The sequence below is a fragment of the Anopheles marshallii genome, chromosome 3, assembly GCF_943734725.1.
Source record: "Anopheles marshallii chromosome 3, idAnoMarsDA_429_01, whole genome shotgun sequence".
Taxonomy (NCBI): Eukaryota; Metazoa; Arthropoda; class Insecta; order Diptera; family Culicidae; genus Anopheles; species Anopheles marshallii.
The window spans coordinates 38,155,775-38,392,438 of NC_071327.1; the positions used below are offsets into that span (position 1 = coordinate 38,155,775).

General features: G+C 42.3%; 17 protein-coding genes across 17 annotated transcripts; 7 read left to right on the forward strand and 10 right to left on the reverse strand.

Moving 5' to 3' along the window:
• Positions 1-24,047: 24,047 nt before the first annotated feature.
• LOC128715030 (dendritic arbor reduction protein 1) lies at positions 24,048-25,841 on the reverse strand. The gene has a single exon (XM_053809911.1). The coding sequence runs from the start codon at positions 25,839-25,841 to the stop codon at positions 24,048-24,050; it is 1,794 nt and encodes a 597-aa protein (XP_053665886.1).
• Positions 25,842-28,934: 3,093 nt separating this feature from the next.
• On the reverse strand, positions 28,935-30,797 carry LOC128714878 (tektin-4). The gene is made up of 6 exons (XM_053809760.1): positions 30,726-30,797; positions 30,585-30,659; positions 30,019-30,520; positions 29,659-29,953; positions 29,369-29,591; positions 28,935-29,303 (listed from the first exon to the last, which is right to left on the reverse strand). The coding sequence occupies exons 1-6, from the start codon at positions 30,795-30,797 to the stop codon at positions 28,935-28,937; spliced, it is 1,536 nt and encodes a 511-aa protein (XP_053665735.1).
• A 200-nt stretch (positions 30,798-30,997) lies between these two features.
• LOC128715257 (uncharacterized) lies at positions 30,998-32,296 on the reverse strand. The gene is made up of 2 exons (XM_053810137.1): positions 31,772-32,296; positions 30,998-31,654 (listed from the first exon to the last, which is right to left on the reverse strand). Exons 1-2 carry the CDS (start codon positions 32,294-32,296, stop codon positions 30,998-31,000), a joined length of 1,182 nt encoding a protein of 393 aa, XP_053666112.1.
• Positions 32,297-34,348: 2,052 nt separating this feature from the next.
• LOC128714995 (spindle and kinetochore-associated protein 1-like) lies at positions 34,349-35,309 on the forward strand. The gene is made up of 3 exons (XM_053809877.1): positions 34,349-34,681; positions 34,752-35,067; positions 35,152-35,309. Exons 1-3 carry the CDS (start codon positions 34,349-34,351, stop codon positions 35,307-35,309), a joined length of 807 nt encoding a protein of 268 aa, XP_053665852.1.
• A 62-nt stretch (positions 35,310-35,371) lies between these two features.
• LOC128714151 (mediator of RNA polymerase II transcription subunit 6) lies at positions 35,372-36,308 on the reverse strand. The gene is made up of 3 exons (XM_053809026.1): positions 36,109-36,308; positions 35,756-36,036; positions 35,372-35,697 (listed from the first exon to the last, which is right to left on the reverse strand). The coding sequence occupies exons 1-3, from the start codon at positions 36,306-36,308 to the stop codon at positions 35,372-35,374; spliced, it is 807 nt and encodes a 268-aa protein (XP_053665001.1).
• Positions 36,309-37,778: 1,470 nt separating this feature from the next.
• On the forward strand, positions 37,779-41,940 carry LOC128711681 (regulatory-associated protein of mTOR). Its single transcript, XM_053806563.1, is given in 2 exon segments — positions 37,779-40,717; positions 40,824-41,940. Coding segments are annotated over 2 exon segments (4,056 nt in total).
• Positions 41,941-45,722: 3,782 nt separating this feature from the next.
• Positions 45,723-68,905, reverse strand: LOC128712566 (tribbles homolog 2). Its single transcript, XM_053807459.1, has 5 exons — positions 68,249-68,905; positions 67,542-67,670; positions 67,306-67,466; positions 50,534-50,725; positions 45,723-46,077 (listed from the first exon to the last, which is right to left on the reverse strand). Exons 1-5 carry the CDS (start codon positions 68,903-68,905, stop codon positions 45,723-45,725), a joined length of 1,494 nt encoding a protein of 497 aa, XP_053663434.1.
• A 3,732-nt stretch (positions 68,906-72,637) lies between these two features.
• On the reverse strand, positions 72,638-74,373 carry LOC128710800 (NADH dehydrogenase [ubiquinone] flavoprotein 1, mitochondrial). The gene is made up of 4 exons (XM_053805652.1): positions 74,325-74,373; positions 73,943-74,200; positions 72,792-73,868; positions 72,638-72,717 (listed from the first exon to the last, which is right to left on the reverse strand). The coding sequence occupies exons 1-4, from the start codon at positions 74,371-74,373 to the stop codon at positions 72,638-72,640; spliced, it is 1,464 nt and encodes a 487-aa protein (XP_053661627.1).
• A 2,336-nt stretch (positions 74,374-76,709) lies between these two features.
• Positions 76,710-77,135, reverse strand: LOC128714926 (zinc finger CCCH domain-containing protein 11A-like). The gene has a single exon (XM_053809808.1). It carries the CDS (start codon positions 77,133-77,135, stop codon positions 76,710-76,712), a length of 426 nt encoding a protein of 141 aa, XP_053665783.1.
• Positions 77,136-78,045: 910 nt separating this feature from the next.
• On the forward strand, positions 78,046-80,004 carry LOC128711856 (E3 ubiquitin-protein ligase PPP1R11-like). The gene is made up of 2 exons (XM_053806741.1): positions 78,046-78,141; positions 79,693-80,004. The coding sequence occupies exons 1-2, from the start codon at positions 78,046-78,048 to the stop codon at positions 80,002-80,004; spliced, it is 408 nt and encodes a 135-aa protein (XP_053662716.1).
• Positions 78,328-79,608, forward strand: LOC128711854 (succinate--hydroxymethylglutarate CoA-transferase). The gene has a single exon (XM_053806740.1). The coding sequence runs from the start codon at positions 78,328-78,330 to the stop codon at positions 79,606-79,608; it is 1,281 nt and encodes a 426-aa protein (XP_053662715.1).
• Positions 80,005-81,654: 1,650 nt separating the features above from the next.
• On the forward strand, positions 81,655-84,530 carry LOC128713841 (F-box/WD repeat-containing protein 5). The gene is made up of 7 exons (XM_053808712.1): positions 81,655-81,988; positions 82,213-82,370; positions 82,445-82,622; positions 82,789-83,235; positions 83,314-84,076; positions 84,163-84,313; positions 84,393-84,530. Exons 1-7 carry the CDS (start codon positions 81,655-81,657, stop codon positions 84,528-84,530), a joined length of 2,169 nt encoding a protein of 722 aa, XP_053664687.1.
• Positions 84,531-87,797: 3,267 nt separating this feature from the next.
• Positions 87,798-91,979, reverse strand: LOC128711717 (solute carrier organic anion transporter family member 74D). Its single transcript, XM_053806599.1, has 6 exons — positions 91,793-91,979; positions 89,988-90,485; positions 89,576-89,920; positions 88,359-89,511; positions 88,092-88,297; positions 87,798-87,976 (listed from the first exon to the last, which is right to left on the reverse strand). Exons 1-6 carry the CDS (start codon positions 91,977-91,979, stop codon positions 87,798-87,800), a joined length of 2,568 nt encoding a protein of 855 aa, XP_053662574.1.
• A 6,157-nt stretch (positions 91,980-98,136) lies between these two features.
• Positions 98,137-103,172, forward strand: LOC128714257 (solute carrier organic anion transporter family member 4C1). The gene is made up of 8 exons (XM_053809131.1): positions 98,137-98,215; positions 98,378-98,723; positions 98,981-99,201; positions 99,267-99,798; positions 101,196-101,251; positions 101,758-102,249; positions 102,354-102,540; positions 102,602-103,172. The coding sequence occupies exons 1-8, from the start codon at positions 98,137-98,139 to the stop codon at positions 103,170-103,172; spliced, it is 2,484 nt and encodes an 827-aa protein (XP_053665106.1).
• Positions 103,173-106,461: 3,289 nt separating this feature from the next.
• On the reverse strand, positions 106,462-147,811 carry LOC128711106 (protein bunched, class 2/F/G isoform). The gene is made up of 4 exons (XM_053805970.1): positions 145,317-147,811; positions 129,811-130,857; positions 114,533-114,584; positions 106,462-106,758 (listed from the first exon to the last, which is right to left on the reverse strand). Exons 1-4 carry the CDS (start codon positions 147,809-147,811, stop codon positions 106,462-106,464), a joined length of 3,891 nt encoding a protein of 1,296 aa, XP_053661945.1.
• A 13,451-nt stretch (positions 147,812-161,262) lies between these two features.
• On the forward strand, positions 161,263-173,043 carry LOC128710780 (uncharacterized). The gene is made up of 12 exons (XM_053805632.1): positions 161,263-161,422; positions 165,894-166,016; positions 167,698-167,861; positions 168,341-168,632; positions 168,679-169,551; positions 169,632-169,776; positions 169,850-170,150; positions 170,218-170,388; positions 171,655-171,744; positions 171,869-172,042; positions 172,283-172,396; positions 172,810-173,043. Exons 1-12 carry the CDS (start codon positions 161,263-161,265, stop codon positions 173,041-173,043), a joined length of 2,841 nt encoding a protein of 946 aa, XP_053661607.1.
• Positions 173,044-179,277: 6,234 nt separating this feature from the next.
• LOC128711277 (serine-rich adhesin for platelets-like) lies at positions 179,278-209,312 on the reverse strand. The gene is made up of 12 exons (XM_053806144.1): positions 206,439-209,312; positions 199,488-199,636; positions 198,139-198,305; positions 197,040-197,158; positions 196,083-196,236; positions 193,063-193,159; positions 192,820-192,947; positions 191,399-191,541; positions 190,874-190,996; positions 181,520-181,622; positions 180,715-180,929; positions 179,278-179,601 (listed from the first exon to the last, which is right to left on the reverse strand). Exons 1-12 carry the CDS (start codon positions 209,310-209,312, stop codon positions 179,278-179,280), a joined length of 4,596 nt encoding a protein of 1,531 aa, XP_053662119.1.
• Positions 209,313-236,664: the final 27,352 nt, after the last annotated feature.

Below are 236,664 nucleotides of genomic sequence, written 5' to 3' on the forward strand. Positions count from 1 at the left end.
GATGGTTCTATCATACTCTTTAATTTTTTTTCCTTTTTGCGTGAAAATATGATTTTACTTTTTATGTTTTTTTTTAAATAAATTGCGTAATTATCACGAATTATTTGCCTACTATCATCAACTTGTCGTTTTAATATTGAACTAAAATTAAATAGAAAGTACGATGCTTCGAATTTTCTGTGGTTGAAAGTTACGGTTTTGGTAACAATGGATTTTTTTAATTATGCCTGACTGTCAACCAACTTAACGCTAGTCTAACCCCTGACCTGTGTATTGAAAAAAATGGGAATTTAATTTTGAAACATTATGCATGACAAGAGGTGAAATCAAGTGCAGAACAAATTTTCAACGATCCTATAATCGTTTGTAACGATTTCGATGTCTCCTGTCGTTTCGATCTCCTACTGTCGCATTGCAACGCCACTTGAGACCAGGACCAATCCCTGGAGAAGATTTTATCTTCAGAATAATAATAGGTATAGGAACTGCTGTATTTCTATTACCGGTATCTGCTCAACAATCGCTCGTTGTATCCTATGATTTGATGTGCATGTTGTCTGTCATAAAGGCATTTACAAGATATTACAGGATGGGTTTGAGGTAATAATTCCTTATTACTACAAACACAAGTGAACTTGTGCTAAACATTTTAAAATATGGTATGTTTTATTTCGTTAATATATTGAAAAAAGGATTACGCAACCTTACGCGGATTTAATGTTAAACATGTAAAAAAACTTCGTTTTATTGTTTTCGCCCAAATCGAAAGGTTCTTCTTTAAAACGATATTAATGATGCATGATATCTGGGACAATGACTGCGTAAAGTTTGATCGCTGATTGTTTCTGCCGAGTGCGCCACGGGAAGCCGTCATATTCAAATGGCAGATGTCAAGGAGCAGCTAAACGATGTCACGTTTATTAACAACATGTTTTATAATCACGAGAGGATTTTGCGTATAATGGTAACGAATTTATTGCTCCCTCACATCAAATCATGAGCTGGGTCTAGATTTGAAATTATTATCACAAGTCTGTCTGTCGGAATGTGTGCTATGTGCTGGAGTCATATTTTTAAAGAAGATGTATATGAAAAACAATCCTAGAAATATTATTCTCGAAAGTCTTTTTTACAATAAATTCCCCTTACGGATTCACGCGAATGAACAATTCCATCCTTGGACTTATCCGCATTCCACACGCATCATTCGGCGTGAGTGATAACTCTTTCAATTGCCTTCAACGACAATTAAATTTAGTCTCCTTGCTTCCGTTCCGATTCCATGCATGTGTGTGCCGTGATTGAGATAATGCAATTGATGAATCGGGCGATGAAATCGAAATAATTGCCACCTTCGTAATTCCCGGCACGTTGTCAAACGCTTGTTCCGGCCAACGTTGAACATTCGTTGGACCCTCGTCCGGAAGCTGCGGTCAGTGCTGCAAACGACATTCCCGACTCCGTTCACCCCCTCCCGACGGTTTCTCGTTCCCTGTTTTCGCCATCGTTTAATTTGCCCAACAGTTCGCCGACTGGCCGGGTCCCATGGCAGGTGAAACATTTCCACCTTCAAGCGACACCGATACCGGACAGTTGTAGCAATTGTTTACCCACGGTTGATGTTCCTTGTTAGTGGCCCACTCCAGCAAGGACGCAATCATGGATAAAACATTATCTGCACCCTCATTATTTGTACAAGCTTCGCTATCGGTTCCAATCACTTTATTGGGAGCCACTATTTCAATCCTCGCCCTTGCCATGCTTAGCGTCCCTCGGTGTAGCGCCGCTCGTGAAGGTGGAATCGTTTTCGACACTGAACGAAGCACCTTCAGGCACTGACCAGTCGTTTTACTACGTCAATCGGTAAGTTTTGGGAAGATTTTGTTATTCCGAGCACATTCCAGCGGTAGTTCTTTTGCTCTTCTTGTCCAATTCTTGGAGCGTTGCGAAAGAAGTTGTCGAGCGATTGCTAGCTGATGTCGTACCCGTTCTAGGTTAAACCGTGTAAGCATGTCCACCCTTGGACGATGATGGCTATTTTTTCCCCCCAGTTGCTCTTCAACTCGCCTCCAAAGCATGTCCAGATTGCCCGAGAGCAAAGTAACGAGCTGCTGCAGGCACCGACTAGATGGGTAATTAAAGTGACATGTTGTTGACCGGTTGTTGACAAATGACAGGTTTGCTACGTAGAAGATCGATTACGGGTGTACAATGCAAGATAGTTATGCAGTATAACTACAAACATTGAAAGAAAATTATTCTTCATATTTCCAAATGAAGAGTAGTATGTTTGAATGCTACACTTTTTGATATTCGGAATTCCTTAATACCTAGTTCAAAGGAATTAGAATTGTATGTCTTAAGTAACTTTTAGTTTGACCTTTGCTTGGTTACACATCATTTTAAACACCTCCCGGTAGGGATGATTTCTCCACAACGAATAGTACGATTAAATAGCCATTTCAGTACGCTTCGCTTGCCAGAAATGCTATAAATTCGATTACCATCATTGGCTATTCAATGCCAAGTCATACTAATGCGCTCGGTCACATATAAAAATAAATAACGACTGATTAGAAAAGACTCTCTCGCTTTCACGTAAAAGCAAGGAATATGGGCGATTTACTTCACTAAATAACAATAAATAGATTGTGCATCGTACTGTGCACGGACAGCACTGGAGCACATCCCAACGATCCGGTATTTCCATCCCAACTCCTCCGCTTGGTTGTTTCCTCCAAGGTACGCTTTGTTAGGGAAATGTGACACTAGGAATGGCAGGTCGGTCGGTTTTGCAGCCCTGAAATATGCCACCCGAGCACACCGGCAACGGAACGGAACGGGGCGCATTATCACATTCCACTCCATAAAAACTGACCAACTCCTGACCGGCCGTGATGGACGCCCGGGTGGCCACACCACTAATATGTTGCATCCCCAGGGGTGGCTTGAGGGAAGGAGAGAGCAGCGAGGGAGAACGCGGAAGAAGCTGGACAATAGCCGATGATAAGACTGACGGGGAAATTTATTGCCCGGCACGCGTTCTCCACCGACCAGACACACGGGGTCCAGCCGGACAGAGCGTCTAAAAAAGAAGCTGTCCTACATTTCTACTGCGTTATTTTGTGCTTTTTTTGTTGCGATATCCAAATCGTTTCCGTTCTTGTTTTTTTTTATGCACAGCTAATTGTCCATGACTTTTGGTGAGAAACTTCCAGTAGAATCCTTTGAAAGGATTGCCTTTTTTTCTGAACGGTCGCCGTGCAATGCAATTCTTGTAATGCTTTTCAGAAATAAACAGTGTTGTGACAATCAGTCCTAAACAAATTGCAATCAATGAGATGAATGTGAAACGGTTAAATCGCAGACAGGAATAACAGCCCAACCCCATTCACCAATAGCTGTAAAAGCGGTTCGATCATCCATCGATTGCCGATTATTTCCCGTTCCGAATGACTTCCACGTCGAAGGTGCTTGTGGTGAAATGGTAAAACCAAATGAATGGGTCCCCCGGGACAATTAGTTCATTATGTTCTCCTTCGGCTTCCGTTGTCGCCTTGCCCCAAACTCCTAACGCTAGTGGGTTGACTGTAAGCACTAGATTATCCTTCCCTTTACCGGGATAATCGATAGCCGAAAGGCTGTGCCCAAAGGTCAGCCGCGCTACCGTGACGAAAGGCGGTCGTTTCCCAACCCGAAAGGACACAGTTTTTCTTTTCTTTCCGGTAAGTTTGCTGTTGACCATCTTCGTTTGCTTTGTGTTGTTTTCCCCCTTCCTTATATATTTTTTCCCCGTTTTCCTTTTGTTCACGCGGGCAAATGTTCAAGGTTCGCCCCCTTTCCCGGCCAGAGACAATGTTCGGAATTGTCCGTTTTGATTTATGCGTCGGACGCAAGTGTGGCATTATGCTGCACGCGGAGTTATTTATGGGAATCGATACAGTGGAAAACTCCCTCCGATTCTTTTCCCGTGTTTTGGCTGTTGTGTGTGTCATTGATATTTATATAGATTAGAAAATGTCCTTCAGCGCCGGTTAGCACGGCTCGGCTGTGCGTTTGCTACTTTGCGACCACCGGACTTTTGCCCGGTAACTAATCGCCATATGTCTCATTCCGCCGGAAGTTTGGCACGATTGCATCAATTACTTTAGCACTTCGGCTTCGGCTGGTAAGGAATTTCGTTCCGCCTTTGCTGGAATGTATCCAAATCGCTGTCTGGCACCGCGGTGATGCCTCGTGCTTTTGTACGGTAACAAGTGAAAACAGTGGATCGGGGCTGTCTTTGGAGCATTTAATTGTCCATATCCTAGATTGGTTCCATTCATTAGGTGACCGAAACCGAACGTTCAATAAGTAGAAGGACAAATTTAGCTCCATTTGAAAGTATAATCCAAATATGAAAGAATCGGCCTGTCCGCCCGGTAGGGGTACCGGCGTCGTCGACGAAAAATAAAACAAACGATACAACGTGCACGAAGATGAAGATGTGGAAATGAAAGGAAATTATCCTTTCCGGTTCCAAGCGGGAGCCGAATCGGTTATAAATATTAATTCATTTCCGTTGCTAAATTCTGTTTACTTCCGATTCCGGCCCGATTCGATACTGGCTAATATGATTTGTACGAATTTATGCTTTTGTTCCCCGGTGATCGTTTCTAACGGCCAGCAGTGATGTTGGCGCCACACACAGATAGCATCCATTTATGCTGGGATTTTGCTAGGCACAAGCTCATGCCATGGCCCCTTACAAAGAGCATTTTTACGTCCCAGCAATTAGGCTACAAGCGAAACTAATCGAACTTGATTTACCACATTCAACCGAACAGTGGAAGTAGTAACTGCATTACAGTTGATTGTTGATTTTATCATAATTACTACCAGTTGTTGTTGATAGGTTTCTTTATTTCATATATCAAAAGATAATATTCGTGTTTCTAATTTTGCTCGAAGCTAGGTCGATCCGATGCTGAGTGGTATCCAACGATACTCGGACCATTTAATGACATCGAAATAAAGTGTGTTACGTATTTTCAAATATGATTTGAATTGCTTTTACAATTTTTTCATTTGTTTTTATATAATGAAAACCTTACGATCCATTAAAACAATAATAGTTGAGTTACATTGCTTCGTTCTGGTATGCACCCTGTAGCCGAAATACATAAAAGCTTGGTTTTAATACTTAAATAAAAAAAAAACTATTCGTTTGGAAGTTGGAATTTATCTTCATGTGCGTCCCTGTGCTAAGTCTTCTTCTTCTAAGCGAGCTATGCGAGTGTGGACTATAGTATCCTATGGCAGATTGAACTACATTTATCCGTCCATATTCTGAGGATTACCTGTCTCTATGTTGCCACTCGACTTTTAAGAATCATATTGGCGAACTAAGTTGTGTAAGCCTGTGGTAAGTTGGTTGAATTCATTTCAGTTTCATTATTGCTTTCTGCTGTGCACCCATAAGATACGCAGCTGATATAAAATGTTGCTGTCTGACCTCAAACAGTTCGGATTCAGTGAAAATAGTGAAACGATATCTGTCTGGTCAGTCATATTATCATACTATCAATTATATTATATCATGAATTACACACCTGTACCGGCTCTTCGAGAATTTATAAAATAATTAATCTGTAACCGTTACTATTTCTTTTTTGCATCTAGGTCCTGTCGTTGGCCCTACCTTTCGCCTCACTTCTTATGTATACCGATAATTTCAATATTTGCCCCGGTAAATAATGTAATTGGCTGCCAAGATACGCAGAAAATTATTGATTATTGATGAGTTCTGTAGTTGACACAATAAAAAAAGACCCCATGTTAGTGGAGATGAATTGTTGCACATTTTTCGGCAGAATTCGTAATTTCATTCCGCCTTCTGGAAGTACACCTGCTCTCTACCTCAATTCTAAGCTGTCATTCCTTATGAATTCTTTTATAAATTTTCCGAATAATTAATAAATTCTCCGGAGGCTGGCGAGCCTACTGCTGTCCTTCAAATTCTTCTGGACATTTTCATCTCGAACGAGGCTAAGAGGTTTACAGTCAGTCAGTTTTGGGCAAAATCATATGTGGTGCTACTACGGCTTCGCGGTCTTGACCTACTGCAGGACTCCTCCAAAATGCTCAACTGTTCATTCCATTAGTAGCGTTAGTATAGGGTCTTTAAATGTTTGATGTAGATCCAACTACACCCGTAGCGACAAAGGGTTTCAACGAAGAAAATTCCTCCAGAAGACTAGTGGATGTTAATCACCCAGACTGGATATCTCTACAGTACTGCCGATTGATTCACGATTCACGATTCGAAATCCTCGTTAGCCTGTACACGTCGATTTGGGGTTATCCGGACAAGATTTTGGCTATGTACTCAGAGTACTAAGCATGCAACATAAGTTTAACGGAATAATTGACCACATCACATCACAGATCACAGTCCACATCAAGAATTGTTGCATCTTCGAACCCTTCATGTTTCTGTTTCATTTCTGTCTGTTTCTTTTTTCTGTTATTGGGTTAGCATTGAATTCTTAAGCCTGTGGACTAATAGTTGACTAGTGCAAATATGCAGAAAAATCCCCAAATTTGTAAAATCTTGACCAATTAGGAGAGCCGGTAAACCACTACTATATCAGGACCAAATCTTGGTCCTGGACCTTTCATCCTTAATGCAGGACAGCATATCTGCCTTCTCCAAGTCAGGATATCGTTTTATGCAAGGTAGATAACCATTGCACGCAAAAAAACATATTCAAATCTTCTGAGAATAATCATAAAATCTAAAGATCTCCATCTAGCTTATACATAATAATGCATTCTTTGAAACAAGTTTTCTAATTTCATGGAATTTCTTCAGCGGAAAGTTCTACATCGTTACAGAATTCATTAGTAGCTCGTCCGTCTACGTATGCTGCCGGTAACCTACTAAACGCTTCCATGCACGCTGCAAACAATGAACAACCATTTCGTCAGTAATTGTTGACCTGCGACTCTAACAATTAACGTAATTGAAAAGGCGCATCCTGCTGCTCATGTACGAGGCTTCTGTCTCTGCAACTTTCAACTTCGACATGAGTATTCCCTTCTGCCACGACAACAACCTCTCCAATGTTCCAATCCCCTTGTTCTAAGCGCATCTTCAGTTCGTCACTGGGGGTGAATGTCGGTACCGAGATTCATCAAATCACTTCACGAATCCACAAAACCACGTGCCACGTACAATTTGTGGCGCACATTATGGTACATGTATTTACGCAAATCGTTAGGGTGTAAATAATTGTCATTAAATATTTGATTTCCCATCATTGTTCCGCTGAGGTTACCATCGGCTCATACAGTCGGGGTGGCGTCCGGTCGCGAAACTCTTTTTAACCCTTTGCCACGAACCGTAGGATGTGTACCGCTTGCTTTCACTCTGCCATCAACTGGTATTCGCTTTTCCCATTATACCGGGCATTCATCTCGTTGAAACCAAGCTCTTACCAGCTTCAAACAATCAGGCTATGATAAACAAACGATACCAGGCACAATCTACTGGTAAAGTTCTACAAGGCTTTAGTTCCGTTCAATCGTGCTTGGGGAAGCCAGAAGGGTTTTATTTAATTATCATCTGCATCCCGGATGCTGGACCACTTTGTCGAAAGCGTGTAGTCGATTAGAACTCTAACCGCATCGACTATCCCTAGCGGCCCATCATTGATGGGAGCACCAGATATGATTTACCACGATTTTTTTTTGGGAATTGCCTATCGTTTGTATGTAGTACAGCTTTCGAGCGCTGAATTCGGAAGCATATGATTCTAATTAGCATACCTCAACCGATGATGCGAGACTGTTGAAAGATTACCTCACTTTTGTTAGCTCTTGGTTTGGTTGAATGAATATTAATTTAGATAAAAGCCAGTGAGCAATCGTTGCAATAGGTAAGTTATCAGAGTTTGAGTAGTCCACATGTCACGTGCAATATTATTGGATTACATTTTTATAAATCATTTTGCCGATATTCTTTACGTCACTTCTTGGTTATAAATACTTCAAACACACGTGTAGGTTACAGGTTTTTTTCATCGATATAAACACCAAATGAATCACCGATAACCCCACGGGAAGGTCGTTGGACGCCAACACGGCTCGGGAAATCACAGCTGTTGAGGCATTCTGCCTAGACATTGGCAAAGCACATCAAAAGTGCTTAAATGTCGAATCGGGTAGAATGAAAAATTGAAAGCTAGGCTCGTTTTTAACCTTTGCAACAATTTGCACGCAAAAACTACCGAGCTGACAACTTGACAACACATGCGCCTTCATAAGCCAAAGAGGGCTTAAAAGTTGATAACTAATTTGACCGCTGCCTTGGACTACCGGTCGTCCATGGTTGCAGCTTGGTAGGCTACTGTTGCTTTGGTGTTTCCATAAAAAATGCTAACATATTGAAATACTACACCGTGTACATACGTCACATTACGTTACTCTAATCCTATAAAATAATGGATTTTTTTTTTTCAAATATGCCATGTTATTGGAAACACCTACATCTTTTTTTTTTTGCTCTAAATTATGTTAAAGTCTACCTTTTTCTCAGCAAAAGCAAATTTTATCTGCTAATACTTTCAGTTAATTCACGGGCGACCAACAACGTATATCGTCTAACATCATACCATAAGACGCATAAGGTCATTTACCTACTTCAAGCTGAAGCATCGACCAGATAAAGCGGGGCAGAAAAAAACGATCACATACGGCCTAGAAACTGTAACTAACTGCAACATTGGCAATTTCAATATTCCCGTTGGTAACGCACGACCGTCAACGTGCTACGGGTCGCATTGGCCGGTGTGCGACCGGAGTGAACATGTACCCAAAAAAGAGACTCCACTTTCAAACCCCTCCCAACACGGGTCGGTTACTGACTGGTTGGCGTGTGTACAGTATAAGGTTAAATTTGCAATCGTTTGGTAATTTAATGCCCTGTCGCCTGAAAGACCCACGAACAGTTTCGCACCAGGTCAATCCGCAGGTCTGGTATGACATCGTGTGTTCGCTATTCTTTTCGCAGCACTAACGTGATGGTTAAATTTCATTCTAAAAAATATTTCCGGTAAGGTTTTTTTCTCTGAATTTGGTTTAGTTTGTGAGAGATAATAAAATTGAGCTAGACTAATCAATGGCGATGTGGAATCCGTCTCCGGTGGGCATACGAAATTTTATACTGCTAGACCATCTGAGTTGATAAGCACAATAAGAACTATCTAACAGCAGGGAAGATTGATGATTGATTTTAAATAAGTTATCTAGTTTTAACATATACCGCATAGAATCAATAAAATGATGTCAAATCCAGTACAAAAAATGAAATGGAATTTCACTATAAATGGAAAAGCAGTAGCATGAGACATATTAAGCTCATACTAGCGCACAATGTGTACTATATTTCTAATAAATGTGCAGTATTTCTACATCACGCACAAACAGAAGATGCATCCACAAGTGATTTATTAGTTTCTAATATGAATCAAATGTTAGATAAGAGATCAGAAGTAATGGAGTTCATACGATAAAAACGATAAAAATGAAGCTGACTTTTATCTACATCTTTAATCAATGAATCAAAATTAAAAACTATTTGACAGCAAAAAAAGTGTACAGGATCAATCCTCACATTCGATCGCTATCTTTTCTAATCAATCAATTTTTGTTTGTACTAAAATTCGGTGAAAACATGGAATTACATGTGATAAGCTCCACTACCCCTTCAATTTCTATCATTTTTTTACATCATAAGTTATATTATAATGCGATGTAATTGTCATAGTTTATAAACGTACTGTATTCGTTGAACTTTCCAGAGTTACTTGTTATTATTTGAAACATATCATAGAATGTAAATGACATGACGCTCTCGTTCTTTGAACCTTACTTTATAGAAGAAAGGGTAAAGGCTTGTAACATCAGACAATCCGTTCACCTAACCCACCCAATGACGTTGTACTTGCCGGCACAGGTGAAGTTGCTACTAGATTGGTTTCGTTTCAGCAAAGGAATTCGACCGCTGGGATGATTCCCAATTTATTTTCCGCCCGATTTGATCCGTACATTCGTGCTCAATCTTTGTTCCGTATCGAAAGATTTCGTTTTGTAGGCGAAGTGTGCACTGTATCGTTACTTCCGAAACAATCGAACGGGTTCTTTTTTTTCTATCGGAGATGTGCTGGTAATTTGCAGGAGCCCCCGAAATATGAAGAAACCATGTCCGTGCAACCCCCGGCAACCGACAATCAGCACCCTTCGGAGAATTTTTCCGTTCGGAAAGAAATGTTTGGGAAAACTCGAGGGATACCCTTAGAAAAAAGGACACTCTCTATCGTGCTCTCTGCACCTCTGCTGCATGTCCAGGTTGGCGTGTCAACCCGCATGCTTACAGCGTGATCGAAATCATCACCTTGCCCCCGGGGCCCGACCGAATGCAAAGTAAGATAAACCGTGATACATCCTTTCTACCACTATCCATTCATTGCTACACCATCTCGCATTCAGTGGAGCATAAAATGATGCTGTGGAATCGCGCGCAAATCGTTAGCGCTAGCGCTAATGCCACGCGTTCGCCAAAGTTGCATACACGGCGACACGTTCTTTGACGATTTGCTGATGTTGTTTGTGGAAACGGTATTGTTGTGCGGTACAGTTTCTACGACTTTTTCGCAGCCCGGAGATTGTCACTGCCGTAAATTGTATCAATCAGCAGTCACATCCGCGGACGGGCAATTGGTTCCAATCAGCTACATATCGTGTTGGAATCAAATTACCTTCACATGGGCGATTGGTGCGATGTGTAATGTTAGAAATTTGTCACAATTTGTCTTGTTTCTCAGAACAGGCTCCCAAAGAAAAACGGTTCGGTTCGTGCCGAATTATTTCCCGCTGGCCGTGATTGTTTCCGATTTTGGGCGATGAATGTAAACAACCCATCTACGGCGTATCTTCAAGGGATTAATAGCAGAACCCCTTAAGGACACGCGACACACACGAGGAGGGCATTTTATCAAAACACATTCGCGCACTCGCCCGCAGATTAAACGGGCGTCCATTTGACCGATATTTTATTATGTTTACGCTGGACGGCCACCGGTCACCCATCAGCCCGATACGATCGGAGCACGATGCACGGTTTTCCACAAAACAAATTTATGCACATTAGCGCACAAGACACCCACTTCCCAACACATACACAAACACATTATCTTGCTGGTAAAAACTGATTTCATACCCCGGGGTTGGCCGGTGGCTGGACATTTTAGGATGCTGGCAATGTCACGTTTTACTCATTAGAAGTCAAAAATCAACCCATCCGAGCGATGGAACTCCCGAACAAACACTTGGAGCGGAGTGATCGAAGAAACGCTTCGCAAAAAAAAGGGAAAACCCAAATCGTTTCACAGTGACCTAAGCTGGAAGTCGGAAAATGGAAGGGCCAGGTCGGAAAACGATGGTAAACAGCCATAAATAGGGATGCCGAACGATATCAAACCAAACTGACCGGTACCGGGCACCGGGCACTCGAGTGTCAAATGATCCGGCCCAGCCCAGGATCGCCAGCAAACCGGAAACGGATTAGATGTCTTAAGAAATGGTACACATAATGGACGTCTTAAGTAAATTTCATTAAAATTGTAAACGCTTTGCATTCGACCCGAACCGAACCCGGCGTGCACAGGTTCGGATTGTGCCAGGGCAGCAACGGGATGGGCTCCGAAAAGTAATTTGCTGTGTACGTGGTGGGTTTTCTTTGGCAACAAAATATCTAGTGCTATCTCCACCTCCAAACCCGTACATTTGCAAAGCAAACGAATCCGATTTATCATAAAGTGCGCATGCAATTTCGGTTCCAACAAAAGCACCAGCGGATTGGGGTTGTTCGGGCAGTCCGCGAACCGAAGCACGCACCCGCTCGAGCGTGAATGTTTTTGAATTTAAATTCAAATCTATTTATTATCTCTGGTCAATATCTGCTTTTTACACTGGCTCGAAAAGGCCACGATCATTCCCGCTTCTGGCCGGATAGAGCAGCAGCACCCGGTTAGCATCTTAAACGTATCATAAATTTGCCAAATGTTACATAAACCCCTTTGCTATAAACTCCCGCCTATTTGGGCGGGCAAACGCTTCGGTGCACGTGGGTAAATCCAAAGAAATCGTGTCTTACGCTGGGCGCGTTTGCGCTAGTTTGCTCTGTAAATCAACTCTTTACAAAACTTTATTCCAGCAAATAAAAAATCAAAGGATTCAGTCCTTTCTCTTTGGGGAAAAATCTTTTGATTCTCTAAATTTCACGCCTCATTCTCCATGCGCTTTAACTTTGTTCTATTATGTTCAGCGCTGTTTTGATGCATTGCGCTTCACAGTTTTCGTTCCAGCATTCGACAATCAACCCATCGCCGCTAGATACTTTGTTTCTTGGTGCGAGTTTACAGGAGCAGTGAAACTACCGTACTTTGAAGTGATTGGACCAGTTCGTATGTTGATTTATTTCGTTATCAATCTCTAGAGGGAAGTGTAGTTTTTTCTATGTGATAATTGTGACGGCTTCACAATTTCGGAAAATGGTTCAAGACATAAAATAAACCAGCCCAAAATAACTCAATGCACACTCAATTCAGATCTAACAGAAATTTTCATCACTATACACCATTTGCAAACTCCGATAAGCAACTAAGTTAATCAGCTTATTCCCTATTTTACAAATTTATTCGATTTTACTTATAGTAATGGTTTTGATAGTTTTTGATCGTTTTATCCATTGCGTCGATGATATGAAGGTAAGATCGGTGGATGTACAGAAGTGGTTCTAAGTTTACAGCTCGCCCAGGAGATCTTTCGACGATATCACAAGATTTTGCGCAGCAAGTAGGATGCCATAGCACTTCGGACTAAATAGTTATTCGCATTGGCATTCGAAGGGCTAAATTAAATTTCAAGCCAAATATCTTACCACTATCATTAAATTGGAGTTGATGGCGTCCAATGAGCCGATCACGCTTCAAGTTTTCAGTTTTCATGAATACCAAAGAGTATGTCAGTATGTTGAAGAACCACGAAGGACACTTCGTGAAATACAACTTCTCAAAGAATCAAGTTTTCTTTTATTAATGAAGCGCCATTTCACACGTCAAATTGGACCCAACGGTAGTTGATGAAAAACTTGAGGTTTAGCGATTTGTGACACTCGCTGGCTCGAACCTTAACTCGATGTGTTATTCGATTTGGATGAATGTTTAGACACTAACCAAAAAAACATCTCAGCCTCGGGTGAAGACTCTTAGACCCCAGTTAACACGCAAATGGCAGTCAATATGTAATTTGGAACGACGTGTTCAAGCTTAGACGTGCTCTCGGGGGTCCCAGCGATCTATTTGTTAGTGACGTCGGTTCCATACGACAGGATACCCCCTTTCCGGACTAAGGATTCCAGCTACGATAAAATAACTTCAAAGAAAGTTAGTAATGGAAGACCTAGACCTAGACCTAGACCTCATGAGGATGGCAATGCCACGAGAGAAAAAGAACTTTAGCTTCAGCATAGTCTAGCGAATCATGTTTATAAAAATGTGGACATATCCAGTACAGTTGTTAAAGATGCCTTAATATGAAGCATTAAGTATGTACTTAGTATGAACCAGAATTCATTGATATCATTACTATATGCGAATTTTTAACAATGTTTTTTTTCTGTCGCATGTATTTGCGTAATTTGTTCTTGTCGCACCTTGTATGTATGAAAATAAATATACTTAGATTATATCTCTCTGTGATGATTTGAAGATATACACTAATCACCTGCCTGTTTTTTATTGCTGTGGTACGGGGCTGCTAATAAATAAGACATGTGCAATAAGGAACTAATTATTAGTTACAGTAAATAATTATTAGTAACAAACCTCAAATTCTTGGAAAAACATTTTCTTTATTCCATAGAATTTATGAAAACATCAGTTTTATACAATGTCTCATGTTTTTGATTTGCAATACAGTTCTGCAACTTTAAGTAATAAACAAAATAAATAGTTAAGCCTTGGTAAAGCTGGATTACTAATGTTTAGTTTCACATCAAAGCTCCAAAGCCAGGAAATCGTGTTATTCAGTATGAAAAAAAGATAGCCATATTGACAAAAAGGAAATGTGCAGTAAAGCATTACTGAATAAAAAGCCCAGATTGGGTTCAAATCTCAACTGCACCCTGTCTGCATCGACTGAAGTAAGCAAATTTAAGTACAGTTAATGCAAGAAACAATTGACAAAAAAGGGCGAGTACATTTAATTTGTACTAAAACCAAATTTGAATGCATGAAATAACAGTAAAGATAAAAATCTTCAATAAAATATTCGCCATACAAACTTATTCTAACTCTCTTGGAAGTTATTAGTCGGAGAGAATGTAGAGGAGCAACGGACGGACATCCATACTCACAAAGCCGTAGCAAAGCAAACAAATTATTACAATTAGCAAAATTTAAGTTTGATTAGATAACTGCTTGATCTAGAATTAACATAAAATTTCTGTTATTTTCTTGAAAGCAAAATATGAAAAAAATACTTAAAACTTCCTGAAGAAATTGTACACTATTCTTTAATTCTGCCAATAACAAAAAAAAACCTTCTCAAACGAAACAATGCCGTCCAACCAACAGCAAGCATACGGAGCAAGAAGAACTTCCAGGACACACATATTGGTTTCCCATAAATCTTTCTTGATAAACCCCCTGGTTGCTAGGACCGTGTCCCTTGGATTAACTTTCGACTAATACGTCTTTACCCATAACCTCTTCACCATTCAAACCGGCCCGCACGCTACGTTTGTCCCCCATAGTCCCAGGACGTGCTAGCTTTGAAGATTCTATTAGTGCTCGTTATCTTTAGTCCTTTACCATTATCATAATATTTAACCTCTGTCCCACGTTAGGGCGCTTCGCATCCTTACATTCCAACTCATAGTGGTCCTGTGATTTGACCACATTTTTTAAGACTGCGTGCACATCACACAAAGCATTTGGAGATTGATAAAAGCCTACTGCACATAATTCCCATCGTCCATCGGGTCGACGGTTTCTTCAAGAACCATTCGCGTACGGTCAAGATAGTTTGCAATTTGCTTCGTTTGACCACATCGAATCTGTTATATGTTTTATTATTTATTGACACTCCTGTGTCTTCCGGCGGAGTTTGCCGTCTTTGTGCGCCGAGATCGGGGCGTCGGAACAAAATATAATAAAAAACAGAACTCCAAAAAATTTAATATGATCTCCAAATCGCACATGTTGGGCCGATGTCGCTGCCTTCGCAAACATCTCCCGCCGAAGGAGGAAAAATCAGGAAAAACATAATGTCCAGCTACAATGGCAGAGCGAGCGCACCGGTTATCCAAATCAAATCCCAAAACATGCTGGACCATTTGCGGTTACGGGACGTTTTATTTATTGTTTTTCCTCGTCTCGCTTTCCCGCATAACCTTCCCGGCTTGGTGTCCTCGCATGTCCGGTTTCCCCTAACCATATTCATCGATTTTATATTCACTACAGCTTTCACGAACCATTTTCGGGGCGAATGCGGTTGCGAACAACCTAGCAATTGGGCTTTATGGTCAAAAGCAGAAGGAAATACGAACAGCAGTGTGGGTATTACTGCATTTTTTTATGCGTTCCATATGTAAATTACGCATCCAGTGGCGAGAGGGAACGCAATGTGCCGGACCAAGCTGGAGGGTGTATTTTTGTCCAACATACTCCCATGAGCGGGATAAAGCGGTGTACATCACCCGCCGTAAAAGTGGATAAAATAACGAGGTCCAAAGGTGTTACCTGTCAACGCCATTTTCCGAATAGGCAGTAATCCTTTTTTCATGCTCATGTACATGATAAGCCACATTGAGATAAAGGCTTTGGCTATTTGATAACAAATGTAACTGCAGTATGTGTGTGCAGCAAAAGAGCTATCGAATGTTTCCTCAATAATAGTTTTCTCAATTATGTTCATGCTAAATTCTAGCATTTTCGTTGATGTTCAAGATTACACAACGAGTTCCAATGAGATATATATATATATATATATATTTTTGTTAGGTTGTTTTTCTCAAATTAAAACTCCTTTCTAATCCCTACCACTAACATAATTCCAAACCCCAATGGAATAAAAAACTAGCGTACGATTTATTCCCCACTCTTCCATGCAACTTTCTAGAACAAATTTTCGCTTTAAGCTCGGCGCGGTCTTTGGGTGAATGACATGCACACGCGACTACCCCGCATGATCGGGGAAATGCTTCGCTCATCATAAACGAAATTGAATCATAACAAAATAATATTGACGAAGGTGCCAACCGAACCAATTAGCATATATTTTTCCACAGCCCACCTGACCGAGTTCAACGACCCTCGCGAGGCGTCGCACAGCAGCGATCGATGGGCCCAACCGTTCCCGTTTAACAGCTCATCAAATAGTTGAATCTCGGAAAACTGCTAACGTGTACCAGTTACACGCGCTTTATCGAACAACAACTGATACACGGCGGGCAGTCCGTCAAACAGTTCCACCAAGGAGAACACGTCCCAGTACGCAAAGTAAAACTTGGATTTTTTTAAAGAATCAATGGAAATGGAAAGTGACGAAAGATGTGAGCTAGTTTCTCGGTTCATTGAGTGAAAATTCGGTAACATCTTTGGTGCCTTTCCGGTGCCAGTACGTAAATCTTGGTCAGTGAGACCGTACCGATCGTACGACTAATAACGAGAAAAAGGAGGACACCGTCATAAAAAAAATAACAAACACACCCTATGAATAGGGTAAAAGTGTGAATGTACTTCTCAACTCCGCTGTTAAAACCCGACCCTACCTCATGCCTCACCAAAGGGCGGACCCGGTGAAGGAAACGCGGTGGCCCAGTCCCATGTTGCCTTCGTCATCAATGTCCTTAGTGTGTCCTCGGTGTATCGTACTGTGACACTTTATATGAGCCAAACGTGACTTTTATGAATTTAATTTTCCAACCCTACCCGGCCCAAGTCCGGTATTCCTACCTCCCTGCATCGATTAGGTTCACTACCCTCCCACTACCGAATTTCCCAGCATCCCGTTTTGTGTGCTGTAGCACAGCCTACACAATGGTAGAGCAGCAAAGTAAAACACAGTAACAATGCTTGAAGCAGGTGGAGGATGTTGCTGTTTTCTTTTTTTCGTTGTTGTGAAGACGTCTAAAATTGAACATGCAATGGAGTTGAGAAATATAAATAAAACACAGTATAAAAAAAACTTATACATGGGGATTAATCTAATCTGGGCTTTCTCACTATTTTAATTCTCTCTTGTTTTGTTGCTTATTTTAACGTAACACACACAATATTGATAACAAATACGCAGCGTTCACTATGGTTTACATTTATTTATCTAAATAAATAGTAGAATCACAGTGCAGCGAATTGGGTGCAAAACGCACCACAAAAAAACAGTTCGTCCCTAGCGTCTCACTAACATCGCCCTCCGGTTATACGAGGACACTCACACAAATGCCAAACAAAAAAGTATTTATTAAAGCCCTGTGGCAACGCGTAAACAGTTTTATCGTCCCAGACTGATAGTAAAACCTATCCCGACCATTGATCGGTCGCTTCTTCAGTTGATTGCCGTAATGAGGTCTACACGATGATGTCCATAGTTTAGAGTTCTTTTTTTATTTCTGCATGAAAACATCCCCTCGCACGAAACCAGGAGGACGTCTTCATTGCTGTGGAAAATCCCTCGACCGATTGAACGCATCCATTTTTTTTTTACTCGTGCGTTTGTGAACTTTATTCGATATCTACTTCATGGCATTCTCCCCTTCCATGAGACGATAGAAAATGGACAAGTGACAGGAGTATTCTGCCGTGAGGTGCAGCCTCATGCACGGGAAGCAGCAGATGAAGGTCAGAGTCGTCGGATGGAGGTACCCGGCAGTTCCAACAACAAAAAGCAACGAAGAGGCAAAAAATCGAACTAAACAATAAAAAGTGATTTTACCAAATTGGATATCAGCTTTTTCGACGTTGGAACGTGCTGAGCGGCCCGAGTGTGGTTATACCGATGATGCGATGATGTTCGCCGAAGCAGAGCATACACCCTGGGCAGGTTACTGCTTAAATGCACAGGTCTTCAGATTGGATAGGCAGTTTGAATGATCCTCCGGGAGTTGGAATTACTGTCCAGCGTTGGTTCATTGGAAGCATGTGCATCGCTTCCTACCGGCCAAAGGAACCTTTTTTTATCGCACGGTTGTTAGCATGGCTTAGGATCTTTCTTCTTCAATGCGATCTAATCAACCATTTTTGGGGTGCCGATTTTACACATATCTTTTTGCGCGCGGCAAGGGTTTATGTGAAGTATTGTGTGAAGAAATGCATGTAAAAATTATCTCTATAAGGAATGCTATGTACAAAATGTTCTTCATCTTACATTACACATCTAAACGCATATGTGTCGTGTACGTATCGTGTACGTGTTCGAGTTATCAGAACAGATCGAAGCTACGAAACGTAACTTCAAACCTGTCAGTGCTGGCCGACTGCCAGGACTGCTCATCATCTACCATCTATCGCGTCATTTATAAAAGGTGGAAAGTCCCATTAGTATTTGTTATTCGTTGAAAATTTCAACACACCTCTTCAAATCATGCTAATCGGTGGAGATTCGGTTGTGAATCTCAGGAAACTAGTGTTCCAATTACACAAAGACTTCCGATTATATACACTGTTTTCACACCAACAACCCGTACCGTTGGCTTTACACATTCGCACGCAAACCACCACTGCCTTTTTCAATGCGCCAATAATGTTAAACAACAGCTGATGAGAAGCAGACCCACTTTAGAACTCATGATCGTTATCATGATCGCTATTAGAGCCCCGGTGGTAATCGGTGATCTAAAACGATGAACTTTCCTCGCTGCAACAGTGTTGCAAAATTGTTTCCAGTTGCAGTTTATTGCCATTGGAGCAAACGATCAACCGAGTGGTGTGTGTGTACGAGTTACGAAATAGATTATCTGTTATCAGGACTTCGTGAAATACGGTCGCGCCTCGCATCGAGTGTTGGAATTCTGCTGAAGCCAAAACAGTAGAGCCGAAAGAGGGGTTGGGAAGGATCGATGACAAAATAAAAAATATAAAAAGAGGAAACGGTACGCTATTTGCCGCACGTCACCATGATGTATGTGTTGCTGTTCCGTGGTTGTGGTTGTTGTTTTTTTATGGTCCAAAACGGCTAAACGGTTCCGATTGACCATTTTTGGTTGACACAAGGGCAATAAAACGATAACGCACTAAATTTTGATTAAAAGGCATCCTAATAAAATGTGAACCAGATACAAATGAAACTTGTGAGCGGATTGTTTTTATTTCTTTCGTTTCGTTTGTGTGTGTGTCCCTTTGCTAATGGGCATGTACGCCATCGCTGTACATGTTTTATGAATGTAGTGACTTTTATTGAGTTTTAAAGATTTTTTTTTCTATCAGCTAATGTAGAGCAATTCGAAACGTAACCAACGGATTTAAGGATTCATTTGCAGTCGCACATGTTTAGCCATCAACATGTAGATCAATTCTCAGTATGTTTAATACCCGGGGCATTTGTAAGAGGTACGTTTTTGTCTGAGCTAAAGAAAGACAGAAAGAGAGAGAGAGAGAGAGAGAGAGAGAGAGAGAGAGAGAGAGAGAGTCTTATTACACGATTTACAAACTATAGCACCGATTTGAAATTGCAGTTAATAATCTTATGATGTAACTCATCCTTGTATCCTGTAACGTGCAATGCGTATTGCCTAACCGTTAGGCGCAAACAGTGTTTATATTTTGAATGGACTTGCTTTGGTACCTCGGGATACGGGATATCCTGAAATACCAGTGTTTTGAGAAATTAAACGCCGACGAATCATTTTTTGCTTCTAAAAAGCGAGCAATCGCATATTACACACTGAAATGCATTTTCTCCTGTAAAACGCTTGTTTTTCGATTGTTCGTGGCTGCCTTCGAACTGATTGCCTTGTTCTGCCTTAAGGTGACGAACACAAATTTATCATTCGAGAGTTCGTCAATAGTCAATAGTTTCTTCAAAACCATTCAAAACCTCTCCATTTGTGGGAGATAAAAATAACCGGCCCGATGTTATAGCTAAAATGATGTTCCAAGGTGGACAAGAAATGCGTGACTCGTCTAAACACGATCGAGGCAAAGTCTCAGCAGATGACAATCGTGGAGTTTTCAGGAGTTCATAAATGCATTATACATTTTATGAACACATTTTTCGTTTAAAATGATGCTTAATATCAAAAAATAACTGAACAGTTGTTTTTACAGTCGGAACGCATAATTGGCCTTTCTATTAATTTCATTGGATAAATTTGCTTTGAAGTACCAAAGACGTTCCAGTGTACTGATTTTACCGTAACTTCGGAATTCTTAATCGTTTCAAAAAGAACTATACTCGATATATCCATTCGTACAAGTGAAGAGTGCCTTTGGTTTTCCATTTCCTCACCACAGCCACCTCCGTACTCATGGAGCCGTTTCCAAATGTTCCACCCACCAAAAAAAAGGGGTGCAAAAACCGTCGCCCTGAACAGATCACGATCATTATCCTGGTCACGTTTTTTCGTACATCGTTACCAATATCATAGCCGCCGTCGTAGGTTCTGTCGGCAGCGGTCTGCGTTTAGGTGCTATCTGATGAAACACATCATCCACGAATGTCCACCCGTGTCCAGGCTCGTTACCATTTCCATCCTGCCAAACCCATTTTGCCACACATGTGATTGTGCGTGTGGGAAAGGAAGCGCCTTGATCCACGGTAGGATTTTTTGGTGTTTTATTTTATTAGCTTCCGGCTGGACTTTATCTTGTCAGTTTCAAGAGTGCAACATGCCGGCGATGCGATATCTATCCCTGTGTTGTTTTAGTGGTTTAGGGTGTGTTTTTCATGGTGTCTTATCCTGGGAGCTGGGATCCTGCGGTAAGGGTGATTCGGTAATGTATATAATCTTGGACATTCGGACCGTAGGTAACTGAGTGGCTTACCATACCGGCCATTCATTCCGGGAGCGTGTACGTAAACATAAAGTTAAAGCTATTTGCCTTTGCTTTTCATAAATTTCCACACTTGTCACCAAAGTCACCCCACACCATGTCAATAAAGCATAAATTATAGAAAAAATGTACTGTTTACAATTGATCGCTCATACCACCGAATTGGATACGGAATAAGTTGAAACACTCGCTAAAACAATGCCTCACAATCAGTTCCTAGTTCCCAACCGTCCATAAATCATCCGCGAGTTCGTTCGGATGTACACTTGTTTTGGTTGAAAGTGTGTTTACACTGCACGCGTTCTCTGCAAACGCTTCTCACTTGCCGCATCGTGCGAAGCTGCGCGAACAAAGACTAACGCCGATAGTGGGAAGGAAAAGAATTCATTCATGGTTGTAAGCACTTGCAGCTGCGCGTTGATGTGTACTCCTAAACAAACGGGCGATTCGAGTATTTATGTTTTGAAATGATTCTAATCTGCTTTTCTATAGCTCCGTTTGATCAAGTGTGAGGTATGTTAAGCGTCGAAAAGGTTTTTTTTTAACCAACGGCGTTAAGAATCGTTCTTTGTTTCACTCTGACGGGACGAGGGGATGAAGTGCATACGAAGGTCTCCTATTTGGCGACATAAACAAATGCCTAGATAATGAAGTCACTGACGTGAAAGGTGACCTTCGAGACAATTGAAAGGGTCTTGGTATAATGTTTACTTTTCAGTGCGCTTTTTTTTTATCTTTGCAAGATTAAGCAGTTTGGGTTATGTTGTTAAGACGAAGTTAAGAATGTCTTCATGATCTTCAATGAAATTAGTCATCCTAGCTTGGATCATTGAACATCATCTAAACTATTCACACACACTTATTTTCAACATTGTTTTCTAATTGAATACTTTAAAACGAATCTCATTTTAAACTCTACACCAAATTCAAATCTAAACTCGTTAAATGCGGTTCCGGCTAGAGGCAAGAATGAAAATTTTATTCAACATCATTATACCACCAGCAAGTGCGAGACATTCAACGCCACAGCATAAGTGTAAGCATCCAATCTGAAGCGAAATGTTGCGATCAAACATAAAAGCGACCCCACTGGTGGGGAAGGAATGTTTTTTTTCCTTGCTCCGGGTTCTCGGAATTGGTCATCCCTGTTGACAGACTGCGCGTTATATATCCGTTTTACACAAACCACCCATGGATGCGATGCCGAACGCTTGCTCTCCCGGCACTACCGGTGTCCACATTATCCGGAAGGACCTCGCTGAATGCTAATGCCACCCGCGTGAATACATTACTCGATACGCTTGCCAGAGTTTTGGTTTCTTTACGATTATTACGATTGGTGGTCGGCGGCATCGGAGTAAAGAAAACACTGCACAGTGCAACAAACCTCCTTGCCTACAAAATGGTAAATAGTGAAGAAGAATAAAAGTGAAATGTCCCATCCTCGTTACAGTGTCGAACAGTAAACAAACAACGTCTGAAGTTTCCTGCCACCGCTGCCGACTTTGTTGGTGACCAATTTTCCAAGCGAACAGGCGGACGGTTATATTTTCGCTCGACGAACACCCAACGATCGGACCCAATTCACCAACAACTCACCCACTTGCCGCAGAAATAAAACACTACACGACCGTTCTTGTGTTTTTTTGTTTGTAATTTTTTTTTACTTTTCTTCAACATCATTTAATGATAACCGTCATCGTACGTTTGATTTGAATTCTTATCTATTTATACACTAGCTCTAGATCAGCAATCTAGATTCTTTACAGTTTTTTTTTGCGGTTTCCGTTAAGGGCTACAGAAAATCATAAACTAAGAAGTAACAAAACTTATAATTCAACCGAACTGAGCGGTTGAGCCCATTTCCGTTTCCCGATCGGTACATAATACAATGATTCGATCGCGTTTCGATCGATCGCTCGTGAATTATTACATTTTATTAACATGATATTTACCCTCGCGATCCTTTTTATTGCTCCACTGCCTGTTGCCGCTTCGGGCGCAGCTAATCAATGTGCCTTGTTTGAATATTACAACATATTTCATTCGCTACATTTGTTATTATTACCATCGTAAACATTAGCCGCTTGTTCTACTGGTGGTTGCGACCGGTGTTGTACAAAGGTTTTGTTTTCTGCCGTTTCTAATGGGCATTGTCTCCTGTCCTGGGAGATCACACTTGTGACCCAGTTCAATAGTAGATGAGAAGATCGTTTCTACACTTTCGTATACACTACTGTAGTTACTCAGGTGGACACAACGAAATTAAGTTTTAATGTTGTACTGCAAGAGAGTACGGAACGAGCGAGAAATAGTTCAGGATTGGGCTAATAATTGTGCTCACGATTGTGTTCCGCTCAACATTGAAAATGTCCCTACAGTACTTGCTGAAAAGAAGCTCGAAAAATTAATTAAAAAAGAAACATGGAAGCAAAATTCATCCTCAACATTCCAACTATGTCGTAGCGGAAGTAGTTTGATGAATAAAAAAGTATGTTTTCTTCTTAAAAATATCCAATAAACAGGAATAACTCAACAATAACAGCTAGCCGGTACCGGTATCAAATGTTTCGACAAATGGTAAAACCTTTTCAATGTGTAACTAATCAGAACTAATCAAAATAAAAGATGCATTTAAAACGTAACTGTACTGTGCACCTGTAGATTAATGTGCTCCAAAAGAACGGTTAAACACCTGTTCACCATGCCGTTGCCTCGATCGAGTTTCCCCATCACTAACAGGATCCATTGATCATCATGTCACAGACTGGACGCGGCTGTGCACTGTGAAACTAAGGTCTACTATTTACAGCATGCAGCACCACCCCTCCGCGCCTCATCACACTCTCCAGCACTCACATTCATCACACCTTTCCACTCGGCAGCTCGGAATTAACAGGCATAGCGCCCAACCCACGAGGGTGTTTGATGATTACCGAGCGACGTCTGGCGTCATACGTAGTATTCCTGTGACGTGACACTCTCCGCGATCAGCTGCTTCACCGAGGAAACTAACCCTGCACCAACCGCACCCCCACTGCCACCCGCAGCACCAGCACCAGGTCCACCACCTCCGCCACTACCATTGCCGGCGCCTGCACCACTGCCACTGCCAGCACTTCCGCCGCAGGAACCGTTGTGTTGCGCTGATCCCAGGTGCTGCTGCTGTTGATGATGCAGATGGTGCTGTTGCTGCTGCCGAGATTGTTGCTGCTGATAGTGCTGATGCTGCTGTTGCTGGTGTTGTTGCTGATGTTGGTGTTGCTGTTGGTGTTGCTGCTGCTGCTGTTGCTGCTGGTGTTGCTGCTTGTGGTGCGCCTGTTGCTGATGTTGATGCTGCTGCTGCAGCACATTGGCCGTCTGCTGTGCTGATTGATCGCGCTGGTGCATTTGCAGCGTCTGGATGAGCTCGTCCCGTTCCTGCTTAATCTTCGCCAGTTCCACCTTCATCTGTTGCATCTCGTGGTGCAGATGTCGGTTCGTGATCTCGAGATCGTGGCGCTGCTGGAGGCGCTTCGAGCGACAGTTCTGCGCGTACCCGCGGTTCTTCAGTGTGCGTCGCTTCTGCTTCAGCCGCACCACCTGATCCCGAGGACAGCCGTGCAGCCGCTTGTTCAGCTCGCGCACCGAGAGCGTCATCAGCAGCTCATCGTTGATGATGTCCTCGGATGAGAGTCCGTTGCCGGATCCCGATCCTCCCAGGCCGTTGTAGCAGCTTCCTCCACCACTGCTGCTGGTACCGTTGCGGGGCGAAATGGTGGAGCTGGTGGAGCTGACCGAGTGCGGTCGGTTCGTGTGCAGGCCATGGTGATGATGGGAGTGATGGTGGTGCGGATGTTGATGCGAAACGTTGTGCATGTTGAGCGGTCCGAATTCCAGCTGCGCCGTGATATGGTGATGATGATGCTGGAATCCTCCTCCAACTCCACCTCCCCCACTCACACCGTTGTTACCCACAGGGCCAACACCTCCGTTGGGTCCGGTTGCACCGCCACCTCCACCCGCTCCAAGCATACCGTTCGGCCCATTTTGCCCATTGGAGACCGCCAGCACGCTGGCGTACTCCTTACGATCGATCCAATCGCCTTCCGGACCGATGGAGCAATGCAATGGCCGAAGATCGAGCGGTTGCTCGCCGCGCATTGTCTGCGGCAGGAACATCATTTCCTCCACCAGCCCTGTCTGCGACCGTGTGCCATAGTACGCACCACCAACATACCCTCCGCCGCTGGCCACCACACCGTTGACACCGCCGGCACCGCCCGAAGAATTTGGAGATCCAATAACTGGCGGAGTTTCCGGCGGTGTCGAAGGAACGCCACTGAGCGGCGGATTGAACAGCATCGGTTGGCCATGCGTTGGCGCTCCGACGTGTGTGAACAGGTCGCCTGGACCGGGCGAACAAGCGTGTATCTTGCGAGCGTCCTCCAGGTGCCATCCGGTGCCGACGCCCGCCGTCACCACGCCGTTGCTGACCGCTTTCAACCTTATCGGCACGATGCCACCGTTCTCATCCATCGTGGTGCCGTTCCAGAGATGCTTCGACCCAGCCCCATTGCCGAGGACGGTTGGGCTCGTGTCCTCGCGCTTCACATTCGGGCCCGTATCATGGTCCAGATGCTCCAGGACAAACTCCTGTATGTAGTTATCACCGAAGCTGGGTTCTTCCAGATTCATCACTCTAGCTAGTCGATCGAACGGCAGTTTCATAAAAGATCGTTTTGTGTCGTCGATCTGGTGTCGCATAAATAAACACTGTTAAACAGAAACACTACGGCGATGAGTCACGCTGTGGTACGATTATTCCAGAGTTCCGCGACGATGTCCCGTTTCTTCCAAATGCACTGAGCGATCACCACACTGGGTAGCGCCTGTTACAGTCCACTCACTTCATCCGGTTCCGAGCGAAAGACTAAACTGAAACGCATGGTTTCGTACACACGGAAGCACTGACCGACATTAACGGGTCCTAGATTCGTACCTACCGGGCCTAGGCGTCGCCCATTCGCTATGTTTGACAAGATTTTGGTCTTACGAAAAAAAGGCCAACTTTTCTGAAGGAAAAACAATAGCCTTTGCACAACGAGCTCACTTGATACCGCGCTCCATCGTCGGAAAAACGTCCGAGACAGCTTTCCCTTTTTCCCTGCGCGACTCCCTTCCCAGGCACAATGGAACTTGGCTTTACTTTGGTTGGCTTCTTCCACCGAAAACAAATAGGATACACACGGAAACAATAACACGGCGGTGCCCCGTTCCAACTGGCAACAAGTTTGGAGCGCGAAATGGAACGGCACTTCTCTTCTAGCCCGTGAAGACGATGTTTGTCACTTGTTTAACTTTGGCTAAAAACAACACCTGGCCGGCTCACTTCTGAACGACTGCTCGCACTGCTTTCTCCACTTTCTCGCTATCGAACCAAGACTGCTCCACGCACGTGATTCATCCAACCGTTGCACAAGTGTGAGGTAATGGTTCAACCAGGAAATAGACACGACATGCCGTCATTTCAAATACTCCGATGGTCTCCTTTCCGTTCGAGCACCTCGTGTACTTCCTTCAACCCGAGACCACTAATCTTGGCTTGTGTCTTTTCCAACAATCGTTACAACTAATTCACGCCAGCTGCACTGCACTGCGAGCGAAAGATGATGTGCATCCGTCCGCACTCAGCAACAAACAGATTCTGCCGGCATTTCTTCGCTCGGTGCGCCGACGTGCGGAAAACGCGTACGATTTTTTGCCGCGCGCGTTTCTGTTGCTCCGCCTACTCCGACCACCGCCACGGGGAGGAGCGTGCTTTGTTGGTCGCACGTTCCTGTACGATAGAAAGAGAGAGAGAGAGACTGCACGTGTGCGCACAGTGGCATCACCGGTGGACTTGCGCATCACGAATTACGACGCGGCTAGCAAATGCCTTCAGTGGCGATGGTTTGTTTTCCTTTCCAGTTCACTTGTCTCATTTCCAACTCGGTGGATGTGAAAAGTTTCTCCTTCGGCGAAGTGTCTTGTGCGGAGGAATTCAGTTAAAACAGACCAATAATCGTTCCCTAATTCTAAGTTCACTGATGATAATATTTACGTCAACATCTGCCAACAAATGGCTGCATTCAATCAGGTGTTTGCGATATTGGTGGGACAGCAAGTGATGCCCTGAAGTGCGGTACCGTCGATTTTTGGAGAACTGGGAAGTCCTTCACAATGTTATCTCTTTTTAAATAATATCGCATATTTTAGCAGAGTGTTTTTGAGCAAGAGAATAAAACCGCGAAGAAACCTCGAAGCGTTTTAGATATTGCACGACCTTCGAACGAACTTCATAGTTGTCATGTTGTGTAGAATCAATACTTAACTGAAAATAAACTGGGAAAACCCACCTCAGTTACAACATCTTGAAAAATTGTTCAATTTTCTTCAGAACGTTCCTTGATTGTTTGTGAGCTTTTTCAATTCAATTGTTCAGCTACTGTTCACATCAAACATTATTGTCACGTTTATTTCTTTCATTGCAGCTGAACTGTTGAGGTAAACGAACACCCAATTCAGTCTATTTTCGTTCCATGTTCGAAAATAGACCAAAAACTAAAGGGCAAAAATGCAGTATTACAGAACGATACACTTCAATTACCAAATTATGTTTCAGTGACCCCGTTACCCGCTTAACTGAGGATGACGCTCGAGTGGAATCGATTCTGTGGGCACTACTACAAGACTAAGATCTTCAGGCAGTTGCAGCATCTGATAACCATGTGAACCGGTTTAAAGGCATTATAGTGAAATGTGTACAATTAGTTCAGTTCCTTCAATCAAAATTGATTAAAATTTAAACAAAAATTTGCCAAGGTTTGCCAACTCCTTTTTTACAACTGTTTTAGTTCAGCTTAAACGAGGTAACCACATGCCCGGAAATACGCAACGGTATTGAAAACTAAATCCGAATCGTTTTTAAATTATAAATTTCAAAACTACGTTACCTTATTATAAAAAGTTATTTTCAAAACATTTGATTGTTATTTGTGAAATAAACATATAAATATCAATTGTGCTTCATGATATTCGAGATACTCGGATTTCTCTGGAACGCATTATCCGCGTATCTCGGTTATCGATTGTGTATGTTATAATTTTTAAAGTCCATTTTATGTTGCATTAACATTTTTATTTTTCCGTTAAAACTTCACTTAAATTAACACACGTTAATGTTGTTCATTTTACTGTGTAATTTTTGATTGGTCGAAATCAAAATCGATAGAAAAAGAAGAGCGTTATTCAACGTTATAATGATCAATTATGGTTTAGCGATTTTTCGTGGTGTGTGGCTGACCCCTTTATTTTCGCTACTTGGGAATTGTCGACGCCTGCTGTCATTGATGTTTTCGTCCAAAGTTTGACAACCAACCGGTTGTTTTGATGCGGAAGCTTTTCGATGTTTTTAATTTCTTTCCTCTATTCTGCGGGTGGTTCAAACTGGAGCAACATTTTCACATTCACTTTAAAGTAAGGCACAATCCATCTTGCGCGTTAAAATGGCAATTCTAATACAATTAATATGTTTTACTTTCAGCATCAAAATCAAGTGATACGTAATCCAAACTACACACTCACCCGCAAGCTTATCTGTTGGACCTAAACAGTATGTACTTCAGATGGAGGAAGATACCAGTTATTACGTGTACATCTCACTAACGCTCATTCCAGTATATTTAGCATTTAAACTCGTGCAGTGGATGGGCTGGGAATTGTTTGTCAACAACTAGGTACAAGACAGGTGCAACAGAATACGCATAAATAAAATGTGATAACCAACGCAATTAGGAAGATTCTGCCGTTAGTATGCTTTCAGTAACCACTCAACGCAGTGGACGAGGGAAAATGCGATCGCAACAGTTGGCAACGATCACGATCAATTGCGATAGTGCGCCGCTTCAGCATAATTTCCCGTTCCAATTCATTGCGACGGTTGATCAGTTCCTGTTTTACATCTTCTTCCTGTTTCAGCTGGGCATTCATGGCCGATGTTCCCACCTCAAGTGATTTCACTTCGGCAATTAGCAAATTTTGTGGCTGATCACGACAATTCTCCACCCGTGGCCTTTGATTGCGGTTATCTAGACGAGTTTGCACCACCATCACAGAGTAGTCCATGTTTCTTATTGCCACCTTCAGTTTATCGATTTGAATTTCCGTGTCTGCTAAACGCTGCAGAATCTGTAACAAGAAAATGAGATAAACTTGATAATAGTGTGGCCCGCGGTTAGCTATTATATGCATACAGTCCGAAGATCAATCTCAAGCTTTTCTCGAATTTCTTCCATGCAGGATATGCGCGTAGCAAGCGCCCGCTCCACGCTATCGGCTTGCGTTCGCAGATCCCGAGCCGCGTTCGTAAGTATCGCATCCAGCGTGTTTCGTAATTGTTCCGACTTATGGCGACAGTTCTGATACATGTCCAGCGTTTCACGTGAAAACTTTTCCCAATAGATTTCCGTCGATTGCCTGATACGACGTATACAAAAGGTCAGAGACGGTATTGAACGGCCGTGTAATCGATTATAACACTTACTCATTCGAGCATCTTGTAGCTCCGGGTTTGAACAACGTGTTAGTGGATTGGTTGCGAAGATTACAATTAATGGCATCGTTTTCATGAGCCACCTTTTTCTCGCTCCAATCAAATTCCATTCGCTGCCGTACGGCACGGTTGTCGCTTTGTTGTTGCTCAATGTTAGCAAGCGTCTGGACTAAAATCGCTTTTATCTCGGAAATCAAACTGATCTCTTGTATTAACTCCTCTTCGGGCCGATCGCGAATTAATTCCGTGTCCGGACGTCCCGTACGGCGTTCCAAGCATTCGTTTGCTGAAAGTAAAACCAAAGGTTAACAAGTTTTAAATGGTTGCGTCCCGTATTGACACTTCCCTTACCGATAGCTTCTGGCATACGAAGCACCGCCAGCGATTGCTTTAAGCGTCTGCGTTGCCGTTCGAGTGCGGCTATTTCTTCCTGCATGCTGGAAATGGCTCGATTCAGCTCACACTTTAAGTTATCAATATTTTTGGCCCGCACGTGCAAACTATGAGTACAATCGGTTTGCGTTTTGTCCGCAATGGCGTATGTACGAATGATCGTATTTTTGCTTGCATTTTCCACCTGCACGCTTTGATCGACGGTAGCGTCGCAGGCATTTATCATGTTCGCGTTTCGCTGGCGCCATTCGTCCACGCTGTAGCGCGTAATGGAGTACTGGTTGACTACGGGCCGTGTGCCGGTTTGACCGGACAAAGCACCCCAATCGACGCGACCGGTCGCCCACGGACCGATGGGTCCCATCGGCTTTGCCAAAGGATATCCGTCCGAGTTGCCAACCCGTTGAGGAAGATACGGAGGTGGATCGCTAGCAGGCAATCCGACTGGGCTCGTTTGTAGCTAAATTAAGCGCAAGTGTAATTTAAAGTAATTCACAAGTAGAAGATACAAAAATATATACTACCTCTTGCTGATATGCATGAATGTCCGCTGCCGTTGGTTCTTTCGGCTTGTGAAATGGATTATCAACGGAAGTTTCCTGCAAAGTGGTTAGAATGGGTTTAATTGTCGATATATGTACGCAGAACAAATTTCTGGTGTTTACCGTTTGAATTGGTTGATGTTCAATGCACACGGATGCACACGGCGTACAGGGTGGACAGTTTAGTTGCGCCATTATCCTGCTTTACTGAAATTTCAATTGCAAATATTTAACAACTTCCACAACGCCTTTCTGGACTGATGAAATACGAGCTAGAAATCCTCGTTATTTTACTATAAAGACCGTTACTACGACAACCAGCCGGTGTCTAGACAACGGTATCCTTGTTAATTTCACATAGGAAGAGTTTATTTGAAGCGCATGGCTTATGTAGTTCATACCTCTTTTATTATATCTAATAATATAGGATTTACAATGTTTTTACACTGATCCATCTCTTTCACCGAGTAATGCATATCGTCCAGCAACTCCTTTAGAGAGGCACGATTTTTTATCACACCCGACAAAGCACGCACATAATCTTGCATGCTCCGCTCGAGTTCTACCAAATCCGATGGTGATGCCGTGCCGAGTGGGTTTGCAACAAGGATATAGGAGGAATTGTTCCAACCATGCCTTAACAGTCGACCCGTAGTGGAATCGTAATGTGATACGCTTTCTTCCGGTTCCGTACCGTCCGTGTACGAGATCATTTTCCGTACCTCTTTCACCGCTTCGGATGGTTTCTGACGGCGCGCTTTCGGTACTGGAACCGCAGCTGAAATGTTATGTATACAATTTCCAACTCTCCCTTGAACGTCGATTGTTTGGCTACAAATTTCGCCAACAAAGTTGCTCAGTACTAAATAGCGCAGCAGCAGCAATTGCAACCCATCGGGTAGAATAGTTTGTCTCGTGTCACTACCATCCTCACCGTCCCTTTTCGGACCCGACAACAGCCCATGAAAGCTTTCGGTATGTAGCCCATTGCTTTCCTGCCGGTAGGCCGTGACGTTGTGCGCCTCGTCAAAATAGAGCTGTATTTGTTTCTCCTGTTGAGAAAGAAGTTCACAATAATACGTAAGTTTGACGTCGTTACCATCGGTAATCAATGTGTTAATTATCACATGGGCGCGAGAACCAACACTACGCTCCCACCGTTAACCCACCTGCCTGCCCGTTGGACCAGATATCAATGTTTCGCATTTGCGCTCCTGCAGCGGTCGACAGTTTCGGTCCGCAAATGACATCAGCTCACTTTCGGCCGTAGAATGCCCAAAGAATGTAAGTCTCGTACTGGAAAATGCCGCCAACACCTCGTCTGCTATCAAGCTCACGTTGATAGCGGCTCCTCCAACGATGGTTTCGCTGCCATCACACACAAGCAACATTTCGCTGAAGCACAGCTTTCGCAGGACCTCGTCGGAAATTGGACGCCGCAGGATATCTTCCAGTTGGTGCACGGAATGTTCGATCGGTGTCTTATCGAAGGATTCGTCTGTGCGTAACACTTCCGGTGCGATTAGCTGGACATCGCTGGCAACCGGCTCGACAGGATCGCGTAGGGTGGTCTGGCGGAGAAAGTCCTCTGATAAATTGTACATGCATTGTTCAATTTCGAAAACTTTACTACTTTCTCTGCGATCGATGCTTTGTGCATGGGAGCGGCAATTGAAAGCAGATTTTGAAGCCATTGCGAAGACGATGGGAAACTGTGCCAAAAACTGTGAACTATCCTCAAACCGACGTGCCGATCGATCGGACTGCACTACGTGGAATGGACGAGTCGCTCTCGTCGTAATAGGCGGTGAGGTTGATTCGAGGTTGCTTGATTCTACGACTTTGATCAATACAAACGCGTTTTCTATCAGCTCTACATCTGTATCAGTGTAAATTGCGCTATAAAAGAGCCCACCCGGTACGCAAAGAACGGATTGTATGTGTACGACGATTCGCTAAATGATCTGCTAAACAAATCAACGGTGACGGTGCTTACAACCAAACATTCAACAAACACAACCGAGGGTGTGACTTGCTGTAGCTGCTGCTGCTACGTTACAAAAAGCGCGCCATATTTAAATTGTGATTAAAACGCGCCTAAAAATAGGACTCTTTGCATGTGCAGTTGCATTCAGTGTCCATTGCAGGGAGTGTGTGTATGTGCAGCACGTTGTAGGCTATTGCGTCTAGTTGTATAACGCACGTACGAGCTCGTGTGCTTCATTGTAACGTTCGAATGCCACGCTTTGCTCATGTGGGCCCATACTTTGTACATACTTTAGTATATTAAATTGGTGTAGAACTCGAGTTGAAGAGAACCTAATAACCTAATTTCTATGCAATGAAGATATTCCTTCTCCTATGGGGCATTACATCCTCCTAGATTACTTTTGTCTATAGTTGGCTAATTGGCTCTGTTTTCGCCCGAACGAAAAGGATGGATACTTACTTACATACTTATCTGGCGCTGCAACCGCTTCGCGGTCTTGGCCTACTGCAGGAGTCTCTAAGCCGCTCACGGTCGAGCGCCTTCGTCTGCCAACCCATTATTCCGGCCTTTCTGATGGACGCATCAACTCCACCACTCCATCTCAATTTGGAACTACCACGCCTCTTCTGTCCATTTGGATGATCTAAAAGGACTTTACGGTATGGATCGTCCGATGTCATTCTCATGACGTCAGCAGCCCAACGGATCCTGGCGAGTCTAATCCGCAGTACGACAGTTAGTTCGCCGTACAGCTCATAGAGATCGTCATTGTAGCGGCTCCTTCAATGTCCTTCCTACACATTCGCGACCAAAGATCCTTCTGAGCATCTTCCTCTCGAACGCGGCTAAGAGGGTTTTGTCAGTTTTGGAAAAAGTCCATATCTCAGAGGCGTATGTGAGCACTGGAACTACAGTATTTTCCCGAGTTACCGAGATTTCTTCTTTTAGCGTTCCGGAGCATATTAATAACTGATATTTTTACGATTATTTCGACAATACGGGTAAATTTTTATCCAAATTAATTTTTTAAATATTGAAATGTTAGGAATTTATGGAAAATTTAAAATTTGACGAATAAAAAAAATATTTCCACATATGCAGTCTCAGTTTCGTTCGTCGTGGCAGGTGTTTTGAGTGGAAAAAAATCCTCACACTGTTGAAAGACCAGTTTGCAGCCTGCACCCTAGCGAGTATTTCAATCTCAATGTTATGGTCGAGTCCACTGCACAATGCTTTGGTAAGTATCCACTGCGTAGGAGAGCCGTAAACCAATGATGTCTATATCATCAGCGTATGCCAGGGCGCTCTCTAGCGCTAGGTTGAAGAGTGGACAAGCGGTCCATCTCCTTAGCGCAGACCCTTGGTGATAACAAAGGGCCCTGAGAGTTTGTCATCCTCCATCCAAGAGGATAGATAATTTGGGAAATTCCAAATTTGGGGTCTTCGCAACTAAATGCCTGAGTAATTAACCCGTTTATCATGGTTTGGTGTTTGTGTTAATAAAACTGTTAAAATTAACTCTAATTATTCTTGAACACTACACACCTTTTCTCGTGGTAGGATATTACATTCTTTTGGTAGCTGGAAGAAACGAGAATTTCAAAACATTCAGCGAAACGACAACGATAAACGAAACGCCATAAATGTCAAGTGCCATAAACCTGAAACGTCATCCAAGAGAGACAAATATAAAGGCAGTTGCAATTTCGAACGCAAACATACTGTGCTGTGGGGAAAAACAAGCGAAGCGAGCGAAATGGACCCGTTGAATACACTATTCCAGAAACAATTGGATACCATGCAGCGAATTGAGCTATTTCTGGACATCTATAAATGCAAACCCTTCGTAACCGACGATTTGCGAGAGCTGAAGGAAGAAGTATCCAGCGCTGCGGAGAAACTGCAATGCACCAAGCTATACCTCGATACGGATCGTAAGGATGTGTGTTCACAGTTTATTAAAATAATGCAGAAAATGCGACGCAATGAGCTTTTGATGCTTCATCTGTTGGAGCTGGGAATACAGAATGCAAATTCAGACGCGAAACCAACCCAATCTTCCACCTCGAAACAGATGCCACTGAAAGAGGTTCGTATCGATCGTGGAGTAAATGGGAAGTGATTGTGGATCTAAAATTCTCTTCTGCTGCACCTTTTAGCTGCAAAACGAAACGAAACCCTCGAAAATGTATCTACAGGATTACACCAAATCTCCGTTTGCTTTACGCTCAAAGCCAAGGGACATCCATTTCTATGACTTCGAAGCTAACATAACGGAAGAAGAATTTGAAACGATTCCCAAATATTTGAAGGGCCGTATGCAGCTGTCTGAATTGAAACAGTTTCTCGAAAAGGATGTCATAAAATGTTTCGAGGATAAGTACACGCTCATGTACAAACATCGCAAAGCACTCGTAAGCCAGCACGATCTTAATGAATGGAAAGTGTACAACAGCATGCAAGCTCACTTTCCGGGTAAGTACCACATTCTGGCCGCATTATTCTAAAGTATACTAATGTAGCATTCACCCCACTCTGATCGCTTCGTTTCAATCGTAGATCAAAAATTCATCACCCAGGAAGACTTATCGCGCAAAACGGGCAAAGTTTTAGACAAAAAGAGCTATTCAAAATTACAAATGCTTCGACATCTTCACATTCTGCAAGAAGTACGCTCGGAAGGAACGATTTACTTCCTATGGAGTTATAGCAAATAAAACATTCATCGTTCTCCGCTTGGAGCCATGAATTTATTGCGATTAGAGTACATAAAGAATGATTATAGTTTCATTTTCTTCTCGGGTGGTACTTCGTTATTACTACCTCCTCGTGACCCACTACCGTCGGTAGGTTCTTGTTTAATCATTGCATGATCTGAACCGGCGTGATCATTCTCGCCGGCAGCACCACTGTGATTATTGTTCGCGTTGGTCCCATCGGTCGAGTTGACACCTGCAGGATTGTTAGTCATCTGTGGCAAGGGTAGAGGGAACTTTCGGAGCAAATCACCCAACAACATGTCCACACGCTGACGTTGAAAAATTGAACTCGGTTCCTCTTTTACCGGAGCTTCCTTCTTGGTTTGTGTTTTCGTCTTTTCCGCAACTATGAAGGAGAACAATCGTTTAGTATAAAATTCACATGCTACGCAGCAGATACATACTGGCTTTATTGGAGGAGAAATCCCACGAATATCCTTTGCTCGGATGGTAACGTGAATAAGAGCTGGCTTCATCGAACGCTGTTTGTAAGTGATGTACGGTGGAAAGTATACGTGAATTGAACACGCTGGCCAAATCCGGTGCCTGATATACTGTGCCAGCAATGATGTAGTAATCAGCCATCGGTGTAGCCTCGGTCGGAGAATGACGGTGCTGCTTACGTATCACGTACAATATCGGATCTTGAACGTGGAGAGGAATATATTCCACACCAGTCATGTTGCTGCAATACCACGAAGACAAAAACAGGGTTAATCTTGACGTACTTGGGCATTCACACTTCACTCAAACACACTTTAGGAGCTCCAAACTTTGGCGCTGCATTCGGACGATTTCGTTGTTGCATGTTCGATCGTAGAATGGATTCGATTTCTCCGAAAAGTAGTCCATCACATTGCCAGGATTTAGTACCGGTATCCAGTTGGAGTCGTGCCACGAAATCCATAGCGGATTCTCTTGAACCATCGGTGTAAGTCCCAATCTACCAGGATTCATGGTGGCAAGGAAAATTAGCACTGTACGTGTTTCGAGAGAACGTAGGTAAATAAATATTGCCTGAATGCGGATGATGTTTACGTTTGCTTTTTCTCTCTTTCTCCCATTCACGCGTTTATATTTGATGCGTGAAGTGTCATGAAGATGAATGGATGTCTTTTCGCTAAAAAATATATGCATTTTTAACACGTTGAAGTAATTCAATCCACAATGAGGTGGTCTCAGGAATGGCGAATTTTTTAAACCGTAATGTGCATCAATTTTTGGTTTGTGTTTTTCATTTCAATGATTGGCATTATTTACAAATTTACCAGAATTACTGCAGTTTGATTCGAATCCCGAACACAACAAAATGACTCAAGCAAGCTGTCAAATGTTGAAGCGCGAAGAAGAAGAAACAGTCGCAAATAGCAGGAAAAAGTGTGTGATTTCTAACCTCCTATGTTATCCGAATAGAGCATTTTAGATTGTGCGAACTGTCGTAATTCACGTTCATTTTGGTCGGAAAATAAAACCTTCAATATCTTGTCGCACATGAGGTGCAACCGAAACCCGACGGTGCATTCGTTTTCTCCGAGAGCACGCTCCAAAGTGCCGTTCCGATACCTGCGAAAGGAAAGCATAAAATTGCGCTGTGCGTGCCAGCCTGAGGTGGAATAGTTTTACGTATCGACCGTGCCCCATTCATTTTGCGCACCACATGTGATGTGATCAAAATACAAAACAAACATCAGCTCATAGCAACGGTTCTTCCCCAGCGGAAGAGTGATTTTTCACGCTAAGGTGCACGAACAAGTAAAAACAAACGAACGCCGTATAGTGAAACTAGTAGGGTGTGTGGAATGTTCATAATAATGTCACCGTGTCGCACATGAAGTGGCATTCGTCGAACTAGAACCCCCGATCCGAGTAGACCGTGAAGTCCGCCGTCGAGAGAGCGAGTGAGATAAGCAAAAGAACCAACAGCCTTTCGCCTGTCGGTACTATCTGGTACAAAATTGATAACAACAAGCGGGAGAAAAAGAGCTTGATTGGAATACTTGGCAGCATTCGCTTACCATTCGCTATCGAAGCGTTTGAGGTATGTAAAGCACGTTGGGAAGTTTGGGTTTTAAGTAGATCCACGATTGTATTTAGTAATGAAAGGTGGTCCAACAGCTTTATGTGCATCGTTTACCTTTCAATCATCTTGAGTATTATTTATTGTAAAGAAATTTGCTTATTTCTGCATTGTTAATCCAGAATCTCCAACGAAAAAAAAATACCGGCAATATTCTCTTGTAATCCTCCGGAAACAATAGCCCAAAGACTAATGACAATATTACCGTCACACAAGAATTACGGGATGCAATTAACTTCTATCACATACGTAACATCAGTGCATTATATCAAATTCCAATGTCTTTGCAGATCTGTGCGCCCTTGGCCAAATCGTCGCACTGCTATTCGTCTAGCCGCTCGTAAAAGGGAATGTAAATAATGATTGAAACCACAGAGCAATCAAAGGATTCGAACGACACGGAAGATGAGGACGACGCTTTGTTACCGATCAGCTTTAACTGTGAGCGCCACCGTGGCAAAATAGAGGGTATCAATTGCACCACGCAATGTTGGCGCGTAAGGGACCGTATGAAGACGGTCAGCGTAGCGCTAGTGCTGTGTCTGAACATTGGCGTTGATCCACCGGATGTTGTAAAAATCGACAAATGTGCGCGGGTAGAATGTTGGATCAATCCGGCCTCCTATTCCCCGGGGAAAGCATTGGAAATGATCAGTTACCAGCTGCAGAAGCAGTACGAACGGTGGCAGCCCCGCGCACGCTATCGGTATTCGCTTGACCCAACGATGGAAGACGTAAAGAAGCTATGTACTTCGTTGCGTCGCAATGCGAAAGAAGAACGGGTGCTGTTCCACTACAACGGTCACGGGGTACCGCGCCCGACGGCAAACGGCGAGATATGGGTGTTTAACCGGACGTTCACGCAGTACATCCCGCTGTCGATCTACGACCTGCAAACGTGGATGGGTGCGCCATCGATCTATGTGTACGACTGCTCAAACGCTGGTATCATTGTGAACAGCTTCAATATGTTTGCCGAACAGCACGAAAGCGAATTGGAACAAATGAGAAACCGAAGCGGCAGTACGGCTGGGCAACCGCACGCCAACGCGGATCTGCAGGCGGACGAAAGCCGTGTATCACCGTCGCCATCGGCCGGTGGGGCCGGTACGACGACATACCGGAACTGTATTCAACTTGCAGCGTGTGCCTCCGATCAGTTGCTGCCGATGAATCCAAACCTTCCAGCCGATTTGTTTACTTCATGCCTTACGACACCGGTTAAGATGGCATTGCGATGGTTTACGCTTCAATCCACCTCGCAGCTTGTCCCGGAAGTGACCGAGGAACTGATTGAAAAGATTCCGGGACAGCTTAACGATCGTCGCACGATGATGGGTGAGCTGAACTGGATATTTACCGCCATTACAGATACGATAGCGTGGAATACGCTTCGTCCCGAGCTGTTTCAGAAACTGTTCAGGCAGGATTTGCTCGTTGCGAGTTTGTTTCGTAATTTCCTGCTTGCAGAGCGTATTCTGCGTGCGTACGATTGTACGCCCATATCGAGTCCAGCACTACCACCTAGCTATCGGCACCCGATGTGGTCTGCGTGGGATTTAGCGCTCGATCAAGCCCTCGCCCAGCTGCCGGACATCCTCGAGAAGGGAAAACCATTCCAGCATTCGCCCTTCTTCGAGGAGCAACTGACGGCGTTTCAAGTGTGGCTGGAAGGCAGCACGGAACAGCGAAGCCCTCCGGAACAGTTGCCGATCGTGCTGCAGGTGTTACTTTCGCAGGTTCACCGCTTGCGTGCCTTGGAGTTGCTGGGACACTTTGTCGATCTCGGTCCGTGGGCCGTTAATTTGGCACTGAGTGTCGGTATCTTCCCGTACGTCCTGAAGCTATTGCAAAGTTCGGCGAAAGAGTTACGGCCCTGCTTGGTGTTCATTTGGGCGAAAATAGTCGCGGTCGATGGAACATGCCAGATCGATCTGATACGTGAGCAAGGTCACAAGTATTTCCTTAACGCCCTGCTAGAAACAAACCCGGGTGGACAACCGTTTAAGGGCAATCACCGAACGTACGCTGCCTTCGTGCTGGCCAGCATTGTGCATAACTTCCCCAACGGACAGTCGAGTGCACTGCAGGGTCAGCTCGTTTCAATATGCCTCGATCAGCTGAACGACGATAGTAATCCACTGTTACGACAATGGTTGGCCATCTGTCTGGGCCATCTGTGGCAAAACTACGAGCAGGCCCGCTGGTCTGGCGTGCGAGACAATGCGAACGAGAAGCTTTACCCGTTGCTTAGCGATCCTTATCCAGAGGTGCGAGCTGCCGCCGTTTACGCACTAGGAACGTTTATTAGCTCGGTTAAGCAGCGATCCGATCATGCAAACAACATCGATCGTTCGACGGCGTTGCACCTTTTCGCCACGGTAAGCAACGATATGAGTCCGCTCGTGCGCATGGAGCTAATAGCGGCAATCCAGTGGATGGTACTGTTCTTCGAATCGCAGTTCGCCGGGACGTTTCTACAGTTGGACAGCCCCGAACGTAGCACGAACCCGATGAAACGTGTTTCAAGCACAAGCAACATTATTGGCGTCGGCAAAACATCCACGCGGCAAAGCATGGTTGGCTTTTTTCAAAAGCTCTGGAATGGATTCATCTCCCTGTCGAAGGATCCGTTCCCGGAGGTGGCTACGATGGCACAGAAAGTTGTCGATTATGTGCGAGCCGACAGCGCAAAGGAGGTAACGGTTTGCGAAAAAGGCTCCCACCATTCCGGTGGTGCGTCCAGCGTAAGTTTGCCGCCATCGCCAAACACTCGGGTTGGTTTTCTGGCCGGTGAATCACCACCAACGCATAGCGGATTGCACGGCTCGAGCGATAACGGTGGTAGCCATCATAGGCTCGCGAATCAGCAAACACCTTTAGCAATGAAGAAGCGAATCCACATCGTAAACGACAGCCCATCGACCGATTATATGGACGGACAGGATAAGCCATCATACACGTCCACGCACTCTCTGCAAGCATCGACCACTCCGCTGAAACCGATCGTTGGGACGAAATTTATCGAATGGTCGGTCAGCTTTTTTGCCCAACCATCGAAACGCATGAACGAAACGAGAGCGGCCGGTACGGATCACAATTCGTACGAATTTCTCATCCGAAAGTCGCGCTGGTTGCGCAACAAAGAGGTACGGGCCGAGGGCCTGTTGCAGCGAAAGAAGGCAATCTTTAAGCGGTTAGATGTGCAGAGTTGGTACTGCCGTACGCAGCATGCACCAACGATCATTAAGCTGAATCCGTACGACGAGCAGGTGGCTTTTGCCTACAAGTAAGTGAGCGTAGTTTGGAAGCATTCTTTCTATTAACTTCTCAAAGTCGAGAATCAGACCAATGAAGAAGTCGGTTTTGAAATCTCAATTGTGTTTCCTTCCCAGGGATCGGGTAATTGTAGTGAACATGAGTACGGAAGTGACGCACACTCTTACACCCCAAAGACAATCCATTTACGACAGTTCCAGCAGTCTGAACAGTAACACCAACAGCGGCTACCAATCCATGCAGCATCATGGATCGCATCGGCTAATGAATCAGTCGATCAGTTCTCTTGAGCAGCACCATCCGTCACTTTTCCAGTCACAGCAGCCGCATTCGTTTCCACACCACCAATCGAAGCCGTCGAGCGAATCGTTACCCACGCATGGAATCGGCAGTCAAGCGCTCGCCGTTACTTCGCTGGAGTTCCTCAATGCCCACGACGTCGGTGTGATAATGGCCGGGTACAGTGACAGTACGATACGGTTGTGGCGCCCGAAGGACACAAGCGATGAAAATCAACTGCTTTCTGCATGGCACGGTTTGCTGGATTTCAATACTTCGAGCGCAGCGAAGGTAAGCTGTTCGGAATCGGCACCGGTTGCTCATGGCAGCAGTACCGCGCCAGGTGGTCTAATTCTTGCGTGGCACCAGCGTTCGCAAACGATCATGGCGGCGGGCGAAGCGAAATACATCCGCCTGTGGGATGCTGAACGGGAGATGCGTATCTGTGATATTCCGAGCGGGTCCGACACGGCCGTACTGAAGATGTCCTGCGCGCCGAATGGTTTACTTGCTGCCGGATTTTATGACGGAAGTGTTCGCATATTCGATCAGCGCTGTGCACCATCGGAGACGCGGTGTGCAACGATACGGGAACACATTAATCCCGTGCTGGCCATCTGTCTGCGTGATGATTGCGAATCGCTAGTGACGGCCGGTGTAGATGCGGTCGTACGCCTGTACGACATACGGAAGGCGTACTCCTCCGTACAGCACTGGAGCGCCGGAACGGATGTATCGGCGATGGCCATCCACACGAGTGCGGACATTCTGGCCTGTGCGACCAGTCAGATCACTATCTACGGGCTTGACGGGGTGGTTCTCAGTACGGGGCGCAGCAACGAAGGGTTTATGGCTCCTAGGAAGGGGGTAGCCTCCTGTCTGGCGTTCCACAAGTTTAAACTCAACCTGGCGGCCGGATACAACGACAATACCGCGGCGGTTCTAGTGCCATAAAGGGAATAGGATGGCTAACGCGTAAAAACTAAACAACAAACTTTGCTTTATTCCGCGCATATAATTTGCTTTCGGATGCATGCAAAATCATCAACTTGTAAGCTAGAAGGCAACGACACTAGATGGTAAGTTAACTACTTCGGTAAGAGCCATCTGTTAAAAATTGATTATGAGAATGATTTCTATAGTGTAATATTTATGCGAAATTTTGTTTCCTATTATTGCAGATAATGTTGCTCACAACTCAACTACAGCCGGTCCAATCAGCCTGATAGCAACTGATATGCTTCGTAAATACGTTGTATGTCTAGCCATTTAAATAGCAAATGGTATTACGGCCCAAAATTTTCAACTGAAAATCCAGACACGCCATTGCGTGGGATACAGTCTCTCGTTCCCAGTTGCTTGCTAATACGCTAGCGCCATGTAAAATGTATTTTTTTCCAAACGATGTATGACAAAAAAAAAACATTCGCTTAGAAAGCAACACGAAACAAAGATGATTAAATGGAATGAAAGTATAGAAACATCTTTAATTGAAAGTCCACGAACATTTGGTTGTTCCGAAATCGTGCAATATTAACCCCTAAGCCCATGGTACGTACATATCATGTAGTTGCCTAGAGTTAGTCACTAATCCTTAGTCGATGTAGGTAGGAATAATGTAATTATCTACTTTTTTATATTGTTTTAAATGATCGATACCGTGTGTTGTGCATATTTATTATGTTCATGTTGCTTACTAGTTTAGTTCACAACATGTGTTAGGCATATATCCACAGGTTGTGCTTGGGTTTGAGTGTTAATCAAATTATTTTTTTATGTTTTATGCAATAGATGAAAAAATATTGGCAATAAAACTATTATTCAAAAACATAGCATTAAATCATCCGGTCGATGTTTTTAGTAGTTATATAAAATGTGTGCAGTTAGTTTGTTATATTTGTTGCATATGTATATATTTTATATAAAATTATATAAAATTTGTTATATCGGTAATAAAACTTGTAGTTGCTTGTTAATGATTTGCTTTTTGTGGTACTTTTCCGGTTAACATTTTCCTTGCTTAACTATGTCACTAACTGTATTATGAAACTCGGAGAGCTACGACTGCTTCCTGTAACCACAATCTGTGCTGATGTTATTTGAATAATAATTGATTACTAACATATAATTAAACGTTTCGGAATATATAGCTTCCGACCTTACTAGTTACGCATAGGTTGGCGATCACTACGTCAGACATTGTCGGTCGTTGTAAAGGACAGAAAACAAATGTGACCTATTCCATTACTAAAATGATTTCAAGCATCGGGTCATGTCCGGATATAATAAGAGTTTGCAGGCAGCGCGGATTATAATGATCACCACCTTTGCATGTCGGATGAATGTCTTGTGTTGTTTGCAGAAACAATTTGTAAATAACGAGCACTACACGTGTTCACATCTTTTAGGTACCATTGCAAAAACAACCTGGTAAACCTGGTATGGACATCTGTGATAAGTAAGTACATGTGTGTAAGTAAGTGCATCTGTAATAAATAAGTACACTTTCTGGCATATTCCATACAGTTTTCCCTATAAAACAGCTTTTTTCCGGGGGTCTCATACGGCGAGGTCCTAGGCGACTTACTACGCCCACCGCCCCACCCGGCCGAATAACGCCTGTTCGAGGAAAGGGTTGTTAACGTCATTCGATTGCTCGTGTCGGGGCTGTTAAATGGTCACATAGAGTCTCCTGCACTACTCTCAGCCATTAACCTTTACGTTTCTTCCCGTGCCCTACGTGTGAGGTCCTTGCTCGCGGTGGATGATCGGCTGGTTTTGGATAGGTTGTTTTAAGAAATATTATCGTCAATACACTCAATGACGTCAATTTTGTACGTCGTACTAGACGAACAATGGATACAGTTTAACACCGAAACTGTAAACCATATACATTTTGATTTTTTCTTTCGCACAAAAGCCATATTGTTACGTTTTGAATTATTTTTAACAAATTTCATTTATTGCTAAACTACACATACATCCTGCTTCGGGCATATTTCGGAATTCCTGTATTGCTTCCATACGTTTTACTATACACACCGTTGTCCAATGTTTTATTGGGCTAAAAGACAGTTTTCAAACAACAAACATAAACAACTCAATTGGCCAAATTTATACGAAAATTATAATAACAATTGTTTTGTTAACTTGCTGTGTTCGAAAACGTTTCGCGCCTTACACTGACTGTATGGATGGAAGGTATTTATCTGTCTAAAGTGGCCTACAGCTACACTAACATCATTTGTTGGGAAGATATGTCATTATTTATAGGTATAGTGGCAGAAAAAATGGTTTTTTCTTCGTTTGGAAGATTTGTAGTAGTTTTCTTTTTAAATTGCAAAATCTCGTTCAACATAATAGCTAAGGATTCCAACGTTTTACATCTACAGAATATATCTCTCTTCGCTTTATTCGCGCAGCATGGTTTCTTTGTGTTTTTTTTCTGGAGAAAAAATCTTAACGTGCATAAAAAGAGTAGGTTGAATGGGTAATATAAAATAACAGATTGCGAATTTGCAATGTTACACTAGTTTCTTGCTTTTGTTTGTTTCACTGTGTACACTGAGCACGCTTCTTACCACCTGTACAAAAATATGGAATAGGTGAAATGTGTGGAACAAAATATAAAATGCTGGTTTAATGTCTGACTTTATGGTAAAATTTTGCAATTTCAATTTTGTAATCCAACATTAATTTGTAAGTTGAGTCGAACTACTAAAATAAAAGAAAAAAAATGGCAGGATAATTACCAATGATAAAAGTTAGCTGCATTAAAGCCAATTTTGCACCAGCTTTTGCGACTAATTCAATCTAACGTTAGCGGAAGGAGACGTTCATTAATATCAGCCAAATAAATGTACCAAGCAAAGGAAAATCTAACGTTAAAACGAATTGGACGCGATGGTATACACGGTACGCGTATTCTTTTCATCAATTGCACTAGTGCGCCATATTAAAACAGGAGCAAAGTAAAGTATTTAATAAATTAACAATCGCCTTTAGATGAAAACGCAAACTACTGTTACCATATCGTGCCGCGTGGCTCGACATAAGCGAAATAAAGAACGTTGTTGATCAAACTACGCCGATTGTTGGCATAAATAATTGAAATTATCGTAACCACTTCAGCCCTCGCGCGAATAGGAGTTGGGATAAAACAGGAGAAATTACTTACTAGCTGTAATTTGTACGAACCATCTTAAAGGGGAATCGATTGCTGTAGAGCTATTTTTACATAGTAAGGTTAGTCCAGCGATTTCTCTGATAAGAGTTCGATTCGCTCAAAACGTTCCCTGATGTTTTGATGATTTTTCCCTATTTTTCTGTTTTTTTTTTCTTTTCTGAGTATAATTTGTTTCTATTCACGTCATTTCCATTCGCTTACCGTAACATAAGTCGCATGCCAACGCTAGCAGTGTCTTAGCTTGTTTTGGGTATTTGCTTATAAAATGTTTCTGCACTTCTTACATGCTTATTGGGCGTGCACTATTTGTTGTTTCTCGATTTACCAAATCTGCGCATGCCCGGTTCGCTTATCTCCTGTTATCGATGATGAAACGTTCATCATACATCTTCTAACGCTCTTACTAATCAAACAATCACAGCATAATCCGTGAATCCTGGAGCATTTCCGTGTTTCGATCCAGGCTGGTAATAGTAAGCAACATATTGTGCTTTCGTATAGGAAGAACTGATCTCTCTACCGTTGCTTTCTTACATGGCGTACATGGGGCCTAGTTATCGAAAGCATCACCAGTGTTGGAGTAATGCAGACGCGAGGATGAACTGCCGATGTCATTCTCGTCCGATGGGTCGTACCACTCCGGCACGCAGTGATCATCGACGGCGGTACCAGCACTGCTGGCACGGCTGCCCGTGTGTAAACCGTAAGCATGATCTTTGCTGTCGTCGTGCAGCAACCATGGATGAAACAGAACATCCTCCGAGGCAATACGTTCTTCCGGGTCCCTCCGGAGTAGGGCACGTATCATACAGCGTGCCTTTGACGAGAGACACTCCGGTACAGTGAACTGTCCGCGGCTAATTTTTGCAAACAGAGACGCATGCTCAGAATCGTTAAACGGATACCTAAAACGAAACAATGAAAAGAGTGATGTATTAATTCAATTACTTAATAAAAGCAGCTTTCAAAGAAGAACATTTATAAACAGAATCAATTCTATTCTACTGTTTCTATCGGTTAAACTTAAAAATGGGAATCTATCACGGTTGCATCCAATCGGCGGTTAACACGCGAGCAAAATCATTTTACAAAAAGAGCTTCGTGGTTTATAAGAAAAATCAAACAGACGGCAGGTGGACTACCATAATTGCAGGATTCTAAAACGAATCGCCCGTACATCGCACAACCTCCACCAGATGAACAGCGATCCACAGAAAGACAGAAATGAAAGAAGTGGCAATCAGAGAAAAGCATAATTTTCTCTCCATCCATCTTAGCGTCATCCGTGCAAAGCGTGCAGCAAGCGAAAGAAAAGGCATAAAAGTAATGCATCAGTTCAAAATTGGGATAAGGAAAGGACCTGGACCGGGAAGTTGATCGTCCATCTGTATCTTTTTTGTAGGCCCTCGGGAGACCTTTGACAGTAGCGGTGCGGGAACCTGTATCATAGCGAAGCATCTTCTCCTGACCAAGCAAGCGGCGGCGCAAGATGCGCCCTTCTCGTCCAAATACTTTTGCTCTCAACGGCTATGAAAAGTCCACCCGCCAGTTTCCTCCTTAAAACGCTTTGCTTTTTTTACTTCTTAGCTTGCCGCTCTTCAACATCCTTACATTCGCCTCGTAGTACACACGGTGTAACGGCGCGACCGATGAGGATAATACACAATACACAGCCGGCTACACATATCCTTTGGCAGCGACAGGAAACTGTGCAAGCAACATGTGTTTCATCATTATATTGCCCTCTTCGTCGCTCTGCCTCTGGTGCATATCTCGTGCCTTGGTCGGTCCATTCAAGCGTTTGCCACCGAGAACCCACAGGGCATATACCGGGACGCCATCATCAGCCTCAACACCGAGAGCGAGAGAGAGAGAGAGAGAGCGCCAAAAAATGGTGATGTTTAATATCCTTTGCTTCGTTGTATGGTGTGTGGTGGCGGTGCTACCTACTATCGCCCATGCTGCTGCACGGCCAGAGGATAGCTCAGACAGTACAATAGGAAATATGGAAAAAAGCACACACCACCCGAATCGAAGAAAAGAAACACACATCTGCTGTTTTTTACGGTTCTTCTTCGATCAGTGCATTTCATATACATTTCCTGTCAAGTCTCTCGATCCCGGGTCTCTTTTGGGTTTTGACATGAGAACAGCCAGGCAGAGCATACCACCAATGCACAAATGCTTATCGGCTAACCTTTGCTTTGGTTGTGCACGCATGATTGGGATGCGTTCTTCTAGCATTTAAAACGATATATTTTACACTCAAAAGATCTGCATTTTGAAATACGAAACGACTAAGGCTTCAAGTTGTACTATTTTCAGTTTTATACAATCAGAAATTGTTAATGCTTCGGCACCTCGAAGCGCACTCTTGAAGATGATATATAGGGGATTGGAGTACGTTGATTAAATGAAGCGTTTTAAAGATAAACCTGTTTGGACGATCGTGTCCTTACGACAGTCAACAGTTTATCAGTTACTATTTGACCGAATTGCTTTTCAAATGGGTGTTTCTTTGTACAGCTTGCCCCACACAGTTTCAGGGTCATCCGTTGACAGCTGCGATCGCGGTTGATCGCAAACGGAAACATATTCAATGCTATCAAGTCAGTGTTTGATTTAAGCGATTAACATTAAACTTGACGATACCAAAGGACATATGCGATAAGGTTTTACGACTGCTTGCCCAGGAACTCACAACTCCACCCCGACAATATATGCTGATGTGAACTGTCTGTGATGTTAACTTCGTGTTTCGTGATCACTAGCATCTAAATTTATCAACACAAACGAAATGTTCATTTGCTGTTGCAATTGCGTGGGCATCTCAGTGGACTTTTACACCGCTTCCTGGACGTGTACATTGTACCACATAAGACGGACTAAGTTAGGCACTTCAGAGTTTGCTCCTTTTCGACGCAACTCCACCATCATCATGACAGATGCAGATGCAACTCTTTGTATCGCAAATATTCGTACCCGGTTCGTGAACTGGTTCTTCTAATGCAGCTTAATCCGGGTCCCCTTGGATACCGTCAGCAAAAGGTACAAAGGAAGGAAAAAAAACATAGGATGTCCGGCATATTAACAACGGGAACCGGGCACGGTACGTGTGAATGCGTATACGGAGCACGCAAATTAAAGCCAAAAACAAAATGTGGTCGCGTGTGCACCTGCCGCGAAGTTATTCCTCACTCCTGTTTTGGTCGTATCCTGCTGCCTTGCCTGTTTGCCGGTAGTCACCATCCTTTACCAGCTAAAGGCTTATGTTTTTGAATTTTTTGTGTGTGTAGTTTGGTTCGATTCTTCACGTCCACGCTTTTCTGATAGTTCGCTTTTGCTTTTGTTGAGCATCTTTCGCTAGCAAATATGGCCGCTTGACCGTTGCGTGTTTTGTTTTATTTTCTTTGTGGCATCCTTCGGCTTTACTACGTTTGGTGTCGGCTATTGCCCTTTGGGCAGTTCTGCTGTTCCTTATTCTTACCGGCGAGTGGCAAAAGTACATATGTTTCTTTTTTTTTGTTGCTTTTGCTACTTTCCTACCATTCGCGATTATTGCTGTGAGTTACGCACAACCAACGCTGCTACAGTACATTATCAAATTCTGTACTACAATATGTAATAATCTTTATTCAATCAACATTATCTTAACGTTATAATACTTTAAACACCGTACAGAAGCGCGATAAGCGACCATCTTCAACGAGATAGTGAACCTTCTCTATTTAACCGTACTTTGGCGCTTCAGCATTAGTCAAGAACACAAAATACATCAACAGGAATATTCAATCTCTATGCTCCACTAAAGCATACAGTCGTATACAAACGTTCTAGAAAGACTACGTCACGCAAACATAACAGCGCGTTGCATGACTCATACCCACTTCTCTATTTCCGTTTGTCCGTTTGAATCATTAAGGAATGAGTAACGACAGTAACAAAAATCTTTACCGTAAATAATCCTCACCGAATGGCCAAATTATGCTCATTCGCAACGTGGTCTGATGTCAGCACGCGTCATCATGACGTAGATGACGATCGTACGTGTTTAATCTCCTTGCGGACGACAGGGGAAAATACCGTCAAACTACAATCGTTCAAAAATTCAGAATTTCACAGTGTTTGTGGCAGCGTTAAGATTCTGCAGTGCAATCGTACGTCGGGATCGACGCACTTCGTGTCGTGGCGCACAAATGCTGAGTAACTCGTAACTCGCAAGCATGTTTCGACGTGATTCCAACGCTTGGCCGCCACCGTCGCGGCAGTAAACTGTAAAGCCGATGATAATGAAAACCACGGAAACGATCGTTTCGAAACGACCGACGACTGACATAATTCCGTCGGGAGTCATCAGCGCGTTCGGTACGATTCGTGTTCGGGCAGGTTAAGGCTTGTGTACAACGTAAGGTCTTCATGCCGTTCGAAACACTTGAACGCCTTCGACACCATGGTACGATGCGTTTCGTCCGGAATGCACCCAGAAATGCATTGCGCATTGATGCAACAGGAAAACAAAGACAATATTGACTGCATCTTTGTCGATCGTTACCGTTTGTGAGTGTCACTGTTGTTTTCTACAACACAATCACAAATGTGCACGAATCATCGTGTTGATGCCATATGAAACAACAACCAACCGCTGCATCGTATGCGTGTTTTGCATTATCTCGAGGTCCATTATCAGGAGGAGTGATTATCGCTAATTCCAGCAATCCCCCAAACATTTAAGATGCAAAACAAACAACAATGCAATGTGGCAAATTAGTTGTAAATGTTGCAAATAATTTTTGGATTGAGTATTGATTAGGGTTGTGCTTAGTGAATCTTGCGATTAGAGTCATTCATTTGAATCTTTCGCGAGGAGTCATTCATGAATCCGAGGGGTGGATCATGCCTCTTGGAAAAGGCACATTTACATACCATTCGGTAGGTAGTCGTGTCCGTTTTTGGCAACTGATGAGCGTGGGAGGGCAAGGGTGTACACGACGGACAAGTTCATAGGCCGATACAGTCAATTGATGATTTATGAATCTTTTATATAGAGATTCAGATCGATTCATTCGATTCAAAGACACATTCAGATTCATGAATCGGATTCACCCAAAACTAATACTGATACAATACCATCTCGATTTATTGGGATGCAAATATGTTCACACGATCGATCGATCATCGAACTCGGCAATCAAATCAAATCAAAACCACCCAACCATACCGGCTTTGATCGAAAATAATGAGTGCGTATAATGGTTTTCTTTCTCAAAGATCGGCCCCGAATTACAATCGTTTCTTCCTCGGTTGGCAATTAGCCACTTCCGCAACTGTGTGCGGTATTGCTGTGTGGGGGAGAGGCCCTACCTTCCAACCAGCATCGTGTAGAGTATAACGCCTAGCGACCACATGTCGGCTGCTTTGCCCGAGTACGTCGTATTGACACGCAGGATTTCCGGCGACACGTAGGCGGGACAGCCCCGTTTGTCCTGCAGCAGATCCTCGGCCGGATCGTCGAGTACGACCGCATCTTCCAGCGATTCCAGTTTTAATTGCGTCCTGCAAAAAAAAAGCAAAAGAAGGTAGATCAATTAGACGAGCGATACCAGGGAACTCAATTAGCAAATGCCGAGTGTGTCTGTTGATGATATATTGCCTTTTTGGTCTTTTGCAAAGCAATTTCCAATGGTGTAGAAGCAACCTACATCAATGACAGTTAATTGACTTTGAATGGACCTCCCAGAATGGAAAATAGCACATATTGCAACAGTTGATTTCCGCATAGAAGTTTTACGGGAAAACTATCTGTGTAAGACCATTTTGTAGATTTTTTTACTTAACCCTAAAATTCGTGTCATGTTGCTCGTTCTACACACGCAGCATAAAATATGTAAAACTTCAAAAGACTACACTACTAATACCGTCTGCTAGATATCCTTGTAAACGATTGCAAAAACGCTCGACACTGCGGCGCATTGTGTAAATAACAATTTCACGACCGTTACCTTGGCCCTCAGGGTTGAAAGGGTGGGGGCTTGATGTTTCTCCATTACACCACTCCACTAGCGCGCGTCTGTGAATATCACTCGATCACGTGCACTGGAAGGGTGGCGCAATGTCTACCCCAATTGGCTGCACTTTGTTGATCGGAATTTTTGGGGTAAATTGTAGTGTCGTATCGAAACGTTGACATCGCTTTCGTTACGATCTTTTATGGGAATTCATAATTTCGGCAACAAAGTTTACATTGCAAACGATGCCTAGAAGACACGCACAACATACGGAGATTCTCAAACGTGTAGGTTTTGTTTTATAGCGTTTGGTTGTTTCTCTTTTCGTCAACGCCCGAGACTGGTGTGTGTGTGTTTGCCCCTGAACAAGCGGACGATCATCAATTTCGTCATCTAACACCCGATGGACACCAATGGCCACGCACAGTAGTGGTGTGTCCTCCAGGCGGTTTCTGTTTCACACTGAAATTTTCATTACCACAGCCACAAAAAAAAGCGATTGTTTCTCTCTTTTTCCAATTCCAATCCACAATACAACACACCAGCCGTGTGCCAGTATCGTGGTCTTTTTCGCTCGTTTTCGGCCGGTAAATGCACAGAAACCCCTCTCTTCTTTGGTTGTTACTTGCGCAGAACGGCCGCGGCCCGGTTCCAACCGGCCCCTCCCCGGCCGTATATATCCGGTGCCCCTTTGCCGGCCGCGCTCGTTTGGCCGAAGGTGAAACACCGGATTGTTGTCATGTAAATGAGCTTCCACCCGGTGCACCGGTCGGTTTCATCGCGGTTTCTACGGCGAGGTTTCTTCGCGATGGTGCGTCACGCATCGTCACCTTTACGCCTTTTATCATCCTCGCCTCGCCTTCGCTATCATATCGCACCCGACACGAGGTGTCGAACGAATCTTCCTTTCTAAAATTTCCCCTTGAAAGCAAAACAATCAAAGGTCGTCCAAATGTGCTGGCGAGTGCACCCTCGTTTCCTTAACAAAAGATCATTCATATTTTTAAAGAGAATTTAAAACACCGAATGAGCGATATGAAAGGGAATTAAATATTTTGATACTTTCAAACCACTTAAAAAAATACATATAAAACTAAATATGATTGCTGTAATCTAAAGCATCTGCCCAATAAACAACTTGAAAAATAAGCGACACGAAATGCACCTTTGTATAGAACCTACTTTAAATGCACTTTTGTTTTACATATGCATTTGTTTGCTTCAATATGACCCATTTGACCTCAAAAACTTTTAGGATGGAAACATTGTTCGCTCTCATTGTTAAAATAAAGTTACTCGTCCAAGCTGACTTTTTTTTTCGTTTATTTCGCACCTTTACGTGACTTATGGCTCCTCTTTGCGGTGAGGCAATGAATAATATGAAATAAAAAAAAAAACAAACAAACGGGGGAAAGCAACGACGAACCAACATTTTATCGACAAATAAACCCGCACAGCCATTTCTCGCGCAATGTAATAATAATGATGCAAATTTTGCAGGCAATGGCAACAAGCACCAAAAAAAAAACCCGCGTTCGCGTCCCGTTTTGCTTTCGTGCGACAACACGGGATGATTATAAATCGCGCGCTAGGCCAGAGCATGCCAAACCCACCGAACCGAACCACGGCGACGGATTTAGCGCGTTTGGGTGTTGTAAAATCCGAACGGCTGTCGTCAATCGCTGGCTCGAGCGCACGACAGTCCTTTACAGGCGCGCGAGCGATCGAGTTTTGTGCATGGTTCGGTGTTGACGCTTCATCCTGCTGCCCCTGCTGAACGGTGGAATCCGAAAGTTTCGTAAATCTCCAACACCACACACAACACCGGTGGTGAGAAGGTGTTTGATCGAGCGTCTGGGAGCGCGCCGGGACAGCAGCGCAGTGCAAACCAGCGCGGGCCACGTTTCGCAACATCATGAAATGAATCAAATCAAACTATTACTCACACATTACAACGTGCATTACACCAACGTGTCAAAACCACGGTGGTTGGTACAGGAAGCGATTTATGCGCGATCCCGTATACTTCCTTTCGGAAATACTTTAACTTTCGAGTAGTTGGTAAGATAAAGCTGCTGCACATGACACGAACAATAGCGTGAAGGTCGCGAGCGGCTTCACAACGTGCTGTGTATATGTTTGAGCAGAATGGAATCGTTTGTTCTTAGAATTTCACAACACTAACTAGCTAGTGGTGTAATATGATGGAAATGTAGCAATCTTGTATGATTATCGCTTAAAAGCAATTGGAAATGAAATTGAGTGCCATATGATCTGAGGTAACTTCTCGCGAGCAACTGCTCCAATTGCAAATAAGAACAAGGGCTGTTCATAACGCATTTGTAAAACTTATATAGTTCCAGTACTCACATACGCCTCTGAGGCATGAACTTTGCCCAAAACTGATGAAATCCTCTTAGCTGTGTTCTAGTGGAAGATACTCAAAAGGATTTCTGTCCCTGTATGTGTGGAAGGAAAATGGAGGAGCCGCCAGAATGACGAAGTTTATGAGTTTTACGGCGCATTCACTGTCGTACAGCGGATAAGGCTCCGGTGGGCTGGCCACGTCATGAAAATAACAACGGATGACCCAGCTCGTTAGGTCCTTAGCCCACATGGAAGAGTCCCAAAGAGAGTGGTAGGAGACAGTGGTAGACCCAAAATGAGATGGAGTGATGTAAGTAAGTAAGTAAGTAAGTAAGTAAGTAAGTAAGTAAGTAAGTAAGTAAGTAAGTAAGTAAGTAAGTAAGTAAGTAAGTAAGTAAGTAAGTAAGTAAGTAAGTAAGTAAGTAAGTAAGTAAGTAAGTAAGTAAGTAAGTAAGTAAGTAAGTAAGTAAGTAAGTAAGTAAGTAAGTAAGTAAGTAAGTAAGTAAGTAAGTAAGTAAGTAAGTAAGTAAGTAAGTAAGTAAGTAAGTAAGTAAGTAAGTAAGTAAGTAAGTAAGTAAGCAAGTAAGTAAGTAAGTAAGTAAGTAAGTAAAATAGAACATCACACTGTATATAGTATGTGGCTGGACCAGGACAGTGTGGTATATTATGAGTTACTACTTCCAACCAAAACCTATACTAAGAACAGCTGAAATGCGAAATTCTACTCCACTTGCTGCACTGCCTGGATATTACTCCCTCAAATCACTGTAGTTCCGGCTGCAGAAGCATGATCAGAAGCATGCATGAGCCTAGATCAATGCTAAACGTGAAGAGTCAGCAAAGCTAAATAATATCCAGAGGATGGGGAAAGCGGTGGAAATCGATACAACATACGTTGTTGCCTGAATAAACAACGTATGGTTCACAACAACAGTCTAATTTCAACTAAAAGTGCCACAAAATCATTTGTACTTCTAAAACATTTGATGGTTTTTTAAGCTATTGCCTATAACACTCGTTCGTTTCAAATTAAATGTAACACATTCATCAGCAATGGCAAGGGGTTGAAGACAAGTAACCCTTGGGCAAAAATGCACAATGGCCAACATGTTGGGCCGGGTTAAAATGTACGACAAACGAAAAAAAAAATGTCAACAGACACACCTCCGACCAATCATGCTGATCTCTCATGTGCGCAACCCAAATGGGACTGCTCTTTTGCCACCCCGAGGAAAACGGGGTGGTGGTTCCTAAGATACATTTCGTAAAGTTTCGAAACCCGCTGCAACCCCCGTATGAACGGGAGCAACGCAAAAGGGGATTGCAAAGGGACACATACAAACATTTTACGCCAGAGCGTACACAAACGAGGCTCCCAAATCCGCGCGTGCTACTTCGCGCGCGTACCATTCAGCCAAATTCGAATAACGCAATTCTACACCACCAACTGCGCGCTACTCCACATGGTCGACGGCGACGACTCTTTGGTTCGCGCGTTTCTGAGTGCGTCATCGGAACAGTGCGGTGGTGTTGTATGTGTATGTGAGGCGCGACGTGGTGGAGTGCAGCAACGTATATTAGCATTGCATCATGCTAATGCAATGCGCACGTGAAAAGGTCCAACCGAAAGAACACGAGCCATACACGAGCTGGCCGCGGCCGGGAGTATACGAGCAGCTAGCTATCTATGAAGTACGGGCAGACGCTGTCGTACTAGCCGTGTGGACCTTTTTTCCAAGTTGTGATTTATATTTGCGTCGACCCGCCAGGTTGCACGCGAGAGAAGGGAATGTTGGGCTGGAGGAGGTTTTTGGGAGCAGATGATCCGACCCTCGATCATTTCGCCAGCCCAGAAGAGTGTAGCGGAGTGTGTTGCAATCATGCACTACCTAGAACGGGAATACGCCGAAAAGAAAGTCTACCGAAAAGCGAAGACGATTCCGTTGCGATTACTTTAAATAGACATCTTTGTACGATTCGCGGCTCTGTGTTGGTGAAACCGAAGGTATTCCCAGCACGTCAGCGAATGTCGCTCCGGTTTTGGGGCTCCGTTTTCACTAGACTATGCTACAGAGCAATTCGTTAAATATTGCCAAATGCTCGAATAACATTCCATTACTCGGGCAAAACGCGCAAATGCCAACAGTGCTCTTATAGTACAGCGTACTGCGTGTATGTAGTAAACCGCCCATCGCCACGTTTGGGAGTGTTTGCGCTGTGTGGAGTGGAGCCGGCTATCACGCTGCGATCATCTTAGCGCAAGTCGGCTTAGCGAAATAACCTCACAAGCTCTCAAGTTCAAACACGCTCTCCTCTGCTCGGAAACGGATGGTGCAACATAGGTATGTGTACATTTGAATAAAAATAGTACTACAGCTAGCAGTGACAGATGAGATGCGAACCGGTCGCAGGTATACGATATTGCTCAATGTGTTCTGCTTTTGTAATATCGATTAGTTGATCGGACATCGGATGGTCACAATGGGGCCAATTTTTTGGACAATTTGGATTCCCCTTTTCTTCTGGGCTTTCATCAGGGTGTGCCAAAGGATATTTTACTAGTCAATAATATTTCTTCAACGTTCAATTAAATGGATTACAGGGATTCTGACTGCTGTACTGTAAAATAGCACTACCTACACGTCGTCCGAGATACCAATGTCTAGCCAATATCCCTATTCCAAAAGGGAGTGGACAAAGAAAAATATCGATTACAACTGCACCAAACATTACGCTCATGCATGCCGCGATCGTAACTGGTGGTGGACATCGTGAACTGCGCGTCTCGATCGCGCATAAAAACCATGATCGTGGTCATTACGAGCAAGATGCCATTTTTGCAACGAACACGCCTTCTGAAGTCGGCAAAAGGTTATTGACAGACGGTCCAAGTACCGAGCAGTGATATATATATACACATATATGTATATGTAGGTGTTGGCGGCTGGGCCACGTCTCGACGCAGCTTGACATGGGTGAATGTTTCAGCTATTTATGGCCATTGGCGCCTCAGGGTTGTTGCTCGCCGAGGTGTGATTTGCTACTGGTTGGAAGTATTTTTGTGACTACATGACATGCTTTAGTACAAATATTAACGACAATGTGTTAAAAATGCGCTAATTCTTAAGTAGATCGCGATCGTTCAACGTGTCCATCGCCGTGTCCAGAAGTGTTCTTCATCGCAATGGTTCACACAGTCTCAACAGATTTACACTTCCTATTCATCTTGGGATTCACCAACCTGGAAACCTTTCGAAAACATGTTACGTATCCCGGAACCCAATGGTTTCCTGTTCATTATCTAAATTTTCCAACCTTCATCCGCCACACACTAATGGCCATTCAGACATTCCTCGGCGTGATTTCGCTTCCGTACCGTTACGGCGCGTCTACACCCTTGGCCACTCTATTTCACAGAGATCCAGCCAACAGCAAGAGAGCGAAGAATGAAGATCAAAAGGTAAAGCAAAAAATCCTAGCAAAGGTTGTACATTCAACGCAAAACGAAAATATGCAATTGCGAAAAATGGTCGTTGCAGGGAGGAATAAGGGAAGAGAAAGCACCGCGCCGTAGCAAATTAATAGCTCGAAGCAAACTTTGCCTTCATACACAGAGGGAAAAACCTGAGAAAGTTACGGCACGGTTTGGCCAACCATCATCGTCAGCAGCCGCAGCAGGTACTATCTCCGGGTTATTTTTCTTCCTCGGAAAGCTTTCTTTTCCACGGCCCAAGAGTTCACCTTTTCTCGTCAATATGAAACCGGGAAGGTGCACAACTAGAGAGATTGTTTTCTTTTTTTGTGGGCATGTTCTCGGTTCCTGGTTGGCGATTGCTTTCCATTGAATCCAAGCTCTTACACAATGTTTTCACGCAACTACAGCAACACACTTTGGAGAAATGAGTTTGTTTAGTTGAAAGAAATTGACCATTGAAAGTGCGAAGGAGAGTACTCTTAAACAAAAAAATTGTCCTCTTTTTCTTGTTCCACTCAGAGCTCTAATGCATTTAGAAGGTGCATATTGTACGTATTTCCTCCTACATAGGGCAATCTCTACCCTCTGCCACACAGCACTTTTGCAACTCGGAATTTCTGTGTCTGAATTACAAACTCTGACAAATCATCGTTATCAGTTCAAATTCGAAATCTGTGATCGGGGAATACATTTCATGGTTTGGGAGCTCCTGCGATTTTTTCTTATTTTTCGCATTGTTTGAACAACGGCAGATCTTCGAGGAAGAAGCTTGCTGGGATGTAGGAGATATGCCATATTGACTATGTGTGTCTCTGACAGTAAGGCGTTTAATAATCAATTGCATCTGTTAAGCAATAGATCAACCACCCTGTGCGGCGATCGCACAGCAGCAGTTAGGTGAGCATACAGGAAAACCCACATCGACGTGTACGTTCCACAACGGCATAAACGCGACGCGAAGAAAACCACACAACAGTGAGTGAAAGATAGAGAGAGGGAGAGGGAAAACACAACGAACCACTATTCCCAATCGGAGTGCGTTACATATTTCAAACGACGGCAGCACATAACTTGAAACGCACTTTGAATTATTTCCCGTTCGGCAGCGCGCGCCACCCGTGCGCTGCACCGACAACAGGGAAGTGAATGTGTAACACCCAGAGCTACCCCTTTTGCAAGTCGGAGCACGCCCTGTTTGGTCAGGTGAAAACTATACTTTTACTAACCAGTGGTGAAATGCAACTGCAACTGGAAGAAAAATGAGTGATAGTATGTACACGATTTGTTATGCAATTCCACAGTTTCTTTTTTTGCCATAATACATCTTGGCGAGCAAGCAAACTGACAAAGGTGTACACACACACACATTACGAATCATTGCATTTGTGCAAGCATAAGGATTATTAAGAGTGCAGACGCACATTGAATTATGTAAATAAAAGTCTTTTGTTTTATGTGTTTCAGTGTTCGATAGTTTATATGATTCAAGCTAATGTAACATTTATGAACCTTCTGAGCCGAGTGTTTATTAGGTCAGTTTAGAAGCAAAACGTAATCGATTGTGATGCGACCTCTTTATGACCCTGCTTCCTGCTTTGAGCACTCTAAGCTTCCTATATGGAGTGGCACAAACAATCTCACAGCATCGATCCTAAGCATCTGTCCAAAATGCACCAATTGGATGCAATGCTAGAAAGGATCTTCCGTTGCCACCAGGTTCGTATGATTTCTAAAACGTATTTCATGTTAGGATGAAATCTTCTCAAAGCAGTCCCTTTTTGCGTTCACACCAGCGCAGGTCACCAGGTAGACCAGAGGGATCCGCACACATTTTCGGTAGGACGGGCCCCGTACGGGTCCATGAAACTCGATCAAACAACAGCCAGCCAGACCAACCTATGCGTAGCCCTTGTCACCCGCATTCCTGCTTTGTCTAGGTTTCGCTGAGCGCTCCAGTGGATCAGTTAGTCAACCGTGTCCTGGAATCCCAAAATGGGAATCTATCGACTGACGCGCTTAAGCAGGGGAAAAGCGGAATCCTAATGCATTCCTCCCGCAACATTTCGACCCCGGCAGGCACATGATCGTACCAGCAACATATGGAGGACCGGCTAGGAATCCGACGTTCAAGCGTACCGCAATATCGATGCAGAGAACAAACGTCGGTACGACAGGGTAACAATGCCCCTTCCTATTTCTGGGTAGTTCCTCATGGTAACCGTAGTAATCCTTGATCTTTCGTACGGCAACCGTGTCTTGTTCAAATAGAAAAGGTACAACGAAGGTGCTGGAGGCCATCCCTGACCTCGACGTGCATGCCTCAGGTAAGAAACGTTTGCAACATATAGGTACGAACGAAGAGAAGAATCCAAAGAAAGCTGTTCCCATATTTATACGCTCAACTATCGACTGTGCATCATGCATCATAGAGCCATTGGAAGGGAAGCGGGTAGGTGGGTCGATAATGCATACCACCTTCACATTGGTCTTTTCCGACGTGTAACACATACAATTCTACATGCTTGGAACACCTATTATACACCAAGTGCAATGCTGCACCAGACTTGTAGTTCTTCTCGCAGGACTCTCCGGGTGCATTAAGGCAGCACGCTGCCGTAAAACAGTGCAACAGGCCCTGCGTATGTGCTATAAAAACCTAACCGATCATCCTGCAGCGTTTAACGCGCCGGAACACTGAACATCTGCAACAGTTTTGGGCTTCCTTTGCCGGCATTATGTATTCTGATTATTCGAACTTGGGTTGTGAACGGATGAAAAAAGGACGACTGTTTTTTTTTTTGTAGATTACAAACAATGCAAACACATACAGACATGTGGGTGATTTTTATTGCTTCAATATAGCCATTATAGCAAGGCATGGTTCAGTTTTCCTGCTCAGAGAGCGAACGATAGGATTTATAACTTTTTCCCACAGATCCCTTCCACTTTCCTACAGAATGGTAATACGCTTGTAATCATTATTAGCCTCAATCGATAAAAGAATAAAATGAATGCACGTACTTTGTCCTACTGCATCTGCAATTCTCTGGCTCTTTTTTTTTTGGAAAGAAAAACAAACAAACAAAATCCCTCTACATATGCTACAGTACTAGTAACGTTCACATCTAAGTCGATCTAAGAAGAATAAAAAAAATGCTACAGTATGTTATGGACACACAACTGAGACACCCAGCTGAGCTGAGAAAGTTCAAGGCACTTGGTACGTCTTAAAAAGCGAGTGTGAGAAATAAATATGCATCCCACAATAATTGAAGGCGCGAAGATTCATGGCTCGTGGGAACATATTATTTTTCGGTACGTTCTCGCGTTGGAATTGTACCCCAAACAGTGCTCAAAGCTTATCAAATTCTCTTCGTAAAAGATAGCACGTTTACCAGACCGAACAGAGATCATTCCCAAAGTCATTTACAACTGGATAGTAAGCAGGTTTCAACTGGCGTTTTTGAATGGCTACAAATACTTTGTACAATGCATTCAAAAAGTCTCAAGAATTATATGGATAAATACACAAAATTTGGTTGAAAATACAACAAAAAAATGTAACATTACATTTTTTTCCATTTTGCTGTATTACGTTATCGCTGCTAATCGAATAAGTGCAGCTGGTTGCATACTGTTAGGAGTTAAATATGCTCGATAGGTCAAATTTCGATTCAATTAACGTTGAGATTTGTAAACCACATACAAACACCGTTTGTCACACAGATCGATTACACACATATCAACGCACACACACACACACACACACACACACACACACACACACATAAATACACTAACATATGGGTGCCCTATGTTGGGGAGTATGTATTCTCCTTATTAAATTTATGCTTATTCAATTAAGCTTATCTAATTTTACTTTATTTCACCGCACTTTTTCTCTCACTTTAATTCAATTTGGAATCGACACATCGCCCTTTCGCGATCGTGTGGTGAGCCTGTCAAGTCAACTCGCTTTCCCGTTGGTCGTTCGAACCTTCTGTAAGCGATTCAAGTGCTCGACTTTATTCACTTAGTAGATGAGGTAATGAATGCGAACTAATTGCTGTTAATCTAATAAATAATACTCATCGGACAAACGATGGGTTTATATGAACCAAGAAAGTAAGTTCCTTTTTAAGTAGGTGCGAAACAATGTACAGCTTGAGACAGTCAGAAGTTACACGGTGTACAACAGACATTTGTTTCAAATTTATGACTAACGAGATATGAACCACAGCTTATTTGTAAGATATTGAACAAAGATATTGAACAGAAGATTAGAATTTGCTGTACGATGAAGCACTAAGGATAAGAAGGGATAATGATGAGGTAGTTCCAATGCCAATCCAATTGTGCCGTGGATTGTTGCAACATGTACCGTTTTCCCCCATTTTCCCCGCACACCGACACTCCGCCACACGCAACCGAACCGTACTCAAGGTTCTGGTTTGATCTTCTGTTTGAGAAAAAATAAACTGATACAACATCTCCCACAATGCTGAAGACAAAAGCATTAGATTCAGATCGCGTCCACGGCTTGAAGGAGGTACACACATAGCCTGCTGGCCGCAGATCGACTTTTGGCGGTCTGAACAAAATCTTGGTCATGGCCAAACAGCTCTCACCTTCTCGGTGCCGCGGTCTTCTCTCTGCCTACTAACGGTTTTCTCGTCTACCGCTGCAATTGTTGTCTTCAATCGTTCTTCTTCAATGTCTCAAACGTTGCCATCGTGCTCGGAGAGCGGTTGAAAAAGACGACTTAACCAATTGCAAACTTCTACTTGAATGTTCGCCCCACCGCCGAAAGTCAGCAAGATGGTGTGTGGACAAATACCAGACGAAAGGCCTTTTCTGTGGTCTTGATCTCGGTCAAATGTACACCCGCCCGTTGTCATACTGCAAATATCTGCCCCCGTCGTAGCGCGATCGAGACCTTCAAACCGAAAAGCCGTACAGCTCCGACGATCATAAAAACCGTCTCCAGCGGAAGATGATATTACCCACCAACTGCCCATGTCTTGTTGTTTCTTAGTCTGTTAGCAAACGCTTGTTTGAAAGACGCTACTGATGAAGTTAAGTTGCGGTAAATGTATTGCAACAATTGCCATCACCTCATGCAGAAGATGGAAATATAACCACCATGCCACTACGTGTTTGATGGACTTTGCTTTCTCGAGTGCGTGCACGTAGGTTTCACTTAGTGACTTGTAGTAACAACAGCAACAAGAACTTCGCCACATCGGTTTTAGACACGGTGCCGTTTTAACTATTTTTATACAAATTATCATTATGGACCAGCTATTGCACACCATGCGAGTGATGGTCCAATCAATGGATGGTAATCATTCTTTCGGTGATTATCTACCGCTATATCTTGAGTTCTGCATTTACATAGCTGAATCTGTTAACGTTTATGGTGTTGCGATTGCCCTCGTTAAAAGAGTTCTGTGTTAAATTGTTCAACTCTTTAAAATGTGCTTACATTTGATAACCTTCTGAGCAACATTCGATTCGTTAACCCTTAGCCAAATGTCAATATAATTAGGCAGGTGTTAACAACATTAGCAGAAGGTGAGCTACCTGGGTGTGTGTATATGTAAATAAACATTAAACGCTTTTTCCATGGAAAAATCATTTGTTTAAATCCATCAAAATTGCGTCATACCGACAGGGGTTGTACTTCTAAGCAGCTCCGTTTCCCTGTGCCCCACACCCTTTACATGATATCGTACCATCTACCTCGTTGTCATTGCTCCGCCGAACGGTGTAGTGTACGGTTGTTAAGCCTAATTTATTCAAGGGTACTAATTAGTACAGTTCGGCCGCTACCTGCCATTACTCCGGTGCACCGGCGCGCTCTTCTCCCTTGCAGCATAGCCGCCGTTAATACAACCACGCTAGCGAAGGTCAGTTATCAGCGTCGGCGCACCGGGGTTGTTCTGGATGTTGTGCAACAGCTAGCACGAACAAAAATGTTCGCCAGCACAATCAGTAGGGTGGCGCTACTGACTGCATTAACACTGAGTGGAAACACCAGCAGGGTTGTGTATGCTGGCGCGAGGACTTCACAATCTCTCGCTGACTCTGTGGTAAGGTTATGTTGTCTTCACTCCAAAAATTCGACGCATCATTGTTGGAGGTTATAGGATGCAGTATTGCCCTCCACCGTACCCGACAGTGGCAAAATGAAGCAGCAGATGTTGTATAGAGCGTCGCGACATCAGCGCCTCTCGCCTACACCACCCTTTTTGGGGCGCGCGCGCACGCCCGGCTTGTTGGTGTGTTTCGCATGTTTCAACGGTAAAGATCAACTTCCATTATTTGAAAGAATTGCGAGATGTTGGTTTACCTTCGTGTCGCGATTGCGTCCCACTCTCTGTCTCTTTTTTTCCATTGATTTCGTGCACCGGCGTGCTTCCTTGCTCAATCCTTCAACATCTATCCCTTCTTTGTGCGTCGCAGATGCGTTCGATCGTACGAGGCAATCGTACAGCCGAGACAAACACAGCTACAACTCGACGTACAAGCGACGGTATTCGGTGTTAGGTGAGAAGATTATGTTGAATGCCACCCATTCGTCGATCTAGCACCAGCCTCCTTCTACTGCATCACCCCAAACGCAAGCGATGCAATTGACCTCGCAATACTCCAACACACCGGCCGTACTCGAAAACACTGTACACCGCCGTTTTGCAGTGTACATGGGGTGTAGTGGTCACACATCCGAAGCGGTTGTACGTTTTCGCATCGTGGCACAACACACCAGAGCGAGCATTGCTTTTGCTTGTGGTTGTGCCGTTGGACCTGGTCGCGATCTGCTAGGCGAACTGCGGAGACTGCCCATTTTCTCGGTGGGGTCTCCTCTATTGGCATTGCGATAACTTTGACGATCGTGCGCGACGGCGAAACCGCTACACCACGCATCCAATGTCACGTTGCAACACGTGCTAGCCTGCTTTAACCGGTTATTTTTGTCCCTGTTCTACCTCACTCTCTTACAGATCACTCTTCTTGCTCACTAAAACGATCGGTGCGTTAATATCATTTTTAAGTACATTCATTTAAAGTTATATGAAACATCTTAAATATCGCAAATATGTTTTTGCTTGTGTTGGAAGTTTAATATTTCTATTCTTGAAATCGCTACACAAGTTCACTTGTTTTCATGATAATATCACTATCTCTTACCACACAAGATCTTCCAAAATCATCGCAGCATTCTAAAGAGCTATCGATAAGCCGCGCTTGCACAAGCATCACTATAACCACGTGCTTCGAATTTTCTGACAATGCTCTTATTCGTGTTATACCTCTTTGCCACCACCGCTTGCCTTGAAACATGATTTCCATTACGATTGCGACTCTATTTCCTCTCGATTTCCCATCCCTTTGCACATGTACCACCTTCCTCACCAATTATGATGGTGTATTTCACTGCAGTGCTTATACTGTGGTCGTATATTGAGGTCATAGAGCATATGGCCAACGGCAATGCACATTCGGGCAAGCACCCAAAAACTCCAGCATCGAACTACACAGCAAGCATATTGTGTTACGTTGGGTGAGAAAAATGAGTAGCCAAACAAACCAAACAAAAAAAAAACAAGAGTAAAAAAGGCCGTATGTCCACCGCTAGCATGCCGCACCCAAGACACGGACCCACCTGGACTGCTGCACCAACGTCACCGTGGTAGAGAAAAAAAAACAAAAAGAGCGAAGAGGACAGGACACAACGCGCCGTCCAACGCGGGAGAGAATGAACAAACATGGCGAGCTCTCGTCGGTAGCCGGTCTGTCCATGTAAAGGCTACTCATTGAACCATAGTTTTCAAGGTTCCGTTGTTCCAGTTTACTACCCAGCAACGAGGTAACGCGAGTGGAGGTCTGCAATTTGCTAACCGGTGGTAAGCAATGGCGAGCTGTACTCGTCATCAACTCTCATCAGAACAAATCAGATCTTTGGAGAAATAAAGGTGTACGATACAATTGGCACTTGGTTTAGAATATGGAACCCTCTCGAGAAAATAAAGAATCAAAATGCTTAATCTCCAAAGGCCTTCGACCAGGTTTCATCCAAACTGTCCAAGTACGAAAGTTGCCTACATGTACCGGTGGGGACAATGATGATGACCTTTCACGGTCTAGTGAAGAAAAGAATATCGGTTCCAGCACGCACGTGGTGGAATGCTTCACTAAGAATGACGCGTGCTCAAACACCAAAATATTTTCTTGATTCACCGGTTCCGGATGGGTGCAGGGTAAGAGCAGAAAATCGGTCCCCTCTACGATTTCTTATAACGCAGCCTCAAGCCTCTTCCTTGCCGACACGCGCGCAATAGTAATTGCGTACATATACATGGGTAGATATGCAACACGTGGCAGCGGCAAATTTTATGCGAATTTTCCTTTTCCTCGACTCTTGATTCTTACATTAAAGCACGCCTTTGCTTACTGAACTGGAATCGTGGCAAAGACATGCTCACCCTTGTGCCTTTTGTACGTCCAGCCCTAACTTTTTAATTGGTCAAAAGTCTGAAACCTCCGACAAAGCGATCTGCTTCCAAAGGGAACTGGCGGCACGAGGAAAATTTTCCTACTTTGAAAACAGCAAACGTCTGGGTCGCGTGTCGCTATCTGTTAAAACACCAAAAGATCCCTTAACCCATGTGTGATAATCGTTGTGGTAGAGAGTACGAGCTCAATCGAGGGAACGGTTCGTTTACAGGTAATCATTTGAAAGGAGAAAATTATCTCATTACAGATAACTTTATTTGAAAATGTATTGACGATAGTTATAGAAAATAAAAATAGCATTACATTACAAATGGCTACAACAACTTTTCAATTGTTTTACAAAATTATTGCAACGATTAAATTATCTATATGAGCGGATAACCTCCATCACATTTCGATACGTCCTGAGACCCCTACAGAAAATTCCCCGCTGATGGTAGCTTTCGAGAAGACTGATCGTTATTTTGTCCTCCACCACGTCCCCCCGTCGTCCAAAACCTCTCTAATAAGTAGCCACTAATTTTATTAGCTAACCTCAACACTCCTCAGGCCACCACTATTGCACTGGATGCACAATCTACAATAGCAACAATAAAGCCCTAAAACAGTAGCATAGCTACTGCTAGATCTCTGAGTTAGCTCACTCATTGAATTCAACTCAAAAGCCCCCTGTTCTGTTACCCAGCAATTATGATCCGATCCACGGTTCACGGCAACCATGCGCGTGATTGACACACTTTAGGCTACAGGAAGTTCCGGAGAATGGATCTTACAGTTTTGCATCATTTCGTAAAATCTCCCATAACCTTCATCGAGCTGTGGGCATTAGGTACAATTATGCTGCCGGCCATTGGATTCCGTCGATGTGGTGATACTGTAACGAATCTACCCCCACAGCAAAAGGCAAATGTAGATCCAACCACAAAAACCAACCATCGACTTGGTCCAGATAAAATATGTTCTCTCTGATAACTGTAGATCTCATTTCAGCGGCTTTGCCAATGAATAGCACAAGGCGCGCGTTTGCATGTTTCGCTAACGTGAGAACTAATTTTGTTCACATTTAAAAACATTCTGGGCGGCATTTCTATCTTTGCTGCACTGCATGCCGAAGGAAAATCTTGACACACAATGTAAACATATTTGTACGTGTAACTGTTTGCAACTTCCGAACGTTCCGTTTGTTCAATGACGCGTTGCATTGGGAGAAACTGTAAAATTTACTCTAACAATGAATCAGTTCCGGACCACATACACCACCTTGCCGCGTATTATGGGCGTACTGACTGCCACGTGTATCACCTGCATCCAGCAGCGCAAACAAAGACTCACATAATTGCCGTTCGCTGCTGATTCTTTCAGCAAACATACGGCCAGCTTCAATGCACAATCGACGATCAAGAACGCATTATTCGCAGTGTCGATACTTTCACGCTTTATGTGGCTCATGGCTGACATCATGGTGCAAGGCTACAGGTACAAAACTGGTTGAGAATTTTCGGATTTCCAAAAGTGGAAACCAGATCTCCATCACAGCGTTCCACCTACGCGGCGAATGGACCCGATCGTAGCTCTTCCAACCTGTTGCATCTGAAAGGTTTCTTCGCGAGTCAATTTCCTGTGGGTCTTGTTCTGTTTTGTGTCGATGTAGTGGGGTAGATAACCCGTTCGCTCCATTTATGGAAAACCAAGTGCCGGAAAAGCGCCTCTACCAGTGTACACAAAACTGAGCTTCCCGTTTATAAACACGAAATTTGCCGTTTACTTACCTTTCACGGTCCGCAAATACAAACTTCCGCAACTTGAGATCACGCAAGACAATGCCTTGCTCGTGACAGCTCTTGACTACTTCGCACATTTGCCGACACAATCGCCGCGCTTCCGGTTCACGCAGTCGTTTGCGCACCCGCACGTATGAATGTAGATCACCCTAACGAATCGAAAAGGTAGAAAAAGATGCTTAGTTGTGGAAAAATCAATCTCGAACACGAGCACTGATACTAACCTCTGATGGACTGTACAGCAGATACGTTTGATTATTGCCCTGTATGACTTTGTGCAGCGAGTTGACGTGTTGGTGTCCGTCCAACCGAAAGTGCGCCGTCAGCAGATTGGAGCACGGATTATTTGCAATCTGAAATTGAATGTCACTACGTTAGCATGGTTGGTGTATTAAAACAAGATCTTTTGGTACCACATTTGCGCTATCCACTTATTATGGGCGATTCGTGCAAAACCATAGCTCTCTTATCGGAACACTTTCCAAAATTAGAAACACACAGAGATAAGCATAGCGGTTGTACGCATTTACGAAAGTGACGCAGTAAAATACCACGTAATGACAAATGATTCATCGCTGTGCTACACATGCCCGTAATATTATGATTATGTTTATTTTTAATTCAAATCCCCAACAGTAACTCGCATAAACCGTAGTACCGGTTCCCTATGCTTCATTTTATGCGACTAAAACCTGCGTCAAGTGAAGTGTCAATTAAAAAGCTATTAAGAGAAAATAACCATTTAACTGATTGTCACCAACCTATTTGCGCTTTTAATGGCCAATCTTAAAGTGCTGTTGACAATTTATTGAACAATTGGACACAGCAGGTATTTGCGTATTTTGCTTTCAGGAAATTACATATTTCAGGGGTAAAAACTGAATGTGGTTTAGGTTATAGGGATGACAGGTACCGCACTCACTTTACATACCTTGCACACCAGCTCTTCGTGCGACTTGATATCGTAGCATCTGTACAAATTGTTTCCCTCGACCGGTTCCATCAACAGGTACCGATCGACGAGAATAACAGCGTTTAACGGTGGCGGCGTAACGTTCGTCGAGATGGCATCCCGCAACGGATAGGAAGCAGTTACCGAGCCGCCGCTACTACACGCACCGCTACCATCGTTCCTGTATCGATTCAATCCTGCTAAAAACGAACTTCCGGGAGCCGGTTGCTGCTGCTGATGTTGTAAATGCCGATGCAGATGGTACGGGTGGCTGGAACAGTGCCGATGATAGGGACATTTTTTGTAGCTGGAATTTGTACTGCTACTATTTCTGGAGTTTCCACTACCACTCGAACCCATATGGGCGGATAGTAGACGGTTCAGTATGGCCACGCTAGCGTTGACATCCGTCCCAGCAGTTGAGCCAGCGCCTGGTGAAACATGGACCGATTCGGGTGTCGTGTTTGGTACCGTCGTACTGGCAGCGCCGATCGCGGTAGCATCGGGTACCACATTTCCAATGAGAGACACAAAACCGACCGAACCACCCACCTGATCGTCGGGCTTGTTCAAGCGGGGTAGTAAATCATTGACGTGCACTACCGAAGCAGGCGGTGAGCCATTACCCGTATTCATTATCTGCAACGTGCGAGAGCTGTTGAAGCGCACACAAAGTCGTAGGCAATGGCAGGCCAGTAGTAAAACAACAAGCTTCACTTTGTAGAACACTTGAACCAGATGATATCTCGCGTGGTAGAATATCACACTTAGTTTTAAAGGGGGTTTTCAACAAACTTTTCTTAACAATACGGATTTAAAAACTATTATAACAACACTTAGAAACTATACTTTTTACACAAATTCAGGAACGATTCGGTTACCGCGCTGCTCTCTACATGCACCGAGCAGGGCTCCCGTCCGACTTGCAGATGGAACTTGGGATCTGCTAATGATTAGCTATCCCGTGGCAGAGCCATTGCGTGTGACTCATTCTGATGAACCATTTTGACGAAATTTAAAATAAACACACAGTTCTGCTACCTTATTTTACACATTTATCACAATGTCGCACGAGCCTGTATAGCAATGGGGTCCGGACAACATTAACAAACACTTCATATACACATTTTCGCGATCGTGGATACGCACACGAAAGCTAACAATCTAATCGTAACTAACGAAGGAGACACACAACCTGCCGTGAGCACAACTTCGCTTTCGCGTACATTAATGAACAACACCGCGTTATCACAGACAGAGACAGAGGGGGCACCACACGTCACGTCACAAGGTTATAGTAAACACATTGTTTTTCGTTGGCAACGGCGGGCATGAAACCGAATGCACGACCACAATTACTTCTTCCTCGGTGGAACTGCCTGGACAAATTCAACGTCGAACAAAACACTCTAACGTGGGGGGTTTTTTGTTGAAGCCGGCGATCACTGTCTTGCGATGAATGATTCCCGAATATTGACTGGCGATGAGGCTGATGTAGAAGAAACCAGAAAAAAATGAATTAAGTAGGTGGAAAATTCAGCGCAATTTCTCAACACTCAACACAATAACGGCTGTCGATCAAGCAGAGCAGAATCTAAGCAATTCTTGCAATTCCCTTAATAATTAAACACCTTTAGAAACGTGACATACTACAAGTATCGATTGGTAACAGATCCCGGAATTCCTGAATTTCACCACACAGCGGCAGCAGTGTGAGGAAAGGTCGAGGATGTCTTCGTTTATTCGCGACTGTACAGTGACGATGGCGCAACCACCTTTAGATAATGGAATGACGACAGCGGCTGTACCTTTAGGACAGGCTGATAGTGCCAAAGGGAAGTTAAACAGACGGCGGAAAACTGCAACAACACGTCGCTCTTATCTTATCTGCTCTGTATTTCAATTCTACCAACCAGGGAACAGGATTGTCTCTTCTTATAGGGGTTTTCTATCGCAACTAACCACACTTGACCAATAGTGGATAAATGTTTCATGAATCGCACATATTTGTACGTATTTTATAAACTATTGCTATACACTTTCTACGGATCACAAAAGTACTATAAGTTTTGCAAAAAAAGCAACTTCACTCAATCCTATTGCGGAAACCCCTTTGCGAATAACATTGGTTCAAATATACGAAGATCCGGTTGTCTTTCACAATCTCGGCGTAGGCCCTGGAAGCATGGCACCCTGTCACTATGGTAACGGTACGAAACAGGTCATCCAACGGAACTTCAACTCAGTAGCCACCGCTTCGTGGCTTTCACTCTAGTTTTCTTTTACCTATACGCCGTGTTACATTCAACAAGCCACCAGGTTTGCAATTTATGCACTGACTTTAAACATATCTAATTGTGTTTTTTTTCTACTGAGAAATAAACCATTTGCGTCACCAGACCAGAGAAACAAACAGACTGAATTGGAATGTTATGAATCAAACATTGCTCAACATTACAACACACACGCACACATCTACGCGTACACGCGTGCACACTTGCGAAAGGACGTGGAAAATCCTTTGCTTCCTTGTTCTCCCTTGTTTCTATTATTTTTTTCAAACTTGAACAGCAGTAAAAAAAGAGGTCGCGCGAAACAATGACCTACTGCTTACGACAAAAGGCATAAACCACCCCTTTCGCGTAAAGGAAGCATTTATGCTTCTTGTTTCTTTCTGACACAACCGTCTCCTTCGTCACTTTGCTAAGGGATACCATATCCTTTTGTACACAAGCGAGTAGCGTATTTCACAATTGTGGTGTTTTTTTACATATGCTGTAGTAAAATCATTCATTATAAATAACCACTACATTTCACAACACCTCTTTGCTTTGCCACACACACACACTTTATTCTATTTACAAACACAAAAATCGTACGTGCAAAAAAATTCAACCAGTTTCACAATATTAGCCCAAACTATTACTCACACCAAGGCCAATTCAAACGCTTCAAATAAGCATTTTTAACACAAAACTTTTTCTTTTCGGTTCGAAACTCTACAACTAGCTAGCGCACAAACAGCACACTCCTCTCTCGTTGGCTTTTGTACGCAGAATAAAAAGGAAACATACACAAGCGTAGCTTGGCTTCGTTGATCCGGGGTTTGTGATGTGTTTATAAGCGTTGCTGCAGATCTCGTGAATGCCTTTGGGCATTAGGTCGCTGCTACATCTAGCGTAAATCGAATGACAGAAGCAACACAGTGAAGAATTACCGTTTTAAACAAAGGAAGAATGAAAAACTCTTGTTCTTTTGATAATGATTAAAAGATGCTACAGCAACATGCTTATTTGTTACTCAACATTTATGTGAAAGTAATTTCTTCGTCCAAAAGCGTAAAACATAGCCATATAACCGTAGCAGAACATTTTCTTTGGGTTAAATTTGTAAAGACTCTCTGTACAAGATCGTTACAAGGGTTTAAAATCCCTGATGCAAAATGCGGGATACAGCAGCAATTTTAAAGATTCACCGAACTGGTGCGATCGATATCACCAAAGTGAGGCTGCTGCAAAGGAATCTGCTCATACCATTGTTCTTTTGGAACTCAGTACATCCTGCCGAAGCATTCTGGAATGATTCACTTAAAAGGAGCACCTATCTTCAGAGGAAGGCATTGAAGTAAGTATATAATATATAAGTCTGCCCTTCCTGGTAATAGCGTTGTAAAAACTCCCATTTTTTAACTATTTTGATGTCATATACATCCTGTTTATACTATATACAGGACATGCGTATATGTACACTATATGCAATACACATTTATTACCGAGTTCAACCGGGATAAAGTGTATCCTTAGGATGTGGGAAGGAAATGTCCCATATTCACATAGCTATAAGTTATTTAGTTGAAAAATGTTAGATAATGATAGCTTATAAGTTATACAGCCTAGCCATTCTTCCGTGAATTAAAAAAAAACATTACGCTTATACAAGCCTTGAAAGGGCGATCAAGAAAATTGAATTGATCATCATCTCATCTGAAAATACCTGAATAATCTATAACATGTTAATAAGCAAAATAAGAAGGGTCACTTTTCCTGGGCTCAACAACCTGTTAGGCCACGTATGCTGTACAATGGCTATCTAGATTTTTTTTTACAAATGTTTGTTACTTAAAATCTAATTGCGACATTGACCTAAATCACTAAAACGTGTCGTTTGTTTATGTCTAAGTAGTACGGCATTTATTCATTTTGTTGATATCATACACAAAAACTTCATTTAACAAGCTGGATCACACTGACTTGAAAGTTTTACAACCGTACGATGTGCAAATCCCATTTTCCGTGTTTAAATATTCATTCCATCACTACAGCAGCGTCATTTGTAGGATTGCGACGTGAGCGAGATAGTTTATCGTTTTTAGTTCTTATCTGCGGCTTGCTTTTGCTCGTACTGCTTCATCCTGGATTCAATTTCCGGGCGGAAATGTCGAATAAGGCCTTCAAAGAAGAATTCGGTTACATGTCACTAAATGCAAAATGTTTCAGAAAGATACTTTCTTCATGCTACTTACCTTGAACTGGCCAAGCTGCACCGTCACCCAAAGCACAGATGGTGTGACCTTCGATCTGTTTAGAAATTTCCCACAACATATCGATTTCAGCCGGACGTGCATCACCGGATACAAAGCGATGCATAATTTTGTTCATCCACGAAATTCCCTCGCGGCACGGTGTACATTGACCGCAGCTTTCGTGCTTGTAAAACATAATCAAACGCGAGATTGCTTTGATGATGTCCGTCGATTTATCCATCACAATAATGGCAGCCGTTCCCAGAGAGGTTTGAGCCTGCACCAGACCATCGAAATCCATCAACACATCCTCACAAACTGACTTCGGAATGACGGGCGTCGAAGAACCGCCGGGGATGATACCGAGCAAATTGTCCCATCCACCACGAATGCCCCCGGCGTGGCGCTCGATCAGTTCCTTCAACGGAATTGACATCTCTTCCTCGACCGTACACGGCGTATTGACGTGGCCGGAGATGTTGAACAGTTTCGTACCGGAGTTACGAGTACGACCGAAACTGGCAAACCATACACCACCTCGGCGGCAGATTGTTGGTGCTACAGCCACAGTTTCCACGTTCGAAACCGTCGTGGGACATCCGAACACACCGACATCGGCCGGGAATGGCGGCTTTAGACGCGGCTTACCTTGCTTACCCTCCAGGGATTCAATGAGGGCCGTTTCTTCGCCACAAATGTACGCGCCGGCTCCTCGGTGCATGAAAACGTCAAAATCGTAACCGGATCCACAGGCGTTCTTTCCAATTAAACCCGCCTGGTAAGCTTCGGCAATGGCCAACTGCATGTTGGAAGCTTCATTGTAGAATTCTCCACGAATGTAAATGTAAGCTGCCCGCGCTCCCATCGCACGTCCTGCGATAAGGCAGCCTTCGATCAGCTTGTGAGGATCGTGACGCATGATCTCACGATCCTTGCACGTTCCCGGTTCACCCTCGTCGGCGTTAACGACCAGATACTTCGGACGGCCATCAGAAGGTTTGTTCATGAAGGACCATTTCATGCCAGTAGGAAATCCGGCACCTCCACGACCACGCAAACCCGATACCTTGATTTCATCTAAAGAGGATGAAGATAGACACAGGTCAAATAAACAGTGCAAATCGGGGTTGATGCCACACTGCCGCACTTACTCAAAATCCAATCCGTGCCCTTCAGCAGGATTTCCTTCGTCTTGTACCAATCGCCGCGCTTGAGAGCGCCTTTCAAACGCCAATCATGACGACCATACAGATTGGTAAAGATACGGTCCTGGTCGGCCAACGCGCCGAACTTGGTTTTCGTTTGTGGTGGTGGTGCGGATGCTTGGGCTGACTGGAGGCGCACTTGCTGCTTGTTATTACACCCAGCAACGACCGCAGTGTTGCGCAGAGCTGCCGGAACGAGAGCAACTGTGCAAAAAAGATTTCGGAAAGTTAGTATATTACGCGAAATTACATAATTTACACCTGTCTTGCAGCGACGCAAAACAACACCGATAATTTGCATACGTGGTGAACTGCAGTGCGTACTTACCTAATTGCTGCTTTGGCATGCAATTAATACGCACTAGTGCGTTTGCCATTGTTTGTTGTTTCACTACGCGTGACCCTTCTGCGTTTTCAGAGAAGTCCTGGTTTCTCGCGACGACGAACAATTTCGCGATATGATGAAGGAAAATAAATACCAAGGTCAATAGAATATACAGCTCAAGCTGTCAAATACGTTTTGACTGCAAAGGAATAAAAAAAAACAATACGCCTACCTTGTTTATATGAATGCTGTTACGCATAGCTGTCATAACTGACTGTAAACTGACAGCTTGGTGGTGTAACTGAATGATTCGTTAAATTCTTGAGTGAAATATTTCTCGGATTGTATTTCTTCGTTCCAAAAACGGTTGTTCAGAGAGGCACTCGAATATTTATTCGCGAATCGTGGTTTGTATCGAAACTATCTTTAGATATGTCTACTTTGGATCTAATCGAAATATGGAAAAGTGTGAAATGGATTTAAACAAAGCGGTGTTTCAAGAGATAAAGTAATGCAAGTTCCACGAATCACGTAAACTGGTTTTGGCGTACTGCAAACGACAACAAAATGAAACGCTGTATTAAATCCATTGATTACTTGTTTATTACGTTTAAATTTTGCGATTATAGTCCACTTTATTTTGCGCCCAATATCATGTAACTCGTATTCAAGGTAGACATTCGATTGAGAATGCAAATCCGAAAGAAACCTTTGCTAGATAATATTGTGTGTGAAATTTATTTCCTTTACTTATGTCTTGGGTTACAGATAGACCATATTCGCTTATCTCTTTTCTTGTGGTACTGCTTTCAACGAAGGATATAGAATGCCACCCAAGTCAATTCTAAAAAAGCTATTATCAATCGAATTATTTTCTTTTTGCAACCGGTACTTGCCATTAACTGAACGTAAGGAAAAATCGCTAGTCTGCAAGGATCCCGTTTATGTAGAATATACGGGTTAGGGGGACGAACAGCTGTGCTAGGCTGTCTTTTTTGCATCTGTCGGTCCTAATGTGCCGTGATCATTGTTTCGAGTATTTCCATTTGGTTTACACGTCTTTCAATTTGTTCCTATTTGCATTCACAACGACTTTTGTTTAGCTTGTTTGTTTTTTTTTTTTTACTTTTTCGACAAGTCTGCCCGTCTGCATTTATAGAACTGGTTACAATTATCTTCAATTTCGCTTCATTTATTCCGAAGAAAGAGTTCCATTTACCTTACTTATATTTCCTTTTCGCTGTTTGAAAGTTACGGTCAATGCTAGTGAATCTCGGTTATAGTTTTAACTTTCTGATGTACTTCTAAACTTCAATATTCATTGCAATGTTCTAGTGCTTTCATCTGTGTGTTTTTTGTTTTGCTTTTAATTGATATACTAACTTGCATTGATTCTATTTTTATTGTTTTTTTCTTCTTTTTGCAGCATTAATGTTGTTTTTGTTTCGCATAAGGAACTTTCAATCACAAACCTTCACGAAAAACCAACGAAACTTGCCTGTATCGGAAAACCAGCAATTGTACACTATCTATTGCAAAGACCATGGATCTATTTTCTGTGATTTTGTTTTGATTTACATATTATGAAAGTTTACAAATGAAGCTTTAACAATAGCGCAAATAAAACAACAATGTAATAACCTGATTCTAAGCTGGGTAGAAGGAGCGAATTGGTTTGGTCGCGACTTTAGTGTGTGAGTAATTGGTTGATGATCGCTGTATATCGTTTCTTCTGCAGCCTAACAGTTAAACTGTACGCAAAACATCAAATCAAATTCATTAACGTAATATTTTTGTTAAATTGTAAGTTCCCAAAAAAGTTCCAAAATAATAATTCTCTTTTGCCTGAATTGCAAGCTCATTGAACGGAAAATAAAGTTCCCTACTTCCCTTTTCCTCCAAATGCTCTTAAATATTCCATCTATTTAAATCGCACTCCTTTTCAGTACATAACTACTACAGATTCCGCTATTTTTTTTCCTTTTTGTTGCAAATTCGAAACCGCATACCACACTAGGTGGTGCATTATTCAACTGTAAATTTGATGCTGATCGAGATATTAACAATCGTATGGTAAGCAAGAAAAAAATAATAAATATAATAAATACAAACTAATAGCTGATTGTTTCCCAACCCATTTAAGGATATTTTGTATAATAAATACGCCAAGTAAAGCGTCGCAGAAGAGAAAGGGATAGTGTGGTGTGTGGAGAAAACGTTAATCCTGTGTCACTTGTTGTCTATCAGGATCTGGGCAAATCGGCGCGCACGCACACCTTCAGCGTTAGAGAGACGCAATACAGATGCGATACAGCTTCCCGCATATGTTTGGTCGCCATTAGAGCTTCCTCGCCATGCCGTTCCCCGATACCAATACAAGCAGGTGTTTTAAATGATTCTCGGCAGCAAGGTTGCATAGTTGTAGTCCAGTACGACGGCGGCCGAAGTCGAGTGCATGAGATGAGCAGCGGCAGCGTTTGCGGCGGCAGCAGCAGCGGCCGGTTGCACCGGAACACCCACATTGCTAGTCGTAGGCTGCGCGGGCTTCGGCATCTTGTGCTGAAACACGCAATGCGGCTTACGGCAGCCGCCCGGCTGATCTTCCCAGAAGCACGGCGTGGCCGAGCGCGGCTTCTCGATCTTCATGTGGCGCATGGTGCAGGTGCGATTGTAACACTTGCCCTCCGCCCACAGCTTGCAGGTTTTCTCGTGCCCGAGTGCCGCCGGCTCGTGGCGATACTCGCAGTTGGTACCCTTTTTACATGTCGAGTAGTAGAAAAAGTAGCAATCGTGCAAATTCCTCGGAAGGTCCATAAATGGCGGATGGACCAACTTCCGACGAGGGGGCTGCTGCCTTTTCGACCGAAGAGCAATTTTTGAGCCCAAAGCTTGACCTCGTCTGCGGGGCAGTTTCTCGGTTACGATCGGCGTCTTGATGGTTTTTTATCAGCACGGTTCGCCTCGAAGCAAGTGCCCTACTGGATGGCCACGCAACGCAGGTCGCACTTCGATCGGAGCTCGGAGCAACCAAACCTCACACGGTCACTTTCTTTTTTTCCCACCTTCTTCACCAACACCAGCTGAACCACTGCACAAGCTCCAAGCAAGATGCACGTTTCGTAGTTCCCTGTTTGGGGATGTGTTGGGCACGTTCGTTTGTTGCACGGTATTGCACTGCGTTCCGAATCTCTCACATGGAGATTATTCTACGGTGCGAACAGGAAAGAATTAACCGAAACGGGAATATGTGAACTTTTGTTGTTGTTAAAATATTTTAGAAGTGTGTTTATTCGTACGTCATTTGGGTACAGTGAATTCCCAATTACCAACTTCACCGAAGAGTTGCTCTGTTGGAGAAGAGTTCTGCGAACTAAAGAAAAGCTTGTGAGACGGGACAATCCTTCTTGGTTGTAATTAAAATAATGTTTAAAGCCATTTATAATAAAAAACTAGGTTGTATGAGAATCAAAATCAAATCAGAAATTTTTCTTCCACTTTGACAACTATACACGCGTTTTGTTTCCCCTTAATTTGCTACTTGGGTCTGCTGTGCACACCAACACTACCAAACATTTCTATTTACAACACAACATACCGATAGAAACGTCAACGGGTGAAAAAAGAAATAAAAGCTGGGTTTGGAAAAGTTTAGAGAAATTGTAACCAAAACGGTGCCCTAGGCCCCGACGATTGAAGCCCTTTGTGGTCGCCACCGGAAACATCAATGAGCGCAGAAACTCCGACCGTTGCTGGCCGCGCCATCACAGAAACAATTCTGCAGGATGAGTCGATTCCCGGCACGAGCAGCAATAACCACCAGGCAAGTAGTATCACACAGGATGGTTATGCACACTAGCAGAGGGGCTTTATCGGGCTGTGTGGGTAAATATTCATAAATCGTCTAGCGTTGCTGCGTAGCAAGGTTTTGCGCCCCACCTGTCCCCGTCGGCGGGAACGTTATCTTTTGTGCGACAGTTGAATTGCTTTGGTCAATCCTATCGAGAGTATGTTGCTTAAGTACCTGCGTCCCACTATGGTGAACTATGGCATTCACCATAGGAATTATAGCTCAGCAACCACTACTGAAAGTGGCAAACAGTTTCCGCTGGAAGGAATCCGAATCCTTGATCTGACGCGCATCGTTGCCGGCCCGTACTGTACCATGGTGCTGGGTGATCTCGGCGCCGAGGTGTACAAGATCGAGCGTCCATTCGAAGGTGATGAATCCCGCAAATGGGGTCCACCGTTCATGCGCAATTCGACGGATTCTGTGTACTTCATGGCTGCGAATCGCAACAAAAAGAGTGTTTGCGTGAATTTGAAAACAGGCCGCGATGTGATCTACGAGCTGTCAAAGAAGTGCGACGTTCTGGTGGAGAACTATGTGCCTGGGAAGTTGGAAGCATTGGGGCTGGGTTATGATAAGCTGAATAAAATTGCTCCCTCACTGGTGTACTGTTCCATTACGGGCTTCGGATCGGAGGGGCCGTACAAAACCAAACCCGGATACGATGTCATCGCAGCATCGATGGGCGGGCTGCTTCACATTACCGGAAGTGAGAATGGACCGCCGGCCAAGGTCGGAATAGCTATTACTGACATCGCAACTGGGTTGTATGCCCATGGAGCAATACTAGCGGCGCTATTACAGCGACATCGAACCGGACGGGGACAAAAAATCGACGTGAATCTTTTTTCCACCCAAGTTGCTTGCTTGATTAATATGGCAAGCAATTATCTGAATGCTGGTAAGGAAGCGAAACGCTGGGGAACGGCTCATGAGAGTATTGTTCCGTATGAAGCATTTAAAACGAGTACCGGCTATATTACGCTCGGTTGCGGAAGCGATGCGCAGTTTGTCTCGCTTTGTCGTTTGCTGGGAATGGAAGAGTTAATTCAGGATGAACGATTTGCGAACAATCGAGCGCGTGTCACACATCGGAAAGAGCTGATCGCCATCCTTTCGGACATTCTGCAACGCAAATCTTCCTCGGAATGGATGAACGTTTTTGAAAGCGCTTCGTTTCCTGTCGGTCCGATTAACAGTATGAAGGAAGTGTTCGAGGATCGCCATGTGCAGGCTATTGGAATAGTTAAGACGCTTCCCCATCCGTTAGCGGGTGATGTGAAACTTGTCGGTCCACCAGTAGTGTATGGGGAAGCCAAGAATGAAATTACATCCATTCCACCACAGCTGGGCCAACATACGGAGGAGGTGCTACGTAATCTGCTTGGTTATGGGGACTCCGAAATGGATCGTTTGCGGAAGGCGAAAATTATACAATAAACAGCTGTTGTTTTTCTCAATTTTATTGATACAATATAACCATTGAAAGAAGCTAAATGTGTATGTTTGTAAAATGCATTTCAGGAACCACCAGTATTACGGTTACGGTTGCAAAAACCTCGCAATGGCAAGAAAGTACAATGGACGAATGGGACCGTAGATAATGAACATATGAATAAGAAAAAGTCGAAATGCTGTTGCATCTATGTTAAACCACGCGCTTTCGGCGAAAGCTCATCCGAAAGTGAGGATGAGTGTGAACATTGCTTTGGTCATGTTGAGCTGAAGAAAAAGAACCAGAAAGTACCATTGATGCCTGAGGAGCGAGACGATGGCGGGAATGGCGACGACGGCGGAGATGCAAATCATTCGGATGATATCGCCGGATCTTCCTGAGGACCAGCGGCAAACAGCAGATCGAGCCAACCTTCATCGGCACCAAGTGAAAAATAGTTTCTCAAACAAAAGGCAATTTGCAGGATGTTTATGAGAGCTACTTTCATGCATTAATACACCAATCTGCGACGATGAACGCGCTCACAAATCGCTTCAGCAATATTTTAATGCCGACATTGCCGGCCTGTAATAATTTATCATTTCGAACCAAATTTGTACATAAATCTATCGTTAATAAACTGGACATATTAATAAGGTGAAATGTATTATCGTGGTCTTCATCGAAGTCAAACAGAATGAAAAGCGGTTGAGAACAACGTTAATTAACGAAGAAACGAAAAATAATTGTGGTTAATAAGGTAGAATTCAAAGGTTCTACAATCGATAGCATATTTCTCAGTTGAAGGCTGTGTAGACCATAAGTGCCTACTACTAATGATAAAACTAAAGGTTATCCGTCAGCCTAAGAATAACTAGGTACGGAAGGAATAGTACTCGAAGTAATCACGCATGGAAGTGCAACACTTGTACATAAACTCATCGAATTATTACTGGGGTTTGGGATAGTGAATCGATGGGTTGTGATTGGAATCTTGGAGTTTGCTAGAGTACAGTACCACATTAGTACAGTACAATATATATCCCCTGATGCTACAAGACTATGTTAACTATCAGAGAGGGTTCTGAAAGGGAAAAGTTAGCACTTTAGATCTTGGAGATCTGCTCCGCGGTGTTAATTTCTTCATTTACTTCAAGATGCTATGATGGCATAGTCGGTGTAAAATTTTACCTAGTAAATTTATGCTTTCAAGTGTGTTGCTGTAATGACTGGCATGAAGTGAAACATTAGTTTCGTGAATCTGTGTTTAAAATGAGCTGCACTCCGAACATCATTTTAGTATGCGTTTTTTCTATGATTTTGTCCACTAACTTCATATGTAGTTCTATAGATAAATAATCTAAATAATTAAAATAAAAAAAAACAAAAATGATAAAAAATTTAACCAATGGAATGTACACCATTCCATCGATGAAAATCGCCATCTTCGACAGCCATTCAACGTGTTCAAACGTTTGTTAAATTTTGATCATTTATATTGATTTATGAAAATAAACATTCAAACACTAACTTTCTCGAATTCTTTGTTGGTGTATTCAAGAATTGAAATCGAAATGTAAAACGATGAACGTGAACATTTTTAATCGATGATGCGCATACAGCGCTTAGTCGATGTCCAAGGAAAAAATGACTTCAACCGAATTGTTGCTTGGGTGATCTAGCTGCTGTCAAAGATTATTTTTATATGCCCAACGATTATTTGGGTTTTTTTTTCGCGTGTGTGATACAAGTTTTCAATAGAAGGCCAGTATATCTGACTAAACTGGTGAAAAATTGTATCTGTGCATCGAACCGACAGCTGTACAATCATTTCCCAGAGCTGTACAATCTGGCAAGCGCCACATTCGTTTGCATGGTAGAATGTTTACATTCCGGACGCCGTATTTTGCGTAGATAGAGCAGAGCAGATACAGGAAGGAAAACCAGTAGCAACAGATACGCATCGATAGTGAAAGTGCGCGGCGCAACTTCCTCAAGCGTGTGTGAAAATCGCTTTGGCGGGGGCGTAGTAACGTTCGGAAACGATAGACATGGAGGAAACCACTGACGATGTACCGATGGTCGACAGCAGCGATGGCCAGATGGAACACGATCGCGTCCGCGACAGTATGCAATCGAATAGCTCGTTTAGCTCATCGTACAGCGATCAGGATGCGGACGGCGGAACGTACATAGACAACAGTCCATGGGTGTTTATGCCCGAACCGGTGTTCATAAAAATTTTCCTGCAGCTTCAGGCTCGTGATGTTTTGAACGCTGGTCAATGTTGCAAGCGGTGGTACAAACTGTCCAAGGATGATTACATATGGCGGAAGTACTTCCGCAAAGAATTTAATGTAGATGCATCCATTCCGTTAAAAAGAGGTAGGTTCTTCGATAACACACACACAGGGTACGGTGTTAAAAAACGTTAAAAAAGTTGCCAAAAGAGTAAAAGTAACCGCACGGAATCTATATTCGATTCAGTTGCAGCCGCTGGTGACATAATGCACTGAGCAATCTTGTTTTTAAACTGCGCAACGAGGTGTGCATCGGTACGGGCAGTGAATCATTTATCGATATTCATTCTTTATAATGCATCATTTCAGGTGCGGAATCTTGGCGTGCCGAGTACCGACGTTTGACGAATAATGTTCCGATGGTTATGACAGATGTACTGACCTTCCATTCACACCAAGTGCTACACGTTAGCTTCTCACACAACGGGAAAATGTTTGCCACATGTTCTAAGGATGGGTTTGTGATTGTAAGTATAAAGGAAAAAGTAAAATCCTTTTCCATACAATGATTGATGTTGATGGTTTTTACGTTCTCCTGCAGGTGTGGAATTCGGCCTATCCGTCGACGATACGGGATTCTTACGACATGCGTAAGCTTAGCTGGAAATATACTCAATTTTCTCAGTTCAATCAAACCGACACGTTGTTGCTAGTGTCTGGAGTTCATTTTGGATCGCCACACAGCACTTCCGGCGAGATTGCGGTGTTCACTGTACAAAGTAAGTTTTTGATAATCGAAAATGAGAGAACGTGTGTTACGTGTGCATGTGGATATGGTCCACATGCTGATGCGTGAATGATTACGGTTATGAATAGTTTCGCCCGTGCGACATATCTCGATGAGTGCAATTATTCACAGCTAAAACGTACTTTTTTTTAATCCAGACGGCTTTAAGCTGAAGTGTCGGGTGACGAATCGACCCTACGACATATTTGGTACGTGGTTTAGCGATCAACATTTACTGTCCGGAGATCTTAGCTGGTTGGCGCACTTGGTCAGCTCGTCGATATTATGGCTGAATAAAGCGAATCAGGAGGTTGATTCCGAGCACACGCCTGTGCGAAATCAGATGTACAAATTCTACAACCGCAATGCCAGCTCAATACGTGCGATTATGATCGCAAACTGTCCCTGGCTGAGCGATCCACCTGAATGGAAAATAGATATTGGAAATCTTTTGCGTACCGGCGGTACCGAGCAGAAATCATCCGACGAGGAACCCGGCACAAGTGGTGGTGCTCGTCGTGCGGGGAATCCACTTTCTCATTACCAGATGAATCAGGATATGGATTCCGACGATGAGGATGATGATGAGGAAGAACCGGATGATGGCGAGTGTTTGTCATAGTATCGTCTAGCCAGGGGTAGGTGCGGAATGATCTAAAGTTTTTATGGATTTTTTATGGCAGGTCAGGAGCAAAGGACTACAGAGGATGTGCCGTACCAGTTGCTTGTTGGTGACCAGGCAGACTATGCCAGTCCGATTCAGTATCTGGAAGAATTTCGCCAGGAGTACGAGGAATCGTACTACGAATCATCGGACGACTGTCTGGAAGATGACGAGGACGATGCCGACGAGGAAGAGCTGTCTGAGGGAGAAGAAGATTTGGAAAATCTCTGCCCCAAGTATCTGATATTTTCTACCGGTTCAAAGACGTACACGCCGCATCAGATAGGCTTCAAGCGCATCACACGCGTGAACTTTCCGCGACGTCTCGATCCGGGACCGTCACTACGTGAGCGCATAGCGTTACGCGATCGGCAACGTGAACTACAGGTAATTATGGCCGAGATGTCACCGGAAGAAATCCGCCTGCAGTATATCTTACAGAATGAGGATCCTCCGAATGAACCGAACTGGGCGAACTATGAAGCAGTTGCCGGCCGCTTCGATAAGGTGGACAAACTGATCGATCTACACGGGCACATCATCGGGATGGGGCTAAGTCCGGACCATCGCTACCTGTACGTGAACAGCCGACCGTGGCCGAAAAATTGTGTCATTCGCAACCCGCTCGATCCGCCGGCGATCGCACAGGAGATCGACATACATGTTATAGATTTGGTGTCACTTAAGAAGGTGGGCAAGATGCTGCGTGCTCATAAGGCGTATACGCCGAATACGGAGTGTTTCTTCATTTTTCTGGACGTCTGTGATAATTATGTGGCCAGGTACGAACGAAGAAGTCGGTCAGGCATCGTAGATGATTGAGAAGTAACTAATTTCTTTATTTTGTGAATTTTTTTTTTCGTTGTAGCGGTGCGGAAGACATGCATGCCTACCTTTGGGATCGTTATTATGGCGTATGTTTGGCAAAGTACCAGCACGCTGATGTGGTGAACAGTGTGGCCTTTAACCCACGTGACAACGAGATGCTTGTGACCACCAGTGATGACTATGAGATTAAGGTAAGTTGGCTTTAGCACTTTTGGGAATTGATCCTGTAGCTAATTCTTATTGTTTCTCTCAATGCATGCATACTGATAGATATGGCGATCACTTTCGAAAGCGCAAAAGTTGGGCATACCAACGGTGAACCGAGCGTCGGAATTTCGCAAACAGAAAAACAATCGTCCTCCACCACAACCGCAGCAACATCAGCACGGTATGCGACCATTCGTGTAGGGTACTCTGGAGGCCAATGAATTATGACTCAAAACCGTATGGTTCATCAGAACTATAGAACCGTAATCCGTAAACAATGCTAACAATGCGTAATCCGTAAACAAGATGATGATTTTTGCATTGCGTATATGTTGGTGTTTTGTGCACCTAATGAGACAGAGAAGACTTCACTATTAACACGGTATAATCTCGACACCAAGCCAATGTAAAAAGTAAAGCAATTTGGTTGAGAATGCAGCACGGTGCTGAAACACTGATGCAAAAAGAAGCAAAAAATCTTTTAAAAAGTTTGTTTTGTAGTGAAGCTAGATATGATTAACTGTTACATTTGTTGAAAATGTTTATTGCTAATGTTTCCATCCCCATAGGTCATGTTGAATGACGGATTTAAAAGCACTTTTATATACCACCATCCCTGGTACGGTAGTCATATATGTAAAATGTTTTTAAAACCATCTGGGGGTTGCTGCGCTTTTTCCAACGGAATTGATTATTGTAAGGTTTGGTTTGGTTAATTGGTTTTTGAATTGAAATTTTAAGCCATTATTTTGTTCTGCGGAAACGAGCAAATTAAAGCGAAAAGTGGCATAGCTGTGAAGCGGTAAAGCGATCATTTTAGGTGACTAACCATCAGTCGTAAAAGCGAACAAATAGTAAAAAGATAATAAAAATAATTCGGATTCGTTGAACGTTATTTATTGTTGTGTCTTTTCCGTTTTTTGTAGTAATCGTGTAATGTGCGCATAGATTGAAGAAAATTCTCTTGCCTTATGTGTCTTGTGTATCTTCTCCTTTTGTGGGCATTGTGTCTGGCCGTCAAAACGTTGAAAACACGAATTTTAGAAAGGTTTTTGCCGAAAGGTAATCAAACTAAAATCACTTGTCATGGGGGTTTAGTCTACCGTATTTGAACTCTCAAAAATTCTGTGCCTGTGATGTATCGTCAACAGTTATAGTCTTCTCCTGTAGGTTTCTCTGGAGTAGTGTGTTTTATTTAGTGTTGCGTCCTTGGGTTGTTTGCTAACGATTTTCTTTCTGGATTGCTTATGTAAGTGTGGTTAATCTATGTGGTGGTGGTGGTCTTTTACCTTTTTACAGTGTATTAGCTACCCTTCTGGTTCTATTTTTTCTGCGTAGAAAGGCCATCTACTTTGTTTGCACGAGGATCACGTACAGTCCAGATTCACAGCGAAAGTAATTTTATAGATCACTATCAATATCGCGATAAATTATATTATACAAGAACCATTACCAAAAGTAAAAGGTCGTTTTGAAAAAAAGTACATCGAATATAAAACTGCAGTATAAAGCTTAATAATCCTTAAAATATGCCCTGATAAATTTATGGATGGTGGGGCAGCCCGGTGGCATAATGGTAGCGGCGCCGGTCTTCACACGAACAGACCGAACCAAAATCCTATCCGGACCTATCCCTCATACACAGGACTGACTATCCAGCTACGGGTAAGTCATGGCACAGAAAGCCAGAAAAGGCAGGCCCCTTAGGCCTCTTGATGAAAAAATTGGACATTTTTCGAGAAGCAGTACTCCTTTTTTAGTACTTTTTTCAACCGTGGAAACAACAGAAGTCACGATAAGACAAACCCAAGCAGTAGGGAAGCTAAGTAACCACCCGGAGATGAGCGCAGTGTGGCTGGGCGTCTCCATTGCGCCGTGTTGAAAACTGTAAACTGTGGTTCGCATAAATTTTTCTTCTATTGATTTGAGAGGTCAGTAATGTAATGAAGTGCGGAATTAACACTAGACTATATGACAGCGTGGGAGTTGGATTACGGGGATCGTGGAATATTCTGTTCAGTATCTGCAAGTGACGTTTGCTCAAACATTGTTCTGTGTCCGTAGGGATCGGTAAATTTTCGCTTATCAACAGCTTCTATTCAAGAAACCTAGCTTTTGGCGAACGGATGCGAGGTATACATCTGCATAACAGTCTGTGATATCTGGAAGAAACGCTTTCTTACAATGTAAGGCTGTTGGATAAGAGGTAGAAATCTTGTTGCTCAAGGGCTACGTCACACCTTCTCCACTGTCGATGAGACTATCTCACCGTAAACCGTTCTGCTCCAGTTCACTCATGCGGTTGTTCGTCGTTACCGTGCAGGATATCAAAAGACAGTTCCTTCCTTGGGATATACCACAGTACCAATCTTATCCCGTCGGTTCGAAACATCATTCTGTGCGCTGCAACATCCTTTAGGATGTTCTTTTGCTTTCCTCTCCCTTAACTTCCAGCTGAGACAGGACGAAGCCAAATCAATAACTGTGCTAGTGATATCTAGATATAGCTGTAAGACGGATATTTTCCTTTCTCGATCGTTTATTTAGTCATTCAAGCCACTTTAAATTAATCACTAGAAACCATGCTGCCAGGACGTCCTTTGTATAGAATATAGAAAGTATCCAGTTGTTCCGATTAGAATCTTCTTGGTGTCCTTTCCTCTTGTTTTGTGGACTTGCAGGGCTTCTCTCCCAATCAATCAGCCGGGTTGAAGAACTGGTGCTCAACTGTCAGCGGGCCAAGAAGAAGAATAAAAAGATGAAAGTAAAGAAGGTCCTCTATACCAGGAAGTCGTCTACACTATAGAACCCCCGACAAACCCATAACTTGCGTGATACGTATTTAACTATACCGTAAACACAGACCACTATTTAGAGTGCTATCTGCCTTCAGCTATACAAGTCACTGGGATGTTCACGCCTCCACGAGCTTTAATCCTTTCACTTAAAGATTAGGCGCCTCCATCGAGTATTGTCCAGATGTGCATTTAGAAATCTAATTTTATTTGTTGTTATTTTACTATTTACCAATTGATAACTGATAAAACAAGCGTTAATAGAAAGTACTACCAAGTACTAGAGAGTACTAGTACTAGAGAGTAGAATATTACTGTTGGCAGGTGACCCACTGTTACCGATTTGTGTAAGCAGTACCTAGAGCAATGGACGATGAATCATTAACCTCTATGACGATGCTGGAACAATAAAGTAGTGTTGTTGGCAGCCTGACCTGGTTTCATGGGGTAAAGTATCAATACTGATGGTAACTGAATCGTACCTAGCGTATAAGGTTCAACTCAGAGAAAGAAACACACAAACACAGCAGCTCCTATCATGATTAAGACGTATTCCATTTATTGTAAATTATCCCTTATCTCTTATTGACCGAAAACGGTACATCAAATGTACGTTAACAGTAATACATTTACACAGCTTATTACACCAGCGTACACCGCCGATGATGGCGTATCACGTATCATGTTTAAACGCATGATTACTGATTGGTTCTGGGTGAACTTTGTTGTTCTGTTGCTGTTGCTGCAGTTGCCGCTGCTGCTGCTCCGCTAGTTCACGTTCCCCGTACAGGTCTAACGTTTTGCCGTACCACCATACCAAACCGTCGAAGAATACTCCAACTGATGTAAGGCCTGTTGAAATGGATTGATACATTTAAAATAACGAAGGTATCATATCTCGGTTAACTTTAATTGTTAAAACTTAAATCAAAGCCAATGGCCAAGTACAGATATGAAAGCTACTCACATAGCGCTGTTATGTTGATGTAATATCGAAAAAGCTTCTGATCGTACAGTTGACAGTTGCCACGTTTGCCGCACTCCTCCGTCCACACCAAACACGTACTGTCGATGATTCTGCCGTAAATGATTGGACCGGGAATCAACGCGAACAGACTGATCATCATCAGTATCAAACCTTGGGTGAAGGATTTGTCCTGCTTCGAGACGCATCTGGAATGGAACAGGTGAAATGTTAGCTCGGTGTGTTTTATTTCTCCGCATTTCTCCGTACCGATAGTTAACGAGTAGATTGCCGATTCGTCCCGAGGCACCCAAACAGTTGATGATGCTGGAGATGATGGAGAAGAGATAGAATCCCATTGCACAGCCTTTTACACAAGCTCCAGGTATCAGTTTCGCCGTGTACAGTATGCTGTCCGGTGGGCTTGAAGTCGTCGTTGTATATTGTTGTTCGTCTACCGCTCGTTTTCTTCTTCTGGAGTGTTCGACAGGTGGTGCTGTAGCATCCTCAGAGCTATCTTCTGTCTTCACAGGAGGCAAAGTACTCTCTTCATCCTCCACTTCGTCTGTCTTTCCGGCAGTTTCCGACCGTTCATCGGGACCGTCTGTATGATTGGGATTGGGATCCTCCTTCAGTTCGTCGTGCGAGAGAGTATAGTTGACCACTGGTTCATTTCCAGCAAGTAATTTGATTGTATCTGCTCCTAAGTTAGGTGTCGTTGCATCGGGAAGTTCGATCGTTGACGAACTCGTACCGATAGTGGTTGAAGTTGTCCAACTCTGCGTAGTGGTTTGTTGATTCGCTCCCGGTGTATTGGCATTTGAATCATAAGGGTTAGTTGTCCGTGTATATTGCGTAGTTGTCGAACGGGCCCAGGGAAGTTTTGTGATTGGGGAGTAGTTTTCATTCTGGCAGGAACAACTGTCGTAATACTTTTCGGTCATGTGCCACCTATCGCAACCAGCATGGCAGGCGGAAAAGAATGTAATGCCCGTTTCTTCCTGACAGATCGGGCTGTAAGGGATCCCGTCGCAGTGGCAGTGGCTGTTACAGTCCGTCGTCAGATTTAACCGGCCCTTCACCAGCGGCATGGTACCGTCGGGACAGGTGAGGAAAAGGTAGGATATCTGTCCAGCGATATATCCCGCACCGACGATCACGTTCCAGAAGAGTAGCTTTTTTGGCGAAGGCTTTTTCTTCGATATCACAATGCCGGATATCAAAAATCCGGCCACCATACCGAAGAGCGTTATTGGACCGGTTATTACAGTCGCGTTAGCGGTGGATTTATGGAACTGCACCTCGATGTACTTGCTCAGGAACGTGATGTAACCGCTAGAGCCGAGAATATAGAATATGCCGGAAAGTATGTTGAACATGAGCAGCTTGTTCTTCAGAAGTCGCATCAGCGCTAGAGGAAAGTCTGCAAATTGAACAATGCTCATTAGAACGAACGCATTAACATCAGAACCTTCTAGACGGCATACCTTTCAGTTGCGGGAACTCCACAATGCTTTCGGCAAACTCGGATGCATTTTCCGACACTGTGCGCTGTTGCCGTTTGCTAAGACTTTCTTTCTCCTTGCCGAACGCTTCCGCATCGTTCATCAAAATGACCGGCACGGTGGAATGTGGTCGCATTTTGTTGGATTCCCCCGATTTGGTCTTTTTCGGTATCTCCTTTGGAAACATACCGATAAGAAAGGCGAAGATGATCATAGCAACACCGAGCAGTATCCAGCCCAACCACCATGCACCCAACCAGCGTGGATCGGAGCTATCGATAATCGGTGTCTTGGTGGGATCAATGTAGATCTTAAGTGCGAAGTATCCTGCGAAACAAAAAATCCCTTTCATTACATCAGCCGTCACAGCCTGGAAACGGCTCGTTCCACGTACCGAGTGCAAATCCAACGACCGGTCCGAAGGTGCGCAGAGAGGACGCATACGCCAGCATGAGCGGGGTGTTGGTCTTCTTCGTGTTATCGTCCAAGTACGTTTGGCCAAGCGAATAGTAGAGTGTGTTGCCGATACCAAGCACGAACTGGGACAGGAAGATCAGTATCAGCGGGACGACCGATATTGTTTCGAGGCATTCCTTTGGTGACGACGCATCCAAACACAGCCGGTTAGTGCTCTTCACCATGATCGTGTAGTTTTGGTGCGATCGTATGCGCGCCTCGTCTTCCTCCCGTTCGCGGATGTACTCCTTGGTGAGTTGCAGTGCCTCATCGCCGGCACCGTAGATGAAGTGTGGCAGAGCGAGAATGAAACAGGACAGGGCACAAAACACCACACCCCAGGCAATCCACCGTGGCCGGTTCCGATGGCCGCCGACGTACGACAGTATGAGAGATAGCAGGATCTGAGATATTTCGTTGCCACTCAGAATGATACCTGAAGGAGACAGCAAGAGGGAGGCATGCAGGCATAACAATAAAATGGCACGTTTGTAAAGTCGTTTGATTTGATTTAATCTGTACGCTTGTGTGGCGGTTTAGTTTGCTTTAGCAATGAGCTTAAAGCGGCGGGAAAAGTTGAATGGCAACCGTGGCCATGGCCATTGGAGTAGAAAAGCGATAAAGGTTGGACGTTTCGCTATTGCAAGCAATCAATCAATCAGCCAATCAATCAATCAACCAATAAAATGGCGCCAAATGTAACTACTAAGTACTCCACTACGACTCCTCTAACGCATACCGAAATGGGCCAAAGAGCCTGTGTAAAGAAGATTTAAATTGGAGTTCAGTTTAGAGTATCGCAAAATGTTTTCTAGTAAAAAGAAATCTTAAATCTCGTGCTCTTACTGGTTGTTTAGACATCTTCACCATTAAAAGAGCGCTGATTTGCTTTTACCAGTCACATTCTAGAACAGCTGTTTGCCGATCGATAACATTGTGTACTGTATCAGCATGTGAGAGTAAAAGTACTGGAACACTCGTTAGGTAGTGACGTTTACATGGCGTCTAGCAACGTATAGGTATCGCTGAATATCGCCAAGGTGCCTGATTAACGTGCTGCTCAGCAAAAAAAATACGAAATCGATTCAACTTGACGACCCGACGTCCAAAGCCTTTTTGCCTTCCGCGTCAAGGATTTCCTTTAAGGTTGCTATTTGTTCGGTAGTTGAACAGTGAGTAGTAGATAAAGTAGCGACACTACTTGAACTTATCGGAATCCATTCGCTTGTGGTGCTCACTGTATCACCTCCATTTGACACAGGTTATTGACTTTGTGGTTGGTTCACTGCTGTTACAAATGCAAGCCATGGATAGTGAGATGGATATCGCTCAGTTTAGCGACTGGAATTGGGTTTGCAGGATGTGTGGGTTTTCAAGATGCAATGTGATTACCCAAGACAGCACAAGTTAAAGGTTGATCGATTTGTTCGTCTACTCTTTTATTCCCTCCTTAAACAAATGATTAAACAAATTCACTTTACGTCTTTGGGAAACATTCTTTAGAAGTGCGGCATTATCACCATACTTCAGGCAAGTGGGAACTCTCAACGGAGACGATGACGGGGCGGGTATTAGTAGAGCAATATCAATACGCGGTCTAGACGACTAACGAACGTGCCAAATGATAAAGCTGATCGGTCTTCTTTGCTGATAGTGAACCACCGACATATTCACTAGGCGGTTTCTGCTTCATCAAACCTGCGGTTATTTCTGTCCAGCTTTCAATATCGTCCTTCTACTTACCGGTGGTTGAGGAAGGTATTTTGAACCGTTTCTCCAGCGTGGTAAGCGTGATGACGAAGTAGATGTACGCCATCGCTTGCACGGTCCCGAGAAACCCGTACACCATAATAAACGAACGAGGCGTGGCGAACCGCTGCAGCCAGGCCGGATGCCAGCAGGATATACCGCAAAGCTGGTTGGACTTCATGTTGCAACGATGCACCCGATGCTGTCACACACTTTCGCACAACCTGTCCGATCCCGCTGCCACTTGCACGACTTGCGAACCTGTCGCTCGTCTACCAAAGACACGAGCAGTGTTCATGCACTTCACTTACTGTGACGAACGGATCGGTCCGTCGCCGGTGGGTTTTTTTAGCGTGCTGTGAAAGTCCCGAAAATCACTATCACTTATCATTGCGTGCGTCGAACGGGCTGAAAGAAGACGCTGGAAGATGCGCTTTATTCGATAATGACCATGCACGATTCCGTTGCTGCCGCTGATGCCACTCAGGACGGTGGGAGGGCCGTCCGTGGATTCGTCTGCGATGGCAACCTGTCCCGCGCACGACTGTTGCCCGATTGATTGATAGAGGGTGCGATATATTCGGTGTTGGGCCCTCGCCATAGGACAAGTGCTGATATGAATAGCCGTCCACCGTGGGTGCGAGATAATCACATAATTTATCGGAGGAGAGTGTCAACTGGAGGAAATTGTTTCAGGCCCCGACGGTCGGTACGGCATGGAATACGGACGACATGGAGGCAATGAATGGGCAGTTTTTTTTATTTGTCTTTCATCGTGACAGTTTTGATAGGCCAATGATAATACCCGCACCTGGAGGATGGTCCGATAGTAGGAAGTGCTCCTATTGTTGGACAAAACTGAGGCACCATCGAGCGTTTCCCATTGTGGAAACGCCAAAACAACGTCCTTTCGATTATCACTCGACCAAAGCATGCATAATTTGCACAATGGTGGTCAGTTAGGCGTTGATATGTGCATGTCCATGTACTTGGGAGGGGTTTGACGGTGTGGTTTAACACCTGCTCCCATGTGGAGGGGTGATTTTATTGATATGCGTCAAGCGTTTTGCGGCGTTGGAGCAAAGATAATTCGAAGATAACTTCCAATGAGAGTTTGGTGAAGGGATTCGGAAATTTTGATGCCATAGTATAGGTGGATTATACGCGATAAGAACCGACTGCCCATTTTACGTCCATAACGCGTGGAAACGACTGAAAATTTTATCACACGCTGCAGGATTTACGGTATATTTCCTGCTTCACTGTGTGTGCACGGAGTATACTAGGGAGACATTCTAGGAGTATGGTCGACTATTTTTACTAGGTAATTTAAACTGAGCTGGAATTTGTTTGTCCTTATGTACTCACAATGCTCGTGCTTTTACTGGACGTTATCGCAAAGCCAATATTCGTATACAATGGCGTCGTGCATCATGTATGGGAGGTTAGATATAAATAACGAACAAAGAATGCATCGAACATGGAAGCCCTTCTTTGATTATGATCGATAAGTGGAATTTGTTTTTGAAATATCAAAAAGAGGTGCCTTGGAATTGACGAAGGCAGACTACTTTTGAAACCAACAAATAAAATCAAACTAAACAAGTAATATTACTAACTCTTCCCACACTCAGAAATACTACTTGACGAGCCCGTGTATTCCAATTTGGGTTAAATTTTTGTTGAATCCAACACTTTTCCAAACGAGAGGAATTTCTAGAAATAATGTCACGCAGTGCGAATTGCACCACTAGATTCACACCATTCGTCACTGATGCTGCTTTGTCGCAAATCGTAATTGACGTCAGAACATGATAGACATTTGCACTTTCGGCACAAGATCAGAAGATCTTTACAATCATACAGTGAGTACGTAAAAGAAGACGCTCAAGGCCCGCAAAGGGATTCGATCCGCCACTGTTCTGAGGAATCAAGATTCTTTTGAGAGTCGATTCTTCATTTGAGCGACTCCTCACTAAACATTCAAATGAATGACTCTCCTCAAACGATTTAGGAGGCACAACACTAGCATTGACCGATGAGTTCCGGCTTGCCTTGACCTTACCAACTGGATAGATAATCAACCACTCAATTGAAAATGATTGCATTGCAACAACTGCATTCGAAATACGAATAGTTCTTTTAATATTATAAATTTTTATTAAGATATTCTTTGTATGATTTTAATTTTATTTTATTTTATTCATAACTGAATTGCTGAGTTTCAGAACTAAATGATAAATTTTATGTAAACTATTTGCAGTCACGTGTTGTCCGGTCACAGTCACCTCCGAATCTTCGATAATTTTTAAGTTCGTCATGCATGGATGCAGTAAACAAATCGCAAACTTGTTCACTAATGGCTCGGCAACGGTTGATAATGATGTGCGGCGTGCTGAAGATCGTAATGCGTAAAAGCTCATAAAACCGGTTTCAGAATTTTTACTCTAACGATAAACACCAATCGTGGCCTTTCTCAACATGTTCAAGACCTTTTTCGTGTTGGAAATTGAGCGTAAATAGTCATACATCGCGGGTTTCGATCTAGGGCATTGGTGACGCAAAGGGTTATTTAAGTGAAACAATCTACACTACACACGAACGCTCAACATGTGAACAGATAAACGGAAGATCTTAAAAACGCTAGTCAGAGTTTTGTCACGTGCTGAGTATAAACTATAAACATTGCAACGTTTGACAAATAATTTTGAACAATTTGTACTTCCATTATTTATTTTACACCAAAGCACGATCGTTAAAGCGCTCTAATGGCACATAAGATTTTTTCGATCGAACAGGATCATAAATCAATATTGAGAAAATTAGAAAAAAAGCAGTTCTTAGATATGACCAACAAACATGTAAACACACATCAGCACACAATCGCGTCACTTTGCAAATTAGCGGATGTTCTGGAAACCACCATGATCATCACCTTTTTCACCTGTTCCTGTTCGTGTATTTGGCGTTGATCGCTTCGGATATCGTCTATTGCATAGTACTGCTGCTAGAATTAACCTTTTTTTTATCTCAAAATTTTCCTCCACTCATTCCAGTCAGCAACAATAGGACAGCGTTCCGACACGACAGATGATCAGTAGGTCAGCTTTGTCCACTACCATCCGCACGAGCAACCGAGCCATGTAGCTCGGGGAGGAACGAGGAACATTCTTTGGTGGTCACGCTGCTGCCAGATAGTGAACACACACGTGGAACACTCTACAATGCGGATGTGCTCATGTGAGCATAGCATGGTTCTAACAAACAAAATGTTTCCAAACGAAAAAAAATTCCGCACCGACAACAAAACGGTAACGTGGCGCACAGCGTCACTAGCGTCGGCCTCAAACAGCGGACAGTAGTAATTTCACACTATTATCATAATAACATCAGCGCATCTGCGCTATCGAATTGGATAGAGAACGCGGCGGCAGGCAGAGGTTTGCGGCAATGAGTAGTGCAACAATAGAACACCGTGGCAGTAATATGATCACCGAGCAAAACCAGAACAGCAGATTGGTTAAATGATTTTGCGAATGGGATTTAAAGTGTTTAATTGTGTACCACTTTTTGGACACTTTCATTACTTCAGTCTAATTTGCGTTAGACGAAACAGGCCACCCGTGAATTCGAATTTGAATTTTGTACATACACAAAATGGCAGTAGTGGTTAAGTGTCACACGCATCCACTACCGTTTACAACAAATAACCACCTCAACAAGAGCTTATAGTAAAGCCGACCGAACTATGTACACACATTTTTATTTGAAATTTTGGTCTACCAACTTGGTCGCTTGGACTGGAAGTTTCACTCGATCCGCACCGCGGGACATTGCGCGCGAAAGCTGCTCGACCACTTGTAAACTGTGCCTACAGTGCGGCCGGGACGTGATCTCAAACTAAGGAACGAGAGCTTCCGATGGCCAATGAACGCCGTAGCGGTTCGTTGTCAGGGATGCTCAATCGTTAGTGTGAAATTGAACAAAATAAAGAATTTTAAAGAAGAAATAAAGAGGTGGGAGTTTATGTTACTAGGAGTAATATTTTCTGCTGTGATATTTATTATGATTTATAACAAAGGTTTATACAATATCATATTTTTTTAAACAAATTCAGGTAGTATACGACCCGGCAATATTTTAATAAAAAAATATTCATAATTACTGTCAATCTGTTCATTGGTAGGTGTTAAAATATTGGTACGATGGTAAGAACGACGTACAATGAATTATTGCTGATTTATCCTTTCTGTATTTAAATATTTAACAAACATTTGGTTTGTTCAAATCGCTCAAATCAAATCAAATCACTCGGTCAATGTTTCATTTTTCTTCGTTAGAACGGCCAGGACGTTCCGATTTATTTATACAACATTGCCGAGTTATGGTGGAACGGTTCGGATGGAGTTTTGGTCGGTCCTGTCGTGTGGAACCGGTGTTACTTCCAAATACACCACTGAGCCACCTAATTAAAGATGGATTCACTTTATTTTTGTACATGAATTGCATTACCTCTGAACGTCGGGTGAAATTTACATGACGTGACTGCAAAGGGATAGGTATCTAGTTTCGTTTATTACTTAGAGGTGGTGAAATAGTAAAGCGATCGGTTCAAAACAGCGTTGTGCGTAATGTACTTGAAATGTACTCATGTCATGTACTCCAAAAGTCATATACTTATTGTAAACAAACATTTACTTAGCAAAGAGTAAAGAATATATTTTTAGCACCGCAGTTTAGTAACGATTACAAAATTTTTAGCATGCTGTAAGTGTGACGTTGCTTAATGTATTGAATAAGAAACATTGCTCATTATCGGGATTGTTTTAAAGAAATATATTTTGATTATTTTATAACATTGCAATTCATTTCCAACGAACTTATAAAATGACAGGCAAGCCTTAAATCCATAGAAGATTTTATAAAAAAAGTAATTGTAATATACCATATCACGCACATGACTGCACTGAGGTGAAGTTACACATGATTCATTTGCTGTCTTGTGATCTTCTTAGCTATGTAATACTTAAACTCCATCAAGTACTGTACAAATGTGGAATAATAATTAATAAATAAATTATATTGTACTCACTTTTGACCACTTCAGGCTGACTTAGACAGAACTGCCTGGCTTCTTCACTAGGCTAACTTCTCAATGATGATTCCTACTCTACGGTTTATGTCGATCTGTCGTTGATGTGTAAGCCATGTCTAATATCTAGGAACGATAGAGATCTATTTCAAATGTTTTTTTGAGATTGTTAGAAACACTTTCATTCCGGTATTTTGATCGATATTGTTGCTCATTCCATATAAATCGTGTCAGGAAAGGTTTCCTTAAACGTAAAATTTATGTTTGAAATTTATGTTATGCACTGATTAACGCAGTGAGTCTAAGTGTATAAGGTCCGATTAATAAGCGCTAAAGCAGCATCTTTACGGTTACCAGCAGAAACATTACGAAATATGAAGTAGCGTTGTTGTTCTTAGCAGGAAAGGATTCATCTGATCTTATGATTGAAAGCTTGTAAACTGTAAAATGATTATTTACCCTTACATTTCTAGCTGAAAGAATGATTTTATTTAAATTGAAAATTTTGGCGTTAGTAAACATCACTGATACACTAACACCTAATATTATGTTTTACTTCCGTGTGTGTACGAATCTGCAAAAAGGTATCGACGATAACAAACAATATCGGATTTAATGTTATCGGTGTGTTATTGGAAATATGAATTATCTAATCTAATCAGGTAGAAGTTTGCGGAACTTCAAAGTATGTATGACCTAGCTCACCAAGTTTGAATGACCTGCAGCTAAGACTGTCACGAGTTCGTCACGGTATTGGAATGTTCCGTTTGGATGAAACTGTGGGGCAACATTGCCATTCAGAGTATGCGAATTATGAAATTGAGATAAATAAACTGAACAACATAAACGTTACAAGATATTATTGCATAGTGACACTATATAGTCTTGTGTGCCACTATGGATTGAATGCAACTGAAAATAAAGGGAAATGAAATGTTTAACACAAGGTCGCATTTTTCGCGTTTTTAGAACCACCCGGTGAGCACTGAAGCTAGTGTAAAAGCATTCTCGATAAGATTAGATAACGCACAGTGGTCGCAGTGCTGTAGATAATGAAGAATTCACAATTTACCTCACCGATAGTATGGCTCAGTAAGAGTTTGCCTGGGAAACAATCCACGGGCACGTCGTTATACTTCCGATTTGTCACCTGAGGTTCAGGGATAACTTTACACCGTTTCGACAGTAATTTGTGGGACAGGATGGTGTTTGATTGAAGAACGAAACTAGCTCGTAAATCTACAGGATGATGCGCCAAGAATCGTTGCTAAGCAACTACGAACGACAGCCTCGCATAGAGGCGAACCGAAACAACATCAAGCAAGGTGAGTGTAGTAGGTGACACTACATTACTCACCAGACAGCAGATTGCGTAGCCAGGTCCGCGCCCAATGTGCGGTAGATAGTGGCGCGTTATCAGCCCTTGCGCTAACCTCGCCCATTAAACTCCCGCCCGTTGGCGGATTTGGAACCGTTTTTTTTGACAGATTCGATCGACTGCGGCGTGACGGCATGCAGCTGTTGTAATGGGCCAGGTTGTATACGATTGGGCACTGCTACCACCTTCGTGATATGTTTGTCGTTGGTGGCTTTCGTTAGCGGTGGCATCGAAAGCTACTTCCGGCTGGCGGCACATCAGGCCGCCAGCGAGCTCAGCTTCGATCCGATCGTCCTGGACTGGTTGCTGGTAATTGCTGGTGTTGCGCAGGGCCTGTTTGCGTTGCTGGTGAGCTATTGGGGCAATCGCTTCCATCGGGTATCATGGCTGGGAGGAATATTTATGCTGCAAGCACTCAGTCTGATCGTGATTATAATACCGACGCTGACGCACAAGTGAGTATGCAATGAGAACAGCAATTGAAGTATGGTGAATGGAACGGTGTTCGATGATAGTGATTAAACTTCCTTCAAAGTGCTACAAAACAGTGTTAATTCAAAAACATAACATATGATACGAATGTCAACTCAACGATCTATGCTGATGTTCAATGATCAATAGCGATGTTCCTGCTCTTTAAGCGTGTTGAGAATTATGATTAATTTGTGTAGATTATTCTGGTACTGATTAGTTATACCTTCTTACTGGACAGCTCGGAAGAAAGCAACACAATCGATGCTCTCAACATGGACAAAACGTGCACGCTTGAGCAATCGGCAAGGTTGGTTTTGGATCGGCCGTATGCCATTACAACGCTGGTGTTAATGTTTATCGCACAGATATTGATTGGCCTCGCGAATGTTGCCATCTACGCCCTGGGCATCAGCTATGTTGACGATAACGTGCGAACACATCACAGCCCTGGTTTGATCGGTATGTAGTCATGGCAAAGGTGAACATACAATTCGCTAACATCAAACTGTAACCTACTTTAACAGGATGCGTCATAGCGGCTCGCATTTGGGGCGCCCAGCTAGGACTTGCGATCGGTTTAGCGGTCGGAGCTACCACCCTCGGCTGGTGGCTCGGATGGGCCATCATAGGGCCGCTAACGTTCCTGGTGGGTTTCATCATCTCGCTGTTTCCCAAACGATTGCTCGCCACGATGGTTCGCCAAGCCGCGAACGATATCGTTGAAACGGCCACCAACAACAGCATGCAGTCGATTGCCACCGCCGACAAATGGCTTGCTGACATTTCGCTCTGGTCCACGGTTAGGCGCGTCTTTTCCAACAAAGTGCTGGTCTGCAACGTGCTAGCGCTGGTATTTATCAAGACCGGCATAGTAAACTTCCATTCGCACGAGCAATCGTATCTTCAGTCGCGGTTCTTTCTGCCGACATCGCACGCTGACGGTATCAACGATGAGTGGGCCTCGCGATTGATTACCAACCTGATACGACCATTCGCGGCTGCTGTGGGTGTGATTGTGGCGGCACTCGTCATCGCAAGCGCAAATCCTTCGGCCAGGTATGTACAGGGGAGTACTGTGTTGAGTGTTTCCCCTACTAACGGAAGAACCTCCGTGATGTTGGTGATGCTAGGAGAAAAATTGAGTTAAATTAATGTGATTATGATTCTGATTATGTTTTAATCTAATGTGTGAGTATCATATGAGTTCCCTGTCAGCTATAGCCGATATAGCATGAATAATATCTTTTTACACCTGGAGGAAAGCCAAAAACTCAACAGACAACAGACATTACCGCAAAGTACAGCAGATCCTGATGAATAAGATGAAGATGGAAGACAAAGTGATCTCTTCGTTCTTTCTGGATGTTGAAGAAAACGGCCCAAAAATGAAGAAGTTCCTAGAAGAATTTCAATAGTGAAAGTGTTAATTAAAATCAGATTAATCTGACCTCCAAGTAATGTCCCGCAAGAAGAGATGGAAGATTAAGTTTATAAATTACTTTTGAATGATTAAGGATACCATTCTACTCAAGAACACTAATCCTGCTAGAAAAAGAAGCGACGAACTGGCGATGGAGCTCAGAACCGACAAACAGAACTTTCAGAGAAAATTTCAAATGGATAATTAAATCTAATAACTTCGTGGCCAGCTTGGAATAACATTTGATAGCTGAGGTCAAGAAAGAGCTAAATTGAATATTAACATATTTGTTTTTGGTTCTGTCTAGCTGCTGCCGTTTAGCCACCCTGATAGGGTGCAAAGCATGGGGTTAAAGCGAACATTCCTTCTTTTTATAGGCACAACAACCTCAAGACGTCTAGCCCCTGCCATTTCTGGCTTTCAATGACTTCATTTACCCGGAGTCGGATAGTCAGTCCTGCGTATGAAGGATAGGTTCGGATGGGATTTTGGTCCGATCTGTTCGTGTGAATACCGAGGCCGCTTACCACCGGGCCTCCTCAAAGTTCAAGCGAACTTTATTGCATTTAATTACAATTAAGCTTTATTTTTCACGGCCATTTTAAATGTTTGATCCTATCCTCGTATTTTGGTTCAATGCGTATGTTATTGTTTTGGGGAACATTTAATGTGAATGATAAACTGAAATGCGAACGCTACTTTGTATCGACTCCTAAGCAACCAAGTAATAAGTAATGTTTATTGTGTTCACCGTGGTAATATCTTTGTCATTGAAGTCAGTACAGTTGTTGAAGGCAATGCAATTAGTTTATCCGTCGGGCATCCGAATGGCTGCGAGGACAGCAGTCGTTAATTAATATCATTCACAACTTGCTACACAAAGGAGCCAGAACGCAGTGGGCATTCTCATAGAATGAACACTTATTAAAGAAACCCTTATGCAGTTGGCAAATGTTGATCTTGTACAGCAATAGTCAATATAGTCAATACAGTGTTTATAATACAAATTTTTGTTTGTATGTTTTTCATGCAGGAAGCTAGCTGGATGGAACATTGTCGTAGGAGTATTGGCTACCGGATTATTTATAGGTATGTTCAATTTCTTTTTATCAATGTAAAGATCAATGCAAAATTTTAATATGCGTATAAATCGATAAAATAATAGAAGATCTCATTCATTCTTAACATGATTCATCGTTTTACTAGTTTCAAATTACGGTTATCATTTATAGCATAGTAAAATGAAATCAATGCTAATTCTACCCTATGAATTCAGCTGAATCTTATCGTTGAACAGAATGAATTAAAAAAAAAATATTTATTTAGTTATGATATTATCAAAGAATCGAACACTTTTCACTATAGCAATCAGTTTAAAAAAAGATTAATATCAATGTAAATACAAACCAAACCTTAAACATTTTAATTTAATATTTTCTTTACGTCTGTCTGTGGCGCCATCTGTTAGAAAGTAGCAATACTACATCAAAGAGTTTTTGCTCTTATGTTCTTTCCTAAAATTTCCTTTGGGATGGAATAATTTGTACGAATATTATATTAAATATGTTGCATACTAACCGTTCCATTACTTTTAGCAAACATTTTTATATCCTGCGGCGAGGAACAAATAGCTGGTGCTTATCGGGGCCGAAAGTTGATCAAGCCGTTCTGTGCGTCGAATTGTGTTTGTGAGGAAAATGTACCTTTTACACCGGTCTGTCCTATCGATAGTCGTTTCACGTACTTTTCACCGTGCCATGCTGGTTGCCAGGACCGGGAAGAAATTAACAGTATCGTCATCTACCGAAACTGTTCATGCGGCGTTGATGTGGATATTGTGCTGGAGAATAGCGGCGATGCAACCGAGGGTGCCTGCGGGATCGACGACTGCCAACCGTATTGGATCGTGTTTCAGGTGTTGACGGTGATTGTGGCAATGCTACTTGCCTCGGGCTTGACGGGTAAGGTGATCATCAGCTTGCGCTCGGTGCTGACGCAAGACAAGGCGATGGCGCTAGCGGTGGAGTTGACATTGGTGGGACTGGTGGTGTATCTACCTGGGACAGCCATCTATCAGGTGGTGGCAAGTAAGTTATCTCGTTGCCTCCGATTTGTTCTGCTATACAAACAAGCATCAAACAGTTCCCGAGTTAACGATATTGGATTACATCCAATTTTCTATATTTCGTAGCACACACTTGTCAGTTTTGGTCCTCAAACGAACGACAGTGCTTCTTACACGAGACGCCAACGTTTGGAAATATTATCAACATGATTACAGCCGCACTGATCATAATAGGGCTAATCTTCGAGATGGCGGTGTTCTATTTTGTTAAGGATATGGCTTTGTACGGTGAAGACGAAGTTAAACTACTCCGGTAAGTGTTTTGTCACCAACACTTCTTTGGTTATCCTTACATCATTTCATTTTCACATCAGCAATCCGATCGAGATGCGTTTCATATCACCAGCGAGAACACAAACCACGGCGGAAATCATGCCCCTGAATAATATTAATCCTACTGCAGACACGGTGGACCGTTCGACGACTTCCGAAACGATCGTGCAATCGGAAACGTTGATTGCCGATGACGGTGTACCATCGGTGCAAACAATACAGAACACTCAACCTTCTTATCCAACGGTTCGGTCCATTTCACCACTTGCAGCAAGCTCCGCTACGTATGCTCAGGTGATGCGGCAGCTCCCGAAAAGGGAGAACTCTAGCGAAATCGATGAACAGCTCGACTTCCGGTCAGCGACTAGTTTGCCTCGTGGCCAAACCGATAGCGACGATGAAAGCGATTATCGCTCCTCGCTGGTAGGACGCCTGCAGCAACAGCCACCTGGTCCGAGAGGTGACCCTGGAGTTCGTCGTGATTATGCTCGTGACGGCCTTTTCTCTCCTCGGGCTACTTCACCAGAAAGTCCGGAGGCGGGAAGCAGTGGGATCGCTTTCCAGTCACGAAATATTTCCGGTCGGCCGATGAGTCCGGAAACTAATTTTTAAGCTATAAATTCTAGCATAATATTTTGACAAACAAATAGTTATTGAGAAACGGTAGTTTGAAATTGTTAGTGGATAATATTAAAATAAAGTTTGTAGTTCTATCACTAAGACTTCACCCCTGAATTCAGACAAATGCCTAATTATATGTTTAAAAGACAAATGCAATTATTCTGCAATTATTCGAAAACTTCCCGAGAAATTGGAAAAAACAGTCGAATTATTGCTATATTTTGTATGTTCTTGTGTCTTTGCAGCAAACAAGTTCAGGTTCTATAGATTTCGGATACTTTGAACTTCACTTCCGCGCTACTTTTAATTGATTGTATTTTGATTTATTATAATCCGTTCCTTTTTTCAGTACTTTCATGTTTTTTTCTCTCTTCACTCAATGGCAATGCACGATTTTGGGTGCAGAGCGTCAGCACGTCATTTGCAATATAGTAGTTTCGATTCAGTTTTTGTTCCTTTTTGGTATTTTATTTTGCATTAGAGTAGGATTATTTGAATAGGACCTTTTTGTTGTAATAAATAAAAAAAACAATGTAAATAAAAGGGACCTGCTGCTTTCGTCGAGGAAATTAAAGCGATAGAATCGGAAACAAAACTGCTTCCATTTCTGTGCGAACAAAAAGCAGAAGCCAAACGTTGCCAACGATGTTACATGCACACTCTATATAGTGCGGCCGTCTTCTGTTATCCACTAATGTGTGCAATTTCCCATCGCTTTTTGTCTATTGTCCCTGCGAGTAGGAGTTTTAATTAAACGGAGAGTTTTTTTTCCTATTAAACTTAAACGCTAGGCGCGGTTGACAAGCGATGAAGGTAATCTACTATTTATGCTTTCATGACTTATTTTCGCTTTTCTTCAAATCCACTAGCCAGTTGGATGCTTGAACCACCCATACCGTTCACATCGTATCATCGGTTTGTGTGTGTTGTTGTTGCATTGTTCGATAAAAATATATAACACATGTGGCGAGATGAAGTTGTATGTTTGCTAAACTTTCATCCATTTCATATCTTTTGCGTGTTGGTATGACGTTCAAATTTGATGCTATGTGTGCTTGCATTTAATACGTGTGTCCTGACATTTTTGCTTAATGTTGTGTAACATCACGACTTCAGCGTAGCATTAATTTGTTGGGTTTTGACGAACAGTACCGACGACTGTCAGTTTGTGTTTGATTCTAAGTTCTGCTCGCGGTACGCAACGATGATAACAGTGGCCTAACCTTCTTACTTTCGTGTGATTCCGTGCTGGCGTCTGGTACTTGGTACCAATTAGACTACTGGCCACGGGATAAAAACACAAACAATACAAAAGCACATCACGCTCAATTGCTACAACTTGCTACTTGTCTGGCTGACGTCCACATACTTCTTGCTTGTCGATCTATTTACGATCCAGATTTTTTTTACATGTATACTATATACCTATCTCGGACGCCCATGGCATGAACGTGAATGGTACTCTCTGTCGTGCCTTCCAGCTCGATAAATCTCTTGCTTTTTCTGTTAAACATTCCCTATCATCATTATGTACAAACGAATCACATTTATTTGCCTTTAACTTTCTGTTTTCCTAATCCTTGTTGAATTTTCGGATCCTAGTAACTCACACAAAGACCTGCTTTTTCTTGTGATACACCTTCCCTATGGTTGATGGGTTTTACACTAAGATCAACGAAACAGTAGATCAAACAGGAAAACTATAGAAATGAAAATAATTTAACAAAGTATTGCTTCCGCCAGTACTACACAACTGTAGCCCGGGAGTATTCGTTCTGTCGTCCTACCATCTCGTTTGCTACATTACTTCCCGTAACATCACTCGTGCGGAACGGAGCGGGGGCAGCGATCGTTTTTTATTTTGTGTCTGGCGTAGTTGCCAGCGAAAAGTAAATAGCCAATAAACTTTAAACTGCATGTTTTTTTTTCAGTGACGACCAATATGACAACAAAAATATGCAACCTATGTAGATAACACTCCAAAGGCTAAACACAGTACATATCAAATACTTTGAAATAAAAGCAAATAGTTTTGGATAATGCTGAGTTACGTCCAGCATATGTTACGGCGTTCATTTATTACTCTCCGGTGCGTTTTATAACCTACTGCTTTGGGAGTCGGCTAAATGTATGGTGCGATTTGCTTTCCCACTAACAACAACACTTTGCCTTATTCACTTGTCACTAGTCACTTCCTATCATTAAATCACATTTTAACGTATCTCAGTTCCGTTTGTTGGCTTCTTTCCGCGTTCTGTAACGTTTCGCTAACCTTTGTCTTTCCATCCCTATACAAATCTGGTTGCATTTATTTCGTGCGCCAAGCTATACCGTATAAAATTTAGACAACTGCTTGTGTATGTATGCGTATGTGTGTTATTCTTCAACCGCTTCAACTAAATAGGCCTGTACTTTTACCGGTCGCCTCGCTGTTTTACTCGATGCCTTTTTTAGTCGAGGTGATACAATGGTTTAGCTTCATTAACCAATAAACATTACCTTACCCCCCTACTTCTACGAAGTGGTGCTACGCTTCATACGGGTTTGAGAATGCTTAGCTATTTGTTTTCAACTACCATTGGCAACATTATGTTAGATTCTTCTTTCAGGATTCCTTCACTAGTCGTGCTTCGTCTGCACAATTGAAGCAACCGCGACCGCTTGTTTGTATTGCTTCGAATTTCTGGTGTGTTTGGCGTCATTTGCGCTATCGTTCGCAGTCGAATAAGCTAAACGAAACGTTCCATTGTCCTCATTCAGCAGATCCTTAGACTTATCCGTGAGTCGTGGGTGCGTCTAATTGTTCAATCACCTTGCGGCTACATCCGAAACCCCCGAACAGGCAGGCAACGCGAATCGCCACTTTCGAGCAAATGTGCAAACAAGATCCGTGGGTCTCGGTGTGCAATAACGTTAATACTAACAGGGGCTTGGAATTGAAGTTGCTGTATTGAAAAGCATCAGCTCACGTTAAGGCTCCTCCTCCCGGAGACAACCAGTGTCGGAGTGGGAACACTTTTGTCCGCTCACCTAAACAATCACAGAGAGTCAGTTACCCGCTGGACTAGGAAGAAGCATCGCAAAACGCAGGATGTAAACCTATTACGTTCCAATAGTTTCGAGGTACGTAGAGTGGCGGCTCTTCAACCCGAAATATCTGCGGCTTCTCTACACGCATAGGATGCTCTCAGTGATGATGCTACTTGCTTCGGTTAGTAGTAGTAGTAATAATAGTCTTTATGTCAAGTGTACGTCTAACGGCTGGTATGGAACGCTAAGCTTAGGAAACAGAACCGTTGGCAGGGTTTGCCGAGGAGGTTGGTGCTTTGGTGGAACCGGCATTGGCGGTAGTGGTGGTCGTAACCTGCTGCTGCACTGTGGCTGCGACTGTTGGCGCTGCTGCCACGCTATTACCGCCGGTGGTCAGTTGCGCCAATGTTTCCTGTGATGCGTTCGCTTTGAGAATGCCGTTCTCGTACTCGAGCTGGTTAATGCGATCCATGAGCTCCGATATCCTCTCCTTTAGTACTTCCACTTCTTCGCGCACGGCAAACATGAGGTGCGATTTGACCAGATCCTAAAATAAGAAAAAAGTTATGTTAAAAAAAGTGGAAAAGTCATCGTCGTTATTACAAATGTCTAATAGTGAGCAATTACGACATTGTACTTAATAGATTAAAGAAGCTGAAATTTAAATTCCCACTAGATGTTCGTTATATTGAAATTATTTATTAAACTGTCGAAAATATAGTTGATAATTATTTGCGTGCTTATCGCACATATTGTATAATTACTTAATGTAATCGGAAGTAGTTGAGAATTTTACACGCCAGAGTAAAAATTCACATCTCAGCCTATCTAACGATCGTCATTGTGAATGTCAATAGCGTATAATGTTTAGCAATCGCTTGAATCATCAGCACTTCCGGTGTTTGTGGAATTGAACACGTTATAGGAACAATGTTCTCTATGTCCTTTTCTCCACTATCGAATAACAGAGAACGAGATCGCGACTGTAGTGAAGAAAAAATAAAGAAAGGCTTCTGATGGCGTCATCGTCACCATATTTTACGCACTCCACATAAAACCATTACTACTACAAACAGCGATCGTCATGCGATGCAGCAAAGACCAATCGAATGCGACGCAAAACCATGACAACATTGCGGAAAAACGAATCTCACTGTCACGGTACACGTACGTAGCCGAACGCGATCGAACGCGGACTCGATCACGGGTTGCCGCTTTGTCTTACGATGCTAATTGATACTAAACGGCGAGAGTAGAGTATTTTGCGTTCCGAACTGAACTGCATCCGATCAATGGCATCTATATTTAGAAACACTTCATGACGGAAGAGCAATCAATTGCCATTATATAGTGTGGCAGAGTTGGCGTTCCGCTGGAAGGACGTGAAAAATACGTGTGTAATGCAGGGAAATCCTTACATTTGCCACGCCAAATTGTATCAAAATCGTAAACCGGCATACATTTTTGAGCAATTCGCTTCGGAACCGGTTCAAAAAACCATACAGAAAAACATCGACAATAAGGAACAAACGATCTCAAAAACATGTCTTGTAACTCCCAGAAAAAAAACAGATGCACAGATAAGATAAACCACTCGTGTGTCTGTTCACTAGCGCTAGCAAGTTCACCGTTTTTGTACACAGTTGATTATACTCTCCCCGAAGCAGCAAAACAACCCCTTACACTTTTCATTCGCACCCTTGTACACCCCTTTTCCATTATTGCTGCAACGCGATAAGTAATCTCTACGTCATGATTGTAACAAAAACAGGTAGAATGAGGAAGACATTTTATCGCCAATTTTTCATTCCCGAACGTCCAACTTTTGTCATCCAAAAGATCACCTTTACCCGTCAATGGGCATTCAAAAATCGATGCTTGGAGGGTTGTTTGCTACCGACCAGCAGTCATTTCTATTTTCAATTATCAGTGAACATTTTTCGCTAAGCGGAAACCGAACGCTCAGTTGGTACCGTGTGTCAAAGCAGCTGCATTCGTCGTTCGCAATAGTTATCGGTTATTTCACAAAACAAATAACAAAAATATTTCACCCTGGACCAATCTCGATTGCCCACCGCCGGCCACGGTGCTACACACTGGGAGGGCGCAGAAAGCATGAACTATTTTCGAGCCGATTGATTGCGGGAACGAAAACACACAGATTAACATATTCTATTTATATCTTGGTGCTTCTGCTGTTGCCGTTTGCTCCATTCACGCCATCGTTCGAAACAAACTTTTGCCTTCCGTGGGGTGTGCATCGTTTTAAAACTAGCGAAATATACATTTGCGGAGCAGCGCGCTAGCGGGACGTGATTGGTTCTCCTGGCTCAATTAAAATCAATTCCAGCTAGTCGTCAACAACGGCAGCATCGCAATGGTATGTGCCACATGGGTGAAGACGCGAAACGATCGGCGGCAATGGAAGATTCCGTGGCCTCGATTGAGATATGTTCACCAACGCGTTCGGGTTGATCGTTGATTGATCAAGTGAACAGCAAAGGGAACGAAGTTTTTACACCAGGCACCACATTATGCAGGGTGTGTGTTTAGAGATGCGAGTAATAAGTCGAATCTATGTCAGAGAAGTTCTTTAATGTGCTCCAAGATTTAGGGACTATCACAAGGAGGCCGAACTGTGTCCCGATATGAATGAAATATCACCTGTGGCAAACTCACACGACCGAGGGATCACTCCTCGGTCGGTAAAAAGGTGGACACAACAGGTGCGAAACGGGTGAACCGATCTAGGAAATACATACTTCCATCGGGGGTTCTTTAAAATGTAATTTTTCTTAAATTGTGCCAAATTCTTTTCCATCTCTCTACCACGGGGAGAAGTTTTCTTGGCAGAAGAAATGTATTTTGAGACGCCCCACCGCTTTGGACTAAAGCGGTTGAAGAGTAGCAGAAATTGAGGTGTATGCTGACAAGGCAAAAAGCGTATTTTATAACCCTTCCACCAAACACCAATGACTCATCAACAGCACACACTATCCCGCATTCTTAACTACGCACTCCATATGCTACCACAACTTCCCCGTGGGGAGGGTGAAGGTTATCGGACTTAATTTCAGCGAAATAGTAATCGAACCCAACCATGCCACTGCAATTTAAATTTAATGAGCACCAAGAAACCGAACGGTAGCCTGTGGTGAGCGTAGAACAACGCACAGGTAAATCACACACAATCGCACCTTGCCTTCGATGGTGACTTAATGATACGCGTTCTGATTTGATACGCGACGCTGTTGCACGTGTTCGTTGCACATGTACCGCCATCTGGAGGATACAAGGAGTGTCCGATTCGGCCGACTTACTTTCACATTTTGCACCATCACGTAGTAGGTGTTGTCCTGGCCCTTTTGCTTAATCTCATACAGCCAGTTCTCCGCCAATGACGTCGATTGGTGCTGCTGTTCTTGCTGTTGCTGCAGCTGCTGCCTCAGAACCGTCGATAGGGCCGGATATGGATTGTTTATCGCCGGAAGGGTTTCCATTCTAAACTCCCGTTGTTCGAACACTTTAGTCGATAAAACGTGTCCGTTGACGTATGTCTATTACTTTAACGAAGTTTTCCTTGGTCAGTAACGGACTACGACGCACCTAGTAATTTACTGTAGTGTTTATGAACCCTTTAGCACTCAGGGTGTTGCTCTTGCCAAAAAAAAAATCACTTTATTCCTGGATCACGTGATTGCGTGAGGTGAGATTCGGCACCGGTATTCGATTTCGCACACCTCTACCTGTACCCAAGACGACGCAGATGCGAACACAGACACGACTAATACTTATTCGCACTGCAAGTTCATCGGCTGCGACTAACTCAAAAACTCAAGGACGATCGCTTTTTGATAATGGCACAATTCACGGGTTTTCGGTAGCGTTATCGCTCGTGTACCAGGCTGATTCGATCTTTGCACCTCCGGCTGTTGTTATCTTGCGAACTGTGCTTGTTTGCGGTCTCACCACGAACCGGTTTTATTGTCTCCCGGCACTGCTTGAGGCTCTAGAACGGCCCAACACCGAAATGAATAATGCTGCTGCTACGATCCGGACAGACTTTCGAACGGCGACTGACTGTCTGGCGGTGGGATGCGAGCAGTTTTATGGTGAACTACACAGAGCTCCACGTCAGGAGCGGTGCAGCTTGCTTGCACAAACAATCATCATCTCCCACGGACCTACTGTGACACAAACAACCTTCCCTCTAATGGGGGCTGTTTAGCTGTTCTACTGATTTCTTATCTCTCTCTCTCTCTCTCTCTCTCTCTCTCTCTCTCTGTCTCTCCCGTTATATAGGCGACGTTTCCCTTTTGGGTGAGCTCATGTGGAGAGCTAGTGCGTGAGTGAGCCGCACACATTGGGATGTCTCGCTCAAAAGGTGATTTTTTCGCTCAGCACATAGTCCGTAGCTCTCATGGGTTCAAATTGCTCGAAAGCGAAAGGCCTGGCTGGTCTCGGTAGGAAAATGTGAGAATGGTCGTGGAAAATTGGGGAGCAAATGCATCCGCGCTCCGACAATATGGTGAAGCCGCATTTATCGGAATGCTCGGTGCATCATTACAGCTTATCCACCACTCTCACTTTTCTCTTTTGTGTGCTCTTACCATTGCAGTTCCGCTCGTGCAAACGGCAAACGAACGTTCTACACCCTTTGACTGTAAGCTGATATACCTTTTAATCGTACACCGCACAAACACGAGCCCATGGCGTGATAGCGATGTGATGTTCCCACCTTGCCTTGCGTCCGGTGGAACGTCCTACCAGTCCTTTGCCAAAGGCGAATGGGAATGGCAAATGCGAAAGAGAATAGATCCCTATCAACATTCAACACGAATATGGTGGAATCAGATTCTAAATATGTGCATAGAAGAGAGTGGCAGAGCTTTTGTTGGAAGTTGTAAATCTTTCCTTTCCTTACCAATGTTCCATCTGTAAGACATTTCTCTTGTCACACCGATGAATTAGAAGCAATGCGAAGGTCATTACGCGTAGTATCACATGTTGGGCGTATACGTCCCAAACACTCATCCATGAGCAAAAGTATAAAGGTTGTACTTGTACTGTAACAGTACTTCTGATATTTCGTTTTATCCAAAATAAGAGCCCACTATACATGATAGTGGAAAAGCCCGCGAAGGTATGGACATTCGTATGTGACTGTTACATGTTTTCATCCCTTTACTAATTAAGACCAATTGAATGTGGTATTTTATGAGGAATTACCTTCAAAGATGAATGTTTTACTATTCTCGTCCACAAAACAGAAAGTTCTACCTCGAATGTGAGACACAGAGTAATTATTTCTAGTCTTCGCTGTTAGAATTGTTGTCATTTCGAAGGGGTATAAACAACACATAGGCTGTTTTCAATAGATTGAAAAAAAACAGCGATGTGATTACCAACTCTCAAAGCTTCTTGTTGTACAATGCAAAAAGAAACGTTCAAACGACAAACATCGCTAGGCAGCTGCTGATAAGACTTGTAATGAGGTGCTGGGGCTTGGCCTTTTCGCTTGTAATAACTGGTTTCGGCCAGTTGACATCAAGTTTGCTCGGTGTTGAAGTTTCTCGTGCCGTGTACAATCACGAGCTACAATCTGCCCTCCACCAGACTGTCTCGGCTAAGACGACCCTATCGATGGTGAGATATCAGCAATGAAAGAAACGTTGTTTTGATGAGTCCCACGCCGAGTGAAGCGGTTCGGACGGCAGTAACAAATCCCCCACGGTAATATATATGAGGAAGGTGCAACAAAGACCATTTTATGCATTGATTAGATCTTGTGTTTTGGAATTATGTTTCGATCAGATGCGTCACGGTTCCTGTAACCGTACGATAAGAAATTACTGTCACCGATATTACGAACAATAGTAATAGAGTGCTTCAAAAGCTACCACAAAGACGCAGGTGACAGAAGTATAATAGCAAAGTTGGAAAAATTTGACCAAAACAAACCCAAAAAAACAGGATTTTTAGGTTGCGGAGCTCAGCTCAGCTCCCAGCCCAGCTGCATGGTTGTGAATGAAGTTTAATTTTAGTTTAACCTGCTTTTTTAAGTTCAGGCTGTCGCTCCTATATACGGTGTGGATCGTAAAATCGATAGGTCCATGTAAATCCTTGGCCGTTGAAAATAAATGCTCGTTAAAAAATCATGGATAGCATTCGTTCAAAGAACATAAAAATGTGAAAGACAACGCATCGTGGTGGTACAGCGCCCCTATCCTTAATTGGATTGACCTATTTGAGGTGGTAGGATTTTTCTGCTTTATGTTGGCAAAAAAAAATGAGACAGCGCACCAGTAACAATTCGTACACATGCACATACATCCTCCCAAATCTCGGTCCCGCTGGGTAAATGGAGAAAGTGCATCTGATGTGTTCGTTCTCATACTGCAACATTATGTGCATATGTGGAGTCTACAACTCGGTGCCTGTCGAGCAGCCAAACACCGCACAAGGTTGAGTGTGTTTGGCTCTAAAGAGTGTTTCCTCCGGTTGATAGACCAGTAAAAAACGTGGTCGTCAACAAGAATGACTAGCTGCGGGTCCAAACTTTTACACTATACATGCTCGTTTCAAGATAGTACGCGGATAGATAAGCTAAAAATATCAATAGGCTTTAGCGATAATTAAGACTGAAATTTGGCATGTTCTGTTCCTGTTTTTATTCGATATCAAAGTTCGGTGGGTTCAGCATTCGATTAGATTTTTTGTTTGCAACCTTGAGACTAGACTGTAGAAAAGTAAATATTCGTTCGCTTTGGCTTAACCACCAACTAGGTCATGCTCGCTATATAATGGCTTACTAGGTTTCATTTTTGCCGCGTAGCCTGATAGTCAGTCCTTGCCAAAAGGGGCAGACCGGTCCATTTTATTAGACTAAAGACCCGACCACGGCACCACACTGGCCTTGAAAAATTTATTTTGTCTGCAAAGCATTTCGAATTGGAAATATATGATAGTTTAATATTTTTTTGCGATAAATATAATTATTGTTTGTATGTTATAAAAATTGCATTACTAACATGCAATTATTCAACATATGTCAGAATAAGTTCAGTTAAGGCATCATTAAACAAGTGTGCAATAGCGCATTGTAAAGCAAAATGATTACTTTACAACTCATCAATGTAAACAGGAGGCTAGATCGTGTAAATAAAAAAATCTCTTCATTGCCACCATCAAGCATAGTTTGTTTACTGCCCTAGAACAATCACTGTCTTGGGAAAAATCCTCCCGACTTGAAAGAGTACATTTGAAAATGGTGTCAAACATAGGATTGAAAAAAAAAAAATAAACAAAAATTCTGTTATCACTTTGACGATCAAGTACACGTCAATGCAACTGGAGGAACCAGAAGCTGTTGAGATTTGTACACTATATGAGACCATACTATAGGAGATGCACACCGACGAAATATAAGGCACATCTACACGTTTATGACTTCATGAATATCAAAATCAATGATTATTATCATCATAATGTTTAATAAAAACGAAAATAATTTTAACAGATAATCAAAGCTGTTGATGAAGGTACTCGTAAAGCTTTGTGCAATTGAAAACAGAAACAGAAAACTTGTACATTAGTGAATATTTTAGCAGGCCAAATCTACATAACCGGTTCCACCATCGGCAAGCAATGTAGAGCCATCTTTAATAGGTAACCATCGCGCGTTGTTTACGCTGCCTTTCGATGCTCCAGAGTAAGATTGGGGATGGAAAACAAGCAAACAGGGAAAGAAAAAGCAGTTCAAGTAAACATTTCGTCGGATCCTTCAACCAACAAGAAACGGTGATAAGCCCTTGGTACGCACGAATACATGTGCACGGTCTCGAAACCATGATGGACGAACTGTTTACCGTAACGTACAGTAGACTCGTTTCTTCGCCACGTGACATCATGGGACTGAGACGAGTGATTTCAAACTTCAAAGTTCTGGTAAATTAATCACAAATTTTAGCTCAGTTTTTTTGTGTGTGGATAATTTTAGGATATTTTAGTTGTCGGTGGACTAAGCAATTGTGTAGAAGTTTCAAAACATTTCATAAGCTAAATAATGATTCATGACAGTATTCATAAACGTGTAACTTGACATTAGTCATTCTTTCTTAACGGTAGATGCAAGCTTTTTCCCTTTTCGAAATTATTACGTGTTCTTTTATAAATATACCGTAACAGTAAAATAAGATATGATTCTCTTCATATCTTATCAGCAAGCAACTGTCGCGTTACTTGCATGCGTTTAAAATAGAATGACATGTTTTCTTTTACGTTCACCTAGAACATAAATTGAAAGCGCTTTTTAAACTTACCATTGCTTGCTCGATTTTGTTATCGATGGCGACCGCACTTGTTCCCGAAGCACTGAAATAAATGAAACAAAGATAAGTTAGTTGGTGATTTGTGCTGTGCTGTAAATAAGTCACATCAATTGAACTGTTCGAAGATATAAACGAAAAAAAAACGAACCCAAAAATAAACTGTTGGTAACAAATACTTAATTGTGTGCAGATTAGAAAACATACGAAACCCATATCAGTACGAAAAACGTTGTCTAGGTCATAAAATACCTGGTTGATGTTCGTCATTATTACGCTTGTATCATTTACGAAGCGAATTTTGATGTAGATTATATCTTACACCACACTTCACGTGTTTCAACATTGCTTTCTTTTCGTTCATTTCAAATGCTTAGAAACGTTGATGAGAAGATAATTAAGATAATAGAGATATTGAGAAGCCTAATCTATCTTTTTGTTGGTTTTAGAAACACCCCAATCAAATCCCAAACCAATACACTACTGGTCGAAGGAGTCATCAAATGAGATTTAAATAAAATTGAGGATGACGTAACGTTTCAAACAACGCCGTTTCGATTATTGACCCAGGAGCTTACAAAAAAAAAGTATTTACACTGACACCAGGTGATGTGTTTGAACAACTCTTTTGCTCGTTCACGAATTATTCACCATATGATCACATCACGATCGCTAATATTTTTCTCCCTCTTCGTATTTTCACGCCTACGGAAAACACTTGCAAACTTCTGCCACATGTGAGTCTACCCTCCGTTACATGTGGCGTAAAGCAAGCGCCGGTATTATGTTTCGTCACACTGTGCGCACCGCTACGTCATTGACGGTACTAAAGCAGTGAAACGGAAGGTTTTCGATGGATTCAATGACGGTTGTGCACAGAGAATGATATTTTTGCTGCTGGTCAACTACTTACATCTGGACAGATTGATTTTGGTGTTCGCAAATCATCATAAACACTTGTTTATGTGTGTGCACATGGTTGTAATAGTTGACTTTTCTGATCATTTTCAAGCGGGTCTGCTTAACAGAACAGCCTGTTACGGGTAAGTTTCAATTGAACCCGTGTACAGATTTTGTCTCGTGAAGACTCCATGGAACACCACGCAGAACCAGCAGCGATCTATTTAGTAATGTCATCACGAGGCCAAATAAAAAAAAACCCGTTTTGCAATCACCGGATCGGATTTAAAATTTAAATATCGCAGCAAACGCAGTCGCATCGGTGAATACCACTAGCCCTGATCAGGTATCGATTTTGATCGTGTAAAGGCAATCTTGCACATGCCAAACCAATAAAATGGAGTACGAGTATAAACAGCGCAATGAGGAACGCACGACCAGCGCCTAAAGTAATCACACAATTGACCGGGGTGAGCGATTGCTTTGCACCACCACTTTTGCAGCCCCATTTGGGTTGGTGCGGAGAGGTTTTTTTTTTTTTAAATTCACCGCGTGCGAAACGATGCTTTTGTTTTATCGCGATCGTGAAACAAACGCTACTGTTTTCTGCATGGGCACTCAGTAACGATGGCAAACCATCTGTGCGCGTATTGAGTGTTTTGTATCTCTACCATGTTTTCGGTGTTGCTTTTTTTTTCATCGTTCAGTTCGAATTGGTTTGTTATGTTTTCATTTTATTAATTCTCCACTTCTCTCGATCCACGATTCGATGCTTTTCGCGCCCCTGTTTGCTTGATTTACGTGTCTCACACTTGTGAGTGGAAATTAAATAACTCTTTGCGTATTTGTTCGACTTAATTCACGCTCCACACTAAATGCGCGTACGAAGCGAACGAAAAAAAAAATGTATTGGTGGGAAAACTGCGTTTCGACTGTGAAGCTTGTAAACATTACATTAGGAGTTTATCGACAGCGTTTTGGCTGGTAACGTTTAGTTTTGGACAACCTTGTGTACTTAAGCAATACAAGATCAAGCATTGCTAGATAGTTCCTGATAAGAGATAGTTTAGTAATGGTTTTGCTAGTTACTTTGGACGTTTTCTTTTAATTCTTTCATTGTTAAGAACAACAAATGTCAAACGAAAATTACCCTGAAAGTTATTTGCAAGCAAATGCAATACGTAACATTATAAATAACAGAACTTAAAAAGCTATTCTCCAAGAAAACACTTATCTCAAAATAACCTCCCTTACTTATCTGGCGATAGATAGGGAGTGGCGTGTCTGACTTATTGAATCGCGCAAGCGAATAAGATAAACGGTGAGATTGATAGTGAAACACAAAACACTTTACGGTATGCCAAGAACTGGATTTGGAATCGCGTGCATAATTTAGTGAGACTGTTTACGCACATACGGATTTTTTCCTTCGCTTCGTAAGAAGCTTTTAATGACAATTGATGCAGTTTGGTAACTTTTTCAAAAATTTCAAAGGTGAACATTTTTGTGCTTGATTCGATTATACATTCATAGCCGATAGATTTTGTTCTTGAATCGTAAATTTATATCTTGAATTCATCAATTTATGGCTATAGCTCAACACATTATATATCAAAATTAGATACCACTTTCTAGTAAAATTAAAAAATATAAACATTTGTGCCATTGTTTTGTAACAATATATTATGTCAATAAAAGCAGAAATGGCGTTAACTTTCGCTTGAAAATCACACATTATCTACTAGCTACTACTTTTACAAACTAAACTAATACAATTGATTGTAGTGATTGATCCATTAAAAGCCAATTAAGGTAGAAACTAGTCAATATGTTCACATAAAGTTACACATTTTTTACAACAATTGCAATCATAAGCAACAATTGTCCTTATTTCACACAATATAGAGTTCACCTTCTTTTAATTTAGCGGCAAAAAAAAAATCTTTTACAAGCGATTACAGTATGCGGTCTTTGGGTCTTTGACGATTTTGGTGAAATGTAATAGCAATGACTGAAATAAAATTATCCTGACACATATTTTACCATAGGCATCATCATTATCCATTTGCTATACTTTAAATCTATAAACCCAAAGATTGGCAAAACTATCGATGTTGCAATGTCAGTTAAATCATACGCCAAATCTTCCATAAATTGCAAATTCCTCCACAAAATGGGCGCATCAATTTGCTCTTGCTAGTATGAAAACGAAAAGGAAATCGATTAGTGTGTCACATTTTGTATGCCCCCCCTTCAAATGCCAGCCATGCAAAAATGAGACTCATTTTGATCGCTATTGCAAAAGGGCCATAACTGTGCAAGCCTTAAACATTGGCCCCACTCGTCGGCCACACGGTCGTCTCGGGAGCTGAAAGGCATCAATCAATATTTCCACCCTTCCAACCAAGAGCTTGATGCATGATTATTAGTTTTTCAGCCACCTTTGCCAGCGGTGCGAGATGTGGCCGTGGTGGTGCCCGGCCACAAGTCGTGTTTCCTTCCACCGTAACAACAATCGTCGAATGCGCGCGGCCCGCGACAAGACGTGCGAGTGTGAGCCGACGGACAAGCGGGCAGATATTGCGCAAACACGTCTTTCTTGCTTCGGGGGGTAACGCGGGGTGGTTTTGGGTTTTCCTACCGTTGCGTTACGATGCTGGTGCAGCAGCGCGTGTTGCACCAGTGCAGAGCGCAAAAATTCCCATTCTAAAACTTCACTTCCAACACACTGTACGACGACCGAAGCCACCGTTAAAGGGACTTCCAGAGTTTTCGAAAGTGTGCGATTATTGTTTTCGGAGGCCATTTTATTCCATTCCCCATGGCATGGCGATGGAGTCGCATTGGCGAAGTTTGCCTTTGTCGTTGCGTACAGCAGTTTTCACTTTTCTCCCAACGATTCACTCTCACTGTCATCGGAGCAATGTGGGACGAAAGAAACAAACATAGTAAAAGGAAAACCCCTGCTCTCCCTCGATCATTTATTTGTTCCACCATGGTTACGGGCAGCAACTGACGACGAGCGAGTGCAAGAATCGTTGGTTCTTCGAAATATAGCACAGGGTATAGGTCATTCTGCTCGGTCGTCAAATGCAATATTAACGCAGTGCGGGCGGTTCAGATTTCACATACAACCGGACAAGCATAGACTAGTGAACGAAGCTAAGGCTGGAGCACTTACTTTGGATAAAAATGATCGATGTACTTGATAACGACCTCCCGCAGGATGTCCTTTTTGCCGGACACGGAATACTGGTGCATAGCCATGATATCGCTTTTCATTTTCGATGCTTTTGTACGTCAATGCAAGATGAAATATAATGCTCGTCGCAGGGGATTTTTTTAAGGCGCCGGCAACCAAAAAGCGCACTGAAGACTTCGCGAGGTTTATGAACTAAACGGAGTAACGGAATGCGAATGAATCGTTGAGTACAAACAGCCAAGCAAACCGTAATCAGCTTGATTTTGTACGAAGAAACCGCTACTGGGATGAGCAATAGACCCAACGAAGCAATAATGACGTATCAAAAATCTCAGCTATGGCCAGATAAATCTTCACCAGCTAATGAGACGATTTTTCTGCAGCTTGGCACCACCAAAAAAAAAAAAAACAACCACACTATCAACACGGACGCTCTCTCGGATGCCGGAACAGGAGCGTAAAATAATATAAAACCAGTCGCACACCTCGCTGCGGCCACTATGCTTTGCTTCTGTTTACCCTTTTCGCTTTAGGCGCCTTGTTTGTCAAAGAATCAAAACCATTCGCATCGTATGATTCTCGTGGGTTTGTCAAAATATCACTACACGCCCTTTCGTGACAATCACATTTTTTTTTCTTCTAATCGCTTGTCTCACGACACATTCGACACCGTCGTGTAGGCCTGCGCGAATTGGTATGTCTCTGCCACTGGCCGTGTCTATCCTTGGCGGAAGGATTATTTTGCACTTTTCCTTTAACGAACTTTTCAATAACCACGCGGTGCTCGGGCAGATTATCAACATGCATTTCACATTTCACACGCTATGCTGCAACTGCAACTGCTACTGCAGGGTTTGCTACCGATACACATATATAAATATATATTTATATATCTACATATATATTCATGCACAACAGAGCTAGCGTGTACACGGGGCTAAATAAACGCACACCACGACGTTGCACAGCAGCACCACCAGCAGCAGCAGCTTCACAACCCAGCACAATCAATAATACAGACGAAACCAAAATGGCCGATTGCCTCCCTGTGCGGTCGAAGGTTTGATGAGCAGTGGTAGTTAGCTGCTTGTTTTCCTCGTGTAAAAAACAGAAAAACGGGACAAATTTGACGAAAGTGAGCTACGAATTTCGAGCACGGTGATGGTTACTGTGGTGTTTTTCCTTTCCAGACGGTTTCCAACACGCCTGCATGTACTAACACACGACGCAGAACTTCCAATAACGATTGCACTTGTTTTGTTTGGTCACACGCGTTCCAGTTGGGGGTAAGGTTGTAAAGGTTTGTCTCACTATTGCAGGCCCAAAAACGGCCCAAGTGAACAGAACAGGGCTCTCTAAACACACTAAGGGGCCGTGTTTTCCTGGTCGTTGTCCTGGGTATGGTACACAATTTGCCGACTTGAAAGTGCAGCGTGCTGATAAGCGCACGGCACAGCGAACTAACGAGCCCGTAAAGGGCTTGTCGTTTGCTTCACCTTCGATTGGGTTATGAACAATTACAGCATAACACTGCCACAATAGCCGATGCTTGATCGATGCACCGAGAGACAAAATTACAGCGACCTTTCCGATCGGGAACAAATAAAAGTCCGTAATGCGAGCTGGCCCTTCTCAGTCGGTTCGGCGTATTGCTTGGTTCCTTTGGTGTGGCTTACAAAAGACAGAACGCCGTTAAGCCGCACACCCAAAAAGCTTCACTGTCGAAGGCGATGCGAATTGATGCAGCACAGCACAAGCACGACACACCGAACGACCGACGCGACGGTTTGTACGGATGAGAGTGTAGATCACATTTTTGAAACTCAGCACAATTTGTTGGACTAGTTCCTTCTTTTTTTTGTCGTTGCCTCGATGCTACCGCCGTATCTCGGGTGATCTTCCGAGGTGAAACAGCTGGCGAAGGTGGTGGCGAGATTCGCTCCCAAGAACGGAATCGATGGCTGTTTGCTTTGGAGGTTGAGCGTTGATTATTTTGGGGCGTAGTATCGGCACGTCTGGTGGATATTATATCTACAAAACTTCTGCTTATTTTGGGCAGCCACACGGACGCACTTTCATGAGAACGACGCAGACCCAACGTTGCCGAGACATGGCACACGGCGCGACGGTAATGGTAACGCGAACTGGTTTTTAACACTACGCAGTAGGAGCTGCCCAACGCCTCGACGACATGGTGTGTTTTCAAAAGTCCGCACTTTACTACGAGAATGTACGCCACACGATGCAGTTATTTCGAGCCAAACATCGCCCCAACACACGCATACACACGACCCCAGTGCTCTCGCGGAGCATTACGGGCGGGCACAGCACACCACATGCACGAGGGCCGCAGTGGCACAACGGCAAATGGGTAGGGGAGGCTGTTACAGTCGACAGTATTTCTCAGTTTCAAACTGCTTTGCCCTCTCATTCGCCGGGAGAGCATTTTCCAACTTTTCTGCATTTCTTCAGATCTGCTAAAAATCTCTCACGAGTACACACATATACACACACACACACACACAGCGCACATACACAGCCGTGTGTTTTGTATTACGAAAAGGTCTTACGAATGCGAATAGGTTACATTTTCCGACCATTTTCTCCGTCATTTGGCGAGCGACAGGGATGCAGAGAGAAGCCCACCGTTCCAATGCTTCGAGAAACCCTGAGATTCGAGAGTGCGTCAAAAGTGTGTGAATTGTAGTTTTTTTATGGTAATGTTGGGGGAGGAAATGGGGGGGAGTGCAAAACACGATCTCTTCTTATAGCTGGTGTTCTACGCGAGCAAGCCAACATAAGAGCGATAACGGTAGTTGAGTTTTGGGAGAAACAATGTTCGAAGAGCATAATGCAGGCCCCATAATCCCAAAAAAGGGACTTTGGTAGTCAGAAATGCGTTCCTTTGAGTTGGCAATATTGAGATAGGTTCAAATCGTCCAAAACAGCAGTTTTAGTGTGACGGGCAAATGTTAAATAAATGAAGGTACACACAAGACCAGTAACTTCCATTTTCTGTAACCTCCCATCTTGCACTCTAAAATGGAGTCCAAAAATTTGGAATTGTTGTTCGCTTCAATTCTTTGCAAATGCAAAACTCAACTTCCTGCAAACGGATGCAGCTGTATGCTCCCCAGTGTTTGTGCACGCTTTATGCGCCGTGTATCATACGATGTAAAAGTAAAAGTTACTCGTACGAACTAGCAGCCATTTAATAGACTACAGCACAATTTAAAGACCTCTCCTTCGTACTCGCCATCCGCACGAATCGTGAGTATCACTGGGATTTTAATTCTCTCCAAGAAAAAGGATTTGATCAGAATCAATGCTCGCAGAGAAAGAGCATTTATCGTCTGGTAGTGTGCGTTATGACGTTTGCGGTACATCAAAACACGAGCAGAGCTGCCCAAAAACATAAACAAACATAACTTCCTCCCATGGTATCTGTAATGATGAAGGCCTCCGTACGTATGTTGGAGAACAGCAAAGCATAATCACACCGTTTGCAAGTTGTACTGGTTTTCGTGTCTGCCTTATCTTTGCCCATATTGCAACACACTTGCAAACATTCAGCGTTTTCGGTGCTAGCGCAGCATAACGCAACATATGTGCTCAGCATTAGATAGGTGTGTGTCTCGGGGGAGCCTTTCTCCGTTGTGGGGAATTCGAAGCTAAAATATGAGCCATTGGGATGTAAATTTGGGCATGCGGGAAGCATTTCGAGTAAGAATCTCTTTTCCCGAGCATTTTGTAAATAATACGAATATTTTCGTTTTGCAAATGTTCAATCAACACTTGTAAAACGCCTTATAATATAATAATTTGCCTCTTATTTTCTTGCATAACACATGGCAAGGTCTTTCTACGGCATCAAATTATTATGACAAAGTGACAAATGAGCAACTGCAAGGGCATTACATTTCCGGAATGTAAGTAATTGGAAACGGACGAAAGAATGTTCTGCTGAAGAAAATACAACAAAAAAAACTATCCCTACCAACCAGGCATCGCATTTTATTTTAGTTCTCAAGGACGGACGAACTCGATCGCATTCAAGATCATCTGAACTTGCTGAGAAAACTATTCGCCGGCTCGAGTATGCGTAACCTGCTGACGAGGCAAGCTACGGTGTATCTATAAGCTTCGGAACAAGGATAAAGTGTGAGCAGATAAGTAAAAAGGAATAGAGCGAAAGAGAACGACCATCGCAAATGTACGAGACAATACCAATACCGCCATCTTAAGCCGGTTTCATACTACGCACTGCAGCCATGAGCACCGTAAAGATGGCATTAGCTCATTTTATAAAGGCCAACCATGGGAACTAAGAAGTAAAAGTTTGAACCCTTCAACAACGCAGGCAAGCGGACACGCACGGCACAAAATACACACACTAGCGGATTTTTATCCACCGTACCGGCTTCATCTTTAAACTTGGCAAAAGAAGACGAAGAGATTAAAACGATAGCAAAAAACTCAACAAGGAACGTTCACGCCAAATTGTGCTGAGCGTTGTGGATTCCGTTTCGAAGTGGAGACAGCAAAAACGTACAACTGCTGCTGCTGCTGCTGCTGACCTAAATCCGATACTCTTGCCCATTCCCTCACCCCTTCCCGACAGATCCCCGCACGGTTCCTTTGCGCTCCCCCTTCCCCAACGGGCGGATGCAAACACATTAAATTTCATCTCGTCGAACGCATGCGAAAAGGAAGGGAAAAAGTGCGTACGCTCACGAATACTTACGCACTACGCGTCGCGGTGGCGTAAGTGTGTGCGCAACACCAGTTTTGACTGCGCGCGATCGAGGTGGTAAATTGCGCGATCCGTGCCGTATATGGTACGCACTGCTTGAGCCAGAGTCTGTACCATTTTCACACATTATTAAACGAACGAAGCTTTTCTCGTCCCATTATTCGCTCGAAGCGTACAACACAAAAAAAATCCAGGCTAGGTAATGGTTAATTTAAACCAAATGTCCATCCCAACCATTAATGATCTTTCTCTTTATTACATACGGTTTTGCTTATTTAAAAAAAAAATGTACGCTAAATATAGAAAGGCAATTTAAATGTTGTATAAATTTTAAGTTTATCATACATAAAATGTTAAATATCAACACTAGAATTAGCGGACAAGTAATTTTCATGAGTACGGTTCAGATTTATCACATGAATATTTTAAAATTGAAATAAATGTTTTACTCAATGAATCTTTTGAGAAGAGTGATTCTGGATTCTGATAAATACTGGCTGTACAAAAACATTCATTTAGATTAAATGTAGACCACTATTCTTGAAATATAAGATGATTCATTATTCTGCATAATATAGATGCAGGACTGTACATTAAGCTTAAACATTTATTCAGATTCATAAATCTAAATCAGATCCATTCCAACAAATGTTTAAATTATTAAAATGCCGCGTAATTCTGGTAAACCAAGGCAATGCTTACTTGAAGCTCTGTTGCTGTATATTAACATGATTTAACAAAGTTTGCTGTATGAGGCAGTTTGGTGGTAATATGTTTAAAAAACCTTTACCGATAAAAGATTTAAGAAACAGCTTTTGAAAAAAAAGTTTGAATTTGAATAATTATTGTAACAAAAACATACCCCCAGATCAATAATGGTTATCCTTGGCGAATTCTGCATACAAAATGGTAACTCTGTTACACAATGGCAGTGTTTGATATGGTGAATATATATCGTTAATGAACTACACTTAAGACGCACTGCATTCGCATGATGTGTATATATGTTTTTCCTTTCATTTGTACTTCTCGAAGTATATGAATATCACACGATTGAACCACACGCTACTCTTGATGACACAACCGAGAACCATTTTCAGAGTTTGTTTTCAATATTTACAACGCGACCGAATAATCACTCGTGTCCAACAAAGTCGATGAAACGTTAGTAATGGGATGCCCGAATGAACGAACACATTCAATAATTCATTGTACCTGTGTGTAGCCGCTGGTGAAAACCTCATAATATTTTCTTGATTTTTCCAAAACGACCAGCGTTCGTTTGTGTCCTTTTCCTCGAAAAGTCAATGAACTTGTTTTCCATGCGTCAACTTTTGCCACTGCGAGCGAGGTAGAGGAAACTCATTTCACAACCAATAATACGATGCAGCAATATTATCTTATACTGGGGTGTTTCACGTTTCAGGGCCCGTTTACTTAATTTTACCACATCTTTTTTTCCGTTTCACTCATTTCAGTTCAAAATATCCATGGTTTGCGGTTGGTTAAAATTTTCTAACATTCAACAAAAATTGGCGGGTAAAAGATGATTCTCTTCGCGCACTTCGGCGACGGCCTTGACACAACACGAACATTATTCCACCACAGAATGAATATTTTTGTAATCACGAATTCGTTTCGTTCCATGTTTCGGCACTGTGTGTGAGTGTGACTTTTTATTTGTATGCCGTTTTTGCGCCTAAAACTAGGCACTAGTGAGTGAGCGAAGGAAGAACACGGAAAATCGCTGGCCTCCGATCGTGACGCATTTCCACACCAAACATTAAAAACAAGAAGTAGTGAGTTGGATTTGGATGTTGTAGCACTATTGATTTGGTGCCGTTGTCTGGGCCTGCGCACCAACATTCTCGGAGACACTCACGAAAAAGAGCATAAGTTTCGCACATCAAGAACGAAACCCATGACCTAGGGCCAGAACGGGATCCCGAAAACAAAATCGCTTGAGTGCCCAATTCTCTCGGACGGGATTCTATAAACATTTTTGAAGATTGCAATCGCCGATGCAGACGCTCCAAAAGATAGAAAACGATCTTTGCTATGGTCAACTTCTTTTCAAAAGGACCATGCAATCTGGCGTAGTTTAGATTGAGCAACTACGCGAGATTAGCTAGAAACCAAAGGACACCTTTAATTTTCAGTGGGCCACAATTTTAGTCACACATAACGCGGTGAAGGTTTGGGTTCAAAGCCACCGCTTGACGCTGGCATTGGCAGATTTCGCCACAGCAAATGGTTCGTATAATTGCGAAGGACGTTTGTCAAATTTTGCAACTCATTAACGCGTTCCTTCGCCTTCATTCTATCGTTCTACTTTTTTGGTAGATTTAAAAAAAAAAAAAACAACTCCCTGTATCATGAAGTTTTACCGGAGGCAAGCATAGTGACCGATCACCGGTCGGCCCCTAACGTCGCAGTCATTTTGGGAAGGGTTTTGCGAGACCAATTTTTGCCCTCACGACATTTTAGCGAATAGCGCTAACAGTCTGCACCAATCATCACGCTACCGTTTTACGTCGTCTTGTATGCTGTGGCTCAATATTGACTAATGACGCAAAAAATGGTCCGTCTTTCTGCATTTATGCAAACGCACCAAACGTGAAGGTTGCGAATTAGAAACCAATGTTCAACGCCCGAAGGAAGTGCGGTGAGCTTTTTTCGCAGCTTTAATCAGTACTGCAGTTGGGTGAGTTTCGCTTGCGTTTAATTACATACTGCACGCTCTGTTTTGATAAAAAAAGAACAAAAAAAAACAAACAAACCACAAATCCCACACAGGCATTCAGGTAGTAATTGTAGAACAAAAACATTCCTCATATGGACAAGCCAACACCAATCAGGTTATGGTTGCTGCCGTCAACTGTCAACCCCGCTTTGATAAGCGTAAATGATTGATTTTTTATTCAGTTCAATCACTGCCACCGGCAGTATTTGCAAGCACATTTCCTTCTTTTTCCCGATGAACTTGTTCTGGTTTGTGCGTATTTCACTTTCAATCTGGTTTCGTACTGGTTCCCCTACTTTCTGCTCCGCCTTGCTCTGGGGGATGCTACGACAACCGCGAGTGGTTTCCACTAATTTGTTGCTAAACGTCGGTTCCATCGGTGGTGCTTACGTTAGGGGGAAAAAGTACCCATGCCTATATTTCGCCTACAGCACCAGTAGCACTTACAAACGCATGCCGTGCAATCGCCGGCGTCTCATTTGTGCAGTTGAGCATTTTGCGTTTGCGTCATTCGTACCTGCTTGGACGAGGAGCTGAAGCGCGATTAGTTCTGCTAACCGAGAAGGCAACCTCACTGACACCCGAGTACGCCTTTGCTGCACACTGTAGAGCCTTACAGCAACAAACGGGGATGACGATGAAGTATGCAGGTTGTCATTTAGATATGCTTACGGCTCATTGTGGCTAGATCGTCAGGCATCCTCCGGGCATCTTGGTAAAGAGGTTACGTAACACTCGGAGTTGAAGTGTCTGGGAAATCAATACACATGTATCGATTATACGATGCGATCTTCCAAGTCAGTGAAGTTACTTGCGATTTTATATCTCGTAATTCTTGATTACCTGGTATGAGAGGTGTAATAGACGCTAATATTCAAGTAATTTGATAACAATCTTATAGATCGTACCATACAAATCAGCGTGACAAGATGTTTTGTTGGTGCGATAACACCACGCAAACAATCTATATGTAACATGATTACGCACAATGAATTCTTGCGTCGCAAAGCATCCAAAGAAGGGGTTTTGTACTATCATTCATTCCATTTGGAAGACAGACGTTCATTGATGCAACTTCTACTTATTTGGTCTTCGTCCCATTGTGACTTCAACAAACCACACTAGTTATGGCAATACCTGTGTATGGGAGACCAAACGCGCCATTTACTCATGCTCTTCCGACTTTATTAATGGTCAGGCTGTATAGGAGGTTGTACGGTTGTGTATTGATGTATGGTTTGTCAAATTACCATATTATCACATCTGTAAAATGGATATATTTGTGGAAATTTCACAAATGAAAATGGATACTATATTCGCCTTGAAGTAACGTGGGTGTATCACTGATCTTCGCTTTTTTGCTGTTGTTATATAGATCATGTAACTCTGCCAATGTTAGCTTTTGAGATCTTCGGACTCATAGATCTTCACTGAGAAACAATCTCTTTTACCACTGATACATCGGGGTCCATTAAATTACAAACTAATGTCTTATCTTCTTGAATGCATAGGTTAAGATGCAACAGTCAGCTTGGTCTGATCAATGATTTTGAAACGCGTAGCAATAACAAACACACCCTTCGTGAACTCTCGAAGGATAATATTTGTAATTTTTTTGTCACCTCAAAACAAAACGAGGGAAACAAGTTGTTATTGAATGACTGTATCATCGATCACCTTTCCCTCCAAATATAAAGGAAGTCTTGTCCAATAGTACGTTTATCTTAGCTGAGCTAGTCACATAGATCTTGACCGCATAATACTAGCTTTGAAATAAAAATGATCAAAACTAGTTCTGATTCTTCTCCTCTTAAAAAAGACAATCCAAAGAATAACTTAACCATGATACACTAAAAACATTCTGCATAACGAATATTTCGTTTGTTTGTTTAAATTATCATATCCAACCTGCCTGGAAAATGCTATTGTGCTAAAAATTAAAATAACATATTTTTTACTTGAATGTCTAATCAAAAATCTAATTTAAAATAAAAAAAGCATTGTGCCACACTAACGAAACATTGTGCCACATTTGACGAAAATTAGAACAATCTCACCTAAAGTATTTAGAGAACTTTATTTTATTTTTTTATACTTATTTCCTTCGATATTTGATATTGCCACATTTCCAATCTTTCATGAATCGCACAGTCACTTTTATATGAATAAATTCAACAGGCAGCAAAATGTGTACAAACAAATGCCACCAAATAGCAAACAAATGTGGCCTGATCTGCGCTAATACGCGTGTTAATTTAAGAAAACACTTTGATCTTCCGATTTAATTCACACATCCATGCATGGGATGTTTTTGCGATGAAAAGAAAGGTTACTCAAAACCATGGTGAATGTTGTGTAAATGCGTGCAAATCAATTGTCAACATATCACCGTCCGTTGGCCCAACCGCTGGCGACAAACTGTCTGCTGTTGCGGTAGGTTTCTACCATCGCATTGACATTTATGGCGGTTCTGTCAAGTTCGTTTGCTGGTAATTTAATTAGCACTAATTATATTAGCAAAAGCGATTGAGGCCGATATGTTTTAAAGTCCGGTCTAAGTCACTACCCTTCCCCACAAAACATTGTCCGGCTCGTCTACGTTGGGTTTTTGGAGAAAAGAGAAATGTGTGAAGAGAAAACAAATACAGACAAAGTCAAAAATAGAGCAATATGACTCGTACCCCTTTCGCTGCAGAGCAGCTGTTTGGCGCATAAGATGTGTTGTAATATACTTACGCTAATGTAGATTATAGATTATTGTAACGTAACGCCAGCATGTATTACCATGTTCAAACATACCCAGTCGTACAATACCTACGTACACAAACCCCCGCTGTGTTACGTGTGTAACATATTACCACAACAAAACCCATACTGACCTGTAATGAGAGAGAATAAAACAAAATTAAATACTGTCGCTAGGGTACTGACATATGCACGATCCCATTCCCGCAATTTCATTTCTGAGAGCAAAAGACGAAACCTTTCTAAAAACAAAAGGGATACCAACTATTGTATTGCATTCGAAACGAAAAATAAATAAATAAAAATTCAACCAAAAAATAGTGAACAACAACAATCAACATTAGCGACATAAAGAAAACTATTCGAGAAGGGAACTATCACACTCTCGATTAAACGATTACATCTTGCAAGAGAATCTTAGCATCACTATGTGCATGTTGTGTGTGTAAATATATATGTATACATATAAATTGTATGTGTGGCGGCGTGTGTGCAAGAAGATGTTAGTTTGCAGTAGAGAAAAAAAAAACAAAAAAATTAAAGGAACACAGATCAACAGCTTCCAAACGATGGTAACAACGGTTAACAATGATGTCGATAAGCGGACAGTAGGGTTACACAGTAGAGATCACATGTCCCGATACATGAGATTCAAGACTGCGATCAGCATTGATCGCTTCTGGAGTAAATCAGAACAACAAAGCCGAGGAAATATGAGCCTGCCATGCCATTGCCATGGGGGGAATATGGGGGGGAAAGAAGAAATGCGTTGACGTGAAAATCTTTAACGTCCACCATTAAACCAAAACTGGATGGAGAGTTCATCGAGGGCGCATGAAACGTTAGGACATTGCAAGACCAGATTGAATTATTACAACTGTTTTGTTTAGAGATAAATTTTGAATAGACACTCGAAAAAATGTTCAAACCTTGCGTGTTCGCCACCAGCGCTTGCGTGAAGAACAGAGGGCGAGGGAGCTCGGCTAACGCGGGCACTTCCTCCACCACCACCGCCACTGTACGAGGGACCGAGGGTGTTCAGGAATCGTGGCGGACTACCGACTGGCGTTGTTCCTTGCAGGTACGCTGGGCTCGAGCGTCCCGACGCAGGATGCGACTGTGAACCGTCGGCGGTAAACAGTTCCGAATCGGTGCTCATATTGATCATACTTCCCGCCTTGCTCAGCCGGCTGCCGCCAAGCTCCTCCTTGATTAAATCCTGCACACAACGATGCGGATACGTTGCCGTGCACGCACTCACGCTGTTGCTGCCGGTAAAATTGCTCAGCAGACTGCTGGCGGCTCGACAGTAACCGGTTGCTTCCGGTGCCGGCGTACCTTCTGGCAACTCTCGACACGACCCAAGGGCACCGACTGAACGTGTTAGCGATCCTCCTGTTAAGCGATTGGCCACCGCCGTCGCCAGTATGGGTGTAGGTTTCATGAGGTTTTGGATGCTTTTTCCCAGTGCAATATTGGTGTAGATGTTGCTGGTGTTCGTCGGACCCGAAACTTGCGTTGTGCTGGAAGGGTTAGTGGTTCCGGTTGTACTGCCAGAGGTAATAACAACATTGAAAGCGCGTGCAACAGGTTGGAACTTGCGTGCGGCGTGCTGTTGCTGTTGCTGCTCTAGACGACTTTGGGCAAGTTCCTTCCGAAGCGATTCTTTCGCAGCCGCACTCATAGACGGTGGCAGTGAGTACGCTTTCGAGAGCTTGTCCGCATTCTCGTGATACAACGGTGTGTGATACTGCGGATACTGTTGCGGTGCCGGCTGCTGTGGCATTTGCTGTGGCTGCTGAGCGATCTGTGGCTGCAGTGCTGCCAGCATAACACCTCTGTCTAGTGAAGCATTCTGGAAATTGTCATTCGACGCATTCGCATCGGGAAAAGCGTTTGCGCTTAACGGGTGCTGCTGCTGTTGCTTTGCAGATGGCAGAGACGGCAGTTGCTGCTGCGCCTGCAACCCGCTGCTGCTATAGACAACGAAATAATCATTCAAGAAATATTCAAAACCACATCGTCCAAGAATAAAACAGGACATCGCAACGAACGCAAGGAGGAAGGTAGGCGGTTTTGGCGATGATTTGTTTCCTGAAGTCGCATGAAGGTTACATGCATGTTGATGATGGTGTGTTGTCAGCGCATAGGTCGCTTACTTGGCGACCAGAAAAAAAAAACAAAATAAACAGTCAGTGAACGTCGTGAATGGTGAGCAGTCGCGCGCAATTCGTGAAATCAACAGCCAGCGGATTACCAATCAGCAAACAGCAGATATGCGAAATATGGCACGCGCCTGGTTAAAGCAAGCATAAGTACAAAATGCAACCAAACACCGAGCAGCGTAGTATGAATGGGTAGCGATGATATGCACCATGAAGCAGCCAGCAGAGCACAATATGTATAACCAAACACCGTAAACCATGCTCGAAACGATTGCATACTCATGCGTCAACAAAGCAGTAACAAATCACCCGATCCGCGCATAGACCAGCATCTCCTGATGAGGAAGGCATTCCAGATGAAGAGCGAAACATTATGATGGACGAATTACACACAACAAGAACGATCATAGCTGGGGTTTTGCACCACCGTGTAAGGCTGTATTTGCTCATCGGGATATATGACAAGATTTCATTGCATTCGGCCAAAACCCTGCAGTCAATTGGTGCAAAACGATAAACGAGCTACGTGACTAGACACCCGGCTCCGGTACTATTAGTGACAAGTTCGCTTGTATAACAGAGCTATTCTAACCACCAGCCAGTGTGTTACACACGCTACCTTATCACTCCGAGCAAATCAGTCACGATCAGTAACGATTCATTTCATGTAGCACCAGTAGCACTGTGAGTACGCTGCTACGGAACAGGGTCGGCCGTGGCTGGTGGGGAACGGCTAGTATTTCCAAATCGTACATCCAGCAACACATGTAACACATGTAACATGCACGTGCATGACGGCATGATTTTTGCAATAGGTTCACCAGCATTAGATTCATTGCTGCAATTAGTTTTAACGATGAACTATCAACGGCCATGTTGCACTCAAGGGTTTAAAGAAACAGCACTGGCAGTTTGCTGTAGCTTTACGATTATGGTACTTTTCATTGTGTTCATTTGAGACCATTTGAAGATTCGTTGGAGATTAAACGTGATGCTTTGAACCCTTCGCGACGGATTTACAGAAATCAGGCAGATTAAATCACTCGGTGCTCAGTTTACAATCATCCAATTTTAGCGTGCTTGTCGTGGTTGACCAAGTTTAGAAACGAGATATAACTATATCTTCTCATAAATTATGCCTGAAGTGTGCTTTCGAATTCATAATACAGGGATATCTCGAAATATGCGTATTTTAACGAGATACGAGACGCTGATCGAGCGATGTTTCACATTGAGTTTATTGATTTTATTTCTCCCCGAAAATCTATTCGTCTGGAGGCTGATGTGTAAGATGTTTTTGTCCGTGTGGGACCGTCGCCTTTACCAAGTAAACCACTGGGTAGTACCTAAAATATATCATTCTTCTTACACAAATAAATACGAATTAGTGGACAATTTCATAAATTTCAATATTATTATGACGGTATTGATAAAATTACACCTGGCATAAGGTAGCTCACTAAGTGAAAGGTTTGATAGGTTTTGGAGAAGCAAGCGTCTTCAAACGAATATGATTTGTACCTTAAATTTAGTTTGTTATTAGCAATACGGGGCCTGGCTGTCCCTTTTGAATAAAAAAAAAATGAGGAAAACTGTTTTTAGATTCGAGCTGGGTTATGCAACAAATTTAACTCGTTTCGCGAGGTACCACTGTACAATATTATTTTATTTATTTGAACTATGTGCTATTAATTACAATACACACTTGGGTGTTTTCTGGTTCCCAACCGGACTCCGATAACCGAACCGGAAACGAATCAGACTTGTCAAGCGCCGGTAAGTTGGTCACGTCATTAAAATGACATCGCTCGACCCAGCTTGTAAAGTCTTTCTGCATGAACAGATATTGTGTGGTAGTTTTTGACTGAGTTGGAGGGAAGATGCTGATGCATACACGATATTTAATCATGTATGGTTTTAAAGAGCCCACTAGCAGGTCAAGGCTGTGAATCAATTCTAGCACCAAATAATCAAATAACTCAATAATTTTGATTAATTTTAAATAATATCACAGATTGTCTTGAACATTCTAATCTAATTTTAGACAAAATACAATTTAAACTGTTTCAATCCCGTTTGCGAGCTGATTTCATGGACTCGTACCTCATCGTTCGTTTTGATATACCAAGGGTCGTAGTACGAAACACATCTGAATCCGTAAGTAGCATGGATGACCACCTGAATTGAATCAACTGCGCGGTAGAAATACAGGTATGCTTGATCTAGAGTATTCTATTCATGTCAACAAGAAGTAGAATATTTCCATCAGATGCTCGACCGAATCTTCTAGGTGTAAACAAACCGTTTCTGTAAAGAGCACGCTGTACAAGAGAAGTATTGTGGGACGTATAACCGTTGCAGATAGCGCACTGGTTTTATTCAACGTTGGTTGGCTCAGAAATGCTCGAAAATAATAAACAAACCACTGTTTGTTAACGCATTACCACAATTGTGGGCAGGTTTTTTTTATGGTTATTTATTGGTTGTCGTATGGACGTAGCAAATCGTTCCATCCACTCCAGGTGATCTCATGTATGATTCGGTGATATCATTATGGTGGTACAGTTTCAGGATACGGATTCAGGTGACGAGTATTACAATTTGCGTTGGATGCTTTTTCTTTGGTTAGCGTACAACTGTTGGTTTGGTAAGCTGATTTGCACGACGACCGAAGCGAAAGTAAACAGAATACTGTTGTAGGGATGGACCGGAGAATTTTCTGCCGTACCGTAACCGTAGTTTTCTCTGCCCTTAATCAGGTGCAATTCACATTTTATTTCATGAGCATAAAAATAAAATCCAAACTAAAATCCCAAACCCAAAAACACAACAAAAACCAAAAATGGTTCACAACCAAAATGGGGTGACTGTACAACATCCACAAACAATATCTATCGAATGCGAACAGCGCCATCTATACGCGTACAACTATGTACAGCGCCGCGAACAAACTGACGGTTGCTAGACGGTATAACAGTTCGAGCCGCAAATTGTTATACACATTGTGCAAAACTGCGAATTCAAACGAAATGGTTTAGCACAAGATGTAGCGGAACATGAACACGGCAGCCAGCTGTCTGGCGTGCTTGCCAAAAATTAATGCAAAAGAAATGAGAAACAAAATTTGGCTTGACATCGTGCAACTATGCGCTTTGTTTCGGAATGATGCGAACTGACATGGGTGGCGCATTATAAAACAAGTGTGTGTGTGTGTGCGAGCGGGCGTTTTTTCAACAAACAATTTAGATGAGAATTAAACAAGTCACGAGCTGCGTATGATGATCATGCGAGGAAACGATGTCACCTACCCTAAGCACAGACTTGACTGCTCTTCTGCGCAAACGTTCGGCTGATTTCTTCTGCTAGATTTGCTCCATACGTGTGCCATTTCGTGCAATATGCGGTACCATCTGAGCGGCACCAAAATGATGCCAAATCGAATGAACCACAGGGAACACACCACCAGATATCTACACACAACAAGCTAACAGCTCCACACCGCAACGCAGCGCAAACTTTTCGTCTATTACGTAAAGTAAAATTTGTGGCAAGCAAACAGGGAAAAATCAAGTGGCTACCGTGGCACGGCAGCGACAAAAAAAGGGAATCACAGTTCCTGTTCGAGGACTGGTGAATGTAACACTATCCTCTCATATGCGTGTACGTCCGTGCGAGGGTGGGAGTTGCATATTATGGCTGCAATGTTTTCGAACACGTGCACTTCTAACTTCACCAGTGGGCGCGGCTTGTCCGGCGGACGGATGGATGATCAAACGACGGCATCAGTAGCACCTCTAGCAGCAGAGTCACACCGTAGTGTCGCACACAAAAAGAACTCGCGAGTTTGCTTTAAATTGTTGTTTTGTTTTACTGATTTGTAGCGCCTTTCTCAAGTGCCATTCCTTTTTTTTTTCTGTGCACAACAATAACAGCAACCTGTTGTGAGGAATATCTCGCGTGCATGCAAACGGCACCGACAGACACTCACTGGCGGACGCGCATTTACCCAAATGCCTTATTGGTGGCGCGAGGAGCGCGACTGCAAAATTGCTTCTGTCGTTGTCGTTTCACATGTCGCATGTCGACAAGTGCACAAACACTAGTGGTGTATCGGCATGCGTCTGCCACTTACAGCGACCGTGTCCCGCCAAGCGAACCCTTCGTTCCTGGCCGATCGTCAATTCTACGCTCCTATTTTCCATGTCCTTCGAACCACATGACGACGAACGTTCATTGGGGTACAGTGAGGAACTCTCTTTACACTGTGAATCTCACTGATGACGACGTTGTCGAACGGCATCATCGCGGAACGCGATGATCGTTCGATCGCTTCTCAAACAAACGGCAACCCTCCAGTTCCGTACCGCCGTTCATCCCCCAACATATTCCCGTGGCATGAACTATCACTAACCGACGGGGAGAGCGCAACAACAACAAGATCGAGGGATCCCGTCCCCTGGAGGAGCTATGCCGCTTGTCAACAACGAATCGCCATCGTACACGAGATGAGCCGAGAGGGATCTGTCGGAAGGGAACATGATTGGGGATTTATATTTGGTTCAAAGAGCACGGGAAGAAGAACGCGAAGAAGACACTCGCCGACGACTATGCCCGCCGTCTGCTCGAGCGATCGGGAGGAAACTCACGGCTTTTAGCTCGTTAGTGCAATAAGTGGCGGACCAACACACCAACGGATTATACACTATTTTTAGCCGACTTGTTATCATCTTCTGGCAGTTAGGTCGGACACCGCATCAGCGTGTACACGGTGGCCTTCCTTCCTCCACCTTGCCACCAGTATGGGACAAACCGTAGGACAGCTCTGTGTGCGGTTGAGCCGTTTGGTATGAGCAAATTAGACGATGGACAATGAGGTCTCATCATTCCGTAGCACACCGGACCAATGGAGACAGAGAAAGATGATTGAATTAAATTGAACCTTTCGTAGCATAGGTTGTTCTAAAAGTAACAACATTCAATTCGCAGTGCCTTTCCTAAATAGCAACTGAAAAGGGTTTTTAGTATATCATCTTTCAGTCAGATGTGAAATAAAGAATTCGCAACCGGATGCACAATCACAAAACTCTTATGCCGAATTGTGTGGTTTACCAGAGCTGTGATTAATCCTTCCCATCGCACAGTATCAAAAGACAAACAATGATTAACCGGCTTTAACTTGGAGCATGACGAATGCAGCAAGCCTTATAATGCAGAATGCAGATCTGTGCATCACGGAGCTCAATGAAAATAAACAGCCCTGAGGATTTCTCCGGAACGATCTAATTTTTCGTCCATGACTCACACAAACTGGACGAATTTCCTTTTTCGCGTTGAGAAGTTTCCCAAATTCCAACAAATCTTATGTAGCACTATGTATTTAATAAGCTTCTTCATAGGTAGGTCCTAGGTAAGGAAGGTTATTTCTTCAGGTTATTCCAATACATCCTCATAACCTCATAGACATGAATGACCCCAGCTGGAATATTTACCGACCGACAAAAACTTAGCCGAGCATCGTTGCCATTTACCTTAGGGAGATGCGCCTTGGGATGCTGACAATTTTGGACGGTACACCACCGATGGTAATTCTGCGTACTGGTGGAGTAGACATGTTTTTGCTATTCGGTTGCCACACACGAAACGACGAAAACAACAGCCGTTCTTCGCCGTATCGAGAACCAAGTAACATCGAGTGCTGTTTATACCGGTCTAGTGGATAGGTTTGTTGCAACCGTGGGTAATGAATCGAGGGGTTCCGCACACTAAACTCAGCCCCACAATGTTTGACTGCGGGTGGGTGTACCTTATTCGCAGCCCACCGATACGATGCACTTGTCATAAGTTACACTACCTACACACGGATACGCACGTGTTATCACTTGTGGCGAGGTGCGTATAAATCACTAGACTCAAACTGCAGTACAATCTACAATGCAGAGATACAAATACCAGTTGATCTTTCCCGTGTGCAACAACACCGCCCGCGAACTTGATCAATGTTATTTGCGTTGTAATGAAACGATGCACCAACACGAATCCTCGCGAAATAAATCTTCTGTCCTTCAAATTATTAGAACACTCAATCAATTCACTGTAGACACCAAAATCTATACACAACAGAGATATCAACAATACACCATTAACATCCCAGGCAGGATCTAGAACTGTTCGTTTGCATTCATAAAAGAACGCAACGTTTTTACTCAAAACCACACAAAAGACTGTATCACTTTGAGTGCGCGCGCGATTTACTACACACGGATCGCTAGAACACGACAATATCGGCGTAAGGAAATTGTCTGAATGAAACGGTACGCTGATGCATTTACAATTTGCTGCGCTTGGGGCTTTCGACGCCTTCTTCCAACCCCTAAGGCGGCGCACGTCATTGTCGATCAGCGCCGAGATCATAATGTACTATCGCGTACGCCACACTATTACTACGGCGGGGGACGGAGAAATATAAACAAAACTGACCGCGTCGACCGCCGCCGCGAGCGGCAAAAACATTCCATCCGAATACTAACAGCGGCACTTGACGGCACAGGGTGATAAGGATGTGTGTAGAAAACTTGAAAGCATCAGAAACAACAAACGCAATACTTTACGAGCGTATTGAGATGAAATATATAAAAAATACTGAACATTTCTATAGCTCCTATATTGTACAGATTTTGGTACGGTATGGCTTTACCATCAAGTAATTAGGTAATTTACGATTATCGTAATTCATATCTTTAATGAACGGAAGAACGGTCAGGCCATATATCTCATCTGAATATAATGTATTGCCTTGGAATGTAACCAACGTGCTAATCGTTGCTTTGTTGATGTTAATCCATTCAAATTATATATTCTTTACGAATATAACTTTTTAGTAAATTACCTTTTTAGTTAATTGTTTAGTCACAATTGCCTACCAATTATGTCGACTCTAAAAGTAGCGTTTAACCTACATCTGCAACTTGTAAAAATGGTGTAAAAATTAGATTAAAATAATATATATTTCCACCCCTTTTCCCATTCATTAAATACTTTGTGCTTTGCTACACATTCTAAGCACGTTTAGCGATGTGTACTACCAATATAGAAGCAGTCAGTGGGAGGCAAATTCGATGCAGATTTGCATATTCTTCCCACTAGGGCTCACCCTGTGTATGCGGCACGCGTGAAATGGTGCATTAGCTGATGATGATTCAATTCACCTAAGGGTATTAACGAGACGTTACCGCCCATGGGAGAACCCGCGGCAAGTGCCGTCCATGTACACTATTTCACACGTATTTCAACACAAATTCCCGACCACATTCAAACACTAGCATACCCACACTTGACACAACTACAGGTTGCCCGGGAGGGTGACAAGAGATAGCAAACTACTACGTAGCGGTTGCATCGGTTATATGATCACCCTTTTGGTAAGTGCAGTGGTGTGTGCCGATGTTGGGCTGTTGATGTCGAAACGCGGAAGAATCAACATCATATAGTAAGGGGAGTTAATCTCGATCCAAGATAGGGGGAGACGACCAAATTTCCAAAAAGTTCTCAGGGGAAACCCAAATTCGAAAAAACTTTTAATATTTTCCGTATTTCTTTTATTGTACCACCCATTGATAGGAGAGGAAAAATGTGATTTGATAAGGTAGATTGCGCACAACGCCCCGGAACTTAACTCGGTGATTCCGGGGATGACGATCCATAACATTCGCAAGGAATTCTGGACAATAATCTCCCGAGAAAAAAGGAGGCACAAATTAATCTGACCTTTAAATGGACTTTAGTAACTTTTTGGCTTTATAAACTTTTTTTTACTAACGAATCAACAATCTTCAAAAAAAAACCTGTACAAGTTGCGGATGCCGATGAAGTGGTTCAATTCTAGACCACCGCGAGAGATAGTGAACACTACACGACAAGTTGTTTCCACTATCATCCAATAGATGTCGCTAAAGAAGTGTCGTTTGTTTTTGCCGCTCCTGTCAGGTGGAACGAAGAATTATCAATTCATTGTCAGCTTGCGTTATCCTACCAATGGCTGTTCGATTAATCTGACCCAATGGGTGCATTCTAACATTGGCCATCGAATATTTTTAGAACAATTCCACAATTGTACTATGCCGACCGTGCGGCCGCTTACTCCTACCACCACTAATCAGAAAGATGCAACCAAAAATAATGCGGATGAATAAAGTAAACAGGAATTGGTCTAGTTTTTACTGTGGCGGGTGGTTCCCGCGTTGTTTACCTCGTTGCATTTTCCCGGACAAATAAACAGAGTCCGAGGCTGTCAGAAAACGCGCCATTGCGTTGTTGCAAGGCGGAGAAGAATAAGCCGGCTTTTTTGTTTGCTCATTTACATTTCCCATAAAATTAATTTTTGATTCGAAAGCATCTCGCCGTATTGTTGGAGCAGTATTTGCGCTCCGTTAATCATCCGCGATAGTGTCCAGCGCGGTGTATGGAATCTAATTATAACGTTTTAAAACCAACTCAAGTAGAACGCAATCGAAAATGGTTTGATACGGGATTTTGGTGATTTTTTTTTTTTGTTCAAAAGCCTTTAATGGCGTTGTGGCCATTATACACATTACACTTGATGCAATGGTCAGCATTGGATGCGAACAAAATTATTAAACAAATTAACGTTTCCATCTATTCATTTCAACCACACAATCGCCATTACTCACCATCTCGGAATCATCGAGTTTCTTCGCAGAATGTAAAAGTTGGAGCTCCGGTAGTAAGATGTTCCAACGGATAGATTGTTCCCAAACATGGTTACTCGCGTTGCGTGTCCAAAATCCATTCACTAATCACGGCACACTTATTAGCGTGTCAAAAAATTGTCACTGAGGTAGCTAGCACGGCCAACACGATTATATATCAGGCGCCACTCGGATGATGCATATGTGCACAGCACGACCGTACCATGTAAACTGATCTGGCTACGTCGACGGAACACGGAGTCTGGGAACTTTGGATCGCTTTGACTAAAAGCCACGCACCAGACTGACCGACCGAACGGCACACGGCATTCGTCTTCCAAGCAGTGATGTGTGCAATGGCAAGGTCGGCTAGGTAGATATAGAAATAGGGACGGATTGCAGGGAGATTCATTTGTTTACTCACAACTGACGATGCACGATCAAACAAAAGAAATACATATCACAAACCCAGATCTAATCTAGCTCAACACTCGTGTATGTTCATGCCTCATAATGCTCACATAAGTATCTGGAGATGGTTTGACCAGGCGCCATCTCAACATACCTTGGAATGGCGGAAGGTAGTGTCGAACTTGCCGCGTTGGAATCGGGAAAATGTTACAGTATTTAATTTGAGTTATTTAAATTCTTTGCCACTCACACACTTAGGGGCAACAAACATTGTTTCGTTCACATGGGCAACATCAACAAATACAGTTCGACTGCGGTCGATCCTCCAGTGATGAAAGCTCTTAGTCGTGCACAAGTTGATAGGTTCGTTTGTACGTCGGACGCGTCGGCGATATCCGATACCCTACTGCCAGGGTATGATAGGCTCGGTGCACTACAACGCAAAACTAAACTGAACTGAACGAGCACTGCCGCGTGTGTTGTCTAAGCGGGCAGCCAGTTGTAGTAAACTATTTCCGGCAGGAAAGGATACCTAACACGATCCGCTGTGATCGTCATTCGTCATGCTTGAGGAAGTAGAACGGAGCAGTACGGTACGCGCCACACTGGTGTTCTTTATTAGATAGGTTTTTGGGACGTGATCGACCCGCTCGTTGCGGAGGTGGTTGGAACTTTAAGCTTACCCAAAATATTTATTGGAAGCTTTAGCTCACCATTGTTTACAGTAGTTAAACAAGTCATTATACTTTCGATATGTTCTCAAGACGCGCAAAAAACCCGATAATCAAGTACATGACTTTCCAACCCTCTCTGTGTCTCTATTTTTTAACTTAAAAAATGATACATTTTAAAAATGTTTTCCAGAAGTATAGATATTATCAAAGCCATTAGCAAATTGACGTGAAGATGTCTTTATATTCCGTTGTCACAATACGAACAATGAACGACCGTCAGAATTCTTTTGCAAAACACGTAAAAAATGATAATTAATTAAAATCAGGTTATAATCAAATATGTCCCACTGTATGATTAGACATCATCAATGAACTATCACGCATATCCCGTAAACGAAACATGAGCAGTTAATATCGATTCAACAAGTCTCTTTCTGGAGGGCCAGAATGAAAATACTAAATTGAAGTTGGCCACTAACAAACCAACACGCGAAACGCTATTCCCCGTACTCTCGTACCGTGGAGGACTCACTGCCGCCCGTAACATTTTCTGAGCGGGACACAACCAACGCGGATGTTTCGCCGGTAGTACAATTTGAGTCGATATTTTCTTTTCTCTTTTTACTCAGATCAACGAGGGGAGCTAGGTTTTGTTATACAGCAAAGTAATTGTACGCAAAGCAAGGGTGGAGGTTCACTGGATCCGAACCATATTTGTATAACTGGTGGTGTAGTTTACATCCACAAGACAGGATATCACACACTACTGTTTATACCCACACCCACACAACGAAGGATGCCTGTCCGGAGGTCCGGTACAGCGCGTCGGCAGGGAGTTCATGATTACCTTGACTTTTTGCACATCGCATCCGGCCACGGAATTGTCCATGACCTTCGATGATGGATTTTGCTTTCCCATACATGTGCCCCACAGGTTTCGCACACGAGTAGTGCAATAAATGAGGTAGATCATCCCAAAAGTTAGAAAGCTTAAGCTTAAGCCGGTATGTGTCAAATAATCGAGCAGATTTCAAGCGGCGAATCGGTAACGGGTTGCATCAATCACATATGGACATAGATTTTTGACATAAAGAATGACATTAGGTATTCTGTACCGAGATTTTCAGGATATTAATTTTTTTATTTTAGTTTAAAATTGTATCTACATTTTTTATATACATAGATACTTATAATAATTAACCTTATTTATATCTCAGTCAATTGAGCCGTCTCAACAAGAAAAGCCGGTTCAAAAACCTTTATGAGCATATTAATCCTACTCGGTATTTACATGTCTTTCAAAAGATTGGTTCAAGCATGTTCAAACCGTTTTTTATACTCATACTTATGGGAATACGTAAATACAAGCTAAGAAATTTCCTCAAGTCTCGTGAGTCAAAAACAATTTTATGTGATTTATAAAGGATGAAATTCCTTTATTTCAACATTAAAAAAAACATTCAACTTAAAAAATTATCAATTGTTGAGTCGAGCGAAGAACTCAAGAATTCAATCCGATGCTGACAACTAACCCGCTCTTTCGTTCTCATTCGTTTAAATACTGTGATTAAAGAAACATCCTTTTTGTGATCCTAGCGACAACATGTAAGTAAAAGCAATTAAGTTGTTAATGTATTGTTAAACACGTTGGTAGCCATGGCTATTATGTTTGATAGCCAAAAGTATATAAGTTATATGTAAATCAAATGACTGACTTTCAAGAAAATACCCGGCAACTAACATGTTAAGCATAGATTTGCAATTTTCGATAATTGATACATTACATAGCATAGCATAACATAGCATTGATACATAGCACTCTCAAGCATCCCATTTTCCAAAACTGACATTCCAAATGGTGCAGGTAATTAAGATCTCTATTTATTCTTAACAGCACATGCTTAATTTTAAAGCAGTCGGTGAATCTCGAATCTAACAGAATGCCAGGGTCTTTTATATAAAATTCCATGTACAACGGTAAACCGCAACGGGTTTAATTAAAGTAAAGGACTACAAAATGTTAGTTACTCTAGATCGCTTAGTTTGGGTTCCGTGTTGTTGAAGTTTGACATCAAACGGTAAAAATGTATAAATGCGAGAAACAGTTCCATGAAGTAGAAAGTAATACATCACCATATTTTTTAAAAGGATAGAAGCTACGAGGGTGAGCTAAATTAAATGAGTTTGCGCATCACAACGCAACAACAAACGGTATGTTCATCTGTATGCTATTATAATCGAGAGAAATAATCGGAGGACGCAAACTTCGGTTCAGTTTTAAAGCATAATTTATGTTTCGTGTTATTTTCAAGGCAATATTTAAGTGATGTTTAGACTTTATAAACTGTGAACTGGAAAACTGCAAGTAAATTGAAATAATAATTTACCTTTTTTGATAAATTTTTTTTTTAACTGATTTTTTTATAAAAATAATTATTGTTAAACACCAGAACACCAGAAATTAAAAAAACTTATTAATTATGCGTATTTATGTATTTTTTTTTCCTTTTTTAACATCCTAAGCCTATGGGAAATATGGCCTAACCTAGTTTAAACCTGCTAGAAAAATGCTTTGTTTTGATATTTGTCGAGCAGCTGTCGAGCACTTTCATAAGCAAAACAATCTAACCATCGATTCCCAGGCTTATCTGGCTTGGCAGTTTGTATGGGGAGCTGTAAGCTTATAAGCCTGGAAACGTCAAAACGCATACAAAAAACTGGCTTATCCCGTGATCTACCCCAATATTAGGAACTGACCAAAACAGCGCTCACCAAATGACGCTGTATTCAGTAATGATTGCAACGATTTAGCAAAAGAAACAAAAGGCTTTTGATCAATACCACGACAATCAATAGAATTCATTAATGCTACAATAATATTGTGTGCAGGCTTGGTCGTACTTTGACAATTGAGCAACCATTTTTGGGGAGCAAATAGGTATTCAGCTTGTCAGTCTCCCTTCCCTTCCCTTCCGCATATCCGATGCGGTAATACATATAGAAAATATAATTATGCAGGGTGCGGCAGGAAATAATGCGAAAATGGTAAAATCTCATCATCAGGTAATTCCGTGCCTATAATGACCATAGCAAGAAAATGAACTGCACAACATCCATTTTACTTTATCACAAATTTGTAACAATGTATGCTGAAGAAGAGGTTCTAAGTTTGCTTCTCGCCCAGGACATCCTTCGGTGACACTAAAGAATGACCTCTAATCGTGCGGCTTGTGGTTTCCTAGCAGATCGGACCGTTTTCTGAAGATGATTTTAAATGTATGACAACAATAAAACACATTGATATTGATACCATATGTGATTCCTTAACAATGGGTTTCCTATACACCATACATTTAAGCATTTATTCCAGCACCATCCTGTAGCTTTATTGTTTTATAATTTGTTGTTTTAAATTTGTTTTTGATAAATGTCCTGCTAATTTGAAATGCTTCATGTATTATATACAGTTATTAACGAACATTGGGGTGGCCCGGTGGCATGATGGTAGCGCCGTCGGTCTTCACACGAACGTACCGAACCAAAATCCCATCCGGATCAATCCCCTGAACGCAGGACTGATTATCCAGCTACGGGTAAACAGTCATAGAAAGCCAGAATTGGCAGGCCTAGACTCTTGAGGTTGTTGTGCCGATAAATAAGATTTACAAACAGTCAGTCAGAGATTGTTTCAACAGAGTTTTTCATGTTAATAATGCGGGTTTGAAATTCATAATATTTACAATAATTAAATGGTTGGTGATTGTTAGTAGTAAACTGGTACAAATATCACATATATGATTATTTTCAAGCATTTGCTAAAACACAGGTAATAATATTAAAAAAACACACAAAATCATAAACAATAAAAGCACACAAGCGAGGTGATTGGTTTACGTAGGTAATATATGAGCTCGATAGTTTATAATAATTTGTTCTTTTTAGTGTATACATGTACGTAATAAAACATGAGGTAGCTAATACTCGTCGAAGCCACGAATAGTTTAGTTTCAGTAGCATGTAAACAGCACAACGTGCATGAGCAATAAACATTCATTTACCAACAGGATGTCTATTTTAACTCAAACTAGTAATAAGCCGGTCAATTTCAACCTTATCAACAATTTGCTGCCATATGTAAATATGCTCTATTTCACATGATCAATAAAAGCCTTAAGTAGCAGCGTTCTGTTTATATTTAAAATTGTGTTAATAATCGCATCGGCAAACACGAAACATCATTTCAATCAATTCAGTTTTTAGGTTATTGAAGAAACTAATAAAACTTACTTAGAAAAGGAAAAGCATAAACCCGGCCCTAACTATGAAAACACGTTACAAAAATCTTAACAATGGTTGGTAAATAATATTTAAGCCACAACATTCAGAAACATTAAATAGAACACAAGCATGAAACAGAAGCGAACGAGAAAGGAACATATTTGTACCCAGTAATATCCCTACCAATTGAATGATTACTTACCTTTCGCCATCTTCAGCGTTCGCCTTCTCTGGATCCTCGCCATCACCAGCAGCAGTTCCAGCCGTAACGCCAGATACAGCTGATAATAGTTTCGCTTCCGACGACAGCTGATCGGTGCCCGAGCTACCGGCGACCGACGCAACGGCGATCGAACTGGCCGAACCGATAGCACCGGTAGACGACGGAGATCCAGCCGCGACGACACCGTTTGAAGTGGTGGTACCACCACCGACAGCAGTGTTGCTGTTGCTGCCGCTAGTAACGGAATTGGGAGCCGGGGTAGCGTTCTGTGCAACCGTGGAGGAAGGATCACCGATCGCTGCGGTCGAAGCACCAGCACCCGGTGGAGGTGCAAACGGTGCCGGTTGTGGAATTATCTGAGCGGACGAAGTCACCGGTGAGGAAGTTGCCGACGGTGAAGAATTCATCAGTGGATCCGTGACGATCGATACAGAACCAGCTGTATCGTGAGCACTGCCGCCACCAGTAGTCGAGGAGATGGCAGAACCTGCATTGCCCGTACCGGTGGATGGCGAAAGGATGGTTGTGCCCGAGGTGGCATTGTTCAGGGGTACGGTTTCCCCGGTGACGGTCGCATTGTTGTCGAGCAGGGACGTGGGAACGACGACGGGCGAGTTTGTCTGGGAGGCTGTTTGTTGCGGTTGCTGTGGCTTAAACTGCTGGTGGGGTGACGGGAAGCTCGATTGGATGGTCGGATTGTTGATTATAATGTTCATCTCCTGTGATGTTGGGATCGGCGCGACCAGTGGCGGAAGAATGTTGTTGGAAGAGACAGCGGTGTTGCTGGGCTGCTGTTGCTGCTGGGGTGGTTGTGGTTGCGGGTGAATTTGCATGTTACTTGGAAGAGTAGCACCGTGTTGATGGTGTTGATGGGCTTGCGGGTTCGACACAGACTGCTGATTCAGGTCAGCCAGGTTCGTCATCGTGTGAGGATAGTATTGGGATTGTCCTTGCTGTCCTTGCGAGTACGCTGCGTTTTGTTGCTGCGGTTGCTGGCCCGCCAGCGCATTCTGAAGCTGCGACTGAGGTAAACTGTGGGGTATACCTGTCCCACCACTGACGGTACCGTTGCCTTGGCCCGCGGTATTGGTAGACTGCACGTGACTAGTAGCAGTGTTGCCAGTAGCTCCGGCAGCTCCACCTCCGCTTGTGTTTCCACCAGCGAGAGGAAGATTTAGACTCTGGCCGGGAGATTCGTTGTTTAGCATTCCGTGTAGCGTACTGTTTACATTGGAGGCGGTATTCGTTGACGTCGATGCGGCTACCGAACTGCCCACTACTACCGGCGATGAGTTGACCGCGTTCGGATGGTAATCCATACTGGGTAACTCGTTCGCCACCGTGCCGTCCGAAGGTGCGAAACTAGCGTTATCGTTCATGCCAACGCCACTGTCCTGCGTGGTAACGGATGCATTCGTGCCACCGCCCACCGCCTCATTGCCTTCCGCACCGGTCGAGATTTCTTTCGGCTGCTGTAGCGTCGTATGGTCGAGATAATCCATGCACACCCACCGGCCACGCTTGAACGGTTCCGTACTTTCAATCTTAACCACCTTAAACCGCTCGTTCCGATGATGCAGCTCCTTCCCGTCACTCATTTCACCCTTGCCGTGCCCCATGATGTTGATGCCGCCGTCCGTAACACTGACGTGCATCGCGTCGGCCAGTACCTCCCCACCGTGAGTTCGATCATTCGGCGCTACGATCGCCAACCCGTACTGTGAACTGGTCGGAATGACTGGCACACTGCCGATCGCGTTCGTAAAGAACACATCCTCCTTACTGAAGGTGTCCTCCGAAAAGCTGGGAGTTTCATTCTCAAAGTCCGTTATCCGGCTGTTATCGTCGGTGTGCGACTCATCCAGATCATCTGCCGAATCGTCACCATTGTCGGCACTGTGCTTTCCCGGACCAACGATCACCGATGTGATCGTGAAGGACGACGTTTTGCCACCGGGTCCAGCAGCACCACCACCAATTCCACCACCTCCAGCTCCTCCATGACCGGCGCCACCGCCGGTCGATGTGCTACCACTCTTCCGCGAAATACTGTTCGCCGATGTGGACGAATTTAGCATACTGCTGCTGACAGAGTTTTCGTTGCTGCCCATGTTGCCGTTCCCACCGCTACTCCCCATCGTGGATGCACCACCTGTGCTGCCGCTAACACTGTTGTTCATTGTAGAGCCACTGCCGGCTCCTCCACCACCCAGTCGTAAACTTTCACTCGTAGTCCGGTGAATTACATTAGTGTGATGTTTACTTCCACCTCCGCCAGCCTTGCCCGTACCGCCCATGTCCATCGATTTATGGTGATTGTGGTGATGATGATGATGGTGATGGTGATGATGATGCATTCCTCCTGCTCCACCGGAAGCTGGACCGCTACCCCCGACCGTGACCTTTGACTGGGCAGACGACGGTGGTAGGCTGTTGGAGACCGTGTTTTCGGCCATACTGCTGCTTCTACTCATCTGCCCGTTTGCCGTCCGCCGTTCCAGTTCCCTCACGGTGCGGGAATTCCGGGCAGCCGGAATGCGGTGTCTTGTTGCACCAATTATGTTCTCACGCACGCACGATTGCTTGTGAACGACGATTATACTACGCACCAACAAAACACACACGGTACGCGTTAAAGGTGTTTTACAACTTGCTATAGAAAACGCACACAAACACTCGCATGCACACAAATACACAGTAACACACTCACGCACACACCAGCGCGCTATCTATTCGTTTCGTCGTGTCACGGTTCTCCGTTCAAGCAAAAAACGTGTTTTGTCGATCGGATGTTTTGACACCAGACGCACTATGAGGGTGGGCAGGACAGTGGGTTGCGTTGCGGTAGTGCGTTGCCCGTGTGTGTGAGTGTATGACAATTACACTGTTGGACTGGTGTTCTACTCTCACACACCAATCTAGTAAACACTTTTATTGACAGCTGGAAAATCTTTGTTGTGTGTGTCACCACCCGAAAAGGATCGATTATTCCATTGCGGCGTTATGCTCCTCCTAGGACACTTTTTCACACAAACGGGGCAAACGACGTCGTGTCTGTAGCTGTAAAAAACAGGGTTTAGGTGGTTTTAGTAACTAAACGAAAACATTCCCGGGGAATAACCGCCCACATATCGACGGATGGGGTTTGCTTACGAAATAGCAGATTGCTGTTCACGCATTCAGCAAAAGCAATTCTTGTTGTTGTTGTCGGTGATGATCTTGTTACTGTTGCTGCTGAAATGGGCGACACCTATAAAATGAAAAACGGGTTTACATCACGGGATCAGGGGTTTAGAGACGCACTTTGGTCGCACGTTGTGGCTGTGCTGACTTTCGTGGACATCATCTTCGCTTGGACGACGATTGCTTCTAACTTGTTTCACTTTGTTTGCATTTCTACCACACCACAGTTTCAACGCACACACACTATCCACTTTTGCAGTGTTTGACGTGCAACATTCGCTTGCTTCGACTTTGTATAAGCTGCTGCTTATGCTGGCACTGAGCTGATGGAAAACTAGACAACAACAACAACAACAACACACATTAAAGCTAAAGTAGAAACCGTGAGAAGATCAATAATCCTTTCCTACTGTTCTGCATCCATGCCTTGCCTCTTCGATGCTGCTTCTCATAGCTTCCTAGCACCCTTTACCCCTTCACCTGCTGCTGCTGTCAAATGCACTGACGTTTTTCATTCATCGCACACACACTGCCGTACGACGCACGCACGTACTACGCACACACTCGGATGCGTCGACAATTACGAATGAGCACACCATGCAATTCCGAACCCCACAACCACCTTCGCCTCCTTCTCTTCTCCTCGTTTAAACTACCCTTTTGGGGTAAAACGCAGTGGAACAAAAATTATGCCTAACTTTCTTTCTCTCCAGTATGTGTGCGTCGTGTTTCGGTAGTCACACGACGTGCTGTCGCTGCTATCAGGACGGATCGATGCTATCGATGGGTAGACTGGAGGGTGAGTGCGGGGGAAACACGGGGTGTCTCGGCAGCTGATGGCATTTAACCATCAAATGCAAATACTCTAGGTCATTGGCAGTGCAGCGAAGGAAACAAAACACGCCATTACTGAATTACACCAAACAAACAAACTCGGAACCGATTTTGAGGATTCTCCTGCAGCGCTCACTGGTTTTCGTTTTTCTTTGCCATTCCGACCACTCGGTCCACACAGGAAAATTGATCTTTCTTGCTTGTTTTTCGTCTCATTCGCGCAATGTCGTACGTCGTCGTAGCTGTGTGTTCGTCACCGAGCGACTACAGTCAATTGCCTAATAATAATCTTCGCACGACGGGCGCTCGACGCACTATTACGCACCGGCTGGGAAGGGAATGAAACAACCACTAACACCTGGAAGTCGGGTTACACTTGCTCAAAACAATCGTTTCGTTTGTGGTCCAATTGGAGAAACTTGTTTAATATTGACAAAATCGACGGCAAAAATTTTCCACACGGCAGCCATGTTCGTTTTTTGCAACACGAAGAACCTGAACGGAAGGTTGGTTCACGTGGTCCGCTTTTCCAAAGAATTTGGTAGACAAATCGTAGCTGCTGTGACGGTTGCCGAACTGTGCACAATTGTGCCTGTCGCCCAAGCAACGAAAATGGTGCCTTGAGGTCGAAGTTTTAATACAAAACTTGTTTTGTTTCATCTCAATTTTCGTTAGCTACAGTGGGTTGTAAATTATGTAGGTTTATTAAACACTTTCTCACATTTTCAGGAGCATCATGATCATTTTGAGGGAATTTATGGAGAATGGGTCTCGGATCTTAGTAGAAATGCTGAACCTAACCATCTAAACACAAACGTTTGTTGACATTTATTTGACTGAACGTCACTGTGGAAGCAAAAGCTTGTTTATTTCTTGCTGCTTGCAGTTGTTTTTCTCACCACAATCGTAATTGAAAACGTTTTTTGGTACTTATAATGGACATATTTCATCATTTATTGCAACTTTGTTCAGTTTTCGGTCTTGTGGTTAGTAAGTTTACATACTTATAATATCGATATGCCTGTAACAACTTTGTTTTCTTTTAGCGGAACGAGTCTGCAGACATGTTGGAAGAAATGGTGCGCTAGAATGAAATGCGCTAGAATTTGGTAGTTTGGAAAGACATTTCCCATCTTTGTAAATGAAGAGATGACGCTTAATTAAGTATCACAATGAGTTAGTTATTCTTACACCTGAAATTGAAAAGTACACTACAAATTATGTCTATTATAAATTATGAGAACTGCGGGGACCGTCAAGAGACCTCATCTCATAATTTATACCAATTATTTATCCGGTGCTACAACCGCTTCGAGGTATTGGTCTGCTGCAGGAGTCCTCTAAACCGCTCACGATCGAGCGCTTTCGTCTGCCAATCCATTATACAATATCCGGCCTTTCTGGCGGACGCATCAACATCATCACTCCATCTCAATTTAGTGCCTACCACGCCTCCTCTGTCCATGTGGCCGATCTAAAAGGACGGTCGATCTTTACGGGCCGGTGTCATTCTCATGACGTGACCAGCCCACCGAAGCTTGGCGAGTCTAATCCGCTGTACGACAGTTAGTTCGCCGTACAGCTCATAGATTTCGTAATTGCGGCTCCTCCATTGTCCTTCCGCACATACGGGGCCAAAAAACCTTCTGATTATCTTCCTCTCGACCGCGGCTAAGAGGGTTTCGTCAGTTTTTGGACAAAGTCCATGCCTCGGAGGGGTTATGTGATTACTGGAACTATATAGGTTCTATATAGTCCTAGCTTCGTTCGGCAGCCAGCGCCCTAGCGCGTATTTCCACCACAATGTTATTGTCGGTGCTGACTTTTGAACCAAGATAGGTGAAATTTTGGACGACTTACGTAAGTAAGGATATGTTAGTAGGGCTGCAGGTGCCACCATCAATTTGATTTTTGCCCCGTTAACCTCCAACCTGATGTTTTCTGCCGCCTTCTTAATCCTTTGGTAAGCATCAGCTTCGTAGGAGAGACGTAAACCAATGATGTATATGTCATCAGCGTATGCCAGGATCTGGATTGGCTTATAGAAGATGGTCCCCGAAGTTTCCACCTCCGAGTTGCGGATGGCTCTCTCTAGCGCTAGGTTGAAGAGTAGATAAGCTAGCCCATCTCCTTGGCACAGACCTCTAGTGGTAGCGAAGGGCCCTGAAAGTTTTCCATCTACCATCCACCATGTGACGCTGGTCAATGCCATTCGTACTAGTCTGGTAAGTTATGCCAGGATTTTAAAACAGCTCATTGCGTTGTAAAGTTTTACGCTGGCTATGCTGTCGTACGTGGCCTTGAAATCGAGCTGGAAGGAGTATAGCTGCTGCTATGCCATCTCCTCCAAGATCTGCCGCATGGTGAAGATCTGATCAGTGGTTAATTTTCCATTTCGGAATCCCCTTTGATAGTTTCTAACTACCTTTTCTACGAATGGGACAAGAAGATCTTGTAGTATAAGGGAGAATATATACGCCTGTAATTGCTTCACTCTAACTTATCTCCCTTCTTGCATATGTAGACACCCAGGAGCAGCCCACCAATAAATAAAATGCTTCAGAACTGTCCCGTCTGCTCTCCAAAGAATATAGACCAAGCATTTGGCATTGCACATCGTATCGTTGCATTCATTCAATATTGAAACCCAGGATACGTCGAAAAATTATCCTCGTGAAATATCGCTGTACTGGTTCAAGTTTTGCTTTCCAAACTATAGCTGCAGGATTCCAATCAATACAGGCATATTCTAGAGGAGTACGGACTAAACTAGCAAAAGAGCGCCTTCAAGCTGGTCGGGTCTCTGTTGTCAGTTGTGAGCCTATGGATAAGGCCCAAAACTTTAAAAGTTTTCTTTGCAATGGTTATGAAATGGGTGTTGAAATTTAAATTACAATCGAGTCTAACACAACATAGACGAACAGAGTAGAGATAATAATTACAGTGAATAGGTTCACGGGCACAAGAGAAAGAAATAATAGAACATAGAACATTTACAATCTAGGAAACAGACATCTAAGTGACAGAACACCAATCACCAATGAAGGAGTATAAGTAGGATTGGAGAGACGAACAGTCATCACTGGATAGTAAATCTTAATATGGTCTGCTTAGAGCAGGTGTCCAGAGGTGGGGAGGACGCAGGAATCATCATTTACAAACAGCAAGAAAAGGAAAGGACTAAGGACACTTCCTTGCGGCACCCCAGAAGTGATAGTGAAGGACGTAGACGTGCTTTTATCAATCTTAACTTTATAACTACGACTCAATAGGAAAGGTTGAAAAATTGTAAAAAATTTGCCGAGGACCTGAGTTTTTTCAATTTCGCTAATAGCAAAGGATGCTACACTCTACCAAAAGCCGCGGAAAAATCCGGCATCATTCTGGAGTACTCGATCCATGCAATCGATTGTGGAAGAAACGAACTGTAACAGATTTGTGGCAGTCAACCTTCCTGGCATAAAACTATGTTGGTCTGGGCTTATCCACGATTTACAAAAAATTCCAAGAATACAAGAACAGCGGACTCAAAAACTTGCTAGTCGTGTATTCAAATCCCAGTAGTAGAGCCTCACCTATGGTGGTTGCGAATGCCTGTTAGACATACGTGGAGTCGAACGGCATGCGATTCTCACTAGACCAACCAAATAGTGATCAGAATCGATGTTGGTGCTTCAATATACTCTGACGTTTAACAGGCTCGATTGTCTTCGGTGGCTTATTAACTTATTAACGTGGTCGAGCTTTGCGGGTAATTAAACTTTAAGATAGACAGAATACAGTTTTATGTATACAGGATTAGTGCCCATACATTCGCATATTTTATTTTCGTGGTGTAGGTTCCGAAGTTATGAGCAAGAAGTAGTTAGCAGCTAAACTCTTCTTTAGATCATAGTATTTAATTGATGAATATCCTGCACCGTAGATAGACCCATCTCTGCTAAAGCTTAGGGTTGTTCATTTTAGTTGCATGAATCCTTAAAGTAATCTTTCTGGCCTTTTTTTCATCCATGTAGTAATTTTGAAGACTTTTTTTGAACTTGTTTCCTAATTAAAAATGCTTGGGTTGTTGTTACAATGATTTGAATCGTTTATGCTGTTGAGATCGTTCTTGCAAAAACTGCGTGGAAGGCTTCCAGTTGAATCGGTTAAAAATAGTGGACAGAAAGTATTCAGCTTTTCGCTGGTTTGCCCATACACGGGCTATGGGGGAACGGTATGGATGGAATTTTATACCGGTCCGGTAGTGTACGATCGGCGCCACTACCAAATACAACACCGATCTGACCATTTTTCATGTTTCAATACAACACATTTTTCGACTTATTCTGCGGTGATCCATACAGTATAGCTCGTGAATCGAAGCTTATCTGAACCTGCTCTGTGTTGTAAAAACTGAGATTATTTACCTATGCAGTGTGAGATCACCAGCCTAACAAGCACTACGTATCATGTGGTGCGAGATTGATCGATTTTGATAAAGCTGAATCGGCAAATTTGGATCTCGTTCGATTCAGTCTATTCGCACCGCAATTGTTCGCCTGGGAATCCTTAGAATCCTAGAATCCTTAGAAGTATTAAGGTGCAACAAAGCCCAGGTTTTACTTATAGCAGGACTTCCACGATGAACCATCGATGGTCCGTCCGTGAAGAATATCATTTTCATTTCTTAATCTTTGGATCAGAAATTTGGGGTGCTATTGGCGAAGGAATTGTATAATGGGGGTACGTGATTACGATCCTACCACGCATAAATAAGGACCTCTACCGACCAACCCCTAGCGAATAAGTCCAGTCCAAAGAAAATCGCAATTTTCGAGTGTATGTGACAACACGCAATTAGAATTAAAAATACCGACCACCAACAATTAACTATAATTTGAAAGCATTTTGATGTTAAAAATAAGGCAAAAGCCAATAAAACCATTCCTTCGAGAAGTAACATGGAGTTGAAGAGAAGTTTCGATTTAAAAAGAAAGAAAACAACGCAACGCAGGTCCATCGGCACTTATTGCTGCGGGGAAAATTCTGGAGTCAACAGGTTTTGTTTTATGAATCTGGCGATTACACGTGATTATTCCGTGCATATGGGTTTGGGTTTAGCTCTGTCTAACGAGAATAAATAAATCAATTCAAACAAGCAATATTTTTAGTTCTATATTGATATACATTTAAATTTTAAGTTTGAACATACATAAATTGTATATCACATCTCTGCTAAAGTTTAGGGTTGTTCATTTTAGTTGCATGAATCCTTAAAGTAATCTTTCTGGCCTTTTTTCATCCATGTAGTAATTTTGAAGACTTTTTTTTAACTTGTTTCCTAATTAAAAATGCTTGGGTTGTTGTTACAATGATTTGAATCGTTTATGCTGTTGAGATCGTTCTTGCAAAAACTGCGTGGAAGGCTTCCAGTTGACACGGTTAAAAATAGTGGACAGAAAGTATTCAGCTTTTCGCTGGTTTGCCCATACACGGGCTATGGGGGAACGGTATGGATGGAATTTTATACCGGTCCGGTAGTGTACGATCGGCGCCACTACCAAATACAACACCGATCTGACCATTTTTCATGTTTCAATACAACACATTTTTCGACTTATTCTGCGGTGATCCATACAGTATAGCTCGTGAATCGAAGCTTATCTGAACCTGCTCTGTGTTGTAAAAACTGAGATTATTTACCTATGCAGTGTGAGATCACCAGCATAACAAGCGTTACGTATCATGTAGTGCGAGTTTGATCGATATTGATAAAGCTGAATCGGCAAATTTGGATCTCGTTCGATTCAGTCTATTCGCACCGCAATTGTTCGCCTGGGAATCCTTAGAATCCTAGAATCCTTAGAAGTATTAAGGTGCAACAAAGCCCAGGTTTTACTTATAGCAGGACTTCCACGATGAACCATCGATGGTCCGTCCGTGAAGAATATCATTTTCATTTCTTAATCATTGGATCGGAAATTTGGGGTTCTATTGGCGAAGGAATTGTATAATGGGGGTACGTGATTACGATCCTACCACGCATAAATAAGGACCTCTACCGACCAAGCCCTAGCGAATAAGTCCAGTCCAAAGAAAATCGCAATTTTCGAGTGTATGTGACAACACGCAATTAGAATTAAAAATACCGACCACCAACAATTAACTATAATTTGAAAGCATTTTGATGTTAAAAATAAGGCAAAAGCCAATAAAACCATTCCTTCGAGAAGTAACATGGAGTTGAAGAGAAGTTTCGATTTAAAAAGAAAGAAAACAACGCAACGCAGGTCCATCGGCACTTATTGCTGCGGGGAAAATTCTGGAGTCAACAGGTTTTGTTTTATGAATCTGGCGATTACACGTGATTATTCCGTGCATATGGGTTTGGGTTTAGCTCTGTCTAACGAGAATAAATAATTCAATTCAAACAATCAATATTTTTAGTTCTATATTGATATACATTTAAATTTTAGGTTTAAACATACATAAATTATATATCACAAATTTAGTACAGTGGGACCTCTAAATTAGAGACACGAGTGTTTTGAGATAAGAATCACCGAGCGAGCGATTAGCTTAGAGCAGGGGTCTCCAAACTTTTCATCCTGCGGCCCGCATTGGCTGAAACTATGATAGTGTGGGACCACTTACACATTACAGGATTTTACAATAGATAGGATATGGTGGATCTAACTTATGAATCGCACGAACAGACAAGATAGACACAAAAACTACAAATTTTAATGAATCGCTAAAACTGGATATGGAATAGCGTGCGCAATTTAGTAAATGCCAAATCGGTCAGCCTGTTTACGTATAAGCGGATTCAAGTGTTGAACTATAAAATATACTAACTATACTAAGATACTAACTATTACAGTAATTAATATTTGAACAACTTTCAACAACTTTAAAAAAATATTACAACTTTCTTAAATTAGAAATTTTTGTTAAAATAGTAATATGAGCAATAGCGCGGCGGGCCGCACTGGAGACTCTCGAGGGCCGCATGGCAAATCTTCAGTAGCGCTCGATGTCTGCGGCCGGACTAGCCACCCGGCCACTGTAGGTGCAGGTGAGCCAAGGTCCTGCTTTACCCTGATCTAGCACTGATATGTAGCCCCATGAAGGCTACACTTCATTCCTCGCGGAATCTCCCTGCATGCAAAGGCAACCCCGGGATCGTGTGAAGGGACTACAGTTAGCGGACGGAGATAGCGGACTGGAGTTGGGGCCCATATCACATGGAAGTCGATAATCCTAAAACTAACGAAGTGATCGAAGTGGAGAGCGACGATGATGCGTCTACGTCGCTCTTGATCCAGCAAATGCTAGCTTTAACGAAAGCCAGCATAGGTCTGAATCGCAAGACCAAGAAGCCCAAAAAGGACGGCCCGACAGCTGTCCTTGGGAAGTTCCGGGCCTTGGTGGATAGTGCGCGCCAGGATGAAGTGGTGGAGGCTAAACCTAAGCTACTTCGCAAAGTCCTAGAACTACTCGAGGATCTCCTCCGGGAGAAAGAAGCGCGGAAGGCGCGAGCGGAGAAGGCAAACTCCGCTAAGGACGAAGCGGTGCATACATCTACGCCGCAAAAGCACAAAGACGAATTCGTCATACAGACAAAAAAGGGGCGCGTGCCAAAGCCCCCTAAAGGCCATTCGAAACCTGCCGCACAGAAGGTGGATGCGGTCAAGCCGCGAAAGGCTTTGGAGAAGCCCAAGCCAACTCCACCACAGAAGGCCAAGAAGGCCAAGAAGAACAAGCAGCGAAAGCGACCAGAAACGAACCTGGTTGCCTCACAAGAGTCGGCCACCTATGTGGAGATCCTTAAAGGACACCGCACAAACGAGGGTTTGAAGCAAGTCGGGCAACAAGTAGCGAAGATTCGCTGCGCTCAAAACGGCAATATGCTGATTGAGCTTAAGCGGGGCGAATCCGCAAATTCAGTTGCGCCTGTTGTCGCGGAGGCGCTGAATGAGAAGGCCACCATTCGGCATCTAGCTCCAACAAAGATGTTGGAGCTACGCGATCTGGATGAGATCGCGACAGTCGGGGAGATCGCTGAGGCTCTGAAGGAGCAGGCAGAGATCTCCATCGATGAGAGCATGATCCGACTCCGCAAGGGTCGGGAAGCTGGCAACCCAAACGGCTTCTCTAAAATTGAGTGTTCCAGAAGCAGAGAAGCTCACCAAAACCGGGGAGCTTAAGGTAGGCTGGAGTGTCTGCCACATTCGCCAGGCCCGGCGAATAACGCGTTGTTTCAAATGTTGGTGCACAGGGCATCTGAGTTATGCCTGCACCAAGGAAGACCGCAAATCAAGCTCTGCATGAACTGCGGTCAAGAGGGCCACAAGCGGAGCGAATGCTCCAACCAGATGGCCTGTCTGGATTGTTCGGGTGGCGTGGCATCAAAGCACACCACGGCTAGCGCCGCGTGCCCGAAGCGTCATGTCGTTATTACGCGAAGCTAAGGAGGGTCGGCTCATTAATTGCATTGAATATTAAGATGAGCTGGTCTGTCTAGTAGTGGGTAACTAGCTATCTCCGGACAGCCAAGTAACCGACTGATGGCACCTGCTGTGGCTGATGATTGCATTTTCGTCTTGCTGCTGCGGTGTAGCCGTCTATTTTCGCCCGGTCCTCTGGCCAAGGACCACAGTGCGCTACCGTGGGAGACTCGGTCTTTAACACCGGGAGTGCCCTAAAGGGATGTTGGTGAAGTAATGCTTTACCGGCGATCCGCCAACAGTTCTGAGGATAGAGGGGCTTTTAGTCCGTAGGTGCTAATGTAAATCGGGCAGTTCCATGACCGTGACGGTTCCTGCATACGAGCAGGCTTCCCTTTCTGGGATGTTGGTTCTCTATGATGATCTTCCCCCTCGATAAAATAAAGAAGAAGAAGAAGCTATGCATGAAGCAAACGGTGACTTGTAGGTAAAAGTACCTTCGAAAGATCGTAAGCCGAAATATCAGCTCTCGACATTTTTTACAACGTAAACGACCACATGCCGGTTAACCGATTTCCACGGATAACAGACCCTTCAGCTTTATACATACAATAATTGTAGATGCAGATGACAGGTCAACGCTAAATGCATTAATTTGTTTTTGATATTAGAAGTTATTGTTTACTAACAATATGGGACATTTTCTGGGGAGTTTGATTTGATAATCTCCATATGCAAAACTTTCAAATGTATTTCGGGTCAACCGTTTAAACGGTCGCGTTTGCTGTTTGCAAGTAAAAGAAGCACGGTTTGTTATACTTCTTAAATGTTAATTGTGCCCTGAAATCACGTGTGGTCAATGGTATTGCCCCTTATCAAGACGTAAATTCAGCAAAATAAATATTGAACAATCTAATAAGAAACTATTTTTGAACTTATCTCATACCTCATCTCGCGCATTATCATAATAGCGTGGTATAAAATTTGTTACCCATATTTGTTAGCGATATGGAACCACTGGTATGCAAATAAGCTACAACCAACATTACAGCAAACAGTAGCCAAAACAGCGTATTGTTTGCTCAGTAAATTCGTAACTCTTTTTTCTGAAAACAAAATCAGATAACGTCAGCGGTGGCAAACAATGTGGAATAAACATGTATAGTGAAATGGTATAATACATTACTATTGTAGCAAAAAATTAACATAAGTGCTTCGCAAACCCGTTCACGCACCAAATATGTTTGCAAATATGACACGTTGTCTCTAGATAAATCTTACTGAAGATTCTCTTTTAATTCAAGAAAACCGTACAAGAACAATTAAAATATCATTTTTCAAGATAGGTAAGTCATGTTTACTATTATTCCAGAAGAGTCGCATCAATCTTAACGTGTCTTCTAATTAACACAAATGTACAGACAGTAAACGACAACCGTTTTGAGGGACTTTCCGGCAAGCCACACATTCCGCGAGAAGTTGGCATGCAGGATTAGAAGCAATAATCCTGATTTTATTTTATATTTTCATCCCGAACAGATGTCGTATAAAGATATATCTGTACAAGAGATAATTTTCTCAAGAATAAACTCACACAACACTGTTGAAGGTGATAAGCGTACTGCATTTGCTGGATTCAGTCGGCCCTAATCCCAGCAATCCAAAAGCACCAGTATGAAAGAGAACTAAAGATGCCCGTTGCAGAACTTGAGTCAGCAATGCCGGAGTGATAAGACAGATCAGATGGCAAACATTGCACGGAAATTTCTTACCGACCGAAGTCTCATACGAACGTTTGTCTTCGTGTGTCAACGGTACACAATAGACTACTCGGGGGAAGTGTTACGAATCTCAATCTTCTTGCCACATATTCGACCACAGATACAGGGATCTCAGTTGTGACTCGTTTGACGTAGAACAGTAGCTCCTGGTCGTTGTCATTTGTGGTAACAGTCGCAAGATGAGCAACTGACGAGCGTTTTTGGGTTTGATAGTATTGGATCACGGCTTGGTATACGGCTAGCATGTATGATTGGAAGATTACCTGGAGCATCGCTTAACTGGAAGCTCGAACGCCTGAAGTATAATCTCAGTCCTTATTGTGAATGTTCAGTACGTCCACGGTCGTGATCGCGAGTGGTTCGTTGACGACGATCAAATTCTTGGGTATGCGTTACCAGCGATCTACTGCTTTGGTGTAGTGGTTTGGTGCTGTCTACAGAAGCTAGGAATAGAAGTGATCATGTGACTAACATCGGAAACTCTGTCTATATTGTGATAGCCAAGCGTCCCAGATCAGATATCAAACTTTCGTCATTCGCATTGAAATATTGTTCATCGAAACAAGCTATGATCAGGGTCTGTGTAAAGTGAATTTATATATGTAGTAGCATCAATGACATCATGACATTCGGTATTATACGGTCATGCTTTGCCATTGAAATTTGTATCACGAAAACATGCACAGAGGCGAATGGGATTTGATTGAAAAATTGCTCTCGTAAGCTCGTACGTCTGTGATATTTGGTCTGGAATGTAAGAAAGCGCTCGTTGAAGGTTTATGTTTGGTGGATTCGAGTGTAGGGCAAACCAGTAAAACGCAGTGTTCCAAAGTTTTTAGGCCCAGAAAAATTCAAATAACTCCCCCCGATTCAATAACCAACATAATACTTTCTCTCAAAGATGAGCGATAAAAATGGTTAGCCTTAGCGACTGGTAAGCGTGTGCAAGGCTAATTGAATTGAGCCGTTGAAATTAGGGTTAATATAGCTCCCGAACTTCTCCGCTTCACCAACATTTGCTAGTAAACCGCGATACTCCAGCCAACCCCCCCAACCCACATTATGATGCAAATTCAAGAGCATCTAGATGCAAACGTGCCGCAGTGTACCGGCCTAATTATATCCGTCCTTTAAGCCGCTTTGTGGTCCGGGCTACCTCTAGCAGAGACGGACGGACCTGAAGGCGACGGTGACGGATACTGTGGCTATCAGCTCGTGAAGGTATCGGCTCGACAGTGTGGATGGGTTCTGTGGTTAGCCGTAGTAAAGTGATACTAACACACCGCGTTCAATTACCGGAACGTGATGCGCCCGTGGACCTCGTGGACAGTGTTCGGGATGAGGTGTGGTACAAGAGGAGCGTGCATACCAAACTATATGTGCGGATAAGACGTTTGCTTCATCGAAGTTGACTGACCATGTGATCAGATCGGATATTACGGGTTAAAGATGTTGATACATGAGTACCGGAACAGCAGCTGGTCCGTGCAATCTTCCTGTATCGTCGTCGAAGTAGACGGGCATGGAGTCAGAATGAAGTCAGAGAAGCTACATGGCCGTTAATGGTCGTTTCTTTGGGGTTTCTAGTGGTCTTTCAGTTGTAGTTTGTGATTTTTTGTTATTGCCTGCAAATCATAAAGGGCTTAGTGCCGAGTGGATATTTCATCCAGTGATCGTTGAACGAAGCCGCCAGGAATGGCAGCAGAAGAGAATGGTACCAATGCCATTAACACCGTTGTCGGGCCGGATGATGATGCGATGCGTGATCCAACACGCTGGGAGAAGTTTTGCCAGCGCCATGGCATCAATCCGAATCTGATCATGCTGAAGATTACACTGTTCGTCATGTATGGCGGTAAGTAATGTTTTGTCTCAGCCCAATGCTCAAATAAACAGAAAAATAAAGCGAACAATAATGATAAAAGTGTTGGTAACCAAGAGCAATTGTAGAAAATTACGAAATTTACCGAAATTTGTCAGCAAAAAGGATCTTCATAAGCATAGAGATGTACTTCATCGAATCATGAAATAGTGCACTCAAACATGATAAGTACGAAATCGTATGGTGGGGGGATATACAATCAGCATGTTCGAAAAAACCAATTTGTTCTTTTTTACATTTGAAACAAAAATTTTCTTTACAAATTTTACAACCGAAGAGGGTAAAACGCATCACCACACATCCATGTTAAATTCTCAATGTTAAAACACGTTTTTCGAAAAAACAACAGATCGCAGATCGGTACCTAAAATTTTTATGAAACCCGATTCCGAACCGATTTACTTGAAAATTTGACCAGATATTCTTTACATAATTTAATTGTTATTTGTTTGTTTAATGTATGACCGAAACACGGTACCTAGACCTATCTCAAGAACTAAACGTAGGCTAAAAGATCAATTATTCACTTTTAGCACGTTGCATGAACGAGCAGAAGTCAAAGTATTCGTATAAATTATTAATTTTATAGTACTGGCAATCGATTTTAATTTTTAAAATGGATTGTTTTGTTTGTTGATTGTACAAAATAGTGCAAAATATCGGTCGAAACCCATATTTTCAACACTATGAATCATCAAATTTAAAAATCCCTTATGACAAATATTAGACTTCAGTGTCTGCTTTCCTAATATGATGGTTTTTATACTCCAATGGTGCCATCATATTTCATGGAGGAATCCAGTGGTATAACAGTGTGCCGCAAGCAGTTTTGCATCTAAGTTTAGAAAATTGTTAGGCGTTTGTTAGAACCCGCTATTAGAATTGCTAAGCGTTTATTAGAGCCCAGGTTTTTAGTTTATTTTTGTTGACTTCTATGGAACTACATTGAATTGAGATACGAGCCCGTTCAATGGGATTTGTCTGGAGCATGGCATTCTGGTGTAGAGATTCATGATGAAACCAGTTAGCATGTGGAATCATTATCTTTATGTCAAATACTTAATCAAACAGCTATTCGTTTTAGCTAGAAATATGTTAATATCAACAGATATTTCGATCATTCCAATCCAATCCAATGTGGCGGTTGGAGGTGGAGCCTCAGCATAAAAAAATAGTGAAGCTCGTGTGACGCTTTCATATACACCACCGGACCACCATTCTGAGTGTATATCGCACGTTAATAAATACCCGTAATCGTACCTGGCAGAGAATGGTCCTATTTCTATGGAGGATGTGTGGCGTTCTTTTATTTAGCGTTTGTGTATTAACTTAGTTTTTATTCAAAAGACAGAAGAAAATCCTTTAACAATAACAAATAATAGTTAATTGTACAATGAACAATTGATGACTATTTCAAGCCAATCGGTTCAGAGGCAATCGAGAGATTACCGGTAAGAATTGTATCCAGAGATATCAGCATTTTTGGAGCCGTATGTCATGTTTGTTACATCCTCCCATCGTTACATGTCATTACCAAACTCATTATGAAGGTATACTAAAAAGTACTTACAATACGATACTACTTACCTACGATGTGTTTTACAAAAAAGTTGGCTACTCAAACTATGTCTCTGGTTATATGTACGGTGTCGGTAAAAATGGTGCACGAAGACTTTTAGCAATGTTCAACGTTACGCAAAACTCACTATTTACTCAATAACTTGCTCAGTAACTATAATAAAAGTCATCAAACAAATGATGAAATGTTTTAGTTAAAATAATTTACTACAAAAATAGATGTAAAATAATCAAATAATAGAGTCATAATACATTCTGCAGTAGTAAAGATTATTCAACATCCTAAAGGATATTCTCATCCGTGTAGAGTTCTCAGCAAAAGGTAATTTACAAACCCTCGCATCGATGTTACGTAACCAAGGCCAACAAAGCGGAAGAATAAGAGTATGGCAATTTTTCGCTTCAGTTTCACGAGCACTGCCATAATCAACTCGACAGTCAAGTTGCAACTGCACCCGCACTATGGCATGTACCGGTCACAATGTTTTGGGTTGGGTGAAAGTCTCTTCGATTGCCCCAGCTGCCATATATTGATAGTCAAATTTATCAACCTTTTTGTACCATTTGCCATGGAGTCGTATTCTCAACGAGTCTCGTTGAGCCAGCTGACCTCTTGTTTCGCTGCAAAGACACTATCGTATTCGGGGCCGGTGTCAGCCAGTACGTTTGTATTGGGGTGGTTGAAAAATTTGTACACGATGCACCAAGTGGAACTTTCGCACGGAAGACCAAGACCGACGGATCGTTATTCGAGTTGCCGCTGGATGGATACGAACGGTCGACCGGTTAGCACAGACCTAGCGGGTCGAAAGTCATCGAATTTACATGATACTCACTGGTACTGCGGCCATCCTTGAAACTTCTTTCCATAGTAAGATCCAGGACTGACCAGCATGGAACCGCACGGGAGCGTGGGAGCAGGTAGATGGGCAGTAGGGTATAAATACAAAATGATGTTTCAAAAACCTATTTCTATTCATAACGTTTTCGTTTCAATTTCATACCATACAATACCAAGCAGCCGGATCAAGTGGATCGGTCGGTGTGCATTAGTGGATGTGTGTAAATGTAGAAATGTCACTGTTAAAATGCATCTGCTATTCCTAATGTTGAGTTGGTGCATTCCAGAACGATGACGAATGGACATAGGGAACACCGTTAGTATCGGGTATACCAACTCTCAGGAGAGCCATTGAGTGATGCTGGGAATGCTGTGGGCCCTTCAGCCAAACTCAACCATCGTGTTGATTGGGTCGGGGGTAGAAACCTACCGGGTGGAGGAACGCGGGAACTTGAGCAAAACGAGCAACATGAGGTGGCGCTTGTTACGCGATGACTACGTTGCGGTGAGGACCGATGGAACAGAAATGAAATTGAATTATGAACTTTGCTGTTTCGCAGTGTGTAGCTACATATGTTCTATTCACCCAGCTCGACTCCGTGAACGGGAGAGTGGGTGCCAGGGAGTGATACTGCCAGTGAACCACATGATATAGATGGGGAGTTGATCGGTACTGTGGGTGGTGCTGTGTCTCGAATATAACAGTACGTTCTACAACCACCGTCATCATCATCTGCTGCTGGGAGCTGAAAGTGGAGTCAGTTTCAGAACTAGTTTCATTCATTTTCCTCGTAAGCTTCAGAAAGCTTTCCTAACGGTTGCGACTCTTCAAATAAATGACACACCACTTGCTGAACATAAAAACCGTTTACAAGGGGTTGAGAGTGTCATAAATTAATTTGCTTGACTTATTTTTACATTGTCGTTTTATGGCACCATCCGTCCTTCCGCAACCGTCCACACTGTTAGTTGTGTGTTTGGTGTTTGATTAGAGGCTATCAAAACACTTCGTCTGTACAGGAGAAGGGTTCACGCTAGACGACACAAACATGTACTAAGATTTGACAACTGATTTGATTGTATTATGATTTGATCAGATATTTTTTTTACATAAATCTAATAGTGTTTGTATCGTACTATGTAGGGTATAAAAATAGGCTTACTAACTTATCTGGTGCTGTGACTGTTTATCGGTCTTAATTGGCGACAAGTGTTGTGTGTATCTGCATATCTCGTTCACACTGACAGACGTTAGAACGCCATCGGTTCATCTCAATTTAGATTTAGCACGTTTCTTCTGGTTGTGGAACGGCAAAACAGACTCTACGAGCTGTGTGGTCCTTAGTTATTTCTTTTGACAGGAGCAATAGAATCCTGGCCAGGTTAACTAGTTTAATTTACAAGGCTTAAATTTACAATCAATAAAACAAAATGTTGTGCGTTTAAAGTAAAGCGGTAAAAAGTAAGGAATTAGCGACCCGAAGCGGTTCTAGTTAATTAGTAGGTAATAGTAGCTGCAGTACGTGCAAGAAAACATAAGCGAATCTGCCTAGTCGGTGCAGAGATTTCGGGTTCAACCTACAGAACCTAATTCGACTGGATTTCGACTCGCAATTTCTTATCGTTTCTTGCATTTACCAGATTCGTTACACGTACTAAACCTACTTCGACTCAACTGTGGCAACAACCAACTTGAATCGTTGATCCCACGATTCTAACCGACCTAGCGAACTCGCCGCATCTACAAGATTCTGATTCATTCATTCAGTTCAAAGATTCATTCAGATTCACGAATCCAAATCAAGTTTACTCAACACGCCTAAGTCGTCTTTAGTACATTCTTGAATATTCGCGTATATCACATGTTAATGTCGAATTGGGTAATTTTAGTACTCGAACTATTACAATGTTCAATAACGCAAAATGTGCATAATTTTTGCAGCAAAACTGCCGTAACAATTAACTTACTAACCCAGTTTTTCATCTCTTGTTTTCTGTTCTTTAAACTTTTCTCCACCCTTTCAGCCACCTCTTCGCTGCTCCCGTATCTGACCATCCACATGCAAAGCACCGGCTTGACGGTGGAGGAAATCGCAATCATCTACCTGGCCCTACCGTTCACAACGTTCTTAAGTCCACCGATCACCGGTAAGCATTCGTGAAAAGTTCTCGTCAAGCATTCTCATCGAGCATCTTGAGCGCGTTTCGTTCTCTCCGTGTGCTTGTTGAACTTTCCGTTGCCGGCCAGCATCTTATCAAACGGCTCACGGGCTGATAACGAATAATTGTGCATCTGCTTCATCGTGCGCGGATCAGATGAATGAGTGTTGTAAGGGAGGGAGTGGGTGTGGAAATCCTTCACCATTAGAATAAATTTATATAGTACCGCTAATAGAAACAAGTGCGAACGGCAAAACGGGACCAACCGTTCGAGAAGCAACGGTAGCAACTGCCTACCTTTGTTTTTCGATTCATTTTGTACCGTTGTGAGTAAAAGTAAAAATGTTGAAAATGGTACCGGTGAAAAAAGTTGTGTATGGAAAATAATGGAAAAAGAATAACGAATTAATGAAAGACCCATCGCATGAAGACAGTAGACGAGGTCAGGATCGATAAAATAAATTAAATAAAAGGGATAGACGCAATGAGTGGTACGCACGCTCGCAGAGGGTGTTTGGAAAATCCGTGGCCCAAGACTGTTTGATCTCGAGAGAAACATCTTGCGAATCGTCCCGTGTACCGTTGGTGTGCAGCGCAGACGTGTATGAGTTTGGAGTGCACGAGCACAGCAAATTTTCATCGGTGCTGAAGTGCTTAAGTGCGTGAAATCAGCCAGAAAGCTTTACAAATTGAAACCTGGCATCATTAGCTATGAACAAGGCGGGCCCGGATGACGATGATGCTGCTGCTGATGATGGAAAATGGTAACAAACGATATGAAGATGGGAAGCCCAAATACCGGTACCGCTGTTGCCATGCAGAATCTGTGTAGTAGTTTCACCGGTTCCACGCTACGGTATATGCTGCTTAAAGTTAAAAGGCTCGATGTGGTACGGGCGGGACCGTGCAGGTGGAAGCAAAATTAATTATGTTTTTGTATAACATAAATTAATCAATCTCACTAACAGCATGTTAATTTAAGCGAATACTAATAGGGGGAAAATAGCAGGCATTGCTATTAATTGAAACGTAAGCATCTGTTACTGATGATGCTTGGGAGACAGGGCGTCGCTCGTTTGTGCTCGGCACTGCGGTGTTCTGTTTTATTTGGTTGATAATTGCATTGTAACTCGGGATCGATTTCCTGAAATGCGTGTTGTATATTTTGCGACTGTATGCTAGTGCATACAATTTTGCTTCGATAAATCTCAACAATGGATATTGTCTAGTGTGCTTTGGTCAATTTCAACACCACAACCATTAATATTATGACACTAATTTATAGTTTTAAAATAGAAATGAAAACAGCCTCTGAACTGAACTGAAACAGTTTCGTAAATAATGTGTACAAAATACTTTTTTGAGTGCGGTTTGAGCAATGAATGGATGTAAAGTTTTGTTATAAACTTTTTTTAATCAGTTGGAAAAAAATGATTATTGAATAATACACTAAAGAACATTTAATCTATATTGCCCTGTTGGGTCAGGTTTTCCTTTTTGTTTTGGTCGGATGGTTGTTTATTCGATACGATGGTTGTTGAACGATTTATTAATTTATCTGCTAAATGTTGTGACTTGCACGAGCTGGCAACGATGCTACCCCTCTCCCATCCACAAATCACAAACCCAACAGTACGCACATCGTTTCTAATGGTTTGATTCGCGGCAGGATTCCTGGTGGACAAGTTCGGACGGTACAAACCAGTTGTCATCATGAGTTTGCTTTTAAATGCATTATTTCACCATTCGCTGTTGCTGATCCCGCAGCAGGAAATACCTGGCAAGGTACCGGAAGCGTACGTAATGAGACATCCCGGCACGGGAAATGTAGAGGTGAGTGTTACAACACATTCATAATTCAATTACACTGCAGGTGGGTGTTGATTTCGTCAAACTGTCGGGATTGCTAGGACCTCCGGGGTCTGGTAACGTTCGACGAACGAAAACCAAAACATGGACGCGAGTCTTCCACCAGCTGAAAATCAGCACAACATGACTCGATTTTCCATGGATGAAGTTTTCTAACAATGTTTGCCACATCTGCATCAACGATGCGATAAAATGTGACCTGAGTTTTAGCTTCGTAGATAGGGTTGAAGAGGAAGTTTTTTGAAAAAATATGGTATGTTTAAACGTTTCTAAAATAATATTCTACACACGAGGCATTATATTCGACTTTTAAGAGTTCTCCAGTTGGCATTAGTATTGCAAGTAAATGTACATTAAAGCAAAATAAATTAATGAAATCATGAAAAAGAGATCAATATACATAAACACAACTATACAACATTGGATGCTTAAAATGTTTCAAGGTTTGGTGGTCACCCTGTCCTAGCCGAGAGTGTCCGGAAGAGGAGGAAATCGATATCGTTGTAGACCAATGTCTGGACCATTGCTTGCTTCAAGAGCAAAACCCGAAGATTGAACTTGCGCCACCACCAACCGATCTGCCGCTCGTCGTCACACCGATAGGGGATGAACCGAATGATCCGAAGGACGATCTCGGTCTGTACGTGCAGAACAAGGGCAAGGGCAACAAGAACAAAACAGCGGACGTACTTAGCACGAGTAGCAGTTCTAGTACTACCGAGCTCTATATAGACAGTAGGTTCAATGGCAGGTTCGTATTGTCTGGGTATGATATCTGAAGTTTTTCGATTCCCAGAGCCATTACTTAAGGAGATACCGGATGAGTCAGAGGAAAGCGAAGAAGGTTGGGTTGTGGCGGGGAGTGGCGATTCCGCGTTCATCGTGCTCGACATGCATCCCGACCTGGGTGAACCAATCGAGCAGCTGGGCATGGAAGTTGAACACGATGACAACGCAACGGTGACCGATTTCAAAACTCGTTTCGGTGTGGCACTGCTCTGGAAGCAGGGTGTCAATGTGACCGCTCTCGAGGAGGAGGATCTTCGCTGTGGAGGACTTGTGATGACATCTAACATGACGCTCAACAGCAACATCAAACTATCGGAATGGGCAGCGGATTGCATGGTGCAGCGGTGTCGTTTCCGTCGTAACGGGCCAGATATCTGTCCACCAGACTACAAGGAAAGTGACGACAAAATTTTCTGGATATACTTCGCGCTTCGCTTCCTGGCAACGACGATGCTGTCAGCAGGTGTCACCATAATGGACCCGATCGCACTGACCATGATCGAGAAGTATGGTGGAGATTTTGGACGTGAGCGGTTGTTCTCCAGCATCGGCATGGCCATCTTCTCTCCTATTACCGGAGTGTTGATCGATCTGTTCTCGAAGGATCTGGGCTACACGGACTACTCGGCGGCATTCTACACGTATGACATTTTGCTGATTATCTCCTCGGTGACGGTGTTCCTGATGCCGCTTGGAGAGAAACTGCCGGCAGATAATGTGTTCAAGGATTTGCTGAATCTACTGAAGCTGAAGCACGTGATCATCTTTATTTGGTTCCTGTTTTTGTTGGGCAATTTTTGGGGCTTCATCGAGAGTTTCCTGTTTCTGTACCTTAAAGAGCTTGGAGCCCCTAACTATTTACTGGGTAGGTTGGTGTATGAGTACAGGCAGTGCACGGTAGCTCCGGATCCAGTCTAAAAACCTCCCATTTGTTCATCTCTGCAGGTATCACTATTACTGTGGGTACAGTGAGCAGTATTCCCTTCCTATACGGTGCTGGACGTATTACAAAAATAGTTGGACACGTGAACTTGATCGTGATAGCCTTCATCGCACATGCTTGTCGCCTAGTGGGCTACTCCTTTATTGAGTAAGAATTATCGCGTTGTAGAGTTACTAGTGCGTAAATGATTGCAACAGGAGTTTTATTTCGCTGTTCGAAGGAATGCTTGGTGGTGCTTTCCGTTTGAGGCGATGGAAGCACTTTCCTGTCATTTGATGTGGGTTGCTGCTGCAACTTACTGCGCTCTGTTGGCTCCCAAGAGTTTGCTGGCCACGTTGATCGGTGTGTTGGGGATGGCTCACTTTAGTCTGGGACGTGGCAGTGGGTCTTTCTTCGGCGGTTTTCTCATCGCTGAGGTTGGTACACGTGAAGCATTCCGATACATGGGATTGGTTGCTGTGGCTGGAGGGCTTGCCTACAAGTTCATACACTCAATATGGCTTCGCAAATACGATAATCCCGTAAGTGGCTCAAGTGGTGACTATCAAGGATATATCTAACTTCTGTTTTTTTTTATCACCTGTACAGGATGCCGATGAAGAATCAGCAGAAAAGGGCGAAGCAGAAAAGCTTTACACCGACGGTGGTGATGAGCCAAAGACGAAAGATCAAGGCACCTCGATGTCACAGGAACGACTATCGCTCATGATAAAGTACAATCAGATAGGCAGTCTCACGTCCTTGCCGCGTGGTTCAAGGGTAAGTAGTGTTTGCCAGTAACGTATCGTAATTGGAATTGTTTGGTGACGTGCGCACCTATAAGTGTTTACGTGCTCGCATACTTACGCGAACCCGAGGAAGTAGAACCAAATGTAGTGGGTTTTGTCAGGGATGACACATTCATTCGCTGATATCATTTGGAAGTACATTACACTTTTTAACCATTCAGACAAAAGCGACGAAGCTGTTTCATTCAACGGGATTTGCTACGGTTGCGATACAGCTTGATTCCGACAAGAAACGAAAAGCAGCAGCAGGTGTCTATGCGTGTGGGAGGTTTGATTTCCCTTGATATGCCCACCGTTTTCTTGGGTTCTTTTTGTGTATCCTCTGTAGGCGTATGCAGTATCCTCGGCGGATGAGCAAAACTGAGCGAAGCGAGTTATTATTATCAAAACACCTCTTATCGTTGTTTACCTTTGCCGGTACGGAACGATGCTGGCGCGGTTGTATAAGGAACATTAATGTTTCGTGTTATTTTCTTGTGTGTTTTATCTTTCTATATACACGATTCCATCAGTTGGGCACACTGCTTTCCGATGGTACAGTGTCTTCACTCGCCCATGTGACCCATGTCATCTGGCAGATTTTCTGTCGAGTCGTGATGTGCGGAAAATAAAAATGCTTGAATGTATAACTCACTCACACGAAACATGTTGGGCGTGCACTGATAAAGGCCGTTGCTGGTACCATTCGTGCGGGATGCTCATGTTTGTAAATTATTTTAGCCTTTTTTTTTGGAAGATTGCTTGTTTTGCTTTTGGCAGTTGCGGACGGGTCTGTACGACGCATGTTTGTTGCAACGAAGAAGGATATATTGGTTAAAAACAGAATGAAAACACAAACTTTGAGATAACAAGATGAGCGACAATGATGGGCCGTTTCATTCTTTTTGGAGATGTCACCCAGCGCGGTTTGGTGCGAAAGGTGATTGCGAAGTTATTTGGATGCTGATTAAAATTAAGAGTTAAAAGTAATGGAGTACGGCTTTTGCTTGAGCTTTGTGATGCGAAGTGATTCGAAAGGATCACGGGGAGATCACGAAACGTAGCTCGATTGAATGATATGAGATTCATCTTTAAAAGATGCTTGTTACCATTCCATTTAATGCGTTCATCAAGGAACATGTTAAGCGATACACTATACACATGCAATATTGCTCACCGAAACGCACCGTCTACGCCGAACAATAAAATGGGAAACGTACATGTAGCGTTTGATTCGATTGTCTGTTCGCAATTCCAGGGTGACGTGAACGATGTCTTTGCCAAGCGTCGCAGCAGCTACAACATTGAGTTCGTACGCGCCCAAAAGGGTGGAGGCAGCGCTTCGAAGGTTTGTTTCACCGCCACCGACCACCGATGCCCAAAGAACGTGGCATGGATTGACGTTATCGTAAAAAGCGATTGATAATTGTTATCCGTTTTTGCCGCGTGCACGTGTGCTACCTTCGTTGCAGGTTGATCTGCTGAAGTCGGCGGTCGACATCAACCACAAGGCGTCCCATCCACATTTGCGCAAGGAAGGCAAAGCGTCCGATCAGTCACTCAACTCGAAACGTGCCGACAGTGCGCCACGTTTGAATCAATCGAAGAACATCTCCCAGCCTACGCTGAGTGCGGTCGTGGATGAGGTAAGTGAAACTGCAGCGTGTCTTTGGTAGGCAAAAAAAAACTCCCATAAATCGTTTCGGGAAACTCCCAGACCTAATCCATTCCTGTGCTTTGGGTGAACATTGCTGCTTAACGGAATGTTATGAAATTGGCCAGGTTCCGTAGCAATAGCACCCAGTAGTGGGAAAGGGAAAACTGGGAGCATCAACAATTTGGTCTGTTTCACTGACGCTGTACGACTGTATGTGTTAATGGTTTAGGATTTGCCGTCGTCTGTGCTGTCGCGTCACAGGAAGAAACATCACCAGAGCGGCATTTTGGTGGTGAAGGCTTGCAGCCAGGATGGTGATTTGGACCTGCGTAATTATTTGCGGGTAATTCTGTTAACCGTACCAACACCGTACCAACGGTGGTTTGCATGATGCATGATGTTTGCATGTTGGGTTGTGTTGTTTAGTCGGTTCATTGGGCATCAAACTAAATCGAGATTAAATTGCCCAATTCCATCGTAAATCATGCGTGTATATCGCAAACCTGATGAAAAACGAATTCGAAATGTGAGTGCCTTATCGGGGTTGTTGAGTCGTGTACTAATGTGAAGAACGATGGAGCACATGGTTTGGCGAAGAGATCATTACGTTGGTTTTAATTGCATAATCTGTTTAACTATAGCAGGTCGAATTTATAAGGCTCATGCTTTGTATATACTAAATTTTCTGTATAAATATTTGCTAAAAGTAAAGAACCAACATCAGACCGGAGCTATTAATTCCTGTTGATATTCCAGGAAACGGAACAACGTGATTCGATCACTGAGGGCGAGGAAGAGAACTACAAGCTGGAGCTAAGCAAGAAAGCTTCCCGTGGTCATGTGCTCAATGACATCCCTGAGCGAACGGTGGAGGCCGCCGATACTACCGGAATCGTTGCGCCGGTGACTCCAGTTGTAGAGAGCACGGAACCAACCACCGCTACCACACCAAGCATATCGGATGATCACACAAAAAACGCGGCTTCTTGATGAACGTGATGGGTGTTACGAGATACACGCTTACGAGTTACAATACACTGCGGAGCCGCCTTTTGTTACGATTGCAGAAGATTGCTTTCTTGCAGCGTTTGTTTTCCATGTGTCCGCCGTTGATTGCGCTGTAGCGAACATCCCAATTAGTATTTTTTTGCGCGTTCCTCAGTCAGACTATGAAATAATTGGCGCAAATTAGCGCTCGCCGTAAGTACAAGCAATAAAAGTAAATAAACTGACATGTGTCCGTATCAAATGATGTTGTTGGTTTGTATGAACAGAAATAATGCAAATAAGTGTCATGGTAGGTTAATGCTTTACATATAGTTTTATGTAAGCGGTAAGTTGGTTTTAAAACAAAATCTGATTAATACATATATCTGTTATTGTTCTGTTATACTATTCCATTGATGTAAAATGGCAAAATCTCTATCACACATTAAAAATAGACATGCTTTCACCACACACCAAGATTTTTATAATTTTGTTGGTGTTATAAAAAATATATTGAACACTTGTGCAACTCATGTTGAAACTTAAGAAAAAAAATTGTGGTCGTTTTACATGAATTTTCGAACACATCACATAAGAAAGATACAGATCGAATTTGATAAATAGTTCAATTTCATTTCAGAGAATTAAGATATATGGCCCGGCCGTTTTATATTTTTATATACAATAAACATTTTTTCTGTTGTTAACTACTGGAAATTGGAGAAGTCTTGCTTAGTTAAGCCATGTTGCATTGAGCGGAAGTGATGGTAAACAGCAGAAGATTTGTCTGGGCTGTATAGCGGATGAGGTAGGACTGCCCATTGTTACATTTTCACCTGTACCGCCGCATGTGGTCGAGCATTACAATGTAGTAAAATGACTTTATCTTGTCCTATCGGCGTATAATGGCCGATAGATAATGGCCTTCCATTTTTGTAAAATACAATAAAATCATACATGAAATAATGATAAAAATTTAAAGTTCACAAAAAAATGGACGAGCCAATAAATAACAAATCGTGCTTTAATTGTAACATTTTGAACAACTAAATATTACTTAGTTTTAGTGTGCCATGTATCAGGAAGGAATCGACAAAATCAGTTACACTTTTGTCAATTGATTGAACAATTGATTATAAATTTAAAAAAAAACCCAGGAGTCTAACGTAGTGTTTCTTCTTAAAATTTTGTCGTCAGGACTTGGCAACGTCTTAAAAACGGAGTATTGAAGTTAGGGAAAATCGTATAATATGGGTGCGAAAGGTTCTGGAACATAAGAAAGTGATAGTAAATTGAAGTCGTAGAGATCGGAAATGTGGTTGAAATCATGCCAAGAAACAATAAAATCTTACTTTAAACTAAAAAAAAATGATAAAAAAGGCATTCTAGTTAAATAATTTAGCGCATTCTTCATTTAATGCTTAATAATTAACACCTCGCGTAGAGGATACACCGAAAATGTTGGATGTAGGTTGGAGAAATACGAAATTCTCACATGTTTGTAAAAATCCTGAAAATCACAATAATGATGTTGAAAAGTTAAAAAAGTAGAAATTATTAGTCAAAGCAGTTACATAAACAAAAGCACAATGGTGGAAAACACACATTAATCTACTCACCAGGTTCGATGCAAATATTTGTCAGCATTACTATTGCATCATTTCATTCGCACACCGGTGGATAAATTTTATAACAATTTTCTTGTTTATTTTGTCACTGTCTTGTGTTATTACTCATGCAGTTAGAAGGTAAAGGTTGCTGGAGCATCGTCCATCACCCATCGCCTGTCGGTTGGTTGGTTTTTATGTACGAATAAAATACTTGTCATGTACCTCTACATTATGCTATCGTCTAGCGCACCTTACTTTTGCGCTCAGATGCTCTTGCATGCCTTGCGATCTCTAACCTCGCCTTAAACAGTTATTGGATGCAGTGTTTTTGCACGAAAACGGAACGTAAAAACATCATTACAAACAGCATTTATGGTCACAGGTTGCAGATTTGGCAAAAAGGACGAGTTTTGATGTGCAACGAACTAGAAGCAATGCTGGGCTTGATTTTCGCTACCTTCATTCTGTGTCGTGTGTCCATTTGCTTCTCGCTCGGTGCGACACCCTGCGTGCCACAAGTAACCAAACCATTGAATATTTTATTAGCTAGCTTAAAAACCATCACCTCGTATGGTTTCTGTTTCATCTTTGATTTTAAGTCTGTTACGCTTTTCCTATCGTTTGCTTATCGCTCTGACAGTTTTTGCCATGTGTCCTAAAGGATAAAAAACAAGCAGGAGTGGAGCACTGAGTACTAATGTTAAGCAATTAATTTACATTTGGAAAGCAAACACATAAACCGGACTGATACCGCCTAAACTATTAAACAGTATGAAATGGTTTTGTTTATCTTAGCTTTTGCGGAAAAAATGTAAATTTGTAAAAGATGAAACATCCGTTGTTTCGTAACAACATTAATAGTGTTGACAAAATGGAACAAGATATAATATTACTATTATTTTCTTGAAAGAAATCAAATAACTAAAGCAATTTCCATACCCTTAACTATCAATAAATATTTCCACCAAGTACGTACACTAACATTAGCCCGCACATGTTTCAATTGACAGCGGATCGAATTGATGGTCGATGCACAATACATTCAGCAGCACTGTATCGATTGCAAAACATTAACCTCGCTCTTGTACACTCATGCAACGGGAAGGACATGAAGCTTCATAAAAAGAAACCAAAAAAAAAAAATGCTCCAACGGACGACTGCAATTTATCATTTATGGAGGGATTGTATGCATTTATTTCTCGACACTCACACACTCACACAACAGGTTACAGGGTGCGTTGCCTTTTTGCACGAAGCGTCGAAAATCAATGAAGCCGTTTTGTGTTTGCCTACACATGGTAACAGGAATGTGTCAATAGTCCACAAAAACCGTACCACACCTACCATTGAAGCATACACCTTGGCTACATTACATATGGCCGGATGGTACAACTATTGCATGTTGGTTGGTATGTGAATGTATGTTGCTGCTGTGTCGATTCGTTAAGCTTTAAGACCAACGCACCCAATCCCAAAAGATCAACCCGCGCAAAGTTACGCGGGTTTGATGGGTTTAATGGGTAGGAGTTTCATTCTGCTGTCCACATAAATTACTGCACACATGGTGGGTACGCTTTACCTTTCGTGGTTTAGTACGCTAGTTTGGCAATTTCGTTCTGTTGGCTTTTGCTATGCGTGTGTCCTATGTGTGCGCGTGTTCTGTCTGTCTCTACTCTACGATAAGATGTACATTTGATTAAATCTTCTATTCTTTTAGTCATGGAACGCAATGGATACTTAAAATACTGTTCCCAACACTAGCATCTCGACGGTAGGGGATACGCTTTTGTTATGTTCGGCGAAGAACAGCGTGGTTCCCTCCTTTTTCCCTCCGCTACGTTAAAAGCTCTATAAAGGAAGCTATGTTGTGACATGGTTGAAGATTCGAAAAGGTTGTAAATTGTTTAGTGTTCTATTTCACTAGCAGGACAAAAGCACCGGAGGACTGGCAAGTTGGGAATATATTTTTGTGTAATACGAGTAGCATTTACCAAAGCTCCTGTAACTCAATCATTACGCAATGGTCTATTATTATTGTTGTTTGCTTTCTACTACAATGCAAGTGAAACAATCTCTACCAAGGCGGGCATGAATAGAATCATCGTTTCAGTTTCACAATGTTCCTCTGCTGAACAATATAGCCACCCTGTGCATGTTTGTCTACGATAAATTGGCTGTTACATTTTCTGTAATTGTGTAACCCTCCAAGTCCAATGAAAGTTATAATAATTGCATACACAACTTAAATGCAAACGCAATAAGGTTCTACTGCGCTACTAGTTGCATCTCTATATAAATATGATTCTGAACCAGCCTCAGCGTACCGCCCCATTGTTACAGTGGGTAGCCCTCTATTTCTATGTTGGATCAGTGTATTTTTTGTTTAGCTTGTACGCTTGGAAGAGTTCAGTTGTATGGTTTTGTTTGGTAATAAAGTTGGAAATTTGTAAGTAATTTTATCATTCTCTTGATGTATGTTATTAGTTCGTTTTTTCACTCATTGTCAAGTAACTGGTATTTTAGCTAAGATTTTGGTAGCTTGAGAAAAAGTCGTATTTATGTTTTTTTTTTTGGTTGTATTAAGATATCAATGAATTTTGCTTAGTTTTTGTTTTTGCTTCTTGCCTATGCTTTCTCGTTTTTTCGAAATTATTACATGCCGGGTAAAGTTTCTCCCGCTGTGTGCGCATTTTTTCATCACACCCCAACCACCTCGCATATTACGCTCTTGCGCTAAATTAACTTTCTTACCCTAATATATGCATCAAATGTTGCTACTTCGTTCAATGAGATTCAAAATATATTGGCACATTTTGTCCACCACACCACACCACAGGACCGCACATCTCACGGTACACGGACACATCGACGATGAACGTGTAAAATAACATTTAGGTTTCGATTAAACACAAACATTGCCAGACGAACGAACGAATGTTCCATTACGTACCGTTCCAACATCGCTTCTAAAACTCGCGTCTTCTTATCATTTGCAAACAAAATTCGAGTTTCCCGTTCGGTAACTCATTTTTGCACTCTACCTGATGCTAGATGCGTTTGTGTTCAGTTGCTGTCCGTTAGGTGGAAGGGTATGGACAGCGTTCCCAGAACGATCGTTCAGCTAACCTTCCCTTTGACTTGTATTACGCGCCCTTAAATGCAATGAAATCACTACTTTTTTGAGTCACACTTTTAAAGAAGCATCTAGTTTCGGGCTTCAGTCGCTTGTGACTTTTATTTTCACAAACTGTTATCCTCTTTACCAATCTGCCGTTCTGTGCATTGATAGAAAAGAGGAAAATCTTGAGCTCTAGTTGTACTGAAAGATCCATTGCTAACGGAGGTGCGTGCACCGCAGGCTTCTTCGCTTGATGGAATTCTTCTCCAAACGTCCGATACGGTCCCCAATCCTTAACGTAAAATACTAACTGGACCGAAAGGATAGCAAATCCCGGATGGCCTTTGGAGACCCAATGAAAGTTATTGGTTCGATGGCAAACGAGATTTTCTTCGAGGAAACGACAGACAAGTGCTTGGCGAAATGTAGTTGTTTTATTTTAGCCAAGTTTCGTCAAGATCATGTAATCGACAAAGTGACTTTTGAGAACACCGCCTGGCGGAGAAATTTCCTCGACTTATTCAACTTCAATTTATGTGCGGATGGTTATCGGAATTTATCTCGCCAAAAGCACAGCATCCGTCCTATTGCCTGTGCTTGCAATTTTTATTCTTATTTAAGCAATGGTTTGCGATAAGGATCTTTAATTTCCGATCCTTTTGTAGTGCTTATTTAAACGATGCAACGGGATAATACATTAAAGTTGCATCGTTCGCTTCCTCTCTTAACAGATGGAAGTGAAAAAGGGGGTAGAAGCGCAGACGAACCCATTCATGGCTTTTCGTACACTTCCGAAGGAAGTACCAGCTTTAAAGGAGAAAATTAGCAACGACCATCATTGAATAAACACCAGCAATACAGTAGGGGGAATGGTAACACACAAGTGCCGTTTAAACAATGGAATCTTTGCACTTACATATTAACGCTCGGGTAGCTATCGTAACACTAGTTCACATACGTTACATGTCTCGTTGAAAAGGCTTCCTAACATGCGGGCGGGGACCTTTGGAGGGAGTTTCATCATTGATTTAATTAATTTTTAATGTTGTTTGTTTGCAACAAACGTACGAGCGACTCGCATCTTATTTTGTCCAAAGCGCCCATTTTTTAGTGACGCTCACGCTACACAAACGGAAACATTGTCATATCATATTGTACTTTGAAAAATGCAGAACAAGAAACGGAATAAATAAGGTATCAATTACTTCCCCGTTCAACTTGCTGTTCCATACTTACACAACTTCAATTGGCCTTTATGGTGGTGCGGGGTGCGAAAGAGATGGTATGAGCAGGATCAAAGAGAATGCTTTTCCAATTCGTTACTGTCGCTCACCAATCATCGTTTTTTTCCATCTGCAGCAGCAGCGGTTGCACCAACACCCGCACCATGTCATAAACCTCTCACCATTACTCGCGTGTACAGTTAGCTCGCGAATTCACAACACCCTCATCGTCCTTCCCGTTGGGGCAGTAGTTTTCCACCCACATCCCAGCATCGCTCCTCATCATTACTGTATCAACGGAGCGTTCTGCGAATCACCGAAGTCCACCGTGTAGTACATATCGTTCTCCAAATTCATCGGCAATGGTTTGTTGATTATCCGTTCCGGCTGGAGCCCGGCGTACGAGTTGGGCAGCTGGTGTGCGTAATTGTAGTTCGGGTTCGTGTGGCTCTGGTGGTGGTGCGGTTGCTGCTGATGGCCTTTGCCACTGAGCCAGTGGCGATTGGTGCTGGCAGGCTTCGCACGACGGCCGAAAATGGGTATCAGCTGACGGTGCTTGGTGGCGAAGTGTCGGTAGCTCTGGTGCACCTTGCAGTGACATGCGGTTACCTGGTGGAAATGCAAAGGAAAACGTGTGAAGCTGATTATGTTTCATGTTTGATGGTAAGAGCGGGAGCATTAACCGAATAATATCAACAGTCATTTTATTCAATTTGTAAATTTTTAAAGTGTAAAGTGTACCGTCATTTTTAAAACGTGTTGCTGCCATAAATAATGAACATTTAATGTAATAAATCAAAGAACCCCCAAAAACCCTAAATTCACGGTGACGAGTGTTGCAATAGTACAAATCTACACGATTTGTTTTTTTTGTTTCATTGAAACTAACAACAAATTTAATGTCAAACAACTGAACATAACATAATGATGGTAAATTATGAAACATTTTCTTGCTACTTTTTGACAAATGAACAACTTTTTTAAAGACCTACTGAATTTCCTAAATTTTAAGTACAATTTTCTAGAGTGAATAAAATTTAAACCTCTATTTAAATTAAATACACCATTCATAATTTCGAATAATATAAAATTTAAAAGTATATAATACTTTACTTCTTAAAAAAAGCCATTTTTCTATGTGATGTTTAATATTGTAACTCGTTAACATTGTGGTCACACTTCGCCTACATCAAAACCATCATTTTTGATGGATCGACATTTAAACCTTGTGAAAAAAAACGTCCAACGTACAGCACATACCCAACTCAATATCAACGCACTTTGTTACAAACCACCATAATTTTCATTTCCCTCGAGAGAGCACGAAATGGAATGGGACGAGGGTAAAAGATTTTTTTTATTCTCTCGCTTGTTGCACGTTAGTGGGTGGCTGCTTGTAGCAAAGTTATTGACTTTTATCAGCAATCGATAGCACGATAACTAATGAGCGACGGTGCCCGCGCGCTCATGTTTGCGGTCCGCGTTCCAATGAGAAATAAATTGCTCTTTTGCCACCACCTTTGCGTCTGGTAGAAAATGGCAAAAATGCGATTGATGGAACGTGTCCGGGGGCGTTACGAGCTGCCAACATTTCCTCGTACGAAATGGGAATGGAGAATGATAACAAAGAAAGCAAACGCACACATAAAACACATTTTCTAACAAAACAAAAAAAAACAAAATAAAACCCGTGAGAGACCAAACCCGTCGCTTCGTACTTACCACGATGGCCACTATCAAAATGGCGGTAGCCAGCGTCCCAGCCGCAATGTACGCATTGTGTAGCTCGATGGCACTGTTGTGCTTGCCGGTATGTGCTACAACACCGTCGTCCCCGTACATCGTGCTGCCGCTAATGGCACGCAGCCCGTTCTGATTGGCCAGCGTGTCGGACAGCATCTCGCTGGAGCTTACCATTGTATCGATGACGAAGTTTTCTGTGCGGAGGTTAAAGCGAACGTAATGATATCATAACACCCGTGAGATTAGGAAAGTTTTCTGCCCCTGCAAACGCGGCAAGTATGTGCCGAATGTCAAGATCCCCAAGAATTGCTACAGCTTTTGGGAAGGATTTGCAGCGGGAAAAAATCGACTCGAGAACTGAACGGGTCACTCCCAGAGCGCTCCGGATGCGAAGCGGCAAGTGTTTAATTTCGCTCGGTGAAAGTTTCTTGAAAAATGGTTAACTTGCTTTTGGGGCGTAATCCACCAGGATACCACTCCAATTTGTTCGGTTCCTGAGAGAATTCACCTTCGATCCGGTGTGAGAATGAATTCTGCTCGTGAAAATCAATACACTATGGATCATTCGAGCATCCGTGTGCGGGTGTAGGTGAAAGTTTTTTTGTTGCTTCTTAAAAGATTATAAAATGCAAATACTGTAAAAAAATTTCTCTTCGCTACCTAATAGTATTCTAGTTATCTTCATTAAAATGTAAGCACTCCTCTCTGAACTGTTCAATTCTCGATCGATTGGCATCCTTTTTAAAATGATAATTTGAATCTACCGTGGTGAGCTGACTCTTACCTTCACACATTTTGCCGGTAAATCCTGGACGACAGGCACAGTAGAATGATTCTTCCGTTGTCCAGCAGGTGCCACCATTGGCACAAGGGTTCACGTTGCACAGCTGTTGTGGATGGAGCGAGTGAAATTGTATGAGAAAGGTTTGCAGTCAAATACGTGTGGGTGTTTCTGTATCTCCATGTAGACGGTTCAGCGGAATGATGGTGGCTTCCAATCTGGTCCCTTATTTAATGGCCTGACAAAGGGTTTCGATCATCTGGTTTGCATTTTCTATGACCCTTCAAAAGTGTATCCTGTATCCTTCCCCATTGTACCGTTGATTGTCGGAAAAACCTGGGCAAAATTGTCGGATCCACTCAAACTGGATACATGTAGAACTCGATGGACGGCAGGAAAAGATGGAATCGATAGATATCGTTCTCAAGGGTTTTGCTTCGTTGATTCCGGTTTCTGTTACATCCCTACCGTATGGTATGGAGGTCGTCTGTCTGCATTTAACGCACCACTTGGTGCGTAGAGAATGACCATCATTAACTCGGGTGTGTTTTTAATCTGTTTGTGTCACATGTCTCCAAGTATACTCGAGTGTGCTATGTACTGCTTGCAAAAAGATAACCCAGCATTAAGATATTATCATAAATTTATAACATGGAATGTATTGCGAACATGTGAACTTCCTAAACAAGTTCTGGTGAGGACATTATATGACATAATCATTAAATTCCCAAACATGTAAGCATTCCGCTTGTAATATGTCATGCAATTTGAAGAATCTTGTTCTGTCTTGCCATTAGAAGACATTCATCATAATGAGTAAGAGATTCTGTGAGTTAATTGAACATTAAACATTTTGATGCACTATTGGCCGTATTTATATTTCACCCAAATCCGTGATTAATAGTTTGGACGCTTGTGATTCGTATTTGTAAACAGCGTAAGTTGTGTTATGATATACAATATTTAGACAAATGAATTAACCATGCGTGTCATATTTATCTAAACTCCTTCAACCATTTTTTTTCGGTTAACCCTAATGGATTGATTCTTTGTCTATCGAAGAATTTGCACAGCTTACTTCACCGCGATGTGCAGAATACATGCGGCAAATTGAAATCCAATCCTGTGAATACCCCAGGAATTCCGACGGTTTTATCTCAGAAAAAAGAAGCGAACATCAAATATGTACCGGTACTGAGAAACTGCAGCCAAACTGAACACTACTGGGAAAAGCAGCTAAACCGAAAGAGCTTGTATAATTTATATGTAAATGACCGCAATATGTACTATGGTGCTATAACGCCACATGTTATATGTGTTTCTAACTGGTTATGAGTATGTGGCCCCCCGGTTCGGAATTGTTTCTCTTATCGGGACCCTTTCGAAAAAGATGTGCTGATCCCTGTTAAGATGGTTAAGAAAACTCAGAAGCTCCAAAGAAGTCATGCTTGAGAGTAATTAAAATAAAAACTCTCTAACATATTATAGCGTTAACATTCAAACCTATATATGTATTCAAAAATATATCAGACTTATCAACATTGTTTAAAAATGCATATAAAACTATGTTTTTAAAATTACTAATTACACAACAAAATGATGACAAACTGACAAAATATGGCAGTTAAAGTTGAAAATTCGTTTTTCTTATTAATAAGTTGCCATTATATTATACACCACCAAGCGTAATCAATTTATAAATCATACCTTACGTTCATGTACTAGAAAATTAGGTGAATTAGTTACTAGTAAAAATTGTGAGTCAATCGGTTCGGATCAATCGAATCTCTAAGAATAGTTTTGCACTTTGAACTTATGAATTTTTATATGGCTGCACCTTAACTCGTGGGGCTTCCAATTTGTTATTTGCCAGTCATTTGAAATTAGCATTAGAAACTTGAAATCTCAAACCGCGAGAGAATGCAATAAAACATGTTTGGGTTGTATCATAAATGCTGACTTAAGGTAAGTAGGATTAAACTGAATGGCGTCGTGTACGTATATCTATTTCTTATTGCTAGAAACATTTCCATTATAAAAATGGAATGCCCAAATAAATGCAGGAAATACAAGCTATCAACTTAAGATGCAGACGGAAAATGCATTAAGCAAGGGTCATGGAAATAAGCAGACCGAAAAGGGACGAACAAACATGGATAAAAAATAGCTAAACCTCCAAAACTGAAACACCAGGTCAAGATCATGCTATCTCAACTCAACATTATTGTACCCAAAATTAGTATATCAGAACGAAAATTGTTATGAATAAAATACTGGTACTCAAGAGGGTATCTTGAAGATTTGGTATCTGGTGTTTAAACTGCAACCTCGCTTCTTTTCATTGTAGGAGACAATGGCCAAGGTAAGGGTTTGATGACTCCAACGAATAACTAAATATCAAGTTGATGATCAGTTAGTGTGCAGTTATAATATTCGGAACTAGTAGGATTCTTTAGTTCCAGATTCAACTCCAATGGGAACAAAAAGAAGTAAAATAGGAGGAATATTACAATTGTCTATAATCCAATAAATAAAAACAGATGTCTTTATTGAAAATATTCTGTTTCATTGTTTAATTTAAAGTTATTTTTAACCTGGTCCCGATCTCCAGCAAAGCCAGTCACGAATTTTTATGCCTCGTTTCATTGACTTTAAGCTCACAAAAACCAACATAATGAAATGTTGACACACTTTGTTGTTACAGCAAAGTAAAAAAGTACATATCGCCATCGTGTTGTAGCTGCGCAATAAAAACGAAAGCCTTTAAAACCCATGTCCTAAAAATAAGAACAAAACAAACCCCCGGATTTGATTTGTGTGCACAGCATGGTAAGGCCAACTTTAAGCTCCCACTGTGTTACCGACAGCAACAAACGGGGCAAAAAATCACGCAAACCCGATTGAAAAATCATCAAACTTGAACGAGGCGGAACGGTAATGGCGAATCCTGGATGCCTGGTGAGAAAGGCTTACAAGAAAGAATGGGTGAGATATTAATTGGTTCGACACCGATGGCAAACAATGTGTCAAACCAACTGAAAAAGCTGATTTACATTCATGTGAGTTTCAACGGTGATATACTGGAGAAAGCAGCAATCGGTTCATGTTTTTCATAAGCGGTTGCACTTTTTTGGCTTTTCGTGTATTTGCTTTTTTGTTGTATCTGCTTTTTGAATGATCGGGTTTCACTTTGATCCAAACCGGAGTGTGTAACGCAATATTAATATGTGTTTTCTCTGCTCATTGGACGGGTTTGCGAGAATTTGAAAATGAAATGTAGCACATAATCGATGTAACGGGCCATAGAGCATAAATACAAAGTATTCTACTTCCATAGATTAGTTAACCTGGCAATGCCATTTGCCGGAGATTACATTCACTGCACGAAACGCGTTCGGTGCAATAAATCATTCGATGATGTAGATGGTTTTATCAAATGTTGATTTGTATCACGTATCACGAAGATGAAAAACGTATGTGCCGCATTGTAATGAATGGTTCAAAGAAACTAATCAAACAAATCGAAAGGAACTTTTATGTTAGCGTATGCTGTGTCATTTCTAACTCACCCTATACTGCAATATGTTGTGCAAAATATTCAACGCAAATAAGCTATTGATCGAACCGGAAACATCATGAATCCCTACTCCAACAATTAGTGGTGGTCTTTTACATAAACGATTGAGCAAGTTGCGTTAGGCTATTTATGTGTTTATGCACAACGCACCATTTGTTTTGATTAGCATCCCGGTCGGTTGAAAGGAAAATCAAATTAGTAGCGTAATCTTATAATTTGCTTCAATAAAGTACAACACATTGATCCTTTCGAAACTTACTCATCCATACAGTGAAAATAGCACACAAACCCACCACAACCCGTAAAGCGAACAGACTGGAAGCATTCGCGAAAAAGAGAAAACGATCAACCCCTGTCAGACGCAATCTAAATTCCTTCCAAGATGTTTTCATTCCTACGTCGTTATACGAAGCGATGGTGAGAGAAAGAAAAAGTGATTGCCCAGATGGAGAAAAATTTCATTCCATTTGTTTTCTGTTTATGTTATTCATTTTCCCCTTTCCGACTTGCTTGATGTGCGGTGTGTCAGAACGAAAAAGAGGACCAGAAAAAAGAGTAGCTTACAAACAAGTAGATAGCAGTAGGAAAGCAGAGAAAAAAAACGTATTGAACATCTCGTAATTTCTATTCGTTTTTATTTGTTAGTTCCAGTTTCCAGTTCGTAGCAAGCCGCAAGCGACAAGCGGTTGAGAGGGCAAAGAAACGGAATTTCACCATCCGGAAGGCCACAACAGCACATCGCATCGACAAGTTTATCGAATCGAAGAAAATACGACGTCAAGCCACAGTACCTGACAGGCGTCGCACCCCAAAAAAAGGCGGATGATACGGATGACGATGTCGAAATGGATGACGATGATGACGCTCGTGAGCAAAGTGACAGCTCGGGAAGGGTTTTGGCATTGGCAATCGACAGTGGAATGTTATGCGGTTCGGACCACCGGAGAGATACAAGCGTCCAGAAACGGTGAAAGAACGGCTAGACTAAAGCTTTTGCGATGCATACAAATATGAAAGTTATATCTGATTTATTCGATGCCGAAGTATGTTGGCAGCGGCAAACTGTGAGTTGTTTATCGTACGAGAAGTAGGGCTCGGAAATGTCGTACATGCTCGAATGCGAGGGATGCGAACGGAAACGACACAGCATGGGACACTACCATTTTTGCAAGCGCAAAATCAATACAGATTAAATCTCCCCTGGGAGTGCTGAAGCGAAGAAAAATATCGCATTCACATCAGCAGAGTTGGCCAAAGTGGTAAACAGTGCTATGTTGCTGGCCGTTTCTGTATGCAAGAATTTGTATTGCACCGATCCCCAAGCGTACGACGAACGTAGCAACCAAATCCCTTGACAAGGGTATATTACATTTTTATTTTACTCCCGGCATTCGCCATGGCAGTATCACAGTAGACATTCTAGTGGCCATCGAACCGATTTGATGGAGATGAAACAAGATTCCACAGTTTCGACATGCAAATGATGCCGTATAAAAATCGCACGTATGGCCGAACACGAGCTACATCTCACCTGGAGATCAAGAGCGTTAGAAGGTGTGCTGGAATGTTGAAGAGATTCTCGGTGATGCTGAAATAGACTCACTCGTAGTAAACTGTTTCCTGCAGATTTATCCGATGTGTGTGTTATTGGAATGGTCGGGGTAAAAGTCTTGCTTTTATATAATACATTTATTCCAAAGAAATGTCGTCTACTCTCATTTTCTAGAATTTGAAGCAAATTCAACGAGTCGTTATAAATTGAATTGTGCAACAATTTATGGTAAGCGATAGTTTTATAAACCCTAACTATACTATTAGGTCTGCATTGATGTTTGGTGACGATGATGTATTGATGTATTAATGTGATATATTTGGTAATAGCGCCGATTCCACACGACAGGACAAAATCTCAAACGCTCGCTCTTGTAATTCCAGTGTTGTCAATTCTGTATTATGAGGCGCAGTTCGGTGGTTGATAGGTAGCGGCACCGATTTTCACACGACAGGACCAGGATGGCCAGGACAGTACAGGATGAAAAACCCCATCTGAACCAAGCCTCTGTAGCTAAGACTGACTATCCGTTCTAACCTGGTAGTTCTAACGAAAAAAACCAAAGGTTCCCATATTCTTTCATATTCCAGTAATACGAGAAGATGGCAAAATAGCTTGATTCTTGAATCGTTTTAAAAAATCAGAGAATATGTCCGCCATGGAATTCAAAACATTCGAACATCACTTCAAATGAAATTATCATGTTCTTTCATTGATAATTGTTCAAACCCCGGTAAAATGAAGCAACGGACATTAAATAGTTGCGCATCTGATACACAACACGCTTCACTGATAAATAAATACAATGAATATATATTTTAGCTACGGCCGATAAAATCTCAGGTGAATCTGCGCTTGCACCGCACATTAAATATATCGTGAGGAAACCCGTTTTTCCATCTTTCTGTAAAGTTCATATGAAAGATATATTTTATGTAGTACGCGCAAAGAATTTCAACTCGTATACCGCAGCTACACAGGGAAACATGCGACTGAGGCGAGTATGTAGGAACATTCATTAAATATTTACACTACTGCTTTGCACGTTTCATTTTCAATCTTGGCTTGAATCTTACAGCACAAAGAAAGATCCTTTCTCATGTTACTAAATGTCATTCAATGCCCACATGCGTCTAATCGTGTATTCACAGATTATTTAATCAACATACTGTGACGGATATGTGCCATAAAGCTCGGTTTATACAGTTTCTAATTTCCTTGCATGTTCTACTAGTGTGAGAAGGCGAGAGTGCGTGAAAGATGAGCACTGTGGTACCATTCAGTAGCTGTATTAACTTTTAAATTAACACCATCATAAATTATTTGTCGTTCATCGTTTTACGACAAAAACACATTCCTTTCATTCGAACGATTGAAATTCTAGCCGTGTCGCCTAATCCGGTCCTACCGTCTCGAAAGGGCACAATTTTGAAGTGGGTTTTCTAAGGAAAAGGTTGATTTTCCGCCTGTTTCTCTGGGGTTATCAAAAAGCAATAGAGAACCACAGAGAAGGAACGTAGAGTTGCTGTTTTTTTTTGCTTCTTTCGATCAAAATGATCCTGAAAGAAAGGAAAACATTCACAACCTCAAAGTCCAACCTTTCACAAACGAAGCGGTTCAAGAAAGCACAGGATCTAGAGAGGAAAAAAGTTGCGTATTCTCAAAGAAGAGATGAATTGAAACACACGACAAACGGGAAAGCTTCTGGTCGTTCGGAAGAAAGGTTTTAACAGCTCCTGGCTGGAGGTGCTCCGGTACGGGAGGAGGTGTTGGTGGAACGGGAAACGGAGCGGAACATGCTTCCACAGAAGAATAACAGGCCTCGGAAAATCTTTTTTTTTATGTGTGGTGGTGGTTTACGGCACAAAGAGAACAATATATCTCACGGATAGGCGAAATATTTTCTCCCATTTAGGACCGAAAGTTGAGTCGCCGGGGCGCTACCCGGGTGGGCTGGCTGGTAGAGCTAAATGGATGCTGAAAATGGATGGCTGGTAAGTTTCGTTGCCGCGACCGGATCGGAACGTAAAGGTGACGGATGAGAAAGTCCAAACAATCGAACCAAACCGACAGGACAGAACCAACCAACTACAACAACACAAAGCGCGTTCTATCGCAAAAACAGCGCCCGAAGGTGGTCAGCATCAGAAACGAGCGCAAGCGTAAAAACAAGGCAGTGCGAGCAGGAAGAAAGCCAGTCAAATAACGAAAATAAGTGATTCCCATTTCCAGGTCCCTGGGTAAGCTGATTTATGTTTTAATCCTTTTTTCCGTTTCTATGCCCCTACAACCGTGTACTGGGTTTGCTAGAAGCTTCCGGGAAATGAAAATGCCATCGATGGGTTCAGAGCAGCAATAGTGAGGACACAGAAAAAAGGCGAAAAAGAATAACCGAGAGCGATGGAAAGGGATGAGAAAAAAAGGGACCCGATGAAAATGGCCACAGCGGTTGACTGCCGCACGGATAAGTCATCTGCACTCATTCAATGATTTGATTTGTAGCACGGTCGGTTGACGGCTTGGGAACGCCTGGACGGTTCACGGATTGAACCTTTGATTCTCGTCCATTCCATTCAAACCAGGAGCTCGAGCGAACGTTGCACTAGTGTTTTACATCGCTGGCCGTTTTCGACTGAATCAATAGATGCTTTGCGGTTACACCTGCAAACCAGAACGGTCCATGAAAAGAGATTCTGAGCACAGATGCAGCCCATTTTTCCAACCATCTGCTCTGCCATACAACGTTTACAAACAAACTCAACGAAAAGTTGCCCCAGCTTTGCGGGCACATATTAATGCACGGATACGCTCGATGCAACGGATTAAATTAACAACAAAGTCATTTAAGTTTAAATGGAGGCGCCCAGCCGTTCATCCTTTAAAGCTCGGCTGCCCGCGGAACTACGCGCCGTTGAAGCCATGAATTTTAATTAGTTTTCAGCTGATTTCGTATGAAGATATAGGATCATAATTATGCTACCCACTACTTCTACCGAGAAACTGCGGAACCCATCATCCCCTCTTCCATCCTCCCGCAATCCAGGCTTTCGAACTGAAGAATGTTGCATCAAGAAATGGAGTGATGCAATCGGCACCGTACCATGAACCATGGATGCAAAAGTTTGCGGGAAAAAAAATGATGCAGCATGGCGCCACCAGTACGATGTAAACGAAGCCAACCGGGGGCGGTGCACTGTTCCGATCCCGTAATAGCGGATAACACGCCACATAAATCAAACTAAATGACAAGATAATAGAGTGTAGAAGGAAATTTGATGAAAGAGACGAACATAGATGAAACCGGAACATACGAACATAACTGGTCCACTATTTGGCTAATGTATAGTTGAGTAGAGTTTTCTGCAAAACTTCTCAAACTTGCTCCAAAAGTTTGCTCCACGCTACGACGTTTTCCGGAAATCTTGCTTTGCAGCGGGATATCCCAAGATGCATTAACAAATGAAATACTTTGCAGCTTGGAAAAGTTGTTGCATCACATGGGTAACTTTAAGGGTTGAAATTTGCATTGAAATCAACTCTCGTTGCAAAAGTTGACGATAAAGGCAGTTGTAGATATGAATATCAGTAAGCCAAGCGTACAGCATCACTTTTATCCAGCTGATATCACATGTTTATCCGAAGCATTACATCCAGTATAATTATAGTACATTTTTGTAGAACTTAGATTATAATAGATGTCAATATGAGTTAAAGGATAAACCCATGGGAAAGTTAGCAAATTTTTGAAAATATTCTTTGAAGGGAAGATGCACAGTCAAAATGGACGAAAGGATAAAAATGTACATTTTGAATTATCAATGTCTCGCCGTCTGTTAACCGATAACAATAACGAACTCCGACTCTTCCAGTCCAATATTTGAAGTAGTTTAACTTCAATAAAAATTGAAAATTTTCTGGAACTCTAAATGTATTTCACGTTTAAATAGCCCTGCGGCGAAGGTCAGAATGAGTAATTTGCCATTCGCGCTTAGTTTTATATTTTTCACCAATGTAAGTTGTCTTCTGCACACCAACGAAACATGTGTGTGTTTGTGTTATTAAAGAACTGTAACAGCTTCACTAATTCGTTGTAAAATAAGATTATTCTATTGGATATTCTAAATCGCCCTAACCTAACCTGACAAATTATCCTATATGAAAAGCTGCAAATGTGTTGGGATAGTTCGCTGAACCGTAGTACTAGCTCGTAATATTTTTATTCACATACCGTTCGTGGAACCTGATTGCAATCCGGACCGTTGCGACCGCCGGGACATTCGCAGGTGAAGTCATCGCCATGGTCGATGCACCGATGGCCATCCGGGCAGGGATCGTTGGCACAAAAATCAACCTGCAAATAATGAGAACATCATTAGTGTTGTAAATCAAACGTGAACGGCCTTACAAAGCATCGGAAAGACATTTCTGTCGAGAACCTTACAAGCATTCGTTGCTTTCGCATTGCCCTTGGCGCAGCGACGAACAATTAAAATCTTCTGCACAATTAATTCTGGACGTCATCGGTTCGTTGGTATAATTTAAAATAAGTTTCCCAGTACAGTGCAATGTATTTCCACTATTTCTCTGCACTGGAAATCGTGCAACACATGGCAACCCATAGCGGTGCACACGGTAAATGATTGCTGCTCATTTTCATCGCTGGCAGATCGGTGCAACTCAACATTGCGTTAGTTGTGTTACGGCATGGACTGGGTAGACGGTTAGATTTGTACAGAATGCTAGTCAAGCTTACCTTGATATGACATCGTTTGCCCGTGTAGCCTCGGGTGCATTTGCATGAAAATCCACCGATATTATCGATGCATTGGCCGCCATTGATGCAAGGATTGGACTCACATTCGTTGTACTCAAAGTTACACAGCTCTCCGGAGAATCCTGCCGAGGTGGAAGAAATCGAAAACGTCAGAAAGGAAGGTAAGCCGTACACACGGTACAAGCTAAGATTGAAATGGCTCATAACGTTAATGTGCGATAGCAATGAATAATTGGTACGGCTCCGGGGCTCAAGTGTAGACGGATTTCTTTGATTGGGTATAAGAACTTAAGTGTTCTTGGATCGCTAGGTTTCCATTAATGTGAAGTTGTTGATAATGCATAGTCACTCGAGGTTCGTTCCGAAACGATGTAGACATTATTAAAAATTGGATATTGGCATTATTATTAGAAAATTTTCTATTCAAAATTCATTAACGACCATCTGGTTGTCTAACATATTGTCTTTAAGTTCATGGTACATTTGATTTTCAAAATTTAAAAGCTGCTTTAGGACTTAGGATTTTCTTACACACATTACGTCTAATCTTGTGCAATGACATGTTTGTCTAATCGAGTATAACGTCAATGCAGTTGAATCTTTTCAATTTGCAATGTATATTTGCTTCAATTACCGTTCGTGTATGATTGAAGCATGTGTAGTTTTGAATTTATTTTACGTATGCAGATCGATTTTCTTATCACGAGCTAGAAATTAAATTTCACATACTTATTCGTGTGCAGCGTGCAAAGATTTACTTCTACGACACCACAAGATGAGACTCAAAATGCTTTTCGAACCGTGCTGTACCGTACCAGATTTCTCGGAGATTGCAGCGCATGGATCTTATATTGCGAAACGGCGCAGAACCATAATTTCACGTCAATAACATCAATTTATTTTCCATCACAAGTAAATTGAATTATTTTCCCCACAGACTTCCATTTCTGTGGGTAGTCGCGGACAACTATCGGGTGCCGACGTATTTGTGAGTATATACGGTGGCACTATCACCGCCCTTGCGGCACTTCACTCCGGTACGAGTGTTGAGAACGTTGACTTTCCATTTTGTCGGTCCCTTGTGGGCTTTGCCTATGGCGAGTTGGGAAAAAACTATGTTTTTATAATGCCATGCAACGACGCCGTATGCTCGTGTATCTTTTTTAACCATTATTTTATCCATCGAACGTTAGAGTTGTTTCTTCGTTGGGCCTTCTATTTTCGGTAGCCAATCTATTATATACTCTACGATAAAATGGATGATGCTGTGTTACGGCTCCTTGTCCGCGGAACATTGAAATGATGTTCGGGTCGGATCGGATGGGTGAAAAACACCCACAAATTCCCAAACAACCACATTGTTGGAAAGTGTTACGTTACACGCGGATAAACTTACATACCTGGTTGACAGAAGCAACGGAATCCATCCTCCTGATCGACACAGATACCATGTACACAGGGTGATGATTCGCATTCGTTCAAGTTGTGCTGGCACAGTGGCCCTGTATAGCCGGAAGTACAATCACACCTAAAGACGGGACATGAGCGAACGAACAGCTGATTAGTGTGGTGCACGTTCCTGGTATGACGTTATGCTAATTAGGTTGAAGGCCCCCGTTGATGTATTTGCATGGCATACTAACCTGAAATGTGTCGAATTCCCAACACAGGTACCACCGTTCAGGCATTGCGAAGGATTGCATGGATCCGACTCGAATTGACAGTTTTTGCCAGTGTAGCCTGTGGGAGAAACGTCGGAAAAGTTGAAAAGAGGCCATCGTAACACGATTTAAAAACCACAGCCAAAAAAGTTTGGACATGCAAAATAACTTTGACAAAAAACTGGTAAAGGAAAAAAAGGGATGTAGCAAGAGAGAAAGAGAGAAAGAGAGAGATAGGACTTTCCATTCCATTTGTATGGTCTGACCTACTGACTCCTGGAGTCACCTTAACAGGCTGCAAATGTAAATACACACATCAAAATTGGACCGTTCGAATACATCCATCAACCGGTGCACGTTGAGAAATGTGTCTGCAGCCGTATGACAAACGAGAAGGACCGTAGCAAACGGAATATAGTATCACTCGTCGTAAAATATTCAAATGGGATCCACATAAAACCGAAACAATTCCAACAGCCGCAAAACCCCGAACAGTCAAAGCAGTTCGGGAGAAAAGAGGTCCCGGGTTCAATATTTTATCGATACGCGCTGTTCAGGTCAGGTTGACTCTTTCGATTCGGTGATGTATCGTCGTCAGAATTCGGGAAAGGGCAACAACAGCAAACAAAAAATGGACGAAAACATTTCTACCCATTTCACCGCTGGCTGCTATACCGTTCTTCCGGTACACCAATCGAAAGCGAAGGTGAGTGGGAGAGTCCGCCGGGCGCTCGAAGCAAAGCAAACGCAAATGCAAATAAAACGCGCAGCGATATAAATTTTTATGCGATCCTGATTTTCGTCTCGTTTCTCGTGGCACAAAGCGGAAATAAAAAACAGCAGAAACACAAACAAAACAAGTACAACAAGAAACTCATTGGCAGCAGAAACAGCAATGGGGTTTAGCGGCACCATAGTCTAGGGCCGCGATCAGGATTTGCTAGCAATTGCGAAACCCCCCCGAACACCGGCACATAAAGAGCGGGATTAGGCATTAAACTTGTTTTACTTTTATTTATGCACACATTTGCTATTGTTGTTTGTTTGTTTGTTTCCTGCGCTGTTGCATTGTTCATCGGGGCACCATGCGTCCCGGAGCACCTAAAGGTGGAGCGCTTACGAAATCGCTTTCGAAAAATAGTGTTTGGCTTTTGATGTACGAACCGGTGCCGCGATAATGCTACACGCTAACCCGATGCAAATTGAGATTGTTATTGTGCGGTGATTGTGGCAATAAATGTTTCGCGCAAGTGTGGTCATGCATCGGTCAGGATCGTTTGGCCGAAAAAGCCACGGGAGCACAGTTCGATTTGGGGGTATTTTATTTGAACAATGGGGGCTACCATTTTAGTGGCCAACAGTCATACCAGCTATCACGGCTAGGGTGTACGTGACTTGATGGGTTGAATATGGGCGCGATTGCTCGGTTGCACACGATGAGCATATTTTGCATGCAACAATAGTTGCGGAAAGTGTTTATTATTGCTCATCAGTATTATTTGTCTTGCTTTCAACGCAAAAAGCGTGTAAAATATAGGACTATGATTTATGTTTTCTTAAGGTAATAAATGTTTCTATTTTTATTGAAATGATCCGTTATACACACGTTATGTGACAAATGAACAAATGACAACAAATGACAAATGAACAAGATATTATAATAACCTTTTTAGAGAGATATACTCTAAGCAGCTTAATCAAAACTTATTTTTTGCAGCGCCTACGAAAGCGCCTATTCCTAAGGAGCGCTGTGAAAAATGGCGAGTTTACGTACTGGCGTTTAGTAACAAAAGCTATTGGAAGCCAAAAAATATAATAGGAAAGAAAATATTTAAATGCTTTTAGAAGCGTAAAAGCAATGTTTTTCAATTTACGGCCAAATGGCGCTCGTTTAAAGTTGATAAGGCGTTATTTTGTAGGACGTTTGTCAATATTTTTGCCAAAAATCAATGAGAAATCGTTTTAGTTCTAACATAGCTAAGGTAACTCAACAATTGAGGAATACTAGAAAGTAATGGAAGAAACAGCTATTTTTGAACACCTGCTATATACAAAGGAAAGCTCAGATCCGGTGATACGCTGAAAAACGTAACTCCGACCCTTTTCATAACAATTTCGTCCTTCTCATACCCTTGTATGAGGTGTGACCTATCGTCCTCAGTAAACATCAAGCCACAGTTTGGTGTAATGATTATCTTTCGACAACAAACTGGTTATATTTAGTATATTTAGTATCTCTCCCTCTCTTCATGGCGTAACGACCTTCTAGGTCATGCTTGCCATTTCTGGCTTACTAGACTTAATGTTACCACATAATCTTGCTACGGGGGATTCGTCCGGATGGGATTTTGGACCGGTCCTGTCGTGTGAAGACCGGCGCCGCTACCAATACACCACCGACCGCCCCGTATTTAGTATATCGTGCCCATCGTATTGAATACAGAAAGGTATATATTTGTATCATTTGGAATTGCCCGTTACGAGAAAAAATCGCTCAAAGAGATTCTCGTTATGAGTGGCTTGACTGTATCTGCATTGTACATTTACCATTTGTAGCTATCACTTTCCTATCGACAAAATTATGTTTTGTCCTGTATAATGTATAATAATTGTATAATTTGGGGACATAAGGAAAAACAGAAAGATGGTCATGTTAGATAATATGCTGAATATATTTACGCAATGTTTATACACGCGATTATAGTAATATTACTGAAAAGCATTCCCGGTGCAAGAACAACATCTCACATTTCAATCATTTAGAAGCTACAATTGTTATGAACTCTTCTATTAAAATCTTCTATTATTCATCAAGCGAATATACCATGAATCTTAAAAGTATGGTATTTCTCAGAGTAGATGTAGGCGATTTTAGAAATGTGCATCTATTTGTTACTAACTCAGCATCTTCTATTGGTTGGATTGTGGCTTGATCGTTGCCCAAAAGCTAGCTAGAAAAACATAAAGCACAATTGTCGCATGGCTAAATATGCACCACTTACCGTACGGGCAGAGACACTGATAAGCGTTGCCTTCGTGTCCTTGTGACAAATCGACGCATATTCCGTTGTTCGTGCAGGGTGATGGGCTGCAGGCATCAATCTCCTCACAATGTGTACCGGCGAATCCACTGCAGCATTGACATTCGTATCCCTCCTTCAGGCGCAATAGCAGCAAACAATCGGGGCGGATGGAAAAAGAAGGCACACACACAGAAAAGTCAAAGTGTGAGAAATCAATAGAAAATGCAACAATGGGACGTATTTCCCATTTTCCCGCGCCTCCCGCTCCCAACACTCGAATGGGAAGTATCTGCAAAAACGATGATGCTGTACGGCTGAAACCGTGCAACGTGCTGACGCCCCCGATCTGCATTATTATCCTCCGTCACAGCGTTTCCATCAACGGCCACAGCGGCACCAGCATCAGCAATGGCATTATCATCATCATTACCATGACAAATGCGGTAACATCTCGCTGGCATAGACTTGGGGATGCGCCCAGCACTCGAAGGACGATTTGGTGGACGCGCACAGTGGCTCAGCGACAGCGTCGGGCATAAAATGTGCTTAATGCCTTACCATCCTCCGCATCGGGTACGACAATTCTCCATTAATGAGGTCACTATTTCATTTCGGCCCATCCGGAACGACGTACACAGCAGTGGTGTGCATTCGGGCGTCATCGGTTTCCGGTCATGGTCAACGGGCATAATAAACGCTGATGAGCTGCTGGATTGATTCGAGCTCGCGCTAATGCCACATTTGTGTGTGTAAGGTATTTTTTTTATTTTTGCTGGTCGAGTGAGTTTGCCATCGGATGGTGGTCAGCATGTGAATCAGTTGAGCCTGTTATTTTTAGCTTCCTATTTCGCGATATAATCATTGAAAACTCAGGAGAAAGCCAACTCTGTCATCGCTCATTCGAGAATGACAAGTGGCATCAGCGCGTTAACTTACCATGGAATTGTTCGAGTAGCATACACCCTTTCCGGAGCAGTCAGCATTTTCGCCACAATTGTCAGACTTAACGGTCACCTTCAGACGGACGCACTGTTGGCCCCACTGCTCGGAAACAACTGTAAAAGGAAGAAAGGGAAAAGCCATTGTAATGGTTACCGATTGGCGTAGTTTGACAATGCGTTGAACCGAAACCAAATCGACACAGTTGAATCACACCCTAACCGAACACAGTGGTTGTGAGCTCGCCTGAAACGTTAATGCCTACTCATACTGACTTGCTGAGTTTATCGGTTGGAAATACTGTCTGGAAAGTTTTAGCTGACACAAATGAAATGATTAGCATGAAATAAATGAAACCAATCTTGGGATCGAAATATTCAATTAAAACACCTAAATTTATTTTCCAACTAAACATAAAGCTAGCAAGTTTTTAAGTTTTTTTCTTTTGTTTTGATTTTGACCTAAATGATCCGTTAAACTAGGTTGTAAAGTATCGGTCAGCAAGGGACGAAAAGTTTTATCTGTTACCAAGGGTCTTACGACATTGACCAGTATTTCCTTCACACTACCTAATGATGATACTATTATCAAATTAACGATATTCATTCGTGTCACGTAAGCTACCTTTGCCGTTGCCGAAGCGCAAAATGTGTTCGAACAAGATAAAAACACCATTGCTGAGCCCATGCTGCGGGCTAATCGGTTTTCCCAGTAAACGAACAACGATGTTTCACTGCTTATTTTCTGCTTCCGAAGCAAAATGGCTGTATCGGAGCATCTCCAAGTACCGGATACCGAAGAAGTACGCTGGCAAGTTTTCGCTTCGGAAACGATCCCGGTAACCTTTCGAGACCTTTCCGCTGCTAACGGGAAACCCAAGAAAAACCGCCATCATTCTGGGCTCAGACGGATATGGAGCAGAAGTGAGTGAGCACAAAAAAGGGAACATAACGACTCCAAATCGTTGAAAGTGAGTCCGCGATTGGCCTGCGGTATAGTGCGCCCGCAAAGGGTCCTACTAATGAGACGCATAGCCCCAAAATCGGTACCAGTTCGCTGGCAGGCACAAAAGAAACATGAGATAGATCTTACTTACCAATTAGTAGATTAATTCCCTCCGTCAGATCCTTGTCGTAAAGGGTGACCAGCTTCTTTCCGTCGGCCACTAGTGGTGTGATGTCGAGCAGGACGCCTTCGGTAATGTCGCAGTTCTCGTGCCCGAGCCGGGTAACTTGATAAACGGCAGTGGTCGTGTGATGGGCGCTGATTTTAATTAAAAAGGTGGACAGAAATAGTGGCGTGAGAAAACAGCGATTCGACCAGACGAGACGCGGCACGGAAACGGTCAAGGCCGGGAAGAGGGAAAAGAAAAATGATGATTTATTTCGTGTGCAACGCGCCGGAAAATGGTAAGATGCTACCGCCTTGTACCGAGTCCGGACGAACGGGCCGGATACATTACGGGCTTCCGGTGAGGGATGTGAAAATGAGCGTAACCACTTGCAATAAATGACGCTTAAAGCTGAAGGAGGAGAAGGTAGAGCAAGAGGTGGAGTTTGGTTTAAAACTGGTGGTAGCTATCGGATTACCGCGTGTGCACAATACCCGGTACGATCAAAACGAGCAATAGAACCCCTGCAGCTCGGTTATACTGAGTATTTTCTCACCGTTGCGCACGGTGTACTACTGGGTCAAATTTATCACGTACGGCCACAGTTGCAAAATGTGTGACTATATATGCACTCTTTTTTCGTAACTAATCTCGTCAGCCTCCATTTGATATGCGCCCGAAAAAGTACGTGGTAATGCGTTAGGAGTATTTGCCTGGAATTGCGATTGCTGAGCATAATTTTGATGTGGTGCGTAGTTTTTGTGATGTTTCCAACTAATTAACTCTAGAGGTGTAATGAAATCTGGTCGTGTTTACCACTGAAACCAGGTAGTGAAACGCAAGCACCTAAAGACGAGCCACATTTGGATCGTTGTATAAATAGCTTCAATTTCGGGCTGCTTTAGCTAGAGTTATTAATGTAATTAACGTAAATCCAGGATCCAGAAGCGTAAGGCGAGTGGCCGATGGCATCTAATGCCGTACGCCCGAACGGATGACCCTGTAAGACCATAATATTTGGCAATAAGTCAACCGTCAAGGCGTGCTTTGGTTGAGTTATTGCCTACTTACGATAGCTATTTCCTCCCCTAAACAGGAACAGAACTTCCATATAGCCCTTGGAATGGAAGGAAGAGCCGAACGCAACACACCAACGAGAAAAATGAACGAATTCACGGATTCGGTTTTGATAATTTTAAACAATATTTCCCAACGTGGATGATGTTTTACGTTTATGACTACCAGCCAGAAATACATTTACAACAAATGCGCTTCAGCGCTGGATGGAAAGAAGGATGGTGCTGAGGAAAGTGGATGATTGCTGGATAACTCACCCTTCCGTGGACTTGTTGTAATTCGACGGTATCAAATGATGATCGTCTATTTCAACGATAAGCACATCCCCCGACTGAATATCGGCCGTCCCCTCCCAGGAAATGGTGGTCGGAGTGCAGCTAGAGCCCGCGGAACAATCTTCAGGTGTCTGGAAATAGACAAGCGTACAAAGTGGTTGAGTTAATAAAAATATGTAGAATGTGACTCAAAAGAGAGTTTCGGTGTTTGCCTATATTAGATGTAGTCGTTGTTACCCTTATCAGCGTTATAATAGAATAATGACATAAAAAATGATTTGTTTAATTTCATTCATGTAGATGTGTTTCAGGGAAGATCCATTTCAGCTTTGTTACGCATATTAAACGACGCCAACGCACAAGAAATCTGATAACTGGCATACAAGAATACACACAACAAAGTTACCAGTCTCAGTTATCTGCAAAAGCAAAACTTTCTGTCTGAGCACAAATAACCCACATTCCTTCGCCTGCTGCCATTTCCCGAACGCGGGTATTCATTCGGTTTGACAGAATATCCCGAACCGATGGAATGTTGCAGAAGAATGTTGACGGATTTGTTCCACGGAGAAGAATCAAACGATAGGTTGCAGGAATGGCTTTGCTGTCAGTTTTCTTTTTCATCTATTTATCAATGGTACATACAGCACAGCGGTCTCACAAATGCTTATGCCTTGGATTTACTTCCAAGAAGGAAGGCACCGTTTCAAGCTATAAAGCCATCATCCACAGGGAGTGCGTAAGCTGGACATTTACCACCCTGAACGTTCGTTTGGAGATAAAGTTTACCACTGCGCGTGCCAAAACTGACATACCCTTCCGCATCATGAGCATCGCAAACGTCAGAAACATTGCGCTCACGTACGCGTTACAGGCAGTTCTTACCAAATCTATCAAGTTTGTGACAGCTTAATGGATATCGTAGTCCATTTCGGCGACCAGCGAGTGATCGTGCGAACAATACATATCTTGTGGGTTCCATGCGTGGGCCGGATGGTTTCTGTTTTCCCTTTTCAGAGCATCAGCGCAACTCGGCTCATAAGTACTTAAAAAATTAACCGTAAGTAATGTGCAAAAAAAATTTCTGCCAGATAGCACAATCCTCTAAGGTATGTAAGCTAACTGTGGCAGAGCTTTAATCGCACTTATTAGCGTATCATGTATGACATGCATGATAAATACCGATTGTGCAACTGCAACACAGGGGACCGTCACGGACGCGTAGCTCATGCATATGCCATATCATTAAAACCGTGTCGATTGGCGACCGGCGGTCGTAATTCTTCCGCGTGCAGGACACATTTGCTCAGCAATATGGGTGGATGAATTGTGGGATTTGGAAGCGATAAATTAACAGCGCAGATTTGCATACAAATTGAAATATTATCACTAGCACAAAATAGGGTTTGACCGTGCGGCCGATGGTGGCAAACTCAGCGAACCATATCGCGCAACATACAGGGACGATAAACGGGCTCGCGCGTCGTGTGGTGGGTGAAGCATAGAGATGAGGAACGGATGGAGGTGGGAGAGAGTTTCATTATGCTGTGACTCCTTCAAACGAGAACCATACGGCAAACCTCGCCGATGTATTCCTGGACGGAAGTGTTGTGCAAAGATATGTAGTGCAGGCGCCCATAAATTTGTTACCCTCCGAACATCGATGGCTGTCATTAAGTCAATGATGATGAATGGACTATCATTTAGCATTAGCCATGCTAGTGCAATGAGCCGCCGAGCATTGACACGCGGACAAGAAAGTGCAAGACAACGGTGGTCGTTTGAAAATCTGCCAGAAATGTCAATCAAAGTCATACGTGAGGCATTGATACTTCACAAATAGCAATCATATCGAATAGAAGCTTTAATTACCATCATCAAGCACTTTCCGGGCAGGGCAAAACGATTCCAAGTTTACATTTATTCATGCTGCACTATGAGAAGCAATGCAATTAAAAGCAGCAGAAGAAATTTACTCATTCTTTACATTTTACGCTAGCTTCGTTTCGGGATTTTTTCCGAAGCTGCTTGAAAAGATCAAACATTGTTTGGCCAAACATTTAGCATAAAAATAAATTCACCGCCGGAACTGAACTGGACGAATGAATTAGTCAACAAACGTGAAAAAGAATCGGAGGAATAAAAGAAAACGCAAGGCATGAAAAATAAAACAAAAAGGGTACAACCAAGCAGGTTGAAACAAACTTACGTTCACTTTAATTTATTCCTACCGTACTGAAACTAGCTATCAGAAAATAGAATTGAAAAACTTTACACTCGTTCCCTGGTGCGGTGCGAAACTGATGCTCCATCTCGGAACGGTAACAGAACAAAAAAAAGGATGTTTTATCTTCTGCTTCTGTTCCGCTCGCATTCAAACGCATCACAAAATGGTGACTTGAGTTGGGGTAAAAAAATGAGAGTTTCCAACGAAAATCGTTCGATAAATATGCTGTGCGGCATTGCAGCTGCAGCAATGCACAAATTGCCAGAATCCTTTGAATGTTTTGGAACGATGACGTAGCAACAATTCTGCCGGAACCGTTAGTTGCACTTGTTAGCGCTCCATTCGGCGTAGAAATAAGCTTTTGCTTGTTCGCTTTCAATTTTTTGGGTAACGCTTGCTATGTTTCGAACCCTGAATAAAGTTGAATACATTATAAAAAAGTATATCTATACCAATGAACACCAGCAAAATTGAAGTTATTTGTTTTGTTAATTTATTTACTTCTTTTACGATGGTCATCAAACGACAGCAGAGCAACGCGAATCAACAAATCATGCATCAGAGCCGGAGTTTTCATTAGTTTAAAAAATTCGCATAAGTCAGGATATGAATTTGTACACCTTTTTTTATGATCCAATATTCCAACATATTAAGGTACCATTACTTATCGTTACAAAAGGCTCATTCAGGCAGCGGCTGTTGTTCGGTCATTTCTCTAATGAAATATGGATAAAGTCATCCCATAGTCCCCTCGCAGCGGGCTACTAATAAAACGGGTTAGCAAACAAAGGTAAAAAAACTGTAGCAACATAAACACCAACTTTCCGACCGATGGGTACTTTCGTATTAATTAATTTATTAGGTGGAAATTTCGACGGTTTCTGCATTTTCTCCACGGGCTCGTTTGATGGAAAAGAACGAACGCGGGGAAAAAAATGGCCGTACATTTTAGCGGTTTCCTGATCGCGGTTTCTTGGTGTGCCTTAATTAAACCTTAGTTTGTTCGCACTTTACCATGGCTTAGCACGTAAGGCAACATGTTCAAGAAACAAGCAGCGGTGAAATTCATATCATCCCCATTACAATTATTGGGTTGTGGACGGAGAGGCACAAATATGTCTGCTAAAGTAAGAAAAATATGAAGTGCTACACAACAGCAAAGGAAACCACTTGGCCTTTTAAGCCTGTAATGATTCAAACACCAGTTTATTCGTCAATATTTTCGCTTTAGAGCGTGTTGCATTAAAAGCAATGATGTGGTGATTTTTAAAGGCATGTTATACGGGTCATGAGCGTCATGGTTGCTTGAGCGTGTCTTGTTTGTTCTTTTGTATGTTCGTTACAGAAGACGAATGGAAATGAATTGCCTTTTATTGTTCTATCAATTACAAACACAAAAAACAGACGTAGCTCAAATATTTGATGAATATTTGAAGGTTTTCGGGTTATCGCAGTACTTTTTTAAATACTTTCAACCATGGATGGAACTTGGAGATGCGGTCCTTGAAAAAAATCTCAAGCTATATAGTACCGGCAATATGTATGTTGGATCTTTAAGATTTAAATTTCAAAAGAACAACATCTTTAAAGTTTCATCGATCTTTACGGAACATGATTCAGTTGTACATTGTTGGAGGAATGGCTCAAAACTCATCAAAACACATCGCATGTATATTCGTATAAAGGAGCTAGAATCACATTGGCCCATTTAAAGCATTCTACTGCAACCAGGTGTTTAAATTAGCTCTTGATAATATACGCCCACCTGCAGAAAAACTTTGAATCCTTTGGGTAGTCTGGGATGCGTGGGAAACCATGTGATGAATTCGAAGAGAAATACCATCGTATGGAAACCTATCAAAAATAATTTTAACGTTCTCTTGAAGAGATCAATAATTGAACACAGGAATCAAAATAGAATTTAATGTGAAGCCATAGTATTTCCCATTCATCAGATCATATCAAATACATGAGAAGAATAAAAATCATTATCACAGTATGTTCGTGCAGAACCTTTTTGTTTTGTATGTTGGATTGTATAACCTAAATAGTTCATAACGTATAACAAAAATGAAAGCAAAACAAGCGAAATGAAAATCAATTAACAGTTTTGTTACAACATATTTTCCCCCTGTTCAATTTTACGAGTAGGCATAAATTCATTAACACAAAATATAATATTTTGTGTATAATACATTTGTCAATATTTCAAAACGACAGTTGTTCAAACATGTTGAAAACATACTTTGAACGATGTATTTTCAATATCTGATATGTGGTTTTGAGCTTGTGTTAGTAAGCTATTAACCAGCCGTACTTACAAATTAAGTATTCAAGTGATGTAATTTGAGCTCTACAACACAACAATAACACCATAACTTCTGCAAAGAAACTTTTTCTCCCGTACTGTGCATGACATATTTCGTTTTGCTTGTATGGGTTGAATATTTTATCTCATCCGGTAAAGGTACCGCAGATGTAACATGGTGTTTTTCATGAGTATCCTCTTTCTAACCGCAGTGACCTTGTACGAGCCCATCCCGCGCACTGAGATTAACTGCATGATTGCAGCAGGGGCAAAAAAAGAGGTAATTACGAAACATTACCCCGGCGGGCAAATGCACAACCGGCAAAGCTTCTACCGTATTTCGCATTCCTTTTCGCACTTTGCAACACCTGGAGCGTGAAAGAACGCATTTAAACGCGGTAAACCCTTTTGACATTAGCTTCTATTTTTCATCCACGGTCGGTAGCAATTTCTTTCCTTCCTTTCTGGGGACATGCCGGGAAGGAAAAAGGTTATTTCTCATCGGTTGAGTTAACAACAACAGGAAGGCAACACTGTGTCGTACGTTACATTTCTAGTAGGCTTTCATGCCATCCGTCTACGAAGTCCGATTCGCATTATGAAACAATTGAGATAAGCTGCTTTGTAACAATACCAGCAAGTTATTTAAATATAGTAGAAAGTTAATCTTGAAAAGGAAAAAATTATCCACATGCAGTCGTGAAAAAATATTTGTTTTTTAATAAAATTTTTCCTATGTAAATAATGTTTCAATAATTTAAGTGAACAAATGTAGATTGAGGCTTCACAAACATTACCACACCATAATTCATACCCACTGTCACCACACCAATTCGTTGTGAATGAGACTTTAAAAATGCTTTCATGGTGCGATTGTTTTTACCTTGCCGCCCATAGTGCCGCCGGAACATGTCGCTGGCGCTGCTGATGGCATGAAAAGACACATCGTAAATGGCGCATTCAAAATGGTGTATTCCGGCTGTTGTTGACAAGTGAACGGAAGATAAAGCCAATGGTGGATCGTACGTTTTATTATCCGCGTGCTGAGCGCTACATTATGCGGTAGGGATAAGATTTTCCATCCGAGTTCCTTTCAGGTCGTTTCATCGGCAGTTGTCGACAGTTGCTTCGCGTCACTTGTGTGCATTGTTTTCAGATTTAACATGTCATGGCTTTCAAGGTATCGTGTTTATCAAAACGAAAAATCGTAAGCAATGCAGAGTATGTACTAATAAAAAGTACGTTTTCGAATATTCACCATCGCACCATTCACTATAAATCAAAGCAATTTAAAATGTTGTTTTCCGTTGCATTTATACACCTTTTACATTTAAAAGATTCTAAGAACTATTCAAAAACCTTTTACTTCAGCATTCTATACCATTTGCATTTCAAACATTAAAGAGGCGAATGTCAGCCAAAAGGTCCAAAACCTCTATAAAACGTATTGAAAAAAAAAAATTAAAACATACTAAGAACTATTCAATAACCCACCCACCCGAATTTGTTAAGCAAACCACAGAATAGTTTGGCACTACCACTACAGCATTAAAAACACCAAATAATCCATTGTATCGTTAGTCACATAAAAACTGCATTGCAAAGATAAAGCGAACGAACGATGGCAAAATGGAACTAAATCAACAAAGAAAAACACAACCACCATAAAGGAAACGATAACAAAATTAATTCAATTAGTTTTCCTTTTTCCGGTGCCATGGCCATGGGGTACATGTTGTGAAAGGGTGTGCTTTTTATTCGACTCCGATTGGATTCCGGTTGGCTTATTGGGTGAATAAAATTCTTCAGACTGTACCGGACTGAACGTTGTTCTGGGAAATTCCCTTTCTCCAGTGGAGCGTGATTTTTCTGTCCATGCCAAACCGCAAATGAATCAACTTGAAGAGTCATGCTTTAATACGTTCCGGTTGTTGGCAAATTTGACTTTCAATTTCTTCTTTATGTTAGAATACGTATTATGTTCTCCTTTTAGGCTCATTGCTGATAAGTGCCTGTATTTCTAAATTGGTTTTGCAATCGTCATGTGGATTGATTTGTTGATGCAACTTATAGCAATTATTATTGATCGATCTATTATTTTTTATACAACATCGTTGCTAATTTATCCCTTTTTCGTGAAAGAGTACCAAGAAATGGAAATATTAATCTGAGCACACGGTATATTGCAATTGGTTTTGTATTAATTACAAAATATAAACCAATACCTAGTGTACCGTGCAGGAGTTCCATTCTATGCTATGTATAGTTAAATTGCCGTTGAAGTAAACGTGGAACTGTCAAGTGAATTATACCCAGCTGGACTTACAATCTGCGTGACAAAACTTTTCAACAGTAATTAAAAGCATCCACTAACTTAAATTACCCATAAGCTACTCACCATGGCCGGCAGCTGCAGCTCGTGCGTTTCGTTACCGCGCCAAACGCTCGAATCGGGCGCGATGCTTTGAATTTCACAATCGAGCGTATTAATTTTCTCGTGCAGACGGGATAGTGCTACAGATGGCTTCGACATCAGGCGCTCATTGGTCGCTACGCTCGTCGATGCTTGAACGAGCTCATCGATTCTGCTGGATGCGGCAGACGTCACACCGACACGGTTGGCATCATTACTGCCTGCATCCGATGTCAAAACTGGAGACGAGGTCGCCGTCGCAGTTGTCGCAGCTGATGCAACCGCTGTCACTGTTGTAGTTGTCGTGCTCGTCGTGGAAGCACGGTTCGGTTTGGCTAGCTTTGCCGTGGCAGCAATGATCGCCGATGCAGCAGAACCGAGCGACTTTATCTTTCGCTGTTGCAAATCCTCCGTTGCAGTGGCGGTACTGGATTTGCTGACCCTCGCTCCAATAGGGACCGTTTCCTCGTTAAGCACGAAGTTGGTCTTTAAGGTATGTTGCTTGATATCACCCTTAGCTCCAGTTACATCTGCCCCGACGGTCGTAGTTGCTTGCGCTCTCGACGACTTCCGGGACGAAGCTGCCAAAATAGCTTGTGCTGGTTTGGACATTGTTTTTGCGGTAATAATATCCTTCTCCGATAGAATAGCCGCGGTTGCTTTGGACTTTGCAACCGTTTGCGTTCTGTTCGGTACCAGCGCCTGATGATGCAGTTCACTGTACAGTTCCTTGCTGTTGTAGAACTTTGTAGTGGAGAATTCGGGCTTATCCTTTTTGCTTCCGTCAGCAGAATCGGACACGCCACCCGGACCATTGTTGTCCGTGTTAAATTTGGTGGCGGCAAAGTCAATCTTCTTCAGCGGAGCATTCTTGGCCAGCTGGGCAAGCTTTGTAGCAGTCGAAGGGTCATTCTTTTTGACACGTCGAGGTATGAACAGGTTGCTGTAACCATTTTTGACGATATCACTGCCACTGACAGGGTCGCCGATCTCTTCGTCGTTAGGCTGTTGTTCGGTACCAGCCACCGTTGACGATGGTACGGATGACGACGGAGGAGGAGATGTTTGGGCAGAATCTTGCTGTGAGGAGGAAAACGTCACCGATGAGATGGCAATTGTGATTACTTCGTCGTCCTTTCGACCATCCATTGCATCGCGATACTCCTCTTCGTCGTCTCCGCCGGCGGTACCTTCGAATGCCCGGAAGCCCTTGAAGTTTTCTTCGATACGACTAATCACCTCGTCATTCTCTTCCAGCTTTTCCGTTATGTTGTCTATGGTCGGTTTGCTGCTGCGCTCATCGCTTGCCGATGTTTCCGACGTGTCATCGATTAGTTCGATCTCTATCTTCGTGGTAGAGATGTCTCCACCATCCTGACCGGTCGCATTGTTTACTGGGCCGATGCTGCTACTGCTGCTGCTGCTGCTACTACTGGCGCTTGTCACCGTGCCAACATTGGAGGGCCGTTCCATTCCGTCGCCCAAAAGTTGCTCCTGGAACTGTCCAGCCTTCTCGTCTCCCTCGGTCGTCGTGAGTACGGGCAACACGTCCGAGGGCTTCATGATGGTGGACTCGAACAATCTCTCTCCATCCTCGTTTCGCAAAATAGATTTCTCCCGCAGCCGTTTTTCCTCATCGGCACTAGACTGCTGCTGCGCCTGCTCCGGTTTAAAGTCCTCCAGCTTGGAAGGGTAAAAGTCGTCGATGTTTATCTTGCTGGGGTAGACAGATTTGTGTAAAGGTAGATGGCGGTTCCCTGGCGAACCCATCGTATCCGTCATTAGCATATTTTCGTTATCGTTCTCGCGCAATCCGTTGTCGAACTCGTCCGTCGTTATTTCGGCTATCTTAATTCGATAAAGACCGTTTTTCAAGTTCCGTTCGACATGTATCTCATTGGAAAATGCATCCTCTGGTGCGTCCTCAGGAAACTCGAATACGCCACCAGCAGCTCCATTGCTCATCACCTGCGTATTGATCGTAACCGTTGATTGACCGTTTGTTGTAGTGGATGTGGCGCTACCTTCCGCACTTTCCGCTCCGTTTACCTTCCTTGAGCTATCAGTAAGGCCAGCGCTGGTAGACAACGTGACCGATGATACAGTAGAGTCTACCAGATCAGCTCCATCCTCATTAGGAGAAACATTTTTGCTAGTAACATTTTCCTGGGTTTGTGTGGCATTGGACAGGTCGGTTTGATCGTCACTAGCACGCTCCGTACCGGTGGCCACCTCTACCGTAAATAATCGAATACCGAAGCTAATCACCGGCGTCTCGCTCTCTGGCTCGAGGTCAGATGTTTTCTTATCGTCACTATCGCTCTCCGGAGTGCCATCAGCCACCGTACTTGTGATACTATCCAGCGGCTTTGGTGCATCCGTGAGAACTTCTGTTGTTGCTATTGTTTCCGGCGACAGGGTTCCTGCGGCGCTAACCGAAACCGAACCCACGCCTGTGGGTGTTTGACCACTAGAGACAATTGTGCTCGACGCCATTAGTGGCGCTTCCGATGGTGTTGGTGACGGAAATGATGCTGACGCCACCTTCGAGGGCGTCGAAGATTGCGCCGGTTCGTCCACAGGCACGTTTACTGATGCCGGTGACGATAACAGAGAAGCTGACGATGATGAAGATGATGATGACACTTCCGTTTGACTGTCTTCGACAGAAGGCTGCGTGAACGGAGACACGGTCTTGACTAGCGACAGTTCTGTCGGCTCTTCGGAAGAGAGGCCGGAAGAAGCGGTAGTCAACAATACTTCAGCATCCTTCCCAGTCGCAGGTTGGTCAGGGGTTGGACCCGCTGTGACACCAAGTGCCAGGAGCGTCAGGCAAAGGGCAATTGCACGTTGATTCATCTTGCAGGGCTTCAGATCCGGTGTGACTACGAAAGTGCTATGTACCGGTCTGTGTTTGAAGCTCCTAAGCGGTAATGTTTGTTGGGGTTGATTTTTACCCTTCAGGTGACACTTCAGCGTACTGGTTGAGGATGCACTGAATCATACGGGGATATGATAACTTTTAAAACCTCAAGTAAGTCTGAAACGATAAATAAAGAAAAGAGTTAATGTGTTGTATTTAAATAATATAATACAATATTTCACACAATTTGATGGATTGCAAAACTGTCTTACTGACTAAATCGTGTCATCCTATGATGTATGAAAAAAATAAAAAATGTCAAAGTTCACTACTCAGTTCAACAAAAACTAACATGCAAAATAACCTACTCAAAGCTGCAGTTTTTCATAAACTTTCTCACAGTAACGTAAAGACTTTTATTAGTGCTCTCAAATTAATAATTTATTTTATTTTGCTAATAAGAAAATATTAATTCTTTTTCTACTGTGCTATGTTACGAGAGTTATTAAACTTTCTAAAAGACGATGTTGTTCGTTTATTCTTGTTTGACATCCAACTGAAGTGGATTATTTGTACAACTAGTTTAACCTATTGATATTTTCTGATTTAAATATGTTAGGCACATGTCACCTTAAACCCGACGTTTTAAAATATATGGTTTTCCTTCCATTTAATCCTTTACGTAATATGTGCTATACAGCTTTGCTTCAACCCAGTATTGCCCTGGCCCACAGTAAACTATCCCACGAGTGGCATTGTTCCCTGCACGACGATTTCTATGAGAGGAATTTGTGTACATTTGTATTTGTTTCATCCGCTTTTTCACTCCAACGGTAAACATCTGCCGAATCATCTTATTTGGTGTACGCAACTGGAAAAGGCAGACGCACGCGTTCCTTGCCTTTGGGGTGACCGGTTCTATGGGACGTTGTTTACAGAAGAATCGTCCTTCACAGCCAAACAAAGCCTGTGACTGTTTATATATGCGCTACAGGGCCAGCAGCTCAAAATTTGCTTATCGGAAGATGCACAAATATCATTCAAGCAAGAGCAGAAGGTCTGCAGCACATATTTCTTCCCGTATCTGCTAGCACCTTGTATGCGAAACAAGCTCCAAACAATCATTTTTAGCAATTCAACGTTAAATAATTTTACAAACTCGATTAAATTTACTGTAGGAGTCATGTTGAAGGACCGAATAAACCAGATTAAATGTTAATGGAGGCGCCCAGCTCCTTATAAAGCTTATATGTGTCGTTTCGTTTTATGAAATTCGATCGCTTTATTGGATGGCCATTATACGCCACTTGAATTCAGTTTGTAAATTGTTTTGTATTCAAAATATTTTAGATATCTAGCCATCTGATGTACGTTTCTGAACTAGAACACATGCACATTTTTTGCACAAATGATGGAGACGCCCAATCTTTCATTTTACCTATTTCAAGTGAAATAAACACATTTTATTTTTTATTCAGAACTGTTGCAAACTATTGCTCACTACGCTCGTTGAAGATTAACACAACCGAAGTTTTCAACTAGTTGATGAACATTCTAAGCTTCATGCGAAACATCGTGTGAATATATGGGTGATAAACTAGTCAAAGTCAACAATAATTGTTTTTCGAGAAAGGAAAACAGTTTGGGACAAAATGGATAGTTTTTGGGGTGTTCGTGTGTGTTTATTGTTTGTTATTGTCTTTCGTACAGCCCATTTTTCACCATTTGTGAGATTATATAGAACTTTATCCATGCCGTCACATGAACTCACGGATGGTTTGGGTACCGGTACGAAAGATTCCGCTCAAATATTGTTTTTAGAAAACAAACGCTTGACGCTGCGGGTTGGATTATGTACTCTTGACAAAATTAACTCAAACATATGGTGGCACACAAAAGCTACATACATATAGAAACTTAGTTTATATGATTGGTAGCAACTATTTTGTTTACATATGCCATACGCTTATTGACAAATATATGTTGAGTTACAAATATGCCTAAGTACATCAGGGTATATTCAGCTCCCAGCATGTAAAAGATAAATTTGTGTAAGAAAAAAACAACATGATTGCATTGACAGATGACCTCGTTTCCTGACAGCAATCAAGATTAATGCGATGCTATTACAAAATGCATTTAGCCATATCCGTTTTACTGTCAGATTTGCAGACAACGTACCGAACTAAACGAACCGAATTGAGCGATTATTTACCTGGATGGTGGTGCTTGGAATGTTAATAACTTTTTCCATGTGTGTACGTAAATCGAGTAGTCCGCATATGAAGCTGTGCAATGGTAGCCACAAACATGGTCCACGATTTCCCATGGGTTACCAGTCAAAACATGTACTTGCTGTGGCTATGACCGAGTGTTTCGTAATGGCAAAGCTTTTTTTTATCTCCCGTTGCCGTCTGTTTTTATTGCAGTTTTATGGACCATAGTATCGCAATTAATTTAAGCTTCTATTGACCCAATCTAGGAAGCTACCGTGCAAAACATCCGATAGACATGACCACATCTTTAGGTACATCTCTTTTGGCTTCCAACACCGCATGAACATAAGCTATGCATTGGACGGTGCCAGTAAACCAGGCTTTATGCATTAGTCGGTAAGCCAATATCGACCTCGCGGCTTGGTAGCATCTAAATTACCAACGCTGTTGTGGTTCCTGTTCCTCTCAGACTACCCATCGCCAAACATGATTTAGCGTAGTTAATTGTAATTTACCGATAACGACAATCATCTCTAGCATTGGTCGCAGATGTGACGGAAAAATCAATTTAAACAATATCAATAAAGCCGGTTGACTCCAACACACCAACCGAGAAAACCAGGTGCAAATAGTGCCGTACATGAGCAATATTTCAGTGTTGCTAAAATGAATGCGCAGTGCATCCATTAACCATAGAGTCAATCCGAAGAAAGGTATCCCACTAATCTTGTTTGCTTTGGCAACCACAAACCATCCTACCGTTTGGATCCATGTTATCCCGTCAGCCCTCCTCTTGGGCCATCCCTTTGATGTTAGGTTTAAATTTTCCTAACCTTATTTACCTTCGGTCGATGAAGGAGCGCACTTTAGCAACACGCAAGGTACATAGAGCAACATTGCTAAGGTGATTCATCAGACCACCGTTTGTACTACAGTGTTCTTATTCATCATCGCACGGTTTACCTACCCAACTGAAGCTATGCTTAATCAAGATGTGCTCTAGCAAAGACAGTAATCTATCTAGCATTAAACCTACCTCATAGCAACAATAATGAAAAACGATATCCTAAAGGCTATCGATTGATCTTCAGTGGACGTGTAGGAAATTCAGTAAGATTCCGTAACATGATAGGATCATTAGAATATAAGAAGTAGATGATTCATACTGTAATTTGATTAAAACTTTGCTGGGTAAATATGGGCCTTGATCTGATGTGTATTTGTTTATTTCATATGGAAACTACCAGGCAGAATGTATGGCCCAGAATGAACTTGTGATACGGTACAGCTTGGTACTGTTTTTTTAGTTAGCCATGGTATTACTTCACACATCCCTTCTATGTTTGCACACTTAATTGCTATCATTTACATCATATTGAAGTTCAACCTAACGTAGACATATAAACAGTGGACTAATTTTGCATGGCGATACAAAATTTTTTAATGAACATCGAATGCAAACAGTTAGCTTAAATCATATGATTGATAAGTATTCATACAAAATGCCTCGAGTAAAAACAACATTGGCATGAGAAAGCACATCAGAATTTAAGAAAAACTTAAACAAAAACTTTAGTATTCAGTTAATGTTTTTTATGACCTTGATGATCAACTGTCACTTTAAGTTGCCCTCGAAATTGTTGGATTATATTCTCCGTATGACATTTGCCAAAAAAATTGCTCCCCATCATATCTGAGTATCGTTGTGAGAGTTTTCGATTTTCAATAAAACCTCATCGTAAATTAGATATAACGAAACTAGTCCGACGCGTCCTTTACTATTTTTTTTATAACAAAATCCAAATACTTATTCACTGCTTGGACGATTACCTCAACCTATAGGCGAGCAAGAGTACTGATTGGGACTCTGGTCCTTATTCAGATAAAAAACCATTTCTAAAACCAAAAACCAAAATAAAAATAAAAACCAAAAATAAAAAAACCAAAAAGATTTTCTTCACTTGTATATTTTCAAACCTGGATAGTCAATCAGAGCATAACAACGATGATTTAAAGATAAGAAAAGAAGAATTATAAAAAAAACTCAATTTGTTCCATACGCTACGCAATCAAGTAATGCTTGTTCGTTAATTACGTTAAACATCGCCGCATCCGTTCTAAAATACAAACAACACGTCGAGAAAAGCTTTAATTACAAATTGCCGATCAACAATATGCACTGTCTCGTAAGGAAAAACGTTTTGCCGTGCTTTGTGCAATCGTTTGCTAGCAAAAGTTCTAACCGGAAAGCAATCTGTCGCATAATTTACGCATTTTCTTCCACTTGTTCAACGAGCGGTGTGAAACCGTTGGCCAGCTGTAGGGAAGTGTGTCCTGCACAAACCCGAACGTAACGCAACGGAAAGCTCTCTAGAAACAATCAAAGAAATAATTACGATTACGAAAGTTAGTTTTCCTCCGATCCGCTCATGCCAGCCCTATTGGCCCCTATCGTTTGCCACAGATTGATTCGTTCAAGAGCGAATGTTATTAGGAATGAGATTATGCGATTATGCTGTGCCACGATTCGCGTGCGAATAGTCTTGCCGTAAGTAGAATGCTGTGTGAGCAACGCGAACAAGGACACCGGTGGCATGGGACACCGGGTCAGAATGGGTACCGGGGGGCAGCCGCGAAACAAATTACGAGCTGCACCGTGTGCGTGAGACTCGAGCGTTGGAGACTCAACGTGGGATTAAATTAAGCTTGTCCCTTTTCGCCATAAACATGATTGAGACACGATAGACATAATTTACTGCTAACAAAATAAAACGAATAAATAACAGCAACTGTGTCAGTAATACCAGCACGACTACGCCACCAGCGCAGAGCGCGACTATGGTTCTTGTGTCTCTTTTCACACCAATTCTAGTGGGATCAGTGTGGTGCTTAAAGCGTGCTCGGACTAGTGCAGGGGATAAAGCTACTAAAAGCATTATCCAACACTCCCTTGCTACAACCCATCGTTAGTTTACAATCAAAACTTTGATAAAATATGAACGAAACTATCTCTTTGCGAGTCGTATTCCTCGACGCTTACCAACACACCGACACTTGCTGACATTCCAGGCAACAAGCGCACCGAGCAAGCAGTGCGGAAAATCGACCCCGAATTCCTCTCGATGCGTACAGTACCATTTTCTATGTTTCGTTTGCTCTATTCCTCCCTATTCTCTTCTTCCGCACCATCCGCTACAGTATACAGCAAGATGAAGTAATTGTTCGGTAAACACTTTTCCACTAGAATACTTCAACTTTAAAAGCTTTTACCCTGGAAGCACGTTTTTCTCCTTCAATTAGAAAGGCTTGTACTGGAAAGCGGAGTGAGCTGGTCGAAAGAAAACTAATAAAATAAATAGTTTCCGTTGCGTCACCCATCATGAGAGCATCGTTTAGTATGACCAAAGCTAAAAGTACAAATGAAAGACCGATGGGGCTGTGTATTTATTATGCCCCATTCTGCTGCTCACCAATTATCCAATTATTCGAAAATTTGTTTGTAGATTGGTTTTTAAGAACCAAAGCACTAAGACAAACAATTTAATTGAGCAAAACAATTTAATTTCTTCACCAAATTTCCACTGAGTCCGTAAAAATGTACAAAATGGAATTAGGTTTTAAGATACGTACTAGAAAAGAACTATTCATTAAGAAAATTATCTTGTTTATTTGTTTGATTATTGATATTCCTGAAGACATTTTTTTAACTATTAGTCCTCTCTCTCTTCACTATTTTACATCTTATGCTCGTCGGAGGCCAATTCAATAAAAGCCTACAACTATTAACTTATCTGCAAGGCTTACCGTTTTTATGCAAATCGGCTTAGCTACTAATTTTAAGATTGGAAAATATTTAAAATACCTTCTTCACGCCAGCAGCATAGACCTATCATTGGCAGAATAATTTGTAAAACGATTTGCAGTTTTATGTAAATCAAGTTTTGAACTGCTCGCATTCGTATTCGGATATTCGTTCTCCCACCATTGGCATGCGATCCTTTTTATATAAAAATATACAAATCGAACAATAATGTGTTTCCTTCCACCCGAACCTTAATCAATACCACCGGTCAAAGGCAAGACATAGCATACAAAAGAAAGGAAAGAAATAACGTAACATCAACGGACAAAACAAACCTTCGGCAAAAAATAGCACAATTTTTCCCCTTGAGAAAAGCGTGCAGTTTGGGCTGGGGCGGAGCGAAAATGTGAAAACAAACCTCCGGAATCGAGGAGTTGGTCCCATCTGGTAACCGCTCTGTGACTCGACACTGTCCGGGCAAACGGAAGAAAAGAAGTTAATTGATCTCGCCGCTTGGCGCTGAATTACTTTTTTATATCATTCTTTCTTTTTCGTTTTTGGTGTATGTGATTGTTTGTGTGTATGTGTGTGCGAGGGGGAGGAGGAGAATAAAGTGAGAGAAAGCGGTAAGGAGTGTCTTTCTTTTCTTCTCCTATTTACATCAGCTCATACACTTTACCTCATTTCAAGGCGATTCTGAGATCTCATCAGCCACGATAGCCTTGCCATGGGCTGAATTTTTCCCATTTGCTCGTCGATGAGACTTTCCTCAAGACGTCGTTGAAAGAAAGGAAAGAATGCCCTCAACGGCAAAAGCAGCAGCACCAACGATCGAAAGGCGGCCTGCCTGATTGCTTTGGGTTAAGTGTGCCCCGCGTGAGGTGCGACACGGCACAGAAATGGAAATGAAAGCAACAGTAGAGGACAAGCACTGCGAACAGGACAGCGACATCAAATCGACGCCTTTTATGCTGTATGCATAGGCACAGCTCGCTGTAAGACATCTGTAAGCGCGTCGCAAGCGCGCTAGTGGTAGTGGCCCGTAGTGAGAGAATGTTTTATGAAGATGAAGAGTTTGTTTACACCGTCCTTTTGTCTGATGGAACACGTTTCGGATTTCTAGGGTAGTGGTCGTTCTGTTTCTGCCACGCTTTACTGTTGCACGTTGTCGCAGTAGGTGGCAACGAAGGATATGGGACGCTGTGGCTCCGTTGGGTATGCTCACCTTTCGCCTTACAGTCAGTGGTGTGTGAAATGCTAGCTATTTTCTAGACTTTCTTTTCTTCGTTGCTGTGATGCCGGCACATTTTAGATCCAGCATCTTCCACTCGCTTTGGCCATAGCGAGGCACATAATGAAGCCTTTTTACCCGTGTCTTGTCTTCATACCGACGAGTACAAAGGTCGGGCTGGCAAGTGCTGCATTTGTTTCCATTATGGACACGATTATAAGCACGATCAGGTACCCATTTTCTTGCGCTCAAATTACGTTTTTATAAAGTTTCGAAAATGATAATTGTTTCGTCAGTTTCTGCAGAAAAAAATTGAAATGGACTTTTCTTTAGATCTGCAGTAGCATTATCAAAATTACCATATTTTGATGAGTTCTGCTTGATAACAAAAAAGCTTCGTCCTTGAGCTACAATCAATTAAAACCACATAAATCATTATCTTGCATGCTTGTCACGTTGCATGACATTCATGATCATCTACAGCAATCATCTAAGACTATGATTTGTACTGATTATGATGAAAATTAGCATTAAAATTATCTACAGTGACGGTATACATAGTTTAAAATGATTTTAACGTATTTGTTTGATTTTCGGTATGACGACTTTTGCTGTATTTTCAAGATTATAACGTAATCGAAAACAAAATGGACCTTCGCATTTTTATTTTGGAACAATGTTACAACGAAAATCGATCTGATTATATAACAAGGAACGTTATTTGGAACGATATTCGTCCCTAGGAGCGATATTTGGAGCGCCGTTCCTAGCATCGATATTTGGAACGCTGTTAAAAAGAGTGATCTTTGGAGCGGTATCTGAAAGTAATTGAAGAGCGAAATTTTTTAACCTGATATCATTCATTCCACGTAAGGTGCGGAACCGTTCCACCAGGTTCGTTTCTTATTTCCCATCACTAGTCGCGTGTAACGGTATCATATGCGGTTGCTCGTATCTCAAAGCAAATGATTACTCGTATCTCATAGCACTCACATTTCAGGCCACTCTTATCTCTTTGGTTCCAATCCACTTGGAATTTTATAACAAATCCCAGCATAAATTCATTTGGCTAATTTTATAATTGGGTTTTCGCATTTCCCAACTATTTAGGGCACTCTTTTTATATCAAAAATCTAAAACGAATTTTTTTAAAATCACGTTACGAACAGTACATTTTGTTTTACTTTTCAGACATTTTTTATCTTTGTTGTCACTACAACCTTGGGTGGTTGATTGTTGAAATACGTTACATGATTTAATGCCTATCTCTTGCCTTTTCAATCATGAGAATACCAGCAAAACAATTATTCAACAAACAGTCTACTAAATTTTTACAAAGTTTCAATATATATCGTAAACGGCTGAGCACACCCGAGTTAAGATGTCCTTTCACTGTTCGGAGTGGGAAATGTCTCTAAGCTAATGTGATTTTTTTTTTATTTTTTAGAAATTAAGATTCCAATAGATGTAAACAACACGGCCTTTCTTTTCCTGTACGCAGCACTAACTATTCAGATACGGGTAAATAAAGTTGAAGAAAGCTAGAAATGGCAGGTCTAGGCCTATTCAGGTTGTTGTACGGATAAAGAAGAAGCTCTTTCGTAAAAAAAAATAAAAATCTAATGCTTCTCCTTCTTTGTTGGAAAATGAGTATTCAAACGTAAGTAGGAAAACTTTTTGAGAGAAACAGTACCAACATCACATTATTAATGTGATTTCTAGTTTTACTGAAGACTATGACTTTATGTAATGTGAAGGTTGAAGATATTTATTTTTGTTTTCGCCCACAAAACTGAAAACCATAAAATAGTATGCATAAACTGGATTAAACTTCTTAAAATTTCAAAATCAGTAGTATGCATTTCTGTGATTCGTATGCAAAAGCATTCCGTTGCAAAAATGTTATATCCCGGTTTACATCTATACTCAATGTTACTACTCAATGGCTACCTTACCTTACGTGGAAGAGAGAACAAAACATATTCTGGCCTTAGGAATAAATGTTCTTACACCACCGCTGTTCAATCTGCTCATTATGATCTGCATCTAAATAACAACTAACAAATAAGAAAGCTATAAAATTGCGATGTTGCAACAAAATCGTTTTCCCAAGCGAACAATCGACGTTGCGTTGTGTGTGTGTGTGTGTTAGTGTGCTTCCAGAAGATGTCTATTCCTTCCGGATGAAACAGTGAAAAACAAATCGACATAAAACACTGCTCTTCCTTTCACACAACTTTCCTACCAACAGACCAAACAATTTTTTTCAGAAGAAAAAAAACACCGAACTCAAAAATTCACAACCCCTAAGCTATCTAAAACTTCGCAAAAAGCTCCGCTGCTTGTTGAAGACCATCACCACAATCCCGATGAAAAAGTCAACTAGTGGCTTATGCTTTCCCCAAACAGCTCCTTTCGCAATGACTGCAAAATGTAGATCTCAATCTAATGATTATTGTTGAAATTTGTTCCATGTCTGCATCGGAGTGCTATCGCACGGGAGTGGTTGGTTTTTTTTTTCGTAGTTTTCCATCTTCTGCGTGGATTTTGTTTAGATGTACAGAAATTAATTAAGCTTTTGTGTGCACACAGCAAAACAAACAACCCACAAACGAGAACATATAAAAATGTACACCTACCTACAATGGATAAACCGCTTCCTTTGTACAAAACAAAGCCGTCCAATTGTGCTGTTTTATTAGGTACCGTTGTTTACTCCACAGTCAATGGCTGTACAGCAAACGAGCACCGTGGGCTCTGCTGGGCTTCTGGTTCCTGTGTGTATGGTCAATGTTTGAACAGCAATAAATTACAGCAATTATCAATGTTTCTCCATCTATTATTCCGCAAGTCCGGGGAAAAAACGAAATCGAGTTTTTGTTATGCACTTCTACTTTTTTACACCTGTTTCATTTCGATTTCATGCACAATCGTATGGTTTTTCGTTCAACCCACGCACTTTTACAGTGAATAACACTAGCGCTCACACGCGATGGTGTGCCGACGCACCCAGAGACACTGGAATGAAATAATAATTCTTTATTATTTTCCACCAAAAGCACACAAAAAACACCCTTTTTGCTTTCTGCCTTGCGTAGGTTTAAAGGATGTTGTTGCTCACACACTTTTAAACGACACTCTTATCGCACAGTTTCCTGCACCAAGCTCTATGTGACCTCCGTTTTGTTATTATCCTTAAGCACAAAACACCTACAAACAAGTCGTAAAGAACATTCCTACATGCCCCCCAACACACATACACCCACGCAATGGTCTTTTACTTAGCGAAATGCAGCATAAATCATGCAAAGCGTGTCGCCCCGGTTACCGTCTCAATTCGGTGCGACGTTCAATTGTTTTCCGGCACAGATTTTTATGACCTCCCCGCTACGAGCACCGGATGTGGATGGCCAGTGCGAAACCCGTTCAAGATTTCCGCCCAACTAATGCACGTGATGTAATATTTTGCTCCCGCGCTCAGCGATATATTCGTTTCCTCGATGTCGTTGTAAGGCATAAATTGGCAGCAAGAAATTGTGTTCCGCTTCGCTTCGCTGCATGGCACAACGCAATGAAAAAAAGGTTTCACCTTCGGCCTTCCGTATATTTCCACATTTCTACGATCCATACATCCCACATGGTGCTGCTGCTGTACCAGAAAGAAGCGATACCGACAGCGAGGCAACATGCAAATGATAACAATAATAATAAAATGGCCAACGGCAATAAAAAACCTGGCAGCCGCAGAAAACGATAGCCATAAATTGTTACACCATACCCACATGCACAGAACCAAGTTGGCCAAGGTGAAGGTGATGCTCGTTACTCTCACTCCTTTCTTCACTTCATCTAGAACCGGAAGAAACCATTCTTCCTTGCCCGGATCCTAACACACACACACACACACTTCCAACCGACTAGCTTTATCGCCGTGCTAAGTGATATCGGCGCACTTTCAAATGCGTGTCATGCCGAAAGGGCGATGATGGGTATAATTTAGGATTTATCTCGTGCCAAACCGCTTCTGTGCCAGGTACATTGGTGGTTCCCTTTTTGTTTGCGTGTGTAAGAACGACTGGCTGTTCGTCCACCAATTATGCGCAGCTTGCAATGAACGCTATGAGAAAATTCGATACTATTAAGCACCTCCAACCTGCGTCGTAACTGTGCTTTAATTACTGTTTGCCAACTCTGGAGGTGATGGAAGACAATTGGAACCAATTCGGCAGGGAAACTGTTCGGGCGAGCGTATCATAATTATGCGTCCGTACTAACGCGGCTATACGCGAGATACATGAGACGCTTTGACGGTAATAGCTTCAGTATCAAGATACGAAATGCTCATTTAAATGTAAAAGCATTTGTATTAAATGGGAGACGATATTATCTTTCACCGTAAACTGTTTGGTTCCACTTGCACCATCCATCCACCGTCGGTGAACTTTGCTACATTTTGAAATAAAATTTATTGTCTTGCCTCGTGTGTTTTTTTCTGCAAATCCATACCGCAATGGCGTATCCTTCCGAACACTAATAAAACATACATTTTTATTGCAACGGACCGCAATTACTTAGCCGATTTAACACACAAAATATCACTGAACATTTGGAAATTTACATACAACTTAAAAAAAAAAAAACAAACCAATTGGATAATCATTAGGTTTAATAATGTTTGTACCATTTAGCAGAACAAATAATTCCGATCGTACCCGATGGGCATCGTTTAGAAGCAATCGAAAAGTGAGACACTAAATTTCACAATTTTACTCTCTCACCGATCCCGTTTGTGGTGGGTTTTGGGTGTGGAGGTATTTATTTCAAATTTACAACCACAAATGGCACCTAACAACAAATCAATGGTAAATCGGAAACCGCAACCCATTAGGGCGTTAGGATCATAAAATCAGCGAACGATAATGATCGAACAATATTTAATGTGAGCCATAAATACCAGTAACCATAGTCGAGGTAAGTCAATCAGGATTCCGGTTCGAATTTTACAACCCTCTCCTATTATCATTACGATCCGCGAGTGAAATCGCAAATAAGCAAAAAAACATCATCTCTAATCGTGCCAACAACATTACTGCATCTCATTTATTTGCTCGACGTTAAATGTTTCGGCAAACCGATCCTTGGCGAACACAATAATGCCCCGCGGCTGCCAAATCATCGGTTTTAAAGACTTGTCAAAACCAAATGATTGTTGGACTTCATGGTGGGAGCAAATCTTCCCGCAAAACCTTATCCTCTCCTACCTGCTGTTTTCTTATTAGTTTTGAACGCGCAATATCGCTAGATATAAAGTCTCGCATCAAGTCAACCAATGGGGTTTCGCGCAGTTCTGCATAATGTATTCCGAAGCATCGGCTTTTCAGCCAGGTGTGGCAGCTCCATGTTGTGAAATGTTTGGAAGAAAAACTTTGTCTTTGTAGCACACCTTAGCGTATCGAGCATTCTCCCAAACGGTTTGCCGCCAGCTCACCGTGCCGTAGAAAATTACCGGAAAAATCTCGTACTGAAAACCGCCCACCCCAACCCCATCCCCAGTGCCGCTCACCTGTGACATTTTGCCCGTAAGGGCTATAGCCAAATGAGCATTTGCAAAAAGAGTTTCGGAATTCTTGCCTCCCCCCAAAAATGTACACCCTCCCCGGTGGTGTGAGGGCCGGGATTGGGAAATGCTTTGGAAAGGCAGTTTGGTAGAACGGCCACCAAAAAGCTTAACAAAGAAGGTAAAATCTCAGCCATCGTCCGCGCCAGAATATGGAAAATATCTTTGGGATTCTTTGACTCCGGCAGCACATCCCTTCCATACCAAAGCCAATCCTTTTGTGCCCGGTTTTTGTGAGAAAGGTTTCGTTTCCGTTTGGAGGCCGGGGATGCTTTTTTCCGGGTGACGCTCGTTGAAGGGGTACTACTTGCGATCCCTGTGGTCGATTTGTAAATGTACTGTTGTTATTTTTTTAGCGTCCTTCCGTGTACATTGTGTTACTGGTAAAAAGTCTTGCCCAGTCTGGTGATTGCGGCCACAAGGTTGTGTTTCATTTTCCGCTATCGAATCGTATCGACTGACTGACTACACCGCCAAACAATAACCATTCAATACAATCCAATGTTGGAACCCGAAGGAAGTCGAGGGTTTTCCTTAATATCCGTTTGCTTTATGTTCCTTAGCACGTATACAAAAAGCACAAAACAGCCTAGCAACGTCCTTGATGGCATCACCACGCAACCTGCTGTTGGCTGTAGATATGTATTTCTTCTTCCTCATTTTCCAATCACATCAGTCAAGGAACGTTTGATACCGTGAACAACAACAAAAACAACTACTTCCACTGACGCACAGCAACAAACACACGCTGCTCACAACACACCCAATGCACAGCAAACGAAAGCAGCACACACTCAAACCACAATCCTGTCTAGCACATGTGACGTTGCGGGGATGCAGAAGAGAGAGAAGAAAAAAACAATGTTTTCTTAGTTATGTCTTGTACGGTTTTATCTCATTTCCAATCCCAATTTACATCTTGCCAAGCGAACTCCCACCAACGGACACAAACACATCATCATAACAGCATCAATACGAGCACTATTGCACACTCACGGAAGCAAGAAAAGGACACCTCCCCATCGCGATGTGCGACGAAATGGATCGATGGAATGAATGTTTTCTGGACGGCCGCAAGGATACGGATTTTTTTCTGCCGAAGGTCGCTGAAGCGTAAATGATCCACCGGAGAATCGGGCAGCCAAAAAAGTAATGACCAACCACATCGGTGTGTACCACACCACCATCGATGATTGATTAGCTCCCGGTTTGGTGCGGGTTATGCCCTGCAAAAACTCACACCTCTCAGCCGCTGCACAGAATCGCCGTACTGCACATAATCTATATTTCGGTTTCACTATTTCCTTCTTGTGATTCTTTTTTTACTTTTCGTTGGCCTTTACCTCACACGCCCTTGGGCACACTGTAGCGATGTTGGGTTTTCAACTCGAAATTGCTTAGGATTTTGTCTGTTCTCTTCTGGAATGGGTTCCTTTCTTTTTAAACGTCAACGCTCTGGCACTCCCGATGAAGCGTTTTCTCCAACCGTCCGTATGGTGTGAAAAGCTGTACCGAACTGAGCGCAGGAATCATTCGTCTCCTTCGATGGCTCCAAAAACATCGTCCTTCGTTTGAATCTCAGGCAGGAAGCTGTTGTCTCATTTGTAGAACCACCACCAACACGGCTGCTACTATCCTGGCACAGCATAGTACGAACGAGAGGACAATGGGAGTACGAAACCGAAACAAACCGCGCTCAGAGACCGTGATGGAATGTTAGCGTTCTCCCGTGCGATGGCCTCGAATGCGTACCATATTTTTTTGGTACGAAACAAACAACAAACTCCACTGGCAGTACTGCTCCACTGTTGTGACACCCCTTTGCAGCTACTATGGCGACCGTGCCTGAAATTCTACGCCTACTAGCCTGCCCCAGAGCGTGAGGCGTAACGCGTAGTTTGGCGTACGGAGATCCTGCCGGAGAGAGAAATATCAACGTCCGAGAAGCTGCGAATGGAAAACACAGCTTCGTGATAGAGAACATACTCATTTTCCAAGCACAAAAACCGCACACACACACACATACACCTTCTCACTCTTTACCATTTTCACTCTATTTGGAGGTGCATTTTCTCTTGCTCTACACGCACATTCACGCCACCACCAAACGTGGTACATTCTCCGTCAAACGTCTCCACCAGCGAACTGTCAGCTCTGAGCGTTATAGAAGCGAATGTAAAGCATGCGCATCGTGTGCAGGCACGGTGTTATTCGAAACGTTATTATGCGAGCAAAGCTCTCCGTCAAAGAGGCGCTAGTGAAATGAAAGTTTTGCAACTTTGCACTGCTAAATGAACGACGCCAGTATCCGCGATGGAATGGTGTCAAGATGTGTTGCAAACAAAGTTTTCCATCCCGAGTTACTGTTGCTGCCGTACCCTCCCGTTCACGTACCGTGATGGGCCTCACTCGGTTGAGACCAGAGACTCTCGAGGGTAGAGCGACGTTTTAGTTCATTTGTATGGTTATAACAATCTTAGCACCGTGAACTTTCAATGAATGGGAGCAAGTCTCGGTTGCTACCACTTTCATTAGTATCCGCAGGAAGACTTTTTTTGCGCATTAGTGTATGCATGCTACAATTTTCGACTGTTCTAGATTTTTTATTCACTTTCAAGACAGTTGCACATTTGGTTTTATTCTAAAGTTGCATCTTGAAAATTTTAGGTAAAAAATGGCATTTTATGTAAATATCTAATTTTTTAAATTTGAATAATAAACAAAGATTATTGCCATCCCGAACATGTATTAATTTATTCATTCAGCCGAGCTTAACTAAGGGATCGCTTTATTTCACACTTATGTTTCGCAGACAATCGATGACAAAAATAATTGTTCATCGGCTACAATTGGCTACAAATGTCGCATGTCTAACATTAACTTTTACGACTGCTACTCCCAATAGTTTAATGCTAGACGAACCAAAAAAACACCTCCTCATAGCCAATAAGCAACAGAGTACAAAAAAAAACCCTTTCCAAAAATAAACCAAGCTGCTACTGCACATCGCAACACTAAAACAGAGGCGCAATGCCACAGAGAATCATAAATTACATGTGCAACATTTGTTCCTGACAATTGAAATTAAAACTTTCCAAAAAACAACAAACCGGCAAAACCATTTTCGGTTGCTACCTCGAAGCTCGGTATGATGATCCCCCGAAACCGTAAAGGACATGCCGCAAAAAAGCGTACATACCACGCCGGAAATTACTGCTGGCTGGCCAGTCTGTACAAAGGGTGGTGAGGGTCCAAACTTTTGTTTCACCCTACTTCCATCCCGGAACCCATTTCGAAATTCATACGTATTGATAATGCGTAGGCACTTCCGAGGGGATACATGTTAACATGTACACTAATATCCACTCCGAGCGTACCCAGACTGTTACCGCGTAGCCAGTGGATTTCCATAGCAGTGATTGTGGCATTCTCGCTTCTCCATCAAACGGCGTTGGACCCTCATCGTCGGATCGGATGTGTGTGTGTGTGTGTGTGTGCGCGCGAACTCACATTCGGTTAAATAGTTTCCAAGTGAGTAGAAATTTAAATTTAATTAAAAAGATATTAACGCTTCCGAACTTTGCGCCCCGCTTGCCACCATCAGACACCGGCTCAGACATGGTTGTTGTTCGCACGTGTTATATCCTTGGGAGAGTTTTGAATCCTAGGAAACCTTTTTAAATCGTCTGGTGCGACTGCATGCGGCTGAGAAAACGTGAAATAGAGCCAGCTTCTACAGGAGTACATCTTTCACTCAACTCAACCACAAGTGCCATTTGCACGGAACAGGGATCTTAAAAAACAATTTAGCCGAGCAGCAGCATGGGCGACGCATAGACGAACGAAAGGACCTACGAAAGGAAAATTACTACGGTAGGTAAACAATATTATGGGATTACGACATGCCGGATTTAGGTTTTGCGGTGGGTAGTGACGTATGAAAGGGAACAGTAATTTGTATATGAGCTGGTCAGGAGCGTATGCAATTTCTATGGACATCGTCTTTTCCATAGAGCTCATTACGGTTAGGAGCCTTCACGTGTTGTAGTGTCCAGTGTGTTCCGATATTAATTTATCGGAGTAAGAATTATGTCTACGAACGCACTAGCTAACCTATCAATTAAATTATTAATAATAAAACAGAATTCTTGCACACTACCAATACTGGACTAAATAATTTGATAATAATTTGGATTTCGTTTACAAATACGTATACCCAACTAAGTCTAAAAAATAAATCTTTTATGTTATAAAGGTATCGTCACATCGTCTCGTATCGGTTTTTCAAAGAATCTCATTTCTAATCACATATCAATCTCACTTTGAGATGCTATGAATATTGAAAATCTACCTTATTTCCACTATAATAGTCTACGGACATACTTATTATGCTGCTTTACGGTCTCACGGTGAACCACTATCGGTCGCATTAGTTTATCAATCAATCAATAATTACAAAGCTTGTGACAGTGACATTGATTGACTTCAATGACACTTTTACAAATGCTTAAATCTTTAGTGGTATACACGTAACAAAACGTTTAACAAGGTTATGTATCAATGTTATAGTTCAACAGACCCAGTACAAAACCTTAGTAATCTTTCAAATATGCAACTGAGAAGATGTCAAAGTAGTAAAGGTGTCATCACAGGTTCCTTGCTGGGATGTCCTTAAACGTAGCTTTGACAATCTTTTGGATGTTGCAGTCAGTTCTCTTTGAATCTCATTCCAATCTTGGAAACAAAAGGAGGTTATGATAAGGCATATACGAGCTGTGGAATCATGCCGAAGTGAATACGGTTAAGGTACTCAATCACAAGGAACATGGAGAGACAATGCACCTCCATTGCGTTATTCCAAAAACACAAAACAAAGGCTTGCGGAAAGTCCCTTGCATTTGATCAGAGATCAGATATCTCAGGGTTGATATCTGGCTCGCGTCAAAACTAATTCTCACCAAATCAAAGCCAAGTGGCGGAGCGCGTTAGAATGTATTTTTACGTACGAAATTGCAAAAGCCTCAAGCTCATTACTTTTGGGAATTGTTCTGTATGTGTGCATATCATCAAATAATCTAGAGATTATACAAGTACAGAGGGTAGAGTTTCGACATCCTTTTTCGATGACGATTTCGATTGTGAATAATTAAACATCCTAAACTTTTAAATTTAAACTTTTGATGTTTAAAAAACACATTGAAAATAAACTGTGATTATGTAAAAAGATGTTAACATCTCTGCATTGTTTTTTAAACAGTATACCGAAATGGAATCGTGTACAACTGCCAGGAATTTGAAAAATTTAGGATAAGATAGAAATATTAAATTAAATTAATTGTGTTAGTTAGGTATGAACGAAATATTTCGTTGCTTAGCAAATACAGTCGATACCCGAGATTCGTGGATAATGCATACCAGAGAAATCCGTGCGAGTTTTCTCTAAAACATCGTATTGAGGGATGGAACACGTTATTTCCACGTTACGAAGTACATTCGAAATTGATATTTATACGTTTATTTCATTGATAACAATAAAATGTTTTGAAAATTTATTTTTATAATAGGAAAATGTAACGTAATTTTGAAATTTGCAATTTAGGACATAAATTTTACATGCAAAGATCCATGAAATGTAAAATTTTTAAAATTTGTGTATTCTCGAATCCGCGTAAGTCGTGAACCGCGTAATTCAGGTTGACTGTATTTACTGTTCTAAGAACAAATGGTTTGTAAAAGGGTAGATAAATCCGCGTTTGTATGCACATAGAAGCGTAGTTAAAAATAAACTTTAAATAGATTCAGACATTACATGAACTTTGTAATTTCAAAAAGAAACAATAAGCTCAGAACGAAACCAACTGAACGAACGAAATTATTTCCCGAGTTGTGCAAACAACGCATGCCAAAGAAATTCGCATAACTTGATTTTTTGCGTAATTCATATTCCCTTCATAATATCGTTTATATGTAGTATTCAGTGATCGATTTCTACTTGTTACGTTACGAAACACATTATTAGTTGATGCTTTTACGATTTTTTCAACATTTAGAGAAAATTACCATAATTAATGTTTTAAATATTATAAATTTACATATTTTGGGGAAAATTGAAAATTTGACAAAAAAAAATTATTTCCACACCCAAAATTACACGAAATGTCAAAAGTTTGAGATTCGCGTATATCGAATTCTCGTAACTCGGGAAATGATTGTACATGAAAAAGTAGCTAGATGAAGTATAGCCAAATTATCGATTAACTATATTTTACAGCACACATATATTATCGATAAATGAACAATGTGTGTAAACTTTAAGAGTAAATTAATAAACATACTCTACTTCTCCATACACAATCATTTTTCAGGCAACTTATAATTTTAGTGCAAACAACACCTTTTGTAATACGGCAATTAATCAAACAGTTTACAAAATCCCGCTTATGGTACACGCTAGACATACAACTAGCATGGTAAAGTATGTAGCTCTTTCCGTTTCCGGTCGGTGATCCTATGCGGTGAACTAAAAGTTATCAAATACAAACGACTTCCCATCGGAACGGAAGACCTACGGCAAAAGCAAAATTAACACACCTGAAACCAGGATCAGGCGCTGGTATGGAGTTCCGCACTAGGACGTGAAATTAATAAATTTAATAAACTTTTTCCACAGCTTCGGGCTGCTTCGTGTCCGGTACTGGCTACAGCCAAGGTGACCAACTGGTCCATTGCACAAGTTTTTTTTTTTCGTCCGTGTACTTGACCCGATACACCGATACCCGGTGTGCGCGGCGACGTACTCAGAGACAGGTAACCCGATATAGTCGAATGGCTTCGAAGACGTGAGTGCTACAAACAATGTTCCGTCCTTTTGGTTCATCCCTGCTTCGCTACATCATCACCAGTGCTTCACCGACGAGTACGAGGTCATCAGACTCCCAAATCACCCTGTCGCCTAGGAAAAGGTCCCACGAACTTAATAATGATAATTAAAACTGCTTCTCGGATCAAGATAGTGGCCGTCGGTTTGGAGTGAGAATGAGAGAGACAAATGAAGAGAAGGAGCATCACAGGACAGAAAACCAGAGGAAAAAAATCCCTTTTCACATAACGAAAAATAATCAGATTTCGGTACTTTTTCGTGCGGCACTAAGTGGGCGCTTATTTATAACGCCTGAGAGCAGGACCCATTCAACGCGATGGGTGTGAATCTTTGCACTATCTGCTTCATTCCAGTTCGAACAGTGTTTCTCGATGAACCGAGGCGTGTAGTTTCTGTTGATGGTGGATAGTATTTCGTGAGATGAAATTGTTGCCACTGAAGTGCCATCCTAGAGGGAAGCCTGATACATGCGAAAACTAGAAGCTTTTCGTTCCATCGTGGCACATTATATGTTGAAGACCTATGCATAAACAATGCAGTTCAGTAGAAGCTGCTCTTTAAGAAATTAAATTTAAATTACATTTAATAGCTTTGCTTTCATAAATCGAAACGTCCGTTATTGTTGAAGATCGCATTCAGAACATTTGATAAACAATATTTGTACGTGTTCAAATATTTTGTTAACGTCAGACAACAATTCATAGTGTGCTTCCATTATTTCCCCCACACTCAGTAGGTGTGATATGAGTAATGTTGCATAATTTATCGAGCATGAATTTTACAACGGGCTCGATTGTTGAGGTCTGGCTCAGCGAAACCACTGCAATATCATTCTCATCAACCATTAGCCCCGGGAAGGTAATTGCATTAAATCGCAGTGTTATTAATTTATTCATGTCATTTATTTCAATCGCTACGGTCCGGAAAGTGGGCAATAGTATGGGATCGATGAATATGTTTGCAATATAAACCAGCAAAGCAACCGAAGTAGACCAAACATTTGCATAGTGGATTTTGTTATTTAACTTTCCAGGGTTTTGTTGCTTTTGGTATAGACAACGCATTGCACTGAAGCTTACCGGTGGTTTTGATAGCAACAAAAATATGTGCATAAAAGTGGATTCAAGAGCGACTAACACACTAGCATCCGAGTAGCAAATTACTCGACTGCCCTAGTCGTAGCGTAAATAAAGTTCACGCTCTGACAAAATTAAGGATCGTAATAGATGCAAATGAAATCAAGCTTGCTGCTTCAACCCCCAGGTAGCCAGGATTGGCGGACAGAGCAATACAAAAAAAGCAGCGAAATACATATGGCCAGTCGATTAATCAAAATTTAATTTGCAAACCCCCACAAACAGGCGCAACACATGTACGAAAGTGCATCGCACCAATGAACTCGGATGGCTGGAGGGTGAGAAAAAAATGCCTATCTACCGAAAAACACGGCACGGTTTTGAATAATTGACACATTCTGTCGTGTTCTTGTACGGGGATTTTTCCCCGATGCAGCTTTCGCACCATTCGTGAGCATGGTTGATTAAGCACATGACAGGATATTGCAAGGTATGAGCCGTGATGAAGAATTGCACTACCGCTATAACACGAACCTGCATAGAATTTAAAGTGCGAAAAAGAATACATGAAAAATAGTATTCATTTGCAAAATAATAATTTTTAAATTCGATTTTTGGAATTGTATCACAATTATGAGCAATGTACATTATGTAGAACAAAATCAGTTCGAACAAATGTGTCAAAAATAACGGAACACTTAAAGTCATTTGATGCTTCCTGTCAGTAAACCAAGAATGAATGTGCGAAATATTGTTTCTAGAGTATCATGTATTCTTTCGGAAGATATTTTATTATTATCTTTTCTTATATGTTCGCAATCGATCCCTACGATTTTTATGTGTTTCTTTCGAACCAGCGAAAATTAATAACGCGGTGTTTCGACTTGACCGTTCGGCGTACGTGACGTATTCAATGGTTGTGCTTACAAGAATATGATGATGGAAAATTTGCCTTTAGGCGAGAAACGGTTCTAAACACTACTCTATACATCATATGTAACGCCCATGATGCCCCAGTGAAAATACTAATAGATTAAACAGGTGCGCGGGCAGTCTTCTAAAACCGTCACAACAAAAACACAGTGTTTGACATACAGAGTGTGAACATTATATTCTTAGAACTTTTTACCACGAATTATATTTTAGAGGAAGTAGTCTCTGAAGTTGGGGGCGGCCCGGTGGCATGATGGTAGCGCCACCAGTCTTCACACGAACAGACCGGACCAAAATTCCATCCGGACCAATCCCTCATACGCAGGACTGACTATCCAGCTACGGGTAAATAAAGTCACAGAAAGCCAGAAATGGCAGACGTAGACCTCTTAAGGTTGTTGTTGTCGATAAAAAAGAAGAAGAAGAATCTTTGAACATTACATTAGCTTTGGCCATTCTTATAGATACCTTTAAATATCAATTAGTGTTTACAGCATTAGAAATTGTGAAATTTCTTCTCATGAACCTACGGAACAATCAAAGCGGATTTTATGAATCATGCAGGTCAAAAGTGCCAGGTCCGTTTAGATCTCACATTGTGCATTTGCTAGGATAAAAGTTAAAATTCAAAGCAGGCGCTCTGCCAACTGCTGGGTCTAGAGACGTTAGGACCTTTCCCAAGAAAAACGGAAAAAGAAGAAATTCCCAAGCAATCACTGTTAGGCTGGTCAATCGGCTAGACAACAACATAATGTTAATGAAGCTCAATATAAAACACGATACGGTACAAATGGTACTCTTTCCGCGAGGATAAGATAATTTAACAAGTTTGCGCCCTATTTATCAGCTGCCAGACCTTTAGAAACAGACTATTTAAAATGTAACAGAGCGCTTTATGTAATAAGTTAAGTTTATGAAAATGTGTTCTCGTAAAATCTACGTTATGGATCTGTTAAATAAACAATTGCACGATTAGTGTTTCAAACACATTGAAATTTTAAAAAAATCCAAAAAACATTTTTAACATACTGCAGTTCGATATAAAACTTTGACAATAAGGAGCTTTGATATTAGGCACCGTGCATGAGGATAGTACGCACGAGGTATAATCCCCCGCATTACTTATTTACTTTATAGTTGTTTATATCTTTGTTACTTTGTTGTCTTTGTTGTTTAGACCAGTATAAAATCTCATCCGGATTTTTCCTGCAGAACCACTGATAATCCCACTATGAGTTAAAAAATTTAAGATAAAAAATGTTGAACCCCTTGAGATTGTAGCAACATAAAACAGATATGAATTTAAAATCTGGAAATACACAAAGAAGTTTGTTGCTTTTGCTTTTTAAACTCTAAAATTTAAAAGAGCTAGAGCTTTATTTTCAATTGGTGAAGTTTAAGGGCACAGTCAAATAAATGCACCGACGAATAACGAAGTTACAGCGAAAAGAATAATCTAATACCTATGTGTAAACGAGTATTGTTCAATGTTACATTATAGATATTTTCTCAAATATACGTCCGAATACGAATCTATACGTCCGATTATATATTATAAATTGTCAAGATAAGTTAACAAACACGAAAGATTCGTAATATTTTGTTTTTGTTTGTTTGCTGAAGAAATAAACATTTACGGAAAGGCAAGCTTACAAACACAATGGGAAGAATATGCATTTTGTAACACAAACGGACACCCGTATTTGTCAAGTATTTTTCCGTCAGCGGGTGCAAAGTACGGTTGCTGGTTTAGTGGTTTTGTTGAGTAGTTTCATTAAAAATGTAATTATGTTAGTGCATACAAAATCTTGAAGAATCTATTAAAATTTTCTGTACGAACGTTAATGTATTGATATAGATATTTTAATATATAGTTCCAGTACTCAAATACCCCTCCGAGGCATGGACTTTGTCCAAAAACTGACGAAAACCCTCTTAGCCGCGGTCGAGAGGAAGATGCTCAGAAGGATTTTTGGCCCCGTATGAGTGGAAGGACAATGAAGGAGCCGCTACAATGACGATCTCTATGAGCTGTACGGCGAACTAACTGTCGTACAGCGGATTAGACTCGCCAGGCTCCGGTGGGCTGGTCACGTCATGAGAATGACATCGGACGATCAGCCCGTAAAGGCGTGCCTCACAAATTCCAACATTCTAACAAGTGTTTGCACAAATGATTCGCGGGGGAACATCAGGCTTGGTTGAGAAGTTCCGAAGCAAAGAGAATATTACACAGTAGCAGACGTTGTTTTACCAGATCTTCTTTCCTTTCATTGTTACTGCTGCTATCATCGTGCAAGAAAATCTATTTAAGTTTTAAAAATCACTACAAAACAATATAAAAAATAGAAAATAGTTATTTATTTACTTTTTTACTCAATACTCAATGATAACGATATAACGATACGATATCGTTAAAGAACGGGTTCGTAATATTTTTCCATTTTTCCATTTTCATGAGACTTTTCCGTATGTAATAAATATTTGGCTCTCATACCACAATATTTGCTTTTTTCTGTTAAATGTAGATTAAAAAAACAATAGCCCTGGCCATTCTCGTTAAATATAGGTATTTCATTAATACAATTTTCAATGCAAAAGAGCGGACAATTTTATTAATTTCTTATATTATTGTTTCATATTGAATGGCAAACATAAAATTATCACATGCACTGTAGCTTCGCTATGACTGTTATCTCACTCGCTCCGATGATGCTGCTGCTGGTCCACGGAAATGAACCTTTTAGGCTACAGAATGAACTCCACGTGTTACGGTCATCGTTGTACACCAAAAATCTTACGATAGTTTTACAGCTTATCTTAAAATTTAGAAATTATTACTTCATAATGTTATGATTTTTTAGTTGTTGTACAATCATAAAAATTTAAAATGAACCATATCAGGTAGCGTGTTCTGCATTGTTTGCCTAATAACGGTGTTAATGCTGCTCATAGAGTACTAGGTGATATATGTAATGAAATATTTATCAATTAATAAATCATGAATTAATTCCACTTTAAGCTTACGTCACACTTTTACCGCTTAATTTTGAAGTTATGGTCTTTTGTCGTTTTTCGAATTTAACACTCAACCGTTGTTCTAAAACAGATCGCCAAATTTCACACGCGGCACGGCTTTGCAACCATTTTAAGTTATCATCATTACCTTTGCAAATAATCACGATCAAAAGCGCCGATCAGTACAATAAGCTCACGCTATCACATCTACTGTGATAGCTTTGTCCCTACAATGGTGTACACATCATACGCAGCTACAAAAAAAAAACATTACGTGTTCATCTCATCTTCAGATTGAAAAGTTAAAGAAAAGCACGTTTACAGAATTACCTAAGGACCGACTTATGAAACATTCTCGATAGGGCACGAATCAATTGCATGCTCGATCTTAGACAAGACTGATAAGGGTTGTAAAGCCTATCAATATCAACAGCAGCAATTGATAGACCTCACATTCTATAATTTAAACTATTGCTTTTAAAACTTTGTGAATTTTTTTTCAGATAATTATCAAAATGTTATTTAACTTTGATCTCTTGTTTGAGAGACTTTATAACTAACAAACGTTATCATTTAATTAGTAATACGAAACGATAAGCTATATTTAACCAAAGCTGTATCACGCCAATTTTAACCAAATAATAGTAGAAGAATGTAAGTGTGTGCCTAACCAGTGTGGCCAATACGTTAACATCAGAGAAGATCAGTGAACTTATCAACTTTAGTATATTACTTACCTGTCCTTTCCTAATAAAATAACACAAATCTAAATATTCACCGCAAGCCTGTTACTTTTATTGAATCTTTTGCATTCGGTTTGTCTCACACTGTAAATCTAGCGGAGTAGTGGTGTAGCCATCGTACGATCATTGCTTTCGCTTAAACATTTGGCATCGCGCACGTCGACGTAGCCCGCTTTGAACAAATGACTCAAGGCAAAACTGGCGCTTGGTTTGTTCCGTGAATATCTTTACGCTCGCGCTCGCACGGACTTGGAGGTGCAACACGGGAACAAAATTCCCTCAATGAAAGGTGCATTTAAAAACTGTGGAAAATGGGCGTAATTCATCTGTGTACCAACAAATACGTAAATTGCGATAAAAATATGTGTGCTGTGAGATGAAGTGCTGTTACGATCGAATAGTGTTCGCCAACAAAGTGATTTGAACGAAACTTCAAGAATGGCACTGAACTGTTATTTTTGTATTTTTGGGACATTTTATCGGAATCGAAAACATTCTTAAGCATCGCCGAAAAATTGCGCTCGTCGGCGCATGTTGGAAAATTTCGGAGAAGCGGAAAATCACGAAACACATCCCATTCACACATACACGGGCTATGGCTAAATATAGACGCTCTGTGCGAGTTTTCTCATAAGTAATACGTATAAACCAGGTCTAGGCATATGAGTTTGGTAAACGTGTGACTAGTGCAGAATAGAATAGTGTTTACACATTAGTAAAAATCTATAATGCGTCAATTTGATTACCACTAAAGTTGGTTTTGTGACACCTTCATGTGACTCATCGCGAAGTTCAATCGATACTTCGAATAAAGTTCCTAGCTCAGAAAACAAAAACCCCTAGCCACAGCCTTGGGTTCTGCATCGGAACCAACAACAACCCGAAGAGAGAAAAAAAATCGTTCAATGTACTGTAAATTCAAAGTTAATCCCACCAGTACAACATCTGCACCCAGCGCTCCACAAATATGTGTACGCGGTGGGGCAAAATAAAACATCAACAACCGTTATCGTTCCACAAGAAAGCACGAGGGTTTGTTAGATCTTCTGTCGGGGTGGTTCGCTGCTTAGCCCGAGATGCACGGGGCAGTGAAATTTTACCCTAGGCCTTTCTTATTCCATCGCCATCTCGTTCCATCGCTATGGCACCTTTTCGGTCGGGTCTGAAGACTTGCACCATTGTGATTGTGGCCTAGAAACGTTTGAACACGCATCGACACCGCACTCCCACACTGCTATTTCACACGTCGATGACGTCGAACATTGTCAGCTGGTTCAGCGATGAACTGAACCCCGTTAATGACCCTCGACGTTTTGGTTGGTTTGGGGATGCATTGTGCATTCCATGAGACGGACAGACGTCTAGCCGAATGCATCACGAAGCATTCATTGCACTTTGCGACACATTTGCAAGCTGTAGTAGTAATAGTTGTGCGTGACCAATACTTATGGGTTTCCACATGATTCATGAATATTTAATCCTTATTTGCATTCTCAATATTTCGTAAAACTGAGTGCATACACTTACTGATGTATGACTGCGATGGGTTTTAACTTTTATTGGCTGTTTAGCTTACAGCTAGACGAATGTTTCAAAATATTACTCGAAAGCTATATTCAAAATAATGAAAGAGAAATAGGCTCGATTTGAAAAGAATCTTTCGTACATTGTGCATAGTAGCAGTAATGATAATTAACAATGTTATCTAACTTAAAATGTAGAGAAATACGATGGTTATCAGTATTTTTTGCTTGTAGTTACATCATTCATCGCTAGCAAACATCGCCAGGAGAATCTCACATGCACATAAAAAATGCTTTCATTAGCCGTTG

Bases quoted from the DNA above. Each gene is read 5' to 3' on its own strand.
- LOC128714257 (XM_053809131.1), top strand. From the start codon at position 98,137: ATGATGCGCCAAGAATCGTTGCTAAGCAACTACGAACGACAGCCTCGC. The intron at 99,799-101,195 runs GTATGTACAGGG...TTTTTCATGCAG, and splicing joins AGCGCAAATCCTTCGGCCAG to GAAGCTAGCTGGATGGAACA. The intron at 102,250-102,353 runs GTAAGTTATCTC...TATATTTCGTAG, and splicing joins CATCTATCAGGTGGTGGCAA to CACACACTTGTCAGTTTTGG.
- LOC128713841 (XM_053808712.1), top strand. From the start codon at position 81,655: ATGGAGGAAACCACTGACGATGTACCGATGGTCGACAGCAGCGATGGC. The intron at 82,623-82,788 runs GTAAGTTTTTGA...TTTTTAATCCAG, and splicing joins TGCGGTGTTCACTGTACAAA to ACGGCTTTAAGCTGAAGTGT. The intron at 84,077-84,162 runs GTACGAACGAAG...TTTTCGTTGTAG, and splicing joins TGTGATAATTATGTGGCCAG to CGGTGCGGAAGACATGCATG.
- LOC128711856 (XM_053806741.1), top strand. From the start codon at position 78,046: ATGAGCGCAGAAACTCCGACCGTTGCTGGCCGCGCCATCACAGAAACA. The intron at 78,142-79,692 runs GCAAGTAGTATC...AATGCATTTCAG, and splicing joins CGAGCAGCAATAACCACCAG to GAACCACCAGTATTACGGTT.
- LOC128714878 (XM_053809760.1), bottom strand. From the start codon at position 30,797: ATGGCGCAACTAAACTGTCCACCCTGTACGCCGTGTGCATCCGTGTGC. The intron at 30,660-30,725 runs GTAAACACCAGA...ACCACTTTGCAG, and splicing joins AACATCAACCAATTCAAACG to GAAACTTCCGTTGATAATCC. The intron at 29,304-29,368 runs GTATGCATATAA...TTCTTGTTACAG, and splicing joins TTGAGATTGATCTTCGGACT to ATTCTGCAGCGTTTAGCAGA.
- LOC128711854 (XM_053806740.1), top strand. From the start codon at position 78,328: ATGTTGCTTAAGTACCTGCGTCCCACTATGGTGAACTATGGCATTCAC.
- LOC128711106 (XM_053805970.1), bottom strand. From the start codon at position 147,811: ATGAGTAGAAGCAGCAGTATGGCCGAAAACACGGTCTCCAACAGCCTA. The intron at 114,585-129,810 runs GTTTGAACATTT...CATTTATTTCAG, and splicing joins GCTGGTGGCGAACACGCAAG to TGCTTCGGGAACAAGTGCGG. The intron at 106,759-114,532 runs GTAAGTTTAAAA...TTCTTATTTTAG, and splicing joins ACAAAATCGAGCAAGCAATG to GATCTGGTCAAATCGCACCT.
- LOC128710780 (XM_053805632.1), top strand. From the start codon at position 161,263: ATGGCAGCAGAAGAGAATGGTACCAATGCCATTAACACCGTTGTCGGG. The intron at 161,423-165,893 runs GTAAGTAATGTT...CCACCCTTTCAG, and splicing joins ACTGTTCGTCATGTATGGCG to CCACCTCTTCGCTGCTCCCG. The intron at 168,633-168,678 runs GTAGGTTCAATG...TGATATCTGAAG, and splicing joins TACCGAGCTCTATATAGACA to TTTTTCGATTCCCAGAGCCA.
- LOC128714926 (XM_053809808.1), bottom strand. From the start codon at position 77,135: ATGGACCTTCCGAGGAATTTGCACGATTGCTACTTTTTCTACTACTCG.
- LOC128711717 (XM_053806599.1), bottom strand. From the start codon at position 91,979: ATGAAGTCCAACCAGCTTTGCGGTATATCCTGCTGGCATCCGGCCTGG. The intron at 89,921-89,987 runs GTACGTGGAACG...TTTGTTTCGCAG, and splicing joins GGTCGTTGGATTTGCACTCG to GATACTTCGCACTTAAGATC. The intron at 87,977-88,091 runs GTGAGTAGCTTT...CCATTTCAACAG, and splicing joins CATCAACATAACAGCGCTAT to GCCTTACATCAGTTGGAGTA.
- LOC128714995 (XM_053809877.1), top strand. From the start codon at position 34,349: ATGGACCCGTTGAATACACTATTCCAGAAACAATTGGATACCATGCAG. The intron at 34,682-34,751 runs GTTCGTATCGAT...TGCACCTTTTAG, and splicing joins AACAGATGCCACTGAAAGAG to CTGCAAAACGAAACGAAACC. The intron at 35,068-35,151 runs GTAAGTACCACA...TTTCAATCGTAG, and splicing joins CATGCAAGCTCACTTTCCGG to ATCAAAAATTCATCACCCAG.
- LOC128715257 (XM_053810137.1), bottom strand. From the start codon at position 32,296: ATGGCTTCAAAATCTGCTTTCAATTGCCGCTCCCATGCACAAAGCATC. The intron at 31,655-31,771 runs GTGGGTTAACGG...CTTTCTCAACAG, and splicing joins CTGGTCCAACGGGCAGGCAG to GAGAAACAAATACAGCTCTA.
- LOC128712566 (XM_053807459.1), bottom strand. From the start codon at position 68,905: ATGAATACGGGTAATGGCTCACCGCCTGCTTCGGTAGTGCACGTCAAT. The intron at 50,726-67,305 runs GTAAGTAAACGG...TTTTTTTTGCAG, and splicing joins GTATTTGCGGACCGTGAAAG to GACGCAATTAAAACTGGAAT. The intron at 46,078-50,533 runs GTAGGGCCTCTC...GTTTCGTTTTAG, and splicing joins TACACGATGCTGGTTGGAAG to GTATCCGTTTAACGATTCTG.
- LOC128714151 (XM_053809026.1), bottom strand. From the start codon at position 36,308: ATGAATCCTGGTAGATTGGGACTTACACCGATGGTTCAAGAGAATCCG. The intron at 36,037-36,108 runs GTGTGTTTGAGT...GTGGTATTGCAG, and splicing joins CAAAGTTTGGAGCTCCTAAA to CAACATGACTGGTGTGGAAT. The intron at 35,698-35,755 runs GTATGTATCTGC...TCTCCTTCATAG, and splicing joins TTTCTCCTCCAATAAAGCCA to TTGCGGAAAAGACGAAAACA.
- LOC128711277 (XM_053806144.1), bottom strand. From the start codon at position 209,312: ATGAATCAACGTGCAATTGCCCTTTGCCTGACGCTCCTGGCACTTGGT. The intron at 193,160-196,082 runs GTAAGTGGTGCA...TTTCTCCCACAG, and splicing joins TCAGTGTCTCTGCCCGTACG to GCTACACTGGCAAAAACTGT. The intron at 191,542-192,819 runs GTATGTAAGTTT...CCACCTCGGCAG, and splicing joins CCGTTGCTTCTGTCAACCAG to GATTCTCCGGAGAGCTGTGT.
- LOC128710800 (XM_053805652.1), bottom strand. From the start codon at position 74,373: ATGGCAAACGCACTAGTGCGTATTAATTGCATGCCAAAGCAGCAATTA. The intron at 73,869-73,942 runs GTAAGTGCGGCA...CATCCTCTTTAG, and splicing joins GGGCACGGATTGGATTTTGA to ATGAAATCAAGGTATCGGGT. The intron at 72,718-72,791 runs GTAAGTAGCATG...TCTTCTTTGAAG, and splicing joins TGCAGCTTGGCCAGTTCAAG to GCCTTATTCGACATTTCCGC.
- LOC128715030 (XM_053809911.1), bottom strand. From the start codon at position 25,841: ATGCGACACCAGATCGACGACACAAAACGATCTTTTATGAAACTGCCG.